Source organism: Staurois parvus, unplaced genomic scaffold, assembly GCF_062004578.1.
Source record: "Staurois parvus isolate SC_StPar_1 unplaced genomic scaffold, SC_StPar_1.0 ptg000124l, whole genome shotgun sequence".
NCBI lineage: Eukaryota > Metazoa > Chordata > Amphibia > Anura > Ranidae > Staurois > Staurois parvus.
In genome coordinates this window covers 3,950,143-4,202,813 of record NW_028317920.1, presented here as the reverse complement: position 1 = coordinate 4,202,813, position 252,671 = coordinate 3,950,143, and the positions used below count along the sequence as shown (strand labels likewise).

Genomic DNA, 252,671 nt, shown 5'->3' with positions numbered 1-252,671 from the left:
GATGAAGAATGTCACCTACAGAGGCTACAAATATTGGTTTATTTAAGACTTATTTTGTCAGTGATGCCTCCAGCATGCATAGGATCACCATGTTATAGATAAGTCTTAAAAAGTATTAAAAAAATGTAAACTAAAAAGTTGAGAGAACATATTTTTTGTTCTTGCACATTTTTTAGTTTATAATTTAAATAAAAACAGAGCAGGGTTTTGTTGAAACAATGTATCAAAGCTTTTATATGTCCTTTTTTTTATTTTGGTATATAAATTTAGTCCAGGTCAACTGATGTTGCTAAATTTGGTCCAAGCAGCTAGGTGTCATTGATCCCTGATCATAAAGGGGTTAGGTTCTTCCCCCAGAGCAAAACCTTGCCTACCTCTTATCCATTGTCCTGTAAATCTCAAGGTGGACAGGAATGGTGTGGGTGTATGGAGCTCAGCTCCAGAAGGTCTGTCTTAGCCCCAGTTGTGGAAGTCAAAACTTTAATAACAGAGTGAAACCAAGATCAGAGGGGTGCAAAAAAGAGGCATTTCTGGATAATTAAGGTAACCTTATGCTGATAGCCTTGCTTTGAAGCAAAGCCATGCGGTAGGCTGTTCATTAGTCAAACCGTGACCATAGCTGGCATAGTCGCACTCTGGCTCACTTCCATAACATCTTATCAACCATTGTCCCGAGCCGTCAAATGTAGCGATAAATAATGAGGTGCAGTGGTGGCCACAGTATAAATATACAAACTGCATACCCATATGGAAGGAAAATATATTTGAAATATATATTAAAAATATTCTTCCCAAATATATTGCCATATATTTGAAATACTACAATTTTGGCCATATTTAATATTTTTCAATATATAGATAGATATATATGCGTTTTTTTTAAATTACAAAATCTTTTTAAAAATACATTTTCAAATATACTGTATGGTTTTTTTTTAAAAATACAGATCTGCATTTTTGGAATTCATTTTTTAAAATATATTCTTCAGATTTTTTGTTAACATATAAAAAAGTAATTTTAACATATTTTTACATAAATTTGTAAATGCATTCAAAATATGTAGATTTGTATTTTTAAAGACATACAGTATATTTGAAATGTATTTTTAAAAATGTTTTTCATATATTTTGTAATAAAAACACTGTGTGTGTGTGTGTGTGTGTGTGTGTGTGTGTGTGTGTGTGTGTGTGTGTGTGTGTGTGTGTGTGTGTGTGTGTGTGTGTGTGTGTGTGTGTGTGTGTGTGTGTGTGTGTGTGTGTGTGTGTGTGTGTGTGTGTGTGTGTGTGTGTGTGTGTGTGTGTGTGTGTGTGTGTGTGTGTGTGTGTGTGTGTTTTTCTCTCTCTCTCTCCCTATATATAGAGAGAGATATTTTTCTTGAAATATAGTGAATATGGCCAAAATTGTAGTAGTTCAAATATATATTGTAACGCACTCTGGTAATAAACTGGACCTGCTTGATGGGGATTGCTGGGGCTGCAATACAATCCAAAAGGTGAGGATAGCATATTAGAGGAATGATCTGTTCTTAAATGTTGATAGCCTTGTTACCTTGTATTCTTTTCACTGAATGCAAGGCTTGCTGTGATTGGAGGAGAGACAGATGAACGTCCCAATTTCCCCTCCTCCTACCACAGAAAGCCTTGTGCTCAATAAAGAGAATAAAAGGCTTTTTCTAAATGGAGGAGGTATATAATGAGCAACCTGCTATGGTCCGGATACTACAGCCGGAGCTAAAAGTCAGCGCCGGACATGTGTGCTGTGGGGGCTGAATGAAAGGAACGGTATTACTGAATGGACCAGCAGCCAAACATAGGATAGACACCCATAGGTGTAATTTATTTACACAGCAAAGGGCAAAAATAATTTTTTTCCACAGAATTCAGCCTTAAAGTGTTTGTAAACTCTTACATATATTCAGTGAAGTGACTGGCCTCAGGTCATACGCAGAGATGAAACAAATCCTCCTACATAAGTTGTACCTGTCTCTCCCCTACATCCATTCAAAATGCAGAATTTACACAGGATGCCTCAGCTCTGAGAAGCAGGGGGCAGGGAGTTGAAATTACATCAGTGAGGTGATCTCTGAGAGCTGATTGGAGAGAAGGGACCCCCCCCCCTCTCGCACAGGAACAGAGCTGAGGCGGTCAATCACAGGCTGCGTACTGAAACTCCCTTCCCTGTCATTTTTTTTCTCTTGGTGTCAGGAAAACTTGTCAGAATGGATTCATCCTGATAGCAGCGGAACAAGGCAGCAAACAGAAATGACACTCAGTGCTCTGGATTGAGACAAGTACACACTATAGAGGGATATGCTTTTGTTTTTGTATTTCATGTCTGAGGTTTACAACCATTTTAAAGTAGTTGTAAAGTCATAGCTCCACAAACAGTTCACTTGCAGTTAATTGATTTCTATCCTGCTTGTAATTATTAAAACAATACTCCTTGCTCAGTTAATACACTTTCATAACTTTGTTTCACAGTCAAGTGACCACAATTGCCCTGCAGACCCGGCCGCATGGCTGTGTAAGAGGCTCTTGAGTTACTGCCGAATGTAATGTCTTCCCGATGGAAAACTGACCACTGGACCTGAGGATAGGAGGAGCTGCAATGTGCACACATGAGCTGTCTGAGATTTTTCAAGAATAAGTGTGCTCTTTAGTGCCTCCTTCTTAAAGAGCCTCCAACCCGCTTGCATCACCTGCCCCGGAAAAAGGATGGGGGGGCGACCACTCTAGTAAGAAATAGCGTTCACTATTTCGCTTTGGCGTTGTCGGACCAAAAACGAAAATGCACTCAAGCCGCAGGAAATGGCGGGATAACCAGATGCTTCAGAATTATACACCGCTGTATAATTAAGTAAGTAAAGAATAATACATCCCTGGCCATGCGGGATCTCCCCCATGGTGGGGGTTGGGGAACGACCTGGCAACCTACCCTGTAAAATAATTGCTAAGAGAATTCATGGAAAAAGTCGCTTACGAGTGACAGTCCATGCAATCGCCAAGGGTCGGATACGACTGAATGGATAGATAGATATAGATAGATAGAAAGAATAATACAAAATGTGATTATCTGGTCCATACAAATAAATGGGAGATTTTTTTTTTTTTGGGTGGAATTCCACTTTAAAGCAGACCTGGGGGGAGACCATGGGGAAGATAGACTTATCAAAACTGGTGCACGCAGAATCGTAAGCAGCTGTATATAGTAACCAATCAGCTTTTAAGTTTTCTGCACGGCTTCACCGGATTCTCTGTGCACCGGTTTTAGTAAATCTCCCCTAAGGTGTGCACCCGGCTGCAGTTCCTTCCCTTTCTTAAAATTCGATTTCCTGGCACCAACCAACATGTGGTAGTATGCTGCCATGGAATGGCGCCAGGAATGGAAAATTGTGTTTGATACAATTTTCCATAATTTTTTTTTTTTAAATGACCCTTGCAATGCAGCTGTGCCAGCACTGCAAGGGTTAATTGAATGTTTAGGTCCAGGGGAACAAAAAAAAAAAACCAAATTACTTGATACTCTGCTTCTTCCCACATCCATTCAAAGTGCACAATTTACACAGGATGTCTCAGCTCTGAGAAGCAGGGGGCAGGGAGTTAAAATTACATCAGTGAGGAGAGCTCTGAGAGCTGATTGGAGGGAAGGGATCCCCCCTTTCCCCCTCACACAGGAGCAGAGCTGAGGCTGTCAATCACAGGCTCCGTACTGGAGCTCTCTTCCCTGTCAACTTTTTTTTTTCTCTTGGTGTCAAGAAAACTTGTCACAATGGAGTTTTCTACACAGCTTCACCATATTCTCTGTGCACCAGTTTTAGTAAATCCCCCCCCCCCCCTAAGGTGTGCACGCAGCTGCAGTTCCTTCCCTCTCTTACAATTAGATTTACTGGCACCAACCAACATGTTGGTAGTATGCTGCCATGGAATGGAAAATTATTGTGTTTGATACAGTTTTCCATACATTTGTTTTTTAAATGACTCTTGCAATGCAGCTGTGCCAGCACTGCAAGGGTTAATTGCATGTTTAGGTCCAGGGGAACAAAAAAAAAAAGAAAATTACTTAATACTCTGCTCCTTCCCACATCCATTCAAAGTGCACAATTTACATAGGATGTCTCAGCTCTGAAAAGCAGGGGGCAGGGAGTTAAAATTACATCAGTGAGGAGAGCTCTGAGAGCTGATTGGAAAGAAGGGATCCCCCCTCACACAGGAGCCGAGCTGAGGCTGTCAATCACAGGTTGTGTACTGGAGCTCCCTTCCCTGTCAACATTTTTTTTTTTCTCTTGGTGTCAGAAAAACTTGTCACAATGGAGTTTTCTGTACAGCTTCACCAGATTCTCTGCGCACCAATTTTAGTAAATCTCCCCTAAGGTGTGCACCTGGCTGCAGTTGCTTCCCTCTCCCACAATTAGATTGGCAACAACCAACATGTTGGTAGTATGCTGCCATGGAATTTTGCCAGGAATGGCAAATTATTGTGTTTGATACAATTTTCCATACATTTTTTTTTTTTAAATGACATTTATTTTATTTATTTCAGGTACTTATATAGCACCGTCAATTTACACAGCACTTTACATATATATTGTACATTCATATCAGTCCCTAACCCTCAAGGGGTGTACAATCTAAGGTCCCTAATCCTCAAGGGGCGTACAATCTAAGGTCCCTAACTCACATTCATATACTAGGGCCAATTTAGACAGGATCCAATTAACCTACCAGCATGTCTTTGGAGTGTGGGAGGAAACGGGAGTACCCGGAGGAAACCCACGCAGGCACAGGGAGAACATGCAAACGCTAGGCAGGAGGTGCCGTGGCTGGGATTCAAACCAATGACCCTAGCACTGCCCGGTGGAAGTGCTAACCATTTAGCCACTGTGCTGCCCACTCTTGCAATGCAACTGTGCCAGCACTGCAAGGGTCAATTGCATGTTTAGGTCCAGGGGAACAAAAAAAAAAAATGTACTTACGCGATACTCTGCTCCTCCCCACTGCTAGATTGGTCCCTTCAGCTTCTTTTCCCCCCAACGCTCCAGCAATCTAAGGTCCTGATATAGTTAAGACCAAGAGCTGGGTCCATATCTCTGCATCGGATGTGTTGATGGCAAGGGACAGCCCACTGCTGAAGCATGGGAGAGCGCCATCTGCTGGAGGAGCGAAGGATCAGATAACTAAAACTGTTTTTCCCCTCCCCTAGACAAAAGGAGCTATTAACCCTTGCAGTGTGGGTGCAACCCCACTCCAAAAGATAATTTTTCATGGGTGCCTGGAGTTGGCCTTTTAACTTTTTGTTTTTCATTTCCTCCGCTCTTGTCTAGGTGGGAAAGATGTTGCGCAGATGTGCTGAAGGGCTCTTCCAGGCTTCGGCAGAGACCTTTGGCACATCTATGCATGTGTGGGAGGACTACGCAGTCCAGGAGGACCAGAATAGGACAGAAACAGCCAAGAAGAACCCTTTGGCCCATCTGTAGATTCACTGGACAATTAAAAATGGTGGTGCTGGTGGAGGAAGGTGGAGCCATGATTAAGGGGACCGAGGTTCCTCTTTAAGTCCAAGATCTAGAACCAGCACCCAGAACATGAGTCGGATTAAAGTCACAATTTTTGCATGCTTGTAACCTGAAATACTGAACCCAACATGATATCCAGGCGACTAGCACTTTCAACAGGAGATGGGGATTTGCTTTCAGCAGAGGTTACCTTTAAGACACCCTCCACTGTGCTTGTCTCCTGCGTCCATCCTGATCTCCATCGAAGGAAGGTGACGCATTCACCAATCTTCAGAACTTTTTTTTTTTCCTTCAGCTTGTATGATTCTTTCCCCTCTCTGTAAATAGGCAGCTCTGGGAAGTATGGGAAGCGGGAGAGAGTCGGTAAACAGGGGGAGCTCGTGGAGAATAAGCCTCCTTTGACTGGAGAACAGTCCCGGCCGTTGTCCTGGCTGTGCTGTGGTTGAGCCTGTGTTTACCCGCTGACGCTCACTTTGGCTGGAGCAGGCCCATTATCCCCCTGTGGCTGTGCTTGGCGCAGGAAAGGTTAATCCTGCTGGGTGAATTCCAGGAGTTGGGGAGGGAAATGGGATATCTCCTCTGTGAGAGCAACAAGGGTGGCAACAAACTTCCCCCAACAGCAAAAATAAACTTTTCATCGTCATCGTTATGATTCTAAATTGAGGAAAAACACAGAGGGACCTGTTCAAATAGATAACCTGAACCTAAATACATCCTGTTCCCAACGCGGCAGAGGGGAGCGGAAATGTCGACCTATCATTCGCCAACAACGGGGAGGCCATATTGTGGACAACGTCACTGCGGATGAACAGAATGAAGAGGTGACCTTTTGGCAAAAATCAACTATTTTTCTGAAACACATAGGGGTTCAAACAGGAAAGTGTAATTATTGAAGAAGCGTTTTTTTTAACACTGCTTTTAGAGGCATTTTGTGTGCGTTTTTTTTTCTGTATCTAAATGCCCCTCAATGTTAGCCTAGTATACGAGGCAAAAACCCCACGGCGGGTGCATTTAGGAGAGGAGCGCTCCAGTGTCAAGAAAAAAATTTACGTGTCTGTGTGTGTAAACGCATCCAAACGTGTTTTAGTACTAGGTGCATCAAGTGCTTAGACGTTCATTCCAATGACCAGAATAAATTAACCCCTTAGTGACAAAGGGTAAAACAAATCTTAATGCCTGAACACAATTTTGCAACTTTGACCTGCATTGGTAAAATCATATATTATTAGTACATTAGTACTTATATTAATACATATCATCGCAACTTCTATATGTACTTCATATATTAGTACATATCATCGCAACTTCTATATGTATTTCATATTAGTACATACCATTGCAACTTCTATATGTACTTCGTATATTAGTACATATTGCAACTTCTATATGTACTTCCTATATTAGTACATACTATTGCAACTTCTATATGTACTTCATATATTAGTACATATCATTGCAACTTCTATATGTACTTCATATAGTAGAACATATCATCGCAACTTCTATATGTACTTCATTTATTAGAACATATCGTCGCAACTTCTTGTGCATCCAGGTGGATTAGACCTTGTTTTCAGGACAAATTGTACATCATATATTAGAACATATCATCTCAACTTCTATATGTACTTCATTTATTAGTACATATCATCGCAGCTTCTATATGTACTTCATTTATTAGAACATATCGTCGCAACTTCTTGTGCATCCAGGTGGATTAGACCTTGTTTTCAGGACAAATTGTACATCATATATTAGAACATATCATCTCAACTTCTATATGTACTTCATTTATTAGTACATATTATCGCAACTTCTATATGTACTTCATTTATTAGTACATATCATCGCAGCTTCTTGTGCATCCAGCTGGATTAGACCTTGTTCTTCAGGACAAATTGTACTTCATATGTTAGAACATATCACAACTTCGCGTGCATCCAAGTAGATTAGACCTTGTTTTCAGGACAAATTGTACATCATATATTAGTACATATTATCACAACTTCTTGTGCATCCAGGTGGATTAGACCTTGTTTTTCTTAGGACAAATTGACCTTTCTTTTGGTGGTAAATAGTAACCGATATTGCCTGATTTTTTTTTTTAATATTATTATTTTAAGGAAATATGGCTACACTTTTTTTTTAATTTATCTGTATGATTCTTGCTACTATCATAATCTACCACCAAAGAAATGAATTCTCCTGCTCCTGGCAATCGCATCACTACCACATATGTGTATGTTAGTTGTTGTTTGTACCTGTAGTAAGGCCCAGTGTGCATTTTGCTTTTTTTTTTTTTTTTTTATCCTACCAACATACTGACATTGATAATTAGAAAAATGCTTTTTTTTTTTAGAAAAAAAAAACCTGGCCAAAATTTAGGGGCCCTAATCTTTGACCCTGACTCTTAGTTGACCCTAGCATTAACCCTGGTACTGATCTAGAACTAACCTTGATCTAGGTATTTTTTATTTTATTATATATATAATACAGTCAGGTCCATAAATATTGGGACATCGACACAATTCTAACATTTTTGGCTCTATACACCACCACAATGGATTTGAAATGAAACAAACAAGATGTGCTTTAACTGCAGACTGTCAGCTTTAATTTGAGGGTATTTACATCCAAATCAGGTGAACGGTGTAGGAATTACAACAGTTTGCATATGTGCCTCCCACTTGTTAAGGGACCAAAAGTAATGGGACAGAATAATAATCATAAATCAAACTTTCACTTTTTAATACTTGGTTGCAAATCCTTTGCAGTCAATTACAGCCTGAAGTCTGGAACGCATAGACATCACCAGACGCTGGGTTTCATCCCTGGTGATGCTCTGCCAGGCCTCTACTGCAACTGTCTTCAGTTCCTGCTTGTTCTTGGGGCATTTTCCCTTCAGTTTTGTCTTCAGCAAGTGAAATGCATGCTCAATCGGATTCAGGTCAGGTGATTGACTTGGCCATTGCAGAACATTCCACTTCTTTCCCTTAAAAAACTCTTTGGTTGCTTTTGTAGTATGCTTTGGGTCATTGTCCATCTGCACTGTGAAGTGGCGTCCAATGAGTTCTGAAGCATTTGTCTGAATATGAGCAGATAATATTCCCGAAACACTTCAGAATTCATCCGGCTGCTTTTGTCAGCAGTCCCATCATCAATAAATACAAGAGAACCAGTTCCATTGGCAGCCATACATGCCCACGCCATGACACTACCACCACCATGCTTCACTGATGAGGTGGTATGCTTAGGATCATGAGCAGTTCCTTTCCTTCTCCATACTCTTCTCTTCCCATCACTCTGGTACAAGTTGATCTCGGTCTCATCTGTCCATAGGATGTTGTTCCAGATCTGTGAAGGCTTTTTTAGATGTTGTTTGGAAAACTGTAATCTGGCCTTCCTGTTTTTGAGGCTCACCAATGGTTTACATCTTGTGGTGAACCCTCTGTATTCACTCTGGTGAAGTCTTCTCTTGATTGTGGACTTTGACACACATACACCTACCTCCTGGAGAGTGTTCTTGATCTGGCCAACTGTTGTGAAGGGTGTTTTCTTCACCAGGGAAAGAATTCTTCGGTCATCCACCACAGTTGTTTTCCGTAGTCTTCCGGGTCTTTTGGTGTTTCTGAGCTCACTGGTGCGTTCCTTCTTTTTAAAAAATGTTCCAAACAGTTGTTTTGGCCACACCTAATGTTTTTGCTATCTCTCTGATGGGTTTGTTTTGTTTTTTCAGCCTAATGATGGCTTGCTTCACTGATAGTGACAGCTCTTTGGATCTCATCTTGAGAGTTGACAGCAACAGATTCCAAATGCAAATAGCACACTTGAAATGAACTCTGGACCTTTTATCTGCTCGTTGTAATTGGGATAATGAGGGAATAATACACACCTGGCCATGGAACAGCTGAGAATCCAATTGTCCCATTACTTTTGGTCCCTTAACAAGTGGGAGGTACATATGCAAACTGTTGTAATTCCTACACCGTTCACCTGATTTGGATGTAAATGCCCTCAAATTAAAGCTGACAGTCTGAAGTTAAAGCACATCTTGTTCATTTCATTTCAAATCCATTGTGGTGGTGTATAGAGCCAAAAATGTTAGAATTGTGTCGATGTCCCAATATTTATGGACCTGACTGTATATACATTTTTTTTTTATCCTACCTACATACTGACATTGATAATTAGAAAAATGCTTTTTTTTTTTTTTTTTAGAAAAAAAAAACCTGGCCAAAATTTAGGGGCCCTGATCTTTGACCCTGACTCTTAGTTGACCCTAGCATTAACCCTGGTACTGATCTAGAACTAACCTTGATCTAGATATTTTTTATTTTATTATATATATAATATATACATTTTTTTATCCTACCTACATGCTGACATTGATAAAAATTAGAAAAATGCTTTTTTTTTTAGAAAAAAAAAACCTGGCCAAAATTTAGGGGCCCTGATCTTTGACCCTGACTCTTAGTTGACACTAGCATTAACCCTGGTACTGATCTAGAACTAACCTTGATCTAGGTATTTTTTATTTTAATATATATATATATATTATTTTTTTTTACTTTTGTTTACTTTCTTTCTGCAATGAGCGAGATACAATGTGAAAAAAAAATAATTAATAAACACTGGGGCAGGCTACACAGTGACTGATCACTGTGATAGCCAGTCAGAGGTGATCAGGTGACCTAGACCTGGGAGTATTGGGTCCAGTTCCTTAATACGGGACACAGGGCTCCAGGTGACAGCCTGGTCTTTGTGCTGCGAGCACGCTGTGCGGCGCACTCCCAGCACAAAGACTGATACACAGATATGCAGCTCCATGGAAAAAAGGCCAGTTTGCTCAGGCTGCATATATGCGTACATTTGGTGGGAATGGGTTAATATTCTGGCTAATGGAATGGAAGAATGCCCAAACACTTGATGTGTCTAAACGGGTTTGCAAAGTGTGGCTTTATTTAGAAAGTCTGCATGGTGACATCTACAGTAACTGTCAACTGTCACCCGGAAAATCGGAACTACAGGCTTGTGAAACTTATTCTAGGTTACAAACAGACAGGGCTGCAGGCATTTTTTTTCTACTGTGGATGGGATCACGCAAGACCAAGGATTGGCAGGTTTTTGCTGAATCCATTGGACGGGGAAGCTGATCTCCACATTGCCGTTTGTCACTTAGGGGAAATATTGTTGAAAACAGTTTTGGTTATATTGTTGACTAACGTCACTTTGGTTGCCCATCTTCAACCAATTTGTGTGAGACTTATCAAATCTGGCAATGCCCAACTGATCTCCATCGACCCGCAAGTGGGCAAGAAGGGTGCAGGGAAAGCGTTTACGAGGTGGGCTCTAGCTATTACTGCGGAAAGCCGATGGCTGAGTTGCCAGGTGGTATGCAGCAGCTTCTGCATCAAATAGATGCTGCAAGAGTTTTATATGCTGAAGATAATATAGAGGTCTTTTATTATAGGATATCTCTCATTTAACCTTTTAAGGACCATGTAACGGAACCGACCCAGACTGCGCTTGGGTACTTCCATTAGAATACCGCTTCCCCGTCCAAACACCGACACCACAAATGACCGTACAAGACTAGACGACACCAATCTTGAAGTAAACCAGGAAATAGACTACTTTATTTCAACACAGATACAAGATATATACACTCAGGGGACAGTCCCCCCTCCCTGCATAATGACACAGGGTGGGGCAATCTACATTTAGTAACAAGAGACACACCAACAGACAGTCCCATCAGGAGGGAGGGCTGCTGGAGACACCCCTCACCAAGCGAATACACATAAACACATACATCTAATAATAGTTTGTTCCCAAGCAAGACACACAATAGAACAATGGGATGCAGCCAAATGGCATTAAACAATCCACAACCCCCCACCCCGCCTATCTCCTCGACATGTCTACACAATATTAGGACAGATCACCCTGTACCCCTAACAGGCACAGGGTGACTTACACATAAGAGGGATATGGGGAGCTGAGCCAGGGGTCTCCCCACCTCTCCAAAGTGACTCCCGTCAAAGACCAAATCAAAGTAAATGGGCTTCCTTTACTCATTCACTGTCACTGATGTATGTCAGGGCAATGGGGGAGTTCAATGTAAAGCCATGGCAAGCAAACTGTACAGCCATCTGATTGTGTCAGGGATACCGACTGCAGCGATGGCCAGATCTGCATAGCTACACTTAGAGGGATTAGAGGGCCCTTCTCCTTGGAGTTTACAATCTAGGAGGGCGGGGATAGTGGTACAGGAGAAAATAGCTGTAGGGGATGGAGTGGTAGGAAGAGTGGAGGAGATCGGAAATTAGCTGAGGGCGGCAATTAGCTGAGGGTGGGGTAGGCTTCCCTGAAGAGATGGGTTTTCAGGGTGCGCCTAAAGGTGAGGAGAGTAGGTGATAGTTTGATGGATTGGGGTAGGGAGTTCCAGAGGATGGGGGAGGACCTGGAGAAGTACTGGAGACGGGCATGGGAGGAGGAGATCAGGGAACTAGAGATTAGGAGGTCTTGTGAGGAGCGGAGAGTACGTTTTGGGTGGTATTTGGATACCAGATCAGTGATGTAGTTTGGGACAGTATTATGAACAGCTTTGTACGTTAATGTTAGTATTTTGAATTTTATCCGTTGGGCAATCGGAAGCCAGTGGAGGGATTGGCAGAGGGGGGTGGTGGAAACGGAGCGGTTAGTAAGGTGGATGAGTCTGGCTGCAGTATTCAGGATAGACTGAAGCGGGGATAGCCTGTGGTGAGGTAGGCCGGCGAGGAGGGAGTTACAGTAGTCAAGTCGTGATATAATAAGGGAGTGAATGAGTTGCTTAGTAATTTCTGGGGTTAGGAACAGACGTATTTTGGAGATGTTGCGGAGGTGAAGTCTACAAGAGTTTGTCAGCGATTTGGACCTGGGGTTGGAAGGACAGATTGGAGTACTCTGGCTTGCGGGGTGGGACTGATGGTGGCATTGTTGTTCGTGATGGAGAAGTCAGGGGGGGGGGGGCACGGGCTGGGGGGAAAACTAGGAGCTCAGTTTTGAAAAGATTTAGTTTGAGGAAGTGGAGTGACATTCAATCCGATATGTCGCTCAGTAGGCTTGTGATTCGGGTGGAGACTGAAGGGGTAGAGAGATAGATTTGCGTGTCATCGGCGTAGAGATGGTAGTTGAAGCCGTGAGAGTGTATCAGTAGACCAAAGGAGGAGGTGTAGATGAAGAAGAGAAGGGGCCCGAGGACAGAACCTTGGGGGACCCCAACAGAGCGGGGGAGTGAAGAGGAGGTGGCACGTTATAGGTAACACTGAAGGAGCGCTGCGATAGATAAGAAGAGAGCCATAATAATTTAACAAAAACGTTGTGCCATCCCTTTTCCTGTAAATTCCATATAAATTTTTTTCTTTAAACACCCCCCCCCCCCCAAAAAAAAGAAAAAATGGTTATCCTGAGTATTGACCAAACAAGCAGGCCAATAGTCGAAATTTTATTGCGGCAGGGGGTCCGCTCTGAGCAAAAATCACCTGTATATAGGTATATATTTCCATGTGGGGGGGGAGGGGGTGCATGTGTGCCATCCTACCCGTTCTGCCATTGGCTCCTGTAGAAATTGCTCTGGTCCATAAGTGATGTACAGGTACAAGAGATGAATCGGTAAAGATTAGGAGGTGAAGGGAAATCTTTCAAAGGGGGCACCTCTTCTGCTGGGGATCCCCCCTCACTCCGCAGAGATTTTGTCTCACTTCCGGTTGTTGTCTATGGGACAGGAAGTCAAGGGAAGTCTAGCCAAGGGGACATGCAAAAGAAAAAAATCCAAAACTAAAAATTTTGGGGAAATGGATACATTTTATTATTTCAAATACAGTTTTTCTTTGTTGGATCTCCTTTTGTTTCTCATGTTTGCACTTGGTGCCAGAATTCCGTATATCTAGCCGTATATCTTCCTCCCGTAGAAGAACACTGTGTTTCTCTAGAAGATGAATGGCTTTATCTAGAACATCTGCTGAGCAGACATTTTGTAATTTCACCACAATCTCTGCAGAATAAGCTTTTTAACACCACCGCAAGATCTGTTTCTGCTTTCTGTCTTCGTTTTTGACATTTAAGAGGTTTTAGATCTTGAGATGATTAAGTTGCATTACCTGGCTGCTGCCCAATCTGTATTGTATTCCAGAATCTCTAATGGGGGAATTATAGTCATGATTGGTGAAGCAAAGTCACCGACACCACCCAACTGGATTTAGGCCCCTTTCACACGGACGTTCCGATTGGGTCCGCCTGCCCGTTTTTTAGGCAGACCCGATCGGAAGGTCTCTGTGCTTCTCTAAGCATTGCAGGCAGATCATGGCTGTTTCCATCCGACAGGCAGAAGGGGAATCTGAACCTATCATAAAGCGGACCTTCACCCTAAAAAAAAGAGAAAAAAATCCCCCATCCCCCATATTTGGATATTATGATTTTTTTTAACTTCATAAAGTTTTTGTTCCTAGGCAAGAATGATGTTCACCCCTCCCCCCCAACCCCTCCTACCCCCCCAGATTGTGTGTGTACCCCAGGGCTTTCGGGTCCCAGTAGAGCCCTGCGGCACATCTGCAGATGCATGGGTTTCCCACCCATATGCAAATGCAGGGTATGGAAGTTCCAAACCTCATTGTGTTTGCGCCTGTGTGTGCAGAGATTTGACATTTAAAAGGATTTTAGATCTTGAGATGATTAAGTCGCATTACCTGGCTGCTGCCCAATCTGTATTGTATTCCAGAATCTCTAATGGGGGAATAATAGTCATGATTGGTGAAGCAAAGTCACTGACACCCAGGGGCGGACTGACAACTCATGGGGCCCCTGGGCAATAGGGGATCATGGGGCCCCTGTGTCCTTGCCTAAACTCAAAAAAGCCTATGAAAAAGGTACCAGGGGCATCTCATGGGGCCCCCTACTGACCCCGGGCCCCCAGTTTCCAAATGGTCAGTCCGCCCCTGCTGACACCACCCAACTGGATTTTGGCCCCTTTCACACGAACGTTCCGATCGGGTCTGCCTGCCCGTCTTTCAGGCGGACCCGATCGGAACCTCTATTCTTCTCTATGGAGCGGCGGGTGTAAACGGTCAAATCCAATCCCATCCGATCCACCAAAAAGAGACAGATGGGGATCCATTCCCCTTCCATCCCTCGAAAAGAAACAGCCATTTATTTATTTATTTCAGGTACTTATATAGCGCCGTCACTTTACGCAGCACTTTACATATATATTGTACATTCACATCAGTCCCTAACCCTCAAGGAGTGTACAATCTAAGGTCCCTAACTTACATTCATACATACACATACTAGGGCCATTTTAGACAGAAGCCAATTAACCTACCAGCATGTCTTTGGCGTGTGGGAGGAAACTGGAGTACCTGGAGGAAACCCACGCAGGCACAGGGAAAACATGCAAACTCCAGGCAGGTGGTGCCGTGGCTGGGATTCGAACCAACGACCCTAGTACTGCCAGGCGGAAGTGCTAACCATTTAGCCACTGTGCTGCCCATGATCTGCCTGCATTACTTAGAGAAGCACAGAGACCCAGTAACTAGGACACTGGGTCTAAAAAGAGGTATGTAATGAAGACAGATTTTTTTCTTTAATTAATAAACATGTTGATGAGGGGGGGGGAAGGTGGAACCAGGGAAGGCAACATATACGCAGAATAAACCACTATTGCTTTAAGTTGAAACATTTCCACTCTACATATACATTAACTATTACAGCACTGCCATCTAGTGGCGGAAATTGGTGTAGGTGAAACTGCAATTGTGACCATAGTTGGGTATGTACGCCATCATGACCTGGAGCAGTGGTTCTCAACCTTCCTAATGCCGTGACCCTTTAATACAGTTCCTCATGTTGTGGTGACCCCCAACCATAAAATTATTTACCCAGTAATTATAATTCATGAGTGTCGTTTTACCTCCAATACTGCTGCTTTCAACACAGTAGCTGCTTTCAACACAGTAGCTGCTTTCAACACAGTAGCTGCTTTCTACACAGTAGCTGCTCTTTACACATCAGAAATATGTGTTTTCTGATGGTCTTAGGGGACCCCTGTGAAAGGGTCGTTCGACCCCCAAAGGGTTCGCGAACCACAGGTTGAGAACCACTGACCTGGAGGAAAGGGTTAATATTTTGGTACTTAAAATGACCTCAAATTTACTTTTGGGTGAAAACACACACACAGATGTTTTATTATCACATCAATAAACCAACTGAAAAGTACATTTTCAACAACCTTTATCTGCAGCGGATTGCAGAACTTCTCCCTGTATAGTTCGCCTCTCCTACTGGAAGCTTACAGCCCTTCCTATACATTATTTCTAAAAAAAAAAAAATTAAAAATTAAAAAAAGAAATTTTAAAAAATTTCAGAAAATGTAGAAAAAAAGAAAATTCTGTTAATACCAAAATGGCAAGTAAAAAAATTCTATTTGGGAATCATTTTATGCGAATGATTTTCAAAACTGACAAGAATTAAAAATAAAAATGTATTGTCAGAATCCTCATCCTCCGCTTCTGTATTTTAACTCCTCAGCTGTATATAATGAATGCACTACACTGATCTGGCCATTGCACAATGAATCCTCATCCCCCTGATCCTGCATGCGGCTTGCAGTCTCCACACGGCACTCCCTGCAATGTCCTCGGGTTTACTGCACTGGGGGTTCTATCTTTTGTTTCATACTTTAGGCTCAATTCACACAGCGAACGTTCCAGGAGATCTTTATTTTCAAAGGAAGTGACAGTTATTTTCAGCTTTAATAATTACAGTCACGTGACTGAAAATAAAGATCCTTAAACTTTGTGATTTTGGCTTTTTATGTCTTAATCTTTTCAGGGTCACCCTATTTCTTATTACAACACTGCGACTGGTCATGTGATTATCATAAAGCGGACCTTCACCCTAAAAGAGAAAACAATCCCCCCCCCCCAATTCCCCCCTACCCTCCATATTTGGATATTATGCTTTTTTTTAACTTCATAAAGTTTTTGTGCCTAGGCAAGAATGATGTTCGCCCCTCCCTCCCAACCCCTCCTACACCAGCCCCCCCCCAAAAGATTGTGTGTGTACCCCAGGGCTTCGGGTCCCAGTAGAGTCCTGCGGCACATCTACAGATGCATGGGTTTCCCACCCATATGCAAATTTATGGTATGGAAGTTCTAAACCTCATTGTGTCTGCGCCTGTGTGTGCATAGATGTGCTGCAGGGCTTTACCGACACCTGATCATTCCCCCCCCCAGACCAGATCACCCCCAGCTGGGCAGAGCCCTACAGCGTATCTGTGTAGATGCTTGGCAGCACTAGGGTCATCGATTCGAATCGCAACCATGGCACCACCTGCCTGGCGTTTGCATGTTCTCCCTGTGCCTGCGTGGGTTTCCTCCAGGTACTCCGGTTTCCTCCTACACTCCAAAGACATGCTGGTAGGTGAATTGGATCCTGTCTAAATTGTCCCTAGTATGTGTATGTATGAATGTGAGTTAGGGATTTTAGATTTTACGCCCCTTGAGGGTTAGGGACTGATGTGAATGTACAATATATACATGTAAAGCGCTGCTTAAAGTGACAGCGCTCTATAAGTACCTGAAATAAATAAATGGCTGTTTCCATTCGAGGGACGGAAGGGGAATGGATCCCCATCTGTCTCTTTATGGTGGGTCGGATGGGATTGGATGTGTCCGTTTACACCCGCCGCTCCATAGAGGAGAATAGAGGTTCCGATTGGGTCAGCCTGAAAAACGGGCAGGCAGACCCGGTCGAAACATTCGTGTGAAAGGGGCCAAAATCCAGTTGGGTGGTGTCAGCAGGGGCGGACTGACCATTTGGAAACTCGGGCACTGCCCGAGGGCCCGGGGTCAGTAGGGGGCCCCATGAGATGCCCCTGGTACCTTTTTCATAGGCTTTTTTGAGTTTAGGCAAGGACACAGGGGCCCCATGATCCCCTATTGCCCAGGGGCCCCATGAGTTGTCAGTCCGCCCCTGGGTGTCAATGACTTTGCTTCACCAATCATGACTATGGGGACTGATGTGAATGTACAATATATATGTAAAGCGCTGCGTAGATTGATGGCGCTATATAAGTACCTGAAATAAATACACATAAAAAATAGATGCCATACTAACAAAGATGGCGGCTCCAAATGGGGGGGGGTGTTGAAGGTAAAGGAGACTGAAGCTCTTATTAAGAATAGATTTAATCATGGCCACTCAGCATCTACAGGACCAAAGCAGGCAAAGCCCAAATGCATCTGGGAAGTTGTATTTCACTAAAGGAGTCCGCAGCTGATATCCCCTGTAATGTACCAAGCATGCAAATCAGCAGAGAAATTCTGGAAAGATTTATAGATTCAGACTTGTCCATGTATAGAAGGCTCAGGAATTGCATAGACATTCATTTTGCTACGATTTGAAATGCAGATGCAATTTTTGTTATTTGGAGATTCGAATGTATAATAGTAACAGATTTCAACAAATCCAAAATAAAAAACGAAACAACAATTCATTCGGATTCATTTGTTTCATTCGGATGACACGAGATGATAGTTTGGGATTTTTGTTAATGTGTGAAGTATCCAAAATAAGGCAACAACATAATGAATGATCCGAATCAATTCAGATCAGGGGCGTCCCTAGGCAGGTGCGGGGGGTGCCGCACCGGGTGACACCTATTGCATGGGGTGACACCGGACCCGCTCCTTGAAAAGGTACGTTTTAAAGCAAGCCGTTGATCCCCGCAGAATGGATCGGATCTGCAGATGAGCATAATGGATCGGAGTCCGATCCATTATCCTCCCCAATCCTCAGATCTGATCCATCCTGCGGGGTGTCACTAAGTGTTGTGGCACCGGGTGACACCAATCCTAGGGACGCCCCGGATTCAGATCCTTTTGTTTTATTCAGATGGGAGATCTTGGATAATCAGCTGATTCTTTTTGCATTAACATTTTTCATTATTATTTATTTATTTCAGGTACTTATATAGCTCCATCAATTTACGCAGCACTTTACATATATATTGTACATTCACATCAGTCCCTAACCCTCAAGGGGTGTACAATCTAAGGTCCCTAACCCTCAAGGGGCGTACAATCTAATGTCCCTAACTCACATTCATACATACATATACAAGGGCTAATTTAGACAGGAGCCAATTCATCTACCAGCATGTCTTTGTAGTGTGGGAGGAAACTGGAGTACTTGGAGGAAACCCATACAGGCACAGGGAGAACATGCAAACTCCAGGCAGGTGGTGCCATGGTTGGGATTTGAACCAACGTCCCTAGTGCTGCCAGGTGGAAGTGCTAACCACTTAGCCACTGTGCTGCCCATATTATTATAAAAAATGCATAAATACGAAACGGAAACATATTACAATAAACACAGGAAGGTATAAAAGTGAAATAAGATTCCTACTTATTGTGTTTGGGATGGCTGGAGATGGATTCATCAGAATCTCCGAATCATAACACAACGAATGAATCTGAAATTGAGTTGGCTCCAGTCCTTACTTTCGGATGCACGTGACTCCAGTCAATATCGTCCAATCCGCTCATTCCATTTCTCTTTGTGGGTTGGACTAGCAGGGATGACTCAGAGAGCACAAGAAATCTCCCGAACTAGCAAATTAACTCGTTAAAACGGATATAGCCAATCTTCAGAAATAACTTCTGAAAACATGAACTGATAAGGAACAACAAATAAACAAAACGAATCCGAATATACGAAAGAAATCCAAAAATCCAAAATGAATTATGAAAATGAATTACTCTAACATAACGATTACGACAAAATAAAATGATTTACTTAACGAATGAATCCGAAACGAGACAAAACTCATTTTTCCGTCATGCATATCTCTATGTTTTGCTGCAAAGGGCCGTGCTTTTACTTAACCTCCCTGGCGGTCTGATTATTTTTTAGATTTTTGGTGCTGAAAGCGGTACCATTTTTTTGCATGGAAATATGTAGTTTTTTATTGTAGGCCTGTAATTTTTAGGAATAAATCACTGAAATCTGTCCGAACAAGAGTCTAGTAAACATCCCGGGTATGATAAAACTTGAAACACGAAATCATAAATTATAATTTAATAATCATAAAAATAATAATATAATAATAATAAATGTAATTCAATAATATAATCAAACCAAAAACACTGAAATGTGAAATATAGCGCCAAGTTCGCACATCGCTGAGCAAAGTCGCAGAATCGGTTTCAGTGTCTGATGAGGAATTTCCCCCACGAATCATTATCACTCAATTCTGCAAGTAGTTCTGATTTACTATCGCTGTTCTCTAGCCGGTCTAAACCCGCTTTTGACCTAAAGGGACGCTTTTTGGACGCCATGGACGTTTCTCAGTTTCCAGGCAGAAAAAACAGTAAAAATGCAGGCAGGGCGCCGGACAAAGCACTCGGGACAAAATGTATGTGAAATGGTTTGATACAGGAATGTTATACTATGTAAAATTTGTTTGGAAAAAAATGACATTTTTTTAAATTTTCAAATTTCCCGCCGCCGTCGGCGGCGCCCGTACGTCCCGAGCGGAACACAGGAGACGGATGCCGGCATCGGCCGGAGGAGATGGCCGGGGACGCTGCAGGGAACACATCGCGGGAGTGCAGAACAAGGTAAGCTCTGCAGGGACTCCCTGTGCAACGCTGCATGGTAAGCCCGAGTGTAGCTCGGGGTTACCGCTTTTGGTACTCAAACTTTACCCCGAGCTACACTCAGGAATACCGCTAGGGAGGTTAAACAAACTTTGTTCTGTTTTACAGCCATTCCTGCGGATTTCATCTTTAACCATTTCCCGTCCGACCGATGTGCATAAATGGCCGGACAAGAGCAGTGTCGAAGCGGGTGGCCGTTTATAAATGGCCCTCATATCCATTGCCTCTACGCACTCCCTAGGAGCTCCTCCGGACACAGTGGAACACTGATCGCTGTACGAGATCTCTGTGTGAGGTCCTGATCATGTGATCACTGGTTGGCCAATCAGTGATCACATGAATAGTAGTAAGCAAGACTTCCTGACGCCATTGCTTACTACTAGTGAAATCTGTGAAATGATCACAGAGGTCACATGGTACAGGGCTATTCACAACAGGCTTGTACCATGTGACAAGCTGTGACCAATCACAGCTCTCACAGTATTTCTCAATGGCTGCAAGAATGCAGCCAGAGAGAAGGAGAAATGATTGCTTTTACAGCCTTTATGGGTGTAAAAGCAATCAGTGTAAAAAAAAAAAAAACAAACAAAAAAAACTTCATCACCCCCACAAGTAGTACAGTTGACACTGTACTGCTAGGGTGACAGTATGTTAAAAAAACCCCATAAATAATATTATAAAAAAAATACAAATTTAAAAAACATTTTGAAAAATTATAATTTTTGGTTATAAACTAATTTGGGTTTTTTTTTTTTTTTTTTACTAAAAAGATAGCTGAATACATTTTGGCCAAGAGTTATGAAGAAAGATTATTTATTTGCAAAATGTTATAAGAAAAACACTTTTTTTCAAAATTTTTGGACTTTTTCATTTATATAGCAAAAAAATAAAGATGCCAGTGGTGAATAAATGCCACCAAAATAAAGATTTATCTGTCTCAAAAAAATGCTAAAAAATTCATATGGGTACAGACAATGTTGCATGACCGCGCAATTGTCATTCAAAGTGTGATAGCACTGAAAGCTGAAAATTGGCCTGGACAGGAAGGGGGTGAAAGTGTCCGGACTGGAAGGGGGGGAAAGTCTCCGGACTGGAAGTGGTTAATATCCCAATATTCATAGACTGATGTGGATGGGTGTTCACCATTTCTGTGCCAGGCTGGGAGCCATGTGCCAGGAGCGCCATCTGCAGCATTAATGCAGGAAGGGCAGAGGGTCAGAGAGTGAAAACAGAAGAATCTGCTTTATCATTTCCTTATTCTGCTTCACCAAATCCGCCGCTCTGATATCTTCATGCAATACAAAAATGTAACTCTGGTGTTAAAAAAGAACCCTGCTGAAGCGCACAGTGCGCAGAAGTCGCCAACTGTCTGCAGAGTCAATAGCTAAAGACCTCCAAACTTCAAGTGGCCTTCAGATTAGCCCAACAACAGAGTGTAGAGAGCTTCATGGAATGGATTTCCATGGCCGAGCAGCTGCATCCAAGCCTTCCATCACCAAGTGCAATGCAAAGCGTTGGATGCCATGGTGTAAAGCACGCCGCCACTGGACTCTAGAGCAGTGGAGACGTGTTCTCTGGAGTGACCAATCACACTTCTCTGTCTGGCAATCCGATGGACAAGTCTGGGTTTGGCGGTGGCCAGGAGAACGGTATTTGCCTAACTGCATTGTGCCAAGTGTAAAGTTTAGTGGAGGGGGGATTTTGGTGTGGGGTTGTTTTTCAGGGGTTGGGCTTGGCCCCCTAGTTCCAGTGAAGGGAAGTCTTGAGGGGTCAGCATACCAAGACATTTTGGACAATTTTATGCTCCCAACTTTGTGGGAAGAGTTTGGGAATGGCCCCTTCCTGTTCCAACATGACTGCACACCAGTGCACAAAGCAAGGTCCATAAAGACATGGAGGAGCCAGTTTGGGGTGGAGGAACTTGACTGTCCTGCACAGAGTCCTGACCTCAACCCCATAGAACACCTTTGGGATGAATTAAAGCGGAGACTGCAGCCAGGCCTCCTCCCCCGACATCAGTGCCTGACCTCACAAATGTGCTTCTGGAAGAATGGTCCAACCTTCCCATAGACACCCTCCTAAACCTTGTGGACGGCCTTCCCAGAAGAGTTGAAGCTGTTATAGCTGCAAAGGGCGGGGCCAACTCAATATTGAACCCTACGGACTAAGACTGGGGGGCCATTAAAGGTCATGTGCGTGTCTAGGGGTTATATTTGGGGGTTCTAAGTCATTTTCTAGCAAAAATGCTGATTTTAATATGTGTGAAAAATTAAAAAATTGCCCGGGACGCAAAGTAGTTAAACCGGACGCATATTTTAGTAGTACGCACAGCCTGGAACACAATCCGTCATCGCCGTGACCTCGGTGAACATATATCTGTCACCCGACCTCCCCATAAACCCGGCCAGTCCCGTCTCCCCGCTCAGGGTCCCTCCTGCTTCTGTGAAGGAATTAAAGCTGAGGTGACAGAAATTTAACCCCGTCATATTAGCTGTGACGCTGAGAATGTGCCCCATCCAGGGCAGCAGCTGCCAGTCGTTGATACTGTCACTGAGACACCGAGCAGCAGACTTCATCCAGCAGCACTGAGAGCCCCCCCACCCCCCACCACCGGCCTCATTACACCAATTATCCGGACTGTATGAAGCTCTAACAACCATCAGTACTTCCAGGTAATGTCTATTATGAGTCATTGTCAGTCTTGTCATATGCACCGCTTGCATGCTGCCTGTTCATTCTTACGTTGCACATTTTAACCTCAGGGATCGTTCACATGTGCGACCGCCCTTGCCGCAGCTTTGGAAAGCAATCTGCGGTGATTCGATTTTCTGTGGCATTTGACTGATTTAATTCAATAATTATCACACCACTGCCCTGCAAACGTGGTTACAGCACGACCCCATAGGCTTGGTAATGCCCACTGAATGCAACATGCTATTTAATTTTTGCCACACGGCATCACAACCGCAGCAAGTGTACAGCGCTGAGTAGCTGCATGTCTGTGTTCAGGTGGGTGGTAAAGCCACGGCTCAGCCGTCTAGTTTAGTACCCTCCAGCCCCACATATGAACAAATTCTAAGAGCTGTTACATATTTTTGGATTAGATTTACAGTAAGTTGCACGTATAATTATTATTATACAGCATTTATATGTTATTATTATTATACAGGATTTATATATTATTATTATACAGCATTTATATATTATTATTATTATTATACAGGATTTATATATTATTATTATTATTATAATACAGGATTTATATATTATTATTATTATTATACAGGATTTATATATTATTATTATTATACAGGATTTATATTGTTATTATTATACAGGATTTATATTATTATTATACAGGATTTATATAGCGCCAACAGTTTGCTCAGCGCTTTACAATATAAAGGGAGACAATACAGTTACAATACACTTCAATACAAGAGGGATAGGTGGGCCCTGATCCTGGGAGCTTACAATCTAATTAAAAGTGTTTTTTCTGTTGTTGTTTTGGATAGAGGGAAGGATTACCCCCCCCCCCACACACACACACATTTTTTTAAATGTAAGACCTTAGTTTTGCTTTAAGGCTTCATTTAGACATGTGGGTAGGGGGTGGCAAAAATGCATGGTTGAGCAGCTATTTTGCCGCCCGACAACCACTCAGGGGCGGACTGACAACTCATGGGGCCCCCGGGCAATAGGGGATCATGGGGCCCTGTGTCCTTGCTCAAACTCAAAAAAGCCTATGAAAAAGGTACCAGGGGCATCTCATGGGGCCCCCTACTGACTCCGGGCCCTCAGGCAGTGCCCGAGTTTCCAAATGGTCAGTCCGCCCCTGCAACCGCTCAACCTTAAGCTGCCATAGACAGCGGTCGTATGTGTTGTAATTGCTTCGCTTTGCGCCTTCAGAAAAGTTTACCCGACAGGTAGCGATCGGTGAGTGGCAAGCCCGCCGAACGCCCCTCCCTAGTTGCAGCACGTTTGTCAGTTAAAACAGGCAGTGAAGAGGCATCGCATCACTTCCTCACCGCCTGCCAGTAGCCTCTGAAGAGTGATCCAAACACAGATCGGACTTCAGAGGAAAGTGAGATATAGACGCATGTCTAAATTAATATTATTATACAGGATTTATATAGCGCCAACAGTTTGCGCAGCGCTTTACAATATAAAATCTACCCTAAAGGAAAGATTTGTTGAAATCCATCATTTCTATTTGATGTGTTGCCAAGTCTTGGTCATTGGCTGTTAACCCTATCCACTCCAAATCCAAAACGTATCAATGCATTGGAAAGGTGCATCAATAAATGCCTGTCAGCAAATGAAGGAAATGCACACTGACGCATTACAAAGCACTGCTTTAACGCACCTCTACGCACATGCATAGATCTAAATGAGCCCTAAACCAAGAATAATTGTGGTGGTCATGGAATGAATTGGCGGCATCTCCCAGCCCGCAGTCTGATGAAGGGGCACAGCCCCGAAACATGTAGGTGGGGGGATTATCTATTCCAGGGTACAGTCTTGGTCTCCTTTACTGCTGAGATCTCAGGACAAGTTGTGATGTGTTTCTCCAGTGTTGGATCCAGGCATTCCATCTCTGCTTCCTCACTCCTGTTGCCAGCTCTCTAGAGCAGAGGTCCTCAACCATCGGGCCATGCCCGACTTCTAGGCCACGGCCTCCCTCCTCCCAATCAGCTGCAGACCCTTCACCTCCCAAAGTGCCTCCTAGTTTCCATAGTGCCACCTAAACTACCATAGTGGCTTGCAGTGGCCCTCAACCTTCCACAGTACCCCCAGGCCCCCTAAAAAGCCCTCACTACCCACCAACCTTCCACAATAACCTCCTAACGTCCTGCAGAGCCTCTAGATCCTCACATTGCTCCCAACAGGACCCTTGCAAAGCTCCCACCCCCCTCCAGTGACCCCATCGCCCAGTTGCCCCCAACTTCATACAGAATCCTCATCTCCTACAGGGCCACCAAGTCTTCGGTGGAGTCCCCTAACCCCCTCCAGAACCTTCATTTTCCCACAGTGACACCCAGCCCCATCCAGAACCACCATTTCCCCACAGTGACACCCAGCCCCATCCTGAGCCTTCATTTCCCTACAGTGACACCCAGCCCCATCCTGAGCCTTCATTTCCCTACAGTGACATCAAACCCCATAAACAGCCTTCAGTTCCCCACAGTGACACCCAGCCCCATACTGAGCATTAATTTCCCCACAGTGACACCCAGCCCCATACTGAGCATTCATTTCCACCCAGACCTATCCAGAACCTTAATTTCCCCACAGTAATACCCAGTCCCATCCTGAGCCTTCATTTCCCTACAGTGACATCAAGCCCCATACAGAGCCTTCATTTCTCCACAGTGACACCCATCCCCAGCCTGTGCCTTCATTTCCCTACAGTGACACCCAGTCCCATAGAGCAGCGTTTTTCAACCACTGTGCCGCGGCACACTAGTGTGCCGTGAGATATTGTCTGGTGTGCCGTGGGAAAAATTGCAATTTCATCCGTAACATGTGGCCTCGGCTCACAAATAGACCAATCATTAGAACAGCAATGGGCAAACTACGGCCCGCGGGCCGTATACGGCCCGGCGGACCTTTTAATCCGGCCTGCGGAGCGTGATACTGTCAGGATGATCTGTCCCCCTCGACGTATCTGCGCATGTGCCGGAGATCGCCGATCGGCTGCTAATGCCTGAAACTGGCACATGCGCAGATATGTCGAGGGGGACAGATCCTCATAGGAGACAGATTTTCATGCTACACCGGAACGGCGAGAGGAACGCGCGGAGCAAAGGTAAGTGAATTGACACAGGGGGGGCTTGGGGACTTAATATGGGGGATGAATTACTATATGGGGGATGAATTACTATATGGGGGATGAATTACTATAGGGGGGATGAATTACTATATGGGGGATGAATTACTATAGGGGGGATGAATTACTATATGGGGGGTGAATTACTATGGGGGATGAATTACTATATGGGGGATGAATTACTATGGGGGATGAATTACTATATGGGGGATGAATTACTATATGGGGGATGAATTACTATATGGGGGATGAATTACTATAGGGGATGAATTACTATATGGGGGATGAATTACTATGCTTACTATGGGGGAATATTACTATACTTACTATGGATGACACATACACATCATTCATCTACTCTTGGTCCGGCCCCCGGGTCCAATATATGAACCCATTGCGGCCCTCAAGTCAAAAAGTTTTTCAATAAATTTTTTTAACATTTTCTAATGGTGGTGTGCCTCGTGATTTTTTTCATGAAAAAAGTGTGCCTTTGCACAAAAAAGGTTGAAAAACACTGCCATAGAGAGCCTTCATTTCCCCACAGTGACACCCAGCCCCATCCTGAGCCTTCATTTCCACCCAGTGACATCCAGCCCCATCCTGAGCCTTAATTTCCGCCCAGTGACACCCAGCCCCATTCTGAGCCTTCATTTCCCCACAGTGACACCCAGCCCCATCCTGAGCCTTCCAGCATTTCAACACATATTTTGCATTCCAATATTTTAATTGTGTGAATAGAAACGTTTTTTGTTACCATTCGGGGAATGGAAGATTTCAGGTCTCAATAAGGTTGAAAACCACGGCTCTAAAGAGTGATTTCTGCAAAACTGCAGATGTGACCAGGGAAGGTTCTACCTGGTTATACACCTTCATCAAGTCACTACTTTGTAACTGCAATTTTATCATTTTATATACCGTATTTTTCGCACCATAAGACGCACTTTTTTCCCCCCAAAAAAGGGGGGAAAATGTCAGTGCGTCTTATGGAGCGGATACCTGAATTTGACAGATACCCGCTCCCACTTCCGTGGAGTTGTTCTTTCATCTTACCCGTTCCTCTATCCAGCGGCGCGGTCTTCCCGGCTTCTGTAGTGTGGGCATGACAGCCGGGTGCCAAGTGCGCATGCGCAGGAAGCGGTGCTTTTTGTGAATGGTAAGGCGGCACCTGGGACACATGACAGATCCCAGAAGCCGCCGGACCAATCACAAAGCGCAAGTGCTTCTCGCTCATGCGCAATGGGCACCCGGCTGTCATACCGAGCGCCATTACAGAAGCCGGGAAGACAGCGCGCGGCTGGATAGAGGAACAGGTAAGATGAAAGAACAACTCCGCGGAAGTGGGAGCGGGTATCTGTCAAATTCAGGTACCCGCTCCCCACCTCCCCAAAGGTCAGCAGTCATCCCTGTACTGTCCACAGTCTCTGGTCATCCCTCTGCTGTCCGCAGTCTCTGGTCATCTCTGTGCTGTCCGCAGTCTCTGGTCATCCCTGTACTGTGTCCGCAGTCTCTGGTCATCTCCTGTACTGTGTCCGCAGTCTCTGGTCATCCCTGTGCTGTGTCCGCAGTCTCTGGTCATCTCCTGAACTGTGTCCGCAGTCTCTGGTCATCTCCTGTACTGTGTCCGCAGTCTCTGGTCATCTCCTGTACTGTGTCCGCAGTCTCTGGTCATCCCCTGTACTGTGTCCGCAGTCTCTGGTCATCTCCTGTACTGTGTCCGCAGTCTCTGGTCATCCCCTGTACTGTGTCCGCAGTCTCTGGTCATCTCCTGTACTGTGTCCGCAGTCTCTGGTCATCCCCTGTACTGTGTCCGCAGTCTCTGGTCATCCCCTGTACTGTGTCCGCAGTCTCTGGTCATCTCCTGTACTGTGTCCGCAGTCTCTGGTCATCCCCTGCACTGTGTCCGCAGTCTCTGGTCATCCCCTGAACTGTGTCCGCAGTCTCTGGTCATCTCCTGTACTGTGTCCTCAGTCTCTGGTCATCCCTGTACTGTGTCCGCATTCTCTGGTCATCTCCTGTACTGTGTCCGCAGTCTCTGGTCATCCCCTGCACTGTGTCCGCAGTCTCTGGTCATCCCCTGCACTGTGTCCGCAGTCTGTGGTCATCCCCTGCACTGTGTCCGCAGTCTCTGGTCATCCCCTGTACTGTGTCCGCAGTCTCTGGTCATCCCCTGCACTGTGTCCGCAGTCTCTGGTCATCTCCTGCACTGTGTCTGCAGTCCATTAGTTCAGAATTTTTTTTTCCTGTTTTCTGCCTCTAAAACCTAGGTGCGTCTTATGGAGCGAAAAATACGGTAAATATCTGCACTATTGAGTGCATTCTGTATTCTTATTTTTCCACCCTTTGTACGGGATCTATGTACAAAACATTTGTTGGGTGAATGTCACAGGCATTTGAACAGAATACATGAATTCTCTCTGTATTTTCTCTATCCAGTTGGTGACCGCCCTATGGCAGCTTGCCTGCTACAGGGCGAATGCTGTGTGCAGAATCACGTATAAATGTACATCATTCTGCACTTCCCAGTAGAGCGCGCGCGTGTGTGTGTGCGCCCAGCGCGCTGCTTCTGCTGTGCTTAGTCAGCGGGTGCCGGCCAATGGATGACCGCCAACACCCGCTGATCGGCAAGGAGAGAGACAGAACTATGTAAACAAGGCAGAGCTGTGTCCTTTCAGCGGCGGTGTGCTGCATTTTGTTTCCCTGCACAGCAGGGAATAAAATCCAGCACATCCCTTGCTAAAAACACCCCCTATAGCATAAACACAGACTAGGCATGCAGTTAACCCTTTGATCGCCCTAGATGTTTAACCCCTTCCCAGAGAGTGTCATTAGTACAGCGACAGTGTATATTATTAGCACTGATCACTGTTGTCAGCAGGAATGCGGGGGAACACAGCTCTGGCACCCCCAGCACTGAATGTATGTAATGGCAAGGGGTGCTGAGATGCACTGGAGAGTCTATTGATCCTGCCTGCTGGGAGATCTATTGTCACTGGTGAGGATGTATTTCTCTGTGGTGGTCTATTGTTGCTGTGGGGGATCTATTATTGCTGTGGGGGATCTATTATTGCTGTGGGGTCAATTGTTGCTGGAAGGGATCTACTGTTGAGGGGTGTATTGCTGTTGGCTGCTGGAAGTTAATTGATGCTGGCTGCTGGGAGATCTGTTGTTGTTGCTAGGATCTATTGTTGAGGGGGGAATCTATTGTTGCTGGGGAAGGGGGTCTATTGCTGCTGGCTGCAAGGGATCTGCAACACATAGTACATAGCACCACATAATGATACTTGGCTCTATATTCTCTATAAAGAGTGGTACTGGAAGATGGGTAGGGGGTGGGACCAAGGGGCGGTGCCCGGAGGTGGGTAGAGGCACTGCTGCTCCTCTGAAAAGCGATCTGAGTGTGTTTGACGTGAAGAAGCCATTTGTTGGCTCCTCATCACCTGATTTAAACCCTGATGTGATTGCAACACAGCAGTACAACAATTAGGGGGTTAAATGAGGTGTGAGGAGGCGACACTGCCCGGTCATCCTTGACCCCCTTCCCCGTGTTCTTCAGGTAGATCTCCACCTCTTTAAGGTTGCCTACCCTGATGTGTAATCAATCCCACATTGGCCACATAACCTGTCATGATTGATTATTGAAATCATCTAAACATGAGCAAGTGATGGCAGAAAATCGCAAGAATCCACCCCTTTCCTTGGGGGGGGGGGTAACACCACGCCGTGAAATGCTGCAAATCAAGATCTTGGAAGGTAAGTATAGTGACAGCAAAAGCAGCTGAAAGCAACAAAATCCAGTCCCTGCATCATGTCAGCGGAGTCATGTATACTAGGTAGATAGGTGGGGGGGGAGGTTGGGTAGGGGGGAAGGTCCTACTTCAGAAAAGAATGTAATATGATATAATGTAACATAATACAATGTAATATAATAAAACATATTTTATAATATAGTATAAATCAAATGAAGTAGAATATAATATAGCAATGTAGCAATAATGCAGTACACTGAACATGGATGGAGCCGCCTGTAGCAGTAGCGCAGTACACTGAACATGGATGGAGCCGCCTGTAGCAGTAGCGCAGTACACTGAACATGGATGGAGCCGCCTGTAGCAGTAGCGCAGTACGCTGAACATGGATGGAGCCGCCTGTAGCAGTAGCGCAGTACACTGAATATGGAGCCGCCTGTAGCAGTAGCGCAGTACACTGAATATGGAGCCGCCTGTAGCAGTAGCGCAGTACACTGAACATGGATGGAGCCGCCTGTAGCAGTAGCGCAGTACGCTGAACATGGATGGAGCCGCCTGTAACAGTAGCACAGTACACTGAATATAGAGCCGCCTGTAGCAGTAGCGCAGTACACTGAATATGGATGGAGCCGTGTGTAGCAGTAGCGCAGTACACTGAACATGGATGGAGCCGCCTGTAGCTGTAGAGCAGTACACTAAATATGGAGCCGCCTGTAGCTGTAGCGCAGTACACTGAATATGGAGCCGCCTGTAGCAGTAGCGCAGTACACTGAATATGGAGCCGCCTGTAGCAGTAGCGCAGTACATTGAATATGGAGCCGCCTGTAGCAGTAGCGCAGTACACTGAACATGGATGGAGCCGCCAGTAGCAGTAGCACAGTGCACTGAATATGGAGCCGCCTGTAGCTGTAGCGCAGTACACTGAACATGGATGGAGCCGCCTGTAGCAGTAGCGCAGTACATTGAATATGGAGCCGCCTGTAGCAGTAGCGCAGTACACTGAACATGGATGGAGCCTCCTGTAGCAGTAGCGCAGTACACTGAACATGGATGGAGCCGCCAGTAGCAGTAGCGCAGTACACTGAACATGGATGGAGCCGCCAGTAGCAGTAGCGCAGTACACTGAATATGGAGCCGCCTGTAGCAGTAGCGCAGTACACTGAATATGGAGCCGCCTGTAGCAGTAGCGCAGTACGCTGAACATGGCGCTGCCAGTAGCAGTAGCGCAGTATACATGACTGTACTATACAGAGATGGAGGTAATTGTAGAAGAGGGATCCGTGGCGCTGCCTGTAGCAGTAGCGCAGTATGTAGCACATTGCCATGCAGTATGTAGAGAGGATCAGGCAGTGACAGTGTTAGCTGTACAGATGGCACTGCCCACAGCAGTAGCGCAGTACACGGGCGGGTCACATGGATACGGGATTGTTCAGACTTCCCGGGATGAATCCATCGGGCGGGCTCCCGGCTCTCCTCCCCCGGATCCTCCCATCCATGGTGCGGACACACGCAGACTATGGGTGAGTATGGGGGGATAATGGGGCCCCGGAGTGTTCTCATAGCGCTCCTCCGGGGCCCCCTGCGACCATACACTAGAGATCCCGGGGTGCAGGGACAGCGCTCACACCTAGAGGGCGCCCGCCTGACAACACCGACACGAGCGCCACCATCTTGTCTCCATAGAGCTGGAAGGGGGGGATGGGCAGGATGCTTTATACATCATTTCTGTCCTCTGTATTCATCCTCCTCTTCCTTCATAAATTACAATAAAGGCCACAAAAATATTATCAGAGGATAAGAATCATCCCAGAGTGGAATGGATGGTATAACTGGCCTCTGCAGGAAATCAGAGACGTCATTTGTAGACATAAAACTACCAGTTGTGTCAGGACACCGCTACTGCCATTGTGGCCGACACTGCCATGCAACCTTTCCATTAGGACTCATGCACACGGTGCATACAATACTGACATGTACACAGGATGCTGCTGGCAGGAAGATGCTGAGTACAAAAAGCGTAAATGGACGCTGCCCTGCTCGCCAATCGCCGCCGCTGTCCAGTGTGGAAACCTGAAAACTATATTCACTAGGCAGCGGTGCAGGCGGAGATACTTAGCGACACTTCTTTCCCCTCTGGGACGGACCGCCGGGCATCCCACCAGGGTGGCCCCTCAGATTGCGTCTTCCTCGCCGCTGGAAGCCAGGACCAAGGTATTATAGCTGGGAATTGCACCCAAGAACTAGGCCACACTCGCTCAGGTAAAAAATAAAAAAAGTGTCAAAAACATGCGTGCAAAAAAACAAAAAGCATTGGTGTGAACCAGGCCTGAAATGCATTGAAATAAAAAATGCTCACGTGTTGTGTTTTGATGCTTTTTTTGACTCACATGACTTATGAAAAACGCACCCTAAACGTGTTAAAATCGATGCAAAATTGCGTGTTTTCGGCGGCCATTATCGGCACTTTTTTTTCTATCGGAAAAATGCAGAAATGCTATTTTCAGCCGATATATTGGTGCATCCCTAGGACACAGTCATAAAAATCGCATACAAGTGCAAAAATATTATGTAATGTAGTATATTTTGTATTATGTCATTTCAGAAGTCATTGCCAGTCTTTTTAAATCTGCAGCCTTCATTAAAAGAATCCCTGGTGATCCTGCCATGGCGGTCCTTGTTCAGGCACTTCCTATTATCGGGTGACAACGCTCTGTTCCTGTCCCCCATTTATACATTCGGGGGTTCAGATCTACATAAAGAGAACCTCCTTACATTTCTCTTCTCTGTCCCATCCTACCCCATCTACTAAGTTGTCCTAAAAAATAAATTTTCCTACCCAGGACATCCAGTGGTTTTGGCTCAAACGTTGCATGCTGGGTCCGGTGCCGCCATCTTTTTTTTCCTATGTCATCAAGGGGCCCTCTTACTTTTCCTGATGACATGACGGCATACCACCACGTATGCACAGCGTGCCAGATATTTCTGGGTGCATGCGCAGAATCTTCAGCACACGCTCAGTGTGACTTTTAATGCCTAAAGCCTACTGGGTTGTGTGACGAAGGCTGCGGGTTGCTGAGGCTATGTCATTCCTGCCTAGGCAAGAAAGACGGAAGCCCCTGCATCCTTTTCTAAGAAAAAGTATCTGTAAAAAGAAAAAAAAGTTTGCCAACGTAGTATGGGGGAGGGGGGGGGGGAGTCAAATAAGTTGAAAGGGAGAATGAAGGTCCCCTTTAACCAGCTGCACATGCTCATCTTCCCTTTACTCCCCCCCACCACTCCAGTCAAGGAGGAAGCCCTGTGTTAGTATAACTTGTGACATGGAGCTTACACCGGGATGAGGACTACCCTCCCCCGTCACTGGATGTGTGTGTGGTTAGCGTTGTCACATGCAACTAAGGGGAGTCTCATGCTCCTGTAAGTATCAGGAAGATATGTGTTGTAGGTGAACCTACCATCAAGAGGTTCCTGCTGCTTTGATTGCATGCACAGGTTTACATTCAGGTTTCCTTCAATATAAACAGTGTCATCAATGAGCACAAATGTTTTTTAACCACTAGCCCCCCGGGCACTTCTACCCCCTTCCTGCCTACCGGGCACTTATACCCCCTTCCTGCCCAGGCCAATTTCCAGCTTTCAGCGCTGTCACACTTTGAATGACAATTGCGCGGTCATGCAACACTGTACCCATATGATATTTTTATCATTTTTTTGTGACAGATAGAGCTTTATTTTGGTGGTATTTAATCACCTCTGGGATTTTTATTTTTTCTTAAACAAACCAAAAACCACTGAAAATTTTGAAAAAAAATTTTTTTTTCTTAGTTTTTGTTATAACATTTTGTAAATAAGTGATTTTTCTCCTTCACTGATGTGCGCTAATGAGGCTGCACTGATGGGCACTGATAGGCTGCACTGATGGACACTGATAGGTGGCACTGATGGACACTGATAGGTGGCACTGATGGGCACTGATGAGGAGGCACTGGTAGGTGGCACTGATGGGCATTGACAGGCATCACTAATGGGCACTGAAAGACAGCACTGATACATGGCACTGATAGGCAGCACTGATAGGCGGCACTGACTGGCACTAATAGGAGGCACTGACTGGCACTGTTAGGCGGCACTGACTGGCACTGTTAGGCGGCACTGACAGGCACTGATAGGCAGCACTGATGCACACTGATAGGCAGCACTGACTGGCACTGATAGGCGGCACTGATTGGCAGCACTGATAGGTGGCACTGATTGGCATTGATAGGTGGCACTGACTGACACTGATGGATGACACTGAAAGGCAGCTCAGATGGGCACTGCTATGTGGCATTGATGTGCACTGGTAGGCACTGATGGGCACTGGCACGAGGCACTGATGGACACTGACAGGTTGCACTGCTGGGGCTACACTGATCATCAGGGCACACTGATCATCAGTGCCCTAATGATCAGTGTACATGTCCCCTCCGCGGAAAGATGATTACCGGCTCTCCTCTCCTCTGTCAGCGTGACAGCTCGAGAGGAGAGAAATGCCGATAACCGGCATTTCCCTGTTTACATGTGATCAGCTGTGATTGGACACAGCTCATCACATGACCGAGCCGACATCTTTGACTCTTTCCGTGATCGGTGATCCACTGTGTCCGAGGGACACAGCGCACCGCCAATCGCCGCGCTTCCTGATCCGCGCGTGTGCAGTGAGAATGGAAGGACGTCATATGACGTCCTCCCAGAACGAGAGAACCGCCTTGCACCTGTCATATTACTATATGGCGGGCGGGAGGTTGTTTAAATGGTTGTAAACCTCAGACATGAAATATGTACAAAGCATATCCCTCTACAGTGTGTACGTGTCTCAATCCAGAGCACTGAGTGTCATTTCTGTCTGCTGCTTCATTTCTCTGCTATCAGCATGAGTCACTTCTCACAAGTTTTAACGACACCAAGAGAAAAATGGTGACGGGATGGATCTCCAGCAGATTGACAGCCTCAACTGTGTTCCTGTGAGCTGTGTGGAGGGGGGTGTGCCCCTTCCCTCTAATCAGGTCTCAGAACGCTCCTAACTGAGCTCTGCAGTGTGTAATTTCAGCTCTCTGCCTCCTTTTTTCTTAACTCACAGACGATCTTATAAATTCAGCATTTTGAATGGCTGTAGAGAAGAGGATATCACAGATAGACAGGTACAACTTATATAGGAGGATTTGTTTCATCTCTTTGTATCACCTGAGGATAGTCAATTCACTGGAAGAGTTTACAAGAACTTTAAAGTGGAGCTCCACCCAAAAGGGGAAGTTCCGCTTTAAGGACTGGTCCCCCGCTCCCCATTAGGGATTGGCACCTTTGGGGGGCGGGGGGGTACCCGAATTTGACAGGTACCCGCTCCCACTTCCGGTCCGATCGCCTAGGCCAGTGATGGCGAACCCGTGGCACGCGTGCCACAGCCGGCACGCCGAGCCTTATCTGTGGGCACGCCAGGAGAATACCGTATTTTTCGCTCCATAAGACGCACTTTTTTTTCCCCCAAAAAAGGGGGGAAAATGTCAGTGCGTCTTATGGAGCGAATATAGAGCGGCCGGTCCGGTATTTCCACCGCCGCCGTGTCAGAATACCGGGCCGACCGCTCAGCTCTGCAGTGGGACCGTACCTGTCCCTCTATCCAGCGGCGCGCTGTCTTCCCGGCTTCTGTAGTGTGCGTGACAGCCGGGTCCCAAGTGCGCATGCGCAAGAAGCAGTGCTCTTTGTGAATGGTAAGGCGGTACCTGGGACACATGACAGATCCCAGAAGCCGCCGGACCAATCACAAAGCGCAGCGCTTCTCGCGCATGTGCACTGGGCATCCGGCTGTCCGACGTGCGCCCACACTACAGAAGCCGGGAAGACAGCGCGCGGCTGGATAGAGGAACAGGTAAGATAAAAAAAAAACTCTGCGGAAGTAAGAGCGGGTACCTGTCAAATTCAGGTACCCGCTCCCCCCCCCTCCCCAAAGGTCAGCAGTCATCTGTACTGTCCGCAGTCTCTGGTCATCCCTGTACTGTCCGCAGTCTCTGGTCATCCCTGTACTGTCCGCAGTCTCTGGTCATCCCTGTACTGTGTCCGCAGTCTCTGGTCATCCCTGTACTGTGTCCGCAGTCTCTGGTCATCCCTGTACTGTGTCCGCAGTCTCTGGTCATCCCCTGTACTGTGTCCGCAGTCTCTGGTGATCCCCTGTACTGTGTCCGCAGTCTCTGGTCATCCCCTGTACTGTGTCCGCAGTCTCTGGTCATCCCCTGTACTGTGTCCGCAGTCTCTGGTCATCCCCTGTACTGTGTCCGCAGTCTCTGGTCATCCCCTGTACTGTGTCCGCAGTCTCTGGTCATCTCCTGTACTGTCCGCAGTCTCTGGTCATCCCTGTACTGTGTCCGCAGTCTCTGGTCATCCCTGTACTGTGTCTGCAGTCTCTGGTTATCCCTGTACTGTGTCTGCAGTCTCTGGTCATCTCCTGTACTATGTCCGCAGTCTCTGGTCATCCCCTGCACTGTGTCTGCAGTCTCTGGTCATCTCCTGTACTGTGTCTGCAGTCTCTGGTTATCCCTGTACTGTGTCCGCAGTCTCTGGTCATCCCTGTACTGTCCGCAGTCTCTGGTCATCCCTGTACTGTGTCTGCAGTCTCTGGTTATCCCTGTACTGTGTCTGCAGTCTCTGGTCATCCCTGTACTATGTCCGCAGTCTCTGGTCATCCCTGTACTGTGTCCGCAGTCTCTGGTCATCCCTGTACTGTGTCCGCAGTCTCTGGTCATATCCTGTACTGTCCGCAGTCTCTGGTCATCCCTGTACTGTCCGCAGTCTCTGGTCATCCCTGTACTGTCCGCAGTCTCTGGTCATCCCTGTACTGTTAATTAGTTTGCACTACTGTACGAGTTGTTTTTTCTAAACCAAAAGCTCGATATTCAGGTTTCATTGCAGTGTTGGCACTTTGAAAGAAATAAGTTGGTTTTGGGTTGCAGTTTGGGCACTCGGGCTCAAAAAGGTTCGCCATCACTGGCCTAGGCGATCGAAAGCAGAAGGTGTCCTCCCTCCCTGTAGTCTTCTAGGACACGTGACAGGTCCCAGAAGACGATGGGGCCATTCATGAAGCGCAGCACTACTCGCACATGTGCAGTGGGTACCCGGCTGTGAAGCCGTAAGCTGTCACAGCCGGGTGCCCACACTGAAGATGTCGGCCTCCTGGAATCCAGGACGGCCGGTGAAACGGGCTGCGGGGGACACACCACAGGACCGAGGGACAGGTAAGTGGCTGTTTTTTAAAAGTCAGCAGCTACAGTTTTTCTAGCTGTTGCCTTTTATTTTTGACTGGGTAAGCGGAACTCCACTTTAAGTTGTAACTGAGATCTAACTGGTCACTCTTTCCTCCTTTGTCTCGGTTCACAGTACTGCTGCCTGAAAGTCACGTGACTTGCTGTGCGACTTTGCCAGGCGACTTGAGTACTACTTTGAAGCAACTCTGAAGCAACTTTGAAGCGACTTTCAGGGAATGCCCAGGTAATCTTCCTGTAATGTCGGATCCAAATCACATCAATATAGATAAGGAGACGACTTCCATTAAAGTCTATGGGCACAAGCTGGATAGAAGTCGCCTTGAAGTAGTACAGGAACCTTTTCTAAAGTCAGAGCGACTTCAGTAGTGATAATTAGGACGGCTCTCATTGACTAACATGGGATTTCACATGTCATGTGACTTGGGGTCTCACAAGTCGTAGAGTTTGAACCGAGCCTTACGCTGCCCATGTGTCTCTTCTTGCTTTGACTCCTCTTTTCACCCTGTGTAGCAAAGTCCCATATTCATCACCCTCCCCGATTAGTAACGGGTTATCGCTGGCCCTAAAAACAGGTGTGAGTATATTTATATCTGCTGAGATCATCCTATGTGGAATGGGACACCGACACCCCGATCCACGGGTGGGAGAGCAAGATGGCGGCTGACGTCAGCGGAGGACTCCAGTCCAGGCATTCTGCTTGGTCACAAGAATTCCCGAAGATCTATCTGAGTGCGGCGTTGACATGGCTTAGGGTGATTCATTGTGTCAGGCCATTCACAAATGCAGACGGGAATGTTGGCGTTTGTAAATATTTCAGGATCCTGATCCGATCGGTTCTCGTCTTTTCTCATCAGGCTGATGATCGATTGAAAACTGTGTATTGCTATGTTTTCAGTTAAGAAGACTTTGGGGGTCTACATGTTAAAAATTCCATTCCATTATGACCATCCATCAAAGCATGAACTCCACTAGACCTCTGAAGGTATGCTGTGGTATGTGACACCAAGCCTTCAGTGGCATATCCTTTAACTCCTGTAAGTTGCAAGGTGGGGCCTCCATGGATCAGACTTGTTTTTCCAGCACTTCCCACAAATGCTTGAATGGACTGAGGTCTGGAGAATTTGGAGGCCAAGTCAACACTTCGAACTTGTGTTCCTCAAACCATTCTTGAATTCATCAGACCAGGCCACCTTCTTTCATTGCTCCGTGGTAAAGTTCTTTCGCTCACATGCCCTTTAAAGGTGCTTTTGGCTGTGGACACGGGTCAGCATGGGCACCCTGACCAGTCTTCAGCCACACAGCCCCCATACACAACAATCTGCGATTCTCTGTGTGTTCTGACACCTTTCTGTCAGAACCAGCATTAACCTTTTCAGCTGTTTGAGTTATTGAAGCTCTTCTATTGGATCGGACTACACAGTACAGCCTTCATTCCCCACGTCCGTCAATGAGCCTTGGTCGCCCATTACCCTGTCGCCGGTTCCCTGTTGTTTCTTCCTTGGACCACCTTTGGTCAGTCCTGATGACTGCAGACTGGGAACCTCCTACATGAACTTCAGTTTTGGAGTTGTTCTGACCCGTTCGTCTAGCTATTTACCCTTGTCAAAGTTTCTCAAAACCTTACGCTTGCCCATTTTTTTTTCTGCTCCCAACACAACTTCAGGGACAACATGTTCACTTGCTGCCTAATATATCCCACCTACGTTCAGCTGCCATTCTAATGAGATAATCAATGCTATCTGTCAGTGGTGAGAAATTTGTGACTGGTATTTTTCTAAAATACTTCAATAAAAACAAAAACTGCATTATGGTCACTAATGGTGCTGATGATCATAGGAGATAATAATATTGCAAACAATACAGGGGTTCAGTCATCTGCATGAAAATGTTTCTATGCCCCCAATAATGTAAGGAACGTGTAGCAGACGTAGAGTACTCATAGGTTTTCATCATTGCAGTTGCATTTAAAGTGTTACTAAACCCAGGACCCTGCATTCACTATATCTGGTCTCCCCGGACCCTGCAATCACTATATCTGGTCTCCCCAGACCCTGCATTCACTATATCCGGTCTCCCCGGACCCTGCATTCACTATATCTGGTCTCCCCGGACCCTGCATTCACTATATCCGGTCTCCCCGGACCCTGCATTCACTATATCCGGTCTCCCTGGACCCTGCATTCACTATATCCGGTCTCCTCGGACCCTGCATTCACTATATCTGGTCTCCCCGGACCCTGCATTCACTATATCCGGTCTCCTCGGACCCCGCATTCACTATATCTGGTCTCCCTGGACCCTGCATTCACTGTATCTGGTCTCCCCAGACCCTGCATTCACTGTATCCGCTCTCCCCGGACCCTGCATTCACTATATCCGGTCTCCCTGGACCCTGCATTCACTGTATCTGGTCCCCCAGACCCTGCATTCACTGTATCCGCTCTCCCCGGACCCTGCATTCACTATATTTGGTCTCCCCGGACCCCGCATTCACTATATCTGGTCTCCCTGGACCCTGCATTCACTGTATCTGGTCTCCCCGGACCCTGCATTCACTGTATCCGCTCTCCCCGGACCCTGCATTTACTATATTTGGTCTCCCCGGACCCTGCATTCACTGTATCTGGTCTCCCCGGACCTGCATTCACTGTATCCGCTCTCCCCGGACCCTGCATTTACTATATTTGGTCTCCCCGGACCCTGCATTCACTGTATCTGGTCTCCCCGGACCTGCATTCACTATATCTGGTCTCCCCGGACCCTGCATTCACTATATCTGGTCTCCTCGGACCCCGCATTCACTATATCTGGTCTCCCTGGACCCTGCATTCACTGTATCTGGTCTCCCCAGACCCTGCATTCACTGTATCCGCTCTCCCCGGACCCTGCATTCACTATATCCGGTCTCCCTGGACCCTGCATTCACTGTATCTGTTCTCCCCAGACCCTGCATTCACTGTATCCGCTCTCCCCGGACCCTGCATTCACTATATTTGGTCTCCCCGTACCCCGCATTCACTATATCTGGTCTCCCTGGACCCTGCATTCACTGTATCTGGTCTCCCCGGACCCTGCATTCACTGTATCCGCTCTCCCCGGACCCTGCATTTACTATATTTGGTCTCCCCGGACCCTGCATTCACTGTATCTGGTCTCCCCGGACCTGCATTCACTGTATCCGCTCTCCCCGGACCCCGCATTCACTATATCTGGTCTCCCCGGACCCTGCATTCACTGTATCTGGTCTCCCCAGACCCTGCATTCACTGTATCCGCTCTCCCCGGACCCTGCATTCACTATATTTGGTCTCCCCGGACCCCGCATTCACTATATCTGGTCTCCCTGGACCCTGCATTCACTGTATCTGGTCTCCCCGGACCCTGCATTCACTGTATCCGCTCTCCCCGACCCTGCATTCACTATATCCGGTCTCCCCGGACCCTGCATTCACTATATCCGGTCTCCTCGGACCCTGCATTCACTATATCTGGTCTCCCCGGACCCTGCATTCACTATATCTGGTCTCCTCGGACCCCGCATTCACTATATCTGGTCTCCCTGGACCCTGCATTCACTGTATCTGGTCTCCCCGGACCCTGCATTCACTGTATCCGCTCTCCCCGGACCCTGCATTCACTATATTTGGTCTCCCCGGACCCTGCATTCACTATATCCGGTCTCCTCGGACCCTGCATTCACTATATCTGGTCTCCCTGAACCCTGCATTCACTATATCTGGTCTCCTCGGACCCTGCATTCACTATATCCGCTCTCCCCGGACCCTGCATTCACTATATCTGGTCTCCCCAAACCCTGCATTCACTATATCTGGTGTCCCCGGACCCTGCATTCACTATATCTGGTCTCCCAGGACCCTGCATTCACTATATCCGGTCTCCCCGGACCCTGCATTCACTATATCCGGTCTCCCCGGACCCTGCATTCATTATATCTGGTGTCCCCGGACCCTACATTTACTATATCTGGTCTCCCCAAACCCTGCATTCACTATATCTGGTGTCCCCAAACCCTGCATTCACTATATCTGGTGTCCCCGGACCCTGCATTCACTATATCTGGTCTCCCAGGACCCTGCATTCACTATATCCGGTCTCCCCGGACCCTGCATTCACTATATCCGGTCTCCCCGGACCCTGCATTCACTATATCCGGTCTCCCCGGACCCTGCATTCATTATATCTGGTGTCCCTGGACCCTACATTCACTATATCTGGTCCCCCCGGACCCTGCATTCACTATATCCGGTCCCCCCGGACCCTGCATTCACTATATCTGCTCTCCCCGGACCCTGCATTCACTATATCTGGTATCCCACAGTACACACAACACGGAAATGCAATTATTTTAGTAAATATAAACTGCTAAATCCCTTTTCCCATCAGCAGTATATAGCAGTCTTGTGACATCTATCAGTGTCTAGCTGAGCACTGATTAAAACTTGTAGGAGGAGTTTTCATTCTCTGACTGTCCTATGAGGCTGCATAACCCCTGACCCTCTGTCTGGAGTCCAGTTTGTCCAGTTCAGTGCTGATTGGCTTTTGCTGATCACATGCGCCCTCTCAAAGCAAAAAAAACCCTCTTTAGCAATACACACTACACTGAGCATGTGAAGAGTGACTCCAAACCTCTGTTCTATCAGGAGATATTTAGGGGACAATAGAAGAAGGAGAGGATCAGAGAAAACAGGATCAAACATCCTGATGCAGGGCATCAATGTACATTGTAAGCTCCACAAGCAGGGCCCTCCTGTTCCTTCTTTACTGAAATGTATTGTAATTGTACTGTCTCCCTTCTATTGTAAAGCGCTGAGCAAACTGTTGGCGTTGAGGATGTTACCTATGGTGGTCTGCATGCTAATCCATCCTGCTTGGGAACAGAGGCGGACTGACCATTTGGGAACTCAGGTACTGCCCAAGGGCCGGGGTCAGTAGGGGGCCCCATGAAATGCCCCTGGTACCTTTTAGAGGCTTTTTTGGGTGTGCTTTGACTGTGGGCAAGCACACAGGGGCCCCATGATCCCCTATTGTCCGGGGGCCCCATGAGTTGTCAGTCCGCCCCTGCTTGGGAACACCCACCCACCAAGGCATTTTGATGGTTGCATAACTCCTAAGAACCAGTCCACTGCTTTCATCAGGGCTGAGGGCTCTGGAGAGGAGTACTGAGGCAAGGTACTGTAATGTCTTCAGGAAGCTATATACAGCATCCTGCCGGCTCCTCCTACCAGCTGTGATCTGCCTGCATTGCATAGAGAAGCACAGAGACCCAGTGATGATGTCACTAGGTATAACATTAGCAGATGTAATAAAAACAGGTTTCCTCAGTATGTCGATGAGGGGAGATGGAGGAACCAGGGAAGGTTAAATATAAACTTCAGCTTTAAGGGTTCCAGGTTGTACTCCGCAGTAATCAGCAGTGTAAACACAATCGTTATCTTTTATCTCTGCAGTGTGACGAGCTCCTGAGCACAGCCAGGTCACCATGAAGGGTGAGGAGACCCGGCAGAGAAGGAAGGAGGGTCGTGGCAAAAACGGAGAGCGTTCCAAGCAAAGAGCAAAGCACAAGGCCAAGCACAACGAGAGTCGAGCCCCGGCCCGGGAGATGGTGGAAGAAGAGCTGCCGGTCATTCCTGAGAAGCGCCCCGTAGAGAGGAAGCCTCCTATGCCCAAACCCGGGGATGAGTCCTCATTTTCCATCGCCCTCCAGGTCCTGTTCCCGTACCTGCTGGCAGGACTGGGCATGGTCTTAGCTGGGATGGTATTGGACGTGGTGCAGGTAAGAACATTCTGAGGGTGTAGGAAATATCAGGGCTTGGGATGAATAGACACGGGATGGTTCCTCAATGGCCAAACTCTTGTACAAACATCTGAGAGCGCCCATCAAGGGAAGTCCAAATGTGACCTCCAGCCTTCCCTTCAGTCTTGCACAGTTGTACCGGCTCCTTTCCTGGACTGACATGGCTTCCTCTGATTTCACTGCACACTGTGATCTTCTCACAATGTGCATTAGAAGGTGCAGCAAGTCAGATAGAACCTACCTCATTTCCTGGAAGGGAGACTGCCACCATCATTTAGCTCTTTCCTCTCCAGCCTGAATGGCCTTGGCCAGCCCCTTTCATTCATTGGATTTCAGCTTTTTCAATTATGGGGGTTCATCATCACATGTGGGTGTTACTTAGGGCAGTTTGTATGCAAATACTGCCTAGGAATACCCACTCCTCCAGGCTGACACCCACTCATCAAGACATTTTGATATTGATGTAACTGTTCCAGGGCCGGACTGACAACTCATGGGGTCCCCAGGCAATAGGGGTTCATGGAGCCCCTTGTGTCCTTGCCCAAACTCAAAAAAGCCTATGAAAAAGGTACCAAGGGCATCTCATGGGGCCCCCTACTGACCCCGGGCCCTCGGGCAGTGCTCGAGTTTCCAAATGGTCAGTCCGCCCCTGAACTGTTCCCAACTGTTCCCAAGATACGCAAGAGGGCGCAATATAAGTGAAGCAAATTATGTCATTTTCCTCCCCAGCCTGAATGGCCCTGGCCAGCCCCTTTCATTCATTGGATTTCAGCTTTTTCAATTATGGGGGTTCATTATCACATGTGGGTGTTACGTAAGGCAGTTTGTATGCAAATACTGCCTAGGAACGCCCACTCCAGGCTGACACCCACTCATCAAGACATTTTGATACTGATGGAACTGTTCCAGGGGCGGACTGACAATTCATGGGGCCCCCAGGCAATAGGGGTTCATGGAGCCCCTGTGTCCTTGCCCAAACTCAAAAAAGCCTATGAGAAAAGGTACCAGGGGCATCTCATGGGGCCCCCTACTGACCCCGGGCCCTCGGGCAGTGCTCGAGTTTCCAAATGGTCAGTCCGCCCCTGAACTGTTCCCAAGATACACAAGAGGGCGCAATCTAAGTGCAGCAAATTATGTCATTTTCCTCCCCAGCCTGAATGGCCCTGGCCAGCCCCTTTTATTCATTGGATTTCAGCTTTTTCAATTTTGGGGGTTCATCATCACATGTGGGTGTTACTTAGGGCAGATTGTATGCAAATACTGCCTAGGAACGCCCACTCCTCCAGGCTGACACCTACTCATCAAGACATCCTGATATTGATGTAACTGTTTCCAAGAGCCAACCCAGTGCATTCATCAGGGCTGCGTGCTTTTGAGGGGAGTACTGTGGACAGGAAGCTGTGATGTTGTCAGGAAGCTATGTACAGCACCCTGCTGGCTCCTCCCACCTGCTGTGTTCTGCCTGCATTTCATAGAGAAGCAGAGAGGCTTGATAATGATATAATTGGGGGAAAAATACATAATGTGATGAAATTGGAAGGGTTTTATTTTAAAAAAATCAATAGAATGTTGATGAGTGTATTTAGAATTTGTGCTGCCTTAGGCAACACAAAAGACCAGCCCACACACCATAGCCCCTGCTAACCCCTGAGCCCCCCACTTGGAAAGAGACTCACCATCACAATGGCTCCCTTCCCAGAGTCTCATGCCCACTCCCATGGCTCCCAGGAGAACGGCCCATGGCTCTCATGGCTCCACTGCCCAGGAGAACCAGCTTCCCTTCTTCCAGAAGACTGCTCTCCCCTCACTCCGCCCTGCCGTTCAGGCCCTGTGCCCAGAAAAACCAACATCCCAAACCAACAGGACCAATGTCCTTTGATTTGTTTGTAGTGTGTTGCGCACAAGTTGTGCGTTTTGTTTGTTAAAATGACCTAGTGCAGCTCCTCAGCAGATAGAACGAATATCTGCAGTAACACATAGATACGCAACAGGGCGCAATCTAAGTGCAGCAAATTATGTCATTTTATTAGAAAAAAGCAAACTATCCACCCACATGTAACAGGATAAAAAGCACATGTTGTACGCTCTAGAGCTGTCATCAGTGGAATCAAGCAGGCTTGAGAAAGGCATTGCCGCCTCAAAACACTTAGCCACGCCCCCTCCCTGCCTCCCGGCGTCTGATGTCACAAGCTCTGTTTCCATGCCGTCAGATCGGCTTCTCTGCATTACAGTGCCTGGGTGTCGGTGGATGTGCTTTAATTTGGACTGCTTGGGATTCCATTGATGACAGGTCTAGAGCAATGGTGTCCAAACTGTGGCCCTGGGGCCAGCTGTGATCCTTTGCTTGCTTTAATCCTGCCCTTGGGACACTATTTCATGATACCAACAATAGGGCAAAATTCCTCCAGTGACACCAATGAAGGGGCACAATTTCTCCCAATGACATACAGCTGACGTCGGGACCTTTTATGCTCCCACTGGTCACAGTCCAGCCCCCCTGAAGTCTGAAGGAAAAGTAAACTGTCCCTTTGTTCAGAAAGTAATGAGACCCCTGCTCTAGAGCATACTACATGTGTTTTTATCCTGTTACATGTGAGTGGCTAATTTGCTTTTTACAAATAAAATGACATAATTTACTGCACTTAGAGCACGCCCTCTTTTGTCTCTTTTCTTCCTAATAAAGGGAGTTGTTGGTAAATCTTAAGACAGAACTCCAGGCACGGCGATTTTTGCAGATTTTAATTAATAAAAAAATGTTACCTTTCTTTATGTGTATTACATTGCTGGATCTCCTAAGGCCCCATGTACACAGGACGTTTCTGAACGATGGAAACTGACTGCTGGAAAATGTAGGTTAAAAAACGTCTGTTTATCCGCGTTTGCATAAAGCGTTTATGCGCATTTGCGTTTAGAAGCTTTTTTTTAAAGATAAGCGCAGGAGAATAACTGATTAAAAATTTACTTGTGAGCCAATAAGTTGTATAATAAACAGCTTCTATCAATAAGATCGCAGGCTATCTTGCTCACCCTCATAAATGTGAGTTATCAGTGCATACAAATGAAGAAAATATAGATGCCGCGCTCTATCAATACCTATTACCTGGATATAGTATAAAAACTGTATTTACACTAAATATCTAATAGCTGCATGATCTCTTATGTGTAACCATACATGATTGTAATGCCAATCAATACCCAAATATGTGTTAATAGTGAATAAATGAATTAGGAAAATATATATCAAAATTGGTGATATAAAAGAAAAAAAAATATAATAAAAGTCTGTACAAAATTATTCAAATTTGTGTCCTTCGATGATTAAATAAATAATCCAATTAATACATTGAAAAATATGAAAAAATATGAAAAATGAATAAAAGGTGAGATTCCAAAATATTGTGCAAAAACACAAAACAAACTTGGTGCAGAGTTCAGCAAGGATGAAATATCTGTGAGCTATCCTTCCAATCACCCTGAGGTGATGCAGGTGAAGGTTGCAGATAGAGGGCTACTATGTAAGCCTGAATGGTCATATGGATCTCTCCCTCCTCAGATCTTTCCTTGATCCAGCCCTTTCGACATTCCTCATACAGATCATGTAAATAGAGAAAAGTGCATAGTGCTTTATCGTTGATAAAAATAAACACTTTAATTTGTGCTCAATATGCACTCACATTGATTAAAAACAATCTGCGCTTTGTATAATAGCCGCTTAAAGCGGTGAAGACTAGCCTCTCGGGTGTGCTCTCATACACTATCAGTGCTCACCGTGTAAGGATGTGTGGTGATGTCACTGCCCCTCTCCACAGGGATGCCCAAATGCCCAGAATGCACTGAAAAGTGGTAAATTATTAACTATCTCAGACTGCTTCAGAGAAATACAGAGAGTAGAAGCAGAGACAGCAGTATGTGTTGAGATAATTAGGTGTGAGTTGCTCATTAACATTTCTTTTGTTTCCAAGGGTGGGAAAGGTGTCTGGTGGCAGGAGTCATTAAGGCCACCTGGCAGGGGGTCTTCATGAGGAATTTGAGGTATGAATGATCATTAACATATCTTTGGTTTCCAAGGGTGGGAGAGGTCTGAGGTGTGAATTGGTCATTAACATATCTTTTGTTTCCAAGGGTGGGAGAGGTCTGAGGCCTGAATGGTCATTAACATTTCTTTTGTTTCCAAGGGTGGGAAAGGTGTCTGGTGGAGGGAGTCATTAAGGCCACCTGGCAGGGGGTCTTCATGGGGAATTTGAGGTGTGAATGATCATTAACATATCTTTGGTTTCCAAGGGTGGGAGAGGTCTGAGGTGTCAATGGTCATTAACATATCTTTGTTTTCCAAGGGTGGGAGAGGTCTGAGGTGTGAATTGGTCATTAACATATCTTTGGTTTCCAAGGGTGGAAGAGGTCTGAGGTGTGAATGGTCATTAATATATCTTTTGTTTCCAAGGGTGGGAGAGGTCTGAGGTGTGAATTGGTCATTAACATATCTTTTGTTTCCAAGGGTGGGAGAGGTCTGAGGTGTGAATTGGTCATTGCAATGTGTGACAAGCTTGGTAGGAACATCCCGTGTTCAGTGTTTTGTCCATCTGAGCACCTTGAAAACTCTGCATGCGTTTTTCATGATGAAAAAAGGCTCTGGACAGCATTGGGAACTGGAAGAGTTTAAAAAAAAAATTTCAAACGCAAACGCTTATAAACGCGATAAAATCAACGTCTGAATACAAGTTTGCTGCGTTAAAAAAAACGACTGTAAACTCAACTGCCTGTAAACCAATGTAAACGATGATGTGTACATGGACACATAGGAAAACATTAGGGAGAGTTCAGGGGCTGCTGAAAAAACGCTGAACATCTCCTAAACGTGAGTTTATCAGCTGCAGTGTACATGAGCCCTAACAGTATGATAAAATCAGTACTTTTCTTTCTGCTTATTACGGCTCCCGCTGAGAGAGCTGCTGGCCTCAAAGATTGCAGTGCTGGGGTCATCCTTCTGCCCCTTTTCCCCTTAGCCATTCGCAGAACATTGTGGATATTGAGAATGGTTTGCATGGGAGAGGGGGGCAGAAAACAGCACTAGCACTGCAGTCTGTGAGACCATATGGTCTCAAATTCAGAACAAGCCATTAGTACAGTGGGAGCCGTAGATTGTGCTGTCAGATTGTATTGTGTGTGGTGAGCTTTAACCCCTTTGTAACCAGTGGTCATTGATGTGTGGATGCCAACACCAAATTTGAGCAGCTTCAGGGTTCTGTGCAGGACACTCGAGCTCCTCCACACCAAACTGGTCAAACCACGTCCTTATGGGGCTGGTTTTGTAGACGTGGGGGGTCATGCTGGAGTCACAAGGTTGGAAGTGCAATATTCATATAATATAACCTTTTTGTGATATAATAATACAATTAAACCCTAAAGTGTCATATAAAATCTCAGAAATCCCAAAAAGTGTCCAAAAAAGAAAAGTCCAAAGAAAAGTCCAGTGTTCAAAAAGGTGCCAGATTTCCAAACTTTTTCATCCAATAGGAAGGATTGAATCCTATTCCATCCAGTAAGAACCTCAAAAATAAAAATAAATACTCTAGTGCATTACCTTTATATAAAGGAATAATCACTCCGTGCAAAAACTCAACCACTTAAAAATGTGCCAAAAACCTTTTATAAAGTAAATTAATGATTTTATATAGTGCACATATGTACTACAAATTAAACTGTGAGCACTCTGTGATCGCTGCAACACTGTGCATACACCAAAAACCAGCACCAATAGTATTAAATACTATTACCCTCTGTATGTATATAATCAGCTTAACAGGATTATGGATCAGAAATCTTCCATTCTCTCTTCAAAGATATTTTTCCAAGATATTTTTGCAATATTGTCTAAGGCCCCATTCACATAAGCAAAGTTGAAATTGTGATTCCAAATTGCGTCGGAAAGTGTAACGCTTGTGTGGATGCCACTACTCCGAATGCGGTGTAATTCTGCCACGTGACAGAATCGCGCAGGAATCTCCGCAATACACGCTGTCAAATAATGCGCTAGGCTTGTCACCCAAAAAGGAGCAGGAACATGCATAGGGCAGCCCATTGAAGCGGATAGGCTGCTCTATGTGCGACATGCGTTTCCCGGTGTAAATTGCGCTTTAAAAATTGTGAGCGGGAATGCTCATTCCTGCTACGTGAGGTCTGATCGGGGCCTAAAGTGTCTTTGTATAATGTGCTATTAAGAGTGTCGATTACTGGGAACACCTGAACTCCATCATTTGGAGGGATGTCCACAAACTTTTGGCCATGTAATGTGGATATGGTTTACTATACTACTATACTATAAGTGGAGAATTTCTCTTCTCCGCAAAACTGGCGTTTCGCTTTAATATTCTTTTGTTGCGGGGATCAGGTCACTGTGCCCTCTGCCATCAGATAAACACACAGTGGACAGTGTGTACTCACTGCCAGCAGTTTGGAAGCTTAGCGAGAGGGGACAGGAGATACAGGAACACATTCTACCAGGGACTGGCAGAGGACCAATGTGAAATACCAACCAGGAATTTAAAAGGAACTACGGTGGACAAAATGAACCAGCACCACTGGGGGTATCTATTTATATAAACAGCTATGCAAATATCTCAAGCATTCATACAGCAATCACTAATGATCCCCATTATTTGCTTAAAACATTTAATTCCTATAATAATCAGCTCTAGATCTAGTGGTCATAATGATTGGCTCTCTTGGAATAACCTAATCGGGAAAATTCCACATTATGGCCACTAGATGGAACTGAGGATCAAAGGAAATAAGACAGGAAAATTGCAAGAATTATTTGTGTTGGCTTTATAAATGCTTCAGACATTTGCACAGCAGTTTTTTTTTAAACAGACCTGCTACTAGTACAACCTCAATTGTTTGTCCCTAAAAAATACATGCACCTCTTCATATAAATAAGTAATCAATCCTTTATTGTAAATCTACAAATATTTATTACAGGTATTTATATCACACAGGGCATTACATATACTGTACGTTTACATCACTCCCTGCCCTCAAGGAGTTTACAATCTAAGGTCCCTACCTTCCATGCATATATACTGTACACATACCAGTTTAGACTGGAGCCAATTAACCTACCAGCATGTCTATGGCATGGTAGGCAAGTGGTTAAATCTTGATACCGGCTTTATGAGCCAGCGAAGAGCTTTCCGATCACTTTTACAAGTCTCTCAAAGGGGTGCTCTCCCCTGCTGGCAATGCCAGTGGTACCCAAGTGGTTCCCATGCTCTCTCCTTCCATCAGGTAGCCCAGGACCATTGGAAACTGGTTTCTTGGGGGAAGCACGATCTGTGCTGGAATAGCTGCATCAGAGGGCAAGAGAGACATTGGGGGTCTAAAAGACCCCTGATTTCTCAATAAAAAGGAGATGTCACTTGCCAATCTATCACATAGATGTGATGGCAATAGAGTAAAAAAAATTGTATAAAATAAATAAAAATAATAAAGCAAAAAAGAAAAAAAGAGAAGAAGATAAAATAGAAAGAGGATGGCTTTATGGAACCTTTTTCTACTACATTCTGTTGATTAATAGGAGGGAGATACAATCTATAAAGTGTCATATTTAATAGCTAAATTGACACTGTAAACGATAGGTTTACCTATGTTACTGCCCTATTTAGGGTGTAATACAGCGGGGAAAATAATTATTGGATCCCCTGCAGATTTTGTAAGTTTGCCCACTTACAAAGAAATGAAGGGTCTATCATTTTTATCATAGGTGTAATTTAAATGATAGAGACAGAATATCAACCAAAACTCCAGAAAAAAAAACACGATACAAATGTTATGAACTGAGTTGCAGTTCAGTGAGTAAAATAAGTATTTGATCCCCTACCAACCAACAATGATTCTGGCTCCCACAGACTGGCTATGTGCTCATGTGGTACACAGTTTAGTCCTGACAATTCAAGAATGAGCTCCTAATGACAACTCATTATGTGTATAAAAAACACCTGTCCACAGAATCTCTTTCTTCCATTCAAACCTCACCACCATGGGCAAAGGATGTCAAAGGCTGTCAGGACAAGATTGTAGGCCAACACAAGGCTGGAATGGGCTACAAGACCATCAGCAAGAAGCTTGGTGAGAAGAAGATAACTGTTGGAGCAATTATTCACAAATGGAAGAAATACAAAATTACCATCAATCGCCCTCGGTCTGGAGCTCCATGCAAGATTTCGCCTTATGGGGTAAGGCTGGCCATACATTATACAATTTTCTTGAGAATTTTGCTTTAGAATGACTAAAAACCATATAATAGGAGGTCAAATCTAAACAACACTTTCAATTGTATCCCATTAGGCAGGCCCTTGCACTACATAGTTGAAGGTAAATCTAAAGGAAATTTGGCAGAAATTGGACAGAAAATTGTATAGTGTATGGCCAGCCTAAGGATGATCATGAGAAAAGTGAGGAATCAGCCCAGAACTACACGGGAGGAGCTTGTGAATGATCTCAAGGCAGTTGGGACCACAGTCATGAAACTTACCATTGGTAACACAATATGCCCAGGGGCGGACTGACCATTTGGAAACTCGGGCACTGCCCGAGGGCCCGGGGTCAGTAGAGGGCCCCATGAGATGCCCCTGGTACCTTTTCCATAGGCCTTTTTGAGTTTGGGCAAGGACACAGGGGCTCCATGATCCCCTATTGCCCGGGGGCCCCATGAGTTGTCAGTCCGCCCCTGCCACCATGGATTGAAATCCTGTAGCACCCGCAAGGTCCCCCTCCTCAAGAAGGCACATGTACAGGCCTGTCTGACGTTTGCCAATGAACATCTAAATGATTCAAAGAAGGATTGGAAGAAAATGATGTGGTCAGATGAGACCAAAATTAAGCTCTTTGGCATTAACTCGACTCGCTGTGTTTGGAGGAAGATAAATGCTGACTGTGAACCTAAGAACACCATCCCTAGAGTCAAGTACGGAGGTGGAAACAATATGCTTTGTGGCTGTTTCTCTGCTAAAGGTACAGGCCGGCTTTGCACCTTGAAGGTGCCAATGGACAGGGCCATGTATTGTAAAATCTTGGATGAGAACCTTCTTCCCTCAGCCAGAACACTGAAGATGGGTCATGGATGGGTCTTCCTGCATGACAATGGCCCAAAACATACCGCCAAGGCAACAAAGAAGTGACTCAAGAAGAAGCAAATTAAGGTCCTGGAGTGGCCTAGCCAGTCTCCAGACCTTAGTGCTTGTGTGTGCTTGCCAAAAAGAGTTTCTCCACCAAGTACTAAGTCATGTTCTGCTTGGGGATCAAATACTTATTTTATTCACTGAACTGCAACTCAGTTTATAACATTTGTATCGTGTTTTTTTCTGGATTTTTGGTTGATAGTCTATCTCTATCATTTAAAATACACCTATGATACAAATTATAGACCCTTAATTTCTTTGTAAGTTGGCAAACCTACAAAATTTTCAGGGGATCAAATAATTATTTTCCCCACTGTATGTAACATGCTCCTTATCACCTGCCTCCCACTGCCAGAGCTCCCCTCCCTGTGACAGCGGACGGGGGTTCCCTCCACTCTGCCTGCACTTCCGCATAATTTATTCACAATGACCTGTGAATAAATAAACTACAAGTCCCATCTTCCACCGCAGCAGACAGGATTGTAGTTTCAGTGGACTGGGAGCATGCTGATCATTGCACTCCTAAGTCCATTCACACTTCCTACTGCTCTGAAACTGACAGCCGGTACAGAGGTATGGGCAGAAAACTGCAGGGAGAGTGTGCAGGAGCCTGACATTTTTTTGCAGAGGAGCCTGCAGAGGTCAGTGGATTGCGGGTGAAGTGCTCTGCAGGCTTCTGTGCAAAAAATTGTAAATGTAGATTTTTTTTCCTGCAAAAATATGTGAATTTATTATTTATTTCATAAAGGTGAATTTATGCTTTAAATTATTTCAGGGAAAGGAATGTTAGCAAACGGTTGCAGCAGCCACTCGCTGAGATAAAAGAATGTTAGAATGGAAAGTGCCAACTCATCTCACAGATGCTGAGTCATGAAACCATTCTTTTACCGTTGGTTGTAGACACGTAGACAAGGCCGGACTGACCCAGAAGCAGGGGAAACACCCACATGGGGGGCTGTGGTGGAGAGGGCGCAGCTGGGGTGGGAGTCTCTCAAGCTGTCTCCTTCACTCAGCAAGACCGATCTGTCAAAATATACTTCCTGTGTAATCAATGGTCTTTGTGATGTCTGTCCCCACATTTTATCAGAAGCAGAATCCAGAGGATAGCCATCACACAGACGGCAGAGTTCCATTGATTACACTGGAAGAGACAGGCTTCATTCATTTATGAATGAGAAAAACAGTTGTCACCATTATTGATAAATTAATGTTATGTGTAAACTTGTTAAAAATAAAAACAAGTTTAACCCCTTAACACATCAGACATTGGGCTCAATTCACTAAAGGTTAACGCATGAGTTAAGTCAGTCACATGACCACATATCGCATGCGATACTGAAAATGTCAATTCACTATTGCTAGTATGCGGTATTTACCAAAAATAGCAAACACTCGGTAAATACCGCATAAAAAGACCTTGAAATCCATTTACAAAAGGAAATAAATAATGAAATGCATGCGGTAATTAACTAGTGGTCCATGCATGCGGTATGTACTGGTTTATGTCAGAACTGTCATGGGTTGTTAGGGAATGGGTGGCCGCCGAGTCCCTAATAACCAGTGGGTTCCCCACTGACAGCTGAATGTAAAAAAAAGAATTGCCGGCAATTAAAAAATAATTAAAAAATGGCATGGGGTCCCCCCTCCATCCATACCAAACCCTTCGGGTCTGGTTTAAATTTTGAGGGGAACCACCATGCCAATTTTTTTTTAAAAATGGCATGGGGTCCCCCTCAAAATTAATACCAGACCCTTATCCGAGCATGCAGCCTGGCAGGTCAGGAAAGGGGAGGAAATGAGCGAGAGGTCCCCCCCTTCCTGAACCATACCAGGCCACATGCCCTCAACATGGGGGGGTGCCCCCCCACATGCCCTCAACATGGGGGGGTGCCCCCCCAAAGCACATTGTCCCCATATTGATGGGGACAAGGGCCTTTTCCCCACAACCCGAAGGGCTTGGTATGGATGGAGGAGGGACCCCACACCATTTTTTTATTATTTTTTTAATTGCTGGCAATTCTTTCTTTTACATCCAGCTGTCAGTTGGGAACCCTGCTGACAGCTGAAATATTAACTCATAGTTTTTGCTACTAAAATACCGCATGACTTGATAAAATAGCTCATGCGGTATTTTAGTAGTGTTTTTTTGTGAATTCAAAACATTTTTTTAAAAAATGCTATGTGGTATCCTACTGCATACTCGGATGCGGTTGGATACCGCTTACTGAATTGTGCCCAGTATGTTTGTGATGAGCTTCAGTGCATTAACATCTACAGTGTTTGTGCACTGAGTTGCAATTAGATTGAGTGGCACCACAATGCACTGCACATATACCCATGCCTTGAGTTTCTCTCTGAAAAAGGGGTATATACCCTGAAACGTGTCAGCTGGTTTATGATGTTCATTTGGATCTTATTCCTGAGTATACATGCAAAGCTGTTTTATTCATTGCTCTTTTGAGTATGTACTCTTTTATTCTTCATTAAAATGCTAGTGATCATGCACTAGGCTTTTGTGCCTTTTTTGTTTTACATTTTTATACCCGTGCATTAACCTGCTTTGCTATGACATGGGGCATTACCGAAAAACATGGGTGTGAAGCAATTCCATGACTATGTTGCATTCTGCGGTCAGCGGGAAAAATGCCCCTTACATAGGTGACCATTGGTCAGAATGCCCCACTGCCTTGCAGTGATGGTCAAAATGCCACTCTTACAGATAGTAAAAAAGAAAATCAGTGCCATGAAGCTGGCTTTGCCAAGTGGCATTGGACCTGAAACTAGGCAGGTACCATCAAATGGAGGGTTAATCATCCACACCTCAAGGAGACCCTAGCCAGTGCTCGGACAACATCATCCAGCGCCCAGGGCAAAGAAGCCAAACTGCTTCCCCCTCATTATGTGTGAGCTTAGAGGATGCTACCCCCACCTGTTATCCTCTTGTCAAAATGCCTTATATCAGAATGAGCTCACTGGCACCAACATCAATACAGTAAACCACTGCACCAAGGGCAGCCACTCTTTGTCCCTGTCCTGCCCCTAGCAGCCCTAGAGTTCCATGGAACCCTGGTTGAGAATGGCTCCCCTAGAGCGAATGAAATAGAGGAAATACTGCACAGTCAAATGGTGGAGCGTGCATGGGCACTGATTCCATAAAACTAATGGATAATATACCAAGGTGCCCTTGAATTTTTCCCTTATTTTTGCCCATTGTGTTCTCTTGGAGCCCATCTGTGACAAAGAAACTATTTTAAACTACATTTTCATAAAGTAAAGCAAATAGGAAGTGATGACAGCTGATAAGTATCTACAGTCTAATTAGCCACCACTTTGGAGCTGCAATGATGGTGACCACTATACACTCCTGATTAGACTTTCTGTCATCTCTCTCCCTTTCTCATTCTTTCCTTAGACATGGGCAATAGTGAATGCAAATTGCTCATCTTTCCTCAGAATCTTATTCTCTGAAACTTCAGTGTGTTCCGAGGAACTGCATGGCTACTTTGCCCTGTCAACCTACTGATAGAAGGTCCAGGAGGTGTGACTTAAAGTAAGTGACGAGATTCTGAGCTTTGTGGTTTAGAGATAGCAACATGGGCTGCAGATATGTCCCACTGCACAGCTACATTATCAGCCTAAAGCACATGACTCATAAAACTAGCATTATACCCTCAGGAAGCACAACCTTCACGAAGATCTAACCAGTCTAGTTTTTTCCCTTTTCCTCTCCCCATTTTGTGGCAGTCTTCTTAAAAGAAACGTCTGAGGGACTGCCCATCCTCTATCACTCATTATCCTTTTGACGCTCAGTTGGGACCAGAGAAGACGTGACTTTGTATGGGTCCACTAATAGGGAGAGCGGACCCTGCCCTTGGTTTGAACCCAATTTCAACCTGGAAACTATGGATTACGCGACATGGCGGTAACTCAGTTGGACCTGGAGTTTTGCTATTATGGAGGGAAGTTGAGAGGGTTCAAGTGCAAGCTCTCAAAGCACCCACATGGGTTCATCAAAGAGACTTTTTTTTCCATTGCTGCCCAAGTGCTTGTGCCCTTCCTGATGTCTGGGTATGGTATGGTGGCAGCTGGACTGCTGATGGACATATTCCAAGTGAGTAAAAAAACAAAGGTAGCTGTAGCTACTGAATTATACATTGCATTCATAGTTTTAAGGTGTCCTTATGTCAGCATGATACAAGAATCACTTGCAAAAATTGGGTAATGTCAGTGGACATCAATGGGGCATTTTGCCAAATGTGATAATTGATCATTGAAGGTACCAAAAAGACTTCAAACTGGAAACATTATTATATAATAATTTTCTAAAAACGTTTACTTTGATTATATTCATCGGTCCATGATAGTCTTTGTCACCCAAATTTCTATGTATTCGTAGAACTCAGGGTCAGATCTAGTCTATCTCATCTGGGGGAGCAATATAAAAAGTCAGAGGGCATAATGTCAATAGTGTGACAGAGATTCAGGGAACCAGTATTCCCTGTTCACTAAGTGCACTTCTGTAGCACGAGTTACAGCCTGGAAATAATGTCTGACAGGTAGACGGATAGACAGAACCTGAGCTTCCTTATATCAAGAATCCCTGCCAGAGTCCCCCTTACCTAAGGTGTCCCCATCAGAGTGCCCCCCCTTGGACCAAGTGTCCCCATAAGATTGTCCCCTTGCATCTAATAGAGTACCTCCTTACATCAACTGTCCACATCAGAGTGTCCCCTTACATCACCTGCTCTATCTGAATACCCCCTTATATCAACTGTTCCCATTAGAGCCCCCCTTACATCAATTGTCCCCATCAGAGTGTCCCCTTACATCAATTGTCCCCATCAGAGTGCCCCCTTACATCAATTGTCCCCATCAGAGTGCCCCCTTACATCAATTGTCCCCATAAGAGTGTCTTCTTACATCAATTGTCCCCATCAGAGTGCCCCCTTACATCAATTGCTCCCATCAGAGTGCCCACGTCCGATACATTTTCCCCTTCTGAGTCCCCCTTTACTTCAGTTGTCCCCATCAGAGTGTCCTCTTAGATCAATTGTACCCATCAGAGTGCTCCCTCACATCAATTGTACCCATCAGTGTGCCCCCTTAGATTAATTTTACCCATCAGAGTGCCCACTTACAATACATTTTCCCCTTCAGAGTGCCCCATTACATCAATTGTCATCATCCGAGTGCCCCCTTATGTCAATTATCCCCATTAGAATGTCACTTTACATCAAGCGTCCCCATCAGAGTGCCCCCTTACATTAATTTTTCCCATCAGAGTGCCCCCTTAAATGATTTGTACCCTTCAGAGTTCCTCCTCACATCAATTGTACCCATCAGAGTGCCCACTTACAATACATTTACCCCATCATACTGCTCCCTTACATCAATTGTTTCCATCAGAATGCCCCCTTACATCAACTGTTCCCATCAGAGTGCCCCCTTATGTCAATTATCCCCATTAGAGTGCCCCCTTACGGCAAGTGTCCCTATCAGAATGCCCCCTTTCAACAATTTTCCCCATCAGAGTGCCCCTTACATCAATTTTCCCTATCGAGTGCCTCATGGATCAGTAAATGCACACTTAGAGACCTGGGGGTCATTAAAACTGAAGGGGGGGGGCACCCCAGCATTCTTTTAGATCCGGGCCTGGTAGAACTTACAATCAGGGACTACAAATGATTACACGTGGAATTATGTTAGTCAACCAAAAAAATACCAACATGTATAAAATTATTGATGGTTCATTGGTTTCCAATATAAATGTAAAGTGACTGCCCTCTCTATACCACCAATCACTAACCTTCACCTGACCCTTGGGCTTACTGTAAACTGGTTATATACTAGTAGAAATTCATTTGAAATTGCGCATGAAATGTTCTTTCATGTTCCTTCGACAAAAGTGGATCAAAGGATTGACACCTATTGAGCTGGGACTGCTGCACACTGATCCGGATATAGCCATCCCCTACTGAACCGATCAATGTATGGCCAGTTTTAATTCACCATCCAAAATAAATCATCTTTCTTCATAAATCTTGGCCAAAATGTATTCAGTTATCTTAATAAAATAATAACCCAAATTAGTTTATAACCAAAAATTATAATTTTTTAAAACATTTTTTTTAATTTTTATGTTATTTTGTTATATTATTTTTTATGTTTTTTTTTTTTAACATACCGTCACCCTAGCAGTTCAGTGTCACCATAGTGACACTGTACTACTTGTGGAGGTTGATGAAGATTTTTTTTCTCTCTTTACACTGATTGCTTTTATACCCATAAAGGCTGTAAAAGCAATCATTTCTCCTTCTCTCTGGCTGCATTCTTGCAGCCATTGAGAAATACTGTGTGAGATGTGATTGGTCACAGCTTGTCACATGGTACAAGGCTGTTGTGAATAGCCTTGTACCATGTGACCTGTGATCATTCACAGATTTCACTAGTAGTAAGCAATGATGTCAGGAAGTGACATCTTGCTTACTACTATTCATGTTATCACTGATTGGCCAATCAGGGATCACATGAATTGGGACCTCACACAGAGGTCCTGTACAGCAATCGGTGTTCTGCTGTGTCTGAAGGCAGTTAATGCGGGGGCTGTTTATAAACGGCAACCCGCTTCGGAACTGCTTCTGTCTGGCCGTTTATTTACATGGGCCGGACGGGAAGTGGTTAAAGCAGAGCTCCACCCAAAAGGGGAAGTTCTGTTTTAAGGACTGCTCCCCCGCCCACCATTAAGAATTGGCATCCTTGTGGAGCAGGTACCAAAATTTGACAGGTACCCGCTCCCACTTCCGGTCCGATCACCTAGGCGATCGGAAACGGAAGGTGTCCTCCCTCCCTCCCTGTAGGCTTTTGGGACACATGACAGGTCCCAGAAGACTACAGGACCATTCATGAAGCGCAGCACTACTCGCGCATGCGCAGTGGGTACACGGCTGTGAAGCCGCAAGTTATGCGGGTGCCAAACTAGTCATCAAATGCAATGGAATGGGGGCACTCATTCTCCACCTCCCTAAACTCCAAGTCTCCCAGGGAAGCTAATGAAGATTGCTTTCATACAACAACTTCTTAAGTTGAGAGTAAACCGTTAATGTGAGGTATTGTGGGTTTATCCAAATTTATACGAGGTGGTATGAAAAATACTTTTTGAGACTAGTTTTGTAACATGCAGAACAAGGCATGGGGCAATAGGGACAATGGCTCACATATGGTGGGAGTGCCAGAATATTCAGTTATTTTGGCAGGAGATATTTCATCAAATACAGGAGATTGGGGGATATCTATTCAGAAGGATCCATGGGTGTGCATTTTCTATAAAACAGAGATGCCAGTAAAACAATATAAAAATAGCTTATTATACCATCTGATTAGTGCGGCAAAAGGTTTAATCCCTAAATTTTGGCAGGCTCAAGAACCTCCAACAACGAGGGATTGAATAGATAGAGCTGAATATGTTAACGGGATGGAGGAACTTTGTTTTATGGAGAAAGATGAAATGCAAAAATTTTGAAAGAAGTGAGGTAGATGGAATGAGTTTAAAACAGAAAAATATTTAAAAATGAAAGGCCCCCCGGTAGCAGAGTCAGAAAATTTAAATGGTTAAATAGAGCTACAGTATATACATGACTACATCTATGGGAGGGGAAAGAGAGGATAAAACGAAATTGGACAGGGATTTTTGTACTGGGAGGGGATGGGGATTAAGTATATGTGTGTGATGTAATAGGAATTTATGGCTCTTTTGTAATGTACTTTTAAAGGAAAATTTAATAAAATATCTAATAATAAATTAAGTTAAGTGTAATACTAGGTATTTTGGGTTTATCCAAATTCATACGAGGTGGAAGGAAAAAGACTTTTTGAGACTAGTTTTGTAACATGCAACACAAGGCTGCATGCACAGTCACATGGAGCACAGACCTTCAGAAGACATCACCCTGTGTACATCGGGAGCTTTGCTATTGGTGCTATTCTGACCACGTGTGTTACCACGTCTGCTATTTCATCATGGACAGCAAGTTGGAACAAAGAGCAAACGTTGAAATCTGTGTGAAACTGGGCAAATCGCTGGATCTCCACAATGTTGTGAAAACAGTGACCTTTGAGCTGGTTCTTCATCTTCGGGAAGAGGGCATTTTCAGGGGATGAGCTCCTTGAAAGTCTTCTTGATCTCTCGTCATCTTCCAGTGATGTTCTTCCGTTCTTGTACCGCACCTGCCACTCAAAACACCTTGAACGACTCTTTGCAGCATCGCTGTAAACTTGCTGAATCATGTCAAACATCTCTGTGGCAGATTTGCCCAATTTCACACAGAATTTCATGTTTGCTCATTGTTCTAACTTGCTGTCCATGATGAATTAGCAGATGTGGTAACGCACACGGTCAGAATGGCACTAGGTGCACAGCTCCCGATGCACACCGGACAATGTCTTTTGGCACACTGACTTATGAAGGTCGGTGCTCCCTGTGAATGTGCATGAAGCCTCGTGCTGCCATCTGTTGGTGTGTTACAAAACTAGTCTCAAAATGTTTTGATACCACCTCGTATATACTGTATATTCATATATAATAGGATGTTCCTGTCCTATTTAGCAAAAATGCTTAACTTGTGGCCTCAAACCTATGGATGCTGTGCTTTATATTAGATCAAGGGGACTTTTCTGCCAAGCTGCTGCACAGCAAAGCGTTGGCCCATTGTGTGGTGTCATAGGACTGTCATTCCCTTCTGATTTCCAGGTGTTAACTGTGCGTATGAAAGATTCTTGCTGGTCAAAGTTCTGCAGGCTGGGATGGAGCCATCTTGTCTGCTGACATAAGTGGAAGTCACAGGAACTTGCTGATTGTCCGATTTATAACATGTCCAGTTCTTCTAATCAGCAGTCACTGTATGTTTAACTCTTTGCAGCACTGGGATGTCTTCAGAACCATCACAGAGGTTTTCATACTGGTGCCAGCTTTGGTTGGCCTTAAGGGGAACCTGGAGATGACATTGGCTTCTCGACTTTCCACTGCTGTAAGTTCTCTCTTCTGCTCTCCTCTCTTCTTTTTTCACCTTGTTTCTTGTTTGCTCTCTTGCTTCACCTCTGCCTCTCTGCTGCTCTTCACTTATTTGCTTTCCTTTTCTTCTCCCTCTTCCTTCTTTTCGTCTTCTGTCCTCTTCTCCCATCTCCTCATCTTTCTGGCCTCCTCTTCTTTCATCTCATCTCCTCTTCACCTTCTCTGCTTCTTCTCCTCCCCTCACCTTCTTCTACTACCCTCTCTTTTACTATTTTCTTTTTCTAACTTCTCTCATCATCCTCTTCTCTGTTCTCCTTCTCCTTTTCTTCTTTGCTCTTCTCTCACCTTCACTTCTTTCTTCTAATAACATCTTTTTTTTTTCCTGTCCTCACCTCTTTTCATTTCTTACTCCTCTTCTTTCTTCTTCACCCCCAATTCTATTTTCTCCTCTTGTCTCTCCTCCTTCTCTTCTCTGCTCTCCTTCTCTCCTTTTCTCACCTTTTCTCCCGTCTTCTCCTAACCTCTCTTCTTTTCATCTCCTCTCTTCACCTTGTCTATTATGTGCTCTCCTTTTTCACCTCTATCTCTCTGCCCCTCTTCTCTTATTAAATCTCCCTTTTCTTCCCTCCTTCCTCCCTTTTTTCTTCTTCTTCTTTCCTCTTCTCCCCTCTCCTCCTCATCTTTCTGCCCTCCTCTTCTTTCATCTCCTCTCATCCTCCTCTTCTCTCCTTCTTCCTCCTCTCCTCACCTACTTCTACTACCCTCACTTTTTCTCTTTTCCTATCCCACTTCTCTGTTCTCTTCTGCTCATCTTCTTCTCTCCTCCTCCTTCTGAGTTTTCCTCTCCTTTTCTCATCTTCTCTCCTAACCTCTCTTCTTCTCGTTTCCTCTCTTCACTTCAATTTCTCCTTTCACTTTTTCTTCCCTCTTCCTATCCTCTCCTCTTCTCCTTGCATCATATCCCTCTATTTCCTTACGTTTTCTCCTCTCCTGTGCCTTCCTCTCTCATTTTCTCTCCTCTTCTCCCCTCTCCTCTCTTTTTTTTCTTCTTGTTCCTCTCCTCTCTCTATTCAACTCTTACCTTCTTGGGTATACCCTCTCTCTTCATAACTGTCATTCATATCTATTGCTTTGCATTCCATCCTCATTCTGAAGAGATAAAAGTTGAACATTTATTAGTAACACAAAGCTTCCTTCTGTCTCTTTGTTATTTTTGCAGGCGAACACAGGTCAGATGGATGACTCCAGTGAAAGGTGGAAGATGGCAGTCAGCAATTTAGCTTTAATTCAGGTTAGTCACATCATTTTATTGCTCTGGATAGAACATTTAGGTATATTATTTCATAACATGTTAGTTATGCATTCCCAAAGATTCATAATAAATTTGTTGGTTCCCTGGATAAAAGGCATGGTTTTTCCCATTCTTTGTTTTTTGGAAGCTCAGCAACACAGTATGAATTGTGCATCAGATACCCCTGCCAGAGAATACATCCAGGCTGGTGACCAGACTTTTCTCCATTGCAATCAAACCATTAAGTTTTGGTCACCAACCTTTCCAGAATATGTAAGCAAACTCCTTGTACTACAGGAACAATGCAGTTGAGCTTTATACACTTAAAACCTCCCCTTAGTCAAGATCCTGGCGTTCAGTAGATTGCAGTAACTAAAATTAAGCCATATAGAGATACTAGTTGTACCCAGGGGCGGACTGACAACTCATGGGGCCCCCGGGCAATAGGGGATCATGGGGCCCCTGTGTCCTTGCCCAAACTCAAAAAAGCCTATGAAAAAGGTACCAGGGGCATCTCATCGGGCCCCCTACTGACCCCGGGCCCTCGGGCAATGCCCGAGTTTCCAAATAGTCAGTCCGCCCCTGGTTGTACCTTTTTGTAATATATCTTTGCATTTTTAATGAATATATTATTGGATATAGTCGGGTTCTTTCTGAAATATAGGTTTAAAGCACAACAGGTGAGGTAAGTCATTACTGTACGCTGATATTATAGCACACAAATCACCAGTACCGATCAGTTGCATCCTATTACTATTTTATCACCACTAAATACTTGGCATTAACACTTATGCAGCATGCGTAATTTTTCTGTATGTTTATAACACCTGAAAAACTGAAACTAAGCACATTTATTGCCAAAAATCAACTTAAACTCTAAAATCCAGATGATATTTGTACCTTCATATAATGGCGAACACTGTTTAACATTCTATTTATATATAAAATTGTACCTCACTGTCATTTCAGGTTCAGGCCACAGTGGTTGGGCTCTTAGCTGCTGTCGCTGCCGTCATCTTAGGGGCTCTGTCTAAAGGCTACATTGAACTGGACCAAGCTGCGGTCCTCTGTGCCAGCAGTGTCACCACGGCGTTTGTGGCTGCCCTGTCCTTAGGTAAGAGCTGTCCTTTTTTGTCCTGACCAGCAAAAGCTCATTTATTACTTTAAAAAGATCCTGAGCTCTGGATAATTAATAATATGGAGTTATCACTTTTTTTTATTTTCTTGGCTTTGGTGCTCATAGGGAAAACTGTGATTACTTGATTTGTTAAAATGTATCTCAAAGTCAAAATGATGGTGATGTTTAAAGATCCTATCATTTTTTTTCTTGCTGTCTGTGTCCATTATTTATAAACCTAGTAAGGTGTGCTGTCTCCTTTAAATTAACATCATTATAATGTCAGACTATTAAAATGAGTAACCCAATATCAATAAATAGAATAAAAATGTGAAAATCAATATGTGAATTCCATAAAAGTGCAGAAACTAAGCAAAATTCATACACAGAATAAGTGCGATACATTTAGTGCAAAAAAACAATCCCCAAAGGCTTTTTAAGTGCCGAGTACAATAAAGTGACTGTGCACCTTCACCCACCACTTGAACAGTCTAATTGCTTATCAAAGCCTAAGGCCTCAACACAATGGGCCAAAACACGCTTTTCAGACAGCAACCACCACTCGGATCCAGATCCCACCAATCCAGATCCCTGCTCCGGTAGTGAACTCGCTATGTGTGTGTGTGTGTGTGTATATATATATATATATATATATATATATATATATATATATATACAGTATATATATATCTAACCTGTTGGGGTTCTTACATGTAATTACCAAGCGGGTGCATTCCCAAGCGTAAATGCACATTTAGTGCACTAAATAATATAAAAACTCCTGCGCTCAATAGAACACCTATTAATAAGCAGCACACACTCGCCTCAACCACAAGGAAAGAACATGCAAATTACAAGAAATAGTGCAGCGCTAACAACCTATACTAAAATACAAATGAGATAAATGGAAATATCCCACATAGAATGCACAATAAATATTCAGTGTTAAGTGCAATGAATGAATACTATGTGCAGCAGTCCATAAATGCCAATGATGGTGAAAAATCACAGCAAACTCCGTGAGGTGATCACAGTGCCACTCAGTGTGCGGTCAATCCACAGATGGCCCCTCACCTCCTTAATGTGACCCATTGGGCCAAACAGCTATGTAGGTGACCTTATACACCCAATAAGGTATCATCAAAGGATGGAACGTTTGGATAGATCCCTCCAATATCTTCTCCTGTCTCATGTAAAATGACACAGATCAGCTTTTTCCCATATCATGGGTGAGTTTCCATGGTCACCCTGAGGATGTCACGTGAATCGTGACGTAAACGCGTTGGTACGCACTGACATCACTTCCGGTGGCGCGGTGACGCCATTTCCAGTGTCGGCGCCATTTCTGGAGGGATTGTAGAGCAAGTGGAGCTGCATGCATTTCCTAGCATGAGAACCATGGAAACACACCCATGATATGGGAAAAAGCTGATCTGTATCATTTTACATGAGACAGGAGAAGATATTGGAGGGATCTATCCAAACATTCTATCCTTTGATGATACCTTATTGGGTGTATAAGGTCACCTACATAGCTGTTTGGCCCAGTGGGTCGCATTAAGGAGGTGAGGGGCCAGCTTGGCCATCAGTGGATTGACTGCACACTGAGTGGCACTGTGATCACCTCACGGAGTTTGCTGTGATTTTTCACCATCATTGGCATTTATGGACTGCTGCACATAGTGTTCATTCATTGCACTTAACACTGAATATTTATTGTGCATTCTATGTGGGATATTTCCATTGATCTCATTTGTACATTTAGTGCACTAGTACTGTACTGTGCCCTTGCAGTGCTGGCATCCAGTGCTGGAGTTCTCCTGGCCTTTTTGTGGGTTACCTCTAGTCTAGGCTAACTAGTTTCCTAACAATACCAGAAATATAGTGAAGCTCAGTTGTTATTATTAATATTATTATCCTAGCACTATAAAGAACAGACATGATACTTAGTTCTGTACTCTAAAGAAGAACTCTGGTCAGAAGTTTTAGGGCAGCTTTAGATATTTTTGCCTTCAACAAATATGGTCTTCATTTGTAATCCAATGATGCAGCCACTGTAAAATCCCTTCCAGAAACCTGCATGAGAATTTATTTCCTGTTTGCAAGACCAGTGGCTGTTTTGCCCACTCCATCCCCAGGACATCGGTTGTGTAACATCTCTGCTGTAGTTCTTTCTATACTAACATGTTGCCCTTGTCTATATGGGAGGACCCAGGCATCTCAGACTTCTATTATGCCTAGCCCACTAACACAGCAAAATTGATGGACAGGCCAGGAGAGTCCCGATCTTTCACGCTCATTCATGACCAGGGGCGGACTGACAACTCATGGGGCCCCCGGGCAATAGGGGATCATGGGGCCCCTGTGTCCTTGCCCAAACTCAAAAAAGCCTATGAAAAAGGTCCCAGGGGCATCTCATGGGGCCCCCTCCTGACCCCGGGCCCTCGCGAGTTTCCAAATGGTCAGTCCGCCCCTGTTCATGACCATAATTCTAACAACATTAATACCCATTGACAGCTACAATTCCCATTGCATGATGGGAATTGTAGTTTGTTCCAGCAGGGCTGCATAGTGACAGGAAGTGATATTAGCAGTTCCTTGATACCTCCTCTGAGTTCCTGAGTATAGCTGCAGTTTGTATTTGTGAGCAGTGACGTCACTGATTGTTTAAAAATAGTTTAATGAACACTTTGGTAGGTTTAAAAAAACAAAACAAAACAAAAAAAAATATATATATATGTTTTGTTTTTTTTGTTTTGTTTTTTTAAACGTACCAAAGTTTTCATTAAACTATTTTTAAACAATCAGTATATATATATATACAGTTGTGTTCAAAATAATAGCAGTCAGACATCACTAACCGGATCAATCACTGTTTTTGGTAGAAATGATATTTCTACATGGCAAATAATTTCCTAGCAGGTGTAGTAGAGTAATAGAAATCCAACAGACCCAACAGTCATGACATGCATGCTGCTGATTCTGTGTCATTGAATCACTCATTGAAAGGGGCATGTTCAAAATAATAGCAGTGTGGAGTTCTATTAGTGAGGTCATTCATTCTTTGAAAAACAGGTTCAATTATTGCCCTTATTTAAGGAAGGAAGGCAGCAAATGTTGTACATGCTGGTTACAGTGCATTTCTCTCTGAAATTCTGAGGAAAATGGGTTGTTCCAGACATTGTTCAGAAGAACAGCGTACCTTGATTAAAAAGTTGATTGGAGAGGGGAAAACATATAAAGAAGTGCAGAAAATGATCGGCTGCTCAGCTAAAATGATCGCAAATGCTTTAAAATGGCAACCAAAACATGAAAGACGCAGAAGAAAGCGAAAAACTACCATTCGAATGGATAGAAGAATAGCCAAAATGGCACGGACTCAGCCAACAATCAGCTCCAGGAAGATGAAAGAAGGTGTGACGTTCCCTGTGAGGACTGTTACAATTAGAAGACGCCTATGTGAAGCCAAGCTATCTGCAAGAAGCCCCCGCAAAGTCCCACTGTTGGAAAAAAGACGTGTGCTGAAGAGGTTACAATCTGCCAAAGAGCACATTGACTGGCCTAAAGAGAAATGGTGCAACATTTTGTGGACTGATGAAAGTAAGATTGTTCTTTTTGGGTCTAGTGGCCGGAGACAGTTTGTCAGACGACCCCCAAACACTGAATTCAAGCCACAGGACACTGTGAAGACAGTGAAGCATGGTGGTGCAAGCATCATGATATGGGGATGTTTCTCATACTACGGTGTTGGGCCTATTTATCGCATACCAGGGATCATGGATCAGTTTGAATACATCAGAATACTTGAAGAGGTCATGTTGCCTTATGCTGAAGAGGAAATGCCCTTGAAATGGGTGTTCCAACAAGACAATGACCCCAAACACACCAGTAAACGTGCAACATCTTGGTTCCAGACCAACAAGATGGACGTTAAGATCCCCGGATCTTAATCCAATAGAAAACTTGTGGGGTGACATCAAAAATGCAGTTTCTGAGGCAAAACCAAGAAATAGAGAAGAACTGTGGAATGTCGTCCAATCATCCTGGGCTGGAATACCTGATCACAGGGGCCAGAAGTTGGGTGACTCCATGCAACACAGATGTACAGCAGTTCTCAGAAACAGTGCGACTACAACCAAATATTCATGAAGTCATTCAAAGGAAAGCAAAATCTTCAAACATTTCTCAGTTTATATAGTGAATGTTTGAGTTTGTAAAGAAGAATACAAACACTGCGATTTTTTTTGAACAGTCTAATATTCACTTTTCTTCCTTTTTTTAGAGGAACAACACAAATTTGATCTATTTTTCTTCATGTTTTGATTTGGAATAGAATGTGTCGTGTTCCCAATGCATTTGTGTGGATGGAAATAAAAGCTGCTAGAAGGATTTTGAGCTTTATTCACTTTTTTCAACACACTGCTATTATTTTGAACACAACTGTGTATATATATATATATATATATATATATATATATATATATATGTATATATATATGTATGTATATATATGTGTGTGTTTGTATACATTTGTTCACATTTGTAATGTCCATAGCAACAGGAATTAAAGCAGTATTCAACCCAAAAGCAAAAGCATTTTTTTTATATTGCAGATTACCAATTTTTATATGTGATACTGCATGAGTTTACTTTTTTAAACTGTCTTTCTTCTGTTTTTAGCTGGTGATCAGGCTAGTCTGTTGTTTTTCAAAAGGACTAGCACTTCAGAAGAATTCATCAGTTACCGAGTTGAGACAAACCATTTTCCACTGACAAGAGTGCTTACAATGATCAGCTTTTATTTATTTATAAAACACCTTTATCCCAAAAGGAAAAAAAAATGTTTGCTGTAACTGCTTTTAAAGTGTGAGCTGTAGATTGGCTTCACTTTGTGAGTATCTTTAAATCTGCTAGTACATCTAACACTCCCTCCCCTCAGACTGACAATGTTGCTGTCTAAAGGTGCCTCCTGTGCTCGTTCATCAAGAGAGGGGGGCGCTCTAATACAGGAGGTGTGTTACTGGCCAGATCACCAGGTGAAAACAGAGGGGAAAAAAATGTCTTAAAAATAAGGAAAACTAATGCTGCCACCACATCTAATGATTGATAAGCTGCAGTATATTATATTTTTGATTTTGGGTTTAATACAGCTTTAATAGGCCAAATGAAATCCTATCCCAAAGTTCAGCTTGAAATAATATTAAAGGGGAACAAGTACAAACAAGTAAAAAACAACCCGTGACAAGTAGAATATGTCCAATTGAGCGTTTCCATTAGATTAGCTCCAGTGTGTATGTGTGTGCGTGGGAACCCGTAAACTGTAAACCCTACAGGGGCAGATTCAGGTGTTAATGGTAAAATGTACTTTCAATTTTGACATAATAAACAATATAGAAAGGTAGGTTAAAGATGAATTAAAGTTATGGATATTTTTGCATAGCTAAATTGTTCCAGCTTGGACCAGTATAAGTATGTACCAGGGGCGGACTGACCATATGGAAACTCAGGGACTGCCCGAGGGCCCGGGGTCAGTAGGGGGCCCCATGAGATGCCCCTGGGACCTTTTTCATAGGCTTTTTTGAGTTTGGGCAAGGACACAAGTGCCCCATGATCCCCTATTGCCCGGGGGCCCCATGAGTTGTCAGTCCGCCCCTGGTATGTACTGTATGTTCCACACCTGAGGGATCCCAGGGAAGCTGGAAATCACCGTATTAGGCACCTCCAGTGATTGCCGCTGTCTTCTTGGTCCTGCGCCGAGTGGCTGCCCCTTTGTGAACACAGCAGGTCGATCTTCCAGGTATGGAACATAAATATTTATAATGCTCCAATCTGGACTGATGTAACTATACAAAAATGTCCACACCTGGAATTCAGTTTTAAATAAGACAAAATTCTAATACTGTGCTTCCAGAAGAAGGAGAAAGAGAAAAACCCAAGTGACCAATTATGACATCTCCGTATTTTGGTGTCCGGTAGGTCTGGTGATGATTGGAGTCATCGTGGCATCCAGGAAACTCGGCATAAATCCTGATAATGTGGCCACACCCATTGCTGCTAGTCTGGGGGATCTGATCACACTGTCGCTCCTGGCTGGTGTCAGCAGCACCCTTTTCAACTACAGAGGTAAGACTCGTAAAGTGATTGTAAACCCCTATTTTTTTCTTTGCAAAATAGCAATCATGTCATACTTACCTGCTCTGTGCAGTTGTTATGCACAGAGCAGCCATGATCTTCCTCGTCTGGGGTCCCAGGCGGCACTCCTGGCTCCTCCCCCCTCACCGAGTGCCCACCATAGCAAACCACTCGCTGTGGGGGCACACCTGTGGGCTCAGTCCTGAGCAGGCTCTGTGTGTCCATAGACAAACAGAGTGCAGCTTGCCCTACCCCCCTCGTCGCTGCCTGTGATTGACATCAGTGGGAGCCAATGTAGAGGAATCAGGACCTCCTTCCTCATGGTGGTGATCCCTCTAGTGATATAAAGATCTATATAGAGGAATCCTGACCTCCTTACTCCTGCTGGTGATCCCTCTAGTGATATAAAGATCTATATAGAGGAATCCTGACCTCCTTACTCCTGCTGGTGACCCCTCTAGTGATATAAAGATCTATATAGGGGAATCAGGACCTCCTTTCTCCTGCTGGTGATCCCTCTAGTGATATAAAAATCTATATAGGGGAATCAGGATCTCCTTCCTCATGGCGGTGATCCCTCTAGTGATATAAAAATCTATATAGGAGAATCAGGACCTCCTTCCTCATGGCGGTGATCCCTCTAGTGATATAAAAATCTATATAGGGGAATCAGGATCTCCTTCCTCATGGTGGCAATCCCTCTAGTGATATAAAAATCTATATAGGGGAATCAGGACCTCCTTCCTCATGGTGGCAATCCCTCTAGTAATATAAAAATCTATATAGGGGAATCAGGACCTCCTTCCTCATGGTGGTGATCCCTCTAGTGATATAAAGATCTATATAGAGGAATCAGGACCTCCTTGCTCCTGCTGGTGACCCCTCTAGTGATATAAAAATCTATATAGGGGAATCAGAACCTCCTTCCTCATGGTGGCGATCCCTCTATTATTATTATTATACAGGATTTATATAGCGCCAACAGTTTGTTCAGCGCTTTACAATATAACAGGAGACAATACAGCAACAATACAGTTCAAAACAAGAGGGTTAGGAGGGCCCTACGCGCTGTGGGGGCACTCCTGTGGGCTCAGTCCTGAGCAGGCTCCGTGTGTCCATAGACAAACAGAGTGCAGCTTGCCCTACCCCCCTCGTCACTGCCTGTGATTGACATTAGTGGGAGCCAATGTAGAGGAATCAGGACCTTCTTCCTCATGGTGGTGATCCCTCCAATGATATAAAGATCTATATAGGAGAATCAGGACCTCCTTCCTCCTGCTGGTGATCCCTCTAGTGATATAAATGTCTATATAGAGGAACTAGAACCTCTTTCATCCTGCTGGGGATCCCTATAGTGATAACTAAAGATCTGTATAGTGAAATCAGGACCTCCTTCCTCCCACTGATGACCCCTCTAGTTACAAAAATGTATATAAAGGAACCAGGACCTCCTTCTTCCTGCAGGTGATCCCTCTGTGACAATTTAACGATCAATATAGAGGAATCAGGACCTCCTTCCTGCAGGTGATCTCCCCAAAGGTATATCCCAGAATTCAGTTTTTTTTCCACACTGCTTGGGCATGCTGTTTGCTCATTTTTCATTCATCAAGCTCCCCCAAATCTTTACCCTCTATAGTTCTGGCCAACACAGTACCCCCAATATTGTACTCTATCAAGGGATTATTTTTTCCTACATAGAATATTTTGCATTTGGAAACATTAAACTGCAGTTTCCACTGCTTTGACCAATTTTCCAGCAATGCCAAATCATATTCCGTGTTATAGACACCTCCAGGAATATCAGCTCTTATGTGCACCTTTGTGTCGTCCGAAAAAAGACATACAGTACCTTACCCACCAAACCTTCAGTTATATCACATACAGCTCAAATATAATCCCTCCTTCATATAAATCTCTCTTATCTCTCTTTGCAGATATTCAATACCTCTCTCCACTAATCTGTGTGATCTTCATCATCCTGATCCCGCTGTGGGTGGCGGTGGCTAAGCAGTCCCCTTCCATTGCCGAAGTCTTGAAATCTGGTTGGCAGCCGGTCATTGTAGCCATGTCCATTAGCAGGTGAGGGAACCTCAGATGCAGATTAGAACTAGAGAAATTAAGTCACATCCCAGCTGTCAGTTTTCTAGGATCCTGATGCTAAAGGTGGCTACATCCTCCCCTGAACAATTCTGTTATACGTGAAGCAGGCTTAATCCCATGCAATGATTAAAGCCGAACTCCAGAAATCTATGAGAAAACCATTTGGTGATTTCCAGTGGGAAGAACTCAGGAGTTCATGGCTGTCTCTCCCTATAAAGCCTCAATCCTCTTTTTACAGCAAGAATAATTGCAGTCTTCCTTCTTCAGTCTCTGTAGTGTAACTTTAGGATGAACCAGGGGCGGACTGACAACTCATGGGGCCCCTGGGCAATAGGGGATCCTGGGGCCCCTGTGTCCTTGCCCAAACCCAAAAAAGCCTATGAAAAAGGTACCAGGGGCATCTCATGGGGCCCCCTACTGACCCCGGGCCCTAGGGCAGTGCCCCAGTTTCCAAATGGTCAGTCCGCCCCTGGGATGAACCCATCATTAAAGTTCACATTTCTCATTAGTAGTATACCAGTCCACACTGGCAAATCACAATATTATTCTTAGTATTGAAAAAACAAAAAATAAACCTCTTTTTTGCTAAGATATTAAAAACTGTTGCTTCTGAACATCCTTGTGTAACAGGCAGGCTGGATCACATGATCGCTGTCTACTATGAGCAACGGGGGAGATTTACTAAAACTGGTGCCCTCAGAATCTGGTGCAGCTGTGCATGGCAGCCAATCAGCTTCTAACTTCAACTTGTTCAATTAGGCTTTGGAAATAAAACCTGAAAGCTGATTGGTTTTTATGCACCAGATTTTGCACTCTCCAGTTTTAGTAACTAACCCCCACTGTCTTTCACGCCATTGGAGACGGCAGAGAGTGTATTGTTTAAAGTGACGTTGTCAGAATGTATCATCACTTCTATCCATGATCACACCTACTAAAAGGCGCTGGAATATACTCACCTTCCCAGCGGCACATCTCCTGAAACCCCACCAGTTTTCTGTCCTCCACTACTGCAGGTGTTGTATTTGTTCAAGTGTGTGGAATACATGCTTCTCCGCCACGATTTATTTTATTACATGTACTTATATAGCGCTGTCAATTTACACAGCGCTTTACATATATATTGTACATTCACATCAGTCACTAACCCTCAAGGGGCGTACAATCTAAGGTCCCTAACCCTCAAGGGGTGCACAATCTAAGGTCCCTAACCCTCAAGGGGCGCACAATCTAAGGTCCCTAACCCTCAAGGGGCGTACAATCTAAGGTCCCTAACCCTCAAGGGGCGTACAATCTAAGGTCCCTAACCCTCAAGGGGCGTACAATCTAAGGTCCCTAACCCTCAAGGGGCGTACAGTCTAAGGTCCCTAACCCTCAAGGGGTGCACAATCTAAGGTCCCTAACTCACATTCATACTAGGGCCAATTTAGACAGGATCCAATTAACCTACCAGTGGAGTGTGGGAGGAAACCCACACAGGCACAGGGAGAACAGGCAAACTCCAGGCAGCTGGTGCCATGGTTGGGATTCAAACCAACGACCCTAGTTCTGCCAGGCGGAAGTGCTAACCATTTAGCCACTGTGCTGCCCAAATACCACCATAATTATATTCCCTTTCCTTTTAGAAGTTATGCTTTTGGATACAAGTGTGCATTTGCTAACAGGTTCACTTTAAAATGGCCCCCCGTATGGTGGACTTGCAATGAAATAAGAGGTTCAGCAAAGCACAGCAGGCAGCAGAACCTGGCGGGGAGATATCTGCCTGTCCTCAAACAAACAGCTGGTGTTTTTTTTTCTTTCATTTTCAATTGAATTTATTAAAACTATGGCTCCATGCTTCTTACATGGGTACTCCTGTTAGCCAATACTCCTTCTCTGATGCGTTTTTTGCCCTCAGTCAGGGTTTGATCATAAGAATATGATTAAGCCCTGTTGGAGGGAAAAATGCGTCAGAGGAGGAGTCATGTCTGGCAGTTTGTGACTGATTATACGCTACCTATACCATATAAACATCTCCAAGCATGTAACAAGTGAAATAAATTCAAAAATACAAATTTTAAAAAAAATAGTTCCTTTTTGGCTTGATATGGCTTGATAAAGTATATTTGCTTATTGAGTGTATTTAATTTATGAGGGATAATGCACTACATGAATTTTCATTTCTTTTGAGGTTTTCGTTTGTCCGTGGGAGGCTTCCCTGGTTGGAAGGCTTCAACACCAGGATTTTTGGAACTTTCATTGAGTGACTATATCATTTTTGAAGGACATATTTCTTATGGTTGCACTGATTTTTATTTTGGACTATTTTATTTTACAATATTTATTTTTGAATTTATTTCACTTGTTACATGCTTGGAGATGTTTATATGGTGTAGGTAGCATATAATCAGTCACATATTGTCACACTTTTAGGGTGAAAGTGTTTTATATATGCTATTGGGTATACTTTGATTTAGATTTATTTAGGGGATACCATAAATTTAGCTACCATGTCTGGCAGTTGTAACATTATAAGAGGAGCCATGCCATTGAAATTGAAGAAAAACACATAGTTTGTTTGTGGTTGCAGGTAGGTTGCAAGTTCCACGTTGGCCTGGCACCCATGGCCAGTGGGTGCATTAAAGTCTTTTTTGACAGTTGAGCATGAAAGGGATTGTTACAAATTAGGTAATCTGCCTGTTGCTGTGTATTACTTGCCATTTTTGCACTACCTCAATCCTTTCCCCCAGTCAGTAGTAGAGAAATAGACCTGCTAGAAGGGGCAGCAAGGTTGAAAATCTACTTGTTAACCACTTCCTCTCCGGACACTTTCACCCCCTTCCTGTCCAGGGCAATTTTCAGCTTTCAGCGCTATCACACTTTGAATGACAATTGCGCGGTCATGCAATACTGTACCCATATGAATTTTTTACCATTTTTTTGAGACAGATAAAGCTTTATTTTGGTGGTATTTATTCACCACTGGGATTTTTATTTTTTTGCTATGTAAATGAAAAAGTCCAAAAATTTTGAAAAAAAGTGTTTTTTTTAAATAAAATTTTGCAAATAAATAACATTTCATCATAAATTTTGGCCAAAATTTATTCCGTTATTTTTTTAGTAAAAAAAAAAAAATCCAAATTAGTTTATAACCAAAAATTATAATTTTTAAACATTTTTTTTTACATGTTTCTTTTAATTTTTTATATTATTATTTTTTTTTTATATTTTTTTTTTACATACTGTCACCCTAGTAGTACAGTGTCACCATGATGACACTGTACTACTTGTGGGGGGTGATGAAGATTTTTTTTTTTTTTTTTTTACACTGATTGCTTTTACACCCATATAGGATGTAAAAGCAATCATTTCTCTTTCTCTCTGTCTGCATTCTTGCAGTCATTGGGAAGTACTGAGTGAGCTGTGATTGGTCACAGCTTGTCACATGGTACAAGGCTGTTGTGAATAGCCTTGTACCATGTGACCTCTGTGATCATTCACAGATTTCACACGTAGTAAGCAATGATGTCACAAGTGACATCTTGCTTACTACTTTGCATGTGATCACTGATTGGCCAATCAGTGATCACATGATCGGGACCTCGTACAGAGGTCCCGTACGACGATCGGTGTTCCACTGTGTCCGGAGGACACAGCGGGCACCAGATCGCGGTGCTGCGCGCTCCCAGGGAGCGCGCACAGCTAGAAAAGGCGGGTGCCGTTTATGAACAGAAACCTGCCCCTGGACTGCCACCGCCCTGCCGTTTATAAACAGCAGGTGGACGGCAAGTGGTTAAACAAATATGGCCATAGATGGATCAAATCTTGGCTGGTTCAGCAGGGACCGGGCGAGATTTGATCCATCTATTGGTAAACTGGACAACCAACCTGTCGGATTTTTTGCATCATTGTGTTCTGCCTACGCCAACCCCCCCACACAATAGCCCTGCAAGAGGGATTCCCCCATCAAAACTAACTGTGTTGATGGGGAAATCAAGTGATTTTCTTTCCTTCCACCACTGATAAATTGCCTAATCTATGGGCTGCTTAAGACCTGCCTGAGAATTTTCTCATCAAGTCCTAGAAGCTCATATACAGATCCCTTCAGATGAAGTCCAGAAGTGACGAAATGCGTTAGTGGATGTAACGTCAAGACGCATGCACGCTAACCGGAAGTGTCGCCGCGGCCATTTTGCTGGTTTGAAACATATGGTTTTCAGCCATTGACTGCAGATTTCATTAGAGAACCATTATAGGAGCTGGAAGTTCCTTTTTCAGATGTAAGTTGCTAATAAATTTATTTCTATGCCTTGATGATCAGTCTAAAAGAGCCTTCTTATCTTTGTAAGGACCTTGGAAATCTAATCCTGGAAATGAAGGAATAAGAAGAGTTTTTGATTCCATAGTATTGAATATGCATACAAATACTCACAGAGGAGTATTATTTATTTATTTAAGGGTAATGCACTATAGTTTATTTCTTTGTTTTGAGGTTTTTTCGCTGCAAAATTAGGATTATTATCCTTCTTACTGGAATTCTCACTGGAAGTTTAGAATTTGAACTTTTTGATTTTGTTGGACACATTTTGTTGGACACATTCGAATTGGACATTTTATGATTATATTTGTAGATATTTTTGAATTATTGTGAATTATTTTTGGATTTTACACAAAAAGGTATTTTATTATATTATTATAAGCTCATATACAGCCTGATAAGTGTGATACTGGGAACTGTGCTGTGTGTCAAGACAAGACAGCTGATAACATAACAAACTATGCTGAAGTTAGCTTCATAGAGTGCTAAATGGCCCATATTTGCTGTAAATCTGTGCACTTTTGGTGAACCGTAGTTGATGTGTTGGTTGGCTTTAAATGTACTGATCTTACAAAGTGAATGGACAAGGAAAAAAAAATATATATATATAAAACTTTTCTCTTTTAAAAAAACACAAAAGTGTTCAAAATATCAAAACAATCCCCACTAGTGTAAACAATTGTTCAGCAAAGTCTCTTTTTTCTTCTTTCAACAACAAGTCTCTTTCTCAACACCCGCAAATTCTGATGACAATATACCTCAAAAGAAAAAAAAGACACTATGTTGAGTTTTTTTCTTTTGAGGTATATTGTCATCAGAATTTGCGGGTGTTGAGAAAGAGACTTGTTGTTGAAAGAAGAAAAAAAAGAGACTTTGCTGAACAATTGTTTACACTAGTGGGGATTGTTTTGATATTTTGGACACTTTTGTGGTTTTTTAAAAGAGAAAAGTTTTATATATTTTTTTTTTTGATTAGCCTTCAAGGGTGGAGGTGGATGACTTTTCTGGGATATTATATGGGAATTTTGTGCTGTGTATTTGTATATATATGAATGGACAAGGAATGTTGATTAAAAAAGTGTCATGACACAGAAGGTCAAGGCCTATCTTTTTTGGTTTCACCACATAAACGTATTCATACATTAATCTTTTCTTGATCTTTCCTAGTATTGGTGGCCTCATCCTAGACAAAACAGTAACAGATCCCAAATTCGAGGGAATGGCAGTATTCACTCCAGTTATTAATGGTACGTACCTTCTGACTTGTCTCCAGCAATGGCTGCATGGTATTTTTTAGGGCAGGTTTCCTAATAGTAACAGCAGTAGACTATTACTGCCTAAAACAAGAAAATGGGTACAAATGGATACCTCAGCACCACATCCTCAAAAATACTGGTAGAGAAACAAAAAAGAAGAATAAGTGGAACTTTTTAGGTGCTAACAACTTTACCCTCAGGAAAAGATCAAGACAAGTGTATATAAAATCATACATTTTTATTATATAATCATGTTATCATTCTATTGGGGTATATACCACATTAAAAAAAAATTGCTAAACCTGATAGCAAAAACAATCAGCTCAGCAACCCCAAACAACAAACAATATATATAAACAATATACAAACAACAAGAGTGACAATTATGGATTACAGCATGCTAATAAAATAGCTGAACAAAACATAAACAGAAAGGGAGGTGCTTATATTCCGACACGTTTTACAAGATGAGCTTCTTCAGGGGTTCACAGGGTGCAGCTGATGAAAAAAAGACAATACATCATAACACAAATGCACATACAGTGTTACAAAACAGTTATATGCCAATAAGATCAATTATTCAAAAACACACAACAATTACTTACAATGCAAAAATATTCCCAAATAGGAGTTTTGCTTATATTGGTGGAGACCCCAATATGTATAGCTGAAGAGGTGACAGGCAAAGATGGAAAAATGGAAACACAACCGGCAAGCCCAACTTGAGCACACAGGGGAGTACCAACCATCGTTCCTGCCTAATGTGTTGCCTGTGGTTTCCATAGGAAGCCCAGTTGACATGGTTACAACAAAGACATAACTGGAGACAGAGCATTGTCACCCTAAAATAGGAACCATAGATACACAGCTACATCTGATAATATTCTGGGTGCACAATTTAAGTATAGTTGGTTGCTAAAGTACAACAAGCAACAAAAAAAAAAACCCATCAGTGACCAGTAGGGATCATCTTGGGCTCAGTTCGAACCTGAAATAAAGCTGTCAGTGCCCAGCCAATCCTCTGTCTACATCTGATTGGCCCGGCACTGATAACTTTCTTTTGGGTTCAACTGAACATGGGTTTGGACTGAACCCAAGCTCATCTATAGTGATCACCACCTCCACTCAACTTTGAGGGACGTCGGAAAATTTGCCATTGGTCAGCAGCTGCAGCCAGCCATTCCTATCATTGAAAGGGGTTAACTCAGGGGTATTGCGAAGCTGTCAAAGTGGACAGCCAATCATAGTGGCAGAGGCATTCCACACCCCACAACTGCATGTACAGTATATATACCCCTTACAAACGTGCAGCTGCAGGCAGGGAATGCCTCCACCCCCTATTATTTGTTGTCAACTTTGACAGCTTTCTGGCGGAATAGCTCAGGCGGTGTCAGGTCATGTCCAAATATGCCTGAGCTCATCCCTTCCACTGATACGCTTATCAGCAGCTGCAGCTGATTGGCTGCTGATTAATGGCAAATTTTCCAACATGTCCCTCAAAGTTGAGCAGAGGAGCCCACATACTGATCGAAATTTGGTTAGTCCCTGCTGGACTGGCCAAATTTTGATCAGTTCATGGCCAGCTTTAGGCCGGCCATAGATGGGTTGAATCTCGTCCATTCAGCGGCTGATCCATCGATCCATCAGTACAATCGGCTTGTCAGACTTTTTTCATGTGATCACTGCCAGAGGCTATTGCTGCTGGCAGTGATCATAGTGTTCTGCCAGCAGGAAAGGATCCAAGCAGTCCACACACAGTGATATAGCTGTGTAACAATGCTGAGAGTAAACTCAATATATAGCTAGAGTGATAAATGTCTTTGGAAAGTCCCCTGCCCAAAGACAGTAAATGCTTGTTACCCCCCTGACTGCAATAACACCTTTCTGCCCAATCTGGGTCTTCTCCAGGTCACTAGTGAAGTGAACACACACCCACTCACATAAGGAGAGGAAAATCCCTCCTACATTGGAAATGTGAGTTAACCCTGAGAGTTACCTTATATAATCACTATAAAAAATGTAACCACTAGGAAAGATCTATTTAATAAATCAAAAATGTAACCCACATGATAGCTAATGAAAAATATGTTACTGATGTAACTAGTTATTCCAGCTTGGAACTATGCTTCTAGAGCAGTGGTCTCCAAACTGTGGCCCGGGGGCCAGATGTAGCCCTTTGCTTGCTTTTATCTGACCCTTGGGGCATTATTTCATCTACTGATACCAACAATTGGTTATAATACCCCCCACTTACACCAATGAAGGGGGCACAACTCCTTCCAATGACACCAACGTTGGGGCACAATTCCTCCCAGTGACACAATTGATAGGGAAATAGAAACAACACCTCCTGTGCTCAGGGATCCAGATCAAGGGTGGGTGGGTGGATGGACCACTTATGGAAGTTCATCCGCCGATGGATCAGAGCTTGTGCAGCTCTTGAGAAGGCTGGGGAAGCCTGACCAGTACTGCAAAGTGAAACAAAAAGTGAGCGCACCAACCTTGCGCATTACCTCAATACAAAACTTGATTTTATGAAAATGAGATATATACTCACAAACGAAGTGTGTAAGATCCTCAAAGGAGCATTAAAGTGCAAGACCAGTGCAAGTCACATCAATGGGGGGAGACTCTCAAAAGTTCTGCTGATGCTTTTCGAAGGGGGGTCCCTTCTTCCTCAGAGCTAAGGAAGCAGGGACCCCCTTCAAAACTTATCAGCATTTGAGAGTCTCCCCCCATTGATGTGAATCGCACTGGTCTTGCACTTTAATGCTCCTTTGAGGATCTTGCACGCTTGTTTTACTGCTTTGTTTGTGAGTATATATCTCACTCATTTTATCGAAATCAAGTTTTGTACTGAGGTAATGCGCAAGGTTGGTGCGCTTTCATTTTGTTCCACTTTGCAACACAATTGATAGGGTCCAATGACATGAATGATGGGGCACAATTCCTCCCAGTGACACAAATGATAGGGACCAATGACATCAATGATGGGGCACAATTCCTCCCAGTGACACAAATGATAGGGTCCAATGACATGAATGATGGGCCACAATTCCTCCCAGTGACACAAATGATAGGGACCAATGACATCAATGATGGGGCACAATTCCTCCCAGTGACACAAATGATAGGGACCAATGACATCAATGATGGGGCACAATTCCTCCCAGTGACACAAATGATAGGGTCCAATGACATGAATGATGGGCCACAATTCCTCCCAGTGACACAAATGATAGGGTCCAATGACATCAATGATGGGGCACAATTCCTCCCAGTGACACAAATGATAGGGACCAATGACATCAATGATGGGGCACAATTCCTCCCAGTGACACAAATGATAGGGACCAATGACATCAATGATGGGGCACAATTCCTCCCAGTGACACAAATGATAGGGTCCAATGACATCAATGATGGGGCACAATTCCTCCCAGTGACACAAATGATAGGGACCAATGACATCAATGATGGGGCACAATTCCTTCCAGTGACACAAATGATAAGGTCCAATGACATCAATGATGAGGCACAATTCCTCCCAGTGACACAAATCATAGGGTCCAATGACATCAATGATGGGGCACAATTCCTCCCAGTGACACAAATGATAGGGTCCAATGGCATCAATCATGGGGCACAATTCCTTCCAGTGACACAAATGATAGGGTCCAATGACATCAATGATGGGGCACAATTCCTCCCAGTGATACAAATGATAGGGACCAATGACATCAATGATGGGCCACAATTCCTCCCAGTGACACAAATGATAGGGTCCAATGACATCAATGATGGGGCACATTTCCTCCCAGTGACACAATTGATAGGGACCAATGACATCAACGATGGGGCACAATTCCTCCCAGTGACACAAATGATAAGGACCAATGACATCAATGATGGGCCACATTTCCTCCCAGTGACACAATTGATAGGGACCAATGACATCAACGATGGGGCACAATTCCTCCCAGTGACACAAATGATAAGAACCAATGACATCAATGATGGGCCACAATTCCTCCCAGTGACACAAATCATAGGGTCCAATAACATCAATGATGTGGCTGAATTCCTCCCACTGACACCAAACCATGGGGCATTATTTTTTCCCACTGATGTTGGGACCTTTTCTACTCCCACTGGCCGCAGTCTGGCCCTCATAAAGTCTGAAGGACAGTAAACTGGCCCTTTGTTTAGAAAGTTTGGAGACCCCTGTTTTAAAGGGATCCTACAGGTATGGTATATACAGTACTTAGTTTTATTGGTCCAGGCTGGAATAATGTAACTATGTAAAAATACCTATACCTGGAATTCATCTTTAAAAGTTAATGTTTACTTTCTGAAAAATCTTATTCTCTTCTATATAATGTTAAAGTGGAACTACACTGTATCTGAGCACCACAAACCAAAAACGCTATTTAATTCATTTTGAATATTCAAAACAAGCAAAGTTGAAAAATTGCTTCAATGATGTCTAATCCCGCAGGTGTGGCCGGGAACCTGGTTGCTATTCAGGCCAGCCGGATCTCCACCTTCCTCCATTTCTGGAGCATGCCGGGCGTCCTACCGTACAAAATGAGGCAGCACTGGCCCAACCCTTGGACCACCTTCTTCTCCTCCGGTATGTAAGCACAACTTCTGTAAGAGCTATAAATGTGGGCAAAGTCCTGGAGAACAGTGACCAGCAGTCATACTGCCACACTGCAGGGAATTCATGTTAAGCAGCCACAACTTATGATAGGCCGATATGGACAACTATGCCATTCTGCTGGGTGAAGAACAACTTAAACTCGCAGCGCCTAGCAGGATGTCAGGCCCCGCAGGAGCCTTCAGAACCTGGAAGACTATATATTAGACGTATAGTTAAAGTGCGTCTGTGCTTTGCCAATGTAGGGAAAAGCAAGTACTTCCAGGTATGGGAGGGGGGGGGGAATCATGTGCCTGGCTTACCTTTTTCCCACATGACAGCATTGATGTTTGGTGATTGGCTGCTCTTACATTGGGATGGGATAGAGTCCTGAGCTCTGTATGAGCGCCAACAAAGTTCAACTTAGAGCTTACACAGAGAGAAATAGAGGAGGTGTTGATGTGGGCCTTCTGTCTAAGTGACAAAGGTCCACTTATTCACATTCCCCCTCGGTAAAACTCCCATGGAAAGAATAGTTGCATTTCTTCCTGTAGTACCTAGATGAGGGTGACATCATCCTCCTTCTGCCCAGATCGCATGTTGAGTAGCCCAAATCTTGCAGAACACGATCCTGCACTGTGCTGCGATTCAGGCTACTCAGCATTCCCAGGAATCTTGCTGGAAGGATGATGATGTCACTCCCTACATTTCAAAAGTCTGAGAAACGTGAGTATATATTTTTTTTCCCCACACCCCTCAGGTAATTTTAAGCAGGGGGTTTTCGTTGGGGGGGTGAAGGGGGCATCTTGAATAAGTGGACCTTTCCCGCTGAGATAGAAGACCCACATCAACACCACCTATATTTCTCTGTGTAAGCTCTAAGTTAAACTTTGTTGGCACTCATACAGAGCTCAGGACTCTTTCCCATCTCAGTGGGACAATACTAGAGAGCAGCCAATCACCAAATCACCAAGCACCAGGGGCGGACTGACCATTTGGAAACTCAGGCACCGCCCGAGGGCCCGGGGTCAGTAGGGGGCCCCATGAGATGCCCCTGGTACCTTTTTCATAGGCTTTTTTGAGTTTGGGCAAGGACACAGGGGCCCCATGATCCCTTATTGCCCGGGGGCCCCATGAGTTGTCAGTCCGCCCCTGCCAAGCACCAATGCTGTCATGTGGGAAAAAGGTAAGCCAATCACATGGTTTCCCCCCCCCCCATACCCGGAACCTGGAAGTATATATATTTTTTTTTTCATGGAATGATGGGTCTAGAAATGGAAGGAAAGAATAAACTGCTAGTGGGCTACCATTAAAGTATAACTAAAGCCAACATTTTTTTTTAGTCTTGCATACAGTGGTAAGAGGTTAGCCCCCCTATCAGGCTTTTTTTCCTGCATGTGCCCCCATTAGACCTGGTTTACACCTATGCAGTTTGTGTTTTCTCTGCTTTGCAGTGCTTTTTGTGGTGCATTTTTTTTTTTTTGTTTACAAACGGTTTTATTTCGCAAAAGTAGACTGTAAGACAACAGTACAGTTTCAAGAGATACTTACAGCAAAAACAAGGCACTTTTGAAAAGTACAATACGGAAAAGTATATTAATATAAGAAAGGAGCAAATAGAAAGTAGAAAAGAGTAGATTGCAAGTACATGAAAATGTAGACAATTAAATAGGTTGAATGTTACATCTGTCAACAGTATATGCCAGTCAATCTTCACTTGGGATGTTGTTAATCATGCAATAAATGTCTATGTCAGGGATCCGGGTATAACCAGAGATGTGTGGACTGACACAGGGAAGTAGCAGGCTTCAGGAACACAGGCGTAGTCAGGGCTGGAGAGGTGGAATGGTCAGGCAGGCCGTTAGGTACTGTCAGGCACCGCCCGGCAGGATCTCTAGTACCCACAGAACGGGATTCCCCAGGGCGCGGAGTCTAAGCCCCAGTCTGCCTTTTCACCAGAGCCCCTGATGGTGGGGATGGACTTGGCACAGGACTGAGACCAGGTCGCGGCCCCTGAGTGCACCCAACTGTGGCAGAGGGGTCCGCCGAGGGTATGTGCCGTGGAAAAGCCTGACGTGAAGAGGCTGGCAGGCCTGGTAACAGGGACAGATCCGTGCGGGATGGATCGTCTGGGTAGCGTCAGGCGTAGTCAGGCAGGCCAGGTCAGCAACGTGCGGGCAGCGAGGTACCGGAGGAGCAGGCAGAGAATAGTCAGGGTCACAAGCCAGGTTCAGTAACTCACGGGCAGCATGGTACAGAGGATCAGGCAGAAGGATGGTCAGGCAAGCCAGGGATCAAGCAGGAGAAGTCAGCAGAGGTCAGGATCAGGCAGGGTCAGATCAGATAGTCAGCAGAACAGGAACACAGAATACCAGGTACAGGGGCTCATGGGAAACAATACACCAAGGCACTGATCACAGGCCTGGTCCTGCTTAAATACACCTCCTGCAATCAGCTTCAGCTGATGGCTGACTGCAGGAGTGAGCTTCTGGTTGCTGAGAGCACCCGCTGGCCAGCCCTGGTACTGCAGCCCACACGGCAGGTGAGTCCCACCACCAGTGGTGCATCCATTCCTGACAGTCTATAATCCTTCCATGACTCCCATTTTTTGTCAGATAAGTGCATCTTATCCAGTAAGGTATAATCAATACGCTCCATGAGCATTACAGCATCAACTCTGTGCAAATCGGAAGTTAAGGGTGTGGACACGTTTTTTGACTCGTTTTGCATTTTTTTTTGGGGGGGGGGGGGTGGATTTGTGCCAACTTGTTGCTCGGCAGATTAAAAACTTAAAAGACGTCAAAAACGCACTACATGACTTTTCTGCAGCCTCTCCATTGAAGTCTAGAACCAAAATGCAATGTTTTGCGTTTCAAAAATAGCCCTGACCCGCTCCAAAAACACAGCGGCTCAAAAAAGCATAGATGTGAACGTGTCCCATAGGAAACCATGTTACATGGACTGTAGAGTGTTTCTGCAAAAAGCACAAAAAAACGCATTGGTGTGAACTAGGCCTTAGGCTTGGTTCACATCTGTGGAGGTGGTGCCGCTGCAGGACCCACACAATTACCGGCAGCTGCAACCACCCACACAGAGAAATGCAGGACCCGTGGGCTGGTGCTATTAATCCTAATGGCACACCACCCGCACTGGGAATCACAACCGTATTGGGAACCTCAGTTCCAGTGTGGGCTGTGATTTAAAAAATAGTTGTCCATAAACTCGATCTGCACAACCGACGTAGCTCTGAAAACTTCGTCTTAGTTCAGTAAACCACAGTGTAAAAGTTACAGTGACAGGCGCTGACGCGTTTCAGCCGGAACAGCGTCATGACTAAAGCCGTGTAGGCCGAAACGCGTCAACTGTTTGTTACTGTAACTTTTACACTGTGGGTTACGGAATGAAGACAAAGGTTTTAGAGCTACGTTGGTTGTGCAGATCAAGTTTATGGACAATTATTCTCAGCTCTGCGACTGGAGATCGGGCACCCGCTGTCTCTGCTAATGGAGGTATGTATGGGAAGTAACATCACTCTCTCTTTAGCACCACTCTCTCTTTAGCACCACTCTCTCTTTAGCACCACTCTCTCTTTAGCACCACTCTTTGTTTAGCACCACTCTCTTTTTAGCTCCACTCTCTCTTTAGCTCCACTCTCTCTTTAGCTCCACTCTCTCTTTAGCACCACTCTCTTTTTAGCACCACTCTCTCTTTAGCACCACTCTTTGTTTAGCACCACTCTCTCTTTAGCACCACTCTCTCTTTAGCACCACTCTTTCTTTAGCACCACTCTCTCTTTAGCACCACTCTTTGTTTAGCACCACTCTCTCTTTAGCACCACTCTCTCTTTAGCACCACTCTCTCTTTAGCACCACTCTCTCTTTAGCACCACTCTTTCTTTAGCACCACTCTCTCTTTAGCACCACTCTCTCTTTAGCACCACTCTCTCTTTAGCACCACTCTTTGTTTAGCACCACTCTCTCTTTAGCACCACTCTTTCTTTAGCACCGCTCTCTCTTTAGCACCACTGTCTCTTTAGCACCGCTCTTTCTTTAGCACCGCTCTTTCTTTAGCACCGCTCTCTCTTTAGCACCGCTCTCTCTTTAGCACCACTCTCTTTTTTCTTCAGTATTGGATTTAAAAAATAGTACAGGGACTTTTTTCCTGTGTGCCCTGGGGCACAACAGCCCATTCAAACGAATGGGCTCTCATGTCCCCTCAAATCGTGGCACGCATAGCCGCATAGGTGTGAACCTAACTTGCCCTCGAACCCCTCATGTATTGTATTGTTACTGTATTGTCTCATGTTCTGTCCCCCACTATAATGTACAGCACTGAGGAAACCTGGCACTATATAAATACTGTATAATAATAATAGGGAGAGCCACCCTCTCTGTCCTGTTTTCTGAGACTGAAAGTGAAAGAAAATTCACGTTTTGGATTATCTCAAGAACAGGAATAGGGGTGAAAGCTTCACTTTGGAGTGATTTCCACTCACTTCCTGTTGTGACTATGGGACACAGATGGCAAAAAAAAAAACCTGACAGGTGTTATAACCCTACCCTTACTCTAAATCTAAAATGGAAAGTTTTACTTTTTGTTCTGCTTTAAATTTAATTTGTTGCTTTGCCCTGCATAAGGCTTAGTTCACATCTATGCTTTTGATCCGTTTTATCATGCTTTATGTATTGTGCTCTGCATTTTACACCCGTGTTTTTTATTTTTATTTTATTTATTACAGGTACTTATATAGTGTTGTCAATTTAGAGCTTTACATACAGTACATTTATTTTTATTATTTATTTCAGGTACTTATATAGCGCTGTCAATTTACGCAGTGCTTTACATATATATTGTACATTCACATCAGTCCCTAACCCTCAAGGGGTGTACAATCTAAGGTCCCTAACCCTCAAGGGGTGCACAATCTAAGGTCCCTAACCCTCAAGGGGCGTACAATCTAAGGTCCCTAACCCTCAAGGGGCGTACAATCTAAGGTCCCTAACCCTCAAGGGGCGTACAATCTAAGGTCCCTAACCCTCAAGGGGCGTACAATCTAAGGTCCCTAACCCTCAAGGGGCGTACAATCTAAGGTCCCTAACCCTCAAGGGGCGTACAATCTAAGGTCCCTAACCCTCAAGGGGCGTACAATCTAAGGTCCCTAACCCTCAAGGGGCGTACAATCTAAGGTCCCTAACTCACATTCATACATACACATACTAGGACCAATTAACCCTTTGAGGACCAAGGGACGTATTTGTCCCATGTTTTTAATTGCGTGTATCATCTGATTAAGAACTTAAAACTCTTTTTTTTTTTGGTTTGAGTCAAATTATTAGTTCTTATCAACAAATGGATCTAGCTTTTTGCCAATTATTTCATGAAATGGCTTAGTTACAGCAACTGAAGTGTACAAACTTTAAAAACAAAAAAATTGATTCTTTTGGCGTTCCAAAATCTTATGGTCATCAAAGGGTTAACCTACCAGCATGTCTTTGGAGTGTGGGAGGAAACTAGAGTACTCAGAGAAAACACACACAGGCACAGGGAGAACATGTAAACTCCAGGCAGGTGGTGCCGTGGCTGGGATTTGATCCAACGTCGCTAGTACTTCCAGGCAGAAGTGCTGACCGTTTAGCCGCTGTGCTGCCCCCCGTGTTTGTAATGCATTTTACCGCATTTAATTTTACCGCATTTTGTATTTTTCTCAGGTTTTTTTTTTGTTAAAGTGGAAATTTTTTTGATGCTTGACATAAAAAAAACGCAAAACACGGCAAAAATGCACTATATGCGTTTCAGCAGCTTCTCCACTGAACTCTATTGTAGCAAAACCGCTGCTTTTTGCATTTAAAAAACTTCCCCACCCTTTCCAAAAATGCAGCAGCTCAAAAACGCATTGATGTGAACATGTCCCTTAGGAAACCATGTTAAATGGACTGTAGTGCGTTCCTGCAAAAAGCAAAAAAACGCATTGGTGTGAACCAGGGGTTAGGAAATCACAGGCTTTTGTTGATAATGATAATAATAATTCCCCTCTAGTTACACCAGATACAAACTCTTCCAGAGGAAGGCGAATAAAATGCAACTGTGGCCAAATTTGCCACATGTAGCAAGAGGGAACCTTCCTGAACATTCGAGGATTTTTGTTTCTGAGTGCCATGTGTGTTAGTTATTTTACAACATGCTAGGAAATCTTTGTGATTTGTTATTCCTTCCCTTTTTCATGGAACAAAAGAGACAGAAACTTTCATTCGATCGTTCATAAGTTTTCCCCTGGCTGATAAACTGAACTTGAAGAAAAGTATTCTGGAGGGTACACCTGTGTCTGATTGTCCACATTTACTTTCTTCTCCTCTTCAGGTGTTAATTCCAAATCAGCTCGAGTATTGTTCCTATTGGTTGTCCCGGGTCACCTGGTCTTCCTGTACACCATCCATTTGTTACAAGGAGGTCACACTTCGCTCAACGCACTCTTTATCACCTTCTACTTGACCGCTGCTCTCTTACAGGTAATGCTGGGACCACCGTAGTGTAGTAGTAATATTGAATTGCTCTCACCTGGACAAACATAGTATAGCATTTTGCATGCAGATTTTTGTGCTTCTTTTGCTTGGTGATTACTGTTCAGTGACAGTGAACAGGATTGGAAGTGGTGGAATCAGCCTGTTCTAGTCATATCATTTCTCCAGAGCGATTGTAGTTACATAGGTGAATGATGGATCGTTTTAACCACCTCCCATCCGGCCGTTGTATATAAATGGCCGGACGGTGGCAGTGCAGGGTCGGGTGGCCCGTTTATAAACGGCCTCCCCGCCCCCTGCTTGTGCGCGCTCCCTGGGAGCATGCAGCAATGCAATCCGGTGCCCGCTGTGTCCTCCGGACACAGTGGAACACTGATTGTTGTACGGGACCTCTGTGCGAGGTCCCGATCATGTGATCACTGATTGGCCACTTCTGACATCATTGCTTACTACGTGTGAAATCTGTGAATGATCACAGAGGTCACATGGTACAGGGCTATTCACAACAGCCTTGTCCCATGTGACAAGCTGTGACCAATCACAGCTCATACAGTAGTTCTCAATGGCTGCAAGAATGCAGCCAGAGAGAAGGAGAAATTATTGCTTTTACAGCCTTTATAGGTGTAAAAGCAATCAGTGTAAAAAAAAAATCTTCATCACCCCCCACAAGTAGTACAGTGTCACCATGGTGCACAAGTTGTGCTGCGCATGGTGAATGGTCCTGCAGTCTTCAGGAACCTGTCATGTGTCCCAGAAGACTGCGCGGGGAGCAGAAGTTGGAGCAGGTACCTGTCAAAATCGGGTACCCGCTCCCCTCCCATTCCCAGCTCTTTAACCACTTCCTGTCTGGCCGTTGTATATAAACAGCCAGACAGTGGCAGTGCAGGGTCAGGTGGCCGTTTATAAACGGCCTCCCCACCCCCTGCTTGTGCGCGCTCCCTGGGAGCGCGCAGCACTGCGATCCGGTGCCTGCTGTTTCCTCCGGACACAGTGGAACACTGATCATCGGACGGGACCTCTATACAAGGTTCCGAGCATGTGATCACTGATTGGCCATTCAGTGATTACATGCAGAGTAGTAGGCAAGATGTCACTTCTGACATCATTGCTTACTACATGTGAAATCTGTGAATGATCACAGAGGTCACATGGTACAAGGCTATTCACAACAGCCTTGTACCATGTGACAAGCTGTGACCAATCACAGCTCACACAGTAGTTCTCAATGGCTGCAAGAATGCAGCCAGAGAGAAGGAGAAATTATTGCTTTTACAGCCTTTATGGGTGTAAAAGCAATCAGTGTAAAAATATAAAAACAATCTTCATCACCCCCCACCATGGTGACACTGTACTGCTAGGGTGACAGTATGTAAAAAATAAAAAAAATAAAAATAAATAATATAAAAAAATTAAAAAATTTTAAAAAATTATAATTTTGGTTATAAACTAATTTGGGTTATTTTTTTTTACTAAAAAGATAACAAAATACATTTTGGCCAAGATTTATGATGAAATACTATTTATTTGCAAAATTTTATAAGAAAAACACTTTTTTTCAAACTTTTTGGACTTTTTCATTTACATAGGAAAAAAAATAAAAATCCCAGTGATGAATAAATACCACCAAACTAAAGTTTTATCTGTCTCAAAAAAATGCTAAAAAAGTCATATGGGTACAGTGTTGCATGACTGCGCAATTGTCATTCAAAGTGTGATAGCGGTGAAAGCTGAAAATTGGCCTGGACTGGAAGGGGGTGAAAGTGTCCGTACTGGAAAGGGGGTGAAAGTGTCCGGACTGGAAGGGGGTGAAAGTGTCCGTACTGGAAAGGGGGTGAAAGTGTCCGGACTGGAAGGGGGGGAAAGTGTCTGGACTGGAAGGGGGGGAAAGCGTCCGGACTGGAAGGGGGTGAAAGCATCCAGACTGGAAGGGGGTGAAAGTGTCCGGACTGGAAGGGGGTGAAAGTGTCTGGACTGGAAGGGGGGGAAAGTGTCCGGACTGGAAGGGGGGGAAAGCATCCGGACTGGAAGGGGGTAAAAGTGTCCGGACTGGAAGGGGGTGAAAGTGTCCGGACTGGAAGGGGAAAAAGTGTCCGGACTGGAAGGGGGAGAAAGTGTCCGGACTGGAAGGGGGTGAAAGTGTCCGGACTGGAAGAGGGAGAAAGTGTCCGGACTGGAAGGGGGTGAAAGTGTCCGGACTGGAAGGGGGTGAAAGCGTCCGGACTGGAAGGGGGTAAAAGTGTCCGGACTGGAAGGGGGTGAAAGCTTCCGGACTGGAAGGGGGTGAAAGCTTCCGGACTGGAAGGGGGTGAAAGTGTCCGGACTGGAAGTGGTTAAACGGCTTTTTCTGTTGATTCAGAAGTTGTAAATTCCTTCGTGTTCATGATCTGGGCACAGGTTCCTTTTAAATTTCACTTCCCTCGAACTCAACATTGTTTTCTTATTCCAGGTCTGCATCTTGCTGTACGTAGCTGATCTCATTGTGCGGTTCATGTGGCGGAAAGGACTGGACCCGGACAATTTCTCTATCCCATACCTCACTGCCCTTGGCGACCTGTTGGGTACCGGTTTCCTCGCCCTCTGCTTCCGCTTGGTCTGGCTTCTCACTGGTACAGAGGAGGCAGAGCTTGGCAATTAGACTGACTCCTTCATTTTGCTGCCTGTTTTTGCACTGAAGAAGAACATTAGCAGAAGATCCAGGGAATTTTCTTACCAGCCGCCAACACCAAATAGGACTTGGAATTAGCAATATTTATCAGCCATACGAACAACACTGCACCGGATTTATAATAGAAAAAATGTGTTTTTTATTTGTATATAAATCTGATGCTGTTTATTTACAATAGAATAAATTTTACTGAAAAGATTGTCTTCAACAATGCATTTATCTTCTAGTAGAGGGGGTGTCTTGGGGGCAGGGGCGGACTGACGACTCATGGGGCCCCCGGGCAATAGGGGATCATGGGGCTCCTGTGTCCTTGCCCAAACTCAAAAAAGCCTATGAAAAAGGTACCAGGGGCATCTCATGGGGCCCCCTACTGACCCCGGGCCCTCGGGCAGTGCCCGAGTTTCCAAATGGTCAGTCCGTCCCTGCTTGGGGGTTATTTACAAACCATTTATGCACCTAAATGAAGTTACATGTATTTTTTGTAATAGATTAATTTTTGTATCATCAGCTCCATCTAGTGGCCAGAACGGGGTATATTTTCTTATGGAGATATTTCAGAAAACTATACGGCATTTTGGACACTAGATGGAGCTGATGATGCAGGAATTAATGTATGACAGAAAACATGGTGACATTTCATCCAGTTTGCAGGAATGCGTTTGACATTCATACGACAAATGTTTTATAAATAGACCCCCTTGTGTCTACAGCAGGTGTTACAACCACCAGCACTTAATGCCTTTTCTGCTAGCACATGCACACACCTCCCTGACGAGAGCATGCTGGTGGCTAAAGACACTTGAGGCTGTAAAGCCCACTCCTCCATCTACCACAATTCCGAGCTCTTTCCCCTTTTCACAGCTGCTGGATCTACAGGTATTACATCTTCCCATTTTCCTGGCTTCTCAGCAAACACGGGCAGCACATTGGCTAAATGGTCAGCACTTCCGCCTGACAGTATTAGGGTCGGTGGTTCGAATCCCAACCATGGCATCGCCTCCCTGAAGTTTGCATGTTCTCTCTGTGCCTGTGTGGGTTTTCTCCCACCCTCCAAAGACATGCTGGTAGGTGAGTTAGCTCCTGTCAAAATTGGCCCTAGTATGTTTATGTATGAATGTGAGTTAGGGACCTTAGATTGTACGCCCCTTGAGGGTTAGGGACTGATGTGAATGTACAATATATATGTACAGCGCTGCGTAAATTGATGGCGCTATATAAGTACCTGTAATAAATCATATTAAACATCACAGCTCCACTTCACACTGCTGCCAGCTCTGCACCTCCTAGTCCACACTCTCTCCAAAGTCTTCAACACATGCCTGTCCTTACTAGTTGGAGCTCCATTGCACACTGCTGATGGCTCTGCACCTCCTAGTCCACAGTCTCTGCAAAGTCTTCAACACATGCCTGCCCTTACTTGTGGGAGCTCCATTGTACATTGCTGATGGCTCTGCACCTCCTAGTCCAGAGTCTCTCCAGAGTCTTCGACACATGCCTGCCCTTACTGGTTGGAGCTCCAATGCACACTGCTGATGGCTCTGCACCTCCTAGACCACAGTCTCTCCAGAGTCTCCAACACATGCCTGCCCTTACTGGTGGGAGCTCCATTGCACACTGCTGATGGCACTGCACCTCCTAGTCCACAGTCTCTCCAGAGTCTCCAAGACATGCCTGCCCTTACTGGTTGGAGCTCCATTGCACACTGCTGATGGCTCTGCACCTCCTAGTCCACAGTCTCTCCAGAGTCTCCAACACATGCCTGCCCTTACTGGTTGGAGCTCCATTGCACACTGCTGATGGCTGTGCACCTCCTAGTCCACAGTCTCTCCAGAGTCTTTGACACATGCCTGCCCTTACTGGTCAGAGTTCCATTGTACACTGCTGATGGCTCTGCACCTCCTAGTCCACAGTCTCCAACACATGCCTGCCCTTACTGGTCAGAGCTCCATTGCACACTGCTGATGGCTCTGTACCTCCCAGTCCACACTTTCTACAACTACAGCACTTTAGCTGAGTCACCCATATTAAAAATCTTCTAGTAGGATCTGTCATTAAGGAATGTGTCCTTATGTAGTGTCCTGGGATTAGAACATGAAAAATTGGTCAGAGAGTGTCATTTTTTGCTGTCACAATAAAATAAGAAACTTCCTCAGCACAACTTATTATAGTGAAAATCGTGTCCTTTACTCACATAAAGCACCAGGCATCACAGGAACCTTTATCTCTGCCTTGAAAAAGGTATCCTGCCAGATCCCGAAACATCGGCTTGTGATGTCTGTTGCTATAGTTGAGTAAAGGACAAGATTATCACTATATCAAGGTGAAGACTCTTTTTTTTTTTTTTTGTTATTCAATGAAGGAGCCATTCACCAATTTACTACAGCACCCTGCACAAACTCTGGGTGAGCCTGTATTGAGTGCAACGGATACAGTACAACATTTTCTGCCCAAATACCAAATTTATAATTGACTTTCCCTGACAAACATGAAAACCAGAATTATTTGTTAGTCTACAATTCACTTTTGTTTCCTAAAGTGTAGATAGATATTGATGTAACTATGGCATCCTCAGCATCTTTGTTACAAGGTCTTCTGCTGTGCTTGTAGTAGCACCCTCTGCTGGCTGAATGCATGAAGCACAGCCTAGCCAAGCTGGAGGACCAGCAAGGGGTGCACGTTATCAAAAATTCCTCATGGCTGCCAGAAGTGATGTGCAGGGGAGGTACAGAAGCCGCTTGGACAGTTCAACTATATATTTCATGTTTACAATTTAAAATAAATGTAATTTATTTAAAGATCTACCTATATATACTGCAGAGCTCAAAGGTGCTGAATAGCTAAACTTCCAAACTCACGAATAAACTTTACTCTGGCATTCATTATAAAGTAATTTATTATGTAATTTACACATAGAAAACAGATACAAATTATAAAAGGATCAAATCAAATCAGCGTTTTCCAAGCCTGGTCCCAAGGGGCCAGCAACAGGCAATATTTCCTGGTAGGGGGACAGGTGTACTAATCAGAAGTACCGAGTATTGGTGTCCAAGGCTGGCCATACATTATACAATTTTCTGTCCAATTTTCTTTAGATTTGCCTTCAACTATGTAGTGCAAGAGCCGGCCTAATTAGATACAATTGAAAGTGTTTAGTTTTGAGCTCCTATTATATGGTTTTTGGTAAATCCAAACCAAAAATCTCAAGAAAATTACAAACATTATTAAGGTAAAAAAGGAGGTGACATATTGCCTGTGAACCTCCCTCTGAAGAATGATCCCTTGCGGATTGCTGTTCCAAGCTGTGGCAAGGGCTACGGCACATGAGAACGACCCCCTACCAGGGGCGGACTGACAACTCATGGGACCCCCAGGCAATAGGGGATCATGGGGCCCCTGTGTCCTTGCCCAAACTCAAAAAAGCCTATGAAAAAGTACCAGGGGCATCTCATGGGGCCCCCTACTGACCCTGGGCCCTCAGGCAGTGCCCGAGTTTCCAAATAGTCAGTCCACCCCTGCCCCCTACTGGTCTGATCAACAGTTTAAATAAAGAAAAAAAACAATAAAGCGGCCACCATGTCTAAGAATTGATAAACTGCAAATCATAACATTTTTATTTTTCGGTTTCAATACAACTTTATACTTTTTATAGTGTATGGCCAGCCTAGTGCCCGGTCATAAGGGTGCGATTTCAGGTGCAATTTGGGAATTGAGATCGCACCTGAAATCACATCTAATGAATGTCGGTGTCTTAACATGCGATTGGCTGCAGCGCGATTTCTAAAGCAGTTCTTGCATTACTTTTTCTGCAGTTTTGTTGCGATTTCACATACATAGAATATAATGGAGATCGCGCTGCAAATTGCAAGAAATCATTGAAAATCTTCACAAGTAGCAATAAAGTCCTCACAAATCGCACACAAATTGCGCGATTTTAAATCACAGCGGTGTGACCGGTGACTTCTACTATGACATTGTGTGATCATGTGCTTTCCATCCGGTTTCCATTAGTAAGAAAAATATAAAAACGATAAGATTCCTTCTTTCCACGCTTCCTCTCCCTTAGGTGCTGAGCTGCATGTCCTCTGAGGGCCCATTCATACTTGTGCATTGTGGCACAAGTGGGTGTTCACATCTATGCGGCCGGGCTGCGTTTTGCGAGGACACGAGAGCCCATTCATTTGGACTCCCGTGCCCCGTGACACGCAGGGAAGAAGTCCCTTCACTCCTTCCAAAAATGCAGCTCTCATGGGAACCTCGGTTTCCAGTATAGTTGCGTTTTCCAGTGCGGGTGTCATGCCATTAGAACTAATGGCACCCACCCGCGGGTCCGCATTCCTCTGTGCGGGTGGTGCGGCTGAACGGATTTTCGTGCGGATCCACAGCGGCACCACCCGCACAGATGTGAACCTTGTGGACATTACCACAATGCATGGCATCACATATGTGCCATTCACTGGGAATGGCGCCCCAGTATACAATGTATCACAATGCATATACTGTGTGTTGTAGTGCGCTGCATTAATAAAAAGGGTCATGCACATTTTTTCCTAATGAATGGGCTGCATTAATGCAACGCATGTCAACAAGTGCCATAATATGTGATCATTCATGTGCATTAATGCACTGAAACACAATGCATAAATGTGAATGGGCCTGGAATATTCAGAAGTGCCTAAAATGCATTTTTGGGTGGCTTTCTGATACTGTGAGAATACTTAGTACATGCTCTAAGGAGGCCTAGAAAATGCCGCCTCCAAAATGTATTTTAGAAGAACGTCCTGGGGTCTGTTTATTTAAAAAACAAACAAAAACAGAGTAAATGTCTGAAGCGTTCACACAGTCATCATGAATACTGTAATCCTCATAATTTGTGGCTTAGCACAGGAAGCACAGTGGCTAAGTGGTTAGCACTTCTGCCTGGCAGTACTCGGGTCGCCGGTTCAAATCCAAACCACGGCACCACCTGCCTGGAGTTTGCATGTTCTGCCTGTGTGAGTTTCCTCTGGGTACTCCGGTTTCCTCCCACACTCCAAAGACATGCTGGTAGGTGAATTGGCTCCTGTCTAAATTGTCCCTAGTATGTGTATGTATGAATGTGAGTTAGGGACCTTAGATTGTACACCCCTTGAGGGTTAGGGACCTTAGATTGTACACCCCTTGAGGGTTAGGGACTGATGTGAATGTACAATATATATGTAAAGTGCTGCGTAAATTGATGGAGCTATATAAGTACCTGAAATAAATAACCCTCTAGGGGTGTACAATCTAAGGTCCCTAGCTCACATTCATACATACATGTTGGAACTTGTAGTCCTGCAACAGCTGGAGAACCACAGGTTGCCTACCCCTGTACTAGGAGATGGGATGGGATGGGGGGGGGGGATCTGGGCAGCACAGTGGCTAAATGGTTAGCACTTCCACCTGGCAGTACTGGGGTCATTGGTTCAAATCCCAACCATGGCACCACCTGCCTGGAGGTTGCATGTTCTCCCTGTGCCTGCATGGGTTTCCTCCAGGTAGTCTGGTTTAGTCCCACACTCCAAAGACATGCTGGTAGGTGAATTGGTTCCTGTCTAAATTGTCCCTAGTATGTCTATGTATGAATGTGAGTTAGGGACCTTAGATTGTACACCCCTTGAGGGTTAGGGACCTTAGATTGTACACCCCTTGAGGGTTAGGGACTGATGTGAATGTACAATGTATATGTAAAGTGCTGCATATACTGATGGTTCTATATAAGTACCTGAAATAAATAAAACATATATTTACTGTAGATGTTCACAAGGAAACACAGGGGCGCCAGCTAAGTGTAGCAAGTTAGGAAATGGAAACATATTAAAAGAACCAGGCCGGCACATCGCAGGTATCTGTGGTGGAGGGGTGAGCTCACAATCGGATCTCCGAAGAGTTCTGAACAGTCTCATCCGAGCTGCACTAACAGGCAGCCAGGACTTGCGTCCAGATGTGGAGGAAACAGCATGGACAGAACCAGAAGTGACATCACCACGTCACCTTAGGAAGGGGTGTGGTTACGTGTTTCAGAGCTTCCCGCTATTTTGTCATTTCTGCAACTTTAGATGTTCAGCAGCGCCATCTAGTGGCCATAACGCAGCATTTCCTGATTGGGGTATTCCAGGAAAGTACCGTCTTGTGGCCAACAGATGGAGCTCATCTTGAAAAGTAAACATCTTACACAAGTTGCAGGGATTATTCGCAGTGGCTGTGTGAATGCTGGAGACATCCGTACATTTTTTATAAATATATTCCTATGTGCATGGCGCTTCTATGGACCTCTAAACCTAAAACAAACATTATTTAGGGCTCAGTGCACAAATCTAATACACTAGGGTAAGGAGCCTTAGTTTTTAAAAAGTGACAGTTATTTTCAGCTGAATAAAATGAGATTTTAAAATTGACGCCTAAAAAAGTGCGTTCAAACTAATGTGTATAAGACGTACATATATTTCCAGCGATGTATGGAACTTTCCAACACATAGAATGTGAGTTGCCTTGCTGCTTATTGCTCTGTGTAAGCTGCTGTATTAGATATAAGGAGGCAGCAAAGTGACAGTTGGAAGTTTTCTCCTGTGGCAATAGTGGACAATTGCTCCAGGCCAACTTTATTTAAAAACTAAACTCCATGCAGATATAATAGACACCAACTGATGCAGTTCTGTATATAAAAAAAACACTAAATGTGTTGTTTAAACTGCAAGCAGTTGTTGTAAAGCAGAGCTTAGACTGAGGGAAGGAGAAGCAGCGCAAGGAGCCAATAAACTCATGTGCTGACAAGCATGCTGATAGGAGGAGAGAGCAGAGTGACGGAGAGATAAGCTCTGCGCTGCTTCTCCATTCACTGTCCAGTCACAGTCTGGGAGCCAGCCCAGGGTGAAGGATGATGGGCATCAGACTGAGGACATCTAGTGGTAGAAAAGAAGTACTGCTGGGCAGAGCTCTGGATTGACAGGGAATAGTGCAGCAAAAGTTGCTTTATTTATTTTATCTATTAATGGGCTTTTTATTTTTTTCTTGTTATTTTTGGTTGGGTTTCTGCTCTATTATATCTTCTGTCTCAAGAGACGATTGCATTCACCTGTAGATATTAAAATCTAATTTATGATTTAGTTTGGCCTTGAACAGTGTAGTTTTGTCCCTGAGATGGTCTGTTAATGAAGCAAAATAATTATATCAGATCGGAAAATTCATCTCATCTTCATCTGGGAAAAAGAAGGTGCCAAAAAGATCGGACAGAGAAGGTTCTCCATTATAAGGAACGTTCACCAGAGAAGTATGTCTTCACAACGACGAGGACTTCAGCATTTTATTATACAGCCTTCTGTTGTCACACTGTTATGTCCATCCAGAAACAGCATCTCCAGTCTGTAGAATAGATCACCGTCCTAGTACTCAATGGTCACGGCTTTTGTCTTTAGATATTCATTTAATGCTTCTTCACCTGAAATAAAACCAAAAGCGCATCAGTTCTACAGTCCTGCATTCCATTGTCCTCATTCTGCAAGAGTCCTTCTCTGCAGAGAAAGACCCATGCTCTCTGCGTGGAAGAAGTGGTCTCTCTGCAGAGGTCAGACATGCCCCCTAGTGAGTAATGCAGGCCATAGACAGGTCGAAAATCGGCTGATTTTTTTTTAAAAACCCCCAAAAAATCAGTTGTTTGATCGGCCGACCTTACCACCAATGGTAAAAAAATCGGCCAATTTTCGTCCCGTCGATGGCCGGCATTATGGCCGACATTAACCCCATAACTTCTGTCCCTTGCAGAGACAGGGGAGCACACCATATGTGACAGCAATACAGAAGAAGAAGAAGAATGAATAAGAAAAATAAGAATAATAAGAAGAATAAGAACAAGAAGAATAAGAAAAAGAAGAAGAAGGAGAAGAAGAATTAGAATAAGAAAAATAAGAAGAGGAATAAGGAGAAGAAGAAGGAGAAGCATTAAAATAAGAAGAAGAAAAAGAAGAATGAATAAGAATAAGAAGAAGGAGAAGAAGAATAAGAAAAATAATAATAATAAGAAGAAGGAGAATGAATAAGAATAAGAAGAAAGAGAAGAATTAGAATAATAATAAGAAAAATAAGAAGAAGAAGCAGAAAAATAATAATAATAAGATTAAGAAGAAGAAGAAGAAGAAAAAGAATGAATAAGAAGAAGAATTAGAAGAAGAAGAAGAAAATAATAATAATAAGAATGAATAGGAATAAGAAGAAGGAGAAGAATTAGAATAAGAAGAAGAAGAAGAAGAAGAAAAAGAAGAATGAATAAGAAAAATAAGAATAAGAATTAGAATAAGAAGAATAATAATAAGAAAAAGAAGAGGAAGAAGAAGAAGAATTCCAGTCCGCTATTATATTTTATATGAAAAAGTCTTGTGGTTGCAACAAATGTATCCATTTGTATCCAAATAAAAACATTGTACTACATTATTTGGATACAAATGGATACATTTGTTGCCACCACAAGACTTTTTCATATAAAATATAATAGCGGACTGGAATACTTCTTCTTCTACTTCTTCTTATTCTTCTTCTTCATCTTCTTTTTCTCCTTGCAGGTCATGGCTCATGCGCAGACTTTTTATCGGTAAAACGATCGGCTGATTCAGCTGATTTGCCCATCATTGCCAGGAAAATCGGCTGATCATCAAAATCGGCCGCAAATTTTCCAACATGCCTGATAAAAAAATGTGCAAAAAGCCCGAAAAACGGCCGACTAACGGTGCGAAAATCGTCCGATTTTTTTTTTGGCCGAAAAATCGGCTGATTTTTGTCCCGTCTATGGCCAGCATAAAAGCGGAGCTCTCCAATCAGCAAGGAATGCTGATTCCAGAGCTATATGCCTGACTCTCCAGTGGACATGTCAGACCTCTGCAGAGAGACCGCTGTTTCCACACAGAGAGCAAGAGTCCTTCTCTGCAGCATGCTGGCAGGAGACAGGCTTATCTACTAAGGCTGCGGCTGCTTTCTGAAAAATGTAGTTCAATTGGAAATCTGGTTTGAAATCTGCATAGTCAGAAATAGAGCTGCAGTTCCATCCCTATAAATCACAATCAGAACAAAGGCGCTAAACCAACAAATGGGCCAATATGGGACCCCCTCCCGTTTACAAGTGCACAGCACATAGGTTTGTTTTGCAGTTCCATCCCGGTAGTTTTACATACACAAAGGGCGACGGTGGCCGGATGTCTCCTGCGGAGGAAGGGTTCCCATTTTTCAAATCCATTACTTGTATGCAATATATTTTTTTTTTTTTTTTTTTTTTTTTTAGCAGTTCTGAAGCAAACACACGCCTATCAACATAGATGCTCACGCCCATAGATGGATCAAACAGAGGGTGGTCCAACAGGGACTGGCCGAGATTCGATCCATCTATGGGCACGCTGGCTGTACTGAAGTCGATCCATTAATTGACTTCAGCACAGCCAGCCTGTCAGATTTTTTTCATTCACTCACTGCCCGCGGCTATAGCCACCAGCATTGACCATTGCGTTCTGCCGGCAGGGAAGACCCCCCACCAGTAGAGCACATTAGCACATGGGAGGGATTCCCCCATCAACACTGACTGTGTTGATGTGGAAATCAAGCAAATTTCTTTCCTTCCATCCATGGTGGAAGGAAAGAAAATTGCACAATCTATGGGCTGCTATGTAGCAGACACCATTGCTTTGTGCATAAAGTACTTTATTTTCTTTATCTCCTGTAGTGAAGGGATTCTAAAGTAATTATCCCCATTTGATTGAGATGTGTTTCAACAATGTGTAGAGAGAAATATCTTATCAAAGGGAAGGGAGAGAGGGGCACCACAAGACCACACAGTGGAGCAAGCCTTTTATTGGTAATAAAAACTTGTATGCAATATAGAACCAAGCTTGTTCTCACCTAGATCTTTGCCAAATCCTGACTGCTTGAAGCCCCCAAATGGAGCAGCGACGTCTGTTTTATTGTACGTATTGACGAACACTGTGCCAGCCTGGAGCTTCTCGCTGACGTACAGAGCTTTGTTGATGTCCTTGGTGAACACGCCAGACGCCAAGCCGTACTCCGTGTCGTTCGCCCGCTTCAGAACACCATCAATGTCTCTGAAAAACAGGACACACAGTCAGATGTCTGGTGGACGTATATAACAAAGGACAGTTACAAGTCATCCCACGTGACAAAACATAGATTGGGATTGGCTTCTGTGGACACTCAGCGCACTAAGTTTACCTATGTAATGTCCTCCAGGTTAACTAGGTCGTTTTTTTGTCAGTCATAGGCTGGGTAGCAGCCTGGGGTGAGTCAGCCTGGGAGCGAGGCAGGAGTTCACCTAGAGCCAGCCTAGGGAGGTTCTGAAGGTCAGGGCTTACTGCCGCCCTCCTGCCTCTCCTGAAACCTGAGAGCTTTCTGGAGGCGGGATGGAGGAGGTGAGGAGGCTCGGATCTGCATACTTGAGGGACCTTGGCCAATCCCTGTCAGGAGGCTGGACATGGTGACCAAGGCAACCCTTAGGTATTGCAGAGCCTGGGTGGAAGGGAGCAGTGTTGGGTGGAAGATGGAGTGAGAGGCTGGAGTGTGGGGGCTCAGGGAAGGGGCCTACCTACAGGTAGGTGCTGGAGAATAGGATGTCCACGGTACCACCATCTCCAAGGGAGGACAATCCTGAGCAGCAGGGAAGGAGCCAGCCCATTGGAAGGCCTGGAGGCAGCCACCAACCATTAAGCTATCAGGAGAGGACATTGTAAGTACTTTTACACCCCCTGGGCCACATAAGGGGAGAGGACAGTCAAGTGGAAAACCCAACTAGCTTCTTATCTGTGGCTGCTGTGCTAAATAGTCAGTTTCTGGGCCCCCTTGCCCAGAGAATACCCTCAGTGCAACTGGATGAATAGGAGGATTTATCTGGGGTCCGAGGAGGTACACCAGAGAGCTGCAATGCTCTTAAAGGAGAGACTGTATTCGTCCACATCTGTACATAGTTGCTAAGGAGTTTGTCCTCAAGTCTGCAGTTTCCTTGGGCATCCCATATACCCCTCAACCCCATTCAAGTTCTAAACCCCCTAATAAAATCGCAAAACCAAGCTCAAAGACTGTTTACTGACTCCAGTGTACAAAGTGTGGAAGAAAAATGCATGCTTTGACTCCTAAGGGGGTAGTTCTACACCTATAAATTAAAAATTGCTTTAGGGTGTGCTGACCCTTTCACTATTATATCAAACTTATGATTGAACCTCCAAGTCAGCAACGCTCTCAACTCTTTTTACTCCAGGTCTCAAGGAGCTCCTACTAAAACCAATTCATTGAGAAAAATGGCCCTTACATTGGTGGTCAGTGGCAAGTATGCCCCCTTACAGTGGTGGTCAGAATGCCACCCTGACAGACAGCTAAAAAAATAATTGGTGTAAATGAGTCACAGCTCAAGGAACCCCTAGCAATCTATGGAGAAACCCTGGTTGAGAATGGCTGTCCTAGAGAAACCCCTCAGATCTCAGGAACTTCAGCTAAAACTAATTCATTGGGGTCAGTGGGAAGATGCCTTCTATACATTGTAGACAGAATACCCGCCTTAGCTAAAAAGATCTTTGGTGTCAATCCACTGAAATTACCAATTAGCATTGGTCCTGGAACTATGCAGACACCATCAGATAGGAGGTCAATAACCCACAGCACAAAGAAATCCCTAGACACTTCTGGAGGAACCATGGTTGAGAATGGCTGATCTAGATGAACCCTTAAATTAATTTTCAGGTCTTGAGGAACCCCTACTAAATCCAATTCAACAGGGGTCAGTGGGAAGATACCCCCCTTACATTGTAGTCAGAATGCCCTCTTACAACCAGCTAAAAAGATAATTGGTGTCATGCCACTGGTTCTGTCAAGTGATGGTGGACCTGGAACTATGCAGATACCATCAGATGGGAGGTCAATCAGCCACAGCTCTGGAAACCTCTGAAAGGAACCTTAGCGTTCCATGGAACTTTGGTTGAAAATGGCTGCTCATTGCAATAAAGGAAAATTAGTGGTGCAAAATACATTGGGGGGAGGTTAATTGATCATTTTTGGCATGTATTTTGCACGTGTACTAGGCCCAGACCCAATCGGGTCATCAGGGTGGCCTAGGCCCAACAGGGGATAAATGTGGATAACCCCCGTGCAACGTCATTCCAGCAGAACAAAGGAGAATAGTGCAGTGGCAGTCTAAGGCAGCCCATTATTAGTCATATAAAGGTCATTATAGTATTATTCATACTTTCTTTGGCTTTGAAGGCAAAGGTCCGTAAGCCTTAAGACACTACAGAGACTTCCCACATCACTGTCTGTGTACCATGGACCTAGAGGTGGTCTCATCTGCATCCTATTACATGCCTATACATATCCTGTGTGTTAGTAGTTTACCTACTTTTTACATTTAAATAAATTGTTTTTCTGGTAATGCACTAGGTCGCTGCGCCCTTTGGCTTTGGCGCCATACCTACTAGCCAGACATGTGGAATACATTCCTAGCAATGCACCTAAGCGCAAGAGGTTTTATTACTTTTCTTTTATATAGTTTTAATACCAGGTCAGAGATATTTTACTTATCATTGTAAAAAAACATATTCCACACTTCTTTTTTTCCAATTTTTCTAGGAAAAAAAACAAAATGGCTTTCCCATCTCTAGGAGGGTGGTATGGGGTCTGGATGCAGGCCCTGAGCTAGGACTGTTTGACTGTGTCCACAGGTGTTTAAACTTTATGGGGAGACATGGGGGCACTTAAAGTTTGTGGGAAGATATGGGGGGCTTAAAGTTTATGGAGAGACACTGGGGGCGCTTAACGTTTATGGGGAGACATGGGGGCACCTAAAGTTTGTGGGAAGATATGGGGGGCTTAAAGTTTATGGGGAGACACTGGGGGCGCTTAACGTTTATGGGGAGACATGGGGGCACCTAAAGTTTGTGGGAAGATATGGGGGGCTTAAAGTTTATGGGGAGACACTGGGGGTGCTTAACATTTATGGGGAGACACAGGGGGGACACTTAAAGTTTGTGGGAAGATATGGGGGCTTAAAGTTTATGGTACGACACTGGGGGTGCTTAAAGTTTATGGGGAGACATGGGGGGCACTTAAAGTTTGTGGCAAGATATGGGGGGCTTAAAGTTTACGGGGAGACACTGGGGGGGGCTTAAAGTTTACGAGGAGACACAGGGGGGACACTTAAAGTTTGTGGGAAGATATGGGGGGCTTACAGTTCATGGGGAAACACTGGGGGTGCTTAAAGTTTATGGGGAGACATGGGGGGCACCTAAAGTTTGTGGAAAGATATGGGAGTGCTTAAAGTTTATGAGGAGACACTGGGGGTGCTTAAAGTTTATGGGGAGACACGAGGGGGCACTTTAAGCCCCCATATCTTCCCACAAACTTTAAGTGCCCCCCCGTGTCTCCCCATAAACTTTAAGCACCCCCAGTGTCTTCCCATAAACTTTAAGCCCCCCATATCTTCCAACAAACTTTATGTTTATGGAGAGACACTGGGGGTACATAAAGTTTGTTGGAAGATATGGGGGGGGTTAAAGTTTATGGGGAAACACTGGCTGGAGGGGGCACTTAAAGTCTATGAGAAGACACTGGGTGAGCACTTAAGGTTTATGAGGAGACATTGGGGGAGATTGGAGGGGGTGCTTCAAGTATATGAGGAGACACTGAGGGAGGGGGAGGGTGTTAATGTGTATGGGCAGACTCTAGGGAGGGGGTCTATCAGGTACGCTTGTACAGGGCTCCATGATTTCCAATGGTGGTTCACTGTTCACAGCAGGGTTTCTGTAGGCATGACTGAATGACTACCCCCCAACCAGTCAAGTGACACCGCTGCCCTTACCCATTTTCAAATTTGGATATTATCATCACTGGGCCAAAGGACTCTTCTTTAGCGATGAACATCTCATCAGTGACATCTGTAAATATGGTCGGTTCAAAGAAGAAACCTAAAAAAAAAAAAAAAAAGGTAAATGCTCAAGAGGAAAATGCTTTGATCGCAATGGCAAGGGTCTCCATATCATACTGAGGTCCAGTCCAGACTACACTGCCAATCGGTCTCTACCAGGGGCGGACTGACCATTTGGAAACTCGGGCACTGCCTGAGGGCCCGGGGTCAGTAGGGGGCCCCATGAGATGCCCCTGGTACCTTTTTCATAGGCTTTTTTGAGTTTGGGCAAGGACACAGGGGCCCCATGATCCCCTATTGCTCGGGGGCCCCATGAGTTGTCAGTCCGCCCCTGAATATTGGTCATTTAGCCTTTTGATTCAGATCCATCACTACCAGACAAGTTCCTGACCCCCAGTGCAGTTTAACAGTACAGCCTGGTCTAGGACACACCCCTTTGCTTGTTTGTGATTGGACAAGCACACAGATGAAGTCATCCCTCTGCTAGGCTAACTTGTACACACTTTCACAGCTCACCGGCTTGCATTGAACAAACCAAGAGAGTCAGGACTGGCTCCTACTACTCCCTCTCCTTCTCCCAGTCTGAGTGTTGCTGGGTATGGGTATTCCAAGTGGGTAAAATGAAATCAGATTCGGGTACTTATGCTAACTGTATGTTATGCTTGAATAAACTATGATTTTATATCTGCCTGGAGTTCAGCTTTAAATCATCCCATCTTCTCCTGCACATTATACATTCAGTCCCTGGCCGCCCTGTGACCCTCTGCCCTTCCTGAATTAATGCAGCAGATGGCGCTCCTGGCACAGAGACACAAACACTCGTCCTGCCCCGCGGCGTGTATCCCGGGATATTGAACCCAGATTTCTGGAGACGCCAAGCACAGCGGTGGTACATCAGATGGATCAGATATCTACCCAGTGGCTTCCAAAAAAACAATTCTGCTCTCATAGCGTAGCTCCAGCCAATCAGTTATAGACGCAGCTAAACTACATGTGCCACTTATCTCATCAGCCGTCCATGTGATTGTACTATACCGGTCTACATAAAGGACGGTGCGTCATTGTTATTCACTCTGGAGAGGAACCCCTCTTGTAAATCTTGCTGCACATGTATCCTTCTAGCCCCCAGTGTCTGAAACATGTTAACATGAACCTTCTTAATCTGCATGAACAAATTCCTGACACGCTACATATAAAGTGCCGTCAAACAAGCTCCATCTCCTATAATTAAAAAAGTCATCCTTGAGCTCAGGTTCAGTGCCTTTACCTAGACTGAAATGATGTAATCTGTCTGCTGCAGGCAGGAGGAAGCATTTCCTCAGTCTCCACCCCCCCCCCCCCCCCCCAGTGATCAGACTACTACAATGTAACTTTGTAGTCATTCACAAGGTGAGAGGCTGCAGGAGGGGCTGATTTGTGTTAGACAGATATGCAGAGGCATAGAAACCATGAAGGGCCCCCATGGCCCCCTGCCAGAGCCCTTACCACTGATTCTGGGGCCCTTTACTCCCATCGCAGGGCCCTTTATTATGGTCCCGCAGCAGGACGTGCTCTGCAGCTGGCCCCTTTTTGCCATCATGATTCCCTACCATGGTGTGGCAGAACACCAAGGCCCAGTCGCAAGTGCGACCTTTGTGACCCTGGTAGTTCCGCCCCTGGTATCAGTTTTTTCTTTTTCTTTTAATATTTTTTACAATGTATATTTTTTTAAGGATTTTATATTTTTATAATTTTTTACAATTTGTTTAGGAGCCCCATTGGGGAGCTTTGGTGAAATATCAGGAGTCTAAATAGACCTCTGATGTTCCACCTTTGGGGCAGAGAAAGGAGATTTAGGACACAGTCCTAAATCCCGATGACTGCAGCCTCAGCTGCACAGAATGAATGGACAGGAACAGCTCCATACAGAGCTTCCAATTCATTCATAAGTCGAAGCATACTAAGTACAGTTGTGAATGAAGAGAGTCAGCGATTGGTACGGATAACTCACTGTGTCCAGTCAGAAAAGGAAGGGTCCAGTAAATGACATTTACTGGCCCCTTCCGCACTCTTCCTCCCAACACATCCCCCGCAGCAACCAGAGGGAGAGGGGATGGGGGAAGCCAGCTTCACTGGGGGGCTTAGGGGGGACAAGGAGAACACACAGGGTCCCTGGGGGCAGCAGATAAGTAACCTAAATCGGAGGGGCAGTGAGGAAAGCATATAGAGGAACCGATACTCTCCATTTTCCTCCTGTTACTGAAGGGAGGGAGAGGAGGAGAAGTGGGCTTTTAGTGGCTGCAGAAGGGAAATGGACAGATCGGTTCCTGAATATGCCATGATGCCCCCCTGCTGCCCCTCCTATCAAGGCGTAGAGCTGAGTGTGACAGGGGAGCCGCAAGGGACCCCTGAAGCATGGAGCTTGGTTGCAATTGTGACCCCTGAGACCCCTGTAGTTACGCCTGTGCAGCCAAGAACTGCAAGGGAACTATGATTACATGATAAGGAGTCGGCATCTCATTCCAGGAAGTAGATGGTGCCCTTGGACGATGCCTGAACAAAGATGACACCATCCTTCTGGAAACTGTGATCCCTTTGAGAGTTAATAAATACCTAAGAATATTGCACTTACACATTACTTAGCATGCATGGACCTAACATGAAAAATGTATTCAATGCTGGGTCTGGTTTAAGATGACAACGCAATACAATACAAGAAACAAATATAACCACTTGGATAAAAAAAAAAGCTGTCTGGAGTTCCATGCTGTAGAAAAGCAAGTTCTAGCATGTAAACTGCCTTTGTGGTTGTAGCTGGAGAAAAAGAAGAAGAAGCAATATGCAACTTTTACCTATCTTAGGAGTAAATGTCACCCTCTGGCTCTATCCTTCATTCTTCAACTCGTATCTTCAATCTCTCCCTTTCTACTGGCATCTTCCCCAACTCTATGAAACATGCGCTAGTCACCCCTGTACTTAAAAAGGCCTCACTGGACCCCACCAATCTTAACAACCTAAGAACTATCTCCTTACTCCCATTTGCCTTGAACGTCAAGTCTACAACCAGCTGAGCTGCCACCTCATTGAGAATAACCTTCTCAGTCCTCTTCAGTCTGCATTCTGCCCACAACACTCCACAGAAACTGCTCTCCCAAAACTCACAAACAACTTACTAACAGCTAAAAGCAATGGTCACTATTCCGTACTCTTATTTTTGGACCTCTCCGCTGCCTTTGACACAGTTGACCACCCCCTCCACCTCAGAAAACTCTATTTACTTGACCTCCATGACTGTACTCTCTGTTGGTTCAAATCTTACCTATCTCATCGCACCTTCGGTGTCACTTACAACTCTACTTCCTCCTCTCCTACTCCTCTTACTGTCGGGGTCCCACAAGGTTCTGTCCTTGGACCTCTCCTATTCTACATCTACACGTCTTCCTTGGGTCAGCCGATACCTTCCCATGGTTTCCAATACCATCTCTATGCTGATGACACACAAATCTGTCTCTCTACTCCTCAGTTCACCCCATCAGTTTCCTCACATATCACCGATTTACTAACAGACATATCAGACTGGATGTCACACCACTTCCTAAAACTCAATCTATCCAAACTGAGCTCATAATATTCCCTCCCCCACGTGTCTCTTCCCCTGATTTCTCAGTCAGGATCAATAGCACCACTATCAACCCATCCCTGCATGCCAGGGTGCTAGGGGTAACCCTGGATCTCAACTATCCTTTCAGCCCACATACAATCCTTGTCCAAATCATGCTGCCTCAACCTCCGCAACATCTCCAGGATACGCCCCTTTTTAACCAATGACACCACAAAGCCCCTAATTCACTCCCTGGTCATCTCTCGACTCGACTACTGCAACTCCCTCCTCATTGGCTTACCTTTACATAGGCCACTCCCCCCTCCAGTCCATCATGAATACTGCTGCCAGACTCATCCATCTTACCAACCGTTCAGTGTCTGCTACCCCTCTCTGCCAATCCCTTCACTGGCTTCCACTCAGTGTCCTCCACCCCTCTCTGCCAATCCCTCCACTGGTCTCCAATCAGTGTCCTCCACCCCTCTCTGCCAATCCCTCCACTGGCTTCCAATCAGTGTCCTACACCCCTCTCTGCCAATCCCTCCACTGGCCTCCACTCAGTTTCCTCCATCCCTCTGTGCCAATCCCTCCACTGGCTTCCAATCAGTGTCCTCCACCCCTCTCTGCCAATCCCTCCACTGGCTTCCACTCAGTGTCCTCCATCCCTCTCTGCCAATCCCTCCACTGGCCTCCACTCAGTGTCCTCCATCCCTCTCTGCCAATCCCTCCACTGGCTTCGACTCAGTGTCCTCCATCCCTCTCTGCCAATCCCTCCACTGGCCTCCACTCAGAGTCCTCCATCCCTCTCTGCCAATCCCTCCACTGGCCTCCACTCAGTGTCCTCCACCCCTCTCTGCCAATCCCTCCACTGGCCTCCAATCAGTGTCCTCCACCCCTCTCTGCCAATCCCTCCACTGGCTTCCAATCAGTGTCCTACACCCCTCTCTGCCAATCCCTCCACTGGCCTCCACTCAGTTTCCTCCATCCCTCTCTGCCAATCCCTCCACTGGCCTCCAATCAGTGTCCTCCACCCCTCTCTGCCAATCCCTCCACTGGCTTCCAATCAGTGTCCTACACCCCTCTCTGCCAATCCCTCCACTGGCCTCCACTCAGTTTCCTCCATCCCTCTCTGCCAATCCCTCCACTGGCTTCCAAACAGTGTCCTCCACCCCTCTCTGCCAATCCCTCCACTGGCTTCCACTCAGTGTCCTCCACCCCTCTCTGGCAATCCCTCCACTGGCCTCCACTCAGTGTCCTCCATCCCTCTCTGCCAATCCCTCAACTGGCTTCCACTTTCCCAACTAATAAAATTCAAAATACTAACAACTTACAAAGCAATCCACAATTCTGCCCCCAGCTACATCACCAACCAGGTCTTAAAATATCAACCAAACTGCTCTCTTCGATCCTCCCAAGACATTCTACTCTCTAGTTCCCGTGTCACCTCTTTCCATGCTCACCTCCAGGACGTCTCCTGAGCTTTTCCCATCCTATGGAACTCCCTACCCAAATCTGTCTGTCTCCTAATCTATCCACCTTTAGACAATCCCTGAAACCCCTTCTCTTTAAAGAAGCCTATCCTGCTTCTAACTAGTAAACTGCCTTTTATTTCCTCCATCAGCTCATCCCCTACAGCTATTACCTTTTATATCCCTCAACCCTTCCTCCTAGATTGTAAGCTCTAACGAGCAGTGCCCTCTGTTTACTCTTGTACCAAATTGTATTGTAACTGTAATGTCTGCCTTCATTTTGTAAATCGCTGCGCAAACTGTTGGCGCTATATAAATCCTGTATAATAATAATAATAAAAGCAGTCTGAAGTCTGGAACCATCACATAAATCAATGAGACACTGCCACCTATGGTGGGTTAGTGAACTACATGCATTAAGTTTTTTTTTTTTTTTACTCCTATTCAATATTATTATCTCTGTACTTTCTCCAGTTCCCCAATGTTCTTTTTGTGAATTGGTGCCCAAAAATGAACTGCATATTGCAAGCTAAACTCTTAAGGCACAATCCACAATACCTCATTCAAATTTAAAAACACACATAAAGTGCAGCTCAATAGTAATCACTGTCAATAACACTGTTCAACAGGTAAAAAGTTTTGGGCATAAAATTAGCTAATCTTACATAATTTTGGGGTGCTGAAAACGAAAATGACCCTAAAAAATGTTGATTGGCTCTAGTTTCCATGATATATTCACCCATCTAATGACGTAAGCCATTCAAAATTATGATGCAACTTCAGCTGCATATTGCGCAATTGATACTGGTGACCAATAGAAAATTGCATGTATACTGAGATGATGCAATATTAGCCTTTAATTGCATCACTTCACTGCATAAAAGCTGCAGTATCTGTAGCTGATTGTAGTTCGACAGCGTCTTTACATTTCGTTTTATGCTTATATAGGCTACTCAGTAATGCCTCGAACTTGTGTGAATAAAGCAGATAATTTCTGCTATATCTGCGGTGAAATAACTTTTATCTCACAAAAAAGGAGGATAACAGGAATGATTAAGAAAGCCTACAACTTGTATTTTGGCTGCAAGATAGGAGACCAGGACAAGAGCTGGGCACCACATATATGCTGCAATTCTTGTGGGACGGCACTGGAGCAATGGTTGAATGGAAAAAAGGCATCTATGCCTTTCGCTGTGCCAATGATTTGGAGAGAGCCAACAGATCATGTTAGTAATTGTTACTTTTGTATGGTGCCTCCAATTGTAAAAGTGCTAAATAAGAAGAAAAAATTATCTGTGCACTATCCAAATATTCCATCGGCAATACGTCCAGTTCCTCATGGAGAGGGGCTACCAATTCCTAAAGCACCAGAATCCTTCATGGTTGAGTCAAGTGAGGAAGAACCTGAAGCGTGTAGTCACGTGCAGTTGTAAGAGATAGCCCTTTCCTCGAATACAAGAGAAAAGCCAAGAGAAGCAAAACCGACACAAACTGAAGACAAAACTAGTGAGAATCCTAAGTATTAAAATGATTCAACTTAGCTTATGGCTATAATTTTTCTTGGTAATCCTATGCAATATATTATGCCATTTAGGCTTTGTTATGTAGTCAATATCACTTGCTTTATATTTGTGGAAAGACATCTATCTATATAATTATTGTGCATTATGTAGTCATTACGCCTATAGTAGAAAACTTTCCGTTTACAGAAAAACTAGAGCCAATTGACAAATTTCATTGTTATATTTGAACTCAGAATGTGAAATTCATTAAGAAATGGATCCTTTTGTTTCCAAAACTGGCAAAAAATAAAAATTTGTTGAACAGGGTAATCAGAAGACAAGGGGCGTGGCCCCTCCTCCCGTACGTGTTACGTCCTGAGCGAGACTTCGTTAGCAGGAACCCATGTCTCTGATGTCTCCCGCGGCTCTGTTTGGATCGGCTGCATGCCGCTGTATCAAGAACACACTTTTATGCACTGTGCCACTTTTGTGAGTGTAATTTTACTTTTATAGCTACAATACATTTTGATAGCAGAGAGCACTATGCGTTTTTTTACTTTTGTGATGACATATCCTTGTGAATACATCACAAGTTTGTGAGAAAGCAGGAGATTCCACATCCGGTTTGGTCCCCAAGGAGGAAAAGCGTGAGATGATTTTCCTGATTGCTCAGGGGTCATATCGGTAAGATGAGCGGCCATAGTTACCTTTGTTGGTGGGACAGAGCACCTCTACACTTGGATGTATGAATGTGACCATCAGTTTGAATCGCTGGACTATTCTATTGTCTTCTGATTATTAACAGTGATTTATGGAATCTCTGTCTGATTTAATTGTATTTTGATGTATTTGTCTACTATTGCGCTGCAATTTATGTGTTTTTTAACCAAGATTTATATGCCTGGGTTATCTCTGAGCCAGAATCTCAGTCCAGGAAGTGGATGGTGGCCCTGGATGATGCCTGAACAAAGATGGTTCTGTCCTTCTGGAGAGAAAAGCAGATGAAGGCCTTGTCAGGGGGCGTACTGTGATCTCTGTGAGAGTTCATTATTTCCTGGGAGTGTTACATTGACCAGGGGCGGACTGACAACTCATGGGGCCCTTGGGCAATAGGGGATCATGGGGCCCCTGTGTCCTTGCCCAAACTCAAAAAAGCCTATGAAAAAGGTACCGGGGAATCTCATGGGGCCCCCTACTGACCCCGGGCCCTCGGGCAGTGCCTGAGTTTCCAAATGGTCAGTCCGCCCCTGACATTGACACATTACTGAGCATACATTCAAATATAATTGATGCTGGGACCAGTGGTGTATTTAGGTTTCATACTGCCCTAGGCAACAAAATAATTGGCTCCCCCCCCTTCCTGGAGAGACCCTGACACCAACTAACATCCCTCTCCCCCACAAAGAGACCCTGACATTGACCAACAAGACCCCAGCCCCCACCCTCGCCCGAGAGAGCCTTCCACTACCACCACCCCCCATACACTGGCAACCCCACCCCAGCAAGAGAGAAGACCCTCACCTTCACAGCTCCGGACATCCCGGGAACAAGAGTCAGGCTCTGCATACACCATCAAGCAGCCTGCAGCCTCTTTTAGGTCCCACCTGGTCCCCATGCTGCGTGTGTCCCTTCTTCTATCCCTTATTTTGGAGGCGGCGCTGCCCCCCTGAAAAATGCCGCCCTAGCCAAATGCCTTGTTTGTCTTGTGGTAAATACGTCCCTGCATTGACCTCCTGATCTGAAATTTCAGCTGGTGTGCAGTGGATGTTGCAAAGTAATATTAGCCCTTTTGGGGGGGGGGGGGGCGGCGCTGCCCCTCTTAAAAATGCCACCCTGGGCAAATGCCTTGTGGTAAATATGCCTCTGTATTGACCTCCTGATCTGAAATTTCAGCTGGTGTGCAGTGGGTGATGCAAAGTAATATTAGACCTTTCGGGGGGGGGGGCTGCTGCCCCCCTGAAAAATGCCGCCATAGGCAAATGCCTTGTTTGCCTTGTGGCAAATACGCCCCTTGCTGGGACCGCTCTATTAGTTGGTATCAGCGTACCTGGTCTAGGAACTTGCTTCCCTCCATATACCAGTGTGGCTCCCTCTTTCATGCCAATTTCGCAATATTCGAGGAGTTTATCCAAATGGGCTTTGTGATTCTGAGGGCCGTGGTCTGTAGACCTGTCCAGAGGGTCCCCGATCTTCATCTTCTTCACCTCTTCAACCTGGAAAGAAAAAACATGGAATTGGGATCTGTTGATTTGATGTGCATATGTCAAATGCATGCATACAACACCCATGTACATGGGGCCTAAGGGCCTAGCCACACTTGTGTGTTCAGTTTCAGTGGATTAATACACTCACATTAACATGCATTGCATTGAGGCAGCATTGCATTTATATAGCGCCAACAGTGTGAGCAGTGTCTCAGTGATTTATGTGATGGGTCCAGACTTCAGACTGCTTTTATTATTACTATTGTTGTTATTATTATACAGGATTTATATATCACCAACAGTTTGTTCAGCGCTTTGCAAAATGAAGGTAGACAGTTACAATACAATTTGGTACAAGAGGAAGCAGAGGGACGGCTCGTTAGAGCTTACAATCTAGGAGGGAGGGTGGAGTGATACAAAAGGTAATAGCTGTGGGGGGGATGAGCTGATGGAGGAAATACATGGCGGTTTACTAGGTAGAAGCAGGATAGACTTCTTTAAAGAGAAGAGAACTCAGGGATAGTCTAAAGGTGGATAGATTAGGAGATAGTTGGACAGATTGGGGTAGGGAGTTCCATAGGATGGGAGAAGTTCGGGAGAAGTCTTGGAGGCAAGCGTGAAAGGAAGTGACAGGGGAACTAGAGAGCAGAAGGTCTTGGGAAGATCGAAGAGAGTGGTTTGGTTGATATTTTGAGACCAGGTTGGTTATGTAGCTGGGGGCAGAGTTGTGGATGGCTTTGTAAGTTGTTGTTAGTACTTTGAATTTTATTAGTTGGGTGAGTGGAAGCCAGTGGAGGGATTGGCAGAGAGGGGGGGGGCACTGATTGGAGGTCAGTAGAGGGATTGGCAGAGAGGGGTGGAGGACACTGATTGGAGGCCAGTGGAGGGATTGGCAGAGAGGGGGGGAGGACACTGATTGGAGGCCAGTGGAGGGATTGGCAGAGAGGGGTGGAGGACACTGAGTGGCAGCCAGTGGAGGGATTGGCAGAGAGGGGGGGAGGACACAGATTTGAGGTCAGTGGAGGGATTGGCAGAGAGGGGGGGAGGACACTGATTGGAAGCCAGTAGAGGGATTGGCAGAGAGGGGTGGAGGACACTGATTGGAGGCCAGTGGAGGGATTGGCAGAGAGGGGTGGAGGACACTGATTGGAAGCCAGTGGAGGGATTGGCAGAGAGGGGTGGAGGACACTGAGTGGAGGCCAGTGGAGGGATTGGCAGAGAGGGATGGAGGACACTGAGTGGAGGCCAGTGGAGGGATTGGCAGAGAGGGGCGGAGGACACTGAGTGGAGGCCAGTGGAGGAATTGGCAGAGAGGGGCGGAGGACACTAAGTGGAGGCCAGTGGAGGGATTGGCAGAGAGGGGTGGAGGACACTGATTGGAGGCCAGTGGAGGGATTGGCTGAGAGGGGTGGAGGACACTGATTGGAGGCCAGTGGAGGGATTGGCAGAGAGGGGTGGAGGACACTGACTGGAGGCCAGTGGAGGGATTGGCAGAGAGGAGTAGCAGACACTGAATGGTTAATAAGGTGGATGATCCTGGCAGCAGTATTCATGATGGACTGGAGGGGGGTGTGGCCTATGTAAAGGTAAGGCAATGAGGAGGGAGTTGCAGTAATCGAGACGAGAGATGACCAGGGAGTGAATTAGGAGCTTTGTGGTGTCATTAGTTAAAAAGGGGCGTATTCTGGAGATGTTGCGGAGGTTGAGGCGGTATGATTTGGACAGGGATTGGATGTGGGCCTGAAAGGATAGTTCAGAATCCAGGGTTACCCCTAGCACCCTGGCTACAACATAATCATACACATGAATGTGCTGTGGAGGTGTAGGAGTCCATAGGTCCAAAGAAATCCGTGGCAGTTTCTCAATGAGACTGAAGTAATCTTTACAATATATAAAGGAAACAGCAGAGGGCGGCAACTGTGTAGTATATAGGAAAAGACCTCAAAATCACAAGTGGCAACTCACAAAATGCATAAAGATAAGAGCATGGCATCCGCCCAGTGCGGTCAGCTGTTGACCTCAGTGTGTCTTCAGAAGCCAGGACGCAGATGCCGCTGTCAGGACCTGTGTAGGACACCAGAAACAAAACCGGGAATCCTTTAGCCACTGTGGAGTGCATGGACTGTGCAGGACCGGAAGTGATGTCACACCTGGGGGGGGGGCTACAGTTTGGGGTGCATGGCTGCATGTTTCGGAGCATAACTTCCTTTCTCAAGCCGGGCTTGAAGCTCGCGTTGTAGCTACGCTCCCCACGTGGCGGCCTCTCAGGTGTGACGTTACTTCCGGTCCTGTGCAGACCATGCACTCCAGGATTTCCAGGTTTGTTTCTGGTGTCCTACAGAGGTCCTGACAGCGGCATCTGCTTCCTGGCTCCTAGAGACACATGTAGTCATTTGTGCACACGGTTCAGTTTGCTTCTTCATGAATTTCTATCTGATGGTCACCAATGTCTGCATCTCCTTCCAATCCTGCACTCGCCCCTTCTGGGGGGTCATTATCATCGTCACTCACCGCTCTCCGCACAAACTCATCATGAATAGACGACTCTACGAACAGTCTTCCGGCTGCAATACAATTCTCCCCCTTGTTGAAGAAGACGGAACTCATTCCCTACAGGAGAAGAGAGATAAAAGATTTGTAAATTAGTCACTATCATTGCATTATATATATATCAAAATTGTGATAAATAAATTAAACCACAAATAACACTGCAAGGTATTAGGGTTGCGCTATTATTTGTGGTTTTATTTGTTTATTTATCACAATTTTGATATTAGTTGCAGTGGATTTATAATAGCAGCACCCATCATACTCTATATATCAACATTTATGCACATAGGCGCAATGATTTAATCTAAGTGGTGTTCTTGGAGTGATCTATTTTACACATCATTTAAAGGTTGAGTTATAAGGTTTATATATATAATTTTTTTCATTTAGAATATATTTATTTCTATATTTATATATGTATGTATGTATTTATGTATGTATTATATTTCTAAGTATGTATATATGTATAGTATATTTTTATATTTCTATGTATGTATGCATTATACAGTATATCTATCTGTACTATATATATATATATATATATATATATATATATATATATATATATATATGCATATATTTAACATTTTATATTTATTATATATTATTGTATGTATTTAAGTATGTATAGTATATTTTTATATTTATATGTATGTATGAATGTATTATATTTCTATCTATGTATGTATTGTATATTTTTAAATTTATATTTTCGTATTTATATGTATGAATGTTTACAGTATATCTATCTATGTCTGTGTATATATATATATATATATATATATATATACATACAGTGGGGATCGAAAGTTTGGGCACCCCAGCTAAAAATTTGTATTAAGCCAAGGAAAGATGGAAAAGTCACCAAAAGGCATCAAATTAAAGATTAGACATTCTTATAATATGTCATCAAAAGTTAGATTTTATTTCCATCATTTACACTTTCAAAATAACAGAAAACAAAAAAATGGCGTCTGCAAAAGTTTGGGCACCCTGCAGAATTTATAGCATGCACTGCCCCCTTTGCCAAGCTGAGACCTGCCAGTGTCATGGATTGTTCTCAATCATCGTCTGGGAAGACCAGGTGATGTCAATCTCAAAGGTTTTAAATGCCCAGACTCATCTGACCTTGCCCCAACAATCAGCACCATGGGTTCTTCTAAGCAGTTGTCTAGAAAACAGAAACTGAAAATAGTTGACGCTCACAAAGCTAGAGAAGACTATAAGAAGATAGCAAAGCGTTTTCAGATGTCAATATCCTCTGTTCGGAATGTAATTAAGAAATGGCAGTCATCAGGAACAGTGGAAGTTAAAGCAAGATCTGGAAGACCAAGAAAAATATCAGACAGAACAGCTCGCAGGATTGTGAGAAAAACAATTCAAAACCCACATTTGACTGCACGATCCCTCCAGAAAGATCTGGCAGACACTGGAGTTGTGGTACACTATTCCACTATAAAGAGATACTTGTACAAATATGGTCTTCATGGAAGAGTCATCAGAAGAAAACCTGTTCTACGTCCTCACCACAAAAATCATCGTTTGAACTTTGCAAATGAACATATAGACAAGCCTGATGCATTTTGGAAACAAGTTCTGTGGACCGATGAGGTTAAAATTGAACTTTTTGGCCGGAATGAGCAAAGGTACGTTTGGAGAAGAAGGGGCACAGAATTGAATGAAAAGAACCTCTGTCCAACTGTTAAGCATGGGGTTGGATCAATCGTGCTTTGGGGTTGTGTTGCAGCCAGTGGCACAGGGAACATCTCACGAGTAGAAGGAAAAATGGATTCAATAAAATTTCAGCAAATTTTGGATGGTAACTTGATGCCATCTGTGAAAAAGCTGAAGTTAAAGAGAGGATGGCTTCTACAAATGGATAATGATCCTAAACACACCTCGAAATCCACGGGGGATTACATCAAGAGGCGTAAACTGAAGGTTTTGCCATGGCCTTCACAATCTCCTGACCTCAACATAATTGAAAATCTATGGATAGACCTTAAAAGAGCAGTGCGTGACAGACAGCCCAGAAATCTCAAAGAACTGGAAGACTTTTGTAAGGAAGAATGGGCAAAGATACCTCAAACAAGAATTGAAAGACTCTTGGCTGGCTACAAAAAGCGTTTACAAGCTGTGATACTTGCCAAAGGGGGCAGTACAAGATATTAACTCTGCAGGGTGCCCAAACTTTTGCAGACGCCATTTTTTTGTTTTCTGTTATTTTGAAAGTGTAAATGATGGAAATAAAATCTAACTTTTGTTGACATATTATAAGAATGTCTAATCTGTAATTTGATGCCTTTTGGAGATTTTCCATCTTTCCTTGGCTTCTTTATGCACATTAATACAAATTTTTAGCTGGGGTGCCCAAACTTTCGATCCCCACTGTATATATATATATATATACCTCCTAGATTGTAAGCTCCCAGGATAAGGCCCTCCTATCCCTCTTGTATTGAACTGTATTGTTGCCGTATTGTCTCCCACTATAATGTAAAGTGCTGAGCAAACCGTTGGCGGTATATAAATCCTGAATAATAATATATATATATTTATTTATGCATATATTTAACATTTTATATTTATTATATATTATTGTATGTATTTAAGCATGTATAGTGTATTTTTATATTTATACTTTTGTATTTATATGTATGAATGTATACAGTATATCTATCTATATCTGTATATATATATATATATATATATATATATATACCTCCTAGATTGTAAGCTCCAAGGATCAGGCCCTCAAATCCCTCTTGTATCGAACTGTATTGCTATTTTTTGTCTCCCTCTATATTGTACAGTGCTGAGCAAACCGTTGGCGCTATATAAATCCTGTGTAATAATAAGATATATATTTATTTATGCATATATTTAACATTTTATATTTATTATATATTAATGTATGTATTTATTATGTATTATGTATGTATGTATGTGTCTGTATGTTTGTGTATTTACAGTATATATCAAAATATAAATAAATTGATGCAAATCTAAATCGAAATGTAAAACAAAATAAAATAAATAAATCTATACAAAAACAATAAGCCCTGGTTCACACTGGATCTGATTGGGATGGCAGTGCGACTTCGGGTGCAACTTCATAGACATCTGTGTGACTTCATCCACAGATGTCAATGCAAGTCACACCCAAAATTTGGAAAAGTAGTGCAGGAGCTACTTTTCTAAACAAAGTTGGAGTCGCACCGATTAGAACAGTTCTATTGCTGATCATTGCATGCGATTTATCATGTGATTTGAACGGTCAAATTGTATGACAATTCTGATCAGTGTGAACCAGGACTACCGTAAATGTACGTCTATGTGTAATGATGTAAATGGTTAGCTCTTCTGCCTGGCAGTACTCAGGTCGTTGATTCAAATCCCAAGCATGGCACCACCTGCCTGGAGTTTGCATGTTCTCCCTGTGCCTGCACAGGCCTTCTCTGGGTTCTCCGGTTTCCTCCCACACTCCAAAGACATGCTGGTAGGTGAATTGGATCCTGTGTAAATTGTCCCTAGTATGTGTATGTATGGATGTGAGTTAGGGACCTTAGATTGTACGCCCCTTGAGGGTTAGGGACTGATGTGAATGTACAATATATATGTAAAGTGCTGCGTAAATTGACGGCAAAAATAAATATATGAAAATCTAAAGAGATGAAATACACGCAAATCTAAATTAAATTAAAAAATAAATACAGTTAACACATTTAAATCTAAATATACATCTAAATAAATACAACACAATAAACTAAATGCCATAAATAAATGTACATCTAAATGTAAACATGTATATATAAAACATAGCAATGAATTATTTGCTCTTTTTTGGCTGTTCTACCAATATACCGATAAAAGCATTTTGTTATATCTATAAAAAAAAAAAATAGGAAATAAGATCCTGCCAGAAATCTTGTGAGCTAACAACTTCCTGTGTTCTCTGCATGTACTGATTGTTACCAGTTGCATTGCTCTCTCCCTCTCCTCTCTCTTTTCTCCCTCTCTCTCTCCGTCTCTCTCTCCCCCCATCTCTCTCTCTCTCCCCCCTCCTCGCTCTCTCTCTCCTGTCTCTCTGTCCTCTCACCCCTCCCTCTCTCTCTTTCTCTCTCTTCTCTCTCTCCTCTCACCCCCCTCTCTCCTCTCTCTCTCTTCTCTCTGTCTCCCTCTCTCTTTTTCTTCTCTCTCCTCTCTTTCTCTCTCTCCCCTCATCCCCTCTCTCTCCTCTCTTTCCTCTCTCTCCCCCTCTCTCTCTCCTCTCTCCTTTCACCCCCCCCTCTCTCTCCGCTCACCCCCCCCCTCTCCTCTCACCCCCCCTCTCTCTCTCTGTCTCCTCTCTCTCTCTTTCTCTTCTCTCTCCTCTCTCTTCCTCTCTCCCCTCTCTCTCTCTCCTCTCTTTCTCTCTCTCCTCTCACCCCCCTCCTCTCTTTCGCTTCTCTCTCTCTACTACAGAACACCTCCCCTTATGTTATGATGGAGAGAAGAGGGGAAGATGTTCTATAGTCCTGTTCTAGAGTGACAACGTTTCTCTATAGATATTGTACAATTGGTGAGGGTTGTCACCCAAGAACAGGTAGTGTGTTACTGGCAGGATTATTTGGTAAATATAAAGGAAAAAAATGAAAAAAGAAAACTAATGCAGCCTCCATATGTAAGGACTGGTAAGCTGCAATATATTGCATTATTGATCTTGGGTTTCTGCACTATAGCAGCTGCTGAGATCCGATATCAGCCACACAGGGAGTGCTTGGCTTTTATCTTGTACAAGGAGCAGTGAAGTACAACCACCGTGTCACTGTGCAGGAAGCAGAGCCTGCAGGGATAACGATCAAACATGGCTGCCGTGCTTATATATAGAACAATACACCACACACCTTACAATCCTTCTGTACAATTTCCTTTACAGTCATGGCCGAAATTGTTGGCACCCTTGATATTTCTCCAGGAAATCATGTATTTCTCACGAAACGTATTGCATTAACACATGTTTTGCTATACACATGTTTATTCCCTTTGTGTGTATTGGGACAAAACAAAAAAAGGGAGGAAAGAAAGCAAATTCGACATAATGTCACACAAACCTCCAAAAATGGGCTGGACAAAAGTATTGGCACCCTTTCACAACTGCGGATAAATAAGAATGTTACAAGCATGTGATGCTCCTGTAAACTCACCTGGGGCAAGTAACAGGTGTGGGCAATATAGAAATCACACCTGAAAGCAGATAAAAAGGAGAGACGTTCACTTAACCTTTGCATTGTGTGTCTGTCTGTGCCACACTAAGCATGGACAACAGAAAGAGGAGACGAGAACTGTCTGAGGACCTGAGAACCAAAATTGTGGCAAAATATCAACAATCTCAAGGTTACAAGTCCATCTCCAGAGAACTAGATTTGCCTTTGTCCACAGTGCGCAACATTATCAAGAAGTTTGCAACCCATGGCACTGTAGCTAATCTCCCTGGTCGTGGACGGATGAGGAAAATTGATGAAAGATTGCAACGCAGAATAGTCCGGATGGTGGATAAGCAGCCCCAAACATGTTCCAAAGACATTCAAGCTGTCCTGCAGGCTCAGGGAGCATCAGTGTCAGCGCGAACTATCCGTCGACATTTAAATGAAATGAAACGCTATGGCAGGAGACCCAGGAGGACCCCACTGCTGACACAGAGACATAAAAAAGCAAGACTACAGTTTGCCAAAATGTACTTGAGTAAGCCAAAAGCCTTCTGGGAAAACGTCTTGTGGACAGATGAGACCAAGATAGAGCTTTTCGGTAAAGCACATCATTCTACTGTTTACCGAAAACGGAATGAGGCCTACAAAGAACAAAACACAGTACCTACGGTAAAATATGGTGGAGGTTCAATGATGTTTTGGGGTTGTTTTGCTGCCTCTGGCACTGGGTGCCTTGACTGTGTGCAAGGCATCATGAAATCTGAGGATTACCAAAGGATTTTGGGTCGCACTGTAGGGCCCAGTGTCAGAAAGCTGGGTTTGCGTCCAAGATCCTGGGTCTTCCAGCAGGACAATGACCCCAAACATACGTCAAAAAGCACTCAGAAATGGATGGCAAAGAAGCGCTGGAGAGTTCTGAAGTGGCCAGCAATGAGCCCAGATCTAAATCCCATTGAACACCTGTGGAGAGATCTTAAAATTGCTGTTGGGAAAAGGTGTCCTTCCAATAAGAGAGACCTGGAGCTGTTTGCAAAGGAAGAGTGGTCCAAAATTCCGGGTGAGAGGTGTCAGAAGCTTATTGATGGTTATAGGAAGCGACTGATTTCAGTTATGTTTTCCAAAGGGTGTGCAACCAAATATTAAGTTAAGGGTGCCAATACTTTTGTCCAGCCCATTTTTGGGGTTTTGTGTGACATTATGTCATATTTGCTTTTCTGCCTCTGTTTTATATTTGTTCCAATACATACAAAGGGAATAAACATGTGTATAGCAAAACATGTGTTAATGCAATACCTTTTTTGTGTGAAATACTTGATTTTCAGGAAAAATATCAAGGGTGCCAACAATTTCGGCCATGACTGTACATCTAAAAACAACAATGTATTGCACAGGTCTGCCTGATTGGATACAAATTGATTGGACAGTTTAGGTAGGTCCTCTGATTACCTAGATTTGGTAAATCTAAGATTGATTGTACAGAGATTGGTCCAGATTGTAAAGTGTATGGCGAGAGTAAAGTCTCACCATTCGGACGGCCTTGTCCAAGTCGCAGTCTGTGAAGATGATAAGGGGGGACTTCCCACCCAGCTCCAGGGATACTTTCTTCACATTGCTCACCGCACAGCTGGAGGAGAAGACAAAATATACTGGTTGCATATAGACATTATGTTGTGTAATGCAGGCCATACACAAGTCAAATTTTGTAGGAATTTTCTTTAGAAAATCGCAAATTTTGTGTGTTTTTGTAATCCGATGGTGCCAACATTGATGTCGAAATTTGACCAACTAAGCCTTTTACTGCTTTCCCACCGCCTTATAGCAGAAGTACTGCTACAGTGTGGCAGGGCTGCGCAAAATCATGTATACATATACAGTACGTGAATTACATTTCCAGGTAGGGAGCATGCGTGCTGCCCTATCCGCGCCGCTATTGGCGGCTAGGGATGTCAATCACTGGGTGCCGGCCGGCACTTGGCGATCGTCGGGTAAAGCTGACAGGGGAGAGACCTGTGTGTAAACAACACAATTCTCTCTCCTGTAAGCAAGGTCATGCTGCTTTGTATCTCTCTGCACAGCAGCATGTCTCCCTAGTAAAACACACACAGCACACAGTAAACCCTTTGATCGCCCACATGTTATTGCAGACCATACACGAGTCGAATTTTGTACGAATTTTCTTTAGAAAATCGCAAATGTTGTGCATTTTTTTGTAATCCGATGGTGCCAGCATTGATTTCGAAATTCGACCAACTAAGCCTTTAACTGCTTTCCCGCCGCCTTATAGCAGAAGTACTGCTACAGGGCGGCAGGGCTGCGCAAAATCGCGTATACAGATACAGTACCTGAATTACATTTCCAGGTAGGCAGCGTGCGTGCTGCCCTATCCGCGCCGCTATTGGCGGCTATGGATGTCAATCACCGGGTCCTGGCTGGTGATTCCCGGGCGGCACTTGGCGATCGTCGGGTAAAGCTGACAGGGGAGAGACTCTGTGTAAACAACACAATTCTCTCTCCTGTTAGCAAGGACATGCTGCTTTGTATCTCTCTGCACAGCAGCATGTCTCCCTAGTAAACCACACACAACACACAGTTAACCCTTTGATTGTCACACATGTTAACCCTTCCTGCCCAGTGCCATTAGTACAGTGTCAGTGCTTTTTATGAGCACTGATCACTGTATTGGTGTCACTGGGGCTGTCACTGGCAGTTAGTCAGTCCCCCCCCCCCATTTGTGCAGTGTGTGCTCTGGTGCATGACTGCTTTCTGCATTTGGTGAGCCATTCATTGTTAATGGCACCCCAAACGCAATAGGCAGTCATGCACCAGAGCACACACTGCGAAAACAGGTGAGGCTCACTGCAAAATGAAGAATTAATGTCAAGTGTGATGCCCCTATTGGCACATTTGTTGCAGATGCTACCAAACATTGCATACCCATGCAGGATCCAATCTAAGTTAGGTACCAGGGGCGGACCGACAACTCATGGGGCCCCCGGGGCAATAGGGAATCATGGGGCCCCTATGTCCTTGCCCACACTCAAACAAAGTTAATAAAAAGTACCAGGGGCATTTCATGGGGCCCCCTTTTGACCCCGGGCCCTCAGGCAGTTTCCGAGAATTCGAATGGTCAGTCCGGCCCTGTTAGGTACCTTTTTCAACAACAACAAGAAAAGCGCCAATTGACTACAAGCAACCAGTCAGTATTCGATTGCAGTAAACAATAGTATAGTATACGAGGTGGTATCCAAAAGGTTCAAGACTAGTTTTGTAACACGACAACAGATGGCAGCACACACAGTCAAAGGGAGCACCAACCTTCATAAGTCAGTGTGCCAAACGACATCGTCCTGTGCAGGGGTGGACTGACAACTGATGGGGCCCTCGGGCAATAGGGGATCATGGGGCCCCTGTGTCCTTGCCCAAACTCAAAAAAGCCTATGAAAAAGGTACCAGGGGCATCTCATGGGGCCCCCTACTGACCCTGGGCCCTCGGACAGTGCCCAAGTTTCCAAATGGTCAGTCCGCCCCTGATCCTGTGTACATTGGGAGTTGTGCAACTGGTGCTTTTCGGACCACGTGCCTTACCATGTCTGCTATTTTATCATGGACAGCAAGCTAGAACAAAGAGCAAAATGTGAAATTTTGCATGAAACTGGGCAAATCTGCCACAGAGATGCTTGACGTGATTCAGTAAGTTTTACGGTGATGCCGCATGTCGTTCGAGGTGTTTTGAGCGGCACGCACACTTCAAGAGCGGAAGAACATCACTGGACAATGACGAGAGATCAGGAAGACCTTCAAAGAGCTCAACCCTCCAAAGATGAAGATCCAGCTTGTTTTCACAACGATCCAGTTTCACGCAGAATTTCACGTTTGCTTTTTGCTCCTGCCTCATATATTGTCTATACTATTACAGCCCCTCCCCCCTCACTTACCTTTTCATGATCTGCTTGCCTATAGGGGTGGAGCCAGTGAACCCCAATTTCCTGACATCGGGGTGGTCGGAAAGTCGCTGTCCAATCAGAGACCCTACAAAGAGCAGAAATATTTATTTAAATAATGACTACATAAATAAATGGACTGATGATTCCCTTGGCTGGTTTCCCAATAGTCCCTTTTTCAGGGTCGGTTCACACATGCGGCTGAGTCGTGGATTCACCACCCCCAACTGCCCACCTGAACACAGACATGCAGCCACTCATAGCTGTGCACATGCTGTGGCTGTGATGGCGTGCTCAATACCACCAAAAGAAAGCTCTATCTGTCTCAAAAAAATTATAAAAATTTCCTTTGGGTAAAGTGTTGCATGACTGCGCAATTGTCATTCAAGGTGCAACAGAGCTGAAAGCTGAAAATTGGCCTGGGTAGGAAGGGGATAAAAGTGCCCGGTAGACAAGTGGTAAAAAAAAAACTATCACTTTAAAAGCTGATCATTTTAATCACTCCTGTCAGTGGTAAATGGTTTGTCTCATCTATGTAAACTAATACATTCTGCTGGAGAGCTTGAACTTATGAAAAAAAGCAGACTTGCTGGCTTAATAAAAGATGAAAATAGAAATCCTAAAAAAGAAAATGAATGCAGCCATCACATCTAGGAATTGGTAAGCTGCGACATACAATAAATGTTTGCTTTTGGGTTTAATACCACTTTAAGGATCCTGCTCCTGCACCATTCCTGCTCCTGCACCATTCCTGCTCCTGTCCATTCCTGCTCCTGCACCATTCCTGCTCCTGTACCATTCCTGCTCCTATCCATTCCTGCTCCTGCACCATTCCTGCTCCTGTCCATTCCTGCTCCTGCACCATTCCTGCTCCTGTCCATTCCTGCTCCTGCACCATTCCTGCTCCTGTACCATTCCTGCTCCTGCACCATTCCTACTCCTGCACCATTCCTGCTCCTGTACCATTCCTGCTCCTGTACCATTCCTGCTCCTGCACCATTCCTACTCCTGCACCATTCCTGCTCCTGTACCATTCCTGCTCCTGTACCATTCCTGCTCCTGTCCATTCCTGCTCCTGCACCATTCCTGCTCCTGCACCATTCCTGCTCCTGTACCATTCCTGCTCCTGCACCATTCCTGCTCTCCCCCAAAGTAAGGATTGGGGTTTGTTGGTAAGTTATACAGAACACATACCGGCTCCTGGTAAGATATTCACAACTCCTTTGGGGAATCCGGCTTTTACTGTCAGCTCTGCGAACTTCAGCGCCGTTAGCGGGGTCACCTGCAGCAAATGAGGGGGAAAGGTCATGTGACCTGAATACAGCTAGCGATATGCAATGCTGGATACAAAATAACATATTTATTTCTTGCTGATAATATTAAAGCCCTGGTTCACAGCTGTGCGACTTCAGGTGCGACATTCTAAGGATTGGCACCTTTGGGGAGCGGGTACCCGAATTTGCCAGATACCCTCTCCCACTTCCGCCGAGATTGCCTAGGCGGACGTTGTTCTCCCCCCCCCCTCTCCCTGTAGTCTTCTGGGTCACGTGACAGGTCCCAGAAGACTAAGGGGCAAATCACAAAGCGCAGCGCTTCTCGCACATGTGCAGTGGGCACCCGGCTGTGAAGCCGCAAGCTGTCACAGCCGGGTGCCCACACTGAAGATGGCGGCGCCGGGGAGAGAAGACGGCCGGTGAAACCAGCCGTGGTGAGGACAGGTGAGTGTCTGTATTTTAAAAGTCAGCAGCTACAGTTTTTGTACCTGCTGACTTTAATTTTTTTTTTCAGGTGGAACTCCGCTTTAAGGATAAAGCACTAGGCGGGAGCGCCCTCTGTTCTGTTTTATGGTCACACAGGTAGTCTCACCTGGGCGGGCTTCAGGACCACTGTGTTCCCCGCGGCGAGGCAGGCGGCGGTCTTCCAGGCCAACATCATGAGTGGGTAGTTCCACGGGATGATGATTCCGCACACGCTGTCATTTCAGGGTACAGAATGGAATTAAAGTGAATTTATTATCATTTTTTGTATGATTTTCCATCGTTGTGCTGATAACACTGTTCAACAAATTTTTATTTTTTGCCAGTTTTGGAAACAAAAGGATCCATTTCTTAATGAATTTTACATTCTGAGTTCAAATATAACAATGAAATTTGTCAATTGGCTCTAGTTTTTCTGTAAACGGAAAGTTTTCTACTATAGGCGTAATGACTACATAATGCACAATAATTATATAGATAGATGTCTTTCCACAAATATAAAGCAAGTGATATTGACTACATAACAAAGCCTAAATGGCATAATATATTGCATAGGATTACCAAGAAAAATTATAGCCATAAGCTAAGTTGAATCATTTTAATACTTAGGATTCTCACTAGTTTTGTCTTCAGTTTGTGTCGGTTTTGCTTCTCTTGGCTTTTCTCTTGTATTCGAGGAAAGGGCTATCTCTTACAACTGCACGTGACTACACGCTTCAGGATCTTCCTCACTTGACTCAACCACGAAGGATTCTGGTGCTTTAGGAATTGGTAGCCCCTCTCCATGAGGAACTGGACGTATTGCCGATGGAATATTTGGATAGTGCACAGATAACTTTTTCTTCTTATTTAGCCCTTTTACAATTGGAGGCACCATACAAAAGTAACAATTACTAACATGATATGTTGGCTCTCTCCAAATCATTGGCACAGCGAAAGGCATAGATGCCTTTTTTCCATTCAACCATTGCTCCAGTGCCGTCCCACAAGAATTGCAGCATATATGTGGTGCCCAGCTCTTGTCCTGGTCTCCTATCTTGCAGCCAAAATACAAGTTGTAGGCTTTCTTAATCATTCCTGTTATCCTCCTTTTTTGTGAGATAAAAGTTATTTCACCGCAGATATAGCAGAAATTATCTGCTTTATTCACACAAGTTCGAGGCATTACTGAGTAGCCTATATAAGCATAAAACGAAATGTAAAGACGCTGTCGAACTACAATCAGCTACAGATACTGCAGCTTTTATGCAGTGAAGTGATGCAATTAAAGGCTAATATTGCATCATCTCAGTATACATGACATTTTCTATTGGTCACCAGTATCAATTGCGCAATATGCAGCTGAAGTTGCATCATAATTTTGAATGGCTTACGTCATTAGATGGGTGAATATATCATGGAAACTAGAGCCAATCAACATTTTTTAGGGTCATTTTCGTTTTCAGCACCCCAAAATTATGTAAGATTAGCTAATTTTATGCCCAAAACTTTTTACCTGTTGAACAGTGTAATCGTCACATCTTAGGGATTCAGCATTTTCATTATTACAAATAAATATTTTTTGTCTTTGTGTATCATTGCAGATCTCCCTGTGCAAATCATTCTACGCCAGCCGTGACGGCTACATGAATATTACACTCACCCGATTGGCTCTCTTCGGGTGAATGTCAGGTTCCGGTTTGGACGTGCTTGATTTATGGGAATGGTGGAGCCCTGAAAGACATACAAGTCATCACAACGTAACTACCTGCAGTTATATCTGACCTTCAGCCTTCCCCTCAGTCTTATTTATTTCAGGTACTTATATAGTGCCGTCCATTTACGCAGCACTTTACATATATATTGTACATTCACATCAGTCCCTAACCCTCAAGGGGCGTACAATCTAAGGTCCCTAACCCTCAAGGGGCGTACAATCTAAGGTCCCTAACCCTCAAGGGGCGTACAATCTAAGGTCCCTAACCCTCAAGGGGCGTACAATCTAAGGTCCCTAACCCTCAAGGGGCGTACAATCTAAGGTCCCTAACCCTCAAGGGGCGTACAATCTAAGGTCCCTAACCCTCAAGGGGTGTACAATCTAAGGTCCCTAACTCACATTCATACATACACATACTAGGGGCAATTTAGACAGGAGCCAATTCACCTGCCAGCATGTCTTTGGAGTGTGGGAGGAAACCGGAGTACCCGGAGGAAACCCACGCAGGCACAGGGAGAACATGCAAACTCCAGGCAGGTTGAGCTGTGCTTGGGATTCGAACCAACAATCCAGTTCCGGATCCTCTCCTGGACTGCAATGGCTTACTCTGATGTCACCGCACACTATGCGCTTCTCACAATGTGCATTAGAAGCTGCAGCAAGTCAGATAGAGCTCCACCTCATTTCTTGGCTGGAGGACGTCCAGCATCATCAGGAGCATTCCTCCTCAGACTGACTGTCCCTGGCCCGCCCCAATCTTTCATTGGGTTTCAGTTCTTTCAATCATGGCCACCTACGACAGGGCCATCCACGAAGCAGATTTTGTACAGTGTATAACCAGCATTTTTTTCAGAAAAAGTGACAGTTGTTTTCCAAAGGTCCAATAAAATGTGATGATTACAGTCACATGGTTGAAAATAAAGATACCTATTCTTGTGTAAAGCTTTGTGAATTGCACCTATAATATCATAAAATACATTTTGTCAGTAACTGTCAGCTGTGCACACATTTGCAAGCCATGGTAAGCTAGGGAAGCAAAATGGGGTAAGGATTCTACTGCCCCCTCTGAGCCCACCTAACCCCCCCCCCCCCCCCCCTCGTTCCCCATTGTCCTGGCCTCAGGGCTCTTAAAGGGAAAAGACATGGGGAACCGTGCATACATTACAAGGATGTACTGCCGATTTTTGATCATTTATTTTGCTCTGACATACACTTAAAATATTATTCCTGCCCCCCTGGTGGTAAAATCTGGTGTCACAAGCAGACCATAAAATAAAATAGTCTCGATTTACAAAGTCCTTTTTTTTCCCAACGGTGACAGTTCTTTCCAGCTAAATGTAATGAGATTTGAGAAAAAAAAATCAACAACTCACCTGAATTTTATCGCACCAGCCAGCAAAGTAGCGGAAAGTTTGGATGGACATCCCAACATGGGTCTTCAGAGCTAATGTGTACACTGCGCCCGAGTCTATGGATTCAATAGTGGCCAGCTCTTCCTGGTGTTCCTCCATGAGGTCAGCCAGCCTGGAGAGTGACACAGAGATCATCATTAAAACAAACTTTTACCAAAGAATAAGTGCAAATTTACTATTACCAACTAGAAGTCCTAAAGGTCTATGGGCCAGCAGGAAGAAAGGGGGCCTAGACATCAGGAACTGCACAGGTTGGAGGTACTAACCAGAATGGGTAGCAAATTGTACATTTTAGTCAGGTGATGCAAGGTTTTACCATTATAGATTCAAAATTCCCTTTAAAGTGGTTGTAAACCTCAAAAATGAAAAAAGAACAAAGCTTATCCCTCTATAGTGTGTACGTGTCTCAGTCCAGAGCACTAAGTGTCATTTCTGTCTGCTGCTTCATTCCTCTGCTATCAGCCATGAAAAATTTCATGATAAACAGTGATTTTGTAAGCAAAAATTCATCCACTTAGGGTTTACATAAATGTGGGGTTAGCATTTAAAGTGGTTGTAAACCTCAGACATGAAATATGAACAAAGCATTTTCTTCTACAGTGTGTACTTGTCTCAATCCAGAGCACTAAGTGTCCTTTCCGTCTGCTGCCTCTTTCCTGTTATCAGCATGAGTCACTTCTGACAAGTTTTTCTGACACCAAGAAAAAAATGGTGACAGGGGAGGGACCTTCAGCAGATTGACAGCCTCAGTTCTGTTCCTGTGTGCTGTGTGGAGGGGGGGGGGTGTCCCTTCCCTCCAATCAGCTGTCAGAATTCTCCTCACTGAGCTCTGCAGTGTGTAATTACAGCTCTCAGCCCCCTGCTTTCTAAACTCTCAGACAAGCTGTATAAATTATGCACTTTGAATGGATGTAGAGAAGAGAATACTTCAGATAAACAGGTACAACTTATGTAGAAGGATTTGTTTTATCTCTGTGTATCACCTGAGGATAGTCCCTTCACTGGCTATATATAAGAGTTTACAACCACTTTTAAGGCTTTACATAGTATTGGTTTCTTGCAGATTCATGCATAATGTAATCTCTAATAAACGTCTCTTATTTGCTCCCTTTTGGTCTGTTAAAAATACAATTGAAAGTGTTTCTTATTTGAAAGGAACAAAAATGACCTATTGATCCTGCCAGAAATATTTATTATTTCTTATCTTATCAACACTGCCTAGTTCACCTCTGTAGAAAAGAGACCCCCCCCCCCGGTATGGCGAATAGGAGATAGGAAGGTGTTCTGTAGTCTTAGCATGTTTCCTGTCCATGGGTGATAACGTTGCTTCTCCATAGATACAGAACAGTGAGTGAGTGTTGTCACCCGAGGGAAAGAAGTACATTTCTGGCAAGATCACCAAATGTAAATATAGGGGAAAAAAACCTGAAAAAGAAAAGAAAACGAATGCAGCCACCACATCTAAGGACTGGTAAGCTGCAATACACTAAACTTTTCTTGGGGCTAGATATACTTTTAACATGTATTGTTCTGTTTTGCACTATGGAAAAAAGAAGGAGAATTAAGGTGTCCATCACCAGTAGAATTTCATTGGGAAAAATATGTTTTCAGAATGTTTATTCAACTTAACGGAGTAATATCCATGATCATAGTCAACCAATGTACTGAGGATAACTGAAGGAGAAAGACGCAAAATCTTTGTGGTTTTAATTCTGGAAAAAATGTGTTTGCATGGCAGTTGAAAAAAAAATTTCAGGGTTTTCATATTGTTTGAGGTGATTGTAGCCATATTAGTGCATTTGTGACAGAAACAATTGAGTACTGTCCATGATACTTGCTTAGACCTTGAAGAAGGGGACATTCCCCGAAAGCTTGTCCTCAAAATTGTATGTTAGTGCAAATAAAAAAAGTATCACGGACAGTACTCAAGGGTTTTCATATGAACTTTGTTGAGTCCATAATGGTGCTATTGCTTGCTGTGATTAGTGATTTTTCAGAGTTTCCATATGAATGTTTGATCCCAAGTCTACTGATGTATGGCCAGTGTTAGAAACTTACAATCAAAGAGGCCAAAAGGCAAAGAAAAAAAACCTCAACAACAAATCTTTTCCATCGAGGAAGTCCATATAGAAATTACACTCTTCACAGTACTCGACCTTAAAATAATTTCTGGGTAATTGAAGTAATTGTTATGGATGGTGCCACGCCAAAACTAGTTAGTCATAAGAAACCAACATTTCGAGGGCTCACAGGGTTTATAACCACCATGTCACCTTAAGGAAGGGACTCGAAGCATTGGTTTCTTATGACTTTTAGATGATATTGTCACAATAAATATTGTTAATGGATGAGATCTGTCAAAGGAGAAGTACCACCATAAATCAGAATGTACTTCCAGAAGAAAACCTAATTTTTGGCTCCTACTAGACTTGAACCTCACACCAACTCCTACCAGGCAGCAAATAGCTGCAATGGCTTGTGGTGGTGTTGGACTGCAGATTCTCTTATAGTATAACCAAGAGATCAGCTTTTGTTGGGTTATGACAGGTTGTGACTTTTAATCCTCATCATTAGTACACCAACGTTAAAGTGCCTCAACAATAGCCGGCAGGAGAAACCATCCAGAGACTGCTCATTATCTTCCTCATCTTGCATAAACTTCACCATCAGTGCTCCTTTTCGGACTGTTAGACCTACAGAAGTCCTGCGGGCAGACTTGGACCTAGCATGGTCACCCCAGTGCACTAATGGGCAGTATAACTCTGGGGGTTTAGAATTATCCACTGTTTAAACTGCCCTTGTTGCACCTTCGGTGATCCTATTACTGTTTAAGCTGACTTTGGTTGATAGTGAGGGAATAGCCCCAAGTGTCATTTCTAATTATTGCACATATGTGATTTTTTACCCCTCGTTGCACATTAGAATGTACCTCCAGAAGAAAATCGAATTTATGGGTCCTGTTGGAATTGACCCTCAATTCAACCCTCACCAGGTAGCAAATAGCAGCAATGGCTTGTTATCCATGGGGCTTGTTATCCATGGGGCTTGTTATCCATGGTGTTGGATGGCAGGTTCTCTTATAGTATAACCAACAGACTGGCACTGCTAAAGTTGGAGCTGACCCTCACCTGTAAATCAGACGACCCCGGTCCCTTGGGTTCATCTTGCCCCATTCTCCATTCTCAAAGGCTTCCTTGGCAGAAGATACAGCTTTATCGATGTCTGACAGCTGGGCCAGTGACACTTTGCAGATGGCCTATGAAGAGAACACCCGTGAGGCTACCAGTAAAACACATTTCATGCTTGTGCTGAAAGGAGATCATACTTACACTGCCATCAGTGGGGTTAATGGTGTCATAGGTTTTTCCTGCCTCTGCATCCACGAATTGGCCATTGATGAACAGGTGATGAGGAATTCTGATTTTCATATTGTTCATGTCCTTCTCCACCTGAAATAACAGAGGTTTGGCATGAACATCAGGTGAAAGGTCATGTTAGCATGAAGGCTCATACACATAAACGTACACATGTTTTCAAGCATGGAAGCCTAATGTGCCACAGTGTGCATGTGTATGCGCATAAGAACAGAATGCATGGGTACTTCCACCACAGATTCTGGCACCTAGTGGGCTATTTAAACCTGGGCCCCTGCATGAGATCATTGCTGAATGCTCTTTCAGCTTGAGTTCCTGCCAGGGCTTTTTTCTTAAGGAATAGGTGCAGGAACTACCCCCCTTCTGAGTCACCCCTTGTCTCCGCCCCCTACCCACCTCCGAGCACCATCCTTTAGGATCCACCCCTTACCCATCTCCTAGTATCACCTCTTTTAGAGAATACAGAAGCAAGTATCATTTTGCGGTGCTAAATATTTTGTATGAAATGTATTAATGATAACAAGAAAAGCGGTAAAATAGTCCCCCTACAGACACAATGTTAGACACCCCCTTTTCCCACAGCAAAGATAAATTCCCCAAGCAATGATAGACCCCATCCCAGCAACAATAGACTCTTTGCAACAAATGACTGCCCCAGCAACAATAGATCCTCCCTAGCAACAAAAGACCCTCTATCAGTAAGCAACAATAGACCCTGCCCTCAATTGTAGACTCCTCCCAGCAATAATTGATGCCCTAATAACATAATATCCCTACAGCAACAATAGGTTCCCCAGCAGCAACAATATACCTTTCCAGTAACAATAGACCCCTCCATGCCCCCGGCAGTAACAATAGACCCCTCCATGCCCCCCCCCAGCAGCAACAACAGACCTCTCCAGTAACTACAGACTGCTCCTTCCCCAGAGACAATAGATCCCCCAGCAGCCAGCATCAATAAACCCTCCAGCACACCCCAGCACTCTTTGCCATTACATACATTCAGTGCTGGAGGTGCCGGAACTGCGTTCTCTTACTTTCCCACTGAAAAAAGCTCTGGTTCCTGCTATTCCTGATCCTGAACCTGCTTGACTCCCCCCTCGACCTTTTGTTTATTCCTGTGCCTATCTTGCCTATCTTTCTTATCGACTTCGTCCAAGACTCTTGACCAAGATTTTGCCTTGCTGCCAGCATGTTGCCAACCTCTGCTCCTTCTTGACCTTGTTGCTGCTCATGATTTGGTGCCCTACAACTCGGCTCTTACCAAACTTGGCTTGTGACCTGGTTCTGATCTAAACTGGACTTGGTGTATTCTGGATGCCCTTAGCGCTGCGCTTCTGATTACTTGACAACAGTGCTCCCAAGCCCAAGTCTTTGGTTCCATCTTCCTGGCACCTGTGCCCTTCCATTGCCCTTGAGGCTCCTGTCCCAACTTCCAGGGATGGGAATTGTGCAAGAGGCCACCCCTGTCATCTCAAGCTCCTCATACAAGTACGGGACAAGGTTGTTTGTAAAAACCCAATTTATTTAGAGATTATTACAAATTCTCCAAGACTTATAACAAGCAAGGAGTTGACCTAAATGCCAGATACTTTCAATTAAAATGAAATACTTTCCAGGTGCATCAAAACAAAAGATGTCCTAAGTCTTACAGTAAATTGCCTTAAAAAATAGCCACAGCATGTGTAAAAAAGCTTGCCCTCTGCCAGTAACTGCAGAGAAGAATCCTTTCTCTCTGTGGGGGAGCAAAGTCTCTCTACATAGACCCCCTGCTGAGCCAAAACTAGAGTTCTCCAACCAGCAGGGGATATGAGTTTTTCTGATTGCAGAGGTATGGGTCTGGGCAGGGGGTGTGTCTCTTCAGAGAGACTTCTGCTTCCACAGAGAGCCTAATTACAGGCAGATCTTATATTTAGGGTTTTTTTAGGTGATAGTCTCTGTAAACCAGCTTTGCATGCTTACATAATCTATGACTTGCGTCTCCTCTGCATCCTCCCCTCTGAGCCGTCTAACGAGCATTTGAATGAATTCCTCAAACTTTGTGGCCATGTAGACATCCTCGTTCTGTAGCTGTAACCCATTACACTTCAGCTTCACCTCTTCCACCAACCTAATGATAAATAGAGAGATTGGCGCACCAAACAGATAGAAGCAAATGCACAATTTTCTCAATTGTAGATGTAAACTGGAAGTGGCTGTAATAATAGTAGAGACCATGCTTGTATAAACACAAGTGCCTAATGATTCAATGCAACTGGCCCCTAAATTAGGCACTCTGCCCTGTGTTCCCCAATCAGGGACAAATGCTTCCAAACCGGTTGGTGGAAACAGCCCCCTTCCACCAGTATGAGGCCTGGGCAGCCCCCTTTTAACATATTCCTATCTGCCATTCTTATATTTTGCCTACCCTGATTCCTCCCTCCCACTTCCTCCACATGGTAATGAAGTTTTGAATAAAAGCTTTCCATTTTCCTTAGACACCATATTTTAAACCCAATGACATACATAGCTTTCTGAAAAACATCACAGCACCCTGCCTTAGTGCTCCTCGGTCCTGATGCAAGCAGTTGGACCTTTGGTGGAGTTATGCAAATATCAAATTGCTTTGATGCATGGAGATCAGTCTGCTGTGCTAACTTTGGCAGATGATAAATCCCACTTTCAATGTAAAGAGATGCTGCTCAGTATATCCTTTCTGTCCAGGGCTTCAGGTAGGGCTTGGTAGCCTGAATGATGTTCTACATACTGTAATTTACTATTAACTACCTAAAACCATGTGTATACTGTATATGTTCTTTCTAATTCACTATGTTTAGTACTTATTTTTGACATTTTGTTTTCACCCAACTTAGATATAAAATAGTTTATATGAACAGTAAGCATTTTCATCCAGGGCATAGCGACTGTAATGGCAATGCTCGGTGCAATAACTAAAAGCAAGTCATATACACACGCAATTGACAGGTAGTCACACACAGGTACTTTTAATCAGCATTTACACCATTACATATGCTACGTATGTGAAAGACCCTCTACTAAATGAATACCTGCCCTGGCACATCATAGCATTCACTCGGCTCTCCAAGAAATAACAGAATCCAACTGCAATATTCTTGCACTGTCAAAACCTCCACTTTTATTATCACACGACACACAGGAGGATATATCTTATAGTCATCACAATCTGCATAATAACACACCAATAATAATGTGAGTATTACAGCATGAAATCGACACATCATTTGACAGCATCACAACATAGAATTAATACATCACCAAAACTATGTGGAAGCGGGAAGGAACAAATCCCATCACAACCATACTGCCCAAGGGGTCACGGGGAAGCCGTAAGCGCCAACCAATTGATGAGCCCATATAGCCTTGACAAGAGTCCCAGCATCAGAGAATCCTCAGGCAACTAGGAGAGCTTCCCAATCAATCCTGCTTAAACACCCGGCTTCTAAACCATTTTTCTGGCAGCTTTCCATAAGTGGGCGGGCACCACACCCACTCTAGGAGGAGCAAGCAGAAATGTTCCATAAGGATAACAGAGTCACGCTCAGCCACCATATGGAGTCCACATTGTTATCTGAAAAGTCACACTTTTGCTTCAGATCAGCTTCTTATCTACCCTAAACTTCTTCTCATCTACCCTAAACTTCTCTAAACTTAAAGATTTCTAACTTCTCCAGAAAGTAGACATCCTTAAACAGGTTCTTATCTTCTATTGTGACATTACTAGATGTTGTAAACATGTTCAATCCCACAAACAAGTTTTTATCTTGCGCTAAGCAGAATATCTTGTGACTCTGATGATGACTCTGTTCCTTTAGCCTAGAGAAATTACATCAGTCACTTTTCGTGCTCCTGGCTTTTGGGCAAAAATGCTTTATTGTAAAAATTACCCGAGAAACAAAGGGTCCAAAGCCAACACATTTCATAGGCATTACAGCGACCTAAAAGCTACAGCTGGCTAAAAGTTCAGATAAAAGCTAAATAGCAGTGAGATTACACTAGAAAGACTCCAAAATGCCTCACAGATTGGGGACACCCTGCTACACACGGAGTTCTTCCAAGAATGCAGGCAATGCTAGATTTTCCTATTAGGAAGCCTAGCATTGCTTGTAGTGTTGTGAAGGTACCATTTTAACAAATATTTACTTTATAAAATTGGAAATCGAATACACAAAATTTCCAAATTTGTATAAAACACCCATTTACAAACTTCTAAACTTCTTTAAAAAATTCAACACCAAAATGAATGACTTTACTTTTTGTTATTATCGTTGAGGCTCAGTTCTATCTTCTGGTCTTTATGGCATTCCCAGTATACATTTACCCCCAGGTTCTTTAATTGTATGGACATTACTAACACTTGATTCCCACAATATTTTATGATAAAAGGGCCAAGATTGTACCTATACTATGCTCTGCAACAATGTTGTCTGTTGTGTACGCTTGTACACTCAAGTAACATATAATCGGGTGTGGATTGTCTCTTTTTTTCAAGACACGCATACTCTTGAATTTCTTTAGTGTTCTGTTCAATAAACTTTATTGATGATTAAAAAAAAAATATATATATATATATATATATATATATATATATATATCATCAACTAACCTTACAACATCCATGGAGGCTGCACCAGCCTTGAAGAAATCAGTGGAGTCTTCTATATCAGCAACGTTGGTCAGGATCCGTTTCCATGTGGCCTGAAGCAAAAAAAAGAAGGTAGGATCGGTCTTTAGTTGGGTGAGCAGTAATGGTAAGGAAAAACCCAAGCTACATGTAGTTTAGGCATGTAGGAGCCAGCACAGTCTATGGTGTGGGTATAATTATGAAACCATATGCCAATATAAGCTAATAAAATTCCCCCAAATGTATGCTGCTCCATTTATCATACGCTTCACCCATTACGTCCAATGGGTTTTTGAAAATGGCGACAAGGCTACATCCACAACCCAATGACTCCTGGATTCAACACTTGGTCTTACCAACATCTAAACCAGGGTTCTTCCATTGGTTGCTAAGGGTTCCTGAGGCAATAAGTGCTTTCTGCCACTCAGATGAGCAATCATTGACACCATTGATCTGTTTAGCTATTAGTAAGGATTCTAATCATTCTTCCCAATGACCACAAATATAAGGAACATTCTTCACACTGACCATCACACTAATGTATTGTGAGCTGTAAACATAGAATAATTATTAGCTGGAGTTCCCTGAAGCCAAATAAATATATTTCAAGGGTTTCTAAGAGTTAAAAAGATTGTGAAAGAGTGATCTAAACCTTCTTTTCATTTCATGCAAGCAAAAGGCCATTGAGATGTGCAAGAGTTGTAATGGACCTCCTTCAATTCGATCCATTTGGAGATGTTAGCCAGTTTTTCCAGTTGCTAACCACCCAAGTTCACATGTTGGTTTTATAGAGCATTTAAAGTGCACCTTTATTTTGGGGGGTAGATATATATGGATCACCTAAATGCTGCTTTGGGAAAAATTACAGCAAAATGCATTTTTTCCCTTTTTTTTTATTAAACATGCCCAACAACAACAAAATAAGATAAAAATATATAGTACTGTGCAAAAGTTTTAGGCAGGTGTAAAAAAAGGCTGCAAATTAATAATGCTTTCAGAAATAAAAGTGTTAATAGATTATTTTTATAAATTAACAAAATGGAAAGTAAATGAAGAGAAATCCAAATCACATCAATATTTGGCGTGACCGCACTTTGCCTTCACACCAGCTTCAATTCTTCTAGATAGGCTTCCACACAGTTTTTGAAGGAACTCGGCAGGTAGGTTGTTCTAAACATCTTTGAGAACAAACCACAGATCTGCCTCAGATCCTTCTGTCTCTTCATGTAAACCCAGACAGATTCCACGATGTTGAGATCTATGGGGGCAAAACCATCACATCCAGGACTCATTGTTCTTCCATACTCTGAAGCTACAGTGGTTCTTAATGGCATTGGCTGTATGTTGTTCTGCTGCTGAATAAATGTGGGGCCAATCCACCCCTGGTCTCCTTCTCCAAGGCTCGACAAAGAGGCCGTGCCTCAAAGCACGGCATCTTGGAGACCAGAGATGAGTCTGTCTGGGATTGCATGAAGAGACAAAAGGATTTGAGGCCACATCTATGGTTAGTTCTCCAAGATGTGGCCTCCAAGAACCACCTACCTGCCAAGTTCCTTCAAAAACTGTGTGCAAGTCTACCTAGAAGAATTGATGCTGTTTTGAAGGCAAAGGGTGGTCACACCAAATATTGATTTGATTTGGATTTCTCTTATCTTCATTTACTTTCCATTTTGTTAATTCATAAAAATAAACTATTAACACTTTTATTTCTTGAAAGCATGTTAACTTACATCAATTTTTTCACAGCTGCCTAAAACCTTTTCACGGTACTATATGTATCCAAATTCACTACCAGCCCTATCCTAGAGGGTATACATATGCCACGGCTGCAATGCTTTCCATCATGGTGCATAATGAAATTTTCCTCCTGTTGTATACAGAGGGATGTATTGCCATAGAATGGGACATATTGAAGTGAATGGGGCTGTGTGGCAACTCATGTTTGTGTCATGGTATTTCCATTGAAAAAGCTCATTTGGCTGCCAGAAATACATCACAGATCACTTTTCACAGTCAAACTCAAATATAAAGGGGATCTATACCCTCTTTGATTTCAGATATACGGACATTTGCTCGGAGCTTTAGCTTACCCGAATCTCATTTGATATGGCTTTTTCTTCTTCGGAGAGTTGCAGGGTGGTGCTGTCAGAGGATTTAAAATACTGTGAAGCCGGAATCATCTTTCCATCCTCAAATTTTATGTTTTTCACTGTGAGCTACCCTCCAGAAAAAAAAAAAAATACGATTTACAAATGCATTAAAATACGAAATGTTTCCACTGAACAGAGATTTTTACAGAACGCCCACCCATTTTCCATCATTCCCGAAAAGCACCAGCCCGTTCTTGGTCACCATGCCTGGTTTAGATGCCCCTGGAATTTCAAGAGGCTGCCCATCAGGATTTGGCCCGTTACTGGTGAACGATGAACCAAAAAACGTCATTTTCTAGATGAAAAAAAGAAGAGAGTTGTTTGTTATCAGCACAGATTGATTGTATAAGACATAGCTGAAATGAAGAATTAAAATGCTCAAAAATACAAGATAAAAGGAAACACATTGGGGTCTATCTATAGAACATTCGTTGCACGAATGTCAGAATGTAATGTGGCCCTAATATTTTAAAGAGATGAATGCATTGCTCTTCAGCTCCATCTAATGGCCAAAATTCTGTATATTTTTCTTACTTAGGGGTTTCAGAAAAATATTTCTGGATGTTTTAACCCTTTAAGAACATTGCAGGCATGGAAAAATTGCTTTTGACAGTCAAAAATCCAGCGAGTTCCTAACTTCCTGTTTTGGGTGACAACATGGAGCCTCTGCTACAATTAAATCCCAAGCAGCATTGCCAACTTTGCCTGCTGGACTACAGAACTACCTCCTCTCCTGTCCCTCTCCACATACAGTACATACACGGATTCCTTTACCAGCAAGACAACCCTGCTACCTTGAATCCACACGCTGTGTGTAGGCAAAGGGCTTTTGGGAGATGTAGTTCTGGGGGCATACCATCAATAGGAAATTAATTTATCCTTGTAAGAATTTTGTAACCCTGGTGATGATCAGCTAGTTATTTCTTTCATAGGAAAGGAACCTTGGCTAAAGCTCTGGCTGTAGCTCCCCTTCAAATTGGGCTTCTGCTTGACGTGGAGCTACAGCCACCACTAACAGATTAAAAATGAGGCTTTTGCCATTCAACAGAAACAAGATATAAACCTGATGATGATTAGGGAATCATAAAAAGTTGTTTCTTGCAGAGGAAAGGAGTCATGGCTATAGTTCTGGCTATAGCTTCCCCATACATTGGGCTTCTGCTTGGGGTGGAGCTACAGCCACCAAGGACAGAATAAAATAATTGGACTTTTATCATTCAACAGAAACAAGGTAAAATAAAAAAAAAGAATGCTGGGGCATGATCTGGAGGGTGGGGTTGAGGGTTGAATGTAAATTTGGGTCATGCCTATACAAACCTTTAAATACAATTTGGTTAACCTGTTTCCATAATCACATCTAGAAGACAATTTGCAGTTATAGACATAAGTGGAGCATGGGAGGTCACAGAGAATGGCAGATGCACCAGCCATAAATCCAGTCCTGAATGGAGCATCTATTGTTGGGTGCCAGAAATAGCATCCTTGGAAATATTGGCAGCTATGTAGCATGTCAAAGCAACATCCTTGTATGTGATGGCATCACTTGTGTTCAAACAGATAACTGATAACTCAGCACATTCATCAACCTTCACCTAGCACAGGGCATTGAGTATGTGAGCTTCACGTCTGCTCAGCACTTGGCACTCACCGCTCTGTTGACTTCTGTCCAGGCTCCGGGGACTTTGTCATTCCCTCTGATAAAGTTATGGATGGCTTCTGCTGGTTGATCCCAATTAATCTGCAGGAAGAGAGAAAAGAAGATGACTGATTTTAAAGCAACTGTTTAAAATTCTATGATATTTACACTGTAGATCAGGGGTCTCCAAACTGTGGCCCACAGGTCAGATGTGGCCCTTTTCTTGCCTTTATCCGGCCCTTGGGGCACTATTCCTTCCACTGAACCAAAGACGGGACACTATTCTTCCCAATGGAAATAGGGAAATAATTCTTGCACTGACACCAATTATGGGGGACTATTCCTCCCACTGACACCAATTATGGGGGACTATTCCTCCCACTGACACCAATTATGGAACACTATTCCCTTGGTGTCTAAGAGCCTGCAGGAATGGAGGACCATGGAATTACAACTGCTGTACCCTCATAAGAACACACAGAATGCACCAGATGATCATAATGAAAAAGACCCTCCCATTCAGGAATTTGTATAGAAAGGATATGGCGAAATGAACAGCTTTTTCTTCAGAACAGAAATAAGTCGGAATCGGCAGCAAAGTTTGTTAAAATCCCTGCAATGTACTGTATATTGATCACATAGACGGGATTGTTTTGTGCACTCAGACAGTCCAATCTTTCTAACAATTACTAGAGTTGTCATACTGAAGCTCTGACTCGTAAAAAAGCCACCGTCAGTCTTTGGCTATCTCAGCTCATGGACATATGGTCAGGAAAGTGGAGTAGCGCAGGTCTTGTGAATGAAAATGTTGGTGCTAAAATTGGCCTTTAGGACTTCAGTGCAGAGAACAGCCTCACCTTTGCATTTTCCTTTTTCTGTATGGGGTCATAAGTGGCGCCCTCTTCTGGCTGACGGATCCTTGGGGCTTTTCCCTCAGCTATCAACTTCACAGCTTCTACCTACAAAAGAAATATTTCCTCAAAAGCATAAAACAGCTTAAATTTGGTTCCAAACCATCACAAAATCATCAAAACTAACCCACATGGAAGAAAAATATATTTGACATATATTTTAAAAATATTCTTCCCAAATATATTGACATATATTTAAAATACTACAATTTTGGCTGTATTCAATATATTTCAAAACATATATATATATACTGCATGTTGGAATGCGTTATTTATATATAAAAATATGTATTTTTAAAATATATTCTTCTGATTTTTTTTAACAAATAAAAGTCATTTTAACAAATATTTTTACATATATTTGTAAATGCATTCCAAAAATGTAGATTAAATGTATTTTTAAAGACATACAGTATATTTGAACATTTATTTTAAAAAATATTTTTCATATATTTTGTAATAAAAACGCATTTCAACATACAGTATATATATATATATATATATATATATATATATATATTTATTTATTTATTCATTCATTCAAATATATTTTGAAATATATTGAATACGGCCAAAATTGTAGTATTTCAATTATATGTCAATATATTTGGGAAGAATATTTTTAAAATATATTTCAAATATATTTTTCTTCCATGTTATTGGTCAAAGGTGAGAGGGAGCTAAAGGAGATTTACTACAACTGCAGAGTGCAAAATCTGGTGCAGCTCTGCATAGAAACCAATCAGCTTCCAGGTTTTATTGTTAAAGCTTAACTGAACAGGCTGAAGTCAGAAGCTGATTGGCTCCCATGTACAGCTGCACCAGATTCTGAGTGCTCCAGTTTTAGTACATCTTCTGCAAAGTGTATCTAAAACCAAAAATAAAAAGTGTAATATATTGCAGTTCACCAGCTTGGTAATCCTGTGAATAATACATTTCCTGTGCCTGGGTGGCTACGTTTACTCCTTCACTGTATCTATGAGAGCAGCCATGGCTGCCACCTAGGCTGGACTTTAAATATATCTGCCTTTGTTGATCTCCATCACATGGTCATACTTATTAGCATTATGGTCCCAGTTTCTGGAACACTGCCCATGGTCCTCAATTTGTCCACCCCCTTTCCCAGTGACCATTTCCAAATCATTCTCATTTTGTGATGTGGTCTCACCCAAGCCCTGCCTCTAAATATGTAGGGACCACCCATCATTCCCACTTTATGCTTTTGTCCTACTCAGCCCCATGTCTCTAAATATGTGAGAACAGCCCACCCACAGCCAGTTCCTGTAGTTATTGCCTTTTTGAGTTACTGTACATGTGAAGCAACTCAGAGACGGTAGATGCTGTGATCCTGGGACATGGCTTCGGCCAGACAAAGGGCCAAAATGTGGGACTATCCTGGAAAATCCAGGACAGGTAGCATGTATGCACGTGCAGTGGCTTCAACTACCACCTATATGCCGACGACATACAACCCCCCACCTCACCACCTCAGTCTCCGCCCGAATCACACACCTACTGAGCGACATATCAGACTGGATGTCGCTCCACTTCCTTAAACTGAACCTCTCCAAAACCGAGTTTCTTGTCTTCCCCCCCAGCCCGCACCCCACCCCCCACTGACTTCTCCATCATGTCCAACAACGCCACCATCAAACCCGCCCCGCAGGCCAGAGTACTTGGTGTCATTCTGGACTCCAACCTATCCTTCCAGCCCCAAGTCCAATCTTTAACAAACTCATGCAGACTCCACCTCCGCAACATCGCCAAAATCCGCACGTTCCTAACCCCAGAAACCACTAAACAGCTCATCCACTCCCTCATCATATCACGACTCGACTACTGCAACTCCCTCCTCACTGGCCTGCCTCGCCGCTGGGTATCACCGCTTCAGTCCATCCTGAATACGGCTGCCAGACTCATTCACCTTTCCAACCGCTCCGTCTCCGCCACCCCCCTCTGCCAATCCCTCCACTGGCCTCCACTCAGTGTCCTCCACCCCCCTCTGCCAATCCCTCCACTGGCTTCCGATTGCCCAACGGATCAAATTCAAAATCCTAACACTGACGTACAAAGCCGTCCACCATACTGCCCCGAACTACATCACCGACCTAATATCCAAGTACCACCCAACACGCACACTCCGCTCCTCACAGGACCTCCTTCTCTCTAGTTCCCTGGTCTCTTCCTCCCATGCCCGCCTCCAGGACTTCTCCAGGGTGTCACCCATCCTCTGGAACTCCCTTCCCCAACCCATCAGATTATCACCTACTCTCCTCTCCTTTAGGCGCACCCTGAAAACCCATCTCTTCAGGGAAGCCTACCCCACCCCCTGCTAACTTGCCGACCCTCCTCCACTCTTCCTACCACTCCATCCCCCAAAGCTATCTCCTCCTGTGCCACCATCCCCTCCCTCCTAGATTGTAAGCTCAAAAGAGCAGGGCCCTCGATCCCCTCATGTTTTGCATTGTATTGTATTGTTATTGTTCTGTCACATGTTCTGTCTCCCATTGTAATGTACAGCGCTGAGCGAAACATTGGCGCTTTATAAATACTGTATAATAATAATTAGAGATGAGCGAATCGAAGTATCCGAAGTGGAATTCGAGTCGAATATCGGAAAAATTTCGATTCGTGCCGAATCCGAAAAACAGCCTAATTCGGACGCGCGAATCGAAATTTTTCCGAAAATGGCGGCTGACATGTGCGGCGACGGAGCGGGGATGTCGGGGAAGGCGCGCAGACAAGGCGCGCTGCCCCATAATGCATTCCTCAACGACATGTGATCGCATCAGCCAATCAGCAGCCAGCCAGCCAGCACTGTGTAATGGTCGAGGTATATATAGCGGCCATTTTGGAAATCTTCATTTGCCTGCAGTCATTGAACAGAGGCAGACCGCTCTGTACTAGGGACAGGGACAGAGTTAGGGCCACAGAAACGAGAATTGGGGACAGAGAGAAGTTACTTAGGGACAGAGAACCATTACTCAGGGACACAGACTTGTTAATGAGGGCCACAGAATCGTTATTTAGGGACAAAGAAACGCTAGTTAGGGCCACAGAATTCATACTCAGGGACAGACAGAATTTTCACTCAGTGCCAGAGAATTGTTACTTAGGGCCACAGAAACGTTATTAGGGCCACAGAATTTTTACTCAGGGACAGACAGAATTGTTACTGAGTGCCAGAGAATTGTTACTCAGGGACAGACAGAATTGTTACTGAGTGCCAGAGAATTCTTACTCAGGGCCACAGAAATCATACTCAGGGACAGACAGAATTGTTACTCAGGGACAGACAGAATTGTTACTGAGTGCCAGAGAATTGTTACTCAGGGACAGACAGAATTGTTACTGAGTGCCAGAGAATTGTTACTCAGGGACAGACAGAATTGTTACTGAGTGCCAGAGAATTGTTACTCAGGGACAGACAGAATTGTTACTGAGTGCCAGAGAATTGTTACTCGCACAGACACAAAATTGTTACTTGCACAGACACAGAATTGTTACTCGCACAGACAGAATTGTTACTCAGGGCCACAGAATTCATACTCAGGGACAGACAGAATTGTTACTGAGTGCCAGAGAATTGTTACTCAGGGACAGACAGAATTGTTACTGAGTGCCAGAGAATTGTTACTCAGGGACAGACAGAATTGTTACTGAGTGCCAGAGAATTGTTACTCAGGGACAGACAGAATTGTTACTGAGTGCCAGAGAATTGTTACTCGCACAGACACAAAATTGTTACTTGCACAGACACAGAATTGTTACTCGCACAGACACAGAATTGTTACTGAGTGCCAGAGAATTGTTACTCAGGGACAGACAGAATTGTTACTGAGTGCCAGAGAATTGTTACTCAGGGACAGACAGAATTGTTACTGAGTGCCAGAGAATTGTTACTCAGGGACAGACAGAATTGTTACTGAGTGCCAGAGAATTGTTACTCGCACAGACACAAAATTGTTACTTGCACAGACACAGAATTGTTACTCGCACAGACACAGAATTGTTACTCAGAGCCACAGAATTCATACTCAGGGACAGACAGAATTGTTACTGAGTGCCAGAGAATTGTTACTTAGGGACAGACAGAATTGTTACTGAGTGCCAGAGAATTGTTACTCAGGGACAGACAGAATTGTTACTGAGTGCCAGAGAATTGTTACTCGCACAGACACAAAATTGTTACTTGCACAGACACAGAATTGTTACTCGCACAGACACAGAATTGTTACTCAGGGCCACAGAATTCATACTCAGGGACAGACAGAATTGTTACTGAGTGCCAGAGAATTGTTACTCAGGGACAGACAGAATTGTTACTGAGTGCCAGAGAATTGTTACTCAGGGACAGACAGAATTGTTACTGAGTGCCAGAGAATTGTTACTCGCACAGACACAAAATTGTTACTTGCACAGACACAGAATTGTTACTCGCACAGACACAGAATTGTTACTCAGGGCCACAGAATTCATACTCAGGGACAGACAGAATTGTTACTGAGTGCCAGAGAATTGTTACTCAGGGACAGACAGAATTGTTACTGAGTGCCAGAGAATTGTTACTCAGGGACAGACAGAATTGTTACTGAGTGCCAGAGAATTGTTACTCGCACAGACACAAAATTGTTACTTGCACAGACACAGAATTGTTACTCGCACAGACACAGAATTGTTACTCGCACAGACACAGAATTGTTACTCAGGGCCACAGAATTCATACTCAGGGACAGACAGAATTGTTACTGAGTGCCAGAGAATTGTTACTCAGGGACACCTAATCGTTGAATTAAATAGTATGTCAGACAACATGCAGAGGAGTGGCAGAGGAGGCAATGTTTTAGGAGCGAGCAGACGTGGCAGCAGAGGAAGGGGTCGAGGCAGCAGTATTCGCAGCCAGAGGCCAGTGCTCCCGGTGTCATCCAGCGGTCGTGTCTCCACCGACAACCCTGCCGTCATTGATTGGTTGGCTCGGTCGTCTTCCTCTTCCCAGGTCACCTCTGACACCTACAGCCAACGGTCGGTGGGTACGTCAGACACAACCGTTAGTTGGCATGGCCCGGGAGCAAGCCCACTGAAATCACGTGTCCTCTACCTGCCCCTGTCCTTTGCTGTTCCCTCACCAAGCGAAGTATCGCATGCTGTGGGCTCAGCCCCACTGTACAGTGAGGAAGAGCTAACAGAGGGCGGTCAGGAACGGGGGGAGACATCGGCCTTTTCAGCAGCCAAGCGAACAAGTACTGGCGAGGAGAGTGGCTCGGTAGCCGGTCTAGAGACAGGTCTGTCTCCTGACCCAGACGCAGCCGAGGGGGCTAGTAGTGAGGCGGAGACCCTACTTGATGATGAGGAGGTTGATCGCACTTGGCAGCCTCGTCGTCATCAGGCAATTTCTTCCGCATCATCAGGAGAAGAGGGTGGCAGCTTGGCAGCGAGCAAAACAGTCGGTGGGTTGCCCAGGAGACAGCAGCAGGGTCGCATCAGTGTCAGTGGAGCCAAACGTCCACGGAGTAGAGCACCAGCTCCACTGCAGCCTACCACCACGGCCAGTAGTGGTGCCGGTGCGCACGGAGGAAGTAGCAGTCAGCCAGTGAAGAGTAGCGGGGGCAAAGTTTCCTACTCGGTGGTGTGGCAATTTTTCCTCAAGCCGCCCGAGGAAGTAAACGTAGCCGTATGTCGACTATGTGGCCAGAAATGCAAGCGTGGCCAGGGGGCCCATGTTGGGACTACAGCGTTGCGTCAGCATATGCAGCGTCACCATTCGGTGGCCTGGGAAAACCGTGATAAACATACGGCGGTTCTGCCTGCCCCAGCCCCCGCTCCATCACCCGCTCCGTTACTTGCTCCGTCACCCGACGTCGTCAATCGCCCTCTATCAGCCAGTCAAGGCTCCAACACCTCTGCTGAGGGGAGTTGTCGCTCGTTGGCATCTTCCGCTCGTTCAGATGCTCCTTCTCCTGCTACTCCTCTTCTCGGATTCCGTCAACAGTCTTTCTTGGAATCCGTATCCAAGAGACAACAGTTTGCGAGCACGCACCCGACGGTGCAAAAGCTGAACGTCCTCCTGTCCAAGTTGCTGGTGCTGCAGTCCCTCCCTTTCCAACTGGTGGACTCAGCACCTTTCCGAGAAATGATGGCTTGTGCCGCGCCGCGGTGGAGAGTGCCAAGCCATCATTTCTTTGCCCAAAAGGCAGTGCCAGCCCTGCATTCACATGTAGAAGAGATGGTGGGCCAGTCTTTGAGCATGTCGGTCTCTGCCAAAGTGCACGGCAGCGCCGACGTGTGGAGCTGTAACTACGGTCAGGGACAGTACATGTCATTTACGGCCCACTGGGTGAACGTGGTGCCGGCACAGCCGCACCAGCAACTTGGACAGGTCACGACGCTTTTGCCTCCACGTTTGCACGTCCTTGGTCCAGCAAGCATGTCCGCCTCTACCACCTCTTTTTCCGCCGTGTCCTCAGCCGCCACCCCCGTGCCAAGTCCCATTACCCGACCGGCATATCACATGTGCAGGGCGCAACGGTGTCACGCTGTGCTGCACCTGGTATGCCTTGGCGAACGTAGTCACACAGGGGAGGAACTGCTGAGTGTAATGAACAGAGAAATCGACAGATGGCTGTCTCCGCGCAAACTAAAAATCGGAACCATGTTGACTGACAACGGAAAGAACATGGTGTCTGCTCTGCGTCAAGGAAGGTTGTGCCATGCGCCATGCATGGCTCACGTGTTCAATCTGGTTGTCAAGCGGTTCCTAAAATCCACCATCCCACTGCAAGACATCCTTAAAATGTCACGTAAACTGTGCATGCATTTCAGCCATTCCTACACCGCAAAGAACACCCTCATTGAGCTGCAGCGGCAGAACGGAATTCCACAGCATCGCCTGATCTGCGACGTTGCAACAAGGTGGAATTCAACCCTACACATGTTAGACCGCCTTTACGAGCAGCGAAAGGCCATCACCGATTTCCTGATGTTACAAGCGGATAAAGGTACTCCCCTGTGTAACTTAGATGTCAGCCATTGGCAGCTCATGCGTGACACCTGCCGCTTGCTCAGGCCCTTTGAGGAGGCCACGCTATTCGTGAGTCGGCAGGACTATGGGATGAACGACGTCATTCCTCTGTTGCACGTCCTGGAACAAATGCTGTTAACAATGGCTGGTCAGGGTGCGGTAGACGTGGCGCACAGATCTCAACGCCACATGACCCCTGTGGGGGCAGGACAGGAAGAAGAGGAGGAGGTAGAGGAGGACATTTGTGCTCAGGAATTATTGAGTGAAATGGGTGGTTTTTCCACTCAGCGGACAGGAGTGGAGGAGCAGGAGCATCTGGTAGAGGAGGAGGAGGAGGAGACAGAGGACCCAGACGCACCGTGGCAGTATGCTGTGGAGATGGAGGCAGGGAGTCCCTCGCATTCCTTGGCACAAATGGCCCATAGCATGCTCGGTTGCTTGCGTAGCGACAGCCGAATAATAACCATCAGACAGAGGGATGACTTTTGGCTGTCCACCTTGTTGGACCCTCGCTACCGGTCCAAAATGGTGGCCTTTTTCACACCTGCTGAGAGGGAGGCCAAAATTACGTACTATAAAAACCACCTATGTAGTCAGTTGGTCTCTGCCTTTGTGCGCCAACGTCCATCCTCAGACACTGTGGGCCCTGTGCGCTCGCGTTCCGCTGGCATGGCAGCAGGGGAGGGGTGGGGTGGTAGGAGCAGTGGCAGCTCCACCAGCAGCGGCTGCCTCAGTCTGCAGTCGATGATGAGTAGCTTTCTTCACCAGCGCAGTGAGGAAACTACTAACCAGCCGCAGCAGCAGCAGCAGCATCAGGTGGACCTGGAGCAGGAGCTCAAACAACAGGCTTGGGCCTACTTGGACAGCACCCTGCCAACCGAGGTAGACAATCCCCTTGACTACTGGGCAACGAAACTTGACCTTTGGCCCCAACTAGCTGAATTTGCCCTTGAAAGGCTGTCATGCCCGGCCAGTAGCGTGGCATCGGAGCGCGTGTTTAGTGTGGCAGGAGGTATTGTAACTCCGCGGAGGACACGACTGTCCACCCAAAGTGTGGAGAGACTCACGTTTGTGAAAATGAATCAGGCGTGGATTAGTCTGGATTTCAAACCACCAGTTCCTGACACAACTGACTAAATCCGCCATGAATCATGCCTCAAACATGTGCCACTTTCAGGTCTCCTCACACTGCTGGTGTGTTTAATTTTTTGACATAGGGTGCTGGCAGATTACGGGCCTCCTATAGCTGCTGCCAGGCCCCTAATCTGCCATAGGCCCCTATATACCGCCTCCTCATGCTGCTGCTAGGTCCAGAGTCTCTCATGGGTCCCTGTACGGCCTCCCATTGCTGCTGTCTCCATCGCCACACTCTGCTGCCATGTGCCACTTTCAGGTCTCTTCACACTGCTGGTGTGTTTAATTTTTTGACATAGGGTGCAGGCAGATTACGGGCCTCACATAGCTGCTGCCAGGCCCCTAATCTGCCATGGGCCCCTATATACCGCCTCCTCATGCTGCTGCCAAGTCCAGAGTCTCTCATGGGTCCCTGTACGGCCTCCCATTGCTGCTGTCTCCATCGCCACACTCTGCTGCCATGTGCCACTTTCAGGTCTCTTCACACTGCTGGTGTGTTTAATTTTTTGACATAGGGTGCAGGCAGATTACGGGCCTCACATAGCTGCTGCCAGGCCCCTAATCTGCCATGGGCCCCTATATACCGCCTCCTCATGCTGCTGCCAAGTCTAGAGTCTCTCATGGGTCCCTGTACGGCCTCCCATTGCTGCTGTCTCCATCGCCACACTCTGCTGCCATGTGCCACTTTCAGGTCTCTTCACACTGCTGGTGTGTTAAATTTTTTGACATAGGGTGCAGGCAGATTACGGGCCTCACATAGCTGCTGCCAGGCCCCTAATCTGCCATGGGCCCCTATATACCGCCTCCTCATGCTGCTGCCAAGTCTAGAGTCTCTCATGGGTCCCTGTACGGCCTCCCATTGCTGCTGTCTCCATCGCCACACTCTGCCATGTGCCACTTTCAGGTCTCTTCACACTGCTGGTGTGTTAAATTTTTTGACATAGGGTGCTGGCAGATTACGGGCCTCCCATTGCTGCTGCCAGACATGTAATCTGCCATGGGCCCCCGTACCGACTCCTCATGCTGTGACGTTGCAACAAGGTGTAATTCAACCCTACATATGTTAGACCGCCTTTACGAACAGCTAAAGGCCATCACAGATTTCCTGATGTTAAAAGCGGATAAAGGTACTCCCTGTGTAACTTAGATGTCAGCCATTGTCAGCTCATGTGTGACACCTGCGCTTGCTCAGGCCCTTTGAGGAGGCCACGCTATTCGTGAGTCGGCAGGACTATGGGATGAATGAGGTCAAATCGGCCATGGGCCCCCGTACCGCCTGTTCACGCTGATGCTGGTCCCACAGTGTGACCTGGGTCCCTGTACGGCCTCCCATTGCTTCCACTCTGCCATGTACCTCTTTGAAATCTCCTCACACTCCTGCGGTTGTCCATTTTGTCATAGGTTGCTTGCAGATTAGCGGCCTTCCATAGGTGCCGCCAGGCCCCATATCGACCATGGGCCCCCGTACCTCCTGGTCACGCTGCTGCTGAGCCCACAGTGTGACCTGGGTCCCTGTACGGCCTCCCATTGCTTCCACTCTGCCATGTGCCACTTTGAAATCTCCTCACACTCCTGCGGTTGTCCATTTTGTCATAGGTTGCTGGCAGATTACAGGCCTTCCATAGGTGCCACCAAGCCCCATATCGGCCATGGGCCCCCGTACCACCTGGTCACGCTGCTGCTGGGCCCACAGTGTGACCTGGGTCCCTGTACCGCCTCCCATTGCTCCCACTCTGCCATGTGCCACTTTCAGGTCTCCTCACGCTCCTGCTGGTTTCCATTTTGTCATAGGTTGCTGTATGGCCTCCCATTGCTGCTGCCTCCACCGCCACACTGTGGCTCCAAACACTGGTTTTGGCCCCGTGACTAGCCAAAGGAGTGAAGTGTGCAGTGATTCTAAGATCGACGGCACTCATCTGCATGTCATACTGACAGACAGTATTATTTCTCTTCCCCAGCAGACTCCAAGGGCATTTAAATTAAAGGTACAGTGTTCTGCACTAATATTAAGTCTCTCTGAAGCCTAGAAACACCCTTTTTTAAGTTAAATTCACAGCGAATTTATTCGACTCGAATCGAATATTGTCCACGAATTCGCCGAATCAGTCGAATCGAATTTTTCATTTCTTCGCTCATCTCTAATAATAATAATAGATTAGTAGATTGCAGTGACCTGAGACTGAATGGATCCCAACATTGGGAGGAAACTATCCAACCTCAGGTCACTCAAGAAGACATGTGGCCACTCAATGACGCTGAATGAGAAGCACTTTACCCTTAAACGGTATAGGGGGGTGTCATGTTTCACATGACTGTCATATGCCTTTAAGTGTTCTTTGTATTTTGTCTCTGCTCCTCCCTTTCATCTGGTTTAGTTCATGCTATATAGATAGCTCCACCCCTTTTCCCAGTAATGCATTTCAGCTTCAAGCCTCATGTCATGAAGCAGATCACATTATGATCTTTTGACCTATCCGATGTTCATTGTTGTAAGATTCTCTCAGTTTATGGAATAAACTTCACAAGATCTACAAGATGTCATCTGATCGAGTCACTGCCTGTGATATTCAACTAAGATTGGAGTTATCGCTATCTCATCAAAACTGTAAATTACAGAGATCACACTTTCAATGCTTAGATTGGAGAGACAGAACAGGGTTCTTTACTGTAAGGCGGTAAGGATATGGAACCTTTCACAATCGCTTGTTTCAGCAAAAAGTAAAAAAAAAACATTTAGATGGGCATCTTATTGAACATAATATACAGGGATATGGGAAGTGGTAAATACACACACCCACACACCCACATAGGTTGAACTGGATGGACTGGTGTGTTTGTTCAACCTTATCAACTATGTAACAGCAGGGGTGTAGATGGGGGGTCCACCCCTGAGGTTACATGGCACAGTGCAACAGCTAGTTCTGACAGCCACGCCAGGCTCTGTGTGATATGTACTCCTGAGCTCTGCATCTTAAGCTTTTTTGACCCCTGCGCTCTATGCAACATGCACGCAATTCCTAAGCCCCTCCCACCGTTGGTGGTTCTCGTGCATTGATAGGTTGTTATTTTCAATAGGCTGCCTTCTCGCAATGCAAATTAGCACACCGCTAAATGGACCCTCAATATCTCATGGGCTCCTCTCATCGACAATAAATCTGTACACTCACCATGCCTTTAACCCCCTCGGGGAAGAGGAACCTGTTATATATGGAGTTCACTGTGTCCTCTGGAAGAACTTCACATTCTTTCTGCAGCAGGATGTCTCCCGTGTCCAGACCATCATCAGCCCAGAATACGGTAAAGCCCCCAATCTTATCTCCTTGCATCAGTGTCCTAGTAAGATTGATGAAAACATGAGGGATTGTCCTGACAGACTCCATATAAATATACAGTGTTAGGCCATGTCTCTAGGAATGAGTCGTGGTTAGATGCTCTGTCAGGTTTTGTCTGTGTCCCCTTTGGGAAGTTTTACCCCCACTTCCTGTTAATTGGAAAATCCAACACAACAAACACTTTACTCCTGCACTAGGAAAGGACTCAGTAGACCCAATAGAAATGTTCTGGAATATGCACTGCTTGCTGTCCTCAACAGACTGGGGTGGTCCAAATACACTGAATACAAATGGAGAAACAGAAAAAGGGTGCACCGACCTAGTGCATTATCGTTTAAAATAATTTATTGAAGAAACAAAATAGGTATCATACTCACAATGGACATAATAACACAGGCATGTCAAACTGAACAAGATGTATGATCCAAACAACATCTGAGTCCATACGATGGAACCCTGGATGACCAACTGGCTAACGTGTTTCGAGGACACAACCTCTTCCTCAGAGCCAACACTACAGGAGTCTGCACTTCTCTTTATATAAGTTACTAAAATTGGATCCTGGGTCATTGGTCCGAATCCCAACCATGGCACCACCTGCCTGGAGTTTGCATGTTCTTCCTGTGCCTGTGTGGGCTTCCTCCGGGTGCTCCGGTTTCCTCCCACACTCCAAAGACATGCTGGTCGGTTAACAGGATCCTGTCTAAATTGTCCCTAGTATGTGTATGTATGAATGTGAGTTAGGGACCTTAGATTGTACACCCCTTGAGGGTTAGGGACTGATGTGAATGTACAACATACAGTGGGGATCGAAAAGTCTGGGCACCCCAGCTAAAAATTTGTATTAATGTGCATAAAGAAGCCAAGGAAAGATGGAAAAATCTCCAAAAGGCATCAAATTACAGATTAGACATTCTTATAATATGTCAACAAAAGTTAGATTTTATTTCCATCATTTACACTTTCAAAGTAACAGAAAACAAAAAAATGGCGTCTGCAAAAGTTTGGGCACCCTGCAGAATTTATAGCATGCACTGCCCCCTTTGCAAAGCTGAGACCTGCCAGTGTCATGGATTGTTCTCAATCATGGTCTGGGAAGACCAGGTGATGTCAATCTCAAAGGTTTTAAATGCCCAGACTCATCTGACCTTGCCCCAACAATCAGCACCATGGGTTCTTCTAAGCAGTTGTCTAGAAACCTGAAACTGAAAATAGTTGACGCTCACAAAGCTGGAGAAGGCTATAAGAAGATAGCAAAGCGTTTTCAGATGTCAATATCCTTTGTTCGGAATGTAATTAAGAAATGGCAGTCATCAGGAACAGTGGAAGTTAAAGAAAGATCTGGAAGACCAAGAAAAATATCAGACAGAACAGCTCGCAGGATTGTGAGAAAAACAATTCAAAACCCACGTTTGACTGCACGATCCCTCCAGAAAGATCTGGCAGACACTGGAGTTGTGGTACACTATTCCACTATAAAGAGATACTTGTACAAATATGGTCTTCATGGAAGAGTCATCAGAAGAAAACCTCTTCTACGTCCTCACCACAAAAATCATCGTTTGAACTTTGCAAATGAACATATAGACAAGCCTGATGCATTTTGGAAACAAGTTTTGTGGACCGATGAGGTTAAAATTGATCTTTTTGGCCGGAATGAGCAAAGGTACGTTTGGAGAAGAAGGGGCACAGAATTTAATGAAAAGAACCTCTGTCCAACTGTTATGCATGGGGTTGGATCAATCATGCTTTGGGGTTGTGTTGCAGCCAGTGGCACAGGGAACATCTCATGAGTAGAAGGAAAAATGGATTCAATAAAATTTCAGCAAATTTTGGATGGTAACTTGATGCCATCTGTGAAAAAGCTGAAGTTAAAGAGAGGATGGCTTCTACAAATGGATAATGATCCTAAACACACCTCAAAATCCACGGGGGATTACATCAAGAGGCGTAAACTGAAGGTTTTGCCATGGCCTTCACAATCTCCTGACCTCAACATAATTGAAAATCTATGGATAGACCTTAAAAGAGCCGTGCGTGACAGACAGCCCAGAAATCTCAAAGAACTGGAAGACTTTTGTAAGGAAGAATGGGCAAGGATACCTCAAACAAGAATTGAAAGACTCTTGGCTGGCTACAAAAAGCGTTTACAAGCTGTGATACTTGCCAAAGGGGGCAGTGCATGCTATAAATTCTGCAGGGTGCCCAAACTTTTGCAGACGCCATTTTTTTGTTTTCAGTTATTTTGAAAGTGTAAATGATGGAAATAAAATCTAACTTTTGTTGACATATTATAAGAATGTCTAATCTGTAATTTTCCATCTTTCCTTGGCTTCTTTATGCACATTAATACAATTTTTTAGCTGCGGTGCCCAAACTTTCGATCCCCACTGTATATGTAAAGTGCTGCGTAAATTGATGGCTCTATATAAGTACCTGAAATAAATAAAAATAAATAAATATCCAACAGAGACACAGACAGCAATGTTACAATCCTTCCCTACTCAATCCCTTGGCTGGACTCACATTTTAAGGAACAGGTGTTAAACACAAGGCCCGTGGGACAAATCCAGCCCTCCAGGCCATTTCATGTGGCCCTTGCACCTTTCCTGCAGGTACCCCCTTCTCTCCACCCCCACCTTGTCTCAGAAGTCCGCAGCAGAGAGAATAGAACTCCTCTGCCAAATCCTGCACTTCTCAGTGCAGCTGCAGCACCCCCTCATCTCTGCCTCTCCTGGACTCAGCATTCAGCAGACTCTGGTAACTGACTCCACTTCTCATCTGGTCCTCCTCCAGACCCTGCACTTTCTGCTTTCCAGCTCTGCCCCCAAAGGGGGTGCACATTGATGTTAGGGAGGGTGTGGGATTCTTGACATCTGATGTAATGGGGGGGGTGGGGTGCTGTGGACATCTAGCCTTACAGATACAACTGGCCCTTTGAGGGCAACCACAATGCTGATACGGCCCGTGATGAAATGGACTTTGACACACCTGCTTTAAGGGGTCTGTTTATAAAACATTTGTTGGTCAAATGTCAGAAGCATCCATACAAGCTGAACAAAAGTTTCCCTTTATTTTTTCTAATAGATGAATGCCTGTATCAGCAGCTCCATCTAGTGGCCACAATGCAGTACATTTTGTCAGTGAGGAACTTCAGAAAAATGTACTGCAATTTTGCCACTAGAGGGAGCTGCTGATACAGGCATTCATCTATTAGAAAAAATATGGTAAAAATTCCTTCAGCTGATTTTGGGGTGTTGTTAACTTAACATGCACACCAGCATCGGTTTGCATGAATGGGGTGCGATTCTGATGCGGTGCGGAATTCGCACAGAAAACGCTGTGAATTCAGCACCGCATCAGTTTGAACCCGGGCTAAAAGCAAAAGCCTAAAGCTACGGTTGATTGTCATTTTTATTTTAAGCCAGAAGCACCAGGAATTTTCCTGCCTTGTGCATTCACTTACCAGTTGATGGCTGAGGCCCCCCTATGTCTGGGCAGGATAGAGGGATGATAGATAATGGAGCCATGCTTTGGGGCATCGATCACTTCCATCGGGATGAACTGGGAGCAGAATGGCAGGACGTTCAGTTCTGCCCCCAACGCTGTGTACTTCTCCACAACCTCTGGGATGGCCTGGCCCTTCACCCTCCATCGGGGAAACTTAAATACTGGCACTCCGTCTTTCTCTGCCTCGTCTCCTGTTGGAGCACAGAATAGGAGGGAAGGAAAGAAGTTAGATTGTTATGTGAGGGATCCACGGTGTAAAAGAACCTAGAGAAGATCTGCTATCCTTCAACCAGTCCTACATACACTCACCGGCCACTTTATTAGGTCCAGCTTGCTAGTACCGGGTTGGACCCCCTTTTGCCTTCAGAACTCGATTATGTCTTCTTTGCATAGATTCAACAAGGTGTTGGAAACATTCCTCAGAGATTTTGGTCCATATTGACATGAGTTAATGTTGCCTTTCCATCATCTTAAACCAGTCTGCCCATTCTTCTCTGACCTCTGACATCAACAAGGCATTTTCATCCACACAACTGCTGCTCACTGGATATTCTCTATTTTTCGGACCATTCTCTGTAAACCCTAGAGATGATTGTTCGTGAAAATCCCAATAGATCAGCAGTTTTTGAAATACTCAGACCAGCCCGACTGGCACCAACAACCATGCCATGTTCAAAGTCACTTAAATCGCCTTTCTTCCCCATTCTGATGCTTGGTTTGAACTTTAGTCATCTTCACCACGTCTAGAGGCCTAAATGCATTGAGTTACTGCCAAGTGATTAGCAATTTGTATTACAAAGCAACTGAACAGGTGTACCTAATAAAGTGGCCGGTGAGTGTATTTCCCTCATATCATTTCAATCCCATAGTTCATCACTTTCATCTCCTTCTTCATTCTAGGCCTTCATCTCATCAAAACATTTGGCCAAATGGCTCCAAGACAAATTTACAAGGAAGAAATATAATTTTAAAAAAATTCAAACAATTGTACACTTTTTATTCTCACCACTTCATGGACAGAACAACCCAAGTTCCTGTTTATTACTTGTCCCATTGACCCCACTCCATTTCATCTTATTCTCCCTAAATTCTCTCATGATATCCACCTCTGTCTCAAGGGTTGGTACCCAAAGACTGGCAAAGACCTGGCCCAGGTGAGGATGGTGAAGGATCCTTGGATCTTCTTGGATTTCCTACAGTTAACATGCCAATACCGGGAACCCAAAGACCGCTGAAGAACCGGCCCTGGAGAGGATGGTGAAGGATCCTTGGATTTTCTTGGATTTCCTAGTTAACATGCCAATACTGGGATCCCAAAGACCGCTGAAGAACCTGCCCAGGTGAGGATGGTGAAGGATCCTTGGATATCCTACAGTTAACATGCCAATACCAGGAACCCAAAGACTGCTGAAGAACCGAAAAGGTGAGGATGGTGAAGGATCCTTGGATTTTTTTGGATTTCCTACAGTTAACATGCCAATACCGGGAACCCAAAGACCGCTGAAGAACCAGCCCAGGTGAGGATGGTGAAGAATCTTTGGATTTCCTACAGTTAACGTTCCAATACCGGGAACAAAAAGACCGCTGAAGAACTGGCCCAGGTGAGGATAGTGAAGGATCCTTGGATTTCCTACAGTTAACATGCCAATATTGGGAACCCAAAGACCGATGAAGAACCGACCCAGGTGAGGATGGTGAAGGATCCTTGGATTTTCTTGGATTTCCTACAGTTAACATACCAATACCAGGAACCCAAAGACCGCCGAAGAACCGGCCCAGGTGAGGATAGTGAAGGATCCTTGGATTTCCTACAGTTAACATGCCAATATTGGGAACCCAAAGACCGCTGAAGAACCGACCCAGGTGAGGATGGTGAAGGATCTTTGGATTTTCTTGGATTTCCTACAGTTAACATGCCAATACCAGGAACCCAAAGACCGCCGAAGAACCGGCCCAGGTGATGGAGCTGGATCCTTGGACAAGTAAGTGTCCTTTTATTAAAAGATAACTTTTTTTTTTTCAGAGAGAATGAAGAACAGCTTTAAGCTGGCCATACACTAATAGAATTTAATTTGAAAAAATCTTCTCAGAACGTTCGATTTTCTAATAGTATGGTCAAATGAATGATCATTTCTGACCATAGTGAAGAAGGAAATCAAAGAAGGGTGAAAATTTTTCTCACACTAATGAAACTCTAACTGAATGTAGAAATGCATCCCGAAATTGAACACAGAACAAGAAACATCTGCATGGCAATCATACAAAAATTGTTCAGGGTTTTCAAACTTCTCCATAATGGTACTATCAAATTCATTGACACAAAAAAAATTCTTATCTCATCACAAATTACATATATTCTTATTGTACTTACACTTTAAAATGTATGAAAACTTATTATAAGCTTGTTGTATACCCTCAGACTCTTTACACCATTTCCTCCTTTAAGTCTGCCATACATGGATTGAAATTATGCTGGTTCAGTAGGGAATGGCAGAGATTCAATCCATCTATGGACAGCCTGATTTTATCCAACTGGATCCATCAATTGTACAACCAGTCTGTCAGATTTCTTAACCTGTGATTACTACTGGCAACTATAGCTGCTAGCAGCAATCATTGTGTTCTGCCAGCCTGGGAAGGCTACCCGCCAACAGAACACAATAATGCTGCAGGAGGCATCCCCTCATCAACACTGATTGTATTGAAGGGGGAACGGAGTAATTTTCTTTCATCTCACCTGTGGTGGAAGGAAAGAAAATCAAGTCATCTATGGGCTGCTTTAGACATTGACTTGTCAGTCCTCAATGTCAATGCCTATTGCTAAAGCCAACCTTACCTATGGGTATGTTTGTAAACTTACTAATCCTTATCTTTGTAACTACTTTCTCTTTATGCAGCAATAAAGATTACTGTAAAAGAAAAAAAAATCTTTACTGCGGCAATTACGTTTCCAAGAAATGTTTAACTTTATGGGCAAGACCCAAAATAGCCGTCTCAATGTATGTACGGGACAATTTCCCTCCAAAACATTCTTTTTTTTCAAAGTGCCATTAAATTCCACTGTTTCAGGACTGGTGGCCTGAGAACCACATGCAGCCATTTGTACCTTGATGTGTGACCCTTGATTCTGAGGGAGAATTAACTTCTAAAAGGGTAATTGATCTCTATGTAACATGCCCCATCTCTCACTGTCTTCTATACCATGTCTCCAGTCTCCAATCAAACCTGTGGTATGTCCCCAGTCTCAGACCATCATGTATTCTAGTATTCCTGCAAATTTATGACAGTCCCCTCTAGCATTATATTTACTGAACATTATGCGTGGCCCTTTGGTGGTGTGAGGGACCACAATTTTGGCCCTGAACACCTTGGTTGACAACCATTGCTTTACACAGAACATAGACTCATTTAGATCAGTCCCCACCCCAGAGGAGCTTAGGTTCTAATGTGGCATGTCCACCATTTCAGACCATTGTGTCTTCTAGTATGTCTGCAAATTTATGGTATGGTAGTTTTCTCTGGCGTTACATTTACTGAATATTATGCGTGGTGCTTTGGTGGTGTTAGAAGCCACATTCAAGGCCTGCACACCGTGGTTGACAACTACTGAACATTATGCATGACCCTTTGGTGGTGTCAGGGACCACAATTTTGGCCCAGAACACCTTAGTTGCCAACCATTGCTTTACCTAGAATGTAGAATCATTTAGATCAGTCCTACCCCAGAGGAGTTTTAGATCTAATGTGGCATGTCCCCAGTATCAGATTATTGTGCCTTCCAGTATATCTGCAAATTTATGGTTGTTCGCTCTAGCAGTACATTTCCTGAACATTTTGTGTGGCCATTTGGTGGTGTTAGAGACTAAATTCGAGGCCCCGTGCACCTTGGTTGACAACTATTGCTTTACATAGAACGTAGAATCATTTAGATCAGTCCCCAACCCCGAGGAGCTTAAGATCCATAGTCCCTGCTACACTCATATAGACACAGTATAGCCAACTTGGGAGGATGCCAAATATCCTACTACATGTTTTGGATTGTGAGAAGAATAGACAGCAGGAACCCCACACAAACAAAGAAAGAACGTGTTCTAGACAGTCAGTGTCCCCCGTGGTTTTTGAACTGTGGACCCCAGCTGTGGGCTACCTACTGAACCATTTAATCTCCTACCTAGTGGATCAGCTTTGCCATCTTTATCTGGAATGGTGAAGACTCCTACTACTTGGTGTCCTTCCTTTAGAAGCTCCTTGTAGACCTCTTTCCCGAACAGACTCTGGCCAATCACTGCTATCCTCATGGTTCTGGTAAGGGGAACCAACTGGGAAGAGACACAAAGAGACAAGACATTTATGGCATTCATAATACACATATACTGTACATATTGAGCAGTATTACATGCTATAAAAGCTGGGGCCTATAGTGCCCAACTTGCGGTCTGAGGGCCACATGCAGCCCCTTGGTGTTTGAAGTGAGGCCCTTGAGCCCCAGCAGTCAGTAGAGAGAGCATTGATTTGAAAAGTGTCCCTTAATTCATGCAACATATCCCTAGTCCCTGACGGTCTCCTATAGCATAACTTCAGTCTCCAACCGCTACAGTAGAATGTTTATGGGGCCGCGCACAACCGCCCCACAACCACGTGCAATGCAAGTGATTGCAGCACAGTAGCATAGCAATTTCAGGAATGCAATGGACATAATGTCTCCTCACCACCTGTCAAATGCCCTCTGAAAAGTGATCCAACACAGTTGACTCTTTGGAGGGCACTGCACTTGTGAAGGAGCCCTACCCTAATGACATTTAGTTTGCCAAAGCACTGTGTCTCATAAATAATTGTTTATGTTAAAACAAATTCTGCTATCAACTTTTTAAATGCTTTGTTGCATCTCATTGTTTCTGATCTCCCACATCCTCTTTGCAGTCATTTCCTTTCTACATGCACTCCAGCGATGGCTGCATGGCATTTCTCAGAGCGGATTTCATCATGGCGACCACACCTGAGTAATTTGTGTTTGAGCGGCTACTTGGCCATTGGACATTTACGAGATCAGGATAGAACGTTGTCACCCTATAACAGGAAGTGCCTGACACAAGGATGTTCATGGCAGGATTACTGGGGATTTCATTGTTGAAAGCTGCAGATTTAAATATAATGTGAAATACGTTTGACATGAAAAGCTAAAGCTTCTATGAGATTTTAGTGGTTGGGTTTCCATGTACTACAGTTGCAAGAAAAAGTATGTGAACCCCTTGGGATTACGTGGAGTTTTGCATGAATTGGGCATAAAATGTGCTCTGAAAGTCATCTAAGTCACAACAATAGAAGAACACAGTCTGCTGAACATAATGCTACACAAACATTAGATGTTGCCATGGTTTAATTGCACATAACATGTAAACATTCACAGTGCAGGGAGGAAAAAGTATGTAAACCTTTGGACTTAATAACTGGTTGACCCTCCTTTGGCAGCAATAACCTCAACCAAACGTTTCCTGTAGTTGCAGATCAGACCTGCACAACGATCTGGAGTCATTTTGGACCACTCCTCTTCACAAAACTGTTTCAGTGTAGCAATATTCTTGGGATGTCTGGTGTGAATCGCTCTCTTAAGGTCATGCCACAGCATTTCAATGGGGTTGAGGTCAGGACTCTGACTGGGCCACTCCAGAAGGCGTATTCTGTGCTGTTGCAGCCATTGTTTTGTTGAATTATTTGTATGCTTTGGGTCATTGTCCTGTTGCATCACCCATCCTCTGCGGAGCTTCAGTTGGCAGACAGATGGTCATACGTTTTCCTGCAAAATGTCTTGATAAACTCTGGAATTCATTTTCCCATCAATGACAACAATCCGTCCAGGCCCTGAGGCAGCAAAGCAGCCCCAAACCATGATGCTCCCTCCGCCATGTTTCACAGTGGGGATGAGGTTTTGATGTTGCTGTGCTGTGCCTTTTTTTCTCCACAAATAGTGTTGTGTGTTCTTCCCAAACAACTCAATCTTGGTTTCATCTGTCCACAGTATATTTTGCCAGTAGTGCTGTGGAACATCCAGGTGCTCTTTTGCAAACTTCAAACGTGCTGCAATATTCTTTTTGGACAGCAATGGCTTCCTCTGTGGTGTCCTCCCATGTACTCCATTCTTGTTTAATGTTTTCCTTATTGTAGATGTGTCAACAAAAATGTTAGCATGTGCCAGAGATTTCTGTAGGTCTTTAGCTGACACTCTGGGATTCTTCTTTACCTCATGCAGCATTCTGCGCTGTGCTCTTGCAGTCATTTTTACAGGATGACCACGCCTAGGGAGAGTAGCAACAGTGCGAAACTTTCTCCATTTGTAGACAGTCTGTCTTACCGTGGACACATGAACATCAAGGCTTTTGGAGATACTTTTGTAACCCTTTCCAGCTTCATGCAAGTCAACAATTCTTGATCGTAGGTCTTCTGAGAGATCTTTTCTGCGAGGCATGGGTCACATCAGACAGTGTTTCTTGAAACCAGTAAACCCAAAACAGGTGCGTGTTTTTTAAGGGCAGGACAGCTGTCAGCAACACATCCGATATCATCACACTGATTGGAGTCAAGGTTGGCTCACTCCTGGCTCCAATTAGCTCTGGGAGAAGTCATTAAGCTAGGGCCTCACATACTTTTTCCTCCCTGCACTGTGAATGTTTACATGTTATGTGCAATTAAACCATGGCAACATCTAATGTTTGTGTAGTATTATGTTCAGCAGACTGTGTTCTTCTATTGTTGTGACTTAGATGACGTTCAGAGCACATTTTATGCCCAATTCATGCAAAACTCCACGTAATCCCAAGGGGTTCACATACTTTTTCTTGCAACTGTATAAAGGGAAGACAATGTTACTTGCATGGGCAACGCTGATGCACTTTATCCAAGTTGCAAAGATTTTCTGATTGTCTGTGCATAGCGCTGATCAATAACCTGACCTTTCACTCCCTATAAACAATATACAGTGAAGTCCTATCTGTGATAATAAAGCCCAAGGCCATGCTAACACTGTACACATTTACTACCAAACAAACCAGTTTCCACGCAATGGTGGGTGCTGGCCCCTTTCCACCAATCAGATAACGGATCTGCTCGAGCCTCCCATGGGTTTTCCCAATCAGCTAGGAGCATGTAAATCAGTCCCGGCATGTTCTCAGGGGTTACTGCAGTTTAGAGACCTTACCTTCTGGGCGTAATCACATTTCTTTCAAGTCATAAAGGATCAAGGTGCAGAAATAAATTCAGGCCACTGAAAGATTATCCGCTGAATTGTGACATTAAAAGATAGGAAATGTTGCTGATTTATTTTAACAGATGTATCTAGTTCAGAAATTCTCAACCTTATTTTAGTCTCAGCACCGAAGTGTGTAAGATCTTGAGGCCTTCCAAAATCAATCTGAAACCTGAACCTGGGACGATGGATACAACCACCTTTATAAAATTAACTTCACATCAAAGGTCCTCCCTTCATATCAGGGGTCCTCCCATCACATCAGACATTCTCCCATCACATCAGAGGTCCCCTCACCACATCAGAGGTTCTTTCATCACATCAGAGGTCCTCCCATCACATCAGAGGTTCCCCCATCACATCAGAGGTCCTCCCATCACACCAGAGGTTCCCCCATCACATCAGAGGTCCTCCCATCACATCAGAGGTTCCCCCATCACATCAGAGGTCCTCCCATCACATCAGAGGTTCCCCCATCACATCAGAGGTCCTCCCATCACATCAAAGGTTCTCCCATTACATCAGAGATTCTCCCATCAGAGCAAAGATCCTCCCATCACACTAGTGGTTCCCTCATTACATCAAAGGTTCTCTCATCACATCAGAGTTTGTTCTATCACATCAGAGATTTTCTCATCACATCAGAGTTTCTTCTATCACATCAGAGGTTCTCTCATCACATAAGAGATTATTCCATCACATCAGAGGTCCCCCCATCATATCAGGGGTCCTCCCATCACATCAGAGGTTCTCCCATCAAATCAGAGGTCCACTCATCACATCAAAGGTCCTCCCATCACATCAGAGGTCCCCCCATCATATCAGGGGTCCTCCCATCACATCAAAGGTCCTCCCATCACATCAGAGGTCCCCCCATCATATCAGGGTTCCTCCTTTCACATCAGAGGTTCTCCCATCACATCATCTCCCTACCACATCAGAAGTTCTTCCATCTCATCAGAGGTCCTTCCATCACATCAGAGGTCCTCCCTTCACATTAGAGATTCTCCCATCACAGCAGAGATCCTCCCATCACATCAGAGGTTCCCCCACCACATCAGAGGCCCTCCCATCACATCAAAGGTCCTCCCATCACATCAGAGGTCCCCCCATCATATCAGGGTTCCTCCCATCACATCAGAGGTTCTCCCTTCACATCATCTCCCTACCACATCAGAAGTTCTTCCATCGCATCAGAGGTCCTTCCATCACATCAGAGGTCCTTCCAGCACATCAGAGATCCTCCACCACATCAAAGGTCCTCCCATCACATTAGAGATTCTCCCATCACAGCAGAGATCCTCCCATCACATCAGAGATTCTCCCATCACATCAGAGGTTCCCCCACCACATCAGAGGCCCTCCCATCACAGCAAAGATTCTCACATCGCATTAGAGGCTCTCCCATCTCATCAGATGTCCCCCCATCACATCAAAGGTCCTCCCATCACAGTAGAGATTCTCCCATCACATCAGAGGACCCCCCATCACATCAGAGGTCCCCCCCATCACATCAGAGGACCCCCCATCACATCAGAGGCCCCCCCCATCACATCAGAAGTCTCCCCATCACTTCAAAGGTCCTCCCATCACATTAGAGATTCTCCCATCACAGCAGAGATCCTCCCATCATATCAAAGATTCTCCCACCACATCAGAGGTCATCCCATCACATCGGAGCTCCCCTTCAGATCAGAGACCTCCCTGTCAGAGTTCTCCCTTCACGTCAGAGGCCCTTATCACATTACAGTCCCTCTTATATATCAAAGGCCAGCTTGTTCATAAGAGTTCCCCATCATATTACAATACCCTGATGACAGAGCCCCCCTCCCCCATTGGCTGGGAAATGCAGATGATTGGCCTGGACAGGTGATGGCTTCATGGTGGACTTGGGTTCAGATCCTAATCCGAACACACCTGGGATCATCACTAGTGATGAGTTGGTCACATTTTCACCTCCAGGAGCAGTTCACTTTGCTGCCATCCTAAATGGGTGGATATCATGACAATCAGGAATAAGGATGGGGGGGGGGGGTCTTATTTTCTATGTTATCAGCATCCTTTCATGTGTAAATTACATCCACAGATGTATCTGGTCAGTTTTTATCTGTGTTGCAATACCAAGTTTTGAATATTGCCAGCCCTCCCTGCCTGGCCAATGGGGCAGAATGCAAATATGTGGCAGTAAATGATGCCAGGTCTACCTGATCTACAAGTCCGGCTGGTTAGCAGTGCCATTCAGTATAACTGCAAGCCTGGTCCAGATATAATAAAGAGAACCGGTCTAACAGCTACTACCTGTATCAGCTGAGGCTTGTAGATATATAAAGAGAGTCAGATTGTTTGATAAACAGACAATGAATACAGATAGCAATAGAGACAGAAGGACAGACAGACAGACAGACAGACAGACAGACAGACAGACAGACAGACAGACAGACAGACAGACAGACAGACAGACAGACAGACAGACAGACAAAGGTGGGGTTGATTTACTACAACTGCAGAGTGCAAAATCTGGTGCAGCTCTGCATAGAAACCAATCAGCTTCCAGGTTTTATTGTTAATATATTGAATCCGGCCAAAATTGTAGTATTTCAAATATATATCAATATATTTGGGGAGAATATTTTTTAAATATATTTCAAATATACTTTTCTTCCATGTTATTGGTCAAAGGTGAGAGGGAGCGAAAGGAGATTTACTACAACTGCAGAGTACAAAATCTGGTGCAGCTCTGCATAGAAACCAATCAGCTTCCAGGTTTTATTGTTAAAGCTTAACTAAACAGGCTGAAGTTAGAAGCTGATTGGCTGCCATGCACAGCTGCCCCCGGGCAATAGGGGATCATGGGGCCCCTGTGTCCTTGCCCAAATTCAAAAAAGCCTATGAAAGGTACCAGGGGCATCTCATGGGGCACCCTACTGACCCCGGGCCCTTGGGCAGTGCCCAAGTTTCCAAATGGTCAGTTCGTCCCTGGCTCCACCCAAAAGGGGAAGTTCCACTTTAAGGACTGCTCCCCAGCTCCCCATTAAGGATTGGCACCTTTGGGGGGCGGGGGGGAGCAGGTACCCGAATTTGACAGGTACCCGCTCCCACTTCCGGTCTGATCACCTAGGCGATCGGAAGCGGAAGGTGTCCTCCCTCCCTGTAGTCTTTTGGGACACGTGACAGGTCCCAGAAGACTACAGGACCATTTAGGAAGCGCAGCGCTACTCGCGCATGCGCAGTGGGCACCCGGCTGTGAAGCCGCAAGCTATCACAGCCGGGTGCCCACACTGAAGATGCCGGCCTCCTGGAATACAGGACAGCCGGTGAAACGGGCTGCGGGGGACACACCACGGGACTGAGGGACAGGTAAGTGGCTGTTTTTTTAAAAGTCAGCAGCTACAGTTTTTGTAGCTACTTACTTTTATTTTTTGATAGGTTGAGTGGAACTCCGCTTTCATTGACCAAGCTGAAGCTAGAAGCTGATTGGCTCCCATGCACAGCCGCACCAGGTTCTGAGTGCTCCAGTTTTAGTAAATCTCTCCCATTCTGCACATCTATAGATATATTTCTTGTGTCCTCATTTACTCTTTTCTGCCACCCAAATCCTTCCAGTACAATGCTCATATTGTTGGCTGCAGGATCCTGATCTGATTTGTACCCAAACATAATAGAAGGGATGACATTGGAGAAACTGGCTCTGCCGGCGCAGGGTTGGCACAAGGCTCCATGTGTCACCTAAAACCTCCTGACTTGCTGACCTTAGTAAGTAGATCATCTGAACTTCTATTTCAGGAGACGGTTATAAGGCTTCATGCACACTGGGACTTTTGTAAATGTTCTTCTAGCAGGAGAAAAGCAGCTTCAGAAACGTGCCTAAACTGCGTTTTTGCAAGTGCGCTTAGATGCGTTTGGGCGCATTTAGGCGCGTCAACCACTTGCCTGTTTGTTGATTACATTGGCCAGAATATTCATTTATTCTGGCCACTGAAATGAAAAAAAAAAATGATCAAGTGCTAAATGTGCGATAAACTCCTCTCCTGAACACGATTTTCTGTAAAGGGGCGTCTAACATTTCAGTGTGCAGGAGGACTAAGGCTGGTTATAGATGGCCATTTATCGGCCGAATTGTCAGCCGATAAATGAAAAATTGGTCGTTGCTGCCATGGATGCTGCCACTAATGCTTATGAAAAACGGCCGTTTTTCGTGGATCTTCCAGCATGACCGATAAAAATAAACGAGAAGATCCGCGAAAAATGGCCAACGGTATTGTGCCACTAACGGCGTGAACATCAGCCGATTTTTCATGCGGACAAAAATTCGGCCGATAAACGACCCGTCTATGGCCTGCATAAGACGGGAGCACTGATTACATATCAACACATCAGAAGATACAAAGTTACATCAGAAGATACAAAGTTACATGTTGATACAATCTTTTTGTATACAAGAAAATACAATTCTCTTCTATGCACAGCCTGATGAGATCTGCACTTGTTTGTTATCACGCGCAGAGACTTTCCAGCATGCTGGAAAATATTCACAGCTGATGAGAAGGGAACGATGTCTTCAGCCAGCGCATGCTACATCCAATCGTTCGCCAATTGAGGCAGGCGATGGTGGTCCCTCCGCCGAACTTCTCAGTAAAGATCGCCCCCAACCACCACTGATTATGTATTTGTCAAGTCAAACATTTTTTAACGTTTTGGATAAATTTGAGAAGGATTAGAACCCCTGTTGGGTTACTACTGCTATTCGTTGCTTTCTTTTGGTGGCCATAAACACTCCAATTTTGTAACCAGTTGTTGTGCAATTCGATCAAACACCGACTGAACAGCCATAACTTCCCTTCCATTCGATTTAAACTCATTGAGATCAGAATCAGCCCAACTGAGCTGATCGACCAGAGCAGAAATGTATCGATCGTTTTGCATCAATTGGCAGCACTGAGCTGACTCGATCATAAATTTGATCGTATTATTATCGATCTGCATTTTGAGGTCGCATGGTGGAAACAGAGATATGATCATAACCTCCAACTATTGATCGGATTTCACTTCCACGTATGCGATACATTAATTGATTGTGTTATCGACTATCAATCAATTCTTTACATTTGGAGAGATTATTGCAGGCTTTCACGCAGTCAGTCCAATAGTACCTGACTAAGGTCTTATTTACTATGGCAGCAGCCCTCGCCACCCTCGTGAAAAACGAACCACAGTGGATCGCTTTTTAGAGGGCAGTTTAGGTATGTCACCTCCTCACCACCAGTTTTAACCCTGAAAAGCCCTCACTACAGGACGGTTGCAGCATGTGTACAACATAATATGTTTTCTGTGTTAGTTTAAGGGGCCCACACAGCCACCTATTTTCACTGGACCCCTAAGGGTTTATTCACACTTGCAGCAAGGGGGCGGTAAAACAAGGCTTTTGGGTTGCAGTTTTACCACCTACCTGAACAAGGGCAATCAGGGCTGTACACGTGTCCATGGTAATATACCAAAGGGATGGTACCTCCGGAGGTAAAAATGATCTCATATCCATCCTCTACATATGTCTAATAATTACACACATGCAAACAATAAACAGGGTGTCACCTTCTGCGGGCCTTATCGTTGCTGAGCGCAGCCCATACAAGTCTATGGGGTCCTGGAACAACCGTCCTTTACCTGCCTGCAATGCACACAATTGTGGTACACTGCGGCGGCATTTACAGGGTTAAATCAGGAAGTGAGAAGGGGATATGTCACATACCCTCTGAAAAGCAATCCACCATATATTGCTTTTCATAGGGGAGGTCACAGCTACCGCACATAAAAGTAGCTTGTACAGTGTCATTGCCATTAGCAACCAGTAAACGCACCACTATCGACTTTTTGGCGCAGGTTCTACAGTAAAAGCCAACGTCTTATTGGCTGCTAAGAAGAGCAGATATGATACAGGGGCATGGGTGGACTTACCATTTGGGAACTCGGGCACTACCCGAGGGCCCGGGGTCAGTAGGGGGCCCCATGAGATGTCCCTGGCAGGGGCGGACTGACCATTTGAGAACTCGGGCATTGCCCGGGGGCCTGGGGTCAGTAGGGGGCCCCATGAGATGTCCCTCGGTGCTTTTTTGAGTGTGGGCGAGGACACAGGGGCCCCATGATCCCCTATTGCCCAGGGGCCCCATGAGTTTTCAGTCCGCCTCTGGTCCCTGGTAACTTTTTATAGGCTTTTTTGGGTGTGGTTTGAGTGTGGGCGAGGACACAGGGGCCCCATGATCCCCTATTGCCCGGGGGCCCCATGAGTTGTCAGTCCGCTCCTGCATAGGGGGCTTACTTTCTTCTAGTAAAATCATGAATATGTCTGGAAGCAAATAGAAGGCGTTCCAGCTGTTGTAGAACCACAAGTCCCAGCAGATCTGCAGTCCCATTGCAATGTCACGGCTACGAGTAACAGATCAGAATGAATCCTCTACTGGAACTGATCAGAATTCCCTTTCCATTGATCCGATATTGGTAAAATGATTGGCATGGATCGCTGCACTTCAATGTCCCTATTGCTCTGTGCCTTGATCAGAGGTGACACCCCCATTGTGTACCCCCTAGCTGCAGAGCTCAGCCCCCCACATACAGCATGCATGCCCTGCACTCACCTGGACTCAGGAAGACCCGGAGGAAGCACCGATCTGAATGCTGAAGGAGCCGAGTGACCGGAGAGTCAGGAGGTGGGAAGGAGGAGGAGGAGTCGCTGTGTATGGATGTGGCCAGTGTCAGTACAAAGCAGGCAACCCTGGAACAATGCGATGGGAGGGGGGCTCTCCTAATCTGCACTCCTTTTCATGTAGATTTGCTGGCAGACAGTGCCGGATAGAGAAGGGGGACAGCTAATGTGCGCAGTGTCAGACCTAGAACACAGCTAATGTGCGCAGTGTCAGACCTAGAACACAGCTAATGTGCGCAGCGTCAGACCTAGTACACAGCTAATGTGCGCAGTGTCAGACCTAGAACACAGCTAATGTGCGCAGCGTCAGACCTAGTACACAGCTAATGTGCGCAGCGTCAGACCTAGTACACAGCTAATGTGCGCAGCGTCAGACCTAGTACACAGCTAATGTGCGCAGCGTCAGACCTAGTACACAGCTAATGTGCGCAGCGTCAGACCTAGTACACAGCTAATGTGCGCAGCGTCAGACCTAGAACACAGCTAATGTGCGCAGCGTCAGACCTAGTACACAGCTAATGTGCGCAGCGTCAGACCTAGTACACAGCTAATGTGCGCAGCGTCAGACCTAGTACACAGCTAATGTGCGCAGCGTCAGACCTAGTACACAGCTAATGTGCGCAGCGTCAGACCTAGTACACAGCTAATGTGCGCAGCGTCAGACCTAGTACACAGCTAATGTGCGCAGCGTCAGACCTAGTACACAGCTAATGTGCGCAGCGTCAGACCTAGTACACAGCTAATGTGCGCAGCGTCAGACCTAGTACACAGCTAATGTGCGCAGCGTCAGACCTAGAACACAGCTAATGTGCGCAGCGTCAGACCTAGTACACAGCTAATGTGCGCAGCGTCAGACCTAGTACACAGCTAATGTGCGCAGCGTCAGACCTAGTACACAGCTAATGTGCGCAGCGTCAGACCTAAAACACAGCTAATGTGCGCAGCGTCAGACCTAGTACACAGCTAATGTGCGCAGCGTCAGACCTAGTACACAGCTAATGTGCGCAGCGTCAGACCTAGTACACAGCTAATGTGCGCAGCGTCAGACCTAGTACACAGCTAATGTGCGCAGCGTCAGACCTAGTACACAGCTAATGTGCGCAGCGTCAGACCTAGTACACAGCTAATGTGCGCAGCGTCAAACCTAGTACACAGCTAATGTGCGCAGCGTCAGACCTAGTACACAGCTAATGTGCGCAGCGTCAGACCTAGTACACAGCTAATGTGCGCAGCGTCAGACCTAGTACACAGCTAATGTGCGCAGCGTCAAACCTAGTACACCGCTAATGTGCGCAGCGTCAAACCTAGTACACAGCTAATGTGCGCAGTGTCAAACCTAGTACACACAATGAGAAAATCAGAAGAAAAATACTGCATTTGGAGCGATCGTCGGACAATCTGATCGTTAGTACGCAGCTTTCGAGAGCCAATCACAACAGTTATAATTAGTATAATATTTGTACGAAATAAAATGAATACAATACAATATAGTACAACACAATACATTACAACACAATACAATACAATACAATACATTGCAATACAATGCATTACAATAAAATACAGTACAATATAATACAGTACAATACAATATAATACAATATAATTCAGTACAATACAATATAATACAGTACAATACAATATAATACAGTACAATATAATACAATACAATATAATACAATACAATATAAAACAATATAATACAATACAATATAATACAATACAATATAATACAGTACAATATAATACAATATAATTCAGTACAATACAATACAGTACAATACAATATAATACAATACAATATAATACAATACAATATAAAACAATATAATACAATACAATATAATACAATACAATATAATACAGTACAATATAATACAATATAATTCAGTACAATACAATACAGTACAATACAATATAATACAGTACAATACAATACAGTACAATACAATATAATACAATACAATACAATATAATACAATACAGTACAATACAATACAATACAATACAATACAATATAATACAATACAGTACAATACAATATAATACAGTACAATACAATACAGTACAATACAATACAATACAATATAATACAATACAGTACAATACAATACAATACAATACAATACAATATAATTCAGTACAGTACAATACAATACAATACAATATAATACAATATAATACAATACAGTACAATACAATACAATACAATACAATACAGTACAATACAATACAATACAATACAATACAGTACAATACAATACAATACAGTACAATACAATACAATACAATATAATACAATACAGTACAATACAATACAATACAATACAATACAGTACAATACAATACAATACAATACAATACAGTACAATACAATACAATACAGTACAATACAATATAATACAATACAATACAGTACAATATAATACAATACAGTACAATACAATACAATACAATACAATACAGTACAATACAATACAATACAATACAATACAATACAATATAATACAATACAGTACAATACAATACAATACAATACAATACATCGCTTCTGAAGTTGTATTGTGTTGTACGAGGATTTTCGTAACTTTAATAACCTACTGGTTTTCGATAGACTAGCATGCAAAAAAATGAACAACCATTCACATGATATTCTTATTATGAGTACTAAGCTTTAGACCAGGGGTCTCCAAACTTTCTAAACAAAGGGCCAGTTTACTGTCCTGCAGACTTTAGGGGGGGCTGAACTGTGGCCCTTGGGAGTAGAAAACGTCCCAACGTCAGTGGGAAGAGACAAGGTCCCATCTTTGGTGACAGTGGGAGGGATAGTGCCTGCATTGTGGTGGTGTATGGCAGAATCAAATATTGCATGCAGTAATTTTATCGCTTCTCGGCCTTTTGGCTAAGATCAAGTGTAGTATCTGTTCTTATCAGTGTCCAGTGGGGGTGCTCCCGACCATTCTAGCTTTGCGGGGATGGTTGTTGTATAGTACCCTCACTGGAATGATGGGGGTCCGGAAGGCTAGTACCGGAGGGACAGAAACCGGGGAGCGCCACGAGTTAAGCTGGGGCCCCGGGAGTAATTCCTCTGGGAAGACTGGAAAGACCCAGTACCTCCTGATTTGGACGGATCTACCTTGGTCTGGCCAGGGGCTGGGGACGCAAAAAGTCCGCAAACTCAGTGTCCCCTGGGGAAGACGCTCTCAGGGGTGTCACTAGTAACACTTGGGTGTGGGACCCCACGGTGTGAAGATGACACATGGCCACTGTTTTTCACCTCTTTTTGCACAGCGCCCTAAGGACCAGGCCTTTTGGCTAAGTTCAGGGCAATTTTTGCTACGGGCCTCAGGGCCTGGTCTGTGCACGATTCGGCACGGTACCACTTTTTTATTTTTTCTTTCTCTTATTTATTACGCACTTACCCACGTTTGTCACTTTTTCTTTGCCTTATGTGTGTGTTTTTCACAGATGGAGGGTGTGGGTCCTCGGGCCTACCCTGAAGTCTAGGGGGAGGATGTGTGGCCATACGGTTCCTTCCTCCCCTGATCCCTAGGAGGCTCTTCTCCGGGAGAGTCCCCTTGCCTAGTACTGAATGTCCGGCTTCGGCTGGGCATAGGGAACGGTGGTCCACCAGGCCTTTTGGCCAGGAGGACCAAGTGGGAACCTTGTCCCCGTCAGGAGCTTCGTGCCCCGGGGGATCAGGGTAAGCGGTCAAAGCCCCTTTAGGGGTAGGACACAGCACACCCCTAAGTGCACTTTTTCGTGTGGTGTTTTGCACTTGCACATTTTTTGTGAACACTTACGGGTTTTTACGTTATAGTTGCACGTTTGCGGACTTAAAAAAAAAAAAAAAAATGCAGTAATTTTTTTGAGTACATTGCATTGCAAAAAGGAACTACTGCTCCACAATGCATCTCCACTGACCAGAGCCAGACCTCCAGAAAGAAGAATAAAAAACAAATAAATTATTATTATTATACAGAATTTATATGGCGCCAACAGTTTGCTCAGCGCTTTACAAAATAAAGGGAGACAATACAGTAACAATACAGTTCAATACAAGAGGGTTAGGAGGGCCTGATCCTGGGAGCTTACAATCTAAGAGGGAGGGGCTAGTGGAACAAAAGGTAATAACTGTGGGGGGGATGGACTGGTAGGAGGAATAGAAGATTCCGTTATTAGCTGAGGGCAGGATAGGCTTCCCTGAAGAGATAAGTTTTCAGAGATCACCTAAAAGTGGGCAGAGTAGGCGATAATCTGATAAATTGGGGTAGAGAATTCCAGAGGATGGGGGATGCTCTAGAGAAGTCCTGGAGATAAGCATGGGAGGAGGAGACAAGGGAGCTAGAGAGCAGGAATATGGTTTGGGTGATATTTGGAGACAAGATCGGTGATGTAATTTGGGGCAGAGTTATAAATGGCTTTATATGTGATTGTTAATGTTTTGAATTTTATCCATTGGGCAATGGGAAGCCAGTGGAGGGATTGGCAGAGAGGGGTGGAGGACACTGAGTGGAGGCCAGTGGAGGGATTGGCAGACAGGGATGGAGGACATTGAATGAAGTCCAGTGGAGGGATTGGCAGAGAGGGGTGGAGGACACTGAGTGGAGGCCAGTGGAGGGATTGGCAGAGAGGGATGGAGGACACTGAGTGGAGGCCAGTGGAGGGATTGGCAGACAGGGATGGAGGACATTGAATGAAGTCCAGTGGAGGGATTGGCAGAGAGGGATAGAGGACACTGAGTGGAAGCCAGTGGAGGGATTGGCAGAGAGGGGTGGAGGACACTGAATGGAGGCCAGTGGAGGGATTGGCAGAGAGGGGTGGAGGACACTGAGTGGAGGCCAGTGGAGGGATTGGCAGACAGGGATGGAGGACATTGAATGAAGTCCAGTGGAGGGATTGGCAGAGAGGGGTGGAGGACACTGAGTGGAGGCCAGTGGAGGGATTGGCAGAGAGGGATGGAGGACACTGAGTGGAGGCCAGTGGAGGGATTGGCAGACAGGGATGGAGGACATTGAATGAAGTCCAGTGGAGGGATTGGCAGAGAGGGATAGAGGACACTGAGTGGAAGCCAGTGGAGGGATTGGCAGAGAGCGGTGGAGGACACTGAATGGAGGCCAGTGGAGGGATTGGCAGAGAGGGGTGGAGGACACTGAATGGAGGCCAGTGGAGGGATTGGTAGAGAGGGATGGAGGACACTGAGCGGAGGTCAGTGGAGGGATTGGCAGAGAGGGGTGGAGGACACTGAATGGAGGCCAGTAGAGGGATTGGCAGAGAGGGTTGGAGGACACTGAGTGGAGGTCAGTGGAGGGATTGGCAGAGAGGGGTGGAGGACACTGAGCGGAGGCCAGTGGAGGGTTTGGCAGAGAGGGGTGGAGGACACTGAGTGGAGGCCAGTGGAGGGATTGGCAGAGAGGGGTGGAGGACACTGAGTGGAGGCCAGTGGAGGGATTGGCAGAGAGGGGTGGAGGACACTGAGTGGAGGCCAGTGGAGGGATTGGCAGAGAGGGGTGGAGGACACTGAGTGGAGGCCAGTGGAGGGATTGGCAGAGAGGGGTGGCAGATACAGAACGGTTAGTAAGGTGGATGAGTCTGGCAGCAGCATTCATGATAGACGGAAGAGGGGATAGCCTGCAATGAGGTCAGCCAATGAGGAGGGAGTTACAGTAGTCAAGGCGAGAGATAACAAGGGAGTGAATAAGTTGCTTAGTGGTTTCCGAGGTTAGGAACGGCCGTATCTTGGAGATGTTGTGGAGGTGAAGTCTACAAGATTTGGACAGGGATTGGATTTGGGGCTGAAAGGACAGATGGGAGTCCAGGATTACACCTAGCACCCTGGCATGAGGGGAGGGACTGATGATTGTATTATTGATCTTGATGGAGAAGTCAGGGGAGGGGGCACGGGCTGGGGGGAATACTAAGAGCTCAGTTTTAGACTAGAGATAAGACAGAGCAAAAGCAAACACTTGGGGGGTGGATTGGGACAACACTCACAGAGGGGGTGGTAAAACTGTTGGATAATGAGTGAGGAAACCCATGTCCAAATTAAGGCCGTTATCTTTTGTATTAAATAGAAATATCATTCTTCGTCCAAAAGTTTTCCTTTCCTGGATAGTTTTGAAAGTTCCCTTTAAGAACTAAGATATTGAGGTCTTCCATAGTGTGGTCCGGTTGTGCGAAATGATGTCCCCCAGGTGTGCAGAAGTCATCTTCTTTATGTTCCTTGATGGTATGTCTGGACAAATACATCCTTGTTCACAACTTCTGTCCTGTTCCACCAACATAACATCCTTTTGCTGCATTTTCTGCATTTTTTTTGTTTTAATGGTTGAACTGGATGGACTTTTATCTTTTTCAGCCAGACTAACTATGTAACTATGATAAGGTACACAACATGAGTGGAGGTGCAGCTGTATGATCCGGTGATATTGAAGGTCCCTTTTGAGTGTCTGACACTTTTTGATGGATCAATTCGGTTGCACAGTTTGCAGCATTTTTATTGCAGGGTTTGCATCCATTATTTGTGCCATCACAATCTGAAGGATGTTCCCTATGGATTAGTTTATTTCTGAGGGTGGGGGGGGGGGGGGGGGTTGTCTGAAGGCCAGTATTGGGGGGTTGTCTGAAGGCCAGTATTGGGGGGTTGTTTGAAAGCCAGTATTGGGGGGTTGCTGGAATATTTCTTTCAGAGTTCCATCCTCTCTTATGATGGGTTGTAAATCTTTGATTATTTTTCTTGTTCCTTCTAGTGCTGGGTTGTATGTGGTTACTAGAGGTACACGGTAGTTTGTTTTTTTCTCTTTGTATTGGAGTAGATTTCTCTACTCCAATACAAAGAGTAGAGTCTTGCACAGGGGGATTCGTGCACAGGGGGAGTCGTGCAGAGGGGAGTCATGCACAGGGGGAGACGTGCAGAGGGGAGTTGTGCATAGGGGGAGTCGTGCAGAGCGGGAGTCGTGCACAGGGGGAGTCATGCACAGGGGAGTTGTGCATAGGGGGAGTCGTGCAGAGCGGGAGTCGTGCACAGGGGGAGTCGTGCACAGGGGGAGTCTTGCACAGGGGGAGTCATGCAGAGGGGGAGTCGTGTAGAAGGAGAGTCGTGCATAGAGGCAGTCGTGCACAGGGGGAGTCTTGCACAGGGGGTGTCTTGCACAGGGGGAGTCATGCACAGGGGAAGTCGTGCACAGGGGGAGTTCTGCAGAGGGGGAGTCGTGCACAGGGGGAGTTGTGCAGAGGGGGAGTCGTGTGCAGGGGGAGGGGAGTCGTGCACAGGGGGGAGTCGTGCAGAGGGGGAGTCGTGTACAGGGGGAGTTGTGCAGAGCGGGAGTCTTGCACAGGGGGAGTCGTGCACAAGGGGAGTCTTGCACAGGGGGAGTCGTGCACAGGGGGAGTCGTGCACAGGGGGAGTCTTGCACAGGGGGAGTCTTGCACAGGGGGAGTCCTGCAGAGGAGGAGTCTTGCACAGGTGGAGTTGTGCACAGGGGTAGTCGTGTACAGGGGGAGTCTTGCACAGGGGGAGTCGTGCACAGGGGGAGTCTTGCACAGGGGAAGTCGTGCACAGGGGGAGTCATGCAGAGGGGGAGTCTTGCACAGGGGGAGTCTTGCACAGGGGGAGTCGTGCACAGGGAGAGTCGTGCACAGGGAGAGTCGTGCAGAGGGGGAGTCTTGCACAGGGGGAGTCTTGCACAGGGAGAGTCGTGCAGAGGGGGAGTCTTGCACAGGGGGAGTCTTGCACAGGGGGAGTCGTGCAGAGGGGGAGTCTTGCACAGGGAGAGTCGTGCACAGGGAGAGTCGTGCAGAGGGGGAGTCTTTCACAGGGGGAGTCTTGCACAGGGGGAGTCGTGCACAGCACTGGCTGTGTAACTTAGCTAACTCAGCGGCACTGAGAATGACCGGGACGACCAGCGGTGCAGGGAGAGCACACAGGCATGACTAAGCTCGGAATACGTGACACCCTTCTGTTAATGATTACTTTCTTTATTTCACCTTTATTTTCTTTCATATCACTCCATCTTTATTTAGTCCAGCATGGCGAAAGTCCCGAATCCGACAGTCACATTGGTAAAACCATTCTTTTTTTACTACCACAATCTTTATTAGGTGAATTGGAGAAATACCAGGACCCAATGACACTTCCGGGTTGCAGTAAAGCATGGCATCGCATGTAAGGTGTTGCTGAGTTGTGGAGCCATTCAAAATGAAACCTCCAGTGCATAGGGATAGTGCCCCATCATTGGTGTCAGGGGGAGGAATAGTGTCCTGTCATTGGTATCAGTGGGAGGAATAGGGCCCCATCATTGGTGTCAGTGGGAGGAATAGTGCGCCATCATTGGTATTAGTGGGAGGAATAGTGCCCCATCATTGGTGTCAGTGGGAGGAATAGCACCCCATCATTGGTATCAGTGGGAGGAATAGCGCCCCATCATTGGTATCAGTGGGAGGAATAGCGCCCCATCATTGGTATCAGTGGGAGGAATAGCGCCCCATCATTGGTATCAGTGGGAGGAATAGCGCCCCATCATTGGTGTCAGTGGGAAGAATAGCGCCCCATCATTGGTGTCAGTGGGAGGAATAGCGTCCCATCATTGGTGTCAGTGGGAGGAATAGCGTCCCATCATTGGTGTCAGTGGGAGGAATAGCGCCCCATCATTGGTGTCAGTGGGAGGAATAGCGCCCCATCATTGGTGTCAGTGGGAGGAATAGCGCCCCATCATTGGTGTCAGTGGGAGGAATAGCGCCCCATCATTGATGTCAGTGGGAGGAATAGCGCCCCATCATTGGTGTCAGTGGGAGGAATAGCGCCCCATCATTGGTGTCAGTGGGAGGAATAGCGCCCCATCGTTGGTGTCAGTGGGAGGAATAGTGCCCCATCGTTGGTTTCAGTGGGAGGAATAGTGCCCCATCGTTGGTGTCAGTGGGAGGAATAGTGCCCCATCGTTGGTTTCAGTGGGAGGAATAGTGCCCCATCATTGGTGTCAGTGGGAGGAATAGTGCCCCATCATTGGTGTCAGTGGGAGGAATAGTGCCCTATTGTTGGTGTAGAATGAATAGTACCTTGTATCAGTGGGAGGAATAATATCCCAAGGGCCTGATAAAGGCAAGCAAAGGGCCACATCTGGCCCCTGTGCCGCAGTTTGAGACCACTGCTCTAGATGAAACTCCAGTGTAGTAAGGTAAAGCACCTGCTACTTTCTCTCTCCTTGTACAGGGTGGCTGGTCTTGTCTCCGCCCCCTCCTATAGTTTTCTGCAGGCAGTCTAGTGGGTGGGGTCTGTTGGGCCCCTCCCACAGCTCGGCACTCTGCACAGGTTATGCACAGCACAATGATGATGTCACCACTACATTTACAAGGTAATATCTAGATTTGCAAAGACATTTGGTGCACACAAAGCAGATTTCTATCCTTTTGTGGCTATGGAGGAATTTTCAGTTTTAAAGAGAGCCTGTCACCTGCTTAATTCTTCTTTTTCCTTTCACCTGGTGATCCTGCCAGTAACACACAACAAGTCCTAGGGTGACAACGCTCACTCACTGCACTGTATCTATGGAGGAGCATTGATGTCACCCCAGGACAGGACTGCTAACACCTTCCACTCTCCTCTTCTCCATCATATAGGGAGGAGGTGTTCTATAGTTACAGGAGATTGCTGAAAAGGATGAAAAGATTCTTTGAGATTTCAGTTCATCACACAGGACGTCACAGGGAAACCTCATTTCTGGCAGGACCAACAGGATTTTTTTTCTGTACTTGCAGAAAAAATATCTTAATCTGAAAACAAATGCAGCCACCACATCTAATAACAGGTTGGCAGCAACAGAATATATTACAGAAACGGGCCATTTGTGCCAGTGTGGATTCTATGCACATAAAGGGGGATGGTAATAGAATCATCAATGCAAGGCTGGGCCAATGGGAGAGCAGAAAAGACAGCTTCCAGATCTGTGCAGTAATCCAGTGTGAGCCGCCCTGTAATAAAGACCGCTCACTGCTGCTCTCTCACCTTGTGCAGGGTGACTGGTCTTGTCTCCGCCCCCTCCTGTAGTTTTCAAAAGTGGGTGGAGCCTGCTGTGCTCCTCCAACAGCTCTGATCCTTGCACAGGCTATGTACAACATGGTGGTGATGTCACGGCTACTTTTACAATGTAATAGCTGGGTTTGCAAAGTCATTTGGTGTACACAATGTGGATTTAAGTCCTTTGTGGCTACCAGAGTTCAGCTTTAAATAATGATCTGGAGTCTGGCTGCCGGCTCTGGGCTGCGGTTACTCATTCACAGGTGGTGTGATAGCGACAAGGTCAGCTTCAGCAAACATTTTCCTTCTTCCAAGTATGGGAAGCATGACACTGCACAGCAGAGCCGCTGAATGGAACAGACTGTGAGCCGCAGCACAACGCACTAAGGCAATGCAGCTCCAACGCATGTGTTACAGCCAGGGTCAGTGCTAGACTGTTTTGCACCCTAGCCAAAACCTGCTACTTGCACCACCTCCAAAAAAAAAAACTTTACCTATAGTTCTACTTCACCCCCCCCCCCCCCAGCACACATCCTCTTTCCCTTCACATTTTCCACTCTAGAACAAATCCTTTCCCCCAAATTTATTTTATTTCAGGTACTTATATAGCGCTGTCAGTTTACACATATATTGTACATTCACATCAGGCCTCACTTATGGGCAGCAGGGTGGCTAAATGGTTAGCACTTCCCCCTGGCAGTACTCAGGTCCTTGGTTTGAATCCCAACCACAGCACTACCTGCCTGGAGTTAGCATGTTCTCCCTGTGCCTGCGTGGGTTTTCTCCAGGTACTCCGGTTTCCTCCCACACTCCAAAGACATGCTGGTAGGTTAATTGTCTCCTGTCTAAATTGTCCCTAGTATGTGTATGTATGAATGTGAGTTAGGGACCTTAGATTGTACACCCCTTGAGGGTTAGGGACCTTAGATTGTACGCCCCTTGAGGGTTAGGGACCTTAGATCGTACGCCCCTTGAGGGTTAGGGACCTTAGATCGTACGCCCCTTGAGGGTTAGGGACCTTAGATCGTACGCCCCTTGAGGGTTAGGGACCTTAGATCGTACGCCCCGTGAGGGTTAGGGACCTTAGATCGTACGCCCCTTGAGGGTTAGGGACCTTAGATCGTACGCCCCTTGAGGGTTAGGGACCTTAGATCGTACGCCCCTTGAGGGTTAGGGACCTTATATCGTACGCCCCTTGAAGGTTAGGGACCTTAGATCGTACACCCCTTGAGGGTTAGGGACCTTAGATCGTACGCCCCTTGAGGGTTAGGGACCTTAGATCGTACGCCCCTTGAGGGTTAGGGACCTTAGATCGTACACCCCTTGAGGGTTAGGGGCCTTAGATTGTACACCCCTTGAGGGTTAGGGGCCTTAGATCGTACTAAACAATATGGTAGTGTGACCAGAGCACCCCTACCTAGAAAAAGGAGGTTACTAAATGATCCACGCGGAGTAATATGGGTTCAAAAATTACAAACAATATTTTATTTGATCACATAGATCATAAGGAGGTTAAACATGAGCACGGTGAACATGTCAAACAGATAAAATCATTTTAAAAGCACTTAGCGTCTTCATTTCAGGGTCATTTTGGCAAGTAGAGTACCATATAAGGCAATATAGGGTAATGGTGTGGTTTGATCCTAGGTTTCCATAAATCTCCAACTTGTATTAGAATGAACCATATATTCTGCAGATATGTTCTCAATATGAGCCAGGATGTGTAGAGTAGCCTCCTGGTGTGTAGAAACTGGAACATAAAAATAAAAAATAGATATATATGAAGATATGGGAGCTGAATCGCACCTAAGCCACACCAAACCTCCCTATACAGTAGTCAGTGGACACTTTCATTACCTTCTCAGTTGTAAGGCTGTCATACCCGCTTCTCAAATGTGGGGACTTCCTGGGTAACCACCCCAAGTGAAACAAAGTCCACAGTGTCAAATGATTCTGGGGATATATATAAAGATTATTGTATAGATCACAGGCATCAAGTAAAACCCTGAAAACAGAGACAAAATATAGGTATATTACCATCAATAAAGATCAAGAAGACTCCCGTCGACTTGAAATAGGATCAGGTCCTTGATGCTTGTTCAAAGGTGCATATGGGGGTGGGAAGCCAGGTAGTCACAATGCGTGAATTCCAAACACATATATTATGTAAGTAGCAGGCCGTGAGTACCTGAGTCTATATACCCAATAAAGGGTTTCCAAAAATTACTCAATCTGAGAAAGATGAAAATTACTCATTTCTTGGGTTTATGGATCCACACTTACATGTTAAGTGAGCCGGAGATATGACTATGACACTAGTCATTCGTGTCATTTCAGGTGGCCTCTTTCTGTTCTATTTTTGTGCCTTAGATCGTACACCCCTTGAGGGTTAGGGACCTTAGATTGTACACCCCTTGAGGGTTAGGGACCTTAGATTGTACACCCCTTGAGGGTTAGGGACCTTAGATTGTACGCCCCTTGAGGGTTAGGGACTGAGGTGAATGTACAATATATATGTAAAGTGCTGCGTAAATTGACGGCGCTATATAAGTACCTGAAATAAATAACCTGCAAGTGGTGTACAATCTAAGGTCCCTAACTCACATTCATACATACACGTACTAGGGACAATTTAGACAGGAGCCAATTAACCTCCCAGCATGTCTTTGGAGTGTGGGAGGAAACCGGAGTACCTGGAGGAAACCCACGCAGGCACAGGGAGAACATGCAAACTCCAGGCAGGCGGTGCTGTGGTTGGGATTTGAACCAATGACCCAGTCGGAAGTGCTAACCATTTAGCCACTATGCTGCTCAATTCCCCCCCCCCAGCATGAATCCCCCCATGTAAATTCTGGTACTTGTACAATTCTTGGCTGTGTCCACAAATGTCTGCCACCTACCAGCCCCTGCTGCAGCTGACTGACTACACAGTTACGATGTACAGTCTTTACATTGGGAGAGAGGAGACGGGGGAAATGCTGCCTCCTGCCTGCAGCAGACTGATGACATCATCTCATCCTCAACAAAGTCTATGATAGCTTAGTCACTGTGCGCAGAGAGTGCGCCCTCAGCGCAGAGACCTCGGCCGCCCACAGATGTATATACTGTGTGTGGAATGTGGGCATTAAAGAGCGCTCTCTTAGCTGTCATACACATGTGTTATGTGGGCGGGAAGAGGTTCATTCACACAGGTGAATACAAGCTGCGCACTCCGCCCAAATCTATATGTTGCTTTTATACGGTGTCAACTAAAAACAAAATGTCAGCTATTATAAGCTGGAAGGGGCCGTGTTCAGTCTAAAATAATAATGTTATCGCAACACGGGAAAAGGAAAACAACGTAACATGTGTACAGTCCCAGGAGCAGCGCCTTATCTGCAGGGACGCCAGGCTCCACCCTTACTTAAAATAGCATCCTTCCAAAACTCGTCATTGTTGCCTTGCCAACTCATGAAAAATGTAGGGAATAAAAATAATAATAATAATTACTATTAGTATTTTTAAGTATTATTATTATTGTTGTTAGTATTATCAACAATAATATTTATATTAATAATGATACCTTAAAAATATTAATATAATAATAATAATATTTTTTATTATTATTAATATGGTGATTATAATTATTATTGTTGTTATTGTTATTATTATTATTATTAATAATAATAAGAAGAAGAAGAATTGTATTATTAATGTTTTATTATTATTATTATTATTATTATTATTATTATTATGGTGATTATAATTATTATTGTTATTATTAATAATAATAATAATAAAAATAATAATAATACGAATTGTATTATTATTGTTTTATTATTATTATTATTATTATTATGGTGATTATAATTATTATTGTTGTTTGTTATTATTAATAATAATAATAATAATAATAATAATAATAATAATAAGAAGAAGAAGAAGAAGAAGAAGAAGAAGAAGAATTGTATTATTATTGTTTTATTATTATTAATATGGTGATTACAATTATTATTGTTGTTCATAATAATAATAATAATAAAAAAACAATAATAATGCAATTATTCTTCTTCTTCTTCTTATTATTATTATTAATAATAATAACAATAATAATTATAATCACCATATTAATAATAATAAAAATTATTAATGACAGCTTCACTGCGTCCGACCGGTTCTGGGAGGGTGCGTTCCGGAAGGACGTCATATGACGTCTTCCCAGAACTGGCCAGCTGCAGTGAAGCTGTCATTCGGCTATCTGCGGTTGGCAAGTCGTTAAAATGGTATTAAATCCAAATGCAAATATTTATTATATTGCAGCTTACAATTTCTTAGATGTGATGGCTGCACTAGTTTTCTTTTTTAGGCTTTCTTTCTTTTATTTTTATCTGGTGACGCAAAAAGTCTGTTGTTTTTCAAAAGAACAAGCTCTCCAACAGAATGTATTGGTTACAAAGATGAAACAAGCCATTTACCATTAGCAGGGGAGCTTACAATGATCAGCTTATATTTACAGCATGTAAAACCTTTATCCCAAAAGGAGATAAAAAAAACTGTTTGCTGTAACTGATTATAAAGTATTAGCTGAAGTTTGGCTTGTTAGTGTATTTAAATCTTCTAGTACATTTACCACTCCCCTTCCCCCAGTCTAACAATGCTGCTGTCCAAAGGTGCCCCGTGTGCTCCTTCCTCCCAAGTGGGGGCATTTTAAGACAGAAGGTGTTTTACTGGCCAGATCACCTTGTGAAAAAAGGCCAAAAGAAAGAAAATGAATGCAGCCATCACATCTGATGGTTGATAAGCTGCACTATATTACATTTTTGGTTTTGGGTTTAATATCACTTTAACCTCTTCATGCCGAGCAGACGCAAATGTCTCCAAGCGTCTGGGCCTTGACACCGAGCGGCCGCACATTTGCGTGCAATTAAAAAAAAAATAATTACTGAGAGCGTGCGCCCCGTGCGTTCCCAGCACACATGTCCGGTACTCACGGAAAGGTCCCGATCTCCTCTTGTGATCAGGAACTTTCCCAATCATGTGACCGCCGTGACAGCGAATCACGGTGGTCACATGACCCTAAAACCCCGACCCTTAAAGGCGCCGGCGCCAAAGGGTTAAATGGGTTCTCTGTATATTCCCAGCAGGAATCCAGTAGCAGGTTTAGGAATATTGTATCCATCGCCCTCTAGTGGATTCTCTCTAGAAATACAGGGAGAACTGGCTGGCTGGTGGTACAGGCATCTTAGCTGCAAAGTCTCACTTTTCCTGTCCGCCATGCCAGGGGTTTGGGGAGATCTTGTAGTGGGGGGGTCCACAGTGGTAAGACCGAGTGTGGGGTTTAACCCTGTCCATTCCACCCAAAATTGACATTTTCAGATAAAGATCAGTATTGGCATCCTTTTCTCACTAGCGGCATGCTGTTATGTGATCTCCATCTCCATGTTTGTTGCATAGAAAATAATGACAGATAACCATTTACTGCAAACATTTATTTCAGCCGAGCACAGGCCAGTTCATCCAGTAATGCTGGCGAGCCTTCATTGGGTATTAGGTGAAGAACAACAGGGCTTCCTCCTTCTCTTTGTCGATTTTGTCCTGGTCCTTGTCTGTTCTGAGCTTCAGCGCAGGTGGATCAGAGCGCGTCATGAGTCTTCTGCCAGTCTGTAAGAGAACGTAGAATCAGCACCAAGGGCGGACTGACCATTTGGAAACTCGGGCACTCTCCTAGGGCCCGGGGTCAGTAGGGGGCCCCATGAGATGCCCCTGGTACCTTTTTCATAGGCTTTTTTGAGTTTGGGCAAGGACAAAGGGGCCCCATGATCCCCTATTGCCCGGGGGCCCCATGAGTTGTCAGTCCGCCCCTGATCAGCACTTATTTATCTGCAACTGTATTAGGGTGAGGGGGAAGGGGGTTGGTGAATCTATAGAAACACACAGCCCTGTAGCCTAGAATGGCAAGGCACTCCCCTGCTCCTCCCCCTTTTTTCAGGCTAACAGACTGCCTCCAGACTACACTGTCCACTGCTAACGCTTTTCTTTGAAGAACAGAAGTTCAGGGAAGCAGCGCCGAGAGAGCAGGAACCAGTAGCATTGACAGTTGTAAACTGCAAGTGCTGGAGTAAGAATTTTTACTGTGGAATGCTCTCTTCTAACTGTAATCCTTATCCCTTGAAAATGATGTGCTTTCATTTATATATTTCATAAGTGTTTATGGGCACCCAATTAGATTTGAAAATGCTTAGAAATACGGGCCAAGTGCCTGAAAAACCATGAGAGCAGTGGTTGTCAACTTATGAGGTACAGATGACCTCCACTGTGGCCCCTGACATGACCAAAGGGTCGCACATAATGTTCACTATACCTCCATTTTAGATTGTAAGCTCTATGGAGCAGGGCCCTCTGTATTGAACTGTACTGTAACTGATCTGTCTGCCCTCATGTTGGAAAGCACAGCTAAAACTGTTGGAGCTATATAAATCTTCTATATTAAGAATAATGTCCCTGGTGTCCAACCTGCAGCCCAAGGGCCACATGCAGCCATTTGGTATGTAACGCCCTCAAGGTTAGCTAGATGGAGGCTGAGTAGCGGCCTGGGATGGGTCAGCCTGGGAGTGACACAGGAGTTCACCTCAGGACAGACTGGGTGGTTCGACAGGTCAGGGCTTCTGGAGCCCTCCCACCTTTCTAGAAACCTGAGAACCTTCTGGAACAGGGGAGGAGGAGGGAAGGAGGCCCAGATCTGCATGTTTGAGGGACCTTGGTCAATCCCCTGGCAGGAGGCTGGACATGGTGCCCAGGGCAACCCTCAAATATGACAGAGTCTGTGAAGAAAGGGGAGTTGGGTGGAAGATGGATTGAGAGGAGTGTGGAGCCTGGGAGGGGGCCCCAGGGAGGGGAGCCTACCTATAAGCTGGATGCTGGACAGGAGGATCTCCACTGCCTAAAGTCTCCCATGGAGGACAACCTGTTAGTGGGGAAGGAGCCAACCCAGGGAAAGGCCTGAAAGCAGCTACCAACCCACCATGCTGACAGGACAGGACAGGACAGTGTGAGTGCTCCTACACCCCCTGGGCCTGATAAGGGGAGAGGGCGGTCAGGTGCAAGCCCAACTAGTCTTCACCTGGGACTGCTTAACTGCAAGCTTTTGGGACCCCCTTGCTTAGGGATACCCTCAGCACAGTTGGGTGAAGAGGAGGATTCATCTGGAGTTTGAAGAGGTACACGGAAACTAGTCCTCCTTTTTGTACATAGTTGCTAAGGCGTTCTCCTCAAGTTCTACAGTTTCTTGGGAATCCCATGTACCCCTAGAACCCATCCAAGTTGTTAACCCCTTAATAAAAACAACTAAAAACCAGCTCAAGGACTGTTTTACTGACTCTGGAAGTACAAGTGTGGAAAATGCATGTTGCCTGGCTGTGCAGGGCTTAGGGGAACCCAATTAAATCCAGCGCCCCTTATGAGGGTAGTGCTACAGGTATTTGATGTGCAGCCTTTGGACCTCAGCAGTCTGTAGTGGGAACATTGATTAGCATTGATCTCTACTAGCCTCCTGTAACATGTTGCCAGATTTGTGTTATCTTCTGCAGCATATCCCCGGCCAAATATGTATCCTGTCCACACTCTCTGACCGTCATTTCCTCTATTACATCTGCAGTCTCTGACAGTCTTCTCAAACATTACATTACAGATATTGAAAATTATGTGCGGCCCTTGGATGATGGCAGGGGCCACATACTGCTATATGGAATACTATAGAAAACTGTGGGCCTACCAGGGGCAAACTGACAACTCATGGGGCCCCCCGGGCAATAGGGGATCATGGGGCCCCTGTGTCCTTGCCCAAACTCAAAAAAGCCTATGAAAAAGGTACCAGGGGCATCTCATGGAGCCCCCTACTGACCCCGGGCCCTTGGGCAGTGCCTGAGTTTCCAAATTGTCAGTCCCCTCCTGGGGCCTACCACGGATGATGGTTAGAGACTATGGACATGCTACAGGTGTGGCTGGAGACATGGTGAAGGACAGAGTCTGGGGATATGGCCGGAGATTGCTGTCATTGCAGTCCCTTTACAAATCAATACTCCCACTACTGACTGCTTGGATTCAAGGACCACACAACAAGTACCGAAGGGCCACAGGTGTCCCTTGGCCTGCAAGATGGACATCAGGGCACTAGAGGCATCTGATCAGAGTTTAATACAAGGAGGAATAAACCCAGAACACGGAGGGATTCTTACTGTTTTCTTAGGGTCGGCTTGTGCTCTCTCCAGGGCCCGACGCAGCCTCTCCTCCTGGTGCAGCTTCTGCTGTTTAATCTTCTCCTCTCTAAGTCTGAGGAATGAAGAGAAGTAAAGTCAGATTTTAAAAGATACAAAAACTTTCATTAAAGCGGTAGAAAACTCAAGATATTACTTTGAAAAGTAGCAGGGACATCCCCATGTGCTAGAGCAGTAGTTCTCACCCTTCCTAAACCTTCCTAATGCCGTGACCCTTTAATACAGCTCCTCATGTTGTGGTGTCCCCCAACCATAAAATTATTTTTGTTGCTACTTCATAACTAATTTTGCAGTGGGAGGAGTAGTGCCACATAATTGGTATCAGTGGGAGGACTAGTGCCACATCATTGGTGTCAGTGGAAGGAATAGTGTCCCATCATTGGTATCAGTGGGGGGAATAGTGTCCCATCATTGGTATCAGTGGGTTGAATAGTGCCCCATCATTGGTGTCAGTGGGAGGAATAGTGCCCCATCATTGGTATCAGTGGGAGGAATAGTGCCCTATCATTGGTGTCAGTGGAAGGAATAGTGCCCCATCATTGGTGTCAGTGGGAGGAATAGTGCCCCATCATTGGTGTCAGTGGGAGGAATAGCGTCCCATCATTGGTGTCAGTGGGAGGAATAGTGCCCCATCATTGGTGTCAGTGGGAGGAATAGTGCCCCATCATTGGTGTCAGTGGGAGGAATAGTGTCCCATCATTGGTATCAGTGGGAGGGATAGTGCCCCATCATTGGTATCAGTGGGAGGAATAGTGCCCCATCATTGGTGTCAGTGGGAGGAATAGTGTTCCATCAGCTAGAGGAAATATGCCACTGCTCCAGGTGAGCCTGCCTTCTTGATACTCCGCCCCTTTCCTGTAGTGGTTGGAGCATTCTAGGTCCCTTTCCCAACATTCGTTTTCTTTTTAGGCTTTCTTCTTTTTTTTCTTTTCTTCTTTTTAGGCTTTTCTCCTATTTGCATGTGGTGAGTCAGCAAGCAAGTCTTATGGCAAAATGTATCAGTTTACATAAATGAGACAAACCACTTAACACTGGCACGCGTGATTAAAGCTGAGTTCTGGCCTCTGGCCTTGGGGCTGAACTTGCAATAGAATCCCAACAAATTAGATTTCTGCCATCCTTCTACTCCTTACAGACCTGCAATGATGGGCTTTTGTTGCGGCAGAACTGCTTCTCTCCCCATAACTGCTTAACCACTTCATGTCCGGACACTTCCACCCCCTTCCATTTCAGGCCAATTTTCAGCTTTCAGCGCTATCACAGTTTGAATGACAATTGCGCAGTCATGCAACACTGTACCCATATGAATTTTTTAGCATTTTTTTGAGACAGATAAAACTTTATTTTGGCGGTATTTATTCACCACTGGGATTTTTATATTTTTGCTATATAAATGAAAAAGCCCAAACATTTTGAAAAAATGTTTTTTTCTTATTATTTATTTGTAAAATTTTATCTTTCTTTATAAATCTTGGCCAAAATGTATTCAGCTATCTTTTTAGCAAAAAAAAATAACCCAAATTAGTTTATAACCAAAAATTTCAATTTTTCAAAAACATTTTTAAAATTTTTTTTTTTTATATTATTAATATTTTTTATTAAACATACCATCACCCTAGCAGTACAGTGTCACCATGGTGACACTGTATTACTTGTGGGCGGTGATGAAGATTTTTTTTTCTTTTTTTACACTGATTCCTTTTGCGCCCATAAAGGCTGTAAATGCAATCAATTCTCCTTCTCTCTAGCTGCATTCTTGCAGCCATTGAGAAATACTGTGAGAGCTGTGATTGGTCACAGCTTGTCACATGGTACAAGGCTGTTGTGAAAAGCCTTGTACCATGTGACCTCGGTGATCATTCACAGATTTCACACGTAGTAAGCAATGATGTCAGAAAGTGACATCTTGTTTACTACTGTTCCTGTTATCACTTATTGGCCAATCAGTGATCACATGAATCGGGACCTCGCACAGAGGTCGCTCCAAGGGAGCACAGACAGGCATTGAATGCGTAGACCGTTTATAAATGCATCAACATCCACACAGATAGGACACCCAATGTTAGAAGTGATTTATTCTTCCAAATCAAATATACGTTTGCACACTGGTACTGACTAGTATCCCAATGTTTTTCTTCTCCCTACGTTTTTCTCCATCACTCAGGTAATGTGACCCCAGCACTGATGGAGAGGGGCAGGGGACAACAAGGATGTTGTGCAGGTGACCAATATCCTCCTTATCAACTGATGATGTCATTGGTTGTTAGGACGCCGGCGGTTAGAAGGTCGTAATGGTGCACAATGAAAACCTGTGGCTTTGTGAAACTAAAAGGCAGGCTTGATCCACCTCTGGCTTGTACACAATTTTTGGCCAATTTTTTAGGCATTTTGCCACAGCACCCTTGAAGAAACCTCAAGGCACCCCAGGGTGCCTGGGCACCCTGGTTGAAAAAGGCTGGTCTAAGGGAACCCAAAAGCAGCTTGAAGCAGGATGAAGCAGCTTAGATGGAGAGCAATTGCAGGTCAAACACAGCTGACCAAACCGATCAACAGCGACCCTAAAGATGTAAGAAAGTCGGTACAGACCTCAGCCTTCGTTCCTTCTCTTTGGCCTTCTCAGCAATCTCTATCCTCTCTTTAGGGATGACCTCAATGTTGTCCAGCAGTTCTTCCAGTTGGTGTTCGATCACCATTAACATTTGCAGAGCATTGAGATTAGCACGGTTCTCCCCAATACAAGCTCTGTAAACTTCTTCCACCTTGGAGCTCAGAGATGTCAGCATCTTGTCCTGTGAACCAGAGGCAGGGGTAACTAACACAGCATCAGTGCCCTCTTAGAGAAGATATTTACACCTGAACTCCGGTCACCAATGTTTTCATTTACATATTTTCCTCAAAAGCCACAAAGGATAGAAATCCACTTTATGTGCACCAAATGCCTTTGCAAACCCAGGTATTACATCATCACTGTCAATACATAGCCTGTGAAGAGAGCAGAGCTATGGGAGGAGCCCAGCAAGCTCCACCTACTACAGAAACCTACAGGAGGGGGTGGAAACAAGACCAGTCACCCTGCATAAGGAGAGAGGGAGAGAAGAGTGAGCGGTCTTTATTACAGGAAGTCAAAATCTCACACTGGATTACTTCACAGATCTGGAAGAAATACACAAAGGACTCCAAGATTCAAGGAACAATATATATGATGAATGTATTTAGACAATGTTTGTTTATCCTGGAGTTCAACTTTAAAGTGGATAAAGAGGCAAATCAATCACACAAGCAACAAGTAAGATTTATGCTGTTACTGTACACGCTGGATCCCTGCTAGGCCTTCCATAAGTTCTTGTAGGACTTCTTTTGGGATTTCCAAGAGTCCCATGACCTCCTCTACCTGCAGAACTTCCAGAGGTCCTAGTGATTCCTGTCATGTCCTGTGACCAGAAGGATATTTAAGCCCCAACCTTTGAAGGGGCTGGTGCTGTGTCTTATCACCAGCTACCTGAGAGCTAAAGAGCTATCATGTTTACCTGCCAGTTGCCCGTTTGTTGCTGAACCTATCTGAACTGACTATTCTCTTGCCTTACACCTGTCTTAACCCCCACCTGGACCCAACTACTCTCTTGCCTATCACTTGCCACAAGTTTTGCCGGAACCTGACTACTTTCTTGATTGCCACATGCCACAGGCTTTGCCTTGACCTGATTACTCTTTTGTTTGCCACCTACCACAACCACTGTCTAGAGCAGTGGTCTCCAAACTGCAGCCTGAGAGGCAAGATGTGGCCCTTTTTTTGCCCTTATCTGGCCCTTGGGCACTCTTCTACCAACTGACACCACTGGTGGAGTACCATTCCCCCACTGACACCATCAAGGGAATACTATTCATCTCAATGATATCAACAATGGGCCATTATTTGTCCCATTAAACCCAATGATGGGGCACTGAGGCCGGGTCATTTTTACTCACACTGGCCACAGTCTGGCCCCCCTAAAGCCTGAAGGACGATAAACTGGCCCTTTGCTTGGAAAGTGTGGTGACCCCTGGTCGAGACCAATCTACTCTCCTTTACTGCATCATGAACGCTCTTCGCACTTTGGTCCCGGCAGCCCTCTGAGTGCTGAGACCTGGTGCCAGTTTGCAGCAAAGAAAACCAGGGAAAACTTGGATTTCTACCCATCTTTACCATCAGGAGCTCTGGTGAAGACCAACTGGTACCTAGATACTGTGCCTCACCAGCCAGGAGGCTATCCCTATCATGAAAGACATATTTAGTTGTGTTGGAGGATTTTCACTCCTTCCCTAACATAATTCTCATCTAGCATCAGGCAACTTACACATTCAGACGGAGAGGTCAGCCATGTCAGCCAACATTTCATAGAAGTAAGGGTTTTTCTACCTGCAAAAGGTCTCATTTACTCCCTTTCTAGTCCTCCCATAAACAAAATCACAAGTTCTTTGTATTCAACCCAACTTATTACATATGAAATGTGTTTGTGTGTGGTTTGTTCTTACTACTGATATGAGATGTTCTACAGACCATCTGGTCAGTTGGCTGACGTTCCTTACTACTGAGGACTTAACAGTTTTGGGTATTTTCAAATGAAGTTTTATTCAATAAGAAAAAGTCTAGTATCTCTTCATATCCAATTAGAGTTGATTGTATGGTATTCTGAAATCTGATTGGTTGCTCTGGAGGTGCGTCTCACCTGATCCTCAGATTTGTACTGTCCGAAGGCAAACACCCGGGACTTGAGCTCAAGGTCCGCGGCCCTCTCCTCCTCCTGAGCAATGGAAGCCTTCAATTGTGCAATCTGATCCTTTAGCTGTTGTGTCTCATTTTCCCTAACAAAAAAAAAAAATACATGCATGCCACAACTATTGAAGACATACTTTCATGAGATACATTATATTTTATCTAAATTAGAAAAAAAAAATACTAAAAAATTATGCATCACAAAGACCTCTAAACCATTATTGGATGTTCAGTTTCAATGGAAATGTAAGCTTATTTTAAACTTGTGACCATACATTGCCTGCTTAATTCCACCTCATTGTTTTCATGGAACACAATCTTGCTTCAGGGGTGGCATCACACAAAAATATGCCCAGCGCTGCAGTTTATGCAATAATTGCATATGCAAAGTAATAAGTACTACTGCATTTGCAGTTTAAGTGCGCCGTTCTGGCTTAATTTAGGTCATAAACCATCCTACTTTTGAATCCATTAAAGTGTTACTAAACCCCGGACCCTGCATTCACTATATCTGCTCTCCCCGGACCCTGCATTCACTATATCTGCTCTCCCCGGACTCTGCATTCCCTATATCTGCTCTCCCCAGACCCTGCATTCACTATATCCGGTCTCCCCGGACCCTGCATTCACTATATCTGGTCTCCCCGGACCCTGCATCCACTATATCTGGTCTCCCCGGACCCTGCATTCACTATATCCGCTCTCCCCGGACCCTGCATTCACTATACCTGCTCTCCCCGGACCCTGCATTCACTATATCTGGTCTCCCCGGACCCCGCATTCACTATATCTGGTCTCCCCGGACCCTGCATTCACTATATCCGCTCTCCCCGGACCCTGCATTCACTATATCCGCTCTCCCTGGACCCTGCATTCACTATACCTGCTCTCCCCGGACCCTGCATTCACTATATCTGCTCTCCCCGGACCCTGCATTCACTATATCTGGTCTCCCCCGGATCCTGCATTCACTATATCTGGTATCCCCGGACCTTTTCTCATGAGCCGTTAGAGCAGTCTTGTGACTTCTATCACTGTTCAGCTGAGCACTGGTAGGAGGAGTTTTCATTCTCCTCTCACGCCCTATGAGATTGCATAACCCCTGACCCTCTGTCTGGACAGTGCTGATTGGCCCTGTATTGATCACATGCACCCTCCCAAGAAAAAGAAGAAAAACCTCTTGCAGTACACACCAAACTGAGCATGTGCAGAGTGCCTTCTACAACTCTGTACTATCAGCAGGTGAGGATCAGAGAAGCCAGGATCAAACATCCTATTTACACAATGCAGGGGAGTAACCCCTTGGGTTCCACAGTGAGTATAACAAGCATGATTTACTGTATATACAAACTGATTTTACTGTTGTCGGTTTAGAAACACTTTAACCCCCATTTCATCTTGAGCAGAACTTTAAGCCCTGATGAAGGAAGAACTTTTGTGCCCCAGAAAAAAGGTGAACACAATGGAGTGGATTTACTTAAGGTACATAGACTGTGCACTTTGCAAGTGCGGTTGCACTCATGTTCCCCTGTTCTTAGTAAATGTGGTAAAGCTTTGTTGATTTCCATCATTCAGTGGTGTTCAAGAAAAATGTTCTTTTTTTTTAAAACATTTCCTTGCATCTGTTTGGGTATTCTTTACCTAGTGAAGCTTTGCTACATTTATATTTACTAAGGAAAATGAGTGCAACTGCATTTGCAAAGTGCACAGTCTATTTGTCTTTAGTAAATCCACCCCAATGTTTAATTTAAAAAAAAACACTGCAATAGCAAAAACAAAATGTCATGTTGTTAAAGGTTTCATCTCTTTTAACATGAAAGTACTTTCCATTACTTATTCAGCCTTACATCTTCTCCTCAGTGGTGGCAATTGTATGTTTGATTTCCTCCAAAGCTTCCTCTGTCTCTTGTGAGTTCTGGATTAAAGAAAGATTCTGTTCCTCCAGTTCGGAGAAGATGTCCAGGAGCTGCTGGGGGTCGTGGAAGTACAGCTCGGGTTCCTAGTCAGATATCAGAGCTTTTGGGTCACATCATGTAGTTGACATGTGCAGAACGAAGAAACGTGTTTATTCGGAACGATTCGTTATGTTCGTTTGTTACGTTTGTATCAAAATTAGTTTCGTTTATTCATTTTTGTCCGGATTCAATTTTTTCCAATGGATTTGAAGTATTCAAATCGAATTTGAATCAAAAATATCAAATCTATTCAAATGAATTGTAAAGAATAGCTGGTTTTATTCTATTTGAAATTCAAATTTCAGAAGACGGTTATAGTTTGTTTTAATCTATTTTAATTTTTTTTCTAATATTTTCTTTTCTATTCTATTCTTATTTGTTCCATTCTTTTCAGTTCTGTTCCTTAATTTTCTCTTCTCATTTCATCTATTCTATTCTTTACAAATCTATTACTTTATTTTCTATTCTTTAATTTTTCTATCCTTGTCTTTTATTTTCTATTCTAGTCTAATCTCTTTTATTCTATTCTTTTCGAAATTAAGATTTCTGAAGATGGCTATATTCTATTTGTTTCTATTCTATTCACTTATTTTTTTTTCTATTCTAGTCTATTCTGTTTTATTTTATTCTATTCGAATTTCAAATATCAGAAGGCAGCTATATTCTATTTTATTCTATTCTAATTGAAATTTTAACTTTTAAAATGGGCTATATTATGTCTATTGTATTTGAAATTTGAAATTTCTATTGTATTTGAATTTTAATTTCGGAAGATGGCTATATTAATTCTATTTTTTTATTCTATTCTTTTATTTTCTATTCTATTCCTTTATTTTTATTATATTCTTTTATTTTCAATTCTATTTTATCCTATTCTTTTCAAAATTTGAATTTCAGAAGACAACTATATTATCACTAAAATACACAGTCTTTGAAGGAAATCAGCAGTAGTCAGTAATATGTTTACATTCCGAATTTGTTTTCTAATTTGATTTCGTTTTCAAATACGATTTGAATTTGGATAATTTGCTATTTCGAACGAAAATTTAATTTTGTTATTTCGTGTTTGTTTAAATTCGGTACTATTGTAATTCAAAAATTTGGATACAACTGAATCCTCGAATAACAAAAATTTCATCCAAATTTTGATTCCGAACGAAATGAACCATACATGTCTATCACATAGATACCATGCATTCAACAAGCCTGCACACTTACTCTGAGTATTCTTTCTGCAGATGTTGTGCTAAAAACACATCAAACACAAAGGGAGGTTAAATCTGCAGAACAGAATGTGGCTTCCAAAAATGTGTGGACCTCTGATAATAACACCTACATGAGACATTTCAAAACCATGGCTATTACCCATGGCCCATTGTGACTATATTAGCTTCCACATTTCTGGAAAGGCTTTCTAACAGATTTGTGGAAATTTGTGTTTGTTTAGCCAAAAAAAAAACCATTTGTGAGGTCAAGTACTGATGTTGGATGAGAAAACCTTGCCCACAATCAGTGTTCCAATTCAAATGGGTAGGGTTGAGGTCAGGGTTGTGTGCAGGCAACACAAGTTCCTCCACACCAAACGTCAGACCATGTCTTTATGGAGCTGGCTGTGTGCACAGTTATGCTGGAACATTAAAGGGTCCTTCCCCATATTGTTGACACAAAGTTGGAAGTGCACAGTTGTCAGTTGTCTATAATCTCTTTGTATGTTATAGCATTAGTAGTACCATTAGCTGGAAACACCTGAAGGCAATCATTTGGAGGGATGTTCACATACTCTTGGTCATATAGTGTATCAGCACTGGTGTAGTGTCAGGGGTTGCAATTATGACCCTGCCCCTATGCTTAAAGTGTTACTAAACCCCGGACCCTGCATTCACTATATCTGGTCTCCCCGGACCCTGCATTTACTATATCTGGTCTCCCTCTGCCCCTGCATCCACTATATATGGTCTCCCAGGACCCTGCATTCACTATATCCGGTCTCCCCAGACCCTGCATTCACTATATCTGGTCTCCCTCTGCCCCTACATTCACTATATCCGGTCTCCCTGGACCCTGCATTCACTATATCTGGTCTCCCCGGACCCTGCATTCACTATATATGGTCTCCCAGGACCCTGCATTCACTATATCCGGTCTCCCCGGACCCTGCATTCACTATATCTGGTCTCCCTCTGCCCCTGCATTCACTATATCCGGTCTCCCCAGACCCTGCATTCACTATATCTGGTCTCCCCGGACCCTGCATTCACTATATCTGGTCTCCCAGGACCCTGCATTCACTATATCCGGTCTCCCTGGACCCTGCATTCACTATATCTGGTCTCCTAGGACCCAGCATTCACTATATCCGGTCTCCCCGGACCCTGCATTCACTATATCTGATCTCCTAGGACCCAGCATTCACTATATCCGGTCTCCTTAGACCCTGCATTCAATATATCTGGTCTCCTAGGACCCTGCATTCACTATATCTGGTCTCCCCGGACCCTGCATTTACTATATCTGGTCTCCCTCTGCCCCTGCATTCACTATATATGGTCTCCCAGGACCCTGCATTCACTATATCCGGTCTCTCCGGACCCTGCATTCACTATATTCGGTCTCCCCGGACCCTGCATTCACTATATCCACTCTCCCGGGACACTGCATTCACTATATCTGCTCTCCCCGGACCCCACATTCAGTATATCTGGTCCCCCCAGACCCTGCATTCACTATATCTGGTCTCCCCTGGACCCTGCATTCACTATATCCGGTTTCCCAGGACCCTGCATTCACTATATCCGGTCTCCCCAGACCCTGCATTCACTATATCTGATCTCCCCGGACCCTGCATTCACTATATCTGGTCTCCCACAGTACACAGAACATGGCAATGCAACTATTTTAGTAAATATAAACTGCTAAATACCTTTTCTCATCAGCAGTATATACAGTAGCAGTCTTATCACTTCTATCAGTGTCGAGCTGAGCACTGGTTAAAGCTTTTAGGAGGTGTTTTCATTCTCCTCTGACTGTCCTGTGAGGCTGCATGACCCCTGACCCTCTGTCTGGATGGCGCTGATTGGCTCTGTGGCAATCACATACACCCTCCCAAAAAAACCTCTCTAGCAACACACACAAAACGGAGCATGTGCAGAGTGCCTCTTAGAACTCTGTACAATCAGCAGATGGATTGGGGACAGTAGAACAAGTGGAGGATCAGAGAAGACAGGATCAAACAACCTTTTTTTACACAACGCAGATGATTAACCCCTTAGGCTCCACAATGAGTATAACCAGCATGCTTTACTGCATCTACAGACTGATTTTACTGTTGTGGATTTAGTAACACTTTAGGTTTGTGAATGAACAGGAAGCTGCTCAGCACAGAGCACTTTCCATTCATTCACTGTCCAGTGCAGCTCAGGCTGCAGAAAAGGGGACTGGGGAATCTCTGCTCTCAGTCCCTTTTCTTTGTCTCAAAAGTGACCCTAATATTTCACCAAAGCCCCCCAACAGGGCTGCTAAAAAAAAACAAACAAAAAAACAATAATAAAAATAAAATTGTAAAAAAAAAATAAATAAAATGTTAAAAAAATATAAAATAAAAACAAAAATAAAACCTACTGACACCATTCTCTGCACTACTGACACTGTCCACTGCTGTACTGACTGACCCTGTCCACTTTTAAGGTAGCCTAACTTTACAAATTTCACATTTTTTAAATTTTATTTTATTTTCTTAAGTTTTCCTTACTATTTAGTAATTCCTTGCCAATTAATTTCTAAAAAAAGAAAAAAGGGTGATCTTTGATCTCTTTCATGTTGGTCAGGTAGATCTCCACCTTTCAAAAGGTTGCTTACCCCTGCTCCAGGGTATTCAAAAGAATTGGAGAGGTATGTCAAAATACAGACAGTTTCTCCAGAATCTTTTGAATTACCTATATAAATAAAGATCTGAAATAACTCTTTAGTCACCTGGAGTATCTCGTCCCACAATGGGAGTATATTGGCACACAGCGGAAGCAGCGGGTGGTTGTGGTGGGGCCCCAGGCCAATTTTTGCATTGGGACCCACAAGCTTGTTTGGAGGATTGACTCTTTAAAAGGTGCACAGTATCAGATAACAGCAAAAAAGGTTTATCATTCTAAACTGCAACCTTGTAAACAGGTAAACAGAAGTACCCACCTCTTCACTGTCGGAGGATATCAGGCTTTCTGAGATGCTTTTATCTTCTGCCTGATACGTTGCACTACTCCTGAAAAGACAAATTGAAGGCCATCGTATCTGGAAATGTGTTTATAACATTAAATTATGTCTGCTACAGACAAGACAACAGATAATGAATCTTTTGGTTTTCAGATTTTCAACCTTTTAGTTGCTAAACCAAGCATATAGAGACAGTCTCTAGGACACTTACAGTTTCTTGGACCCCGCTGTTTTCAGGCTCTGCCTAGATGACAGTCGGGGATCACGGCTGGAATCACGACTATGGCTGATCTTGCTTGAAGAATTTCTTTCTGTTTCTAAAAAAGATAAACACAACACGTCTGATCAGGGGCGGACTGACCATTTGGATACTTGGGCAATGCCCGGGGTCAGTAGGGGGCCCCATGCGATGCCCCTGGTACCTTTTTCATAGGCTTTTTTGAGTTTGGGCAAGGACACAGGGGCCCCATGATCCCCTATCGCCCGGGGGCCCCATGAGTTGCCAGTCCACCCCTGCACCTGAGATCTGTTTCCAGAATACAACACTCATCTGAGATCCGTTTCCAGAACACAACACTCATCTGAGATCCATGGAAGAGATACTTTTTGTTCTTGTTCACCTGGAGGTCACAGGTGGAAATGCCGGGTACATTATTGCGCAATGAATATTTTTGGACAGGAGGACTTCAGGCAATTGTGATTTCCTTGTAAACATTACAAATACGATGTATCCTAATTAATAATAATATAGAGCAAAAGGTTTGACTTTTTCCCTATACCCATACCCTTCTCCACTCCCTGCGCTCACCTCCACTCCCATTGCTTACTTTTGCTACCTGTGACCCTCCACTACCTCTTCCCCCTCTACACCTGTGACCTCTCTCCTCTATCTGTACCATCCCTCCACTATGTGTGCCACCTTCCAATACTTGTACCACCCTCCACTACCTGTACCCCCTCCACTACCAGTGCCAGGCTCAGTTTTCAGTGGCCCTTGTCCCTATATGGTCCTGTGCGTTCCACTGGTGGATCTAATGAAGAGTTACATCTGGTGCTGCCTTCTATTCTGTTATTTTGGTTCTACTACTGAGAGTTGGAGCTGTTGAATATCTGGTGAACCTTCAGCAACAGGTTCTTTTTGACAGTGGCGAATGGGGTGGGGGATGATGTTTTTAGCCCAATCCTGGAAAGGGCCTAGTATTGGGTGTTCACTTCTTTACGAGCTCTAAACACCGGCCCATTGGCTCATTCTGATGTACTTACTCTTGCCTGAGATGGGGGAGGTGGATACTTTGGTCTCAGAGTCCTGTTTTTCTTTCTCTTTGGTGGCAGGAAGGAGAGGTTTCTTCTTCTCTTTCTTCTTCTTCAATATGTCCTCCTTCCACTCCTTGGGAGAAAGGCGGAAGAGGAATTCTTTGTACATCAGATACTCTTTTAGGATCTCCTCACTTTTTGAAATGTCACTGAATGTGGAGAAGGAACAAAGAACAGATAACATCCTTCTCTAGATAGAGTGAAACAAGAGGCATTCAGTAAGTGGCTTACAGATTGGTCATGTTTCCATAAGCCCCTCCCACAGGTGCTTTTTATCATAGCTGTTAATTGGTCAGTTGGATGGGACATGTGGTCCAAATCTAACTCCAAGAGCAACATTGTTAGAAAACGAAACCCTTACCTCTTGATGTTCATCATTTGGGCTGTGTGACTCTTGATTTGTGCAACTTGCTCCATCTTTAGTTTGGTCTCCTTATCGGCTCTGAGCAAAAAAAAAAAAAGCATGAAAACCATTGATAGGTTACGGCTACCTAAGTACCTTTTGGGGGTTAAAGCAGACTTTCTCAACCATACTATCCCAGAGGAAAACATTTAAAAAATTTCGGGGTCTTGGGGAGCCTCTGACCCAAATGCTCTTCCTTAGAGACAGCTAAAAACACCAAGATCATTGGTGTCATGCTAACGACTCTGCAAAATGGTTTTGGCTCTGAAACAATGCAGACACCATCAAATGGCAGGTCAACCAGCCACAGCTCAAGGAACCCCTAGGAATCTCTGGAGGAACGTGAGGATTCCACGGAACACTGGTTGAGAATGGCTGGCTTAACCACTTCCAGACTGGACACTTTTACCCCCTTCCTGTCCAGGCCAATTTTCAGCTTTCAGTGCTATCACACTTTGAATGACAATTGCGCGCTCATGCAACACTGTATCCATATTAATTTTTTAGCATTTTTTGAGACAGATAAAGCTTTATTTTGGTGGTATTTATTCACCACTGGGATTTTTATTTTTTTTGCTATGTAAATGAAAATGTCCAGAAATTTTGAAAAAAAGTGTTTTCTTATAAAATTTTGCAAATAAATAGTATTTCATATTAAATCTTGTCCAAAATGTATTCCGTTATCTTTTTAGAAAAAATAACCCAAATTAGTTTATACCCAAAAATTATAATTTTTAAAGATTTCTTTTACATTTTGTTTTTTTTTTTTATATTATTATTAATGTTTTTTTTTTTTACATACTGTCACCATGGTGACACTGTACTACTTGTGGGGGGTGATGAAGATTTTTTTTACACTGATTGCTTTTACACCCACAAAGGCTGTAAAATCAATCATTTCTCCTTCTCTCTGGCTGCATTCTTGCAGCCATTGAGAACTACTGTGTGAGCTGTGATTGGTCACAGCTTGTCACATGGTACAAGGCTGTTGTGAATTGCCTTGTACCATGTGACCTCTGTGATGATTCACAGATTTCACACGTAGTAAGCAATGATGTCAGATGTGGCCACTCAGAAGTGACATCTTGCTTACTACTCTGCATGTGATCACTGATTGGCCAATCAGTGATCACATGATCGGGACCTCGCACAGAGGTCCCGTCCGACGATCGGTGTTCCACTGTGTCCGGAGGACACAGCGGGCACTGGATCGAGGTGCTGCACGCTCCCAGGGAACGCGCACAAGCAGGGTGCGGGGAGGCCATTTATAAACGGCCACCCAACCCTGCACAGCCACCGTCTGTCCGTTTATATCCATGGGCCAGACGGGAAGTGGTTAAAGAGTTAGTCCACCCAAATATATATTTGTGTTACATGGAACCCATGAAACGAGGTGTTCTTTTAGGTATAAGGCCCCAATTCTTTAAACACGGCACCCTTCATATTCTGATACAATAGAAATCATCTAGCAGTATGGAGTCTCTTTGGACATCACTACCTAGGATGGTACAGTATGGCACCTCTTTGGCTATCACCACCTAGGATAGTACTAGATCTTGGGCCATGGCAAGATTTAGGATATTTGGACTCACTGTTTTAAGGCCTCCACTGAGTTCCTGTCATTTTGTTTCAAAAACTCATCAAATCTCACGGCATCTTCCTCCAAGAATTGCTCAGCCTTTTCCAGCTTCATCTCCTCGGCAGCGGCCATGGCCTCCAGCTTCTGGATCTCATCACGTTTCACGGTCAGGGAGTACTGCCAATCACAAACAGCACATTTGATTATGCTAGCCTTGGTAGAAGTGGCACTTGACAGTTTCGCCAGATGTTTTAGAAATCAGGAACATATCAGATCATATCAAGAAATAAATTAAGTTGCACCAGATCTAAACGCATGGCTGGAATTGGTGAATCTCCTTTACTTTTACCAACAAATCAGGTTCCAGCTTTTTCTCCTCAAGAGTAGGTAAGAAACTTGAATCGAACAACTGGTCGCTACATGAACCAATTTCTAATAGATAAATGAGGCCCAGAGGTAATATTACCTGCAGGAGGAACATTTCCTTCTTCTTATCAATGAAATCATGGACACTTTCTCTTGGGACTTGTTTGTCTGGAAGAAGAATACAGAAATAGAGTCAGACTGCGCTTCATTAGGACACAGCGGCAGCCGCACCTGGAAGCGCAGTGATAAAAACCAGAAGGGGCACGTATTAGGTAGAGGAGATCACCAAATGGATGTTTGCCGATCTCCCTCCCCTCTAGCCAGCAACACCAGCCATGCCAGTCCCATGGCAACATGGTGGAGGTGCACCTCCGGCAGTAGTATGGTGTGGATTTGGAGGGTGATGGAAGTATCTATGAAGCTCAGGGTTGTTCATGCACCATTCACTGGTTCAGCCTCAACATTGAATTGTGATGGTCATTTTCCCCCGTCCTCACCTCTGGTCACCGCCAGTTTCCAGGAAGAATTGTTCAGTACAGCCACAGCCTTCTCCCCGTCCTCTGCAGCTTCTTCCATCTCCTCCGCTTCAATCTCCTTACGTAGTCTGGCCATCTTGGCGTTCATCATCGTGGTGTACGTACCCTTTTGGTGGACTTTCAAATTTTTGCTCTTTTCCTTTTCCTGTACAAGGATGGAAATATGAAAACCTTCAACATGCAAATCTTTAGACTTTCTGAAGAGGATTTACCACTGCCTGCTCTATCCAACACTAAAAATGTATATATATATATATATATATATATATATATATATATATATATATATATACACACACACTTAAAGCTGACCTTTGGCCTTCCCTTCAGTCTTGCATAGTTGTACAGGTTCCTTTCTTGTCCTCAAATTATTTTTTCTGATTTCACTGCACACTGTGAGCTTCTCACAATGTGCATTAGAAGCTGCAGCAAGTCAACTAGAATCTGCCTCATTTCCTGGCTGGATGACATCCAGCATCTCCTAGCTCTTTTCTCCCCTGCCTGATTATCTCTGACCCTCCCTTATCATTCACTGGATTTCAGTTCTTTCAATTATGAAGTCTAAGCATCACATGTGGGTGTTACCTAGGGCAGTCTGCATATAAATACAACCTGTCTACTAACACCAACTCCTCCAGAATGACACCCTCCTATCCAGGCATTTTGATATTTGCATAACTCCTACCAAGAGCCAGCCCACTGCTTGCATCAGGGCTGAGGACTCCTGACAAGAAACTGAGGCGGGGTGCTGTGATGTTTTCAGAAAGCCATGTACAGCACCCTGCCAGCCCCTCCCACCAGCCATGATCTGCCTGCATTGCATAGAAAAGTAGAGAGACCCAGTGATGATATCACTGTGTCTAAAATACAGTATGTAATGAGAACAGAAAGATTTTAGTTAAAATTTCATTTGCAAGTTTAAAAAGAGCTCCAGTCTCTGGTGAAAAAAAAAAAGTCAGTGGATACAAATGCTGTAGCTGCTGACTTAAAAAGCGGCCACATACCTGTCCCTCGATCCAGCAGTGTACCCGCTCCCCTCCCCCCTCCCATTCCCAGCTCCTTAAGAAGAGGAAGAAAAATATGAGCAGATAAAACTCCAGTTTTAAAGATTCATGCACACAGGGCTTTTACAGGCATTTTATATGGTAAGTGTAATATCCTGACACTTTTGAATGCCTGGGGAGCCACACATGCTGTGCACAGCCCTCTCCTCTACAGCAGTGTTTACCAACACATGTGAATTCATTTATTTCAGATACTTATATAGCACCATCAATTTACACAGCACTTTACATATATATTGTACATTCACATCAGTCCCTAACCCTTAAGGAGCATACAATCTAAAATCCCTAACACACGTTTCATACATACACATACTAGGGACAATTTAGACAGGAGCCAATTAATCTACCAGCATGCCTTTGGAGGGTAGGAGGAAACTGGAGTACCCAGAGGAAACCCACACAGGCAGAACATGCAAATTCCAGCCAGGTGGTGCTGTGGTTGGGATTCAAACCAACGACCCTAGTACTGCCAGGCGGAAGTGCTAACCATTTAGCCACTGTGCTGCCCATACAGCCAATGTTCTTTCCAAACACCAAACTTCTACGTACGTAAAACACATTGGCCATGCATGCGCAAGTAAACACTGATCCAAAGAAGCATCTGCATTTAGAAGAGTGCGGTAAATGGCTGTACAAGGCGCACACGGCTCCCTCGGTGCAGAAAAGTCCCGACAAGTTACTTTAGTTATATAAAATACCTGGTAAAGCCTCCAACATGAACCCTAAGCCAATAACGGGGATATTGGACTTTCAGTGTTTGTCAGGGATATGTTTGTCTATTCAACAGTCACCATTTCCTTCTTCTCCCGCTCCTGGTCCCGGATGAGGAAGAAGTCGGCATCTGGGGAGATCTTGAAGGGGTTTGGTTCACTCTTCTTCTTTTTGGCCTGAGCTGGAGAGAGAAATGGGACAATCCTAAAAACTAGATACCCAAGACACGAAATACCCTCCCACCCCGCCATAGCCACAGCTACAGCCCCGACTACCTGAAACCACGGACTTTGTGTCGGTGTCGGACTTAGCAGAGCTCACTATGGACCTTGGAGCAGAGCGGTGAGACATTGTGCGAGCGCCTCCTGTCAGAGGAGATAAAGTGTCCATGTTATGTATATCACTGACATATGTACACTGAGCCATTTACACCAGAGGAGCTTACACTCTAATGTCCCACCACAATCACACACTATTATTATTATACATTTATATCCGGTAGCTCCGACAAATACTGCAGTGCTGTACAGAGGACACTGAGCCATCAGTCTCTGCACCAGAAGAGCTTACACTCTAATGTCCCACCACAGTCATACACTAGAATGATTATACCGCTCTGACATATACCAAAGTACTGTACAGAACATACTGAGCAAGTCATATCAGTCTCTTTACCAGAAGAGCTTGCACTCTAATGTCCCCCCGCAGTCACACACTATTATTATTATTATACATTTATATAGCTCTGACATATACCGCAGTGCTGTATAGAGGACACTGAGCCATCAGTCTCTGCACCAGAAGAGCTTACACTCTAATGTCCCACCACAGTCATACACTAGAATGATTATACCGCTCTGACATATACCAAAGTACTGTACAGAACATACTGAGCAAGTCATATCAGTCTCTTTACCAGAAGAGCCTGCACTCTAATGTCCCCCCGCAGTCACACACTATTATTATAATACATTTATATAGCTCTGACATATACTGCAGTGCTGTACAGAGGACACTGAGCCATTAGTCTATGCACCAGAAGAGCTTACACTCTAATGTCCCCCCCCCCCCCCGCAGTCACACACTATTATTATTATTATACATTTATATAGCACTGACATATACCACAGTGCTGTATGGAGGACACTGAGCCATTAGTCTCTGCACCAGAAGAGCCTGCACTCTAATGTCCCCCCCCCCCCCCCCGCAGTCACACACTATTATTATAAATTTATATAGCACTGACATATACCACAGTGCTGTATAGAGGACACTGAGCCATTAGTCTCTGCACCAGAAGAGCTTGCACTCTAATGTCCCCCCCCCCGCAGTCACACACTATTATTATAAATTTATATAGCACTGACATATACCACAGTGCTGTATAGAGGACACTGAGCCATTAGTCTCTGCACCAGAAGAGCTTGCACTCTAATGTCCCCCCCCCCCGCAGTCACACACTATTATTATTATTATACATTTATATAGCTCTGACATATACCAAAGTGCTGTATAGAGGACACTGAGCCATCAGTCTCTGCACCAGCAGAACTTGCAATCTAATATCTCCCCCACAGTCACACACTATTATTATTATACAGTTACATGGCTCTGACATATACTGCAGCGCTGTACAGAGAACACTGAACCAGTCACATCAGTCTCTGCACCAGAAGACTTAATACTCTAATGTCCCATCACAGACATACACTAATATTAATATGCAGCTCTGACATATACCACAGCGCTGTACAGAAAATACTAAGCAAGTCATATCAGTCTCTTTACCAGAAGAGCTTGCACTCTAATGCCCCCCCCCCCCCCACAGTCACACACTGTTATTATTATTATAATACATTTATATAGCACTGACATATACCGCAGTGCTGTACAGAGAACACTGAGCCAGTCACATCAGTGTCTGCAGCAAAGAAGCTTACACTCTAATGTCCCACCACAGTCACACACTATTATTATTATATGTTTACTGTATACAGCTCTGATATATTCAGCAGTGCATTACAGGAAATACTGAGGAAGTCATATTAGTCTCTTTACCGGAGGAGCTTGCACTCTAATGCCTCCCCTTCCCCCGTCACAACTATTATTCTACATTTATACAGTTCGGTCCATGCATATTTGGACACGGGCACAATTTTCATACTTTTGGCTCTGTATGCCACCAGAATAAATTAAAATGAAACAATCCAAATGAATTTGAAGTGCAGGCTTTCAGCTTTAATTCAAGGGGTTGAACAGAAATATCAAGTATAAATTTTAGGAACTGCAACCATTTTTATACACAGTCCCTCCATTTTCAGGGGCTCAAATGTAATTGGAAAAAATGAATATAATCATAAATAAATTGTTAATTTTTAATATTTTGTTGACTATCTATTACTGGCAATGACTGCCTGAAGTCTGGAACCCATGGACATGACCAAAGACTGGGTGTCCTCCTTTCTGATGCTTTGCCTGAAGTCTGGAACCCATGGACATGACCAAAGACTGGATGTCCTCCTTTCTGATGCTTTGCCTGAAGTCTGGAACCCATGGACATGACCAAAGACTGGGTTTCCTCCTTTCTGATGCTTTGCCTGAAGTCTGGAACCCATGGACATTACCATAGACTGGGTGTCCTCCTTTCTGATGCTTTGCCTGAAGTCTGGAACCCATGGACATTACCATAGACTGGGTTTCCTCCTTTCTGATGCTTTGCCTGAAGTCTGGAACCCATGGACATTACCATAGACTGGGTTTCCTCCTTTCTGATGCTTTGCCTGAAGTCTGGAACCCAAGGACATGACCAAAGACTGGGTGTCCTCCTTTCTGATGCTTTGCCAGGCACTAACTGCAGCTGTCTTCAGTTGTTCTTTGTGGGTCTTTCTGCCTTTAGTTTTGCCTTCAGCAAGTGAAATACATGCTCAAATGGGTTGAGCTCCGGTGATTGACAGGCCATTGCAGAATATTCCACTTCTTTTCCTTCAAAAGCTCCTGGGTTGCTTTTGAAGTGTGTTTTGGATCATTGTCCATCTGTACTGTGAAGCGTCATCCAATCAACTTTGCTGCATTTGGCTGAATCTGGGCTGACAGTATATCTGTAAACACGGCAGAATTCATCCGACTGCTTCTGTCTTCTGTCACATCATCAATAAACACCAATGACCCAGTGCCACTGGAAGCCATGCATGCCCATGCCATCACACTGCCTCCGCCCATGCCATCACACTGCCTCCGCCCATGCCATCACACTGCCTCTGCCCATGCCATCACACTGCCTCCGCCCATGCCATCACACTGCCTCCGCCATGTTTTACAGATGATGTTGTGTGCTTTAGATCATGAGTTCTTCCAAGCCTTCTCCACACTTTTTTCTTCCCATCATTCTAGTGCAGATTAATCTTCGTTTCATCCATCCAAAGAATGCTTTTCCAGAACTGGTCCAGCTTTTTTAGATGTTTTTTGGCAAAGTCTAATTTTGGCTTTTCTATTCTTCAGGCTTATGAATGGTTTGCACCTTGTGGTGATCCCTCTGTATTTGCTCTCGTGAAGTCTTCTCTTGATTGTAGACTTTGACAATGATACGCCCACCTCCTGGAGAGTGTCCTTCACTTGCCTGGATGTTGTGAATGGGTTTTTCTTTACCATAGAGAGGATCCTGCGATCATCCACCACTGTTGTCGTTCGGGGACGTCCATGCCTTTTTATGTTGCTGAGCTCACCAGTGCGTTCTTCTTTCCTCAGAATGGACCAAACTGTTGATTTGGCCTCCTAATGTTGCTGTGATCTCTCTGATGGATGTGTTTTGTTTTTGAAGCCTTTCAATGGCCTGTTTCACTTGCATGGACAGCTCCTTTGAACGCATGATGTAGGTTCACAGCAATAGATTCCAAATGTAAATATCACACTTAGGCCTCATTCACACTTCACTAAATTTCAAACTCTTCAAAAACGCCCTTATAGCCTTAGACAGGAGTTAATGAGCTTTAGCATGGGCTTTCTACAAGCATTAAAAACGGTCCCCAAACGCCCTATGCACGGTATTGAAGCATTTTATAGGTGTTTTACAAGCATTAAAACCGCACCACAAATGCCTATAATAAACTCTGATGGTATTAACGCCCCACAAACGCCTGCCAGACATTTGAGGAGCGTCACCGTAGACTTGAATGGGAGGCATGGAAAGGCTTCAACTCCTCCTGACTCCACATGAGGCGTCAATTTTAAAGCGACGCTAACGCTTCATGTTTTGCTAATGTGAACAGCGCTGTGTGCTGCCCATAGTATCATTTCCATAGGCATTTCAGGAGCGGTAAAAACGCCCCTTAAATGCCTGCTTTCAAAGCTAGTGTGAACTGAGCCTTAGAATCATCTCCAGATGTTTTACCTGCTTAATTAATGAAGAAATAATGAAGGAGTAGCCCACACCTGGCCATGAAACAGCTTTTGATTTATTTATTTATTTCAGGTACTTATATAGAACTGTCAATTTACGCAGCACTTTACATATATATTGTACATTCATATCAGTCCCTAATCCCTCAAGTGGCATACAATCTAAGGTCCCTAACTCACATTTATATACAAGGGCCAATTTAGACAGGATCCAATGAACCTACCAGCATGTCTTTGGAGTGTGGGAGAAACCAGAGTACCCAGAGGAAACCCACGCAGGCACAGGGAGAACATGCAAACTCCAGGCAGGAGGTGCTGTAGCTGGGATTCAAACCAACAACCCTAGTACTGCCAGGCGGAAGTGCTAACCATTTAGCCACTGTGCTGCCCTATGGGCATTTAATTGTCCAATTACTTTTGGTCCCTTGAAATAGGGGGGCTGGCTGCTCGTAAGAGCTGGAATTCCTGAACCCTTCCTCCAATTCGGATGCATGTACCCTCAAATTAAAGCTGAGAGTGCGCACTTTCAGCCCATATCCATTATAGAACTATAGCTTGAATATATTTTGGTAAATACCTGAAAAAACTAAAATTGTGTCTGTGTCCAAATATACATGGACCTCACTGTATGTCTCTGACATATACTGCAGTGCTGTACAAAGATCACTAAGCAGTCACATTAGCCTGTACACTAAAAGGAGCTTACACTCTAATGTCCGCCCTCCCCTCCCGCCATGGTCACATGCCATTATTTACATACAGTAGCTCTGACATATTTACATCCTGGCCAGTCAACTGAGACAGATCTGTAACAGGGGCGGACTGACAACTCATGGGGCCCCCGGCAATAGGGGGTCATGGGGCCCCTGTTTCCTTGCCCAAACTCAAAAAAGCCTATGAAAAAGGTACCAGGGGCATCTCATGGGGCCCCCTACTGACCCCGGGCCCTCAGGCAGTGCCCAAGTTTCCAAATGGTCAGTCCGCCTCTGATCTGTAATGGAAGATTTAGCACTGGAGATGAGACAGAACTCCATTCAATTAAATCTGACCTCCAGCCTTCCCTTCAGTCTTGCACAGGTGTACCGCCTCCTCTCCTGGACTGAAACGGCTTCCTCTGATTGCACTGCACACTGTGAGCTTCTCACAACGTGCATTAGAAGCTGCAGAAAGTCAGATAGAGCTCCGCCTCATTCCCTGGCTTGAGGACAACCAACATCATCTAGCGCTTTCCTCCTCAGCCTGGCTGTCCCTGGCCCACCAATTTTATTTATTGAATTTTAGTTATTTCAATCATGTGGGCATTACCTAACGCTGTCTGCATGCAAACACAACCTGCCTAGGAAAGCCTACTTCTCTAGACTGACACCCAACCATCAAGGCATTGATTTTTATATAACTCCCCCGACAGCCAGCCCACTGATCAGGACTGAAGGCATTTCAGAGCAGGGGAAGCTATGTACACCACTTGCTTGTCCCACCCACCAGTCATGATCTGCTTTCATTGCATATAGAAGCACGGAGACCCAGTGATAATGTCGCTGGGTCTAAACTAATGTGTGTAAACAAACAAAAAGCTTTTATGTAAACATTTCATGTTGTTAAGCCTGGGTTCACACTGATGCGGTGCAGAATTCGCACTGGGTTCTGTGCGAATTCCACACCACATCACAATCGCACCCCGGAACCACTGCGGGTGTGTATGTTAAAGCGGAGCTCCACCCAAAAGGGGAAATTCCTCTTTAACGCTTTGTCCCCCGCTCCCCATTAAGGATTGGCACCTTTGGGGAGCGGTACTTGCTCCCACTTCCTCTGCGGTCGCTGAGGCGATCAGAAGCAGAAGTTGTCCTCACCCCTCCCTCTCCGTAGTCTTCTGGGACATGTGACAGGTCCAGGGGCGGACTGACAACTCATGGGGCCCCGAGCAATAGGGGATCATGGGGCCCCTGTGTCCTTGCCCAAACTCAAAAAAGCCTATGAAAAAGGTACCAGGGGCATCTCATGGGGCCCCCTACTAACCCCGGGCCCTCGGGCAGTGCCCGAGTTTCTAAACGGTCAGTCCGCCCCTGGACAGGTCCCAGAAGACTACGGGGCCATTCCCAAAGCACAGCGCTTCTCCCGCATGCGCAGTGGGTACCCAGCTGTGAAGCCGCAAGCTGTCACAGCCGAGTGCCCAAAATAAAGATGCCGGCGCCAGGGAGAGAAGACGGAGAAACCAGCCGTGGTGAGGACACCGCTGGACCGAGGGACAGGTGAGTGTCTATATTTTAAAAGTCAGCAGCTACAGTTTTTGTACCAACTGACTTTTATTTACTTTTTTTTATTTCAGCTGGAACTCCGCTTTAAGTTAACAACACTCCGAAATCAGTTCGCAAACCGCGGTGCGATGTGCAGAATCAGATGTCATAGCTGTGAATACCCATGCGATCCGATTCCAGTGTGGACGGAAAAAAGGGTCCCGCATTTTTTGGTGCTGATGCGGTGCGATTTGAGTCATACAAAATGTATGGCTCAAATTGCATCGAACAGAATTCGCATGTGATGTGCAGGGAATGCGGTGCGGTTCCTGTGTGAATCACATGGGATATGCCGCACCGCACAGGTGTGAACCCGGGCTGTGGGAAGATGGGGGAACCAGGAAGACAAAACAGCGGATCAAACTTCAGTTTTAAGTGCACATATGTCAATGAACCTTTAAAAAAATCCGAAAATGAAAAGAAGACTTACTGGATCCGGACGCCGTGCTCTCTCGTGACACAACGGATCGCTCCAGGGTGAAAGATGACATTGTGGATCTTCAGGGGGGTCAGCTTGAGATGTTCAGGAATTTAGTGCAGCGACCTGATCACTGAAGGGGAGTTCCTGGAAAATCGCAAAACAATATAAACCGCATGTCCCTCGAACCCCTCGAGTATAACATTGTATTGTTTTCGTACTGTCGTATGTTCTGTCTCCCTTTGTAATGTACAGCGCTGCCCAAGGGCGGACTGACCATTTGGAAACTCGGGCACTGCCCGAGGGCCCGGGGTCAGTAGGGGGCCCCATGAGATGCCCTTGGTATCTTTTTCATAGATTGTAAGCTCCCAGGATCAGGGCCCTCCTAACCCTCTTGTATTGAACTGTACTGTTGCTGTATTGTCTCCCATTCTATTGTAAAGCGCTCAGCAAACTGTTGGCGACATAAATCCTGTATAATAATAATCTTTATCAGGGGCATCTCATGGGGCCCCTTACTGATCCCGGGCCCTCGGGCAGTGCCCGAGTTTCCAAATGGTCAGTCCGCCCCTGATCGCGGCTATTCTGCCTGCAATTCAAACCACCCAAGTGTGAACGGGACCTTAGGGCCGCTTCACTAGAACGCACGCCGGTTTGGTGGCTGTAAATGCGACGCATTCAGGGAGCCATTAAGGGTTAATGGCAGTTTCATGCGTCTTGCAAAGACAGTGAATTCCTATGCGGTTCAGGAAAATCCGCGTTCCGGTGTGAACCAGCACTCAGTGCCCCACGCGGTCACCTCCATTGTGGAGGGGCGGTGCCTTACGTTGTTACATCGCTGGATACTACCGTTTTTTAAAAACTTTATTTCAGGTACTTGTATAGCGCCGTCAATTTACGCAGGACTTTACATATATATTGAACATTCACATCAGTCCTAACCCTCAAGGGGTGTACAATCTAAGGTCCCTAACTCACATTCATACATACACATACTAGGGACAATTTAGACAGGAGCCAATACACCTACCAGCATGTCTTTGGAGTGTGGGAGGAAACCGGAGTACCCAGAGGAAACCCATGCAGGGACAGGGAGAACATGCAAACTCCAGGCAGGTGGTGCTGTGGTTGGGATTTGGACCAACAACCCCAGTATTGCCAGGGGGAAGTGCTAACCATTTAGCCACTGTGCTGCCCAATTTATTGAAATGTCATTCATTCCTATGTGGTCTGGAAACATACGTCATGTGCGCTCCCATGATGCATTGTAGAAAATGCAACATGTCCGCATTTCATGCAACGCGCCATTTACCCATCGCAAAGCCGCATTGTGGCGTGAACAGGGCACATGGTGTTTTCTATGTGTCCTTGCGGCGATCGGTGTGGATCAGGCACAGGAAAAACGCTGGTCGCACACAACGTGAACGAACCCCAAATTACCATCAGAAAAATGGCCCCCCAATCTACACACACAGCTCACTCACCTCCTGACCGTCCACCGCCTTCCCCTGTGTGTAAAATATTGATCAACCTCCATAGAGGACGCACAATGCTTACCACGTGGTGTGATCCCAGATTGTTTACATCTCCATGGAGACCTGAGCTCCTCTCTCCATGGCAACAGAATGGCAGTGACTCGTCTCCTCTTCCTGTTGTAGCTCCACATGTTGTCCAGCGGGGGGAGCAGTGACTACAAGAAATGCAGAATGTGTGATGGATGGAGCAGTGTGGTCACCTTCCATGTACAATCCTCACCCCTCCCCGTCTGCAGCGCTGCGATTTCTCAACGAACTCGCTTCAGTGCCGGGCGACTTTTGGATCATGCGTTTTGGTGTGTGTGTGTTTTTTTTTGATCAAAGATTTTTGATGATGTAAAAAATGCATCATAATGTAGGTGACAACACCCCCCCCCCCCTGTACATCAGAGTCCTCCTTTTCACCTTAGAGCCCCCTTCACATTACAGCCCATTCTTCCTTGTATTATACACTCTCATCCCATTTTCAGTTCAGAGTCCCCCCCTCACCCGTGCACATAAGAGAGCCCCTTTCATTTTAGAGCCACCTTCCACACCAGAGTCCCCCTCTGCCGAAACTCAAAATGCCTATGAAAAAAGTACCAGGGGCATCTCATGGGGCCCCCTACTGACCCCGGGCCCTCGGGCAGTGCCCGAGTTTCCAAATGGTCAGTCCGCCCCTGCCTCCCACACGCCAAAGACATGCTGGTAGGTGTATTGGCTCCTGTCTAAATTGGCCCTAGTATGTGTATGTATGAATGTGAGTTAGGGACCTTAGATCGTACGCCCCTTGAGGGTTAGGGACCTTAGATCGTACGCCCCTTGAGGGTTAGGGACCTTAGATCGTACGCCCCTTGAGGGTTAGGGACCTTAGATCGTACGCCCCTTGAGGGTTAGGGACCTTAGATCGTACGCCCCTTGAGGGTTAGGGACCTTAGATCGTACGCCCCTTGAGGGTTAGGGACCTTAGATCGTACGCCCCTTGAGGGTTAGGGACCTTAGATTGTACACCCCTTGAGGGTTAGGGACCTTAGACTGTACGCCCCTTGAGGGTTAGGGACTGATGTGAATGTACAATATATATGTAAAGTGCTGCGTAAATTGACGGCGCTATATAAGTACCTGAAATAAATAATAATAAGGGGCAGGTTTGTGCTGCAAGAAAATGTTCAGAAGCTTTAAAAAGAACAATCCTGACAGGCAGTTCAACTGCACAAACATTATCCTACCACAAGGGGACGCTGGAGGTTTTTATTGTGTGAAATTTTGAACGAATTTACATATTTTTGGGGGGATATATAGATTTCCCCTCAGCTACTGTCTTGGTTACCCAACTGGGAAGGGTTTTTTTTTCCTCGCAATAAATGTAAAATAAAGAGTCTAATAAGGGACAGGTTTGTGCTGCCAGAAAATGTCCAGAAGTTTTAAAAGGAACAATCCTGATGGGCAGTTCAACTGCACAAACATTATCCTACCACAAGGGGACGCTGGAGGTGTGCAGAGTGCGGCAGTCCACTTATAGCCGCTTGTCCTTGAGATTATTGGATTGTGTGCAACAGCTGCAGAAGATATCAGACAGAAAATGTCAATGCTGATGTGGAGGCTGCTGGACGGATGACGTTGGAGAAAATGTATGGCAGAAGACATGCCAGCGGTTGTAGGACTACAGGGACCAGTGTGTCCCAGGGAAAGGAGAGCTGAATATTTTAAATTTTCAACTTACAGCCTCTATTTATTTAATGGCAGAGGAAAACCATAAGCAGCACCCTGGCTCAGTTAAATGGAAAGCATTAGAGTTGCAGATAAGTACCCACAAGGACCAATAAAGGGTTCTTGGTGGCTTCTTGGGGCTGTAGAAATTATTTCTCATTTCCAGAACCACTGAGACATTATGAAGCGAGGCGTACCCAGTGCCCAATATTTCTGCATCACGGTACCCAGCACATCTGAAAGTCCACCACCCAGAGCTTATGCCTTCCCGGGACCCAGTACTTCTGTATGCCCAGAGCTTCAGAACGTCCACTGCTCAATACTTCTGAATGCCCAGTACCCAGCCCTTCAGAGCACCCAATACCATGTGCTTACAAATGCCCAGAGCTTCTAAATACCCAGTTCTCCTGTGTGTCCACTACCCAGTGCTTCTCAATGTCCAGTACCCAATACTTCTGAAAGTCTAGTACCCAGAGCTTCTGAGTGTCCAATACTTCTGAAAGTCTAGTACCCAGAGCTTCTGAGTGCCCAGTACCCAATACTTCTGAAAGTCTAGTACCCAGAGCTTCTGAGTGCCCAGTACCCAATACTTCTGAAAGTCTAGTACCCAGAGCTTCTGAGTGTCCAGTACCCAATACTTCTGAAAGTCTAGTACCCAGAGCTTCTGAGTGTCCAGTACACAACACTTCTGAAAGTCTACTACCCAGAGCGTCTGAGTGTCCAGTACCCAACACTTCTGAAAGTCTAGTACCCAGAGCTTCTGAGTGTCCAGTACCCAACACTTCTGAAAATCTAGTACCCAGAGCTTCTGAGTGTCCAGTACCCAATACTTCTGAAAGTCTAGTACCCAGAGCTTCTGAGTGTCCAGTACACAACACTTCTGAAAGTCTACTACCCAGAGCGTCTGAGTGTCCAGTACCCAACACTTCTGAAAGTCTAGTACCCAGAGCTTCTGAGTGTCCAGTACCCAACACTTCTGAAAATCTAGTACCCAGAGCTTCTGAGTGTCCAGTACCCAATACTTCTGAAAGTCTAGTACCCAGAGCTTTTGAGTGTCCAGTACCCACTACTTCTGAAAGTCTAGTACCCATAGTTTCTGAGTGTTCAGCACCTGATACTTCTGAAAGTCTAGTACCCAGAGCTTCTGAGTGTTCAATACCCAATACTTCTGAAAGTCTAGTACCTAGAGCTTCTGAGTGTTCAGCACCCAATACTTCTGAAAGTGTAGTACCCAGGGCTTCTGAGTGTCCAATACCCAATACTTCTGAAAGTCTAGTACACAGAGCTTCTGAGTGCCCAGTACTCAGGGAAAAACATCCCCTTTACATTGATGGCCAGTAGGAATTATGTCCTTTTTTACATTGGTGGCCAGTAGGAAGAAGGTCCCCCATAAATTGGTGGCCAGTAGGAAGAATGTCCCCTTTACATTGGTGGCCAGTGGGAAGAACGTTCCCCCTTACATTGATGGCCAGTAGGAATTATGTCCTTTTTTACATTGGTGGCCAGTAGGAAGAAGGTCCCCCATAAATTGGTGGCCAGTAGGAAGAATGTCCCCTTTACATTGGTGGCCAGTGGGAAGAACGTCCCCTTTACATTGATGGCCAGTAGGAATTATGTCCCTTTTACTTTGGTGACCAGCAGAAAGAAGGTCCTCCACAAATTGGTGGCCAGTGGGAAGAAGATCCCCTTTACATTGGTGGCTAGTGGGAAGAATGTCCCCTTTACATTGATGGCCAGTGGGAATTATGTCACTTTTAAATTGGTGGCTAGTAGGAAGAATGACCCCAAAAATTGGTGGGAAGTGGGAAAATCAACCCTTTTACACTGAGGCCAGTAGGAATTATATCCTCTTTACATTGGTAGCCAGTAGGAAAAATGTCCCATTTACATTGGTGGCCAGTAGGAAGAATGCCCCCTTTATATTGCTAGCCAGAAAGAAGAACACCCCCTTTACGTTACTGGTCAATAGGAAGAATGCAAAATTATATTGGTGTCCAGTTGAAAGAATGCCCCCCCCCCCTTACATTGGTGGCCAATGGAAGAGTGACCTCTTTATATTGGTGTTCAGTAGGAAGAATGTCCACTTTACATTGGTAACCAATAGGAAGAACATCTTTATATTGGTGGCCAGTAGGAAGAACATCTTTATATTGGTGGCCAGTAGGAAGAACATCTTTATATTGGTGGCCAGTAGGAAGAACATCTTTATATTGGTGGCCAGTAGGAAGAACATCTTTATATTGGTGGCCAGTAGGAAGAACATCTTTATATTGGTGGCCAGTAGGAAGAACATCTTTATATTGGTGGTGAGTAGGAAGAATGTCCTTTTACATTGGTGGTCATAATTCCATCCTTACAGATAGCTAAAAATATCACTGCTATCTCTGCCAAGTAGTGTTAGCCCTGGATCCATACAGGCGCCATCAGAGGGGAGGTCAATCAACCAAAGCTCAAGAAACACCTAGAAACCTCTGGAGGAACCCTGGGTAAGAATGGCTACTCTATTTCATCCCCAGTATTATGTTTTAGAAGTAAATATAAAAAAAAACCATATAAATATATATATATATAAAAGTTGAACTCCAGCCCTTCCACAGTTGTACAAGTCCTTTCCAGGTCTGAAATTATGTATACTGATTTCACCACACAAAGTGAGCTTCTCACTATGTGCATTAGAACCTGCAGCAAGTCAGATATTACAGGTCTCATTTTCAGGCTGGAGGACATCCAGCATCATCTAGCTATTTCCTCCCCAGCTTGACTCAGCTACACTTAAGAGCATTACCTAGGGCAGCCTGCATACAAATGTTGGTGGACCAATGTAACTAACCAGGAGAAAACAGAATGACAGAGAAATGAGCTCATCAGTCAGTTGCTTCTCCTTTCACTGCCCAATCACAGGCTAGGGGATGGACAAGACCTGTAAGTGTTACTTAACTGCAGCAAAATAAAAAAAAACAGGTCTCCTTCCCTGCCAGGCAGGTCAGTGCTGTGTGGCAGAGCTTTGTAAATTTCTGGACAGGATATTAATCCCTTGACGCCGACGTAACACAAATATGCGGCTTCATAGAACTTTCTAACTCCTGGCATAGAGAGGAAAAAAAATGTTTGAAAAAAAAAAAGATAAATAAATATAAAAAAAATTAAAGAAAAAATACCTAGATCAAGGTTTGATCTAGTTAGTGCCAGGGTTAGTGTTTGGGTCAAGGTCAGGGTCAAAGGTCAAGGTCAGGATTTAAAAAAAAAAAGTGGTATCAGTGTCAGTTAGTATCAATGTCAGTGGCAGTGTGTTTTAGGTATAAAAAAAGCCAAAAACAAAATGCACACTATTGTTTCTGGACTGTACTACGGGTACAAACAACAAATAACACACATATATGGTATTGCTGCGATCGTCAAGAGCTGGAGAATTTATTTTGCATTGTTCTTTGGTGGTAGGTTATGGTAGTAACAAGAAACACACAGCTAAATAAAAACATTTTTTTTTATTATTTTGGGCCAGTTTTCCTTTGATAATAAAAAAAAATCAGGAGATATCCATTACCATTTACCACCAAATGAAAGCCCAATTTGTCCTGAAAAAAAACGCGGTATAATTCACCTGGATGTACAAAGTAGTTTTGATGATATGGATGGTTTTACTATCACATGTCAACGTTGCAAAATTGTGCTTAGGCATTTAGATTTGTTTTACTCTTAGGCGTGAAGGGGTTAAGATATACAAAGTAGTGCTAAAGCTTGAATTCTTCAGCCTGTGCCTTGACAGATACAGACAAGGGGATTCTGTAATCACCATCAGCGTTATTTGATTAAACAATAAAAATAGCAAAGCTAAAATTCAAAGTGCAGGAACCCCCAGGAACCAGATTTTAGTTTCCTGAGGTCAGATCAGTTGGGTTACTACATGGACTGTGCCTCGCTGAGCATGCGTATGTTGTTCTTCTCAAACCACTTTGGGGATTTGTGACGTTGCCAGTTCCGATGAAAACAACACTTAGCGGAGTTCTTGAAAAGTTACAAAATGGTGTGAGATCTCCCAGAGTTTTCTAAAGACGTGAACCTCTTTGCGGTGGTCCTGGCTGCGGTCCCGGCTGTTCTGTATCGCTCATCACTGTGCGCGGCTTTGGGCTGATGCATTAATCAAACATTGTTGGCCATCAGAATCCACAAGGGTTGCTCGATCTTTAAGCCTCTGTACACTTCCAACTTAATAAATCAGAAATTACAGTCAGTGATATCATCTCTCAGAGCGCTAGTTTACGATGTAAAGTTTAAGTTGGGTGAAAATGGGGGAGGGGGGTGTTTACTTCTACAACAAGTCTGATTTTAATTATTTGGTCCATCGCTGCAGGAGAGAGCCTGCTAATAAATTTGATGGCTATGCAGGACTTGAGGAGGGAGAAAAACAGATAGCGATGAATGTAGTTTTCTTTGTCCTAAAATAAGTGACTGACTGTGCTGCAAAGATGGCTTTTGGACCATAGAAAGGCAAATCTCCCAGGAGAACTGCGATCAGTTGTACCTAACAAGGGGAAAAAATCCCTAAAAAGCAGTCCGAACAGTTACAGGGATCAAAATATTTCAATACATAGTAGCAGAGGTTTTAAGTTTTTAATTTCTGCCCTTGTCAGACATATGTTCTACGTTTCTTTGTCAACTTCTCATTCTTCTTTCCCATCTGCCTGTCACCCCATTCCTTTCAAGGTGTAGCCTTTGAGTGGTTCCTGCCATGCAATGTTCATTATCTTCTCAATCTCACCCAGAGAAAAACATTCTCTGTTATTCCTTCCCTAGGGATCCATTCTCTTCCTGATCCTTAGGTACATATCTTATACCCTCATTGATCCAAGTTCTGTCTGAAATGATCTCAGTCCCTTCTCCTATGTTCTGAAGACCCTAATCCATTCTTCTGATCCCACAGAGACACTACAGCCTTCTCCTATCACCCTAGAGCAGCCTTTCTCAACCTTTGTACCCCAGACGAACCCTAGAAACAATGTTGACGTTTTGGGTAATCCTTGGTAAAACTAATGTATTGGAGGTCAATAATGGAAACAAAATGCCCCTACACTGGTGACCAGTTGGAAAAATGCACCCCTTACAGTAGTGGCTAGAATATCACCCTTACAGACAGCTAAAAAAGATCAATGGTGTCATAAAGATCAGGGGCGGACTGACAACTCATGGGGCCCCTGGGCAATAGGGGATCATGGGGCCCCTGTGTCCTTGCCCAAACTCAAAAAAGCCTATGAAAAAGGTACCAGGGTAATCTTATGTGGCCCCCTACTGACCCCGGGCCCTCGGGCAGTGCCCGAGTTTCCAAATTGTCAGTCCGCCCCTGATAAAGATTATTATTATACAGGATTTATATAGCGCCAACAGTTTGCTCAGCGCTTTACAATATAATGGGAGACAATACAGCAATAATACAGTTCAATACGAGAGGGTTAGGAGAGCCCTGATCCTGGGAGCTTACAATCTAAGAAATTGATTATTAAAAAAGAAAAAAAGAAAAAAGGACAATGGTGTCATGATGCTGGCTCTTCCAAGTGGCTTTGGATGTGGAACTATGCAGGCACCATCAAACTAGAGGTCAATCAGTTACAGCTTAAGGAACCCCGAACCTAAGGCTTGCATGGAACCCTGGATGAGACTGGCTGTCCTAGAAACTCCAATCCCTTCCCTTGTTGCACATCCGTCCTTTCCACAATTTCATAGAGATCCTAATCTCTTCTCTTAGCTCCAGAAGACTCCAGGCCCTTCCTCTATTCCCAGTGACCCAGTCGCTTACCCTATTCCCTAGAGATCTCAGCCCTTTCCTATATTCCTCAAAAGCCTTGTCTGTTTGTTGGGTAGGTGACGCATGGTGTGGCAACAGAAAGCACACAGTCCCAAATTGTCAAAAGTAATGTATTGTAGAACTTGTAAAACAGTATAGACAAGCCTGGCGGAAGAGATCACTTACAGTGGTTCAGAGCAGAGTCAGCGGTATAAGGATCCAAGCTGCTGACAGGATCTGTCAAAGGGAGCGGAGTGTAGCCTGGCCGGTCAAACCCAAAGGGGAGCTTCCTGAAGAGGCAGACGTAGGTCCTACTCTTTCCATACTCCACCCTGAACCTCTCCCTACCACTAGTGCTATCCCTGACAGATAGGTATACTGTCCCTACACTAGCCACTCGCATACAACACACCAAAACCTGGGGACAGGGACTTAAAAAGACTCTGCATGATCCAGGATGGCTTCCAGAGTCACCTGGATACAGTGCATTCAATCAGATCACTGTTCCAGGGGACCAAGGAAACCATAGAGAACCCCAGTTTTTCTTGACATTCTCCTTCAGTTGCATTGCTGCTATGGATGAATGCAACCTGCAATGGAGACTGTAGACTGTACCTGTCTACATGTTACCTGATTTTCAAGTGATCCCAGTCTCTTCTCCTAGCTCTAGGAGACCCCAGGCCATTCCTCTAGTCTCCAATGACCCCGGTCCCTTCCCCTATTCCCTAGAGATTCCAATCCTTTTCTTTATTTCCCATAAACTCCAGTCTGTTCCTCTATTCCTTAGAGACCCCAGTCCCTTCTTCTATCTTCAGAGACCCAAAATCCTTCTATTCTCCAAAGACCCAATTCCTTCCCCTATTTCACACCCCAGTCCTTTCACTGCAGAAAAGGTGTTGTCACCCTATTGTGCATAAATAACAGATCTACTGGCAGGATCAACAGGTAATGAAACAATGTCATAGAGGGACACTAGGAAAACAAAACTGGCATGCCATTGTTATTGCAGACTTCATCATCTGTGTGATTTTTGGTTTTGCCCAGAGTTCTACCTCAACTATTTCACATGTGGACCAATGGGTGAGACTTGTTTACAACGCAGATCACCTTCGTTTTCTATTACTTCATATGCTGTTCTAGCCTGTTTCTGCTTGTTGCTGTTTCCTATTATCTCTTCAAAAGCCTTGGGGTTATTATCCTCGGCTGCTGCAGGAAACCATTAGTAGAATAGTAGGTTCTAGAGAACTTGACTTCCACCATCTGTTTGTGCAGCCAGGAGAGTCATCTAGTCTGAATCACTCACAGCACCATTTGTATAGGAAAATCCTTTGATATTGGAAACAGTAACAAAACACATTCATGGCCCCCCGCGCTGTTTGCTCAGTAGCCCAAACCACCATTAGGAAGTCATTTATATTACACAGTCCATTCCTAAAATATCGCAACGTACAGCGTCCGGCTGCAACCAGCGATCTTGGAAACAGAAGAAGGAATATTTATAGTTTTTTTATGTATTACTTTTTACAGTGAATATCTTAAGCATCACTTATATATTACTATTTAAAATGTATATCCCAGGTATCACTTACATGGGCTATACATTGTAAATAGGGCAGCACAGTGGCTAAATGGTTAGCACTTCCACCTGGCAGTACTCAGGTTGCTGGTTTGAATCCCAACCACAGCACCACCTGCCTGGAGTTTGCATGTTCTCCCTGTGTCTGCGTGGGTTTCTTCTGGGTACTCCGGTTTCCTCCCACACTCCAAAGACATGCTGGTAGGTTAATTGGCTCCTGTCCAAATTGTCCCTAGTATGTGTACGTATGAATGTGAGTTAGGGACCTTAGATTGTACACCTCTTGAGGGTCAGGGACTGATGTGAATATACAATATATATGTAAAGCACTGCATATAAGTACCTGAAATAAAAATAATAAATAAATAGTAATACCAAAGTGATACATTGTAAACAGCAATATAGATCATACCATTTAAAATCTCATGTAACACTTATAGCGTGTATTTCTATTTACAATGTATATCCTATGTATCACTTATATATTACTATTAACAATGTATATCCCATGTATCACGTATAGCGTGTATTGCTATTTACAATGTATATCCCATGTATCACGTATAGCGTGTATTTCTGTTTACAATGTATATCTCATGTATCACTTATAGCGTGTATTGCTATTTACAATGTATATCTCATGTATCACTTATAGCGTGTATTTCTATTTACAATGTATATCTCATGTATCACTTATAGTGTGTATTTCTATTTACAATGTATACCCCATGTATCACTTATAGCGTGTATTTCTATTTACAATGTATATCCCATGTATCACTTATAGCGTGTATTGCTATTTACAATGTATATCCAATGTATCACGTATAGCGTGTATTTCTGTTTACAATGTATATCCAATGTATCACTTATAGCGTCTATTTCTGTTTACAATGTATATCCAATGTATCACTTATAGCGTGTATTTCTGTTTACAATGTATATCCAATGTATCACTTATAGCGTGTATTGCTATTTACAATGTATATTTCATGTATCACTTATAGCGTGTATTTCTATTTACAATGTATATCCCATGTATCATGTACAGTGTGTATTGCTATTTACTATGTATATCCCATGTATCATGTATAGCGTGTATTTCTATTTACAATGTACATTTCATGTATCACTTATAGCGTGTATTTCTGTTTATAATGTATATCCCATGTATCACTTATATATATTACTATTTGCAATGTATCTTAAGGTATTACTATTTAGTTTGTATATCTTATGCATTTCTTATTTCTGGGAATCATGTTTTATTATTAATGTATCAGACCACATTAAGGCTAGGTTCACACTTGTGTGGGTCGGGAACACTCACAAAATCCCACCCAGAAAGGCAAAATGCGCAGCTCTTTAGCAGACACGCTGGGATGTCATTAATTCTTAATGGCACCCCCAACGCATTGGCAAAACACCCATGTGAAACTGCATGGTTCCGCAGATTCTGTGCAGCATGATTAAAAAAAAAAAAAGTTTCCAGGACTTCTTTGCTCATGTTTCTGTGGGTAGAAACCCATTGAAATTAAATGAGCTGCCCTACCCACAGAATGCAAGTACACTGATGTGAATGGAGCCTTAACTTTTTCCAGTTTATGTTTTTGTTTTACCTTATATGTTTATTTTATGTTTACGTTTTATGTTTTCAGCTTACTTTTTCCAGTTTACAAACCCACTTATTATGAAATGTATATATAATAACCATTATTCAGTAGGTTTTAGTACTAAGATGTACTTAGGCATGAAAAAAATACCAAGTGTAAAAAGCAGGTCATTTTCCTACAGCCAAAGAGCTGGAGATTAGACCATCGCCTAGCCATATAAATGAAAGGCTGACCCCCCCTATACCTCCTGCCTCTCTACATTGGTGTTTACCCACACATGTGCATACGACACATCCACATAAAATGTGCATGCGTGGGCAGGGGCGGACTGACAACTCATGGGGCCCCGGGCAATAGTGGATCATAGGGCCCCTGTGTCCTTGCCCAAACTCAAAAAAGGCTATGAAAAAGGTACCAGGGGCATCTCATGGGGCCCCCTACTGACCCCGGGCCCTCGGGCACTACCCGTGTTTCCAAATGGTCAGTCCGCCCCTGTGCGTGGATAAATGCAGATGCACAGAAACATTGGCATGTGCACAAGTACAGGGGTATGCAGCCAGCTATGAGTGAGGCTCGGAGTGGCTAAAACGCGTCAGCTCAGAGGAAGGGAGCTCGTCTCCCGAAACGCGTTAGCACACCCTGTCGTAAGACCACCATTTGCTGGGACTGTCACATTGGTTCCTTGCTTTTATTTATGACTGACTCTTGGTTTGTGAGTATACACTTTTGTCATTTTCAATAAATTCTTTTTTATCATGGTAATGCATGAGGAGAGTGCGTCCTTGTTTGCTTTTTTCCAGCATTATCAAGATTCCCCAACCTTTAGAGGGCTGCACCACAGCGAGTGACTGGTACCGTGTTCCTAGGACTTGTATGGACCTGAGCACTGGTTTTGCTTTTCTTTCATGTGTTAAAATGCGTCAGCATACCTGATGAGCTGTGTTTTTTAGCCTGATATCGGTGTTATACGTGTATGGTTTGTGTTCCATTTAACCCCTTCACGCCTAAGGGTAAAACAAACCTAAATGCCTAAGCACAATTCTGCAACGTTGACATGTGTTAGTAAAACCGTCCATATCATCACAACTACTTTGTACATCCAGGTGGATTATACCGCAATTTTTTCAGGAGAAATTGGGCTTTCATTTGGTGGTAATGGTAATGGATAGTTCCTGATTTTTTTTTATTATCAAAGAAAAACTGGCCCAAAATAGTAAAAAAAAAATATTTTTTTTATTTAGCTGTGTGTTTGTTGTTACTACCATAACCTACCACCAAAGAACAACCCAAAATAAATTCTCCAGCTCTTGACGATCGCAGCGATACCATATATGTGTATGTTATTTGTTGTTTGTACCTGTAGTACAGCCCAGAAACAATAGTGTGCATTTTGTTTTTGTTTTTTTTTTTTTACCTAAAACACACTGCCACTGACATTGACACTAACTGACACTGATACCAATTTTTTTTAAATCCTGACCTTTGACCTTGACCTTTGCCCTTGACTTTTGACCCTGACCCAAACACTAACCCTGCCACTGAACTAGATCAAACCTTGATCTAGGTATTTTTCTTTATTTTTTATTTTATTTTTTAATATTTATTTATTTATTCTTTTTTTTTTTTTTTACAAACATTTTTTTCTCCTCTATGCCAGGAGTTAGAGAGATACAATGTATAATAGAATGTATATAATTATACAATGTATCTCTCTTCTCCATTCATAGAGAGAGAAAAAAACAAGGGGGCCGGGCTGCACAGTGACTGATCACTGTGATAGCCAATCAGAGGCTATCAGAGCGATCATGTGACCTGGAATCGAGAGTCCCAGGTCCCGATCGTTAGAATGGGACCCGGGACTCTCAGTGACACCGCGGTCTTTGTGCTGGGAGTGCGGCCCGCTCCCAGCACAAAGACAGGTACAAAAATATGTGGCCCCACGGAAAAAAGCCCAGTTCTGTGAGGCCGCATATTTGTGTGACGTCGGCATCAAGGGGTTAATGAAATATATCTCTTATTCAGTGTATTATACACCTGTCCTGAAGTGGCCAATGCAGTGCCATGAATTGTGTGGGTGGTGTACTTTGATTATGTACAACCAAAAAACATCTACTCATTGACCCTAGGTTCACACCTATGTGGATTTCAATGCGTTTTCCAGTTTGCGGAAACACACTACAGGCCATTTACTATGATTTCCTATGGATCTAGTTCACATATGTGCGGTTTGAGCCAGTGCGTTTTTTTGGAAAGGGTCAGGGACTTTTTTTTCCCACAGCAAATTGTGCTTTGTGTGTGATAGACTTCAATGGCCCCACATCAAAAAAAGCAAGTGTTGCGTTTTTGATGCGTTTTAGCAGGTTTTTTTGCTAATAGGAAAGTATGACAGTTTTGTTCATGTAGTGCGACTTTACACTCTCTGGCACGCAAGTAGCATCAAAGGTGCATCAAAGTAATGTAGGAACCTTTATGTGTCCGCATGTTAGGGTTAAGCGCTAGGGTTAGGGTTAAAGTGACACAAAAACTTAGTTTTTTTTTTAAATAACACACATGGTATACTTACCTGCTCTGTGCAGTGATGTTGCACAGAGCAGCCCCGGTCCTTTTCTTTTCAGGGCCCTGCCAGTGCTCATGGCTCCTCCCCCTCAAGCATTGCCTCCAGGGAAAGCTGCTCACCCTGGGGACACTGCTGCATGCTCATCCCCGAGCTGCTGCTCTATGCGTCCATAAGACACATAGAGCCGTGGCTCCCCCCTGCTCTCTCCTCATTGGCTCACTGGCTGTGATTGACAGCATTGGGAGCCAATGTTTCAGCCAATGGAGAGGAAGAGTCCCCAGACAGCAGAGGCTGTTGAGAACGTCACTGGATCAGAGGGGGCTCAGGTAAGGATTGGGGGGTAGGGGTATGCTGCACACAGAAGGTTTTTTACCTTCATGCATAGAATATATGAAGGTAAAAACCTTGACTCCCGGTTCACATCTGTGTGGGTGGTGCCGCTGCGGATCCGCACAAAAATCCGTGCAGCCGCACACCCGCACAGAGAATTGCGGACCCGCAGGCGGGTGCCATTAGTTCTAATGGCACTCTACCCGCACTGGGAAACACAACCGTACTGGGAACCGAGGTTCCCGTGCAGGCCATGTTTTCCAAAGTAGTGCAGGGACTTCTTTCCCTGCGTGTCACGGGCACGGGAGTCCATTCAAATGAATGGGCTCTCATGCCTCTGTAAATCGCGGCCCGCACGACCGCATAGATGAGAACCGGGGGTGAGCCTTTAGAGCCACTTTAAGGGCTAGGGTTAATGATAGGGTTAAATATAAACTTCTAAATACCTTTTCTCATCAGCAGTACATAGCAGTCTTGTGACTTCTACCAGTGTTCAGCAGAGCACTGGTTACAGCTGGTAGGAGGAGTTTTCATTATGCTCTAGTCCAGGGGTGGGCAAACTGCAGCTCTCCAGCTGTTGCAGGACTACAAGTTCCATCATACCTCTGCAAGTCATAGGAGTCATGTTTGTAACTTCCGGTCTTTGCAATGCCTCATGGGAAATGTAGTTCCACAACAGCTGGAGAGCCTCAGTTTGCCTACCCCTGCTCTAGAAGGATGTAGGACCCCTGACCTCAGTCTGGACAGTGCTGATTGGCCCTGTGCTCATCACATGCACTCTTCCAAGAAAAATAAAACCTCTCTGGCAATACACACCAAACTCAGTATGCGCAGAGTGTCTCCACACCGTATGTCTGATCAGGAGATAAGAAGAGGACACTGGAAGAAGGGGAGGATCAGAGAAGTCAGGATAAAAGAGCCTTTTTACACAATGTGGAGTATTAACCCCTTAGGTTCCACAGTAAGTATAACAAGCATGCTTTACTGCATAGATTGTAAGCTCCAAGGATCAGGGCCCTCCTATCCCTCTTGTATTGAACTGTATTGTTGGTGTATTGTCTCCCGCAGGGGCGGACTGATCATTTGGAAACTCGGGCAGTGCCTGAGGGCCCTGGGTCAGTAGGGGGCCCCATGAGATGCCCCTGGTACCTTTTTCATAGGCTTTTTTGAGTTTGGGCAAGGACACAGAGGCCCCATGATCCCCTATTGCCCGGGGGCCCCATGAGTTGTCAGTCCGCCCCTGGTCTCCCGTTATATTGTAAAGCGCTGAGCAAACTGTTGGCGCTATATAAATCCTGTATAATAATAATCTTTATCAGGGGCGGACTGACCATTTGGAAACACTGGCACTGCCCGAGGGCCCGGGGCTAGTAGGGGGCCACATGAGATGCCCCTGGTACCTTTTTCATAGGCTTTTTTGAGCTTGGGCAAGGACACAGGGGCCCCATGATCCCCTATTGCCCAGGGGCAATTGTCAGTTGTCAGTCCGCCCCCTGGATCGGAGTCCAATCCATTATGCTCCCCAATCTGCAGATTTGATCCATCCTGCGGTGATCATCGGCATGCAACCTATATTGCCCGGGGGCCCCATGAGTTGTCAGTCCGCCCCTGGCGCTGAGCGAACTGTTGGCACTCTATAAATCCTGTACAATAATAATACAGACTGATTTTACTGTTGTGGGTTTAGTAACACTTTAAGGAGAAAAATCCTGAAAAAAGAAAACTAATGCAGCTGCCACTTCTAAGGACCGGTTAGCCGCAAGGTATTCCATTTTTGTTCTTGAGTTTAGATACACTTTAACGCATCGCTTTTTCATGCCAGCTGAACATGAAGATTGACATAAGATCAACATCTCCAGCCAAGACGCTTGTTTGGTGAGCTTTCATTGCAATCTTCAGGCTTGCCGGTTCATCCTACATAAACATTCCCAGGTGAGGTGAGCAAATATTACGCAGTCAGCTGACGGCTTTCACTTGTAAAACTGAACCAACTAGAACAAGATTTTTCCTCTCCTTCCAGGACGGTCTTCCATAAGCTGACGTTTAAAGGGAAAGTGCTTTTAGTGACTTATTATTCCAGTGTTTACCTTCAGTTTGGGGATTATCACGTTTTTCATTCTTGCGCTTTCATGTTTTTGTTATTACAATAAATATAGAGATTTGTAGAAAATCCTAACTGCTGAAAAACTGTTGAAATAAGATATCAGCCACACATGGGGTCCGTTAAGAAAAAGTTTGCATAGCAATTTTGTAAAGGTGCATTCACTCTGTGCAAATGTGCATAAAAAATGAATGTTATTAGGCTACTTTCTGTGCTGGTCGAATGCTTTCATTCATGTAAAACAGAAAGTAATGCATCTGAAAGGCCCCCCAAACCACCACCCTACTTACAGAATCCAGTGATTCTTCTCTCCGCAAGTCCTTCCATTATTTGAATATGACACGGCTCTGCATGGCCTTGCCTGTACAGCCGCATCATTGATTCACAGAGATCTGTGAATGGAGATACTACAAATTCTATCTGCCACCCCAGCAGAGGGACTTGTAGTTATCGATTGAGCGTAAATGTGCTTATGTGTCAGCACTCATCTAGAGCAGTGGTCTCCAAACTGTGGCCCAGGGGCCAGATGAGGCCCTTTGCTTGCCTTTGTCTGGCCCTCCAGGCACTATTCCTGCCAGTGACACCAGCGATGGGGCACTATTCCTCCCACTTGCACCACTAATGGGGCACTATTCCTCCCCTTTGCACCACTAATGGGGTACTTTTCCTCCCACTTGCACCAATAATGGGGTACTATTCTTACCACTTACACTAATAATGGGGCACTATTCCTTCCACTGACACCAATGATGGGGACTATTCCTCCCACTGACACCAGCAATGGGGCACTATTCCTTCCACTGACACCAATGATGGGCACTATTCCTCCCACTGACACCAGTGATGGGACACTATTCCTCCAATGGACACCAATGATGGGACATTATTCCTCCCACTGGCACCAGCGATGGAGCACTATTCCTCCCACTGACACCAATGATGGGTACTATTCCTTCCACTGACACCAATGATGGGCACTATTCCTCCCACTGACACCAGTGATGGGACACTATTCCTCCAATGGACACCAATGATGGGACATTATTCCTCCCACTGGCACCAGCGATGGAGCACTATTCCTCCCACTGACACCAATGATGGGTACTATTCCTCCTACTTACACCAATGATGGGGCACTATTCCTCCCACTGATACAAATGATGGGGCACTATTCCTCCCACTGACACCATAGATGGGACACTATTCCTTCCACTGACACCAAAGATGGGGCAATATTCCTCCCACTGACACCAATGATGGGTACTATTCCTCCTACTTACACCAATGATGGGGCACTATTCCCCCCACTGATACAAATGATGGGGCACTATTCCTCCTACTGACACCATAGATGGGACACTATTCCTTCCACTGACACCAAAGATGGGGCAATATTCTGCTTACTGACACCAGTGATGGGACACTATTCCTCCCACTGACACCAATGATGGGCACTATTCCTCCCACTGACACCAATGATGGGCACTATTCCTCCCACTGACACCAATGATGGGGCACTATTCTTCCCACGGACACCATAGAGACAATAAAGGTGGACAGAGGGATTTGGTTCTAATAGAGAGACAATTGGAGAAGAGAGATCTGTGCACTGTTACCAATGATGTAGCACTATTCCGCCACTGTTACCAATGATGTAGCACTATTCCTCCCACTGATACCAGTGATGGGACACTATTCCTCCCACTGACACCAATGATGGGCACTATTCCTCCCACTGACACCAATGATGGGCACTATTCCTCCCACTGACACCAATGATGGGCATTATTCCTCCCACGGACACCATAGAGACAATAAAGGTGGACAGAGGGATTTGGTTCTAATAGAGAGACAACTGGAGAAGAGAGATCAAGTTGGCTTTAATAGAGGGACAATTGAGGAGGACAGAAGAATTTGGTTCTAATGGAAGAAAAATGGAGGAAGGCAGATGGATTTGGTTCTAACAAAGGAACAATTGAGGAGGACTGGGGGTTTGGTTCTAACAGAGGGGCAACCGAGGAGGATAGAGGCATTTGGTTCTAATGAAAGAACAATGGGGGAGGGCAGATGGACTTGGTTTTAATAGAGGGACAATTGAGGAGGACGGAGGATTTTGGATTTAATGGAGGAACAATGAGGAGGGCAGATGGACTTGGTTCTAATAGAGGGGTAGTTGAAAAGGACAGAGGGATTATGTACTAAAAGAGGGACAATTGAGGAGGACATAGTGGATTGGTTCCAACAGAGGGGCAACTGTGGAGGACAGAGAAATTTGGTTCTAACAGAGAGACAATCAAGGTGGACAGAGGGATTTGGTTCTAATAGACAATTGGAGAGAAGAGATCAAGCTGGCTTTAATAGAGGTGCAATTGAGGAGGACAGAATAATTTGGTTCTAATGGAAGAAAAATGGAGGAAGGCAGATGGATTTGGTTCTAACAGAGGAACAATGGAGGAGGACAGGGGGGTTTGTTTCTAACAGAGGGGCAACTGAGGAGGACAGAGGAATTTGGTTCTAATGGAAGAACAATGGGGGAGGGCAGGTGAACTTGGTTTTAATAGAGGGAAAATTGAGGAGGGCAGAGGGATTTGGTTCTAACAGAGGGACAACTGAAGAGGAAAAATACATTTGGTTCTAATAGAGACACAATCAAGGAGGACAGAGGGATTTAAGGAGGACAGCGGGAGTTAAGGAGGACAGAGGGAGTTAAGGAGGACAGAGGAAGTTGATTCTAATAGGGGGATATTTGAGGAGGACAGAGAGGTTTGGTACTAATAGAGGGGCTTTTGAAGATGTTAGAGGGTTTTGGTCCTAACTGAGAGACAATTGAATTTGGTTCTAATCAGGGGTGGACTGACCATTTGGAAACTCGGGCACTGCCCGAGGGCCCGGGGTCAGTAGGGGGCCCCATGAGATGCCCCTGGTACCTTTTTCATAGGCTTTTTTGAGTTTGGGCAAGGACACAGGGGCCCCATGATCCCCTATTGCCCAGGGGCACCATGAGTTGTCAGTCCACCCCTGGTTCTCATAAAGACACAATCAAGGAGGACAGAGAGCGTTAAGGAGGACAGAGGGAGTTAAGGAGGACAGAGGGAGTTAAGGAGGACAGAGGAAGTTGGTTCTAATTGGGGGATATTTGAGGTGGACAGAGGAGTTTGGTACTAATAGAGGGACAATTGAGGTGGACAGAGGGGTTTCGTTCTAAATGAAAGACTGACAGACTGTTATAAGTAGCTGATACCATTTTGTATCTATGGCCTGTAGAATAGATAGTTGTATCAATAATGATCTATACATCTTCCTGATGGACCAGAATACACAGGCCATGCTTTGGTTGGTTACTTTGTAACTGGCAGTTTTGCATCAGCTGCTCAGTGCTTTGCATCAGGATGAGATTAAAGTGACCTTTTGGCACATTACAATGGCAGCATTCTGATGTAAGCCTTCCCCGTAACCACAGGCTTATACACTGCTGAGCGCTGGAAGAACTTAATTAACTGTTTAGGAAGTGCTACATATTTTATGACTTCCAGGTATGCTCCCTGCGCTGCTAAAACATCCACTTCTGCCACTGAAGACTTTGCATTCATTGCAGATGTACGAATAGACTGAGTCTAGATCGATATGAAAGACATAAAAATATGCAGCTCTGACATCAATAATGCATCATTTATTTTTTAAATGTGCTGTATCTAGATTTGACCTGGTATTAGCCTCTTGCGGTTCTGCCGGAAATCTTGCCAGGTGATAACTTCCGTTGCTGCATTCTTATCAGTTACATTGTTCTCAGCTTTTCAGCTATCTCTGTGAACTACAGAACAACTCCCCTCAATTTATTAGAGAAGAAGAGTAGGGAAGGTATTTGTAGCCCCATCCTAGGGTGACAACGCCACTACCCCAGAGTGGAAATAAAGTAAAAAACAAAAAAAGAAAGAAGAAAATGAATGCAGCCACCACTTCTGAGGACTGCTATACTACAATATATGACACGTTTGTTCTTAGGGTCAGATACACTTTACGGCATCACTTACACATGCCGTTATTGTGGTTATAAAGAGAGTTGCATAATATCAGCTAATGACAGAGTCATGTTCTGCATTCCACAGAAGACCAGGAAACACCTTCAATCTCTTAAGAAGTATGCCACGTCCTTGGAACTCCAAAAAAGATGTTATTCAAATAGATGCAAAGGTGTTGCTTGGACTTGTTGTCCCTCTGAAATCAGCGCTGGAGGCTGTTTATGAACTTCAAAAATGAAGGCTTTCAAGGGTGGCGATGAGAGTAAAGAAAGGAAAGGGATAAGGATAGAAAAAAACAGGATATAAAGGAGGGAGTGGAATGGATAAAAAGAAGAAAGGAAGGAAGAGAGGGTGAGAAAGAAAGAAATAAAGAAGGAAAGAAAGAAAGAAAGAAAGAAAGAAAGAAAGAAAGAAAGAAAGAAAGAAAGAAAGAAAGAAAGAAAGAAAGAAAGAAAGAAAGAAGGAAAGGAAAGAAAGAAAGAAAGAAAGAAAGAAAGAAAGAAGAGAGGGTGAGAAGGAAGGAAGGAGAAAAGGAAAAAGGAAGGAAGGGACTTAGAAAGGAAGCAAGGGATGAAGGAAGGAGAAATGGAGGAAGGAAGGAGAAAAGGAGGAATATAGGAAGGAAGGGACGGAGAAAGGAAGGAAGGAAGGGACGAAGGAAGGAAGGAAGGAGAAAAGGAGGAATAGAGGAAGGAAGGGGGGCAGGAATGGAGAAAGGAAGGAAAGAAGGAAGGAAGAGAAGATGAGAAGGAAGTAAGCAAGGAATGTGGAAAGGAGGAATAAAGAAAGGGAGGGGGGAAGGAAGAAAGTAGGGAAGGAAGGAATGGTGGGAGGAAAGGAAGTGAGAGAGGGTGTGAAGGAAGAAAGGATGGAAAGACGTCAGGGAAGGAAGAATAGAGGAAGGGTGGAAAGAAGGAAGGGAGGCAGAAGGGGAAATGAGGGAGGAAAGGAAGAAAGGGAAGAGAGGGAGGAAGGAACAAAGGAAGGAAGATGGGAATGACGGAAGGAATGGAGGAAAGAAAAAAGGGAGAGAGGGTGAGAAGGAAGGGGGGGAAGGAAAAAATAAAGTAAAGGGGGAAGGGAGGGAGGGAGGAGGGAAAGAAGGAAGGAAGAGAGGGTGAGAAGGAGGTAAGGAAGGTTGTTGAAAAGGAGGAATAAAAGAAGGGAAGGAGGACAGAAGGATGGAAGAGAGAAAGGGTGAAATTGAAGGAAAATGAGGAATGAATGAAGGAAGGGAGGGAGGAAGGTGGGGCGGGGGGAGCAAGCAAAAAAGGAAGGAAGGGAGAGAGGGTGAGAAGGAAGGAAGGTGAAAAGGAGGAATAAAGGAAAAAAGTGAGGAAGGAAAGGGGAAGGGAAGGAACAAAGGATGAAAGGAACAAAGTTAGTAAGCAAAGAAAGAAGGACAATACTGGTTAATAGAAAGCTATAATGAAAAATACAGAGGTTGTCATCACTGGCCTCTGAAAATGTTGTCTGATTGCCAAGCTGAACTGCAACTACTGATTCAACATGACAGCCAGGAAAGGAGCATTTTCGAAGATGTTGGCTACACCAGCCTCCAAAGTCCCTCATGATCATTTCTTTAAGTCATAAACTGTAGACAAGCTCAGGGATCTTTGCATCCCACATTCTCCATCATACTCTGCAGTCATTATCTCTTTACTGCTAAGTAAACTCAGAGCCGGTTCTGCATGTTTGCCCAAATCGGAGCCGGTTTTGTAATTTTGGCTCCTGCTCTGTTGCACAATGCAGCCGGCTAGCAAATATGTAACCCTGCTGGGGTCATTCCCAATACTGAGAGGGCATCAGAGAAGACACTGCACTTGTCTGTTTGCTCATCTGCACAAATTGCACACGTTTACAACACAGAAAAGGTTTTGCTGATCACAGGTGTACGTCTGAAATGAGATGTTGCAGCATCTGAACACTGCCAGGTACAGCTTGAGCAAATCTAGAGCACACTCAGCACCTTCTTCCCCACCAAAATGTAGTATCTTCATTTAAATTAAAAGCTGAATTTTTTATGTTTATATATCATTTTTCAAATAAAATCTTTCTGTTTTCTTGACTATACCTTATGTTAGATCTGGTGATGTCATCTCTGGGCCTCTGTGCTTCTATATGCAATGCAGGCAGATCAAGGCAGATGGAAGGGGCCAGCAAGGTGCTGTACATAGCTTTCTGAGAACATCACAGCACCCTGCCCCAGTACTTCTCTCAACAGCCCTCTGCCCTGATGCAAGCATTGGCCTGGCTCTTGGGAGAGGTTGTGCAAATAATAAAATGCGTTGATAGGTGGAGAAGTTGCCATTTCCAAGCAGGCTATATTTACATGCAGTCTGCCCTAGGTAATGATGCTGAGCCTCCATGGTTTTAAGTGATGCTAAACACACACTGTTTAATTTACATTATCCCTTTTATTATGTATGTGGATGGCGGCACTGTATTTATTTTTGTTATTTTAATTTAAAAAAAACTTTTTCCATAATTGATGTACAGCTGTCATGTGACCAGGTTCTTTCCCAGCCCATCTGCAGGGAAATAGTGGCAGGTTCTGCCAATCACAGCCTGTTTCACTCAACAGCCTCTGTCTGTTGTATTTATTTGCTTAGAATTACAGGAAGGTGAAGCCTCCATCAATCAACATGTAATTTCCAGCTCCATTGCGTTTAGCTGTTTAGTGGATATGGAGGAGGAGGGAAGGCGTGGGCTGTCATTTATCCGGAGTGTATACGCCCAAATGTGTGATTCTATAGCTATGTGGGCTACACAGTTAAGAAAAAGAAGGAAATGAATGGCTTAGGTGGGAATTGAAACTGGAGCATGCTCAGTAGATGTCAACAGCTGGTCTGCACAATCTCAGGTTACAGTGGGGATGCAGACAAGGAGGGAGGGACAGTGAACAGCAGGATCTGCCACTTTTTTTTGCAGAATACAGAAAACAATCTCATAGTGACTGAGTGAGCATGAACAGCATGTAATACAGCATTTACTGACAGTTTTTAATGATGTGAGTTTAATGACACTTTAATTAGGAAGGAGTGGGCTGTCATTTATCTGGAGAGTATACACCCACATCTGTGGCTCTATAATCATGAGGGCTGCACAGGTAAGACAAAGAAGGAAATTAACAGCTTAGAAGGGAACTGACACTGGAGCATGCTCAGTAGATGTCAACAGCTGGTCTGCACAATCTCAGGTTACAGTGGGGATGCAGACATGGAGGGAAGGACAGTGAACAGCAGGATCAAACACTTTTTTTTGCAGAATACAAAAAATGATCTCATACTGACTGAGTGAGTAAGAACAGCATGTAATACAGCATTTACTAACAGTTTGTAATGATGAGGGTTTAATGACACTTTCATTAGGAGGGGGTGGGCTGTCATTTATCTGGGTGTGTACACACCCATTTGTCGTTCTATAATCATGTGGTCTGCAACGATAAGACAAAAAAAGGAAATGAAGAGCTTAGAAGGGAACTGAAACTGGTGCATGCTCAGTAGACGCCAACAGCTGCTCTACTCAATCTCAGGCTGCAGCAGGGACACAGACAAGCAGGGAGGGACAGTGAACAGCAGGATCAACCAGGTTATTTTTTGCAGAATACATAAAATGAATCCCATAGTGATTGAGTATGAACAGCATGTAAAACAGCGTGTATTCACAGTGTTTAATGATACGGGTTTAAATTCCCTGGTGGTATTCCCGAGTGTAGCTCGGGGTTGACTTTCAGTACCAAAAGTGGTAACCCCGAGCTACACTGCAGCGTTGCTCCGGGATCCCTCCAGCACTTACCTTTTCCTTCGCTCCCGCGATGTCCCCCCTTCAGGGTCCCCGGCCATCTCCTCCGGCTGATGCCGGCATCCGTCTTCCATGTTCCATTCCCTGCGACGTCGGGACATACGGGGGACGAAACTGGTGGGAAATTCAAGAATTTTAAAGGTGACATTCACTCAACACACTAAAATCACATAGTATAACATTCCTGTATCAACCCATTTCACATACATTTTGTCCCGAGTGCTTTGTCCGGCGCCCTGCCTGCATTTTTACCGTTCTTTCTGCCTGGAAACTGAGAAACGTCCATGGCGTCCAAAAAGCATCCCTTTAGGTCAAAAGCGGTTTTAGACCGGCTAGAGAACAGTGATAGTAAATCAGAACCACTTGTAGAATTGAGTGATAATGATTCGTGGGGGAAATTCCTCGTCAGACACTGAAAATGATTTTGCGACTGAATTCAGTGATGTGTGAACTTGGTGCTCTATTTCACATTTCAGTGTTTTTGGTTTGATTATATTATTGAATTAAATTTATTATAATTATATTATTATTTTTTATGATTATTTATTATATTATAATTTATGATTTCGTGTTTCAAATTTTATCATCCCCGGGATGTTTACTAGACTCTTGTTCGGACAGATTTCAGTGAGTTAATCCTAAAAATTACAGCCTGCAATAAAAAAACAACTTATTTCCATGCAAAAAAATGTACCGCTTTGAGCACAGAAATATGGACATAATCAGACGGCTAGGGAGGTTAATGACACTTGAAAGACTGAAATCCAATGAATGAAAAGGGTGGGCCAGGCAATCAGGGCTAGATGATGCAGGTCATCCTCCAGCCAGGAAATGAGATGGGGTTCTACCTGAATTGCTTCAGCTTCTAATACACAAATCCCAATAAAATCTCACCACACATGGAAAGAGGAAAAAAGCCCCAGATGCCGCACATCAACAAACCTGATAGTCACTAGAGTAAAAGCAGCCTTAGCTCGGCTCCATCCAGGCCACGCTCACTGACGCGTTTTGCCCTGCCAATGGGGCTTATTCATGTTACACAAGTCCATCAAGTTAGTGAACTCACCGTCTTGAACAGACCTCTACGGAATAATACTAGAAAGGTCAGATGCGCTCGTTACCCATTCGTGGGTTAATCATCCTTGGAAATACAATTATAAGTAAAGTGGATCTTCACCCAATGAAGAACTTTTTTTCTCTACAAGATCTCAGATGGCAGAAACCAACGCATGCACAGGAATTCTACATGTATGCACAGACATGGGAAGGAAGAAATCCCGTTCGCCACATTCCAAAGAAGCCTGGTGGTCATGCAAGTTGAAGCAGCCTCCTCCAAGCCTTCTCCAGGCCATGGCTCTGACCAGGGGCGGACTGACAACTCATAGGACCCCGGCCAATAGGGGATCATGGGGCCCCTGAGTCCTTGCCCAAACTCAAAAAAGCCTATGAAAAAGGTACCATGCGCATCTCATGGGGCCCCCTACTGACCCCGGGCCCTCGGGCAGTGCCCGAGTTTCCAAATGGTCAGTCTGCCCCTGGCCCTGACACGTTTCACCCTGCCCACAAGGCTTAGACATGGAGGTTGACTAAGCCCCATGGACAGGGCAAAACACGTTGAGGGAGTGGCCTGGGTGGAGCTTGGCTGAGGAAACTTCAACTTGTATGACCACCGGGCTTGTTTGGAGTTTGGCGGTCGGGACTTCTTCCTTTCCATGTCTGATCACATAGAGCCGGACCAAGCTGGTACCCACCATTGAGTCCACTGGACCAACCACAGGTCTTTGCACCAAATACCTTGCAGAGGCCTGCAGCACATCTTGGCACACACAGGATATTTGAAGATTGTGGAGTGGAAGAGCAGTGGCTAAAGTAGAATATTGCTGACAAAACACCTGGCGCTCCCAGGGCCACCAGTGGGAGGTGGAGCCAGTCCTCCCGTACTAGGCCTGACATTAGTTCAGCAGGCAGTCCGAGGTTAGAGAGGGGACTCTTTGAGTGTATTCACAGTAATCCCACAGGCTGCAGCTCCAAGCATTTAAATACATTTCGCCGGACCCCATCAGTTCATCAGCGGGGGCCAAGGAAATAGCAGGTGGAGTAATCCTCTGTGCCGCACTTCCTGAAAATGAAGTTAAAGTTACAATCTTTTCTTCTACATCAGTGGTCTCCAAACTGTGGCCCTTTGCTTGCTTTTATCTGGCCCTTGGAGCACTATGTAATTCACTGACACCAACAAAGGGGCACAATTCCTCCCAATGACACCAACGATGGGACACAGTTCCTCCCAATGACACCAATAATTGAGGCACATGTCCTAAAAATGAGACAAACAATGGGGCCCAATAACACCAGTAACGGGGCACATTCTTTCCAATGAGACCATTGATAGGGCACAATTCCTTGCATTGACACCAGTGATAGGGCATAATTGCTCCCAATGACACCAACAATGGTGCCCAATACACCAGAAATGGGGCACATTTTTTCCAATGAGACCATTGATGGGGCACAGTCCCTTGCATTGACACCAGTGATAGGGCCTTACTGCTCCCAATGACACCAACAATGGTGCCCAATGACACCAATGTTGGGGCACAATTCCTACCAATGTTGGGGCACAATTCCTACCAATAATGGGGAACAATTCCTACCAATGACACCAATAATGGGGCATTGTTTACTCCAACTGATGCCGGGACATTTTCTACTCCCCATGGCCACAGTTTTGCACCCTAAAGTCTGAAGGACAGTAAACTGACCCTTTGTTTAGAAAGTTTGGAGACCCCTGTTCTACATCAATCCGCTGGGGCAGGCCAGAATTTTAATATAATTGTTGGGAGCCGCGGCACGAAAGATTACTCTACCCGCTCCCAAAAAAAGAGCATCGCTGCACAGATGTAATGCTATGGAAGCCCCCTATGGAAGCAGTGGTGCGTGCAGAATGCAGGGCCGGTCAGGGGAGATTTCTCCCCATTGGCCCATTGCTTTCCGTGAGAGGCCTGTTCTTTTTGGGCAGCTGGGCCTATAGGTAGGGGCCTGTAGCCGCAGCTCCAATAGCCCCTATGTTAATCTGGCTCTGGTCATTGGCTGTCCACTGGCCAAAGAAAGTCAATGGCAATCTGGAAGAAGCAGCACAAAACATGGTGACCGAGCAGCATTGAGGAACGCAGACCTAGCATCAGTCAATATTGTCCTATGATAATTCTGTGTGCCTTAAACATCATTAAGCCGGCCATAGATAGATCGAATCTCAGTCGGTTCAGCAAGACCAGCTGAGATTTAATCCAGGGCAGGCTGGTTGTACTGAAGTCGATCCATCGATTGACTTCAGTACAAACAGGCTGTCAGATTTTTTGCATGCGATCACTGCTGGCAGCTATAGCCGCCAACAGTGATCACTGTGTTCTGCCATCTGGGAAGTCACCCCTCCGGCAGAACACAATACTGTAGTGGAAGGGATCCCCTCGTCAACGCAGCAAGGTCTGCATTCCTCAATGCTGCTCGATCACCGTGTTTTATGCTGCTTCTCCCAGATTGCTATTGGCTTTCTTTGACCTGGGCCAGATTAACATAGGGGCTATTGGAGCTGCAGCTACAGGCCCCTAAATATAGGCCCAGCTGCCCAAAAAGAACTGGTGCTCATGGAAAGCAAAGGGCCAAGGTGGAGAAATCTCCCTTGACCGACCCTGCATTCTGCATGCCTTCTGACAAGCAATTTTCTTTCCTGCAACCCATGGTTGCGGGGAAAAAAGTTCATCATCTATTGCCTGCTTTAGTGCTACTGCAGCTCGATAAATTGGCATCTTCATGATATCTGGGGTCAGTTAAGCAGGCCATACATTATACAATTTTCTTTCCTGCAACCACGGATTGCAGGAAAGTGAATTTCTCACTGACTGTGTTGATGGGGGAACTCCTCCTGCTGCAGGATTATGTTATGCCGACAGAACACAATGATCACAGCTGGCAGCTATAGCCACCGACAGTGATCGAAAAAAAAAAAAAATCCAACTGGCTGCTTGTGCTGAAGCCAATCGAAGGATCGACGTCCGTACAACCAGCCTACCCATAGATGGAAGGATTGTGTTATGCCGACAGAACACAATGATCACAGCTGGCAGCTATAGCCACCGACAGTGATCGAAAAAAAAAAATCCAACTGGCTGCTTGTGCTGAAGCCAATCGATGGATCGACGTCCATACAACCAGCCTACCCACAGATGGAAGGAATCTCGACCGCTCCCAGCTGAAGCGGCTGAGATTCAATCCATCTAGGCCTGGCTTTAGCCAATGCCAACAACATGCTGATCCAAAATGGACTATGTGTGAACGTGTGGATTACAGGTCTGCACAGCTACTTCAAGTCGACTTTCCGAAATCATTTCAAGGACCTTTAAAGGTCAAAAAAGAGACAATTGCATCTAAAACAACATGCAATGTCTGTTCCTACTGCAGTATGCAATGTGACCCATTTACCAAATCCTATAATGTAAGGAAGAGCCGGGGGGTCAATAAACTTTACCAACAGTATTCATGGCCTGTACGTGTTTTGTTGAATCAGCTTCAGACAGACCTTGGTGGCCACATACGTAATATGGACAATATTCACACAGACGCTGCACTCCGCTGTGTCTGCATTCCCCTATTGGCAGCAAGCATAAAGCCCAAAATCTAACATTTAGGGAAAAACCGATCCTTGCAGTGAGGCCCCCTGCCGTGCAAGGGTTAAAACGGTATTAAACCCAAAAGCAACGTTTATTATATTGCAGCTTACCAATTCTTAGATGTGATGGCTGCTGATAGTCTTCTTTCTTCTATTTTCATCTGGTGATCCAGCCAGCACGTCTGTTGTTTTTCTTAGCGCAAACTCTCCAGCAGAATGAATCAGTTTACATGGATGAGATTGTTTAATGAGGGAAGGTTTAAAGTAAGAAAATTAATAAAGACTTGCATTTCATGCCTTTTGTCCCTTGGAATTGCCTCCAGAGAGAAGACAATAAGGAACGCAAATGAGATATCAAGAAAAAAAGACCGCAAAGGAAATATTTGGTCACAGCATAAACTTTTATTTAATATCAACTTGGCTCCCTCAAGAGTTGGTTGTGGCCAGCTCAGTGGATTGCTTTAAAAAAGTCCCAGATTCTTTCTTGCAATATAACTGGACAGGGGGGGACTGACCATTCGAGCACTCTGGCACTGCCCAAGGGCCCGGGGTCAGTAGGGGGCCCCATGAAATGCCCCTGGCACCTTTTTTATAGGCTTTTTTGGGTGTGCTTTGAGTTTGGGCAAGGACACAGGGGCCCCATGAGTTGTCAGTCCGCCGCTGTAACTGGATACTAACATTTATAGGTAAAGTTCCTACATGGAAGAAAAATATATTTGAAATATACTTTTAAAATATTCTTCCCAAATATATTGACATATATATGAAATACTACAATTTTGTCCGTATTCAATATATTTAAAAGATAAATTAAAAAATTATATATATATATATATATATATATATATATATATATATATATATGTTGAATTGCGTTTTTTATATATTACAAAATATATGAAAAATACTTTAAAAAATATGTATTTTTTAAATATATTCTTCAGATTTTTTTTAACATATAAAAAAGTAATTTTAACATATATTTTTACATATATTTGTAAATGCATTCCAAAAATGTAGATTAAATGTATTTTTAAAGACATACGGCATATTTGAAAATGTATTTTTAAAAATATTGTTCATAGATTTTGTAATAAAAATGCGTTTCAACTATATATATATATATATATATATATATATATATATATATATATATATATATATATATTGAAATATATTGAATACGGCCAAAATTGTAGTATTTCAAATATATGTCAATATATTTGGGAAGAATATTTTTATAATATAATTTAAATATATTTTTCTTCCATGTGGGTTGATCCGGGGAATATCCGATTGCCTCTCGGGGATCAGGATATTATTTTTTCCCCTGCAGAAACAAATTGGATCATGCTTTGTTGGTTTTTTGCCTTCCTCTGGATCAACTGTGGGTATAGGATTATCTTTTTTTTTTTTTGGTTGAACTGGATGGATTTTTGTCTTTTTTCAGCCAGAATAACTATGTAACTATGAGACAAACCACTTAGCACTGGCAGGACTGATTAAAAGGAGCAGCTTTTATTTATTCATGCAAAACCTTTATCCCAACAGGGAAAAAAAAAAGTTTGCTGTAACTGCTTATAAAGTGTGAGCTGGAGTTTGGCTTCAATTTGTTAGTGTATTTAAATCTGCTAGTACAACTAACACTCCCCTTCCCCCAAAACTGAAAATGCTGCTGTCTGCTGTGCCTCCTGTGCTCATTCCTCTAGAGTGGTGTCTCACTAAGTCCTCGTGCACATGGGACATTTTGATAATGCTGGTAACGTTAGCTGTGTAAAGTTGTGTTAAAAACCTGAGTTTTTTAGCGGTTTTGCATTAGCTTTTAGCGGCGATTTGTCCCGTCTAGCTGCATTTTCCCACCTTTGCATTGTTTAGCTTTTTTTTTTTTTTTTACCAAAAAAATTAATTTGTTTTGGCAAAAAAAGGTGCAAAAATGCCAGTTTGCTGCATTTTATTGTGTTTTGCCGTGTTTTTCAGCGTTAGAGCATTTTTACAGCTAATAAAACGTCTCTAGAAACCCACTAGTCCTGTTTTTTCCAGCCAAAAAACGTTGATTTCTGTTTATGTGTGCATGGACACATATGATAACATGGTTTACTGGCTGTAGAAAAAAACATCAAAAGGCAAAGACAGCTGCTGTAAAAAAGTCCCGTGTGCATGAAGACTAATACAGGAGGTGTATTACTGGCAGGGGTGGACTGACCATTTGGAAACTCGGGCACTGCCCGAGGGCCCGGGGTCAGTAGGGGGCCCCTTGAGATGCCCCTGGTACCTTTTTCATAGGCTTTTTTGAGTTTGGGCAAGGACACAGGGGCCCCATGATCCCCTATTGCCCAGGGGCCCCATGAGTTGTCAGTCCGCCCCTGATTACTGGTTAGATCACCAGGTGAAAACATAGGGGCAAAAAAGACTACAAAAGAAAACAAATGCAATCACCACATCTAAGGATTAAATGCTTGTTATGCCTAGGAGGGTAGACCAAGAGGCAGTATTACTTACATTAACCCCCGCTCTGAAGCTCCAGGATTTGGGTGATCCCTCAGCATCAGGGGCGCACTGACCATTCCAGCACTTGGGCACTGCCCGAGGGCCCGGGATCAGTAGGGGGCCCCATGAGATGCCCCTGGTACCTTTTCATAGGCTGTTTTGGGTGTGGTTTAAGTGTGGGCGAAGACACAGGGGCCCCATGATTTCCTATTGCCCAGCGGCCCCATGAGTTGCCAGTCCACCCCTGCTCAGCATCATCATGTACAATGCAGGTATTAACTCTGCATTGGCAGCACAGTGGCTAAATGGTTAGCGTTTCCACCTGGTAGGACTAGGAGTGTTGGATCGGATCCCAGCCACAGCATCACCTGCCTGGAGTTTGCATGTTCTCCCTGTGCCTGTGTGGATTTCCTCCGGGTACTCTGGTTTCCTCCCACAATCCAAAGACATGCTGGTAGGTTAATTGACTCCTGTCTAAATTGTCCCTAGTATGTGTATGTATGAATGTGAGTTAGGGACCTTAGATTGTACACCCCTTGAAGGTTAGGGACCTTAGATTGTACGCCCCTTGAGGGTTAGGGACCTTAGATTGTACGCCCCTTGAGGGTTAGGGACTGATGTGAATGTACAATATTATTATTATTATACAGGATTTATATAGCGCCAACGGTTCGCTCAGCACTGTACATTAAAATGGGAGACAATACAGTAACAATACAATATATGAGGGGTTCGAGGGCCCTGCTCTTACAATCTAGGAGGGACGGGAGTGTGGTACAGGAGGAAATAGCTGTGGGGAATGGAGTGGTGGGGAGAGCGGAGGAGATCAGCAAATTAGGTGAGGGCGGAGTAGGCTTCTCTGAAGAGATGGGTTTTCAGGGTGCACCTAAAGGTGAGGAGTAGGGGCGGACTGACAACTCATGAGGCCCCTGGGCAATAGGGGATCATGGGGCCCCTGTGTCCTTGCCCAAACTCAAAAAAGCCTATGAAAAAGGTACCAGGGGCATCTCATGGGGCCCCCTACTGACCCCGTGCCCTCGGGCAGTGCCCAAGTTTCCAAATGGTCAGTCCGCCCCTGGTGAGGAGGGAAGGTGACAGTCTGATGGATTGGGGTAGTGAGTTCCAGAGGATGGGGGAAGTTCTGGAGACAGGCATGGGAGGAGGAGACCAGGGGACTGGAGAGTAGGAGGTCTTCTGAGGAGCGGAGAGTGCGTGTTGGGTGGTAGATGGATATCAGGTCGGTGATGTAATTTTGGGCAGCGTTATGAACAGCTTTGTACGTCAATGTTAATATTTTGAATTTTATCTGTTGGGCAATCGGAAGCCAGTGGAGGGAATGACAGAGGGGGGTGGCAGATACGGAGTGGTTGGTAAGGTGGATGAGTCTGGCCGCAGAATTCAGGATAGACTGAAGCAGGGATAGCCTGTGTTGGGGTAAGCCGGCGAGGAGGGAGTTACAATAGTCAAGTCGTGATATGATGAGGGAGTGGATGAGTTGCTTTGTAGTTTCTGGAGTTAGGAACGGATGTATTTTGAAGATGTTGCGAAGGTGAAGTCTGCATGAATTTGTCAGCGATTGGATCTGGGGCTGGAAAGATATATATGTGAAACGCTGTGTTGATTGACGGCGCTATATAAGTACCTGAAATAAATAAATAATTTGGGGGGGGGGGTAAATGTGCGACCTCGGCCACGAGTGGCTTATTGAGGAGGCGGCAGAGACTCAGTCACACCACTGGGGGGAGCCTGCTGGAGAGCAGGATAAGGTAGGTACTGTTCTTCTCTGTCTCCTGGCACCCCTAGACATAATGAGTATTTAACCCTTGAAGTGTGTGTGGGGGGGGGGGGGCGGGCACTGCAAAGATATTTTTTGTTGTTCCCAGAGTTGGGCTTTAACCTGAGTGACCGATCCTGGTGGATGGACAATCAGGTTGAGCACTATCACATAAAGGGTGCAAGCCGTCCTAGGTAACGCCCACACGTGATGCTGAGCCTCCATGATTGCAAAAACTGAAATCCAATGAATGAAGGAGGGAGGGTCAGGGACAGTCAGGCTGGGGAGGAAAGAGCTAGATGATTTCTTTGTGTGTTCAATACTTTTTCCTTGTGTCGTTCCATTTTGTTATATATAACTTCATTTCTGAACGTCTTTGTGTTGGTTTCCTTGCATGTATGGGTTGCATGGGTTGTTACCGACATGTGGTGAACATTTCATGTCAGTATCACCTTTAGAAATATATTTACTGAGAAAAATGGTGACGTGTTCCATACTTATTTCACCTGCTGTATATCAAAGAAGAAGAAAAAAGGAGGGAGATGTACATTCCAAGATATTTTAACCGCTTCCCGACCGCCCTGTAGTAGAAGTACTGCTATAGGACTGCAGGGCTGCGCAAAATCACGTATATATGTGATTTAGTATTTCTGGGTAGGGGCGTGCTTGCCACCTTGCCAGCATCGCCATTGGCAGCTACAGCTGTCGATCACCGGGTCCCGGCTGGAGATTTTCCTCCAGCACACAATTAACCCTTTGATTGCCCCATATGTTAACCCCTTCCTGCCAATGCCATTAGTACAGAGTCAGTTATTATTAGTATTATTATTATTATACAGGATTTATATATTATTATTATACAGTATTTATATATTATTATTATTATTATTATACAGGATTTATATATTATTATTATTATTATACAGGATTTATATATTATTATTATACAGTATTTATATATTATTATTATTATTATACAGGATTTATATATTATTATTATTATTATACAGGATTTATGGCGCCAATAGTTTGCTCAGCGCTGTACATTATAATGGGAGACAGTACATGAGACAGTACAGTAACAATACAATACACGAGGGGTTCGAGGGCCCTGCTCCTTGGAGCTTACAATCTAGGAGTCAGTGCTTTTTATTAGCGCTGATATTGCTATCACTGGGGATGTCAGTGGCAGTTAGTCCGTTGCGGCCCCCCGTGTCAGAATGCCCTCCGCAGTCCTGCTATAAGTCGCTGATCGCCGCCATTACTAGTATTAAAAAATAAATAAATAAAAATTCCAGTATATACACCGCCATTTGTAGACGCTATAACTTTCACGTAAACCAATCAATACACACTCTTTTTTTTAGCAAAGACATGTAGCAGAATACATTTTTGCCTAAATTTATGAAGACATTTTATTTTTTTTTATTTATTGGATATGTTTTATAGCAAAAAGTCAATAATATAGTTTTTTTTTCTAAATTGTCAGGGTTTTTTTGTTTATTGTTAGTTAAAGTAATACAGCGCTGTTCTGCAAAAAATGGCCTGCTCAGGAAGGGGGGGGGGGTGTAAATCCTCCTGCTGCTTGTAATCTCTGCCAGGGATGCAGGTGGCATGGTGACAACTGCTAAATACCTTTTCTCATCAGCAGTACAGAGCAGTCTTGTGACTTCTATCAGTGTCCAGCAGAGCCCTGGTTAAAGCTTACAAGATAAACGGTTAAAAAGACTCATCGTGTGGTAATTAGATCCAGATGGGACATCCAGCCGTCCAGCAGCAAACTATGTCTATAGGATCAGGAAGTAGAGTCCAGGATGTGCCTGTGCATCAAAAATGAAGCTTGGAGAGCAGAGTCAGATGTAGCAGGTGAAGGGGGCGGTAACGCATTTCGGAGCATGCTCAATAGGCTCCTTCTTCAGAGGTCTTTTTAACCGTTTATCTTGTAAGTGCAATTTAACCATTGTTTACTGAATAAATTGTCAATACTGCACTTAGAGGCGCCTTCCTCTCTTTTTCTTGTTACTGCATTAGAGCCTTGCTTCTACTCTAAGAAGAGCTGCCTCAGTGTTACTGCTCCCATCCATCCATCCCTGATATCCATCTGGCACCTTTATCTTACAGCCACAGAGGTTGGGCTCCAACAAGCATGCCCTATATAATATACATTTACTGGTTAAAGCTTGTAGGAGGAGTTTTCACTTTGCTCTAGGAGGATGCAGAACCCCTAACCTCTATCTGGACAGTGCTGATTGGCCCTGTGCTAATCACATTCACTCTCCCAAAAAAAGGAAAACAACTCCCTAGCAGTACACACCAAACTGAGCATGTGTAGAGTGTCCCCAAGGCTCTGTTCTATTAGGAGATGAAATGGGGAACGTGGAAGAAGGGGAAGATCAGAGAAACAGGATCAAACATCCTTTTTTACACAATACAGAGGATTAACCCCTTAGGTTCCTTAGGTTACTGCATATACAGACTGATTGTACTGTTGTGGGTTTAGGAACACTTTATGAAGAAGTAAACCAGTGATGAGGGAAATATAGGGACTTACCTTTAAGCTTACCTTGCTGACTTCCATCCGGAAATGCTGATTGCCTGACAGTTGTGCCCACCCTCGGGTTCTCAATACTTTTTCAGTTATGGACTTAGAAAAGACATGCACAACCCCCCATTGTTCTGGGTTAGTGAATAAAGGGAAAGGCTCACTTCAATCGTCCAATCACATGCCAACAATCTCCTAGTTTATAAAAAATGTATCTTTCACTTGACTGAGTATTCAGTCACCTGAGGCTGAACTTACACCTACAGTCATGGACAAAAATATTGGCACCCCTGCATTTCTGTCAGATAATGCACCACTTCGCCCAGTACATTGTTGCAATTATAAATGTTTCGGCATTCTCATGTTTATTACTTTTGTTTGTATTGGTGACACAAAGAAGTGGAGAAAGAAAAAGCTGAATTTGACACATTCCAAGCAAAACCCCAAAAATGGACTGGACAAAATTTAACACGTTGTGCAAAAATGCAAAACACACTGCAGAAAGGGATCATAGGTGTGAACAGGGGAGTATTTACCACAAGACAAACAAGGCACTTGCCTAGGGCGGCATTTTTCAGGGGGGCAGCACCTCCACTCAGCAGAAGGGATGACAGAAGGGACACGCGTGCCATGGGAACGAGGTGGGATCCAGGAGAGGCTGTGGGCTGCTTGATGGTGTATGTAGAGCCTGACTCCCATTCCCAGGGATATCCGGAGCTTTGAAGATGAGTGTCTTTCTCTCTAATGCCGGGGGGGGGGGGGTAGTGGAAGGCTCTCCCAAGTGGGGGGCAGGGGTGTTGTTGGTCAATGTCAGACTATCTCCACAGGAGGGGGAAGGGGGGGTGGTGTTGGTTAGTGTCCGTTGGGGCAGACAATTTTTGTGTTGCCTAGGACAGCACAAAACCTAAATACACCACTGGGTGCGAACCTAGCCTTAGTAAATCTTCCCCAAAATCAAGGTGTCTCATGGCATGCGTCCACATGCATTAGGATGGGTTTCATGACATGCATTTGTACATGTCTCAACACATGCATTTCCATTTATTTTTTTTGTATTACAGGTACTTCTATAGCGCCGTCAATTTATGCAGCACTTCACCTATATATTGTATATTCACATCAGTCCCTAACCATCAAAAGGTGTACAATCTGAGGTCCCTTAGGCTAGGTTCACACCTATGCAGTTTGCGTTTGATCCGTTTCTGCAGTGCTGTTTGCGTTATTGCACCTGCGTTTTTGATGCGTTTTGCATTTTTCTTTCCAACTTGCTGCTGGGCAGAATAAAATGCAAAACGCATCGAAAACTCATCGAAACGCATCAAAAATGCACTACATGCTTTTCTGCAGCATCTCCATTGAAGTCTATAGACCCAAATACTCATTCATCTTACCAACCTTTCAGTGTCTGCTACCCCTCTCTGCCAATCCCTCCACTGGCCTCCATTCAGTGTCCTCCACCCCTCTCTGCCAATCCCTCCACTGGCCTCCATTCAGTGTCCTCCACCCCTCTCCGCCAATCCCTCCACTGGCCTCCACTCAGTGTCCTCCACCCCTCTCTGCCAATCCCTCCACTGGTCTCCATTCAGTGTCCTCCACCCCTCTCCGCCAATCACTCCACTGGCCTCCACTCAGTGTCCTCCACCCCTCTCTGCCAATCCCTCCACTGGCCTCCATTCAGTGTCCTCCACCCCTCTCTGCCAATCCCTCCACTGACCTCCACTCAGTGTCCTCCACCCCTCGCTGCCAATCCCTCCACTGTTCTCCATTCAGTGTCCTCCACCCCTCTCCGCCAATCACTCCACTGGCCTCCACTCAGTGTCCTCCACCCCTCTCTGCCAATCCCTCCACTGACCTCCACTCAGTATCCTCCACCCCTCTCTGCCAATCCCTCCACTGTTCTCCATTCAGTGTCCTCCACCCCTCTCTGCCAATCCCTCCACTGACCTCCACTCAGTGTCCTCCACCCCTCTCTGCCAATCCCTCCACTGTTCTCCAT

General features: G+C 44.6%; 3 protein-coding genes, 1 long non-coding RNA gene and 1 pseudogene across 8 annotated transcripts; 2 read left to right on the top strand and 3 right to left on the bottom strand.

Moving 5' to 3' along the window:
* Positions 1–22,723: 22,723 nt before the first annotated feature.
* On the top strand, positions 22,724–91,288 carry LOC149467093 (solute carrier family 41 member 1-like). 4 transcript variants are annotated; one of them, XM_089672291.1, is made up of 11 exons: positions 22,724–22,884; positions 42,548–42,873; positions 60,986–61,093; positions 62,297–62,368; positions 63,338–63,482; positions 69,462–69,608; positions 71,552–71,696; positions 77,179–77,258; positions 81,766–81,900; positions 88,264–88,412; positions 90,871–91,288. In XM_089672291.1, the coding sequence occupies exons 2-11, from the start codon at positions 42,580–42,582 to the stop codon at positions 91,057–91,059; spliced, it is 1,464 nt and encodes a 487-aa protein (XP_089528417.1). In that variant the 5' UTR covers positions 22,724–22,884; positions 42,548–42,579; the 3' UTR covers positions 91,060–91,288. The 4 variants fall into 4 exon arrangements, with proteins under 4 accessions (XP_089528417.1, XP_089528419.1, XP_089528418.1 ...); XM_089672293.1 differs by lacking the exon at positions 22,724–22,884 and adding an exon at positions 31,287–31,308; XM_089672292.1 differs by lacking the exon at positions 22,724–22,884 and adding an exon at positions 37,220–37,303.
* A 2,676-nt stretch (positions 91,289–93,964) lies between these two features.
* LOC149467092 (cytosolic 10-formyltetrahydrofolate dehydrogenase) lies at positions 93,965–172,048 on the bottom strand. The gene is made up of 23 exons (XM_089672288.1): positions 171,884–172,048; positions 162,186–162,333; positions 157,971–158,205; positions 154,340–154,505; positions 142,967–143,068; positions 142,122–142,211; positions 140,631–140,768; positions 140,414–140,539; positions 138,306–138,397; positions 135,644–135,791; positions 133,637–133,756; positions 133,436–133,563; positions 130,269–130,419; positions 128,842–128,912; positions 127,309–127,414; positions 126,637–126,724; positions 125,437–125,530; positions 123,026–123,125; positions 116,274–116,372; positions 113,606–113,771; positions 104,942–105,047; positions 100,987–101,186; positions 93,965–98,545 (listed from the first exon to the last, which is right to left on the bottom strand). Exons 2-23 carry the CDS (start codon positions 162,310–162,312, stop codon positions 98,490–98,492), a joined length of 2,709 nt encoding a protein of 902 aa, XP_089528414.1. The 5' UTR covers positions 162,313–162,333; positions 171,884–172,048; the 3' UTR covers positions 93,965–98,489.
* Positions 172,049–174,833: 2,785 nt separating this feature from the next.
* On the top strand, positions 174,834–174,949 carry LOC149467091 (U2 spliceosomal RNA; annotated as a pseudogene).
* Positions 174,950–183,425: 8,476 nt separating this feature from the next.
* Positions 183,426–184,459, bottom strand: LOC149467090 (uncharacterized). The gene is made up of 2 exons (XR_016312031.1): positions 183,821–184,459; positions 183,426–183,713 (listed from the first exon to the last, which is right to left on the bottom strand). It is a non-coding gene; the product is annotated as an uncharacterized LOC149467090 (long non-coding RNA).
* A 2,957-nt stretch (positions 184,460–187,416) lies between these two features.
* On the bottom strand, positions 187,417–215,847 carry CFAP100 (cilia and flagella associated protein 100). Of its 2 annotated transcripts, none has more exons than XM_089672287.1 (16): positions 215,764–215,847; positions 214,219–214,353; positions 207,375–207,464; positions 207,180–207,280; positions 205,283–205,466; positions 204,886–204,953; positions 204,433–204,596; positions 202,799–202,879; positions 202,387–202,586; positions 201,335–201,440; positions 201,103–201,172; positions 196,816–196,967; positions 194,922–195,057; positions 192,802–193,004; positions 190,177–190,270; positions 187,417–187,603 (listed from the first exon to the last, which is right to left on the bottom strand). In XM_089672287.1, the coding sequence occupies exons 2-16, from the start codon at positions 214,277–214,279 to the stop codon at positions 187,490–187,492; spliced, it is 1,824 nt and encodes a 607-aa protein (XP_089528413.1). In that variant the 5' UTR covers positions 214,280–214,353; positions 215,764–215,847; the 3' UTR covers positions 187,417–187,489. The 2 variants fall into 2 exon arrangements, with proteins under 2 accessions (XP_089528413.1, XP_089528412.1); XM_089672286.1 differs by having other exon boundaries at positions 215,691–215,785.
* Between the last annotated feature and the right edge of the window lie 36,824 nt (positions 215,848–252,671).

What these genes read in the sequence shown, in the direction of transcription:
- LOC149467092 (XM_089672288.1), bottom strand. Translation starts at nt 162,312, where the DNA reads ATGAGGATAGCAGTGATTGGCCAGAGTCTGTTCGGGAAAGAGGTCTAC. An exon ending in GCCTCCATGGATGTTGTAAG is followed by an intron (nt 135,792 to 138,305) that starts GTTAGTTGATGA and finishes ATTTATCATTAG; the next exon opens with GTTGGTGGAAGAGGTGAAGC. An exon ending in AGGATTTGGCAAAGATCTAG is followed by an intron (nt 98,546 to 100,986) that starts GTGAGAACAAGC and finishes GTTTTATTTCAG; the next exon opens with GTGAAGAAGCATTAAATGAA.
- CFAP100 (XM_089672287.1), bottom strand. Translation starts at nt 214,279, where the DNA reads ATGTCATCTTTCACCCTGGAGCGATCCGTTGTGTCACGAGAGAGCACG. An exon ending in GAAACTGGCGGTGACCAGAG is followed by an intron (nt 204,954 to 205,282) that starts GTGAGGACGGGG and finishes TTCTTCTTCCAG; the next exon opens with ACAAACAAGTCCCAAGAGAA. An exon ending in GAGAAGGAACGAAGGCTGAG is followed by an intron (nt 190,271 to 192,801) that starts GTCTGTACCGAC and finishes TTCATTCCTCAG; the next exon opens with ACTTAGAGAGGAGAAGATTA.
- LOC149467093 (XM_089672291.1), top strand. Translation starts at nt 42,580, where the DNA reads ATGAAGGGTGAGGAGACCCGGCAGAGAAGGAAGGAGGGTCGTGGCAAA. An exon ending in CTTCTCGACTTTCCACTGCT is followed by an intron (nt 61,094 to 62,296) that starts GTAAGTTCTCTC and finishes TTATTTTTGCAG; the next exon opens with GCGAACACAGGTCAGATGGA. An exon ending in TGTGGCTGCCCTGTCCTTAG is followed by an intron (nt 63,483 to 69,461) that starts GTAAGAGCTGTC and finishes GGTGTCCGGTAG; the next exon opens with GTCTGGTGATGATTGGAGTC.